The sequence below is a fragment of the Cydia strobilella genome, chromosome 21 (assembly GCF_947568885.1).
Source record: "Cydia strobilella chromosome 21, ilCydStro3.1, whole genome shotgun sequence".
Classification (NCBI taxonomy): Eukaryota; Metazoa; Arthropoda; class Insecta; order Lepidoptera; family Tortricidae; genus Cydia; species Cydia strobilella.
The window spans coordinates 1,333,712-1,562,908 of record NC_086061.1 but is presented as its reverse complement, the minus strand read 5'-3'; the positions used below and the strand labels follow the sequence as shown (position 1 = coordinate 1,562,908).

At 37.8% G+C, this 229,197-nt stretch overlaps 6 protein-coding genes and 1 long non-coding RNA gene across 10 annotated transcripts; 3 read left to right on the top strand and 4 right to left on the bottom strand.

Moving 5' to 3' along the window:
- Window positions 1–1,575: 1,575 nt before the first annotated feature.
- Window positions 1,576–5,653, bottom strand: LOC134751129 (oocyte zinc finger protein XlCOF6-like). 3 transcript variants are annotated; one of them, XM_063686485.1, is made up of 3 exons: window positions 5,560–5,653; window positions 5,298–5,450; window positions 1,576–4,499 (listed from the first exon to the last, which is right to left on the bottom strand). In XM_063686485.1, the coding sequence occupies exons 2-3, from the start codon at window positions 5,409–5,411 to the stop codon at window positions 2,436–2,438; spliced, it is 2,178 nt and encodes a 725-aa protein (XP_063542555.1). In that variant the 5' UTR covers window positions 5,412–5,450; window positions 5,560–5,653; the 3' UTR covers window positions 1,576–2,435. The 3 variants fall into 3 exon arrangements, with proteins under 3 accessions (XP_063542555.1, XP_063542557.1, XP_063542558.1); XM_063686487.1 differs by lacking the exon at window positions 5,560–5,653 and having other exon boundaries at window positions 5,298–5,543; XM_063686488.1 differs by lacking the exons at window positions 5,298–5,450; window positions 5,560–5,653 and adding an exon at window positions 5,081–5,102.
- Window positions 5,654–20,577: 14,924 nt separating this feature from the next.
- Window positions 20,578–215,719, top strand: LOC134751054 (inactive dipeptidyl peptidase 10). 2 transcript variants are annotated; one of them, XM_063686394.1, is made up of 19 exons: window positions 20,578–20,926; window positions 53,925–54,071; window positions 110,468–110,678; window positions 140,227–140,321; window positions 146,647–146,774; window positions 158,444–158,673; window positions 186,252–186,394; window positions 186,830–186,972; window positions 190,139–190,262; window positions 190,713–190,948; window positions 192,981–193,101; window positions 195,456–195,591; window positions 198,089–198,261; window positions 198,880–199,022; window positions 199,840–200,031; window positions 200,697–200,854; window positions 202,177–202,388; window positions 203,074–203,249; window positions 208,837–215,719. In XM_063686394.1, the coding sequence occupies exons 2-18, from the start codon at window positions 54,042–54,044 to the stop codon at window positions 203,215–203,217; spliced, it is 2,619 nt and encodes an 872-aa protein (XP_063542464.1). In that variant the 5' UTR covers window positions 20,578–20,926; window positions 53,925–54,041; the 3' UTR covers window positions 203,218–203,249; window positions 208,837–215,719. The 2 variants fall into 2 exon arrangements, with proteins under 2 accessions (XP_063542464.1, XP_063542463.1); XM_063686393.1 differs by having other exon boundaries at window positions 110,465–110,678.
- LOC134750996 (protein phosphatase 1 regulatory subunit 36-like) lies at window positions 64,812–66,311 on the bottom strand. Its single transcript, XM_063686302.1, has one exon. The coding sequence runs from the start codon at window positions 66,160–66,162 to the stop codon at window positions 64,855–64,857; it is 1,308 nt and encodes a 435-aa protein (XP_063542372.1). The 5' UTR covers window positions 66,163–66,311; the 3' UTR covers window positions 64,812–64,854.
- Window positions 69,424–96,824, bottom strand: LOC134751062 (trypsin-5-like). The gene is made up of 7 exons (XM_063686403.1): window positions 96,668–96,824; window positions 92,663–92,728; window positions 90,902–91,070; window positions 77,904–78,000; window positions 74,341–74,502; window positions 73,027–73,149; window positions 69,424–69,951 (listed from the first exon to the last, which is right to left on the bottom strand). The coding sequence occupies exons 1-7, from the start codon at window positions 96,753–96,755 to the stop codon at window positions 69,457–69,459; spliced, it is 1,200 nt and encodes a 399-aa protein (XP_063542473.1). The 5' UTR covers window positions 96,756–96,824; the 3' UTR covers window positions 69,424–69,456.
- On the top strand, window positions 204,192–206,587 carry LOC134751239 (uncharacterized). The gene is made up of 2 exons (XM_063686623.1): window positions 204,192–204,356; window positions 205,686–206,587. The coding sequence occupies exons 1-2, from the start codon at window positions 204,224–204,226 to the stop codon at window positions 206,504–206,506; spliced, it is 954 nt and encodes a 317-aa protein (XP_063542693.1). The 5' UTR covers window positions 204,192–204,223; the 3' UTR covers window positions 206,507–206,587.
- A 7,312-nt stretch (window positions 215,720–223,031) lies between the features above and the next one.
- On the bottom strand, window positions 223,032–223,866 carry LOC134750848 (peroxisome biogenesis factor 10-like). Its single transcript, XM_063686082.1, is given in 1 exon segment — window positions 223,032–223,866. A coding segment is annotated over 1 exon segment (813 nt). The 3' UTR covers window positions 223,032–223,053.
- Window positions 223,867–223,958: 92 nt separating this feature from the next.
- Window positions 223,959–227,735, top strand: LOC134751135 (uncharacterized). The gene is made up of 2 exons (XR_010128609.1): window positions 223,959–224,416; window positions 224,821–227,735. It is a non-coding gene; the product is annotated as an uncharacterized LOC134751135 (long non-coding RNA).
- The last annotated feature ends 1,462 nt before the right edge of the window (window positions 227,736–229,197 follow it).

Below are 229,197 nucleotides of genomic sequence, written 5' to 3'. Positions count from 1 at the left end.
AGCAGTAACTATGGGAACGTCAGTCAGTCCGGTACCAACCGACATAGATTTTACTTATTTCTTCAAAATCGTATCAAGCTAACAATTTGCAAGAAATAAAGCGGTGTTTGCAAAAACATATATGAGGGTAACATTTCTTGCTGCTGCGTGCTGACGGGAGAAGTCGTTAAAAACAAAGTTAATTTTATTTTAATAGCATTCATTTAATATTGTAACATACAGCGCCATCTAGCGCTAAGTAGTAGAACAAACGTTTCATCTTCCGTGCCATCTTGTGTTGAATAGACAAACTACACTTAATAATAACAACTTGGTCTAACCAAAGATAGATATAACTCCGTAATAGATGGATACAGTCTAAGGAAAAAACGTGCCTCGAAAATCACGAAAATTTGATTCTCGATCAGATGGCGCCACCAGCTTTAGCCTACTCTCGTATAGAGGGCGTTGACGGTTTTGTTTGTTATTTATAATTTTAACGCATATCAGTGGAATAACATGGGTCAAAATCATATAAAAATAATTTATCCATATTTAAATACATTTTAACGTATTTTTATAAATATTTATTTTTAGTTTTAAAGTATGTCGATAGATGGCAGTGAATTTACAGTGGTTACAAAATTTATTATGACAGTACCGCTCTATCTTATTATATCCTCTTTGGTATTTTTATAAATCTTCATAGTGTGCTAAGTTGGCCATTACATCACACACGAGGCGATATTGTGCGCGCGAGCTGTAAGCGAACGCGCAATAAGAAAGCCGATGTGTGTAATGACCAATGCACACGCGTTTCAATCGACGTTTTTCAACACACTTGCGAGAAAAAAAAGATACTCATATTAATCATAATACTTAAAACAGTTAGTATTGTGTGTCAGGTGGCAGGCGCGAGGAGCGCGCCAGTGCCCGCCAGTCCGACCAATTAAAGAAGGCTCCCTTTCCATGCATATTATTAGCAATCAGTTACCTTCTTAACTCAGTCGGATAATATAATGAAAAAGCACGAGTGGAATAATACACTGAAAGAGCACGCGTGTTTAATATCTAGGATTATGAGCCAAAAATCGGTGGAATAAAAACGCCGTTTTGAGCAAGTGTGTTGAAAAAATTATTATGACAGTACCGCTCTATCTTATTATATCCTCTTTGCTCGTACGAAAGACCTATATAATCCTTTTCCTTCCACAGGCAACTAATACTCATCGAGACAATTCTAAGAGTTCCTATGGCCACCTCCTGTCTCCATCATCAGATCAGCTCGATGGTACCATAATATTGCATTGTCACCCGACTTACATATGTATGCATCAGCTTCAATGGAAGTCAGGAAGTTGGTCAAAAACTTGCAAGATTTGACCCGTCCATACATTGCATTGCAAGTTAATAAAAAGCTTGTAAAAAGGAAAATAAAATATTGTTGAAATAATTTATTTTAGACTAATAATAAAGTGAAACAATAACCAATCAATAGAGTAGTAACATATTGTCATATTTGATACTTTCTCATTATAAATTAATAAATAATTTACTGTTACAAATATGTGTATTTGTATTTTGTAGTATCTATGATGTTTACAAAGTCACATACACAATCAAGATGTGATTCCAGAAATTAAATTGATTTGTTTAGTTTACTTCACAAGTTAAAAAACAATTGATTAATTTTATAACCTCATTTTCCACAGTTATTGTCATTCTTTGTTGTCATTGACTAATACATACAACAGTGATACAACATTAAAAAAAAACATTTTGGTGTGAACATTTACACAAATTTTTAATTACACAAGAGAATTACTTTTTTGACTTCTACCATAAAATCACAGATTCAATATGTAAGAAAAAAGCTTGTTCTGAAAATTAATAACCTTACTACTATTGATAAGAAATAATAAAGTCAGCCAGTCGATTTATTTTACAGATGGCGCCAGCATAGGTTTTGCCTGACAATCCTACAAATAGTGTCAAAATCTGTTTTTATTGTTTTGAAATTGTATGGCCGTCATAGAGCTAAACTAAAAGCAGGGAAAACCTATGCTGGCGCCATCTATAAAAACCTTTGACAGTTGCCAACTCCATCTGGTGGGCAGAGTATGTCTAACATTTGCCATTATGCACTTCTACTTTTCTTTCTGTTCAGCAAACTAAAAAATATCCTTGAAAACACAAAAACAAATTAAAATACTATTCAAGTATGATATGTAGGCCATAAGCACAGTAACATACTGCGTAATTTAAACCGTAACAAACTAAAAATATACACACAGGATTAAATCTTGCAGATCTTAAAACTAGTTTGACAAGCCTTCTATAGCCTATGATTACTGCTTTAAGAGATGCATCCCATGACTAATTAAATTAAGGAAAAACTTGCTACTATTAAGTATATTATTTACAAGAAATACAGGTAAAATCACTTAAGTTTCAAATCAGTACTTGTTCCAAGGAACATTCTGTATTGCATGCTTCTTTAACTTATGCTTCTTCAAATATTTGGAATCGATAAAGGATTCTCCGCACAAGGTGCAAATGTAAGGCCGTTCTCCAGTATGTGTTCTAAGATGGACTACTAAATTTCCTTTGAGTGCGAAGAATTTCATACACACAGAACAACCAAACTTCTTCTCTCTAGTATGAGTGAGTTGATGTGTTCTCAAGTGGGTTTTGGTTTTGAATCGGAGCGAACAGAGGTGGCAGGGGAACGGGCGCTCATTAGTATGCACTCTCTCATGCATCACCAACATAGCTTGACTAGCACAGCTCTTCCCACAGATCCCACACTCAAATCTCTTTGAATTCTTAAGCTTTATAGTTTTATGAGTCAGTATGTGGCTCTGCATATCTTTTTTAGACGTTAGGACTTCACCACACTCTGAACATAACAGCTCATTTGGGTCTACCAAGTGTACACTATCAATATGTTGCTCTAAGGCGGACTCTACAGAAAACATCTTCTTACACAAGGCACAAGCGTAACCCAGAAGTTTGCCTAGATTAGTAGTAATCTCATGTTTTGCTGTTTTCATCAGTTCATCCCTAACTTTTCTAACTTTGGATTTTGTGCATTCATTAGATTCTTTGTGAGTTGCTAGCTCTGATTTGCTGGGGAAGGTTTCGTCACATTCATTGCATGAAAATGGATTAATATGAGTCAATCTGTGTGTCTGCATGGTTATCTTTTGATGGAACCTTTTAAAGCAGATATCACATTCGAATTGCCTTATACCACTATGGATCATCATGTGCCGTTTTAAGTTGTTGGGATTGGCGAAAGTTTTTAAGCAAACATTGCAGCGTGGTTTGATGTTATTGTGTCCATATTTTATATGTTGTGTCAAAGCATTTCTTCTGATAAGTTGGTTGCAGAATGGGCACATGACAAGTAGCCCTGTGACGTTGTGAAGCAAAGTGTGACCGGTTAGTATCTCAGCGGACTCAAAACCTTTGCCACAGAGATTACAGGTATGGTCTTCAGTAGCAGTGTGGGTGTATTGATGCTTTTCATAGTCTGCTAAATCTTCAAATTGTTCTCCGCAATCACAGAGGAAGCTGCCATCCTCTTGCTGCAAGACAGTAGCTATCTGGCCATCATCAGCATATTCTATCACTAGCTCAGAGCCCTCACACTTCAGTATTTGGAATTGTGATGAATCATCTCCTTCACAGAATATCACCTCCTCCTCTTGGGACATGGCATCACCATCTTCATTTCCGTCGAACTGGGCTTCAGTTAAGAATGCCACATTATCTTTGAGTAAGATGGTTCCGTCATTACCGCTGGCAGCAATAATTTTAATGAAGCTGTTCTTACCAATAGTTTTGGTTAGACCCCCGCCAATTTCCCCTGTGATAGCATCGACTAAATCTGTGACATTGTCTTGAGAGTCTTCGACATCTGCATCCATGATGGTGAAATCATGTTCATCCTGCGTTTCATCCTGGTTTTCCTCTTCCACAGCATTTTCAAATTGAACATGTTCATTTTCTTGACTCTCTTCCTCATTTTCAAGTATAGTAGCCGGCACATTGGTAGGGACTTTGGTGTCTGAGATAAGAAAGTGGTTCATTTCAAACTGCTGCTCATTTACGCTTTCCTCATTTTTATCTTCAACGGTCACCTCCTCCGCATGGTTCATGAGCTCTTGTTTGATATTAGCGATAGCGGTCTCTTCACTTTCATTTTGATCTTTATCTTTAGGATCATCAATGACGAGTACATAATAATAGTCATCATCACTGTCAGTAGGTTCCGCTTTGATGATAGCCTCTAGTTGTTTTTCAGGGTTGTTAGCTATATCATCTTGGTCCTGTTCGTTACCTTCGGCCTCGTTTATTGCTTGACTTTCTTGCTCAGCCTGAGTGAGTAGGGCTTCTAACTGTAGTTTGAGTTCAGACTCCATCCTGATACATTGCTTCCGGAACTGGTAGGCAGAGCTGAGGGTCTCGTAGCACTGGCCGCACAGCTTCTGCGGCAGCCCATCATCTGTGTTCACCTGGAATTATAGATTAATACCTAATTAACTAAATTTAGCTAAGTCTGGTGAAAAATACATTCACTGGTTTTTGTGGCCGTCGCCGTGTGGGCGGCAACAGAAATACATCATTTGTGAAAATTTCTACTGTCTAACTATCACGGTTCATGAGATACAGCCTGGTGACAGACAGACGGACAGCGGAGTCTTAGTAATAGGGTAATAGGGTTTTTACCCTTTGGGTACGGAACCCTAACATATGTTAGTTGCTATTCCGTCAAGTGGACGAAAACTAGAGCTGGACATGACGGAAACCAGCGCAATGACCCTATGGGAAATGACTCGGCACTTACAATGCTGATAAAGAGATGATTTTATACCCAAATATTATATTTTCAGACAAAAAGTACCAGTAATTTTAAGGCAGTGCCTTATTGTAAGCCTACAAATGAACCTTTTGCTAGAAAACTGATTAACTATGTGCTAAAGTACGAGAGTTGCCTTGTGAGGTTGGATACGAAATCAAAAAGTTTGAAGCTATAGCAAGAGGGTAATATAGGTAGATTTATATGGGAATCAATATAAAATTAGGGGTAGCATACCTCAATTTTATCTTAGTGACAACGTATTTTGATATTACGCGAAAAACACGACATTTTAAGCACACTAAATGACACATTTCAAACTGACATGATTCGAAGTAGGTATGAACTTATGAAGGTTATATTTAATTTAGAATTTGCGAATATGTAAATTGACCTATTTATCCTAGTCGATATCACTAATTTAAGACTGATATTCCATTAAAACAACACATACCTCGATTGTAGTGATTTCCAAAAATTTCTCCTTCACGTTTTTCTCATTATCGAAAAGTGACACTTCAGATTCGGGCGACAGGCAGCAACGGCACAAACTGGACCACGTATCCATCTCAAAACGTCGTATACATAATCAATCCACCAGGAAAACCTGGAAAAAATACGTAAATACGATATGAATCCATTGTTTTGACAGATAAACTGTGTACGAGTAATCAGAGAGCACAATGGTATCCAAAGAGTAAAAATTATCTACGGACCTCACCCATAAATACGATCTATGCCCTATGCCTCGAAATTATAGACAAGAAGAGCGTCAGTGGTGCAAGATGGCGGCAGAATGTGGCGGAAGTTAATACACTATCTAGCGGCCGCTTTGAGAACTAATTTTGTTTAAGTAGCGCGTTTATCATTCCGTTACTTATGTTGGTAGCACTCTTGTATAGTTGTTTTCTAAAGCAATAAAAGATGGCGCTAGTGTATATGTATGTTGTGGAAAATGTAAGCAATTTACAAGTTTAGTAAGAAAACTATAATTTGTTAATGTAAATAATTCATCTTTATGTTTATAGATTCAAATATCAAGCGTGATCTGGAAATCGATTTTTTCAGTAACAAGGGCGCGAAAGTTAATTCAATCGTTGATGCAAAATAGGGAATATTACGCGACACTGCGAAGGGGGCGCCACTATCACAATTTGAGGGTCTATCGCGAAACAATAAAATCGAAATTTTGTTATCTAACATCTCTGTCACTTGCATATTCGAGCGATAAAGAGGCAGATAGCGAAATTTCGGATTCGCGTTTCCCGGTAAATCGTCTGTAAACAAACCGCCTTGATGCATCAATGTCATATTTTATTATCTCTGAAAACTTGTCAAAAACCTGTTAAAGGTACAGTATGTATAAGTTACTCTGTGGTTTACTAAAATGTCTAGTGCTGCACACTTGTGGCAGAAGGGCAGAACATTGCAGTAATATCCCCTATTAATCAACTTTTTCGCGACTATATTTTTCAAATCGGTCTCCTGCTTTAGGCAAAGCACGCACTACGATTAAAATTTTTGCGACACGGTTTTAGAATCGCGCTGTAATCACATACGTTGCATTTCTGCGACCAACTGCGACTAAAATATCGCACGACAAAAAATCGTAGTGCGCGCTTGGCCTTAGTCTCACTTCTTCGACCTCTTTGCTGACCTATTTTAAGCTGTCTTGGCTGTGGCTACTTCCTGGCTTGTTATTTTGGCTTCTGGCATACCGGGAATGTAACTGTCAATAATTTCTTGAAGTAGCTAGCTAGAGGTATTGACAATCCATATATGGAGGAGCTATAATATTTGTTTATCGTATTATTTTAATTTAGGATGATGTTTACACAACCATACAATATAAGTGTGTTTAATATTATTATGATATTTTTAACAATGATACAAGTGCAAAAAAATCACGAACCACCTTATCCATAGTGGCACATCAACATCATCCAGTAGTGAATGGTAAGTGCTAGCAAAGATAGATATCCTCTTTGGTGCTAGTTAATTAATTAAGCTCGGCCGAATTTACCTTCTCGTACAAACGGAGTTTCGTTCTTCATTCGTCGTTCATTTTAAAACTACGTGTTGGATTGTAATGAAACTTTGTATATACAATGACATGAGGTATATCTAGGTCTGTAATTAGTTTATGTAGCTCCAGTTTATAAAACAAACGAAATAGACCAAAAACAAGTTTTGTATGAAAAACTTAAATTTGCTGTTTTTTTTTACTATTCTATCTGAAGCTACATAAAGTAATTACAGACCTAGATATACCTTGTCCTATTGTAAATAAAAAGTTTTAGAGAAATCTAGCTAGTCGTTTTAAAATGAGAGCGTAACTACATTTGTATGTAGAACCGAGCTTGAAGAAGATAATTTAATTGGCTTAGAAGCATTCTCTAGCCATTATTAGAACGAATTGAAGGTCAAATTGAAATCGTTTCGATTTGTAGATAAGTTTAGTAGTACTTAGCGCCTATGATTGTCCCTGGACATAGGTACCTACCTACTAGACCAGACTGAGGGTCTACTGAACTCTACCGCTAACACCGAAAAATATAGAAAAACGTTATCTGCCTCTCTGTCGCTCGAATATGCAAGAGCTATAGAGAGATAACGATTTTCGATTTGTCGATGTTGGCGGTATAGGTACTCAGGTAAAGCCTGACCAGGAATATATGATCACGCGCCATGTTGCGGAATTTAATTGAAACTAAATTTTTCATAATAAACAGAACTGTCATCAAATACATGAGAATAGCAGCGCCCTCTTGACAATGATCATATATTTCTGGTCGGGCTTTACACCAAGTATAGTGCATTCCAGCTAAAAATATGACCGAAAGGGAAGCTTTTCTACCTACAGCATTTATGAGGTAAGAGTTTTTCTTGCCCACGAAAAGACTCGCGTCGCGGATAAGTTAGAGAAGTTGTCATTGTTATTCTCCCTATTTTATTCATTTTGGCCGCTGCGCTGTATTGTTTAATTTGTATATGTTGCTATTTTATACATAGCAAGTACCAAAGAGAATTAAGTAGACATAGAGTGCTCACTCCATACATCAGTTTTGTTACCAAAACGACTATTATTATCTGACAAAACTGTAGAACTAAAAATTTTGTAATTTATTATATTCTATTAATTATGAATTGATGACATTACAATGTTGTGTATATTTTCTGTCGAAATACTCTGTAATTGTGTCATCTCTATGTTTATTGTACAAAATTGTATTTGACGTGTACCTGTATTGTACCAATAAAGATTATCTTATCTTGTCTTATCTTATCTGTCAACATCTAGCGTCAAGTAGCGGAATTATCAGTACTACTATTCGACACTAGATTTTACGAGTGTCGCGACTGACGAATAGTGCATTGCTCAACAATTTACAACTAATATTATAAGCCGAAGGAGTTGAAAATAGAGTTCCGGTTAATCCGGTTATAATATTAGCTGAAAATCGTTGAGCATTAGATTTATATGTCAATGTCCCTAATGTCAACGTCACACGTATTTTGATACATTTTTTATAATTTATTTATTTAAAATGTATTTCAATGCATTTTAACACCACCGTGACGAGATCACATTAGGGTGCGGTCCTCCAGCAATTCGGGGGTTGTGCGGCGGGTTGACGACCCTCCTACGTTAAAAAAACCAATGTTACGAATACGATACGAAGTAGAAAAAGTGCACCAACTACAAAATGCGTGACCAAACGGAACTCCGAATAGCATCATGGAACGTAAGAAGCTTGTATAGACCGGGAGCTTTACACCAAGTGTCAAAAGAACTGCAACGCTATCAAATAGATATAGCGGCCCTTCAGGAAGTCAGGTGGCCTGGAAAAGGAGAATGCCGGCTTGATGATGGAACTATGTTATTTTACAGCGGGATGGACAACGAGCAGCACATAAATGGAACAGGTTTTATTGTTAGTAAAAACTTAATTGCGAATATTCTACGCTTCGAAGCTGTGTCCGATAGATTATGTATCCTACGCCTACGAGGACGATTTTCAAATATAACCCTCGTTAACATATATGCACCAACCGAGGCAAGCGATGAGGACATCAAGGACAGCTTCTACAATAACCTCGAAACCCTATATGACCGAATCGCCGGGTATGATGTAAAGATATGCCTAGGCGATTTTAACGGAAAAGCCGGCCATGAAGATATATTTTTACCGACTATCGGAAGGCATAGCAAACACTTAGCAACGAACGACAATGGTCTTAGAATGATTAGCTTTGCCGCATCCAAATCTATGGCGGTTGCAAGTACTATGTACCCACATAAAAGCATACACAAAGGAACATGGAAGTCACCAGATGGACGAACAGTCAACCAGATTGACCACGTTCTTATAGATAGTAGACATAAGAGTACGATAGAAGACGTCAGGACCTTCAGAGGCGCGGATTGCGATAGCGACCATTACCTTCTAGGTATCAAAATGAAATTCAGAATCAAAAACCTCAGAAAACCCAGACACACAACCGATCGGCCCCAGATTAACACAACATCACTAAAAGACGAGAATATACTACAACAGTTCAGACTGGAACTTAGAAACAGGTTCGAATCCCTTGATAACTTGGAGGATATTGATGCCGCATGGGACCAGACAAGAGATATCGTAAGAGAGGCTAGTCTGAAAATCCTAGGAAGGCGTAAACCTCGAAAACGACGGAAATGGTGGACAAAGGCATGCGATCTGGTCATAGAAGAAAGGCGTAAGTATAAAATGTTGGCAGAGCAAGATGACCAATGGAAAGAAAAGCATAATGACGCCAAAATTAACTGTCGTAGAGTACTAAAACAAGCAAAGCGGAATCATTTAGAGAATACTGTGAGAGGTATGGAAACCCTGAACCGTATAAGTGGCGCACGTGAATTCTACCAAGAAATCAGAACCATTCGTAAAGGATACCAACCCACCACCCAATTACTCGAAGACGACGATGGAAACCTGATATCGGACCCTACGGAAATTCAAAATATGTGGAGGAGATATTTCCAGAATCTTCTAAATTGCCCGTTAACCGCTAATCATATACAGGACTGTGAACCGTCCACCGATAGCGAAGACGAAGAACCCCTGGGCTTTGAGGAAGTTAGAAAAGCTATCATGCGTCTTAAAAATAATAAAGCACCTGGCATCGATGGACTGGCTGGTGAACTCTGGAAGTATGGAGGTGGGTCAATACAATCCCGTCTTTACGAACTCCTGCTTCTTATATGGCAACATGAACGACAACCAACCGAATGGAACGTAGGAGTCATCTGTCCAGTACACAAGAAGGGGTGTAAGAAGAAGTGCTCTAACTACAGAGGAATAGCACTACTCCCAACGGCGTATAAAGTACTTTCGTATGTGCTGCTGGCCCGATTAGAGAAATACGCAGAGCAAATCCTTGGAGACTATCAGTGTGGATTTCGGCGTAATCGGAGCACAGTTGACCAAATCTTCCTCCTCAAACAGCTCATGGAAAAGAAATGGGAATATGCGATGGAAATACACTCTCTATTCGTGGACTTTGCCAAAGCTTACGACAGTATAGACAGGCAGGCGCTCTTCTCCATACTCCGGAATTTTAAAATCCCAGACAAACTCGTAAGAATGATTGTGGTCGCCACGGGTACAAGTCGAATGCGAGTCAAAGTGGGAGGAGGGTTGACGGACGAGTTTGAAGTCATTACTGGTCTTAAACAAGGAGATGCGCTGTCACCCATACTGTTTAACCTAGTACTTGAATACGTCATCAGGAAGGTAGAAATACTGGACGGCGGAGTGGAGTTAAACGGCCTGCATAAGATCATTGGGTACGCAGATGATCTTGCTCTTCTGGGAGAGGACAGCGTAACCGTCACGGAGAAAGCAAGGGTATTGACGGAGGAAGGTTCGACGGTCGGTCTCAAAATTAGCCAAGAGAAGACGGAATATTTACACATGCGGAGGCGCAGGAACACTTTGGAGCAAAGAGAGAACTTAGTTGTCGATGGTGTCTCGTACAAAGGAGTGAAAAATTTCAAATACCTGGGCTGCATTATTAATGACACACACTGCAGAAAAGAGGACATTGAACTTCGCATCCAAAGTGCCCTCAGATGCGCGGCGGCCCTTCACAAAATATTGGTGTCCAAGATTATGCGCCGGAAAACCAAGATTCGTGTCTACAAAACCGTTATTAGACCGATCTTGATGTATGGTTGCGAATGTTGGACACTTACTCTGAAGGAAGAAAATCAGCTCCTTGTCGCTGAAAGAAAAATATACCGAAAGATCTTGGGGCCAACACAAAGAGAAGATGGTAGCTGGAGAATCCGGAAAAATCAGGAGATAGAAAACCTGGTCTCTGAACCAAACATCATCGGCGAAACCAAGTCAGCAAGACTCCGCTGGCTTGGGCATCTCGAGAGAATGACAGGCGATAGGGCAGCAAAAAGGGCCTACGTTGGACGCCACATAGGTCGACGCCCAGCAGGTCGTCCTAAGTACCGCTGGAGAGACCAAGTTGAGAAAGATCTACGCGCCCTGCAAGCAGAAAACTGGGAGGAGATCGCACAAAACAGGGCGTGTTGGCGCCAACTCGTATCGGAGGCCAAGACTCACTTCGGGTCGCTGAGCCAGCGGAGTTAGTTAGTTATTAGATTTTCCGGTTATCGTGACATCTACTATCGAGTAGCAGTACTGATAATTCCGCTACTTGACGCTAGATGTCGACTACGAAAATAATAGTAGTTTTAGTAACAAAACTAATGTATCTCAGGACTCTATGTCTACTTAATTATCTTTGCAAGTACACATGGGCTAACGAGCAGAGTAGGTATGAATAAGTATACTTTTTAGTGTTCCGTACAAAAAGTTGTTCACGGATCATTTCGGTCATGCAAATCGGTTATTTTAAAGTGATTCGTGAAAACTGTAGAAACACTTGCTTGTTTCTTAGCGTTCAAATTTTTATTTTCAGACAGCGACCGTTCTCGGCTTTTTAAACCGTAAGTAATTCTCTTTTATAGGTGGAATACGAGTAAACGTCAGTCTCTTTATGGGATTTATCCGACTGGTGATACGGTTCTTTATTAGAGAGGGTCTACCCCATATCTATTAAAAAAGCTTCGCTTTGCGTCGTTCGATATAACGGTTCAATTTATCGCGAGTGAACTTCATAATATCTTGGATATTTTATGTTTTTACACGGAAAGGAATCTTTACAAAGTCTGTAGGACAGCGTGGGTATGATATCGGAATTTTGTTCATTAGTTATAGTTAGTTAGTTGAAGGCAAAAATATCGATCCAGACAAATGGCTCAAAAATATGTGAACACGACTTTATTGTCTAAGGTGTAAGAGAGTACACATATTTTTGAAACTTTGGGAATGTATATATATTTATGCCCTTGACTGTACAGTGTATTATTTTTCAGCATGATAAATTGTTTGAAGATGCCACGTAGGTACGTACATGATTATGTTTGAAGTTAAATTTTTAGAGTCTACATATACACACACACAGCTAAATACGAAGTAATATTATGCCACGCCACGCCATAGTACAGAATAGTGCGTACTAATACAAAGTGTGGGGCAGCGAAAAATTACGCGAGTCACGCGCGGTGAAAGGGTTACGATTGTATATTGGTAATTTGCTCATTTTTAGTGTTCCGTACAAAACTTTGTTCACGGAACACTTATGGGATCACTTCGGTCTTGCAAATGTGTTTTTCGTAAATATTGTTCGATTCGACCGCGGGAAGTTATAGTGATTCCAAAGTTGTTTGGCATAGATAGAGCTGTAAATCTCAAGTCTTTTGTTGATGTTGTATTTATATAATAGCATGGCGATTCTATCACTATAGTTGAACTATTTATTATACTATTATCAATTTATCACCATGTCGATTCAGCGACAGAAGCCGCCAAGCGGGTCAGGTGTTTAAAATGATCTGCGCACTATCCTTAGGCTGCGATTCCACAAGTGATATGCGAGGATGCGCAGCGAAGGGATGTGTTTGTTAAGAACCAATAGATAATTGCTGACTAGAGCTGCGCTGAGCGTAGGACAGGGTAAATGAAGGATCTAATTGTTTGTTAACTCCTCTACATCCTCGCACTAACAGTTGTGGTGAGATCGTTGTAGCAACTTTGGGTCAGCCGCATTCGAGGGAAGCCAGTGCTGTCAAACTGGATTAACTTGGCAGACATTCTGAATCAGATTAACTAACCACTTTATTAAACGTACACAATGTGAAAATGGAAAAGTAATTTCTTCAATTTCAACTTTGTCTGCCTAGCTACTTTTGTTGCTGATTTCATCATCATTCATCGTAAGAAAAAAAAACCTAAACTAATTGCTACGTGAACAAAACGCTTACCAATGCCGAAATATCAGAAGCTCATCTCCAAATTAAAATGGTAAACATTCCGTGTTTGTCTGTAGTTTGTAATCCACTTGTAATACTTCAATCTCTTGGAACGGCGTCACACTTTGCTGACAACAGTGACAACTGATCAACGAATCTACAGGTGAAAGTGGAAGTCACAAATCGCAAAGTTAACACATTACCATCGCGCGCAACAGGTGGGGTGAGGTGTCCGGGGAAAGAACAGCATAAGGGAGTTAAAATATGTCTTTATCATCAAACGAATGGAATATTAGACATATTTGGACCTTATTTTATAAAGCTATTAGCTACGGGGTATAATTTTACACCCTTAAGGGCGCACGGCGGCAACACAGGAATATCTAGCGATAATAGTAGATTGTTAACCAAGGGATGAAAGACAGTCGTGTCTGCCGACGTCGTTTCCGATATATATTATACTAGCTTTTGCCCGCGACTTCGTCTGCGTGGAATTAGTAATTTGGGTACCTTAATTCTTAAACAAATCTGCTTTTTAATCCATCCTTTTTCACCCCCAAATTGGTCCACACTATACATTTCCACCCCATTTTTACACCCTTAAGGGATGATTTCGGGGATAAAAGTTATTCTATATCATTTCCCACAGCGCAAACTATCCCCATACCAAGTTTCATCTAAATCGGTTCAGCGGTTATTAATTCCCCATACAAATTTCCACCCCCCTTTTCACCCCCTTGAGGGGTGAGGTCTGGGATAAAAAGTATCCTATGTCCCTCCCCGGGACTCAAACTATCTGTATACCAAATTTCAACTAAATCGGTTCGGCGGTTTAAGCGTGAAGAGGTAACACACAGACAGACAGACAGACAGACTTTCGCATTTATAGGTATAATATTAGTATGGATTACTAGCTTTTGCCCGCAACTCCGTCTGCGTAGAATTAGTAATTTGGATAGTTCCATCTCCCCTTTTACCCCCTTAAAGGATAGCTTCTGGTATAAAAGCTACCCTATGTCCTTCCCCGGGGCTCAAACTATCTCTAAACCAAATTTCAACTAAATCGGTTCAACAGTTTAAGCGTGAAGAGGTAACAGACAGACAGACAGATACACACTTTCGCATTTATAATATTAGTATGGATTCCGAGGCAGTTATTTAAAACCTATCTAATAACCATCTTGTTCTTGACAGAAATAATTTCAATCAAAAGTGCTCGGCGATACACAAACTTATACTTAACACTTTTTTTCCGTTCGTAGGTTAAAAACGGGGGATTGGGACTCGGTTTACAAATGTTACCTCTGAGATAATTCAGTTTGAATACTGTGAACTTATGTCTAACTATCTAAGACTTACAAAACTTAAATAGTATGCTCTTATCCTACAGATAGTTTTAGAATTCCGTAGGTACCTGAAATTACCAATCCGAACCCTATTTACAAGTCTCCGCTGTTTATAAGCTCAGCTGCTTGCTCATCAGAATTGAAGCTACGCTAAAATCACAGAATAAGTAATAGTATTATCATACAGAACGGCCACGCACCGCCCCGCCCCGACTCGAATTACCTCGCCCCGCGACAGCAGATTGACGGCCGTTTGCCGGGCGCTCAGTACTATTTTTAAGCAACTTACTCACACTATGACGCATTACGCGTGTACAGACGTGCCGTTCACACATAGAAACGCAAATGATTTTTGATGTATAGCGTGTCCGCCTAGTGCTAAAATATAACTCAAATTAGTATCACTTTCGCGGTGTGTTCATGAAAAATATCTATGCATTGAACTGTATTTTTAAAACATCTTGGGTACGGTCACATATGTAATTTCAACACAATAATATTGCAAGATTTTGCGTTTTAAAGCTATAAGTATGGAGATTGCGTCTGTCACTGTACCAAAACTATTTGAAAAATCCTATGTATTATGAATACAAATTTTGCAGTGGATATAAAACCGGGGTGACGGCTAGTCGGCATGGCTAAGTGCGATTGTTGCGACGTTCCTTGGCTGCAAACATTGTTAATGTGATACGGTCAGCAAACAACCACCGGCGTACGGCAAACATTTATTATCCACGGAAACGGAGACAGTATAAATAAAGGATACAAACACAGAACGCATTAAACGTGAGAAAGTAATGACGTTACGTGATTTCTGAATGTTGACTTTGGAAAAGGTTTCTTCGTCAAAAAGCTCAGTCAATGTCCGTAAGTGTCAACTATGACTTTTAAGCGTGACGACTTAGACCACAGGCGAAAATTGGCAATTGGAATAGAAAGTGTAGCTCGTAGGATAGTGTTAGTGGTGTAACCATTGGTGTATTTTTAGGGTTCCGTACCCAAAGGGTAAAAAGGGGACTATTACTAGGACTCCACTGTCCGTCTGTCTGTCTGTCACCAGAGGCTGTATCTCCAGAACCGCAACAACTAGAAAGTTGAAATTTTCTTCACAGGTGATGTATTTCTGTTGCCGCTGTAAAAACAAATACTAAAAAGTACGGAATCCTCGCTGGGCGAGTCCGACTCGCACTTGTTCTACTCCATATTCATACAATATTGAATTTTTAAGAACCCTTATTATCATACATTTTTGGGGCGGGAATGATTTCGTGTATTTGTAACTTTGTTTATTGTAAAATAATTACCGAACCGCCAAACTGTGAATTAAACATAGGTAATAATAAGCTACAAATATGCTTAGAAATGTTGAAATAGTGTCGGTTTTTACAGTTTTAACCTACTTGTGTAGTTCCCAAGCAAAAAGTCCCACTTTGTCGCTTGCCATAAGGCAGCTTTGAGAGGTTATTCGTAGGCTTATAAGGTGGTCCGGTAAGCGACAAAGTGGGACCTTTGACTAGACTTGCAAACACCTAAAATTAGAAGTTAAACCAAAGTAAATATTGGTTTGTAGATCTTTGCCTAGAAGTCAGAAAAAAAAACAACAGTTGCATAATATTGTATGAATATCCCTAAGAACACTGCTGTCAGGATCCTTTGTTTTGGATCTCACCAGCAGTCATTTAATCTACAAATAAGAGTGCTGGAGTAGAAAAAAAATCTATTGTCGACTTCTAGCGCTGCTATAAAATTCAAAATAAATAGGTATCTTGTTTTGCTGTCGCTAGCACTTGCTGCAAGCGCACTTACCGCGCGCTGCAAAGTTATAATTCCGTTCATTACTTGCCCAGCTTACACTAATTGCAGCAAACTTGGACTGCTTTTTACCAAACACCTGCAAAATGAATAGTCTGCGCGAATTATGAAGTTTCTGTACGTTTTCAGTTTATTAAAACTCTCTAATTAATAAGAAAATTGAAACTGTCATAAGTAGTATAACAAAACTTTTCGTGGCAAAAACGAGTGCTGGACAAAATAAATGATATGTCTTAAAGTCTGCTGCGCAGTTCTAACCTAACCCACTTTTCTGGCAATCGTTTTTTATGGCGTCGCAGTTCTAACCTAACCTAGCCCGCTTTTCTAGCAACAGTTTGTTTTCGTGGGGATCGCAGTTCTAACATGACCTAACCCACTTTTCTGGCAACAGTTTGTTTGCCTGGGGTCGCAGTTCTCACCAAACCTAACCCACTTCGGCAATAGTTTGTATGCGTGGAGTCGCAGTTCTAACCTAATCTAACCAACTTTCCTGGCATCAGTTTGTTTTCGTGGGGTCGCTTGGTACTTTTCTAATACAAAAATGTAAAAAACGGAGGTCAATCTTATACTAGCCCGCCTGCAGCGATGCAGAAAACATTTCGAAACCACAGCCTGGCTTTATCGGAGTGCACCGCTATATAGGGATGAACCATACTCATAAAACCACACCTACACTTACGAGCAATCAAAACGGGTAAAGTTTGTGTTGAGTTTGTGTATAAAATTACCTGTTTTCATTGCCCTTGGGTGCAGTTATGTGAGTTGTGTGACTTGTGTGCATTAGTAAAGTTAGGAAAAGTTTTGGGATAAGGAATGCGGATTAAAATTGTAGAATGTATTCTAAGCGCCACTTGCACTTACTAACCCGGAGTTAACCGGTTAAACCGTTAACCCAGTGTCAAATTAAACCATGGTAACTCCTGGTTTAACCGGTTAACCCCGGGTTAGTAGGATGGTGCAAGTGGCCCTAAATTATTGTTTGAGTTATTTTATGTTCGTATTTGCTTGACCTAATATTTGGATATATTTCAATAAAATATTGCTCAATTAGGAATGTTTGGCGATATGCGAAATTCAAAATTCTTACAAAACATAGTGTGATTAATTATTATTGATTATTTTTCTTGTGTATTTAGTTGGTAATAAGTAGGTACTAGAAATCGCAGATCAGGCATGTTAATCAATACATATTAACAAAACAAGGTCCCCCGCGCCGCCGCGTCTGTCAGTATGTCTGTATGTATGTTCGTGTTAAACTCGAAAACTACTAAATGGATTTTTATGCGATTTTCACCTATCAATGGAGTGATTCTTGAGGAAGGTTTAGGTGTATAATTTGTTAATGGTGCGAAGCCCGGGCGGGTCGTTTTTTGTATGTATATAAAGCAATACTTTCCCCAGGTAAATATTTTCATTATCTGCGATTTTCTGAAAACATCGCTTAACAACAGTCGAAAAACACCAGTTTATCGTCATATGAATGCCTCCTTCTTTTCTCATAAGAGCCTAAGTAACGCTACGGTGCTACGTCGTAACCCCTACTCCCGTAGCATATTTTTTACGTTTCATATGATAATCGTCCGAAGTGCTGTAGCACTTCTAGCGTCGAATTGTCAATCATGTGATCAAACGCCCTAATTTAGTTATGATTTAGGGCCAGTCTAGACTAAGACTCTCTTTCCACTGAGGTCGAGATGAACGGAGATGAGAAGAGACGTACGGGAACCAACCAATTGGTTATGTTATGTTCTCCGCTTCGCTGTATTACAAATTACAACCGGTGCTACCGGTTGATTCCCGCACGTCTGCTCTCATCTGCGCTCATATCAACCTAGTAGAATAGTGGCCTAATAAATAATAATAATAATGTTGATTCGACGATCATTGTCTCGATAGTTGTTTCAGCGAACGGTCTAATAGCGAAGAGTCTCGACACCTTGAGAGACTCTCGCTAGGTGGTTGGATCAAGGGTCAGATGCAGAAGGCGGTGATCTTGGACACGGCGCGGATAGTCCGCCGGTTCCTCTCTCTGCGGCCCTGACCACCGGCAGCTTGGGCCTTGCCCCGCTGCTGGCTGCTGGCTGCACTCTAGGTTAGGTTTTGCCAATGATGATGATATTCATATTATAAATAACCTAACCCAAGATGTAAAATGAATAAATGAAAATAATAATAATAATTCAGCCTATAATTATACGTCCCAATGCTGGGCACAGGCCTCCACTCATGCGCGAGAGGGCTTGGGCTGTAGTCCCCACGCTTGCCCAATGCGGATTGGGGACTTCACATACACCTTTAAGTTTCTTCACGATGTTCAAATGAAAAATATATGTATATTGAAATGTATCTGCAATGCTCAATAAAGATTATGTCCCTGTGATACCTAAAACATTCTCCATTTCCATGTTATGTTGCTAAAACATAAATAATTAAATGTTTGAATTACAGCACCGTTTGTTGGTGCATTTCAGCATAGTTAAATATTCAGTAACTTGTCTACCGGTTCTCAAAGCTTCCTTGAATTAAGCTGCAATCTCAGCGTCTTTGCTGACCTCATTACTATTCACCTTACAGTTTTAATAAAGCGGAAATCTAGCGTAATCACTTACTTTAACATACAATGGAACAAAAACTAGATATTAAGTGTAAACTAACCTACACTAGACTTATATTGACCGTGATATGGACCGTGATTGCGTTTTGTATTGTTTATGAGTTCCCGATATTTCGACGCAGTTACATGCATCTTGTTCACGGGTGACTGAAGATAGCGGGTGGGTGTCAAAGTTGTGTAGAACGCGCTCGGTCTACCCTCATTCTTGCGCGTCGGCTGCGTTCGCTTTCAACGTTACCACCGGTCGCATTCACACTCATTGGTCTGGTCGCGTTCACACTCGTTGATCTGGTCGCGTTCACACTCGTTGGTCTGGTCACACTACACTCACAGTACGCGTTTTTGATTCGGATATCACTGGTGGTTGGTTTATTTTTAGTATTTGATTAGCGGCAACAGAAATACATCATCTGTGAAAATTTCAACTGTCTAGCTATCACGGTTCATGAGATACAGCCTGGTGACAGACAGACGGACAGAGGGACAGAGGAGTCTTAGTAACAGGGTCCCGTTTTTACCCTATGGGTACGGAACCCTAAAAAACACACAACAACTGTGTGAAACAGGTTAACAACTTTAATTACTCTGTGCGCCAAACAAGGATGCAAATACTTTGGACAGTAAGTGGAAGGGGGACGGAAAACAATAGTCGGGATATTCGGCGTGGAAATTTTTCAGTGAAGGTATTGCTCAGACCACACAAAGGATTCGGGATCGTGGTGGAAATGTGGGTGGTTTCCCTGGTTTTAGGTAAGATTGTGATGATGTGGGGAAGTATATGGTTCCTAATTACAATGTTGTAAAGTTTGGGAATATAAACATCTCTCTCTCTCTCTCCTTACACTTCTCTTCCTTATTATGTGCAAATAAATGATTATGATTATGATTATTATTCCCATCTGATTGTGGGGTCTGCTTTCCTTATCTTTTCTCTCTGGGAATATAAACAGGAGTGTACAGGTTTTTAAAGGGTCGGCAACGCGCGTGTAATATCTCTGGTGTTGCAGGCGTCCATAGGCTACGGTAACTGCTTACCATCAGGTGGGCCGTATGCTTGATTGCCACCGACGTGGTATAAAAAAAAAAAAACATCAATTGAAACTTTTTTTTATACGTTTTCTGTGGCTCAATACAGTCGATACGCAATCGGTTAGGTTCTTTTTGTACGAGTATTAGTTTTATTAAATTTCAACGATTAAACTTAGTATTTAATTATAATCAAAATATATCGCATTACAACACAACAAAAGTCAGTCAAACGTGAGTGACTCAAAACGTCGATAAATAATTTGAGACCGGACGCAACCCTCAGCGCGCGAGCAAGGCTCGTATAGTCAGCAGCAGAAGTTGCTAAGCGGGCCAGGTGTTCAAAATGATCAATAGTCAATATAGTCAATAGTGGTTTTATTTTTCTGTCTGAATGATTCCCCTTAACTAAGAATTCGGTTTAAATTTAGTCATGAACAATTTACACAAAGGTTACATACCAAAAATTTCGTGAAAATAGTCACAGAAAAGGAATAAGGCTCCAGGGGCCGTGACTTAAACACCAGTACTTGTAGCACACGAGCTCTAAAAGTTGCTTCATCCGAGCGGAAAATGCGTCTCTACAAACGCGTAAAAATAACCAGGAAACCCGCACCCGGCGCTGGCAACACCGACGGAAAGCCGGGAACTGGGCTCGAGCTTCAGTCGGTCGCCGGATCTCAAGCGGCGTAGTCACGCCGGATCCCACCGCGCTCAAATTCCGCCAAAATCGAACACCGAATTCAATAAACTGACATAAAAACAAAGGCCGTATTCCAAATTCGAATTGGTTTCTTTTTTCGCAGTTTCTTTTTGTCGCGTGTGGACGTTTGTAATTTAAAAATGGAACTGGGTTAGGGATGTGCATAGGATCGAGTGAAAACGCGTTATTAATAAAAGCCTGTTCATTTCAGGTGAGTGTAAACATTTAATATTGATGAGATAATTTTTCAGGAAAACGCCTTGGCATTAAAATGACAAGCAAATGACTCGGAGATTTTTTATTGTTCTTTTATTATGAGTTGGAGACAAGATTACGGCTGTAGTCTTAAGGGATAAGGGCGCAAATGGATTACTTTATGGTTGTTTAATATGTCAACTTGGCGCATAGTCAGGATTTAAGTAAAGATTAAAGAGATCTTAACGAAAAATCATTTTTAAAGTCATGTTAGTGCCCGACATGTTAAACCACGCATGCTTTAAAATTAGACTTTTAGACAGTTAACGGGAAAAACAAAGTTAGTTATCAGGCTTTCTACTGACACGAGTGTAAGCCTTCTTTTCTAGTCGATAATATTCATGTAATAGCTTTTTTGTCTTTAATTTGTAGAAACGTACTTTCTGCATTCTGCATGCTGCTCTCATAATACACAGAGGGCAAAATAATGTTGATGCCTTTAATTTTTGTTTTATCACCAAATTATTTTATTAACATGTCACACATTTCACATATAAGATTATAACCATTATCAAATATTGAAAACTAAAACAAACACGTACATATAAAACTAAAAACACGCACATATAAAACTAAAAAACACGTACGTATAAAACTAAACGCCTGCCTGTAATTAACGTAAACACTAATATACCATATCAGTGCCAGTGCGAGCGCGCTACGAGCGTAGCTGATAACACGGGTAAAACCGTATGTAGCGAAATGCGCCTACGAACAGAGAGAGCTGACAGTGAATGTGTTAAGGCAAATAAAATATAAATATAAGTAAATAAGTAAAAGGTGGGCCAAAATGGTTACTGAGTGGGACCCACGGAACACCATAGACGGCGCAGGCCGGGGTTCAGGCAGACCGAAAAGGAGATGGCGGGACGACTTGGACGCATTCTACCCCAAATGGTGGGAAAATGCCGATGACAGGGTCGAGTGGAAAAAACGAGGGGAGGCCTTTGCCCAGCAGTGGGACACCAAAGTAGGCTAATAAAAAAAAAGTAAAACACACGTGTTCAAGTTGGTTGTCGGTGTTGCAGGCTGAATTTTAAACACATGTAATAATATGTTACACAACGAAAGCCGCAAAAATATCTGACACGATCTTATTTGTAGAGCCATAAGAGCGCGTTACATTTTAACTATAAAACTCCCGTGAGACTCAAAAATATTAAATTATTATAAACCGGGTCACTCACGTATTATTAAGTCCAATAGCTCGACATGTTTCGGTTCGGTGTTCGGGTTAGGTTGTCGAGCTATTCGACTTGATAATACGTGAGTGACCCGGTTTAAAATAATTTAATAAGCGCGTCACATATTTTTGCGGCCTTTGAAGAGTAATATTTTATCGCAGGTGACTGTATTCGTACTTAGTTTAAACACTTCGTCAGAACGGTGTGTGACGTTGACTTAGCCTGCCCCCGCTAAGTTAACGTCATGCACCGTTCTGACGAAGTGTTTAAACTAAGTACGAGTACATGCAACTATATAGGAGCCGAACGGTTTAGTTTCACGAGTAAGTTTCGCTCAATTGAGAGTAAAAACTTGGGCGTACCGTACGTGAGACTACATTTTCATGATTCCTTAAACACTGACGCTACTCGCCATCCACATACGCTGTAAGACGCCATTTTTTAACGAAACCCATGTGAGTGCAAAATTAGTTATTTACGATACAAGTGCGGAAAAGAGGAAATTCTGAACGAGTGGCGATAAATTAAAACGCGACCGCAGGGAGTGTTTTAAATCGACACGAGTTGCGAATTACCTTTTCGCACGTGTATCGTACAACGTTTTACAGTACATATGGCCCTTTAAACTTTCGACATATGCACGAAAAGTTCTCTACGCACTAGTGCGAGAAAGTAGCACCATATGTACTGTAAAAATTATTTCAATTAGAGTTTTGAATGATTCACGGTTAGTTTCACCAGACTTATATCCCGGTCATTATAAGTCTAGTGAAATTATTTCCAGTCGAACCCCGGGGTACTCATAGGAATAGGAACGGGCGATAGGAAATGTTACGGAAATGACTCGTTTGCCGGATTCCGTAATGCTGATCGATACAGGGTAATTCGGTAGATTAAGGACAGAGCGTGTCATCTGCGCTAAATACATATGTAACAAAAGAAATTGATGAAATGTATTGAGGCAATGTCTTGAACATGGTTAAAATATAGAGAAGATACGGCCAAGGGATTTAATTTCAGTAACTGTTTCAGTACCATTTCTTACCTTGTCATAGTGACTATAGTATAAGGTCCCTAGCGACTTTCATATTGATTGTCACTCTCACAAGGTACGAAATGTTACGAAAATTATTTTTCACTTCAGCAGCTCGAACAAGCCTACTTTCGTCACTCCCTGGAGTGAGGAAAGTGCGACTTTCCTCACTCCAGGGAGTGAAACAATGTAGCTTTTTAATTTTGTGAAGGCCATGAATTCCATACTTTTATTACATTTTTTTTTACGGTACGATACGGTACGGTATGGTACGGTCCGGTCCGGTCCAGTCCGGTCTCGTCTCGTCTCGTATCGTATCGTATCTTATCGTATCGTACATATTATAATACTTTTTATTCTGTGTAATTCGAAATACATTTTAACCTTTAATATGTTCTCACTACTGAGGTGAAAAATTATGTGTGCAACACGAGAGCAAAGTTATTTTACATCTCGTGTTTTTGAGTCGCTCGTTACGCTCAAGATTTTACCTTAGAATCACTCGCTTCGCTCGTGATTCAATTATAGAATCTTTCGCTTTCTCGGGACTCAAAATAAACACTCGCAAGAAAAACCAACTTTCCTCTCTTGTTGCACAAATAACTATTTCACCTCAGCAGCTCGAACAAGCCCACTTTCGTCACTCCCTGGAGTGAGGAAAGTGCGACTTTCCTCACTCCAGGGAGTGAAACAAAGTAGCTTTTTAATTTAGTGAAGGCCATGAACTGCCACTTCATACTTCTACTACATTTTTTTTATTTCTGTGTTATTCTGTGTAATTCGAAATACATTTTAAACTTTAATATGTTCTCACTACTGAGGTGAAAAATTATATGTGTCACACGAAAGCAAAGTTATTCTACATCTCGTGTTTTTTGCTCAAGATTCTAACTTAGAATCACTCGCTTCGCTCGTGATTCAATTATAGAGTATTTCGCTTTCTCGGGGCTCAAAATCATACAAACCATAAAAACTAAATCAAATCAAATCATAAAAACTAAATCATATGATGAGACAGAGAACTTACTACGTTGAATCTAAACAATCGCACACACACACACATGCACACGCACATGCACACACACGCACATACACACCTACACTCACATCACACATCCACACACGCTCTTACACACACACAGAAAAGATCTCTCTTTACGCTCATATTATTTCATATTTCATGTAACTTTTTAAATTGTGTTTCTTTTAATTCCTAATGTAATATAAATGTTAATTCTAAAATGTTAGATTAATCTATATGTTTGTTTAGTTTAGGTTACTTTATTTACATAGTTATAGTTTATAGTTAGCATGTTAAATTTAGAATTGATTGTATTAGTCGTGTTATTGTTTCTGTGTAAAAACATAGTTAGGGAAGAGCGGTGTCTCCCGACACAGGCATTCTTATGCTTACTGGGCGGCTCCATCCCTTTAAATCATTATATATTGCTAATTTATTAAATAAAGAATTTTTGTATTTTTTGTATTTTTGTAAAGTCAACACTTGCAAGAAAAACCAACTTTCCTCTCTTGTTGCACAAATAACTATTCTTTGACAGTACCTCATTCTAAAACTACTATCTCAGTGCCCATTGTCCACATATGTAGCTAATCAAACATTAGTCTGAAACGTACTGATAAAAAAAGTGTAATAAATTAACTGTATATAGGTACATTATCAATTTATCTTACAATATACTCCAAAAATCACCTTGAACGTTTGAGTTAAATAAGTTAATTTTATACCGTTAAATATTCATATTTTAGCGAAAAACTTAACTGCAGTAATAAAATATGAAGCTGCGACCTCATTACCGGCCCCACTGCCTATCGACTCGACAAGTGTGCTTCTGTTTCGACGCACGGGGAAACTCTTATTACGCTAATTACATCGCTTAAGTATTGAAAAATCATATAATATGATGGCGATGGCTAAATTACTCGCATGTACAGTCAACCAATTTGATTCCTTGATAATAACCATGATATAATGCATCCATTGGTTTATCTTCTACGACAATGCTTATTGATCATAATCTTCTTTTCTTAGTAAAAAGACGTACTTCTAGACTACCGATCTTGTTCCCTATAGTTTTTACTGAAAGTATTAACCTTTTCGACGCCGTGTCAAACACAAAAGCAGTCATCCAGACGCCACGTCACTGAAGTGTCAAAACTAAAATTGAACTTTATGCATATGCATGTGTCTATGGTGCTCTGTGGTCTATGACCGATTAATCGGTCTTTGGAGTTAAACCTACGGTGCGTATATATCGGTAATTTTTTTCTTTTTTTTTGGACCCATGGTTCAAAAGTTAGAGGGTTGCGGAGGGGCACATTTTTTTTCTCTTTCGGAGCGATTATTTCCGAAAATGTTAACTATATCAAAAAATGGTTTTGGAAGACCCTTTATTCGTTTCGAAAGACCTATCCAACGATATCCCACACGAATGGGACCAGGGACCGGCCCGCTATCCCTTATCGGGGTTTTATAAGGGTATTGCATAAGGCTTAACTCACCATACCCTTTGCCAGACGAAACCCTTTGTTTTGGTTTTAAAAACCCTTATATAAAGCTACCACATTTGAGTAATCGGTAGCCCAAATACCCTTACAAAACCCTTATCATCCGCTCACCAACACCTTGCATATTGCTTATAAAGGTTAGCCTTATAAAGGGCTTCCCTTTTAGCATATAAGCGTGCTAATTTAAGTCGTCTACCTTGTTCATAAAGCACACATTACTTCGAATCCGAGCGATCGTCGGCGGCGACGGCGGCGTTCTTTGACTAGGCACGTATTTTCTTTCCTTTTCATACACTACCGTAGATATATACTAATCCTGTCTCTTTCACGCAAAGGGAAACCTTTATAAAAAGCGCTTAAAGATAAGGGTAACCCTTATTAAGAGCTAGCCTTATTTTTGGTTAGCTTTTCGGTAAGGGTTAGTCAAAGGTAAGGGTATGAATGGGCTTGCAGTTCAAAAGGGTAAGTCTTTCAATGTGTTAGCCGTGTTTAAGTGTCGCCCATTGAAAGGGTTTTATTGCGGAAAGGGGTGTGGCGAAACTATAAGGGTTTCTAGGTGACTACGAAACCCTAAAAATGCCAGGCAGAACAACCTTATATTTCGTATATATTGTACTTCAATAAAATTGTTTAAAGAACAATGGCCTCATTGTGAAAACAAAGAGAACGAATACGTTGAAACATCAATTGTATTCAATTCGGTATTTCATTAAATACTTTCTATGAAAATCAATTAAAAGTTTTCGCGATAAAAAGTGGATGGATAAGGGAATAGTTTAAGTCCTGGGAATCGTTTTGTAACTGGGCTTTAGAAGTTTTTTTGCTTTGTAACAAGCTCTCGGTACGAAGTTTCTTTTTTATATTGAAAGGTAATCTGTATTAATTTGACGGTTAAATGGAATGGTTACGCTGTGAAGATTGTTTTTACAATTTTGTTCTACACAAAATCAATTCTCTTCACTGAGTCGGACCGTGACCGTTTTTGATTTGATTTGATTAAACTGCTTTTTGAAAGCTGACAAGAAGAAGACAAAGACCTGTAGGCGTATTCTGATTGTAATAACAGGTTATGCATTTGATCGGAATTTCTTATGGGTATGATATGTCAGTGACGTTCAATCAATCAATCAATTTTTCAGGTAGTATGGCTCCATCGATACTGTCGATGATTTCGCCAACGTCAAAGTGGGATCCACGTGGGATCGAATTAATATTTCTTGATCAAAACATATCGGCCATCGGCCATAGCCAGTGTACGGTAAACATTAAAATTATGGGCCTCTAGGGCTCTAGCCAGACACGGTTAGAGGTAGAAATACCAAATGCTCTTAGAGCACGACGTTGTTCGGTGGTTGTTGTAGTTGTCTCGTTAAACCGATAGCTGGATTTTACGAGAAGCACATGGACTACCGGCCGTTGACTCCAGAATGGTGGTTAAACATGCTTTGAGATTAATTCTCCATTCACTGCACACTACCACATTAGATTACTGTATAATAAAGCTATCAATATTACACATTAAACAATATTAATGAGCAAAAAACAAAGAAATTAATCACGAGGCTACTATCAAGATGGCGATCGAACTGGAAGTCCCCGTCAGTGACGTTTCTGGTTGAAGAAATATAAAAAGTGACACTGACAGACCATATTCATAACCTGTTCTTACAATCAGAATGCGCTCCCTACTTGCTTGTCATAAAACACGCCAACTGAACCGTAAACCACCATAGTAAACCAAGTAACAAAAATTTGGCAAGTAAGTTTACGTCTTGACTTTAAAATAATAGTCCCAGAGCCGATATAGCCAGAATAGGTACATTAAATATGTACTTACGTGATGTAACTAACGTCTCTCGAATAAAATTCAACGAAGGGTTTTGGTTTTTGGGAAGCATTTTAGGCTTTTAAGAATAAAAATGTTAATTCATTTTTAATATTGGAGAGTGAGTCCACGGGTTTGCGCAATTAATCTCGCGTTTTCCCTGTCATTGTGGCAACGGACATATTTTATCCCGAATTATATTATTATTTAGTTATTTTCGCTTAGTCAGCGTCCTACTTTTATAAAGAACTTTTAAATAGAAAAATTGCTTTTCATAGTACTAGAGCGGCATGAATTACACAGAATTTAAGCTCAAAGCGTGAGCTTCCTGTGTATGGGCGTAATTGCTTCCTGTAGGAAACACGGCGTGTGAAAAACGACCTTTCTACTCCACCTTGTTGCTGCTCGCCTGGTACTCGTATATATTTTGGAGCAGCGCGATACAATTAAGATTATATTGCTGAGATCGTTTGTAAGTTCAAACAGCACAGCATTTTAAATTGTATCGGATGTTTTTGCTTGACATTCGTATTAAGTGGTAGTCGATTCATGAATGAAATTGTATATTTCAGCAAGTTCCAATAATTGCGCTGATGACCAATTCATACGAATCTTATCTCGTTGTCAAATCTCAAACACACCATATGATATCTGCACTGCTAGTAGACGGATGTATACGGCAGTAACAGGTGAGCAACAGGCAGCCTTCTGACCGAAAGTGCTATCTCTGCCAATCTGTGATGCCGATAGCTGTGCAACTAAATCGAAAAATTCAGTTTAAATAGAAGCTCTGTAACATGGTTTAAAACTCGGATGTTAGGTGTGATCTAGATGTCTTGCGTACAGCAACGCATGCGGCGATAGAAATTACCGAGATTAAATCCAAGCGATTCTTTGTAGCATAACTAAGGGCTCATTTAGTGAGGAACGTGTCGTTAAGAACCAATAAAATCACTTAATCATAAATCCTCGCTCAGCGCAGCTCTAGAGGACAATTTCTATTGTTTATTAACAAACACATTCTTCGCTACGCATCTCTGTACTTGATCCGATCGGCTGAATTGGATGTAACCTTAATAGTCCCCAATACAACTAAAATCGCAAGCGAGTTCGAGCGCCCTTAATGAGCCCTAATTATACAAGCAGCAGAGCATAATGAGGTGTGATTGCGATTCGTTGTTTTGTTGTTATCGGATCTTCACAATCGCCAAACTTAGATTAATGGACTGAATCTAGATGGAAAAACTGTAGCAATATTATCGTTTCATGAATATAAGCGCGACCTAAATAACAAATAGCGCAAATCATAAGCTCACTTCTCATCCAGCCATGCGGGGAGACAGGGTCCATTTATAACTATCTAGACCCGCCCTAGTGAGGTTGTGCCGACAGGGTACATGGAAAACTTGTAATATATTTGGTTAAGGATCCTTAAAATGTTGCGTAATTTTGTTGTCCTCTTATCTGACTTAGCGCCACTTGCACCATCCCATTAACCCGGGGTTAACCGGTTAAACTGTTAATTCAGTGTCAAATTGTACTGGTAATCCAGTGTCAAATTGTACTGGTAACTCCAGGTTTAACCGGTTAACCCTGGGTTAGCGGGATGGTGCAAGTGGCGCTTACTGTTTTTGGAGTACATATATGTAAAATCTGAGCCTGAACATCGTACTTTTTCGCACTGCGGAAGCTGGACTAATCAATAACTTCAAAATTTCTAAGAAAGATCAAATCGTTGGTAGGGTTGGTGGCTTTGTCATCTTGTCAGAATTTGGAGAAATCGTGGGAATTCTTAGAATATTATGGGTCAACTATGCCTATACCTACTATGTTTATGGTAATTTTAAAGTATTTATGTGGTATTCGTTAGTGACAACCTCATTGGTTCATGTATTAATTAATATTACTACCTGTAAAAATGTATGTCCAAAAATAAACAGAAACATTTAACATTAAAACATTTGTTCTCAAAAACACCATTTAATGAAGTGGAACTGTTGAGTTAGACCATAAATGGCACTGAAAACTATTTTGTGAATATTTTGTCCTTACCTTAAATACTAACAAGTCTAATTTTACGATTTAGAACCGGTATGTTAATCTAAGAAAGTGCAACTTGTACAGTAAATATGTATTAAAATTCATTTTCACTATAAATAACTAAAATAATGTGTAATCTTCTCACTTCTTCATTAGCAAATGTGCCGGCATAAGCACCAACTGTGGGAGTGCGATTGGCTCAGAATAACCAATATAAGCATGACTTTCGATTACATATACATAATAAGGATGATGACACATGTTGAATTTTATAACAAAATCTAGTAACATAGATAGCAAATGAGTAATTTATCACAATAATGTAGATATTGAAATAATATATGGAAATCATACAAAAATACAGGACTTGAAGGTTTCAAAATGTAAGTAATTTTTCAACTTCCAAAAAGGAAAAAAGTAAGGCCATTCGATTTCTATTTTTGTTTGGAGCGTTTCGCGAGTGAAGTACGACTGTCGGACTTTGACTATCATTTCTAATATTTGTATTACTTTAATGCAAATGGGTCCCATATAGACATTTTATACTAAAAATAAACCTGATCGATTGATACCATTAATGAAAATTTGTCATCTAGCCTATTACGCTCAAGGGCATGCTTTAGCTGGTATGCCTGAGACCTTTCTCTAACATTGAGTTATTATTACTATAGAGAAGCCATAACAAAAAATAAATTGTCGCAATCGCAACCTGTACCACGCGACCAAAACTTCGTATGCGCCGTGAAATTCATGGCGCTTACGCGTTTAGGTCGCGAGATTCACAATCCGCTTCCATAGTTTGTTGTCGGCCGTCATCAACTCATGGTGCAAAATACTGGTTCTCTGTGCCGGTTCTATACGCAGTAATAAATAATAGTTTAATTTGCTCTACAGCTGTGAAATCGATTGGAATTACGACTTAAGACCCATTTGTAAATGCCGACACGCCCCTTCCACGTCCGTCTGACCCTTGCTGTATGATCTATGTTAATACCTATTTAATACTTTGAAGCTTTCCTAATAATATTGTCCTTGTTAAAGAAGAGTATTGAATGATTCACGGTTAGTTTCACTAGATTTATATTGACCGGGATATGGACCGTGATTACCTTTTGTTTCGTTTTTGAGCTCAATACCAAAGGTAATCACGGTCCATATAGCGGTCAGTATAAGTCTCGTTAAAGACGTCTTTGAGCCCAGAATACTCCAAAGAAATAAGAAATTATTTTAACATTATCACTCAATTTTTTGTGCCTATTTGATAACTTGTAGTTTTGCCCTGTCCATATGTCCATCTGCGACATATAAAATGATATAATTATTGTGTCGATAAACTGTTAGAATGCCGAATGTAATTTTGAAAAATAATTAGGTTACGAATAAATCGATCTTGCGAATCAACTTTTTGACCGACAGTTTTGAGTCTCGAGTTACCAAGAAATCGGATTTCTAATTTATTTATTATGTTTAACGAATCCTTGAATGTTTTAACATCCACCTTAACCTACATACATATATATAATTTAAAGGTGAAATTTTACAATGAAGTTTAAAAGTTATTCGTCCAACAAATGTACATTCGTCCTACTAAGCCTTATTTCTTGTTAATGGTATTAATATTATTCGTGTATAACAATAAGTCTAATGTCGTTTAACATCGCCCAACTCAACCTAGCCCCGTCCCATCTTCATGGCACTTCCGTCTTATCGGGTGCGGCTGCGGATGCGGCTGAGCGGAGAAAAAGGGCCAAGTACAGCTGTGTCGGCCAAGAATATCTTTTTACCCCTTTTGGTGTGGAAACACTCGGCCCGTGGGGTCCCGGTGCCCTGAAATTTTTCGGAGCATTATCAAAGAGGCTGGTGGATGTGACTGGGGATCGTAGGGCTGGCAGCTTCCTCGCACAGCGCATTAGTATTGCAATTCAGCGGGGTAATACTGCCAGCATCTACGGCACCTTACCGAGGGGTGAATTTTTATTTTAGTTAAGGTTTAGGATAGGTAGTATATTTTAGTTACGTTTAGTTTATAAGTTTTGTTACTATATTTTTATTTAATTTGTTCCAATAAATTTATTTAAAACTCAACCTATGAGTTACATCTTCGAGCATATCCACATTATTACATTTCCATTCGCTACAATTTTCTTTGTTCGTTCCTACATCTTCGCATTTTCATGATCATTAATTAAATCAGTTTCCAACGGTTTTATTACACGTTTACAAGTTATCATCATCGTCGTTTACTTCGCTAAGCAATCAGGACTCGCGTCACGCCACATCCTCCTTTGGGGCTTCCTTTGTAACCCGCTCACCTGACGTTTACATTTGCCTTATCTGCCCAATATATAACCGAAGCTGCCCTAGTGAATTATTTATAGCAGTTATCTATCATATTTTGGGATATACAGCCTATACAAGGTGGGCCGTGTAACAGGACGTAGGTACAGCTTGCCTTGTACTATACCGCAGCGTAAGGAAGTAAGCATCTCCGGCGATTGATCCACAAAAAAAATATATTTAAGAGGCCGTAGTCGATTTTGGAGCAAAAATGTAAAATTGATAGATTTAGTCGTTGAAATTATACACGTTTTGTTACGTAATATCTAAATAACAAGTATTGGTTTCTATTAGCACGTCTTTTCATCTTGCCTTTTAATAATGAGGTCGCGAGCGTGCGTCACCGGTAATATATGAAAAGAAAGGGCAGTTTTAAAAAAAATCATCAAAAATTATGGTGGTAAATTATACAAATTGATGTATAAGAATAGTTTTAGCAAATGTTGTAGATTGTTTAAGTATCAAAGTTACATGGAAATTAAGTTGATTTTCAGAGAAATTGTCACTTGTTTTGAAGTAATTTCTGCAGAAAACTGATTTCGTCTAACTTTCATTTACACTACTTCAAAGTCATAATAATAAAAATGTAGTCTGATAAACGTCAAATACAGGATATGTGTAATACAAAATTACCATGTTTAGCCGTCCAAACTTTACGAAATTTACAAATAAGAGCGACAAAATCAGTGCTTTACGCGCGTTTACCTAAACGTCCATCAGAAAAGCAAACATTACTAATTTAGTGAGTCTGTTTTCAAAAAATTATCTGATAAAAGGTAAGATAAGAAGATGTGCTAATAGAAACCAGTACTTGTTATTTCAATTAGGTAACAAAAGGTGTACAATTTCACCGACTAAATCTATCTATTTTAAATATTTGCGACTAAAATCGACACCGGCCTCTTAACCATGGAACCTGCTCACAAAATTTTACGAGAATCAATTTAGAAACGCGATCTGTAGAGGAGAATATCCGGATATACGAAAGCATTTATGAATGAATGAATGAAGAGATAGAGAACTTGGTAGTTATAATTAACCGAGCGAGCGCAACGCGTGAGCGAAACGTCTCCGTTTTTGTTTCCTTTAGGTTATGGAGTTGCTACTAAATAGCGAAGCCATACATTTATTCAATTTTAAGTTATGCTAGCTAGGTCTACAACTCACACAGCCACTTTATTAGATATTCGCTCTGTTGCCAGCCCACCCTGTATATATGCGCGAGGTACGATATTCCCTCAGGAGGTTTCCCATTTATGTTTGTAATATTTATAGCCACGCACGGTGTATTGATAGAGCGTGGTATAATGTGTTTACCATCGCCTTATAATTTAATGGAGACCCTTGGCTTATCAGATGAAAGGTTGCTTATACCCAACTAACGAGGATAGTAGGCAAGGTTTTTAGGGTTCCGTACCCAAAGGGTAAAAACGGGACCCTATTACTAAGACTTCGCTGTCCGTCTGTGCGTCTGGCCGTCTGTCCGTCTATCCGTCTGTCCGTCTGTCTGTCACCAGGCTGTATCTCATGAACCGTGATAGCTAGACAGTTGAAATTTTCACAGATGATGTATTTCGGTTGCCGCTATAACAACAAATACTAAAAAGTACGGAACCCTCGGTGCGCGAGTCCGACTCGCACTTGGCCGGTTTTTTTATGAGTTTCCTTACACAAGAGCTTAACAAATACCGGCTTAGAGAGCTTGGTTAATTTTAATTGCCAAATCAAGAGATTTGTTTCAGCATGGGCAAAAATGCTTTTCTTCTCCACAGGTCGCATTTTTCAACGGATTCTCGTGAAATTTTGTGAGCAGGTGAAACTCAAATTAGTGATAATAAGTGGCGTGGCCTTATAATAGGTAATATAGTATTGTTTTTCAACGCATTTAGTTTTTTTTTTCATTATAAAAAAAAAACGTTTATTCACAGATCTTGCGTACAACTAAATATGTACATATGTTTATTCTTCTGCCAAACCACAGAGTGGTTTGTTGGCATACGAGGCTCCTTTACGTTTGTAAGCTAGGTAGGTACTTGATATGTAACTTAAACTTATCTTAAACTTGTCTACTTAAACCTTTACCGCATGCGCAGCCTGGCATTTATAGTTCACAACTCTATTGATAGCTATTAAAGTTCATTTTTAAACAAGTACTTTTTTATTTATGACATGAAGTAGGGTTAACTTTATAATCTGAGCGTACAGTATAAAAATGTAATGTAAAAGACAGTCAGAATCAGAACAGATATAATAAAGTTGTCGTTCAAGCGCAAGCTGCGCAAGTGTCTTTTTGAAAAGTCTCACGATTAAGTGTCTGCATAGTAAAGTTAGTAGTAGGTACATATATATATATATATATATATATATATATATTTATTTATTTAGAGTTTTGAATGATTCACGGTTAGTTTCACTAGACTTATATTGACCGGGATATAGACCGTGATTACCTTTTGTATTACTGCGTCGAAATATCGGGAGCTCACAAATAATACAAAAGGTAATCACGGTCTATATCCCGGTCAATATAATATTTATTTATTTATATTTATTGATATTTATATATTTATTGTTGTACCTATATATTTATTTTATCTACATATTACATTTATATTTGTGTCTATTAAAGCATTAGTTTTAGTGTTCTTTACATACCCCGCACCAACTATGTTTCTCTGTTTGTCCTAAAGGTTGACTGGTAGAGAATGCCGTGTAGCATTAAGTCCGCCTTTTGTCACTGTATATTCTTACTGTGCAATAAAGTTTAAAATAAATAAATAAATATAATGTAGCTCGTCAAAGACGCTGAGTCAAAAGCTTCCAGATCTTTTCTTTACTGTTGCTGTCTAAAGGACTCGATCTACGCGGTAGAGACGGTAGTTTTCTAAATGCCAATGAATAAACCTGCCATTATCTCGAGTCGAATAATCCGGTCAAGTGCGATTCGGACTCATTCTTTGACGTTAGCGAGCCACCACTTTTTAAGGTTACCCCGTATAATTTCTTTATATGTGGTATTTTCTATAAAAAGGGACCTTATTGTCGATGGCGTTTACGCCATTGTAAACGATGCTCCGATATAAATACAATGCCGCGCGACGCTGTGCGGCGTAAGCGTCATCGACAATAAAGTCCCTTTTCATACAAAATGCCCCATATTCTCCTCTACCTATCCCTTTGCCTGATGGATTCGCAGAAAGGAAAATATTGTTGTTTAAAAAAATTACTCATTCACTGCTGAGCTACGCTTACTTAAGTTTAAGTTTAGAGGTTCTTTATTTACTCAGAAGGTGACGTCCTATCATGTAACATGGTTATGTATTGAAAATTCTTTGTAGAAGCTTAATACATTCACTGCCCGCAACCCGCAACCCACTAGGCGGGTTTTCTGTTCGTTGGTGCTTTTCGCTACATACGGGTTTTTCCGCGTTATCGGTTACGCTCGTAGCGCGTAGCTCGCGCTGACACTGGATGTCTTAGTGCTCTGCTACGCTTTTGGGGCTACGTCGTAGCATGGCTTTTCCTCTATGTAACGAAAATTCTACGTAAAAGCGTAATGACGACTTGTTGGGAAGAATAATGTTTCTAAGAAGTCACAGAAACACACCTTTACGCAGAAATTTCGCTAACATTAGCGAAAATTCTACGTAAAGGCGTAATGACGACTTGTTGGGAAGAATAATGTTTCTAAGAAGTCACAGACACACACCTTTACGCAGAAATTTCGCTAACATTAGCGAAAATTCTACGTAAAAGCGTAATGACGACTTGTTGGGAAGAATAATGTTTCTAAGAAGTCACAGACACACACCTTTACGCAGAAATTTCGCTAACATTAGCGAAAATTCTACGTAAAGGCGTAATGACGACGTGTTGGGAAGAATAATGTTTCTAAGAAGTCACAGACACACACCTTTACGCAGAAATTTCGCTAACATTAGCGAAAATTCTACGTAAAGGCGTAATGACGACTTGTTGGGAAGAATAATGTTTCTAAGAAGTCACAGACACACACCTTTACGCAGAAATTTCGCTAACATTAGCGAAAATTCTACGTAAAAGCGTAATGACGACTTGTTGGGAAGAATAATGTTTCTAAGAAGTCACAGAAACACACCTTTACGCAGAAATTTCGCTAACATTAGCGAAAATTCTACGTAAAGGCGTAATGACGACGTGTTGGGAAGAATAATGTTTCTAAGAAGTCACAGACACACACCTTTACGCAGAAATTTCGCTAACATTAGCGAAAATTCTACGTAAAGGCGTAATGACGACGTGTTGGGAAGAATAATGTTTCTAAGAAGTCACAGCGATACGATATCATATCATATCATATCATTTATTCAGTAATTATCGTACATTGTAACTCGATTAATAGAAATTACAATGTCAATTTGGGTAAAGACAAATGTTAATAATACCGATATGTTAGTGTCAAAGGTAACGTTTTTTTTTGTTTAAAGAAATGTCACTTTTGACTGATAGATCGGTATCGTATCGCTGTGACTTTACAGGCATTGTTCGAATCGGGCCGACATTCACTGCCAACGTTTTCGTAGCGCTACGCTCGTAGCCGATCTCAGCGTTTCCCCGCTTTGTAGCTGAAAGCGACTACGAACAGAGAACTTGCCGAGCGGGTTACCGGCACTCAATGCGTTAAGAAAAGTAGAAAATGTATAAATGTGTTATAACGGCTGCGGAACCCAAAAATCCACGCGAATCAGACTTTTACAGTCACAAATAAAAGACTCACAATGTCACCATCGTGGTAAGGGTTGACATCTCGCTTATTCTGAATCGGCCATGAATAATGTATTCATTCTGTCTCCTTCTATCCTCCCCGGGTAACAGGCCGTCTCGCTCGCTCTAGGGTAAAGTGTCGAATTATTTGTGCCCGAACGAATGCTTAGTTGTAACTCATTTGGGTGAGGTAAATAAGTTTAGGTGGTGTTTATGGACTGGTCGTTTTCTATTGGGTTTTTTTTTGGCAGAAAATTAAGCATTTAAAGACTAGTATTTCATTGTTAAAGACGTGTTTGACTTTTTTTTAATGGTTAAGAGATTTTTTGACTTTTTACAAGCTTTTATTTAACTTGTCCTGTTAGTTAGTGTGCTGTGGGTCAAATCTTGGAAGCTAAATTTGACCCACTTCCCGATTTCCGATTAAGCTGAAATTTTGCATACATATGTAAATCGGATGACAGTGCAATATTATGATGACATCGAGCTGATCTGATGATGGAGACAGGAGGTGGCCATGGGAACTCTGTGATAAAACAACGCAAACTAATTTTGTTTAGGGTTTTTAGAATTGTCTCGATGATAATTCAATATTTGATGATGATTTAATTGCCTGTGGAAGGAAAAGTACAGTCAGCGATAAAAGCTTGTATCAAAAATTAAATTTTTGGCAAAAACTTATTTATAAGTAATATTTGTAGCTCTAGCTCTTTTAAATTACATTACATAGTCGGAGCATTAAGAGTATCTCGGCAAGCTCGGCCGAATTGCACCTTCCCATACAAACGTAGTTTCGCTCTCATTTTAAAACTACGTATCGGATTGTAATGAAATTTTGCACACACAATTATTTATTTATCGTATGGCTTCGTTATATGTCACTGGATACAAAAATAAACTTAAAATTAAAATTTCGCCCTACTCAGGTAAGCAGCCGCTTTTTCAGCCAGGATATTGAAGTCACTCACATGGCCCGTGTATTTTGTGAGGGGACATTCCAGCACTATGTGTTCGATGGTCTGGTCTGGGTATCCACAGTCGCAGGCAGGCGAGGCGCTCCAGCCCCATTTGTGCCAGTGGTGTGCACAGTTACCAATTCCGGTTCTAAAGCGGTTAAGGGCGGACCATACGCGGCGGGGCTCTTTGAAGCCGGTAGGAGGTGTTCGAGGTGAGAGATGGATGAGAGGGTTTATTTGGTCCCCATGGTGCTCCCATTCCGCTTGCCACGCCTCCGCCAAACTCCAAGTGGTTTGTTGATTGGGCATCTGTAGGGCAGGAGGGTTTCTGGACTTTAACCTTTTTATGCTCATCTCGTTGAGGTCTCGGTGGATGGGAAGGTTAGAGCAACTGTGCATTTTGATGGCTTCTTGGTGAAGGCTTTTGTTCCTACGGAGGTGTGAAGGAGCTATGTTGCCCAGAATAGGGAGCCAGTGGGCTGGGGTAGGCTTTAAGCATCCGGTAATTAGTCGGAGTGTCTGGTTTAGTTGCGTGTCGACAGCTGAAGTATGTGCACTGTTCATCCAGACTGGGGCGCAGTACTCAGCCGTTGAGTAAACCAGAGCCAGAGCCGTAGTTCGAAGGCAGGATGCAGTGGCTCCCCAAGTGGTTCCCGTGAGTTTTTGGATTATGTTATTCCTGGTCTTGAGTTTGCTTGCAGCTTTCTGTAGGTGAACTTTGTATGTTAGGCTTCTGTCTAGCGTAACTCCCAAGTATTTTGGGTTCGGGTTGTGGTTCAAGATTGCACCTTTGAACCTGATACTAAGAGTTTCGCCAGCTAGCCTGTTGTTCAGGTGGAAACAACACACCTCCGTTTTAGTTGGGTTAGGGCACAGGCGCCATCGGCTGAAGTAGTCATCCAGTGCAGCCAGGTCCTTCTCGAGGATTGGTTTTGACGCGTCTATGTTTCGGTGTTGTGTGATAAGAGCTAGATCGTCGGCGTATCCAAACTTCCGGGAGGAGGTATCAGGCAGGTCATGCATATAGAGATTGAAGAGTAGGGGCGCTAGAACGGAGCCCTGTGGAAGGCCGTTATTTAAAACTCTAACACTGCTACTTTCTTTTCCAAGGAAGACTTGGACTGGCCTATTAGTTAAAGTGTTTTCGATAAGCCGATATATCTTCATACAAGGAATAATTTTCAGCAACTTGTAGAGCAATCCCTGGCGCCAGACTGTGTCGTACGCTGCCGTTAGGTCGATGAAGGCCGCTGACGATTTGAGTTGTTTGTTAAACCCGTTCTCTATATGAGTTGTGAGTGCCAATACTTGGTCGCAGCAATTTCGGTTCGGCCTGAAACCAGCTTGATCGTCCGGAATTATTGCATTTATGGTGTCGTGGATCCTGTGGTACACCAATCTCTCCAGAAGCTTATAGACAACGCTGAGGAGGGCAATCGGTCTGTAGCTGTCTGCTCTATCATTAGGTTTGCCAGGCTTAAGAATGGCAATAACCTTAGACCGTTTGAGTGTAGAAGGCATCTTACCAGAGTCCATAATAGCCGTGTAGAATTTTGCCATCCATGCACGGGTCTTTGGTCCACTGTGTATCATGAACTCGGGAAAGACTCCGTCCTCCCCGCAGGCTTTCCCTGCAGAAATGTGACTCAATGCCCGAGTAACTTCATCTGCGGAGAAAGGTCGACTGTAATCACTCTTAGGCGCGGCGCTGGATTTGAGTGCCGAAAGTTCTAGCCGTATCTTCCTCGAGTGGGCCTTGTGGTTGGGTGCCTTAGACAGCTTGACCATCCTGTCAGCGATAGCGTTGGGACTCACAATAGGTTTAGCCTTCGTCGTGGTAGAGCCATCGGTCAGCTTTCTCACCAAGTGCCATGCTTTTTTGCTAGAGTGTGTGAAGTTCATTTTCTGGACGGTTTCTTCCCATTTATCTCTTCGTGCCTGGTCAAGTGATGCGATGACTTCGTGTGCTGTGTCGCGATTTCCAGTGGCTTGGAAGTCTTTCCAGAGTGCTTCCGTGTTCTCGTTCCAGCAGGGTATGTATCTTCGACGGAATCCTCTAGGAATAAATTCCTTCGCAGTAGCTAGGATGAGTTTTCTGAAACGGTCGTAGTTGTCTGGAATTGGTGGAATCCATCTGACACTACTGTCCAGTTTATTTTTGAACTTTTCCCAGCTCGCCTTCTGGAAGTTCCATCTGGGGGCAGGGTAGGATGGCACGATGGGGACTTTAAGGCCAATGTCGAGTAAGACTGGACGATGCTGGCTGTGGGGAAATTCTCCGAGGACAGTTCTGCGAATTGGCACTGGGTTATCTAGGGCATCTTTTGTGGTGAAGACCAGGTCGGGATTGTATTCCTTTTCCCAGCGCGCGGATCTGAAAGTCCCCCTACTCTTGCTGTCGAACACGAGAAATGTATTTGCGGCGTCAGCCCATTCTGTGATTTTATCACCGTTGCTGTCGTTTTTCTTGTACCCCCAACTTGTGTGGTGGCTGTTAAAGTCTCCGACGTAAAGGGCAGGGTGGGCGAGTTTAGGGAGGGCTGGGTCTGGCCATTTACTATTTGGTGGTTTGTAGATATTGCAGATCTGCATGTCGTTAAGTTTTATGATTGTTGTGGCGATGTTGTCTGTACTTATGTCGTTTGTTATTATGGAGCAAGTGGGTGCGAGCATTTGCCGGACATAAATAGCCGTGCCGTATTGACCATGGTATGTGGCAGCAATCATATCATAGCCCTGGAGTGCTCCTCTGCGTGACAACTCAGTGGCATCTTTGGCATGGGTTTCCTGAATAAGGGCAACGTCGATATCCTGGTCGAACAGGATTTTTTGCATGCACTCTGTTTTTGATAAACTTATCCCTTCTATGTTCAAGGAACAGACTCGGACAGAAGGTCCTATATCCATTGTCGACTGGTTCTGTGGCGTATTGGTTATAGCGGCTTTAATTGGCATCTTCTCGGAGGGTAGTAGTGGGAAAGCATATGAAGGAATCCAGTGAGCGCTGCGAGGTCCTGATGGGACAGTGCAGCTGCCAAGTTTGTTACTCTTTTAGCACCACCCGGGGATCACGTGTAGGGTTATCTAAGGTATTTCCTACGGACGCAGAGTAACATCGACCCCCAATGCACACACAATGACATGAGGTATATCTAGGTCTGTAATTAGTTTATATAGCTCCAGTTTATAAAACAAACGAAATAGAGCAAAAACAAGTTTTGTATGTAAAACTTAAATTCGCTATATTTTAAACTATGGTATCTGCAGCTACATAAACTAATTACAGACATAGATGTACCTTATCCCATTGTAAGTACAAAGTTTGAGAGCAATCTAGCTAGTCGTTTTAAAATGAGAGCGGAACTACGTTTGTATGGAGAACCGAGCTTGCCGGGGACCCTTAAACCCTTTACAATCACAAATGATTTTGAAGCACCAAATTCAGTCCTCCGTAAAAATAACAATCCATTATATTCATGGCAAATTGGCTTTTTATTAAAAACAGCTTATTCTACCTGTCCCTCTTGTTATTGGCTTTCCTTTTATAATTTTCTCCGTTCAAATCTTCTTTGTTTCATTCAAATTATATTGGTATGTACCTTATTGTATAAAATACAAAGAGTATTCAAGCTTTCTTTGCTTCAAATTTGTTGAAAGTAAGCATGTTATAAAAAGTAAATATAATTTATTGTACACAAAAATTTAGGATTAAACAAAAATTATCTGGTCTTAAAACTAAGAGACAATTATGTACATTTAAGCATTTACAATGAAGGTTGTATCGGTTCCTACACTAGGCGTAGCCTGTCACGTAGGTAACCAATTTAGATACGAAATATCTGTGACATGATTTGTACGAAATGCCATTAAGACACTATGGATATACTTAAATTTAATGAAATTGCTAATGAGTGTGTAATCACAATAATACTAGTTATGTATATTAAGCTAAAATTAAGACAAGGTGTGTAATTCTCTTCTTCTGTTCTCCCCCCCCCCCTCTCTCTCTCTCTCTCTCTCTGCGTGTGTGTGTGTGTGCGCGCGTGTGCGTGTGTGCGCGCGTGTGCGTGTGTGTGTGTGTGTGTGTGTGTGTGTGTGTGTGTGTGTGTGTGTGTGTGTGTGTGTGTGTGTGTGTGTGTGTGTGTGTGTTGTGAGTGAATATAATTACTTGACTACTCTCATGAGATCCTCTATATCATCATAAGTAAGGGAGCTGAGCCAGGCTGATACTATTTTCTGGGCTTCTCTAACGGACAATGTTTTAATCGAAATTTTAGAATTAACTTCGTTATAAACAAATGGATGCAGAAAGAATGTTTGCTATTTAATTCATTAAAATTTAAGATGAATTAAATGTATTGCATTTTACAAGTTTTGATTACTCCTATTTATCGCTTATACTCAACTGTACAGTCGAAGGCAAAAATATCAATCCAGACAAATGGCTCAAAAATATGTAAACACGACTTTATTGTCTAAAAAAAAGAGCGTACACATATTTTTGAAACTTTGGGAATGTGTATATGCCCTTGACTGTACATCAAATGTTGTTAATTCGTAATATTTACTACCATGGCAGGTACATTTATTTCCTATTTTCAGAAGTGTAAAAACAGACGAACGTATTATTTAAAACAGCCGCCGTATTTAAAAGGAAACATCTTCCGTTGTCACAGCTAACAATTAATCACTGGGAACTCGACAGTACAGCAGCGGCTGCGGGCTTTGTGCTCGTTCGGCTAAGCTCGTGGTTCGGCTGATCTGATGTGACCTAAAGTTTATGCTAGCTTAGTATATATCCATACTAATATTATAAATGCGAATGTAACTCTGTCTGGTTGTTACTTCTTCACGCTTAAACAGCTAAAGTGATTTACATGACATTTGGTATGGGGATAGTTTAAGGACCGAGGAAGGGCTTAGGATAGTTTTACGACGAATTACGAAGTCGCGGGCAAGCTGGTATTTTGTAATACCGACTTTTAGGATGGTTTTAAATGTATGTAACACATTTAAAACCGTTGTTAAACTTAGAGAAGGTTTTTTTACGAAAACTACCGTTATCGAGTTACCTACAGGTTTCAAAATTATTAATTATTTACTTATCAAACTTGCTTTTATGTTATAGTGCAAGAAAGTGATGAAAATTAAAGTGATAAGATGACACATTTTACTAATCTTCAAGCGCAATACTGATTTATATACAGACAGCCAATTTGATTCCTAGGCCACTATCTTGTCGTTTTAACTACTACGCACATGACATACATAACTTAATAAGTACTATCGTAGAAAGCAAACAAATTGATCCATTATGACATGGTTCTATAGTAGCCTAGGATTCAAATTGGTTGAATGGACTTAGGTATAAAGACGGGCACAGCTGCGTAATCTTCCTGCACCCGTTTTCTGAACCCCGTAAATTTTATCACTACATTTTCCTGATGAATACGTTTCATGTTGAGAATAAGTTTTATTTTACTGGATAGAACTTTTTCTCAGTCCCTACCGACCACAATATCGTATATTTCTCAAGTTTCAAGGCATCAAGTTATGTTGGCTATGCCCTACCAATACACACATACATCCAGATTCTTGAATTTTTATGAAGAAGAGAAAAGAGAAAAATTGTGTCGTTATTTTCTTCTAATCACAGCGACTATTTTAAGTAATTAACACCACGCTAATAGGTAACGCATTAGTTTTACGAACTACTAAACTTGCTTCTTTATTCTTGCTGTAGTTAATTTAGGTGTGCTAAAGTATATTCCTCAATAACCTTCTGTTGTTCATACAATAACCCGTCTCGTTAGCCGTTTTGCCAGAGCGATTTTATTTGAACATAAATGAGCCTCGTAATTTAATAAACAGCCTAAAAACAACCCTTATCCCATCAATACAAGGTCCATATTTGATCTGTACGCAAAACCCAGATCCGCATTCAGGGGTATTAATTAATAATTCGTTTTGCGCCGTGTATTTCGGGGCGAAGAAAAAAAATCGTTTCGACGAAACAAATGACGTCATTAGCATCGTTCACACGGCCAGGAATTTAATTATTCTCGGCCGAAATATGGTGCAATTTGTGCGGATGATTGTTTTTTTGAAAGCACGCAGATTTTTAATTAGTCTCTGTTGGAAATTACCTACGTTTGTTTTTGTTCGCGTAATTGGTTAATTAGCTGTATACATAGTTTACGTTGTATTGTTATTTTTTGTGATTAAATAGTTAGCTAAATTAATTGGAACGAGTATAATATGTATAAGATCTCGAAGGGTCTCTTAAAAATATACAGTATTCGTGGTGTTCAGTTATTGTCAAGTCAAGTTGACTAAAAATATTTGACTTCGGTTACCGCGATAGTTACTCATGAAATATCGTATCGAACCCTTTACAGCGTTCGTGGTCAACGGGTGACTGAGGAAAAATTACAAAGTGCAAAAATACCCACATACTAAAATAATGAACAATCATAGACTATAAACTTTAAGGCTGGTTGTACATGCAAAATAGGTTCATAAGGCTAGTTATACACTACAATTATTTTCAAGTAAAGATATATATATATATATACGCGATAAAAACTACGCCGGCTCCAACCCTACACCACGGACCCGAGAAGATTTAATTCCCTCCTAAATTGTAGGAGGGTATCCCAATATGGGACCGGCAACAAACTCGGAAGGGTTCGAAACGTCGGGATGTATTATAAATTCAATATACGCGATATAATCCGTTTTCATAGTTTTATTTCATAAAAATATTTGATTTCTTGAGACTGTCGAAGATAATTGGACATACATACTTTGTTATTGCTTTTTTATTCTTAAAAGATAAGAATGGAAAACATTTCGTTTGGATGCCTACATGTTTGAGCTAGGATATAATTTATCACTTACAAGAAATTTCATTTAAGATTCTTTAAGGAGTATAAAAAATGCTATTCATAAAACTTTACGGGCCTGATTTAGTTAAATTATGTTTTATCCCTTTCTTACAAATACATAAGTCAAAATTACAGATAAAGACAAACGATTCGTACCTAATTCAGGCATGTAACGCGTTTATGAATAACGCCATAAGTCTCTAAAAGGGAAATCACTGTTGCGCTCTACACATAATACGGCAAGTACATATCTGTGTTACGTTATTTATGTAACAATTGCGCTTGTTCTCGTACCTATATAAATATCGCTAGCACCAATGTGAAACGTGTAGGAGATACGGATACAATGCATTGATGAATTGAAGCTCTGGTGCGAGCAAATGGAATTGGTGATCGTTACTTCACTGAAACGGGCTACGACTTTCGACATTTGCCTTTTAGGGTCGGTTGCACCGAAACGTCTGTTAGAGTTATTGCGTTCGCAAAATTTTATTGTATGGGGAGTTTCTTTCTAGTCAATTCGAACAACGTGATAAGTACTAGATACAAGGACAATAAAGAGATCTAATAGATACGTTATTAGTTTAGTTCTCAACTAGTTATCTTTTGCAGTTCGATTCGAGAAAACCAATTGTAATTTCACGCTACAATTATTGTGACGTTTTGGGATATCCATTAGATATCCATTGGATGTCTGAGTAATATCTTAAGGAAATCTTAAAGAGATCGTTCAAGAGGAGATTCGGAATCGCGGAAATGTCAAATTTGACATAACTTCCTTAAATATCTCGTTATCGTTTCTGTTTCATATCTAGTGGATATCTATAATTGATATCTAGATCATTGTTCGAATTGGCCCGTTACTTCGTCACGTTGATCAGTCCGCTAATTGTGGTTGAAGTAGCCGGCCGTTACTTACTTTAAATATACACTCCAAAGATGAATGTGTAAGAGTTTGGCTTAATGAAAAGATTGAATTCTTAGCTGAATGTGCTAACTTGGGGCTTGATTACTTAAAAAATTTTATTTTATATTTATTGGTTCACCAACAATTGTTTACACTTTGTTAAGTATAACTACAAACGTTTAAACAATTATCGCTTAGCGTAACAATTACTTAAAGGTAAACACCACATGCATTGAATGAAGTAAGAAGACTGCTGCATCTACGTGATATACTTTACAATAATAATAATGCATTAATTATAACAAAGTTTAAGTGATGTTTATAATTAAAGTTTATTATCTAAAGAGGCTAGATGTTAATTAGACATGATATCAAACCTAATTTACAGTAATAGAGGGTCTTCACCTGCAATTACGGGCACACAGAATATATACAAAACTAACCCTTTACATGGTTTTGTCTGCATAATATCGATTAAGTTACGTGGCGGGTTACCAAAAGCGGTGCAGTTTGCTCAAAGTTTAAAGCGAACTAATCCAGGCTGTGCGGCTCGATTAAATTCAATCGAGCTCTTCCGATAGTTCCTGATTGTTTCACGGGGGTTAGTTTCACTGCCATCAGTGTGGGCAACAAATAGACGACATTTCTGTGGAATCTTGTGGCCTGTATGTACATACATACTACTCAATGCGGGAATTTAGAACGCAACTCATATAACAATTCTCTTATTCTGTCCTGTGGCCTGTACTTACGCTACTCATTGCAGGCACTTAGAAAAATTAAATAATACCCAGTTCTCTAAGAACTTGGGTCTTCAAATGTATTACGTCATTAAGTGCGAACTCGTTATTAAACAAAGAAAAATACACGTGTATTCACCACTTCATATGTTGCAAAGCTTTTAAAAACATAGATAGATTTATTTTTCAAATGAATTTATAATTCGTAGGTTCTTAATTGGAAAATGTTTTTACTCAACAAACGCATACAACATTTATTAATCAGAAGGATTTTCTTTTTATATGTATCTGTTATTTATTTGTATTGTTTCATTTAAATGAAGAAGAAAAACATCTCTAGGCATATTTAGCAAGGTGAAAACGCATGTCATGCTTAACGAAGTTCAGGTACCTACCTGCTAACCCTAAAAACGCAACAATCATGCTGACCTATAAAATACTCTGATTTAAATGGCCAAGATGTTCTTACGCAGATTCGAGTTTAATCACACAAGTCCTTCAGAAGGAATCGAACATTTCAAGATTAGTAAATGTTAACTGTATCGTAGTGTCCCGTAGCTCCAATATTCATCTCGCCCACCGATGTTCATTTCCCGTACGGGGCTGCTTCATGCTGGAAGCAACTTCCTCCGCCAAATCGGCCAAATTACCTAGATATGGCGAAGGCGGCGATGTACTAAACTGTCAAAATTGTCATATAAAATCCGCGCTAGCTTTCGTGAATAAACCTATATTTGCTCCGCGTTCTGAGGCAGCATATCAATATGCTAGATTTGTTAACTATACTATATTTAGACGAACGGTCTGGCCTAGTGGGTAGTGGTCCTGCTTATGAAGCCGATGGTCCCGAGTTCAAATTCCGGTAAGGGCATTTCATTCATGCAAAAACCCGAGAGTAATCGGTCCGACATACTACGAGCGTCTACCCGCTGAACTACGTACAGAAACATCTGACGGAACATTTGAGCGTCAACTGAGTCCTCTTATTGGAAAATCCACTTTATTCAGTGAATGAGTTTATGACCTCGACATTCGACATTGTAAATTAACTTTTTTAAACTGACATGCTTTTCATAAATTGTTCTGTATTATAATTTGTACCTAGTTTTTACTTAGAACTTGACGATCATTAAGAGATACTCGTAACTAGTTACTCAAGAATTTTTGTTTTTGACATAAGTGGATAAAATTATGATTACTTACTCAGACATTTTTAAATTGTAATTTTGAATTTATTTGATAATGTAATGTACATTATGTAATAAAATTGTATTTTTGAATTTATCAAATAATATAAATTGTATGTACTGACGATCATAATATAAATTCGTGTAGATTAGTCTAAGATAATTTATATTGTAATTTTATATTATGAGAATAAATATCTATCTAAATCTATTTGTGTGATGAACACAGATCTTGGGTGTTTTCTGTGTAAGTATATAAGTATGTATTTATCTATATAAGTAAATATATCGTCGCCTAGTACCCACAGTACAAGCCTTGCTTAGTTTGGGGCTACGTCGATCTGTGTAAGATTGTCCCCAAATATTTATTTATTTATCTGTCAAAAATGAACTGTCATTTTGAGTATCTGGAATATTCGTATAAAAACAACATACCTACAACTGAATTGAGAACCTCCTCCTTTTGAAATCATGAAGTCGGTTAAAAACAGGCATTCAACAGAATTATATGTGAAACATGGTTAATTCTCGGTTACTTTGAAACTTTGATGAACTATTTTATGAGACACACTTAGGTATATACTGAAAAAATATTTCATGTCAGTGAGAAACTTAAAATATGGAAACCTTCAGATAATGTTTCAGTAAAAAATAAGTTTATATACCGAATAGTTGCCAAATAAAATAGTCTTATTTGCCAAACAATTTGTTGATCAAGTTATCGGATACCCATAACAAGGTTTACGTAAAAGTTACTCGGGTACGGAATAGATGGTAAAAATCGCGACAATTTTCGGTCCGCGTTAAGTTTGGTTAGCATATATTATGTATCTTGATTTTCATGGATATTTGTTATTTATCTGCTGTGTTGCGAATCATTCCTGTGTTCAGAGAAGTTTTGGCAATTTATAATGTAACATGTATAGATAGGCATAATACTGCAACACTTTGTTAATACAAGGTTAAGTCTATACTTTATCTGATATCATTTTTTTTTAATAGGATCACCAACAGAAGATACAATTTACATACTAGAATTAACATACTAAAAGGGCACATTTTTTATTGATCCCCCATTTAAAGGTAATCACAGCATACTAATTTAAATAAAATGTCCCAACGCTGAGCCTGGTTTTGTCGTCTATCTAACTCGTCTACGCTATATACAAACACCATTCACGTGCATCAACTTTAGGCATCCTTGGCGTTGAGCGGTTTAATCTACGTCTTTAGCTACTCGCTACTGATCACACGTGTACCTCTGTAAACTCGTCAAACATAAACTTCCATACCTAGACACCGCATCGTGTTGTTTTATTGACGCTGTATCGGCTTGAGCAATAGTTATTTGTGCAACAAGAGAGGAAAGTTGGTTTTTCTTGCGAGTGTTTATTTTGAGTCCCGAGAAAGCGAAAGATTCTATAATTGAATCACGAGCGAAGGAAGGAGCGAGGACTCATAAACACGAGATGTAAAATAACTTTGCTCTCGTGTTGCACACATAATTTTTCACCTCAGTAGTGAGAACATATTAAAGGTTAAAATGTATTTCGAATTACACAGAATAAACAGAAAAAAAAAGTATTATAATATGTACGATACGATAAGATACGATACGATACGATACGAGACGAGACGAGACCGGACCGGACCGGACCGGACCGGACCGGACCGGACCGGACCGGACCGGACCGGACCGTACCGTACCCGTACCGTACCGTACCGTACCGTAGTATGAAGTTCATGGCCTTCACTAAATTAAAAAGCTACATTGTTTCACTCCCTGGAGTGAGGAAAGTCGCACTTTCCTCACTCCAGGGAGTGACGAAAGTAGGCTTGTTCGAGCTGCTGAGGTGAAAATTAAGTTTCAGAGTTCAGATTTTTCACAGTAGCGGTAACTCCTTCTGCTTGTAATATTAGTTGTAAATTGTTGAGCAATACACTTTTCGTCAGTCGCGACACACGTAACATCTAGTGTCGAGTAGCAGTACTGATAATTCCGCTACTTGACGCAAGGTGTACGACTATAATAATAGTCGTTTATTACTACGAAAATAACAGTCGTTTTGGTAACAAAACTGATATGGCGTGAGCACTCTATGGTTACTTATTTCTCTATGGCAGAACGTAGATAAACTTTGACGCAACTGAAATAAGTGGTTGCGATCGCATTTTTAATAAAGGTATCCTCTAGCTGGTTCCGTTACACGGGGCGGGTGAGCAGGTAAACGTAAAATAGTATGAGCTAACTGACGCGGACGCGTGCTGCGGATTTTATTTACAATGGTACCCGCTTCCGTGAGCCCGCTGTGTGCACTGTGCACCGCACGCCAGCTAGCGGATGTCTTAAGGCTTGGTAATGAGGGCTATCGTTTTTTTGCTCACCAGTTGGCGCCTCTGTTGATGGTGGTCCAAAAGACTAAAGAATAGCTGTCAGTCATTGAAGTGACAAGTGATATTTGACATTTCGAACTATGGAAAAGACCACCATCTACACTAGCGCCCCTAGCGGCGAATTCATACGCGTTAACCCTCATTGCAAGTTGTTTCTAATGCTCTATCTGTTGCGAAAGTGATCTACGTCATCAAACGACTTGAGTCGCAGCAGGGCAAACAATTTGCACACGGCAATACGCCAATTATGGAGTTTACCGGCGACGTGTAATTAGCTACATGGCACGGTGCGGTGGAGGCTCTGCGTGCTAATGGGGGATGAAGATGTGGTGTTGCTTATTAATAAGCACAGATGGCGCGGTTTGTTTGTCTTTGTGGTGACTATAGAGTGCACTGAAAATGTTTAGTATACTTTTGGTGTTTTGCAACATTTGATATATTGCCACAAAAAGAAACACACTCAGAAATATCAGTATAAAAGAGTCCGTTAAAGCTAACTTTGCACAGATCAGAACATAACAAAGTGAGGAAGTGTCATTAATAACGACATATTTCATATACATATTTTCAAAGAAATTGGACAATAATGATGACACTGCCACACTTTATTATTGCACATGCCATGCAGAGTGAGCTTGGTCAAACTCTAAACTTTCGAGTGATTTATGGATTGAAAAAAAGAGATTTGATGATTGAAGTGTCACCTATGAAAAAAAACAAAGTGGGCAACTGAACCTGCGGGCTCTGTGCTCTGCGGGCCCAGTTGACCACCAAGTGATTTTTAATATCGCTCATCATTAATACACAATGCTCAGTAATAACTTCACATATAATTTACCTTTTAAACCATTTTCTACTCTGGTAGATCACAAACAGCAACAACAAAAATCCCACTAGAATATTTCTCAGTACTCATAAATCTCTGACAAAACTACACATACTTGTATCTCATTAAATCATCACATTGCAAACACAACCTTGCTCATTGTAGTTAAGATACAATTTTGAAGCACCTAGAGAACGATAGTATGGAGCTGCGTGCGTTCCTCTTTAACAAAGAGACTACGGGCTAATTCGAACAATGATCTAGATGTCAACTAGATATCCACTAGATATGAAACAGAAACGATAACGAAATATTTAAGAAAGTCATGTCAAATTTGACATTTCCGCGATTCCCAATGTCCTCTTGAACGATTTGCTTAAGATATTACATCCAATGGATATCTAATGGATATCCCAAAACGTCATAATAATTGTAGCGTGAAATGACAATTGGTTTCTCGAATCGAACTGCCAAAGATAACTAGTTGAGAACTAAACTATAACATGTCTATTAGATCTCGTATTGTTCTCGTATCTAGTAATTATCACGTTGTTCGAATTGACCGGTAAGTTATCCTCTCTGTAGCCATGAGAGACTGTAAGCCTTAATCCGTACGTATTATAATAAAAACACGAGTGCTTTCGTGTATTATAAATGTGAGTTCCTGCGGCTGTAGGTTTGTTATACACTATGGTAAGGTTCCATTACATTTTGTATTCGCAAGGTCCCAAAACTCTGAGGGTCGTTTTACAAATAAAGAAAGCTTTTGTTTGAGTTCAATTCCCTACTTTTATGGGAGAAGTAAATTAAAGAGGTATTCTTGTCACAGTAAAAAAAATACTCGGTTACACATTAGATGGAGTTATACAATATATATGCTACAAATGTATATCTCAGCGCTATTCAAAATATACAGGACTATGATATGACATAGAATCACATTTCAGCCATAAAAAAATGGGACGTTTAAAGACAAAGTCACTCTTTGCGATTTACTAGTATAAAAAATTAAATTTATGTATCCCTTAAATTTATTTTCTTTTACATAGCAATTTATGAGTTCCTTTGGCATCAAAAATAAAATGCTAAGTAGTAAAATAGCTGAATTTTTTTATGACAAAAATTAATTTTTTCGTTGAACCCAAAACTTGCCCACGTCTAACGGAGGTCTAAAGGGTTTCATTAATGAGGCTTATTAAGATTAATATGGCTCGCCATTTATCACAATTAAGATTGGTACACATTTGAAAATAAAATGAATAAAATACCACTTTTTTTAAATAAACGATAAAATTCTCTTAAATCTATGCCTAGAAATATTTAATGAATAAAACATATTAAGCGTTTACGATTCTGGCACGTTTACCCAAGTCACCTTTTGCATATTTATATTTTTATTAATATTATTATTTTTATTTTATTTTTGTACAATAGCGGCATCCTGCAAAACTATCTACTTATACTATTTTTGGTGAGTAAATATTGGCTCTTTTACATAAATATCAAGTTATGAGAAGTTAAACTAGCGACCCGCCCCGGCTTCGCACGGGTACAATGCTGATGTATTATACAAATAAACCTTCCTCTTGAATCACTCTATCTATTAAAAAAATCACATCAAAATACGTTGCGTAGTTTTAAAGATCTAAGCATAAATAGGGACAGACAGACAACAGGAATTGTTTTATACTAGGCTGAAAGGCTTTGTTTTATACTATGTAGTGATGTTACTATTAATATCATTCAAAAATATTTTGATGGTAGAGTTCATTAGGTATATAAATAAGCCACAGTTTGCGACTTTATACTCAATCTGCCGCAAAACTTTGTGGTCTACCTTATTGGATTTGCCCGAAATAATTGTTATAGTCCCGAGATAGGAAGCTTTTTATAAGGATCAGAATTTGTTCCTCTCGGAGCCATATTGCTACGGCGTAGAGGATCTACAGAGGTCATCGTCGTAGGCATTTGTAGCGAACAATACAAATGACTAGTTATATGAAAGAAGGATAAGATATCAAATCGCGCGTTCAAAAATTCCTAGACGGCAGTATAAATAATAAAATGTATTTTGGCTGATGTACAGTCAAGTGTAAAAATATGGGTGCATACAACTTACTCAAAATAATTTTCCAATAGTTCTTAATTCGCTAACATAAAAGCTAAGGGACATTTTTTTGAGTATGATGAGTGCACCCATATTTTTACACTTGACTATACTACAAACGTGTATATTGTAGATTTAACTTATTTGTGATTTAATTTAGGTAACTTAAGGTAAGTACAATAACATTTAGGTATCTACTACATTATTAATTACAAGTATAAATATCTTAAGATACTATAACCATACAGACTATATAAACTAATAAGTTTTTGTAAAGAAAATATACCTCATTTATTAAACAAAAATGTAAGATTATAAAAATAAAAAATACAGAAATGAGCAACGACAAGAAAACGACGCTAGTACAGGTTAGAGGTAGACGGGTTGGGTAGGGCTGCACCGTCATTGAAACCGAAGAAATGTTGGATGGATTTGAATCTGTGCCGTGTCCCACGGATACACATGCTGGTGGCTCGGATTATCGAAATCATAATTTTGGATCTTAGCCAGCCCATTACTACACTAAGGCTATATAAACTATTCAATTAAACTTAACTAACTTAAGAATTAAAGTAAGCGATAATACATTTTCTGAATACATGTATAATTTATTAACTGTACACCGTTCACCGTACTGTGCAGTTGCTTTTTGAGGAATCCTGGGAACTTTTCTAATTTTGCATAAACGCTCCCCAAAGTACGAAGTTTTGGAGATAAAAGAGAACAAACAAGTGTATTTTGTCCGCCAGGGAGTACATGCGGGTTGTTTATAGCGTTGTTTAGGAGCCACTGTGTCTAGCCCTTCATAGGTCTTGGTTACACAACAACCCCATAAAAATATTCCATGTAAAAAATGTGCCTAGTTGTGCAGATGTTTATTTGTCCTATGGTTTTATGGTCAGCGATTATTGTCTGCTTAATATGTAAGAAAAATAAGTCTGCTTCAAAAAACAGTTTTGATACAAGCTTTTATTTAACTTGAAATGTAACATAATTCGATTGATCTGAAACTTCACATACATATGTAAGTTGGGTGACAATGCAATATTATGGTGCTAACGAATAAATTATTTCTATTCTATTTTTTATTATATTCCATAGGAACTCTGTGATAAAACAACGAAACCTAGTTGTGTTTGGGTTTGTTAGAATTGTCTCAATGAGTATTAGTTGGCTGTTGAAAAAAAAGCGTCGCCAGCAATAAAAGCTTGTATCAATATATTTTTTTTGACGAAATACTAATTTTCTTTGTGTTGTTTCAGATCGACTCCGTGCTATGTCCGTGCGCAAGATAGTGAGAGTGAAGTGCGTGTGATGCGAGGCGGTTGACCTCTCTGCCCTGACACCGAAGCGGAACCCTGGCAAAGAAAACCGTCAGGATGGCCGACCCTGATGCGTTCGATGACGAGGTAAGTGAGTTAAGAAATCTTAACTCATGATAGTAGTATGAAAGTCGCTTATCAAACGAACGAGGACGTTCCGTTTTAGGTTGGGCAAAAATATGCGCCTGTCCGGATGTTCAATATCAACCGTGGAATGTTGGAAGTTGGTTCAATTTTTTATTTATTTCTGGGCTATTTCATTGCTGGGCTAAATCGTTCCTACCTACAACTACCTTTACTATACAATTGTGAACTCAATCTTCACAAAATATTACCTGAACTCGTTTATCCAGCGCCATTGGGCTGTTTCCTTATTTCTAGCTGCCACTAAGTAGAAATATTGTACCATAACTCACTTTATAAGCGGCAAAAGTGTCCATCTTCATCCCACTTCAGCTTGGCCACTTTACGAGGTACAACGAATGCAGTCAGTCTGACCAATGTACGTTGATAAAGAATGCCAAATTTCACTTTTTTGTATGGTCAAGGAATTTAATTTCAGGGCCATTTCGTACCTTGTCATATGTTGTTTCATATTGATTGCCATTGTTACAAGGTACGAAATAGTACTGACATTTTTTTTTTAAAGTACAACCAAAAAAATACCTTTAAAAAAACCTAGAATACGTTAAAACAAAGTAACGTAACAATGTAGTACTTTAAAAACAATTTTTTTACCGGAAACTCGTGTTTTTATTCCACGAGCGACTCCGACAAAAGCCTTTATTCTGCGCGGCGAGTTACATAGTTTTCATGTAACTTTTTGACCGCTTGTTTACCCAAGTTACTGCAAGTTAATTGTTCAGTGAACAGAGAACAGACCAGTTAGCTCTACGGTTGCTGCATTCCAATTGATATCCGATTTTAGATGCGATTTGTTACTGAATTCGAAAGTTTATTCAATTAACTAAATAAATTTAGTTCATATGTCTGACTGATTGCATTTCACTCATATGCTCTAAAGTTGAGAAAATGTTGATTATATTTTTAATCAAATGTAATTTTATACTTGTGCACATAAAAACCCGTTTGCTCACTCATACTTAATCATCAGGGGCGATCTGTGTTTGAAACCCCGGATAGATACCTACATGAATTTAGCTAATTTACCTAAGCTCCAAATTTTTCTTGGAAATATAAGTTGCTTCTTTTTTTAAATTCAATATAAATATTAAACATCCGCGACATCCGTGATCCGGTAAAATTAAATACTTACCTATTATTTAAAAGCGAATTCCAAAATCACATCTTCACTTTAAAATTTAAATTGAGTGACCCTTTCTGGCGAAGAGGAAGAGACAGTAGAACACCTAATGTATGAATGTCACGCCCTCTGGAACTTCACGGACTTTGGGACAGGCCATCTGGAACCAAAGGAATTCAAAACGCTACCCATGAGCTCCATCATCCACATGAAGATGGTGGGAAAAGCTCTTGAGTAGCGGACGGATCTTTCCTAGGGCGTAACTGCACAAAAGATCCCTATGGGTCAAAGTGTATCCGCAAGGGCCCCCGTAAACCGTAAGATAAGATAAGACCCTTCCTGGTTCAAACACGTTTGGAATGATGATCACCCTAGACATTAGATAACTATTCGCTTAGCTTACCGACGTTAATACACGGCACCAGTATAAACTTGAACCTTGATTATGAATAGATGCCACTAATCAAAAATATGTAACTCCGTTTGAGAAATAAAGTCTAAGGAAGAGACGTGCCTCGGAAATCAAGAAAAAGTCACACCTTTGGCCTATACTCGGCTAGATGGCGTTGACATTTAAAAGTTGACCGTTTGATATTTAAAAGTTTTGACACATATCAGTAAAAAACATGGGTTAAAGTTATATGGTGCTTCAAAAAAATTAAAATAATATATCCATATATTATTTATTTTTAGTTTTAGTTTTTTTAAGTTTTATAAGTTTATTGTTTACTAATTAATTTTAACTATAGTATTTGTTTACTGATATACTTATACTATATAATGTATATATTATAAATATTTTGTGATATTTTTATACATTAAAATTTTTAGTATTTATCATGTGTCGATAGATGGCAGTAAATTTACTGTGACTACAAAATTTACTATGAAAATAACCCTCTATACTATCTATTCTCTTTGCACTAATTCAGAAGCCTAATTAATAATTATACTAGGAGCTCAATTGTTTCGTGAATTATGTAACAATTGGAATTCTGTAATAGAATATCTCCGGTTGGACAATAATATTCCACCCTCGAATAACCACCCGACCCAACCCAACCTTGCCTCCGAAAACGGACTTTACTTTACGAATACTTAAAGCTCAAATTTAAATTTACGATATGGACGTGATGCGAGTTTGCTACCTACATCTAATAGATCATGGTTGTAATATCGAGGATGTCCTGAATTCCAATTAGTTATATAATTCCGAGGAGGAATTGGTTTAGTAAAGTTTGCGATTAAATTAAAATCATCGATAAAGTAATACTCCCTTGCTTTTCGAGGTACTTAACTGATGACCAGTGCTTTTCTCGAGTAATACTTTCATAGGCATAAGCGAACACATTCAAACACGAATTAAATATCTGCCCGTCTTTACCAGTCCGGAATCTTAGTTCAAGTTTTGTGCTAATGCCACGTACAATAACATCATGTTGGTATCATACTTTTAATATGTGAATATTATGCCTCTTAAAGCAGGGACTGAAAAACCGCAAAAAACCGGTAACCTAAAATAAAGTTATCAATTTTGAAAAGGTATCCAACATAAACGGTACCCGATTACTTAGTACTTTTATAAAGATACCGTTTGGCCGGAGCTTGCTTGGATACCTAAAGTATAGATATCGGTACCGGAATGCTACTTTATCGGTCGGATACCCGGTCAAAATCGTTTTTAAAGGTACCGATTGGACGGAAGCTTGTTTGGATACCTTAAGTATTGATACCGGTACCGGAATGCTACTTTTACGGTCAGGTTGGACCCGGGTATGTCCTTAAACTACGTCCAAAAGAGAGGTATGGGCACTGTGAATGACATCTCGCTTTGTGTGGTAGGGCACAGGACAGCGGATGTCAATACAGATCTAGAGCAGAGCCCAACTGGGGAGGTACCTCCACCTTACAGAAAACCGCAGCCAAATAACACTAGACCCTACTAATAGTGTTGTGTTCCTGCCGGTGAGTAAAGTTGCCAGAGCTCGAGGGAGTTGAGTGTTAGGGTCGGCAACGCGCATGTAACTCCTCTGGAGTTGCAGGCGTACATAGGCTACGGAGACTGCTTAACATCAGGCGGGCCGTATGCTTGTTTGCCACCGATGTAGTATAAAAAAAAAGGTAAAAAGACCGGTCAAAACCGTTTTTAAAGGTACCTTTTCAGTCCCTGTCTTAAAGTCATGTGTATGCAATGTCGCAAATAGCGAGCATAAATAATAACAACCGTCACTTCTAACACACACACATGTAACACTGCATATCATATCCACATGAAAACATTCAGAATTTAACGGTCTTCCTTGAGGAATACGATCTCATATGTTGTGGAAATACGCAATCTAGTGGACAAATGCTCATGCTCGGCTGGGTCATGCATATCAAATCCTTGAATATACGTCTCAGTGGCTCAATAGCAGAGATCAATGGCATTGTACTCGGGATGTCGGAAATGTGAACAGATTTCAAGATGAAATAATACATTTGGCACTGCTTTTTGTTCTCCAAGATATGTTGTATATGTATGAAAAAATACATATTCTCTGTTTACTTCAGAAATATAAATTAAGTAACATAGTCTACAGTGTTTCGATCTACTACAGAATAATGCGATTATCGTCCAATCGAAAGCTTGTATGCAAATGATAGATATGCTTTTTAAGGTATTGGCAAAAATCTGGCAAAATGTAAATAGGTATCTACTTATTAGGAATTCGGTACCCAATAAATAAGTCACGTCACAACGATAACCAATAATGCAGCATCCAACCACATGGCAATATCGGTTGCGATAATCAAGAACGGCACGGTGCTTTGCCGACTGTGCCAATTAGAGCCCGATAAAAGCATGTTTTACGGAAAACGGACATAGTTGCAGTTCTCACTGCACAATTGCACATGATGATTACGACCTATGCCTACAGATTTTTGATGCGTGTTTTTATTACAAACTATAGTCTAAACTGAAATAGATGGCATATACTAAAGAAAAAACCGGCCAAGTGCGAGTCGGACTCGCGTATGAAGGGTTTCATACCATTAGGCAGAAAACGGCAAAAACATCACGTTTGTTGTATGGGAGCCCCACTTAAACAATTTGTTTTATTCTGTTTTTAGTATTTGTTGTTATAGCGGCAACAGAAATATGTCATCTGTGAAAATTTCAACTGTCTAGCTATCACGGTTCATGAGATACAGCCTTGTGATAGACGGACAGACGGACGGACGGCGAAGTCTTAGCCCTAAACCCTAAAAATGACCAAGCCTAACTACAAACCAAAAAATATTAACAATAAATAAAGCCTTACAACCAAACTAAAACTACTATAAAACTAAATATCTAAATCTAAAATGGGCCCCCGTGGCATGGTGCCGAGGATGCTGGCAGCATTTTCTCGCTGGATCGCTGTGCTCAAGCATTGGGCGAGGAAGCTGCCAGCTCTCTTATCCCCGGTCCCATCCACCAGCCGTTTCGCCAATTGCCGGTATAGGCCCTGTGCTGCGGGGCCCCACGGACCAAGAGTCTCGACTCCAAATGCAACAAAGTTGTAGTTGGTGTCAGACTCCCGTATTTGCGCTTTTTGAGGGCCTCTTAATTAATAAAATAATTTGAGTTGTTTTCTAGTTCTATAGGTCTATATTTTAGTGGCTAGGCTGACTAGGAATTTTGATGATATGCATCTTCAGCCCATTTCATCTGTAGATATTTAGTGTGCCAACGTAAAAAACTGTTATTTTTGCATAATATAAATCAGTGCATTTCTTATTTTAAGCATCTTCAAATTTTAAATACTTAGAGACGGGTGACGCACGTTCGATCACTATATTAGATTTTAAAATTGACCAACAGCAGCATTCTGAATAAGACTGTTAAGAGACAGAAAGTCCTCAGACGCCGTATTTGCATGTGTCAACTGTCAACACGGTGGGAGTCGTGATATCGTGCCAAATCGATCTCTGTCTATTCGATTCGAGAATAAACAGCTGCTTGTGGTTATTGGTTCTGTGCAAATTTGTGGTTTGATGTCAGGGACGTGTGCGGTGGCGCGAGAATTACACAATACTAGACAAGAGAGACTGATAACAATACTAAACAGATTACCCTTTGCCAGCCAACCGTTCCCGTAGAACCCATAAATAGCACTCGTATACAAACTGCCACGATACAGTCGCATTTAGGAGTAATTGTATGAGTCAACTTGTGATAATACACGTTAGTAAAAGACTAGGAGGATATAACTAAACGGAGTAGCCATTAACAGGCATTCTCCTCTGTCGAAAATAGTCGGCCAATGGACACACACAATATATGGAGTGACGTTTATCTGACATGGCTATTTTGACGTTACGTATATATTTGACGTTACCCTCCCCCGCAAAAATTGGCAGACTTTTGTACAGCAAATTACAAACGTGGCGGCTCCGTTTGGTTATATCCTCTAGGTAAAAGACCACCAAATCCTGTCATGTAGTGCACGATGACGGTAGAACAAGTGATAGTGACTAAGCAATATGAAAAACGCAGGATATCTTATATTGCTGTCACTGTGTTAAGGTACGAAATGGCACAGAAATAACATTCATTGACCGACCAGTGATACCGGACGACGATAGGTGCGATATTGTGTCAGTGTGACTGTTGTTTTTTACTAGGGAAAATCATGTTATGCATCTTAGTTCAAAAAATATCCCAAATACTTAATATTAATCAATATTGGATTTTAATAATCAGTAAAGCACTTACAGATCTCTTTAGTTTAATGCGTTCATGGGTATGGGTATGGGTATGGGTATTCGGTAATCCTTGCTGTTTATATTAGTGTTATAATTACTCTTTCTCGTCTTTTTGCAATTTAACGTAAAAGATAGATATAATACTCTTTATTTATACTTTTATTTTTCATGTTAACTATATTTAAATCTAATAATGTTTTTAAGTTTAAAAATGTTATAATTCATTATATTAACGAACATATGTACATATATTTTTTATAAATGTAAAATGTGACCTGTAAAATTTGCTTTTACCAATAAAGTTTTGTATTCTGTATTCTGTATTGGCACACCTCAGTAAAAGATACAGCTTAAAAAAAACAATCGATTGAAGATGAAGGTAAACAACGGGCGGTTTTATCGCTGAAGAGCGATCTCTTCCAGACAACCTTTGGGTAGCGGAAACAAATCATTTAATCAAAAAGAGTAGGTGTTGCATAAACGTTTTGGAGCTAAAACGTTTTGAGATAAAAGAAACGTTATCTGACTTAAAGTCACACAAAGACAAAAGTATTGAAAGGTACAGTGTACAGTTACTATATGATTTGAATTGAAAACATTTCTATTGCTTTAAAAAGGTGTCTACTACGTGTGCTGAATACGGAGCCCTTAATACTTTATATGGAGGGACGAGTCTTTGCAACGTTCGTCTTTTCAAGCAACTTAGACGCCTGCTTTGGCGCTATGCATTTTCAATTCACTGAAATTTGTGACCAACTTCTTTAAGAGTTAGACCAACACAAGTCTGTAACCATTTTGATAGCACACGCAGTGCAAGTGATATTTTAAACTTCAAACTTCTATGAAATTATGACGTATACATAACACTTGCACTACGTGTGCTATCAAAATCGTTGCTGACTTATCTTGGTCTAACTCTATTGTAATGTATATTTAATATGTAATGTAATGTGTAATCGTAAACCAACGGACGTATAAAATGTAAAATTTTATGAATAAATAATTGAATTGAATTGAATTGAATTATGCTTATCCAAGTATATACCAAGTTTAATTTACGCCTTTCTGTAGCTAAACGTCTATGGGCTTTAATATGAAAGGTGTTGTTAAATCTAAATTTTAATTTACACTAAGCTAAATATACGATTTAACTCACGTATTTTAGTCACTCGCGCGACATGTTTCGGAGAGCCTCTGTCTCCATTTTCAAACACTATCAGTGCAGTGAGTACACGGCACGCAGCTATCGTGAACTGCTAATTAGTACCGCTACGGCGCGCCGGGTGACGTTGATCAGTCTGTCAAGTGCGGATGGTGCAACTGGCACTCACGACAGTTTAAATTCGACTTTATTCATTATTTGGGTGTAAAACTTTTTTTGTTGACTGATCAGTCTGGGTAGCATGACTTGCGTTCTCGCCATGCTATATGCTATCCGGTCAGGGTGGCTTTTTCTCTTCGACTCTCGCATGACAATACTATCATGTTACCATTTTCGTTACAGTAATGTCTGATCCCCCGAAATTTTACTGTTGGATGTTTCAGGGTGAATTATCTCTATAAAGGGTGATCATAATTATCTCTATTTGTTTGCGAGCGCATAACCCAGGTTTGTAGGTATAACTTAGGTTAAACGTGAACGCAATTAGCCATGACGCTGTTATCGCTAGTCGGCATCTTCTGGGCTCTAATTCCCGTTACTCATTTGGTCTCCGAAACCAGCTTAACCGTTAAGTATCCGCAGATCATCCTTATGCTGGTTTATTTTAGTAACATTGTTGAGTGTCTCCGACATTATATAGCTGGTATGTGCTTACTGTTTTGTTCTCTCGCTAGGGTGGCAATAAACATCACTACGTAGGGCGTTTCCAACGATCTTTCAAACAAGGTTGATGACAAAATATAAGTCAGATCTTGCAATTTATTTAACGTTTTTCATATTCTTAACTTTAGAATAAACTCCCTGGTTTTTTTTCACAATGCGATTTTACCTATAATGTCTAATCCATACTAATATTATAAATGCGAAAGTGTGTCTGTCTGTCTCCTCTTCACGCGTAAACCGATGAACCGATTTAGTTGAATTTTGGTATAGATATAGTTTGAGTCCCGTGGAAGGACATAGGGTAGTTTTTATCCCAGAAATCATCCTTTAAGGGGGTGAAAAGGGGGGTGGAAGTTTGTATGGGAAATCAATAAAAAGCAGATTGGATAAATAATAAGCTACCCAAATTACTAACTCTACGCAGACGAAGTCGCGGGCAAAAGTTAGTATAGTAATAAACAAACCTATCATGCATTGCAATAAATAGAACCTGACGTCATCGCGCCAAGCTTAAGTTTTTGAATAATCAGTTCCTGGAAGTTCGCAAAGCATGGTGGCACGAGATAATGTTTAGTCTCGGAAACATGTTAATGGCATAACGATGTTGCTTAGTGAGACAGCCGTGGCGGAGCACTGTTATTGCTGCGAAAGCGTTGGTAAGTCCTGGTTCTCAGGTAAACTAGTGTATCCTGATCTTTAGATCAGAAACAACTATATGTATTCTACGAACGCACTTAAACTGGTTGGTTTGTGCTCTCAATTCGCCCTTGTTATGTAGGCGATCGGAATACTACTGAGACGCTCACACCATTTGGATAATATTCACTTTCAGATGTATGTCGTATTTAACGGCAGTCTCAAATAAATTTAATTATATGTGGAAAGCGTCTGAAAGGGAAGCTGATCTCACTCTTTCAATTTTAATATACGAGTACTTTAGCTCAATTTGATCCTAAGGGTTAAAACTAACTGTAAGATAGAACTGCAAAAAAAAATATCATATATATATATACCTATATACAATAATGTGTTGGCACGTGCCTAGTTATAAATTTCTTCTAAACACCGACGAATTTAATTGTATTGGTGATTAGCAATTCACTCCGCTCGGTAAAAATATGTTCATTGTAAACTCAATTTTTTCTGTGTCAAAATGATAAAGTAACTTAATACTGTATTGAGATGCTGGGTCTTCACTTCAGTTGCTACCATTAAGCTCTCCTTCCTGACTGAATAGGTCGCCACAGAACCCATCTTGTGCAATCTCGAATTACTCGGTATGTAAATCAGGGGTCCCCGGGCATTAGCATATCTCTGCCGATATTGCGGTAGTTTCGATGTATTGAGGAATTCTATTACCGTTGGGTTTAAGCTCGTTTATTACTTCCGAGACGCGTAATTTAAAGACTGGTTGTTCTCATGCAGCATTTTGTTCCTCGTAATTGATGTAGATAGTCCATATAGTATTTTATACAATCGTGATATAATGGAGATCTTTTCAGTCGAGTACCGTGTTAAGGCCACGGAGCTTGCTGAATGGCCTTATTGGGTACGAGATTGAAAAGCATGATTATATCACTACTGTATAAAATACTATTAGCGCAGTCTTAGTCGGACAGGTTTAAACTAAGCCACTAAACACAAGTAGCAATTGACAAATGTATGAACTCATAATAAACACTAATTAATGTGTAAACAGGTCCTATTTTGAAGGCCAGTCGCTTTACCGTATGCCGCACTTAGGGCCGATACAGATGGACTGCCTTCCGACTGCAATTTGTATGAGAACTGCACGCCGACTGCGCGCCAACTGCAACGTCGGCGTGCAATTCCCATACAAGTTGCGGTCGGGTTGCAGTCCGCCTGTACCGGCCCTTAGTCGTATTGACCTTACGAAACATTGTCAGTGATACTTGAATTTGAATGTGACAGTCGTTAATTTTTAGGGTTTCGTACCCAAAGGGTAAAAACGGGACCCTACTACTATGACTTCTCTGTCAGTCTGGCTGTCCGTCTGTCTGTCTGTCTGTCTGTCTGTCTGTCACCAGGCTGTATCTCATGAACCGTGATAGCTAGACAGTTTTAAATTGCCGCTATAACAACAAATACTAAAAAGTATGGAAGGAACCCTCGGTGGGCGAGTCCGACTCGCGCTTAGTTTTAAATAATAACAACTCGCGCCTACCAAACATTGCCTGACTTAAGTTAACAACATCCAAAGTTGATAATGATAATATTAATAACGCTGCCGAAGAAATATCAAAAGATAAATTGTGAAAACCCTGCTGCTTCAAACCGATTGACGTGCACAAAGCCCACAGTTCAACAGTTTCTTTTTGCTACTAAAGCTTTATGCTTTGACACTACGGGAGCATAAAATTGTTTAGAATATGATATTGATTTGATACTAGTTTATTTTGCTTGTTTACATTATTATATTGGTACGAAAGCGACCTGATAAGATTAATATCAAGTTGATGTCATTTTTTTTGAAATCTAAATGTCTCCGGGTCGTCAACCCTAGCATGAAAGCCTTTTCACAAATTAATTGATATTTTGAAGGTTGATAAGTGAAATAACGCCCATTAGTATATAGGTATAATCGTTTGTTAAGTTCAGCCTGTTTTATTCTGGAGTCCGGACGTTGATTTATGAACCTTTTGGTGAGCTGCTGCCCTTGGAAATAGGTGATTTGTTACCATTGTTACATTTTGAGTTGAGTGTGAGTTGAACCAGATATGCGCAAAAATGCGTTGCGAGGGATGTGTTTTTAAGAACCAATTCATTGCACGCTAAACGAGAAAAACAAATGAAGTGATTGTATTGATTCTTAACAAACACATCCCTTGCTTCGCAACCTCGCACATTCTGGTCGAAACGCACCCTAAGATGTCACATGATTTTTTGGGCTGAGCGCTCTACGTAACAAACTTGTGGTCAAGTGACACATTTAGCGTAGGCGCGGCTACTCGGATTTCCAGATAAGTAAAATGCTGGGATTTGGTTAGGATATGTTTGTATTTATTTATTAAACAGAGATAGTGTAAAGTTCAGTGTAAAATTGACCGTTTTCTCATGAGATTTTCTTCGAATTCTCGTTTTCGCTGTAAACGCCTGCGTACCCTTCCGAGCCATTTCATTTTTTGTACAGTGTCAATTGGTTTCGGAGAGTATATTTCACCAGGTAATTCGTCTCCAATCTCCTGCACAAAAGACTTTTTCGGCAAATAAATGTCTGGGAAAAGGGTTGTAGGGACGGATGTTGTACTGACTGACACTTTAGATATTTTTCTAGATAACGATCCTATCCTAGGTTGTCTTTTCTGTTTTGTTTCCTTCAACATGGGATCAAAAAGTTTTCTGGAACGGCCGAGGATGCCCACAGTTATTCCTAATGCCTGGAACTCTTCCTCTGGTAAAATCAAGACGCGCTTAAAATACTTTAGCCGAGGATTCAAGTGTGGATACTCCACGACGCCTAAACCTGACATGCGGTACGCGATTGGGCGGTGACAAAAAATTTCATTTATCAAAGGTGACTCCGTTTTGAGTAATCGATCTCTTCGCACGCATCGCCCCGACATTAATAACTGCTCTTTGACATTTTTAGCAGCTCGGAAGTTGTACTTGTGTTCTGCAAAATTAAATCTATCCGATTTAAACAGTCGACTGATTTCAACTTCGATATCCTTTCCAGATCTCCGACCGAGAGCTATCCAAACTATCTGTATGATTAGACGGAAAAGTGTTTCGTAGAAAATTCCGTCTCTTACTGATGCGGACAAAAATTTTTTTACTCCCATGTGATGGTATTTGTCGAATTGGTCGCCGCCTAAAATCATTGTGCTGTATTCTTTTGTAATGAGAAAGCGTAGGTCTTGTAAGTCCTCGCTTAGCTCTTTTTCATATGCAACGCTGTTACTAGAAGGAAGTCTCTTCTCCAACGTTCGGAAACTCAGTGTTTCTTCTACTTGCAAGTAGTACTGGCAGTAAAATATTAGTGCTCTGAGGAAACGTTCAGTAGCTGGCAAGTGCAGTATTTTGACTATAGGTATGGTGATGAATTGCGCCGAGGCCGAGAACAGGACGACGTCTTTAATGTCTTGTAGCGTCACTACGTCGCTGCCGTTATCCTTAATTTGCCTTCGATAACGCTTTTCAAATCTAAGAAGTTCATACAAGTCGGGACTATCAGCGAATTCTAAGGATTTCACTATGATGGAGGCTTGAACACGATCTGGTGGAACAGTCTGGGTCTCTTCATTAATGTTGCTTTTAAACTCGAGTCTGTTAGTAGCATCGTCCCACTCCCAAGACCCATCCTCGTAAGGGCTGATGGAAATATCGTCGTCTTCCATAATTTTATTTATTTATGTGCACTGAATGTGTTCCCTAACCAGATTCCTTTATATATTCTATCGACTCACTCCATGTAAATAGTATATGCATAAAATGTAAATAAAATATAAAATATGTAAACCACCTATAAAATTATAATATGACATTATTGTTTCGTCTGTCAAAAATCTAGATGGCAGAGATCTCTAACTTACATAATGTTATTATTTATCTCCACGGGACTTAATCGCGTAAAATAGTTTTAAATTTACCTCCGACGTTTCGAGGACGGCGTTGTCCCCGTGGTCTCGGAGAAGACTGGCTAAAGTTGACATCAACATCATCTTAAATTTAAAACTATTTTACGCGATTAAGTCCCGTGGAGATAAATAATAATGAGTAAAAATCGTGAAAGTTTAAATCAGTGTTTTACATAATGTTGTTCAACTCAAAATTTTAAAATATTATTTATAAAAAAACTAAGCAATTTTGCGATGCGTTGCAATTTTAATATACTTATACATGAAGAGATACGAGATACAATGCAATAAAGATGTCAAAGTATAAGTGTCCCTTCTAGTGTAACTTATGTCTACGGGTGACGTTGACCGTGCTCTGCTATCCATCACCCGTCTACTCGTTTACAACTTTTTTCGTAATATAACTAGTCTCAACTGTCTCCAGCTGGTAATATTTAAACTTGAGTTATCTGTCTTTGCAACTATACTTAAATTCCAACTCGTGGTAAGTGTTTCGAAGTTTAAGTAGCGCCTGAATATTAATTAATTTTATCAAAACTTGAAACTTTCCTTTTAGCAAACTTAATGCTTTCCAGGTTAACTTTCATATTTCTTTCAACAAAATTTTAGACAGAGCTTTTGAACAATGATGATAATTAACGTTTTTATTCGATGGGCCAGCGCTTTTAAGCTGCAACCAGAAAAGGATTGTGAAAAGGAGAAAGATTTCATTGTATACAATACAGCATGATAATTGTTAAATGGTTGTAAATACAAATTTTGGTATTCACAATTTTACAGTCGGGTCAAATAGCATGTGACACGCAACACACAAGATTCTCTGAAATGTACGCCGCGTCGGTGACAGTGACATATGCATCCGCGTCCGGCACTGAGAAATATTTCACAACGTTCAAAAGTGCTATAGACCAAATTCATTTCTAGGTTGCATGACTTATATTACCCCCTGCTGACTCTTGGCGTAGCTGGTAGCTTGCTGTTATTTATTGCACACATAAAATGTACATGAAATACGAAAAACTATATATACTTACTTAACAGTAACGCGTAGTAAATAGATATAGCATTTTGCACTGTAAGGTACAAGCGTATCGCTAGTATCTAATACTAAATCAGAAGCACTTTATACTTTGGCAACATTTAGGGCGTCCACTAGTTGGCGCTAGTTAACGAAAAATAGCTATTGGTGACACGCCTAATTCGGTGATACAAGTTTTGAAGCATGACACCCAGGAAAGCTAGTAAGTTAGGGCCTTTTAAATGGGACCTCACGGCTTCACGGCTTCGGCGGCTTTGCCGTGAGGCCCAAGGCCCTAATTCACTTGCTATCCTCGGTGTCATGCTTCAAAACTTGTATCACCGAATTAGGCGTGTCACCAAATAATGCGAGTTTACTAACGGGCAATAGTATGGACTAACTGGCGCGGATGCATGGTACGGATTTCACCTATAATGGCATGCGCGTGCGTGAGCTCGCTCCGTACACCCGCGCCAGCTAGCGGACGCCCTTACGCTACTGCAACGCTTACTAACTTCTTTCTAACTGTCTCTACCGTAGAAATAACAAATTTTCAAAATTCACCTCTTTTGTAAAGCAAGTCAACAAGTTCAGCCAATGCTCCTTATTTCCATCCTTTCTATATTAAATTTAACAATTATGTAATTGGCGAGTAGGATATATAATATAGGAATATGCACATCACATTTCAACTTTAGATTAGATTAGATTTAAGCAAGTCAACAAGTTCAGCCAATGCTCCTTATTTCCATTACATCATCCTTTCTATATTCAATTTAATAATTATGTATTTAGCGAGTAGGTAGTTAATATGCACAGCACATTTCAACTTTAATACCTGGATACAATTTGCCGTTCCAAGTCACATGCATATGATGCATACACATTTTATATACTATCATGACGACAGCAACCGCGAAGAAATTCTATCTCAAAAATAAATTCCTTATTGGAATACTTTGTACGCACCGCTACATAGCCTCGAGAGCCGAGCGTGTGACAAATAGCACAGTAAGTATTCCGCATATCGCAAAAGTTGAACAACAAAGTTCATGAAGGCAACATAAATAACACCTATAATAACGGCAGGGGTGTGTTGACGATATATTATGTGAAAGACAATTCGTGGAATGTTTTCTTTCTTCTTTTGAAAGTATTGTGAGAACAATATTGCAATTGTGAAGTGCTTCCGTAAAGGCAAGGAATGTTTTATATATCTGCAGGATTTAATTGTCACGAGTAAATTTTATTTCAACCTGGTGGAACTACCGCAGCGCCGGAGGCTGACAGTGGAAGCCATTAGATACTACGTGACCATTGAATTTGTGTCACGCAATAAAATAGTTGCAGTTTTGTGGTCTGTGCTTCATTTTATGGAATGTTAAATTGTGGTCTGCTGTTGTTTAAATTGGTTAGTAGCCAAAATAATTAGTTGGTCAACCCAATAAAATATGTATCAAATAAATATTATTTATTGATCGGCTATTGACCCTAGTCACACCTGATGGAGAGTGAAGACAGGGCCTAAGATGGAGCTCGCCGGTTCAGTAATAGCCTATTCACTCTTGCTTTAAAGAGACCGAGGTCATATTGATCAGGGAATACAGATGGCGGGAGCGCATTCCATTCTTTAGCCGTCCGTACCAAAAAGGAGGAGGCAAAACGTTTCGTGCGAACAAATGGAACGTGGACCACGAACTAGTGCATTCGCTCCCCGCGCCTGGATGTCCGATGATGAAAAGGGGAAGGTGGGATTAGGTCGTGCAGTTCCTGCACACTCCCCGGAATGTATTCAATAGAATACCGATAGACAAGCGACTCGACGGCGATGTTCAAGGCTCTGTAACTTAAACAACATAAACAATCAACGTCAAGAAGGTTGAATACTACATGCGCTAAATACTGTTTTTTTTTTTAAGTTTATACAGTTTATACCTACATTGAATTTGTAAATAAGATTTTATAGCCAAAGGTAAGAATAGGTCTTATATAAATAATGCAAGTTTATATAAGAATCAGCTCTGTTCATTTATTTCTTACACCAAAAAACCTGGAGGCAGCACTACGTTCTTTCCAAATTTTTGTAGCCACATTTGCCTCGCCTGCTCCTCAATTTCCATTGGATCCTCAGTCGTACTCGTCCTCGCTCTAGCCATATTCTGGAGGTATGATTCGTACAAACTCATCCTAGGAAGCACGGAGTTATCACCGGTGGGTTCTAATGGCACATCGATCGGATCGAATGGCAAAGTTAATAAGAATTTTCTTGGGTCCTGGTAAACGTTTCTCGGATCCGAATTTTCCGGGTTTGGAGATTGAGTAGTGGTGTTTGATTTTTTTGCTACTTGTACTGTCGTAGATTGTACGGTAGTGGGACGATTGTTCTCGTCCCAGACGATGGAGTCCAGCCACCTGGCGAAGCTGGATACCTTGGGGAAGGCGTGGCTCCTGGAGTAGAGCGCGCAAGTGTGGAGAAACGAGGACACGGCGATTAGCGTGTTGTTTTGAATTACCGCACCGCCGTTGTCTCTCTGAAAAATAAATATATTGAAACTACATTAAGTATGATTTATTTTATTTTATATACTAAAAAAATATGATTTTCATAAAAACGTCCTCTTATTAAAGACAAGTGAACTCTGTTTTTATGTGAATTTATAATATAGTACTCTAAAATTTATTATGTTTCGTAAGCATTGAAACAAACTTATTGAAGTAAAACTTCTTTGGGCGCGACTAGAGGGTAACTCAGTTTCTTTTAGGGTTCCGTACCTAAAGGGTGAAAACGGGACCCTATTACTAAGACTTCATATTATTATTATTTTTTAAGACTCCGCTGTCTGTCTGTCTGCCTGTCTGTCTGTCTGTCTGTCCGTCTGTCACCAGGCTATCTCATGAACCGTGATAGCTAGAAAGTTGAAATTATCACAGATGATGTATTTCTGTTGCCGCTTTAACAACAAATACTAAAAACAGAATAAAATAAATATTTAAGTGGGGCTCCCATACAACAAACGTGATTTTTCTGCCGTCTTTTTGCGTAATGGTACGGAACCCTTCGTATGCGAGCCCGACTCCCACTTGGCCGGTTTTTTCTGATGGACGTAACGTTCAGTAGTGACACACGCACAATAGGAATAGGGCACACCTCAAAGTGCCAACATAGCGATAAACGTCAAAGAAGTTTTACTTCAATCGCGTGTAAAGATTACCCGCACACACTTTTTTGTTTGTTTTTCTCGTAGTAAATTACTCCTTAAAAGAAGACCAAATTACCTACATATAATAAAGATTTATAAATAAGCTATTAGGGACGAAAGCGTAAGAACAAATCTCCAAAGTCCGTGAGTTTTTGTGTGGTTTCGCTAAACTTCTTCCCGAAGTTGAATATCACTCGAAGAGTTTTGTAACTTTGTTATAATGTCCTGTTTTTAATATTTCTTCAAGTTGTCGGTTTTTAAGGGAATTTCGTAATTTATCACTAACGATATAAATATAATGAGCAATAAGTGATTTTATAATATTTGACGGAAAGGATTAAATATGCTTTTAGCAGTTTATGCATGTATATGTGTAAGGTAAGTATGCTTGTGTGGTGTGTTCCATTGTACCGTCAAAACTACTGACCCATCCTTGGTGCGAAAGATGTCAATCGTTTATAGAACATTTTTTATTTAGGTATACAGACAAAAAAATACCGACTTTGAAAGAGGAAGAGATTTTTTTTTACAAAAAATAAATAAAAAATAAACGTAAGTGCACGAGATTGTCCCGTTTCCGTTTAAATTATGAGTTAAAATCGTGTTAGTTTAAAGCAATAGGTATATTAATTACCTATTTATGTTCTCGTATTATTCTTAATCAAACCGCAATCATATCCACACACAATATTGTTTGTGATCTGACTTCATCCACACAAGCTAACCAGAGAAAAAAAAAGGAAGTTTCTTCTCAACTGGCGACCCACTTGGCTCGCATATTACAAATGGGTCCGCTCCATCTACTAGGGTTTGTTTTTCAATTCACAGATATGCAAACGAAATGAAAGGGGACGAGGCGGCAGCAGCGCTAGTAGGGCTACCTCGTGTGCTCGCTGGGTATTTTTAGGGCTCCACAACTTTTGTTTAACAACTCGTGATTAAAAACTTTTTGATTTTATAAAGCATATACCTTATTAATGGTCAATGTGGGAAAGATGACATATAAAATTTTTGGTTGGAAAAACGATCATAGGGCAAGAACTAGCGTATTTAATCATCAGAAAGGAAGAACTTCGCTGCTTCTGTTCTACCGACCTACGCAACAGTTAGAAGCGACGAAAGGGCTTGTCCGTCTTACCTGATAGACGGTCTTCTCCACATTGACTACGCACAGAATAAATTAATGTACTTGGTACAGAAAGTTCACTAACAAAACGCGTGTATTACGACAGATATGACCGCTAGGTGGCGCAAGCTAGACACCAAAATTAGTGTAGGCCGCATGTTACTTGTAGCGACGCGACTAAATCGCGGAGTGAGCCACGCCACGCCTACTTTTCGGAATTTTTTTTATTACATATTTTTACCTGACAAATTTAAAGCACACGCACATATTCACATTCTATACCTTCCTCTACTGTATAATGTATCTACCATCTACCATACTCGTATGTAACAGTAATCCACTTTCAGACCGATGAATGCAAATTCAATGTTGAATTTGACATTCTAATGAATTAGGATAAGAGCATCCGCCGGGCATGTTTATTTATGGGTATGAATAGCGTTTTTCGTTACCGCGTTTCGATACTTTACATCTAAGAGTTTGCGAGGTATTGATTGCAGCCAGCCCTAGACTTGGCCCATTTTCACTGTACTCAAGTAGAAAAAGGATAGAACAAACAACTACCGAGATGAGAGCGTTTTAGCTTTGATTGGTGTCTTGCTGTCACTGGTAAACTGATGCATTGAGTATTTATGTTTTGATAGGTTTTACTGGTACTGAATAAGTTACGCTAATAACGTTTTAAGCAATTTAGGTATGCGCCATCGACCATACTTACATTATTGGTTGAGATGTGATACATTTATGTGCGTATTTATTGTTGCGTATATTTTTTAGGGTTCCGTGCCCAAATGGACCCTATTACTAAGACTCTGCTATCCGTCTGTCTCACCAGGCTCATCTCATGAACCGTGATAGCTGGTCCGTTGAAATTTTTACAGATGATGTTACTTTACATAATTATTAATATTTCTGTTGCCGCATAACAACAAATACTAAAAACATAATAAAATAAATATTTAAGTGGGGCTCCCATACAACAAACGTGTTTTTTTTGCGATTTTTTCGTAATGGTACGGAACCCTTCGTGCCCGAGTCCGGCTCGCATTAGGCCGGTTTTTATTTTCTTTGATGTTATTTATTTTTACGATGAAGTCTAATAAATCATTCAGAATCACAGTAATTGATCTATTTAGATCATTATTAAGTGAGAAAAGCATAGATAAATGTATCGATATAGGAACAGCCTATCTGTCATTTAATTTCGCTTCCAAAAATCCAATGTCTGGTATAACCGCGTGTGTCTCTGCTGCTACGAAACCGCCGTAGAATAAACATACCCTGCAGAAGTGCCTGTTGGGGTCCTTGACGCCGCCCACGCAGATGTAGTGGCCGGCCATCAGCTTGGTGTACGACTCGCAGATGGACGCCTCGATCACCGGCGCGTTCACTTGTCGCATGTGCTGGAAACAGTTGAATGTATTAAGCACTATAACAAGTGCAGTCGAGATGGGATCCTAACCTTCTCGTCCTGGGACCTTCGAAACGCAGTATTACGTTTATTTAATGCCAGCCACCTTAAGATAATCTGTAATGTTTGGACGACCACGACGATGCTTTACAGTGTAATTTTTATCATGAAATAAAGAAATTTATGTCTATCTTCAAGGAATATGGACAGTGTCGAGCAATGAAACTTAGGTACTAAATTTACTTTAGGTACAATCAGCATGGATAGTAGCGGATGAAACAACCTATTTGCAACGCATCTGCCACCCTGCGGCCGTAGCACGGTCGCATTTTTATCACCTGTCACCATGCCTGTCACGTTCTAACAAGTATCTAAGTGCGAAAGTGACAGGCATAGTGACAAGTGATAAAAATGCAACCATGCTGACACCGCTTGAGTTCTTTTATAGATATATAGTATATCAATAGTTCGCGCTCAAAAGCAATTGTTGTACATTTAGAGACATCTCTTAGAGAATGGTACTTGTGACGCGTAGTCTGATCCGCTACTTTTGATACTGTCTGTACATATTTATTACTAATTGCGAGCTTTAAGAATGTTGTCAATATACTCGTATGTTTAATAAATTCCTTATCCACGCTCGACAGAGCTGCACGTCAGGGGAGTGATAAATCAGTCGCTACAGGCCTCGCGGGGGCACTTCAAACATAATCCATGTGTAGCCTACTTTAATTCATCTAGCTAGGTATACACATGATCGATGAGCTAGATCTAAGAGACTGGTGCATTGGTCTGCGGTTACACGGTGCAGAAGCAATTCTAAAAAGGAATATAGTAAGGATACCATTTGATTCTTTACATTTTATCCAAAAAAAGATTGTGTAGAACCTATATGCATAAACGCAATATTTTACCGACAAAATCGCAATATTACTTATTTTCCATACATTCAAGATGTCGTGACGTCATGTTCACTTATCGTTTTGTTAGCGTTTCGCGAGTGAAGTACGACTGCCGAACTTTGACTATAATTTCTGACTTGTATTGCTTTAATGCAGACATTTGATCCCAAAAACAAACCTGATCGATTAATACCATTAATAAAAAAAATATCATCTGTTGATATTTTAAAGGTAGATTAAAATGCAGGCTTTCTTGTACGATTATCAGTTGTAATACTTACTCCGGTAGGAGTCCAAGCGATCATGGTGGCTAGGAATCCAAGGGTCACCGGTTCATCGGGATTAGGTAGCCGGACGGCGCTCACTCGAGAACTGAATGCTATCGGCGCTTGAAGTTTCACTGCAGTCACTTTCAGGTCAAAATTGTTGATCATCATTTGTATCTGTAATATCAAGTAAACATAAGGATGTATTATGTTGATTGTTCTAGTGGACGTAGTTAATAAGTTTTTCTTGTTATTGCATAATTATTTATTCAATCATATACAAGGTTTCTACTATCACTAATATTATTATCTTTAAACATACATGTTGATTAGAGAATTTCTGAGTCTTGGAGTTGTTTTCCTTGTAATACTTTATTTAAATGTCTTATTTCTCTAAGTATTTGCTTGCTCATGCTAGTACTACTTTTTAGTATAAAAGAAGTATTTAGTTTTAGTTTTAGATTTAAGTGTTAACCGAAGAGCTGGCGGCTTTCTCGCACAACGTATCAGCATTGCGATACAGCGGGGAAATGCCACCAGCATCCTTGGTACAATGCCTCAAGGGCCTATTTTAGATTTAAGCTAGTTATTAATTTCGTTTACGTAGTACCACTGTATATATCTTGTATGTAAATGAATAAAGTTAGTGTTAAATACTAGATGTAAAGACACAAACATAATGGTTTATACCCTAGCGATTTCGGAAGAGCGGGGTTTTCTGTCACAAGCATATCTAATGCTTAAAAGAAGATCCCATCCCATGCTGTAAACTACTTGTAAGGAACCAATAATAGTTATTTGTTATACAAGGGTGCAAAGTTGTATTTTACCCGCGAGTGTGGAATTGAAACATGAGCAAGCGAAAGGATTCTATAGTTGAACCACGAGCGAAGCGAGTGGTTTTAAAATAGAATCCTGAGCGTAGCGAGTGTTTCAACACACGAGAAGTAAAATACATTTGCACCCGTGTGTAACACAAAACTTTTCCCCTCACTAGCGAGGAAAGTGCAACATCCACAGGCGTTAGATCATCTTCATCACTGGAATCACTAATTTTTTTACGATATTATAACAGAAAACATTAGAAATTCGATTTTTACGTGAGTCGGTGAGAAGAACAGTAAAAATTTTGTTGACAATGTTGACATTTCTGTTCTGACGTTCAGAAATGTCAACGATGCGTTTTGAAATTGCATCGACTCAACTTGTGCGTTCAGAATTATATTTAACACCATTACAAAAAGTCTAACATTTCCTATGGAATTTTAAGGTTTATGACTTAAAATTATTAAATAAAGCTAAATTTGGTATTTTTTATTAGATTCTCAAACCATTTATTTAATGATAATTAATATCGAACGAACCATTATCATGAGCGTTTTACGTTTTGTTATCTGTCAAGCTACTTAAACACGCTCCATCCAAGGTCAAATTACTTTCCCCACTAGTGGATAAAATGCGTTTTTCCCCGCTTGTTTTAAAGGATAAAAGACGGCTTTCCGAGCTAGTGAGGGGAAAACATTTTTTCATTTTTCATTTTCATTTTTCATTTATTTGTTTCAGGTACGTCTTCCTACTTTGCTACTTAGATACTTCAGTTAATAATGTTTCAAGAAAATCGTAAGTATTTGAGCTTTTTTTTACGAACGCATAAAAGCGAACATACATTGAATGTCAAGTTACTTTTTAACTGTTTATAAAAGTTAATATTATGGTTTCGAGTAAGGTGTTCATCTTTCTACGGGGTTTCAAATCAAAAACATCACTACATAGTATAAAACAAAGTCGCTTCCTGCTATTTGTCCCTATGTATGCTTAGATCTTTAAAACTACGCAACGGATTTTGATGCGGTTTTTTTAATAACTAGATATAGTGATTCAAGAGGAAGGTTTATATGTATAATAAATCAGCATTGCACTCGTGCGAAGCCGGGGCGGGTAGCTAGTTTATAATATTCTAGATCTACTAAATAAGGTTCTTTACATAAATTATTGATTTCCGCGTCGGGACTCGAAATAGCTTTCCCGAATCTCCGAATTACTCGAAATGCTCGTGGTAGCTTACGCAAATGTATATTATTACAGAGGTGCCCATTGAAACGTAAAGTTGATTATAATAATGTATCGCCGAGCTAGACATATTACGGTTCATTCAGTTTGATTCGTAAAAATTCGCTTGTGGAAATATGAAAATGAGATAACAAAAACACAGAATCCGGATTGTAAGTAATTATTCACATAAAATAGCTATAACCTTGTTATATTTTTTCTGGGCACCACCTACTGTGTATTCTAATTTTCTTGTCTCCGCAATCCAAAGGTCGTCTGGAACAGGTCGCTCTTAAGAAATAAGACCGCCTGTTGTTACCTATATCCAATCGTCTTTGTATAATTATGTATATATACATGTATTGTTAGCTAATCTCAAAATATAGAGATTGTAACTGAGTTAAGACGAATGTTTGTACCTAACCTCTTATGAAATAAACAGTTTAATTTTTTTTTAGCTGTGTGAAGTGTGCAATAAAGAGTAGCTGGTATTTTATTGTATTCGATAAATTCTAAATTATGTAAAAACTCCTACCTACAATGCAATTTAAGAGTTATCTATTTTGAAATGCTTTATATTACAAAAAATAGCGTAAAAATTAAGAAAATAACATATCACACAGCAATAATTAATCAAATGACTTTATAATCGTTTTAACACAACTTTAGCGCTACTAAAAGATCGTAGAAAAACTTGCAGACTGTTGAATAATTAAATATTATCCTCTCTCTCAATTCAATATTAACGACCGAAAAAACGTTAAACATTTAAATTGTGGCATCGAAACCACGGCAAAGGAAAATGTTCGCGCTGATTACCATATAGCCGCGGAAAATTAACGGGTTTTCAGGCTCAAATGTTTCTTGTATACATCTGTTCCAGTGTATACTCTTACTCACCCGGATCTGTTCCACACTTATAAGGCTTGTATACAGAATAATTATATTACACAAGTCTCATAAATCAGGCCGTAAATCAGATTTGAATATATCTGATTCTAATTTTAATATACGTCAAAAATTTGATCTGGATACGATATGCATCGGATCTAGATTTAATTTCGCACACATCAATAAAAATAAACTTGCACGTTCAATTTCATTTACAGTTAAATCAAACGAACTTTTTATTGTTTAGTTGAAATCCGAACTAGCAGCATAATGCAACGCATTGAATTTAAATATCTCACCTTAGGTTTATTTTTTCACTAATTTTTAACTTAATATTTACACTTAAAATCTCTAGAGCAAAATGTGACCATCGCGCTCAAAATCTTTATTAAAAGAAGTCTGGCTCGCAATCTTAATGAACTTCAAATAGACACAGTTTGCAGATCTCCGGACATTTCTATTTCACAATATTACTGAGCTGGGTCCGTTTCGTGATGCGCACATCTGTTTCTCTGCTTTTATTATTTGTACATGTTCGTACCTACATGTTTTGTGATTGCCACGAATTATCTTATTTATCTTTTTATTTTATCTTATATTTTACCCTACCTTATCTTTTTTCTTTTCTTTTTTCTTACCTTGTGAAGCGTCCCGCCTTTGTTATTGTAGGAGCTGCCCACACGCACACTGTAGTTGCCCAGCCCGCGGTGCGTCACGTACGACGCGAGGACGTCTCTGAAAGATAATATAATCGACTTCAATAAACTCGAACACCCTTTGATCGCGATTCGATTGAAGTTTAATTTGAAAATTTGGAAGACAATTTATTAAGTAGCGAGCGACTTGTTCATTGCCGCTAAAACATTCGTAATTGTTTAGGGCACAAATTAAACTTTATTTGTGATATTTCGCCTTACGTTGAGTTCGTTTGTAAGTAAGAAATTCGATATAAGCTTTGTAATACGTTCTTAATTTAATTTGGACTTAAACGTGACTTGAAACTTAATCCTACGTGAAATTTAGTTTAAAGATCGTTTATAACCTGGAAAATACAGGATGGTTTTTGTCCGAGAATTCATCGCCTAAGGGAGTCTAATGGGTGTTGCAATATAGGATGAAAGAAGTAAAGGGGATAGTGTTGATAGTTGAACAAATTCTACAGAGGTAAAGCAATATTAAATAAAGCACGGTAAGTGAAATAATGTTATGAAAATAGATTTTCTTACAAAAACTTATTTAATTTACTGAAAAAGCGCTTGGACGGTTGTTTACTCTCATGATATATTATTAACAGTAAAACGCACTAGGTCTTGAGTAAACGATTTATTTTAACTCGATACACAACAATGCTTGACCGACGCTTCCGTAGATCCGGCGCCAAGCCATCTTGACAGCTCGCGCTCATGACAACCGTCCTGTCAGTTAGGGGCGCGTTCTGAACTCCGCTAACAGTCGGCCATCTGACCAAATAACCTTCGCCCTCGAAGGTTTCTTCCACCCGTGCCGCGCTGAACTTCACCACCATACTTCACAGCTCAACTCAGCAGCGGTAGTTAGCTCACTAGCTCTGTGAACCAATCAAAACAATCTAAATGCGTAGCCCGTACAAACCGTTATTGTTTCAAAAGCCTTTCCACTAACTTTCTACATCAACTATTAAAGTCTCTATTAAAGTAATAACCTATAATATTATCTCTTTTATCACGATAAAAACAGACTTCCATAATTTACTTTTACAGTTTACATACTTTTAGAAACTTCCCTTAGTCAACTTCAAGACTTTGAATAATAAATGTCAGGTATTAGGTTCAGGTACTAAATCAAATTTATCATATCATTATTAAATTTAGATCCTTCTAAAATGATGCACGACTTGCGTGATCAACTGATCGCAAAACAGAATAGGTATGCACCACACTGCTTTATTAACGAGAAAAAGGAACGGGCTCACATCTGACGTCAGTGTTGTAGATGATGCGTGCTCCACGCAGGACCAGCACAAGAGACGGTGCTCGCTCGGCTCGCTAGGCATCGGCCGAACAACAAGCGCACAGCTCCACGTCCATGGCCGCCTCCAATACAGCACATGATAAAAACCTGGCATCACAGCCTTTCCAACTCTGTAATACATATTAATGCTCTAAACGTTCCGTTGTACAACAAGGAACACTATGCCTTCAAAACAAACTGTGTCTTTCGTAGTCCAACCTACAAGGTAAAACATTAGGTATTACAATTTCGACATTTGCACCTTCTAAACAGGCTGCATAACATTTAAACATTTCATATATCATAAAAAGACCACAGTGATCTGATTTCTAATAATATCAATCATCAAAACTCAAATTAAGTCATTAAGCCTTGCTAATGATTACTCAAACATGATTATGGGTCATCTAACCTTGCTTGTACTTTATATTATATTTTGCCTTACCAGCATCAACTTTGTTACCATTCCTCGATGTTCATCTCAAGCCTAGCCATAGGCGTGAGGGAGTTCGCAGACATCATCACCGCACCATGGCAGCATTCCCTGGTCACTTCGTCAACCAGTGCAGAAAGCACCGTTGTCCACGTCTCTCAAGTCTTGCACGCAGAGTAGACACTGAACATTTCCGCCCGAAAGCGCAGTAGCGTCGTGAGAACAGGCATCACCGCATAAAGCGTCGTGAAAACAGGCATCACCGCATAAAGCGTCGTGAAAACAGGCATCACCGCATAAAGCGTCGTGAAAACAGGCATCACCGCATGTAGCGTCGTGAAAACAAACATCACCGCCACAGGCGTCGTGAAAACAAGCATTATCGCACACAGGCGTCACCGCAAGAGGCGTCGTGACTACAGGCATCACCGCACACAGGCGTCGTGAAAACAAACATCACCGCACACAGGCGTCGTGAAAACAAGCATTATCGCACACAGGCGTCACCGCAAGAGGCGTCGTGACTACAGGCATCACCGCACACAGGCGTCGTGAAAACAAGCATCATCGCACACAGGCGTCATTGAACCAGGCGTCACCGCAAGATGCGTCGTGACTACAGGCATCACCGCACACAGGCGTCGTGAAAACAAACATCACCGCACACAGGCGTCGTGAAAACAAGCATTATCGCACACAGGCGTCACCGCAAGAGGCGTCGTGACTACAGGCATCACCGCACACAGGCGTCGTGAAAACAAGCATTATCGCACACAGGCGTCACCGCAAGAGGCGTCGTGACTACAGGCATCACCGCACACAGGCGTCGTGAAAACAAACATCACCGCACACAGGCGTCGTGAAAACAGACATCATTGCACATGGGTATCGTGAAAACGAACATTACCGCACATAGGCGTCATTGAACCAGGCGTCACCGCAAGAAGCGTCGTGACTACAGGCATGACCGCACACAGGCGTCGTGATAACAAGCATCATCGCACATGGGCGTCATTGAACCAGGCGTCACCGCAAGAAGCGTCGTGACTACAGACATCACCGCACACAGGCGTCGTGAAAACAAGCATCATCACACATAGACATGTGAAAACATACGTCACCGCAAGAAGCGTCGTGACAACAGGCGTCACCGCCCAACGTCGTGTGAAAACATACGTCACCGCATGGAGCGTCGTGACAACAGGCGTCACCGCCCAGCGTCGTGTGAAAACATACGTCACCGCATGGAGCGTCGTGACCACAGGCATCACCGCCCAACGGCGTGTGAAAACATACGTCACCGCAAGGAGCGTCGTGACAACAGGCATCACCGCCCAGAGGCGTGTGAAAACAGGCTTACCCTCTTGCGAGTCTGAAGCTGACGGCTTACTGTTCAACTCATCTCATTGCCAACCGCAATCATGTCTTCGAGCTCAGGCCACCGAGTAGCCTCATTTCACATTATGCCGCATCAGCCGTGTCAGCATTTCTCGCTAGCAGCAATACGCCGAACACATGACACTCTTGCATATGTCCCTCTGAAAACATATTAAGGGCAGTAAATTGGTTCATGCAACCACGTAACACCGATGGCTTTATGCAGCTTTATGTTGTTGCATACCACTCAATCATGTTCCATTATATAATTATTACTCATCTTTCCAAATAAACATATTTTAAGAAACTCCCAAAGTACAAAAACATTTATTCATACTTCAATTTAATTATTTTACTGGACTAACATGTCAATCCTAAACTCAGTTACTCTAGCCACATAATCTCAGGGCTAGAACACTTAGTAAACACACTCTTATTTTTTATATTTTCTGAAGAAATTTACGAATCCCAGATAATTTTTTTTTTTTTCATGTTGGTGGTGTATGCTACCCATGATGTAAAACATTGCAGTTTTATTACCATCATTCATTACTCCCAAACATTATTAACATTAACCTCCCTTACTCATAATTCAGGTAAAGGTTGTACTTTAGTGAGAGTAATAGACATCACCATGATTTGTAAATTGTTTGTCAAAATCAGACTAACGAACACTCACCTGATTTAATTGCTCAGGACTTAAAACCCTTAGGTATACATCTCACCATTATTATCTATTAGTCAAACATATTTGACATGTTACAAACTTCTAACAAGTAGTGGTCAACTTTGCCCTTAGTTTATCTTGTGTGAACTTTAAACAATAACCCACCAGTCAACACCATGCTTGTGTTGCATAAGCCAATACTGTAATAAAACCCTTATGCATATTATCATTTCTCGATGCTAGTAAAAGTCATTTGAGATGTGTTAACAACACCCGACCCGGTAGTGGTCAATTTTGTCCTTTTACTTCCTCTCGTGTAAACCAACCAACTATAGGATATATTAGCATCACACTTGTATTAGTTGTGCAGGTCAATATTCCATCACATTTACTATCTGTGAACATAATGTTCAGTTCATCTCCACAATTTTACATACCCCGTTGCAATTATTGTACATTATTCTTTATTCTTTTCAGCTTGTAAATTTCATTTGAAACCTAATCTGTCTTTACTTTTTCTTTGTGAACCAACCAGCTATTACCATCATATTTGTATTAGTTGCACAAGCCAATGTTACATCATAATAAGTATCTGTGAACATACTGTAAACACACACAGACACACAACTCAAAAACCATATAAAGAGTAAGTATATTTAAGACCACTTAACACACTTTACCATCAGGCACACAACACGCTTTACCACTTTAGCATCTTTACTAATCCCGTCATATCAGTCATTTAAATAAATGACAATTTAATAAAATTACTAATTTAGTCACCAAGAAATACCGATCAAGAGATCAATTGAAACTCAGATGAGATCATGACAATATTACAGTTAACCATTCAATCTAGGGTAAAGACACCAGTTGGTACACCAGCAAAATCACTGTGCTACAGAAGCTACCAAACTGCTTAAAAAGTACTTAATAATAAATCATCACTCATTTCTTACCATAAAGAGAATGTACTAAATATCATTTGAAATTAATTTAAATATTATTCCAATACTTTTTCCCATTGATAGGCATTAAGCTGAATGATCTTATATGACCCCGGTGAACATTAGCAATATTACACCTTATATTACCTAAATGGTAACTAAAAATTCACTCAATACAAATGATTGCTTGTCTCAATCATGATTAATATTAAATTCAGCATTTTTTCAAGACACCAAGTACATTTATTGTACACTACATTTAAGAATTTTAAGTTTGAAGATGCCAAGACTGGTTTCATGACTTGAAATAAAAGTCATGTGTCATGTCCCATGGGTCCAAGCATATCATGTCCTATTTTGATTGCTTATATACTTTCTCAATGGCACAAACTAGACTATGTGCATAATCCAATACCACACTTTGAAGGTTCAGGTAACCATCCACTACAACATATTCAAATATACTTACACCTTTCAATTTAAGTATCTCACAGTATTTATTACCTGCTTAGCTATCATAAGCAAACCACTTTGTTGTATTGTAACTTTGTTTCATATGGGCCATGTTAGGCCATACAATATACAATCTATAAATTTGTCTTGCCCGACCGTAACTTCAGATTAGTTGTACCATCAAATGCAATTCTCGGAGTTGAAGTGATCATTTCTGCTCTGGAAATTAAACACAAGCACACCACAGCCACACTAAGCATAGTGTGGTATTACAATAACAATGCATGTTGTGGATACAGTTATCCAATAATAAAGTATAAGTTCCATACAAATAACACACCAAAACAGTCAATACCATACCAAATGATATATAATGCACATTCATGTTATGTATTTGTTTATAGGACATAATGTCCATACATTAAAGATCAAATTCCAATATCATTTTACGTGTTAGGTTATAAGTGGTATTACGCACTTATACTCACACAAAACGTTCAGTCGGTTTAGCAATTCGACATACCTGCATTCAGGATTGGCAGAAACCATTTCCAAATAGTTTTTAAATACTAATAATGTTTCATTTACCACTGGCAATCGTGATCGAGTTGTTGACTCGCCTCGAGTGCACAACTTACCGGCAGGCGGTAATATTGCTTACGTACTTTTTCGAAATCGTATGATTTCTAACATTTTACTTCTTTGTTAAATAGGCATTTGTACAATACATATTTCAAACACTTTGCGACCCAAAACTTAGTGCATTTTACCAAAATACGTTCGCGTCCATTTAGTGCGTACTTTGATGCTACTTCCAATATTACGATTTCGTACGCGAATCAATTTATTTGATGGAAATATTTTGTGAGCATGCATGTTTCATATCTCACTTCTGAATTATTAACAGTAAAACGCACTAGGTCTTGAGTAAACGATTTATTTTAACTCGATACACAACAATGCTTGACCGACGCTTCCGTAGATCCGGCGCCAAGCCATCTTGACAGCTCGCGCTCATGACAACCGTCCTGTCAGTTAGGGGCGCGTTCTGAACTCCGCTAACAATATAAATCTTAAAACAAAAGTCTCGGCCTACCTTAAAAAGGTCGCGACCTGCGCACATAAGTTATCCTTTGATGTCGATAAATACAGTGGGGGTGGCTTAAACAGCCCGGTCAATTACTCGGGGGCGGACAAAAGGTAATAAAACGGGGTTATTTCAATAATTTCAATAATGATAGACATACGAATTTATACTGATTTGAATTTTAATTTTGAGTTAGTTGGCTAAACATAATCAGTAAAGCCAGGTGGGACGGCGTAAAAAGGAACCCCTTTTTTAACTCGCGCCTTCTTGCTGTGGCACACATCGAACACATTTAGAGTTTTGAATGATTCACGGTTAGTTTCACTAGACTTATATTGACCGGGATATAGACCGTGATTACCTTTTGTATTATTTGTGAGCTCCCGATATTTCGACGCAGTTACATGCATCATGTTCACGGGTGACTGAAGATAGCGGGTGGGTGTCAAAGTTGTGTAGACAGCGCTCTGTCTACCCTCATTCTTGCGCGTCGGCTGCGTTCACTTTCAACGTTACCAACGGTCGCATTCACACTTGTTGGTCCGGTCGCGTTCACACTCGTTGGTCTGTCCAAACACACTACACTCACGGTGTCACTACGCGTGTTTGATTCGGATATCACTGGTTTTTTACACAAACAAATCACAGGATTCCACACATTTGACAGTTTAAACCCATCTTCACGATTAAAATTTTTGTATTTGTGAATTTCAACGGCTTCTCTTACCAATCTTGGTATATAGTGGCGTTCTGTCGAAATGACCTTGGGACTATGCAACTCGATCCAGTGATTTGTACCCGACTCAAGGAGATGCTGAGCAATAGCTGACTTGCGAACGTCATTGTTCTTGACCGCAGCAATGTGTTCTTTAATTCTGCAGGCAATAGTGCGTTTGGTCTGCCCAATGTACGAACTACCGCAGCTGCACTCAACTTTGTATACACCAGGTTTTTCCAGGGGAAAATTGTCTTTGGGCGACCGCAGAAATTGTGCAATTTTCCTGTGCGGGGTGAAGATAGTTTTTACAGAGTAGTTATTTAGTATTTTTGATATCTTGTCTGTCACACCCTTGACGTACGGCATAAACGCTGGCTGTCTCTCAACGCGATGAGTAAGGCGCTTGGTTTACTTGGTCACTGACTAATCGAGCACACGCTCTGTGTGACTCGCTACATCTAAACCAGGAGCTGAACCATGTTCAGAGTGTCCTGAGGATGAATGGCTACAGAGTTAACATGGACAAGCGGGACACAAAAACCAAGCGCCTTACTCATCGCGTTGAGAGACAGCCAGCGTTTATGCCGTACGTCAAGGGTGTGACAGACAAGATATCAAAAATACTAAATAACTACTCTGTAAAAACTATCTTCACCCCGCACAGGAAAATTGCACAATTTCTGCGGTCGCCCAAAGACAATTTTCCCCTGGAAAAACCTGGTGTATACAAAGTTGAGTGCAGCTGCGGTAGTTCGTACATTGGGCAGACCAAACGCACTATTGCCTGCAGAATTAAAGAACACATTGCTGCGGTCAAGAACAATGACGTTCGCAAGTCAGCTATTGCTCAGCATCTCCTTGAGTCGGGTACAAATCACTGGATCGAGTTGCATAGTCCCAAGGTCATTTCGACAGAACGCCACTATATACCAAGATTGGTAAGAGAAGCCGTTGAAATTCACAAATACAAAAATTTTAATCGTGAAGATGGGTTTAAACTGTCAAATGTGTGGAATCCTGTGATTTGTTTGTGTAAAAAACCAGTGATATCCGAATCAAACACGCGTAGTGACACCGTGAGTGTAGTGTGTTTGGACAGACCAACGAGTGTGAACGCGACCGGACCAACAAGTGTGAATGCGACCGTTGGTAACGTTGAAAGTGAACGCAGCCGACGCGCAAGAATGAGGGTAGACAGAGCGCTGTCTACACAACTTTGACACCCACCCGCTATCTTCAGTCACCCGTGAACATGATGCATGTAACTGCGTCGAAATATCGGGAGCTCACAAATAATACAAAAGGTAATCACGGTCTATATCCCGGTCAATATAAGTCTATCGAACACATTATATCCAATTGTTCAATTAAATTCAACCTTGTGTGATTCAATTAGTTTAAAATAAATAACAAGAGTATAATGACATATACTTAAAATGGAAAAACAATTTTGAAGCATGTTTAGTCTGTATTTTTAAATTTTTGGTTCCATAAAATAGTTTTGAGGTAACTTTAAAAAAAAACCAGCCAAGCGCGAGTCGGACTCGCATTTTACCTTAATGTAATTTTTGTAGTTTGTTTTTGTTTAATGTTTGTATTATGTATTATGTACTTATGAGTCAGATACTTGAAATAAATAAATTTTAATTTTAATTTAATTTTGTTCCGTCGCACGAAGGGTTCCGTAGTATTACGCAAAAAGCGGCAAAAAAATCACGTTTGTTGTATGTGAGCCCCACTTAAATATTTATTTTATTCTGTTTTTAGTATTTGTTGTTATAGCGGCAACATAAATACATCATCTGTCAAAATTTCAACTGTCTAGCTATCACGGTTCATGAGATACAGCCTGGTGACAGACGGACAGACAGACAGCGGACTCTTAGTAATACGGGACCCTTTTTTACTATTTGAGTACGGAACCCTAAAAACGATGTCTTAAGCAAAAGTAGTTAAAAATATAGATCAACTATTAAAAGATACCTAAATAAAGACTGGCTTAACTCTTAATCACTCACGTTTTGACATATGACATTCGGTACGAGGTATAAAGAATCTACTGTAACAACTAAAAGCTTCATTCTAGCGACTTGACTTGCTAAGTGACAACGGTATACACGAGCGACTCCGCCGAACTATTTCCTTTGCTGAACCGCCATTCACTCCCGTCATTAAGCCTTAAAATGACGCGGCGTCTCCAAGACTTTTCCGTCTTTTTTCCCGTCACAAATTGCCCGTGACGAGAATTTTCCGACATGTCTTGGAGCTGATCGGCAATTTTCCCAAGAAACGTTTATAGAAAGGCATTTTATAGTGGCGCTAGGTGGTCCAATTTTCCTAAAACAAGCGCGGTAATGCTTGCGGGCTTTTTATACACTATCTTCAGTATCTTCACGCTTGAAAGACTTTCTTATACTTACGTACTCATTGTTTTTGAACATAGATAGGCCAATCTTGGCGACTTTAACCGGGTTTTAGTTATACGTTTACATATGCATTCCAATTATTTATTTATCGTATGGCATTATACACTGTGTTTTTAGTATTAACATAGAGTAACTTATACTAGAGCGGTACTGTCATAGTAAATTTTGTAACCCCAGTAAATTCACTGCCATCTGTCGACACACTTTAAAACTAAAAATGAAGATTTATAAAAATACGAGAATGTATTTAAATATAGATAGGTAAATGTTTTTTTTTATTTGCATTAATTATTTTTATGGTTTTGACCCATATTCTTTCACTGATATGCGTTAAAATTGTTAAATAACAAACTAAACCGTCAACGCCATCTATACGACTGTAGGCCAAAACTAGTAGCGCCCTCTGAACGAGAATCAAATTTTCTTGATTTTCGAGGCACGTTTTTTCCTTAGACTGTATCCATCTATTACGGAGTTATATCTATCTTTGGTATTAACATGCAAATCATAACTTAAATTTAGCATTCCGTAAGTAGTCGATAGCGTCGCTCGTGAGGTCTTTGAAATCCATGGGTGACCCGTCATACTTCCAATCGTACTACTTTCCAATTAACGCATAGCTCAAAATAGGAGATTAAGGCAAATATACACTGGCACAGCGACCTTGTCAGAAGAAAAAAATGGCAAATTTAAAAAATGTTGGCGCGAAGAGTTGACCCCATAGAAAATTGGAATATTTCTACTGACAATTTGGGTGTGTTTCAGTATACTTAATAATAGTTTAGAGCTTTTAGACAGAAAGATACATACAAACATCGGTGACTCTTCGAGAAACATGAAATTAATGATTTCTACTCTACAGGATTTTATTTTAAAGTAGTATTTGTAGTATTAGTAGTAGTAGTAGTGGTAGTAGTAGTAGTAGTAGTGGTGGTGGTGGTGGTGGTAGTAGTAGTAGTAGTAGTGGTAGTGGTAGTAGTAGTAGTAGTAGTGGTGGTGGTGGTGGTGGTAGTAGTAGTAGTAGTAGTGGTAGTGGTAGTGGTAGTGGTAGTGGTAGTAGTAGTAGTGGTAGTAGTAGTAGTAGTAGTAGTAGTAGTAGTAATAGTAGTTTACAGTAGTACACTAGTAGTTTATCGTACCCGACAATTATCAAAAATAATTACCTATATTGCGACACTTTTCAATAAGATTAACTTTTGAGTAAATCCCAGACCGGTTCACGGTTGTCTTTATCACATAACTGGGAACCACCAGAATGTAGTCGATTACTGGGTTAACGACTTTTGGGAGGGTCAGGAGTTATCGCAATTAGGATCTGCCCTAACAGAGCTTAATAGACCCTGGCGTTTGCGCGCATTAGCATCGGAGTGACATATTTAGTGAACTCTCGATATTTTTTTTACCAGTTCTTATATTCATATGATTTTTAATAGGAAGGTACAATAGTGACATAGAATAGGCACCTAAGAAGAAAGTATTAGTTCCTGGTAAACCGAATTGCATGCTCGAATACGTTTCTGGCGTGAGATTTATTTTTGTGAAAAGACGAAGAAACTGCTTGTTTACATATAAAATGTAGCGATGTTATTAGTCTCAAGTGATAATGACAAACAGCGAGTAAGCTAATTATTACGAAATCGATTGATAACCGATACCAATAATCTCATTAGCAACTCTCCGACCAGGTTTCATTACACGAAATATGTAACCAATCCCCAGCTGTAAGTCCAAAACTCCAAACCTCCCAATAAAGTTGCGAACTGGCCGTATTCCCGGCTGATGTGCCGTTTGGGGCAATGTAAACAAGTCTTAACTACTTACCGAGTTCCGCCGTGATTAGTTTACAATTTATTGGATTAATTAGACGACTTGATAAATTGACTCAATGCTTAGACAACTTTTGTTGACTTCTTGTTTATGTTGATCTCGATCTCAGCGATGAGAAAGGCACGTTTGAATTGGTGACAATTTAATATTGATGTTCGGAGTTTAGTGAGCGAGAACACGTATAAATATGTTCTTTCATGTAAACATTGCCGGTTCAGTGAACATAAGATCCTCGTTCTGTTTAATGAACGGAGAATATACCTACGCAGTTCACTTGTAAATGGTTCACTCCCTAAACTAGGTAGTGTATCTAGAGGTACTACCACTTAACAATAGTTATTTGTTATACAAGGGTGCAAAGTTGTATTTTACCCGCGAGTGTGGAATTGAAACAAGAGCAAGCGATAGGATTCTATAGTTGAACCACGAGCGAAGCGAGTGGTTCTAAAATAGAATCCTAAGCGTAGCGAGTGTTTTAACACACGAGAAGTAAAATACATTTGCACCCGTGTATAACACAAAACTTTTCCCCTCACTATAGCGAGGAAAGTGCAACATCCACAGGCGTTAGATCATCTTCATCACTGGAATCACTCATTTTTTTACGATAATACGATATTATAACAGAAATCTCGGGAAGTTGTGTATTTTTACGTGTCGGAGTCGGTGAAATTTTTTTTGTTGACAATGTTGACATTTCTGACGATGCGTTTTGAAATTGCATCGACTCAACTTGTGCGTTCAGAATTACATTCAACATCATTTAAAAAAAACAAATGTTTCTTATGGAATTTAAGGTTTATGACTTAAAATCATTAAATAAAACTAAATTTGGTATTTTTTATCAAATTCTCGAACCATTTATTTAATGATAATTAATATCGAACGAACCATTATTATGACGTTTTACGTTTTGTTATCTGTCAAAAGCTACTTAAACACGCTCCATCCAAGGTCAAATTACTTTCCCCACTAGTGAATAAAATGCGTTTTCCCCCGCTTGTTTTAAATGATAAAAGACGGCTTTCCGAGCTAGTGAGGGGAAAATGTTATTTTTTTTTGACGAGCAGAGAAAATACGACGGCCACAAAATGTCATTGCCGTAAAGTCTATAAAGTGGGTAATTTCCGAACGTAAAATAATGGGTGTCAATACAAATTTCTTTGACAACAAATGGCAGTTTTTTGTAAGTTTCTCCCGCTATAAAGTTCGCTACGCCGATAATAAACCAATCCTTCCTTCTTTCCAATTTTTAGTGTATTTTCCCCATTCCTTTTTGTGTAATATATTATATGTTTATCGTATTAATTTTGTATGTATTTATATCCTTTATCTTTCTGGTACCTTGTTGTACATTTTGCTACATTTGTCACCCTCTTTTCACTTTCTCCTCTCATCTACTCAAAGGTTAACTGGAAGAGATCCCTCAAAGGGATAAGTTCGCCTTTGTACATCTTATTATTTGTACCATGTAATTTTTAATGTGTATATTTGTACAATAAAGAGTTTACTACTACTAATAATAAATACTGTAGGTATGTATTTATTTTGTGTTGTATTTTTTAGGGTTCCGTACCCAATCCAACCCATTTGTCGCGTAATGCCCTACGACAATACGCACAACCGTTATGAATTGAAATGAATTAGAAAATCTTTATTTTCAGGCAACTATAGGCCCATACAATTAAAAAGACAGGTGTTTATATACTCACGAGCCAAAGCACTTGGACTGCGTAATGAGCCAGTATGTGTTGAGTACTACGAGACTGCACACATATGTGTCGTTGTTCATTAGCGACGCCGCGTACGGGTGCTGGTAGATCCTGGTCACGGCCGCACCCAGACCCTCGCTGCTCTCTTGCGCTCCTTGTTCCAGGTTGTCTGAAATAAAATAACACTGTAATACTAGACTTATATTGACAGGTATATGGACCGTCATTACCTTTTTTATTGTTTTTGAGCTAATTTCTAATACGAGCTAATTTCTACGGGTGACTGAAGATAGCGGGTGGGTGAGAAAAACAATACAAAAGGTAATCACGGTCTATATCCCGGTCAATATAAGTCTAGTGAAACTAACCGTGAATCATTCAAAAGACTGTAATATCATTGATATGAGTTTTATCGTCGACTGTAATTATCTTTCAATGTTCTGTCATTCAGGCGATTCTAACAAACTCATATTTACAGTGGTTGCGTTTTTAGGGTTCCGTCCCACGAAAATCGGGACCCTATTACTAAGACTCCACTGTCCGTCCTGTCACCAGGCTGTATCTCATGAACTGTGATAGCTAGACAGTTGAAATTTTCACAGATGATGTATTTCTGTTGCCGCTATAACAACAAATAATAAAAACAGAATGAAATAAATATTTAAGTGGGGTTCCCATACAACAAACGTGATATTTTTGCTATTTTTTGCTTAAGGGTACGGAACCCCACGTGCCCAAGTCCGGCTCGCAATAGGCCGGTTTTTATTTTCTTTGATGTTATTTATTTTTACGATGAAGTCTAATAACTTGGCCGGTTTTTTAACACCTAGTTTCACCTCATATGGCCACCTTCACTTTTCATCATCAGATCAGTTCGATGTCATCTTAATATTGCAGTGTATACCATTTCTCTCTCTCTCTCTCTCTCTCTCTCTCTCTCTCTCTCTCTCTCTCTCTCTTTCAATGTCTTCAATTGAATTGAAGCCCTATCAAATGTCAGAAAGTGGATCTTATTGCATGTTGGAGGAAGAGGAATACACTATCTAGCAGAGCAAGCTAAACAAAAATTATGATAAACCGATTATTAGTAACGTTGTATTAAACATGCGCGAGAATATTCTCTTTCCTAAAATCGATTTATATTTAGAATAGTGAATTTTCAAACAAACGAATCGCGAGACGCAAAAGGCGATATACGCTACAAAAGACCGTCTAGCTAGGATTAACCTGGATTAGTGTACGCACAGTCATTGAGTCTAAGATTAGAACGTCGTAAAAAGCCGGAGACATGTATACAGACAGTATACTGGAGTACCTATTCTCCTATTCGTATAACGTCAACAGCCAAGCCATAATTTTTAAACCAAGGTGTAGTATTAATAAAGTCAGGGCTTAGGCTTAGGGGATTTTTACGGTAAAAGCGTTTCTTGGCCGCCAATTTTACATTAAATGTTATTGGTGGAATATTGTACACTCCTTACTGGAATATTGGAGATGAATAATTATTTATTTCGCTTTGATGCTTACGAAAAACATTGTATGTGAGAATGAGGAACGTTTTGTTACACTCAGTCGGCTTATGTAAAAGCTTGGGATGAAACGACACATTAAAATCATGCATTTATGTACTAAGATTTGTATGAACGGGAAAGAAAATCTACGTCATCGAAGAAGTTACTAATAGATTTTGGTCAAATTAATACTATAAATCTAGTACATAGTTCATGGAAACACTATACAAATATAAACTTAAAAACTTACCATTTTCGTCTAGAGTAGGTGGCACCGTGCTATTGCTGTTTTCACCGCTGCCCAAGGTCTGTTCGCCTGGTACATGACAATTGAATCAATATTGGCAAACGTGATTGCATACAAACAGACAAATATTTGTACTTGTAGTACAGGCTGGTTAACAAGGCGCATGTTGAGTTAGATGCATGTTGTATGCACGTAGATTGTACACGTACATACTGTGACATCGTGATGGTTTGCTCGAGATTTTTATAAAATTTGATATTATACAGAATATTATGATAAAAGATACTTCAAATTTGTTACATGCGCGTTGCCGACTCTAATACTCCGCACCCTCGTTGAACTCTGGCAACCTTACGCACCGGCAGGAACACAACATTAGGTATGAGTAGGGTCTATAGTGTTATTTGGCCGCAGTTTTCTGTAAGGTGGAGATACTTCCCCAGTTGTTGGGCTCTGCTCTAGATGTAAAATGACATCAGCTGTGCTGTGCCCTACGACTAAGCGAGAGGACATTTACAGTGCCCATACCTCTCTTTTGAACGTAGTTTAAGAACATTTTTGTACTGACAACGATATTTATTCACCGAGGCATTGATAATAAGCCACAATTCAATTAGGTTGCGTTGCTTAATTACAGTTCCTATAGCAATTTTTGGTCTCCATCATCAAACAAGGTGCTACGTTTGCACCTAAATTACGTAAGCAGTAGAAATTATTTCACAAACAATACGAGCGAGATGCATTGCGAATTAAATTAGCTTAAAATGTGATTAATTTGCGACCAAGTTTATATGAGCATCTGTGGACCAGTTCAAATCTAGCTAGCACATTACTTAACGTAGACGATGCTCTATCCGGATTTTTTACATTAAACTATTTAAAGTTATTGTTCGCTTAATAAACTGGAGTTGAAGTTGGTCAGGAGCTCGTTAAGTTGCCAGACGCTGCATTTCGATCGACGTGACCGCATCGTTGCTGCATGAGTAGTTAAATGTTAGCAAACAAACCGCAACTGTTGCAGAGTTTATAGTTGCCGATTGAGGCTTTGATGCAAACTAACATGACTATTGTTTGGCCTAACACTACTTAACTACCTACCTAAGTATTATAATGATTAATAAGAACTGCCTTATGTCCTTTCCCGGGACTCAAACTATCTTCCTACGAAATAATTATAGCCTAAACATGATGAAAAATTCAATAAATACTTAAATAAATAAATATTATACGACAATTTTACTCAGATCGACCTAGCCCCACAGTAAGCTCAATAAGGCTTCTGTTATGGGCGCTAGACGATGATATATATAATACATAGGTATATATAAATACTTATATACATAGAAAACATCCATATCAGAAACAAATATTTGTGATAAACACAGAAATAAATGCCCTTACCGGGATTCGAACCCGGGACCTCCTGCTTCGTAGGCAGGGTCACTACCGACTAGGCTAGGAGGCCGTTAAATTTACTTCTATTCTTATCTGACATATTTTATGTTTCTAATGATCTGACATGATTGTTATTGTTTTTTTTTATTTTTTATACGGCTTCTATTTTCCTTGCCTAATGTTAAAATACGCCGGATTGTAAGAATAATAGCAGTTATATTTGTAGAACATGCTATAATATTTATACCAGAATATATCAACCCAATATTGTTTCATACATAATTGAATTACTTATTTTTTGTCGAAGGGTTGAATTGCCAAGTTTGCGGCAGTACACATTGTTGTAGTTCCCATTTATCTTATCTTTATCTAATATGTCGCATTACGTAATAATTACTTAAGTTGTTTTGGCAGACTTATATATTCCTGAATTGAGGGTTCATACCTACCGAATGGACTTGGTTTTATGGGTATCAGATGGGTATTTAGGAGTCCCGATAGGTTAGGACTTCCGGCAAAAAAAATACGGACATAAAGCTTTTCTGTGTCTACCAGTAAATTTCTAACTGCTGCCATAACTATTATTTCGGTATCAGATGGGTTAAATCAGCGCCCCTTTTTCGCACTGGAAGTGGCCTTCTTTTTAGGGTTCCGTATTTGTACTTTCGGCAAGTTCCGCCGTGACAGACTATCAAATTCGGACTTAGCATCACTTTTATGGGAAACCATTCTGCATTTCATCGCGGTAACAAGTCAGTTAGAATTTTTGCAGTTGGCTCTTCTACCAATAAAGGGGCCCACTGACTATCAGTCCGCCGGACGATATCAGCATGTCAGTTGTTCAGAACTGTCAATGTTTTGTTCTAACTGACAGGCCGATATCGTCCAGCGGACTACCCCTTAAAATTACCAAAGGATTACTAATGGATGCAATGTGGTGACGAAAGCAGAAGATGGATAAGACTTTTTATAAATTTCATGTAATACCTATTTTTTTTTTTTTTAATAATAATATATAATGCATGATGACAAAGACCCTGTATAAGTGGATACGATAATGAATTATAAACGGAACGAATTGGAAATACGTAATAGAGAAAAAATTGATTATTTACTTCAACTTAAAAAAAAAACTTTTTTTGCAATTAAAAATATGTTCTCTCTTTTTAAACCAATTGTAGCCATATTATTATCCATATTACTAATATCGTGTGACACTATTTTGACGTATTTTGCATCCGTCAGACGCCCATTAAAAATTACCGACAGTAAAATAGATTCATAGTTAGTCAAACCAAATTGTCAGTAAACAAGAACAAATAAAAACTATACTCATCCTTTTCTTTTGGTTGCTAGTACTAGTGTATCTTATCTTATCATATCTTATAGTTTCGGGGGCCCTTATGGATACACTTCGACCCATAGGGATCTTTTGTGCAGTTACCCCCTACCCAGTTACCCAGTTACTAGTGTAAGACAAAGATAGTATGATTCTCTATGTTTATGTTTGTAATAAGGCAGTCCTTTGACAAACTATAGTAAAGCATGTATTTGATAAAGTCGTTGTCAATACAACTTGCAAATAATGTAAACAAATATGACAAATTTTGTTAGCGTTTGACACATAACCTAACATTTTTACGAAGGTTATTTTCCCTGAAATATTAATAATTAACATTTAATTTAACTAAAAAATATAAATAAGATATTTAAGTATATAGACTATTGACAAGGTCATGGTTGTCCTTTTAAATAGCGAGATTACGAAGTAATGAAGGTAAATGGTTTGTTTATATTATTTATAAGTTCAATTGACGACGACTTTAGCAACGCGTGACGCTATCAATTTTATCTTCTAATCTAGTAGACAAAATCAATACAATCTAATGCGTGGAAGAAACACACTGAAACAAATAGTACATAATAGTACAGTATTAACCTCTATATAGCGTGTTCGACTGCCGTAACGACGGTATAACGTACAATAATGTGATCGAGTTAGTAGATAATGACTCAGTTTATTGACAATGTAATTTCAAATCACTGGCACACAATGGAATTATGAAATTGATAAGGATCATGAAATCGATATTGTACTTACGCTATCCGTTATATATTTACTGAATACGTGGTCAGTAAATTTAATTTCTTAGGGTCGGTTGCACCAACTGTTTGTGATCGTTAAAGAGTTCGCTAAATTTCATTGTATGGAAAGTTTCATAGTAAACCGCCGCGGCGCGCCGGTTGACGTTGATCATTCTGTCAAGTGCGGATGGTGCAACTGGCACTTAGTCTCACATTTTTGACAAAACATTCGTCTTTAAAAAAAATGGGCTAATGGGCGTTCCCCAGACTAGTTACCTACTTTATTCTTTTTTTATTTGATATATCATTCCACCAGACTATCCCTTTTATATCTTTCTCTGTTATTACCTACTCGATGGATTTCTGAACAACATGTGTCATGGATTCACAAAGCCTTTGTAATAGAATATATTGGCTGGCTTTTTTTGGATTTCTATCGAGTATATCCTGTAATAGTCGAGATTAGTGTGTCAGTTTTTCTGCGTTTTTAAACATTAGGTATAAATGTTATATTATATTTCGTCTTACCAGAGTCCTCCTCTTCATCTGAGTTGAGTTTAGCCCTCGCGTGCCAAAGAGCGCTGACCACTAGGAGGTACGACAGGCTCGCGCGCATGTTCTTGACTATAGTCACCGTCTGAGTTTAGCCAAACCGGGTGGAAAGTAGGCACGTGAGGCTAGTTCATGGCACGAGTAAAACGTAGAGCTAGGAACAGTAGGAACAAGTGGGGTAATTTTTATTTTGAGTAATTTTTTTGAGGTATTTAGATAATTTAGATTTCAGTTTAACTTTATTTTTGTTATACTTATAATAAATTACCGATTTTACTCCTGCAATCTAGCTGGAACTGTGTCACAGCAGCGGAAAATGCACAATTGCACTGTCAGTTTCCTTAATACGTTCAAACCCGAATAAAATCTTTAGGCAAATAAACTGTTTTATTATTTCCTGTAATATAATTCTGTCATCCTGTTTCCTATAATAATGTCATATAGCATGTTGACAGATTGGGACCTCTAGTTGTTTGAGCAGTTCAAGCCATTGTTGGTAAATTAACCTAGACAATTTTATTATTACTCAGACTCGATTAGCCAACGAACCAATCAATGTTTTTCATATCCTTCTTATCGGTTGATAATTTTACTTGCAAATTCAAATTGTCAGACACAACGACCAACGTCAGTATTTAATAAATATATGAAAACTAGCACGTACCTAAATGAAATAAATAATAGAATGTGCCAGTACTAAATGACTCTGCGGTCTAGGGCGGCGCACGCAGGATGTTTTCATCTCGCGAATGTTTGTGTCAACACCGATATGCCATAACATTTCCGACCAAATCGCGCGAGAAAGGAGCGAGGCTATTTTCCACCCGTATTTGATTTGTTCGGGATCGAGGGCCCCTGACAATTGGCGGGTACGCACGTCTAAATAACTATTTACAAATATAGACGCAGGTTGAATGGTAGCTTCGTTTGTTGTTTATGAAAAGTCTATTCGTGCTTTACTTTTTAGGGTTCTGTACCCAAAGGGTAAAAACGGGACCCTATTACCATAGAGTAACTTATACTAGAGCGGTACTGACATAGTAAATTTTGTAACCCCAGTAAATTCACTGCCATCTGTCGACACACTTTAAAACTAAAAATGAAGATTTATAAAAATACAATTAAATTTATTTAAATATGGATAAATGATTTTTTTTATTTGCATTATTTATTTTTATGATTTTGACCCATGTTCTTTCACTGATATGCGTTAAAATTGTTAAATAACAAACGAAACCGTCAACGCCATCTATACGACAGTAGGCCAAAGCTAGTAGCGCCCTCTGAACGAGAATCAAATTTTCTTGATTTTCGAGGCACGTTTTTCCTTAGACTGTAACCATCTATTACGGAGTTATATCTATCTTTGCTATTACTAAGTCTCCGCTGTCCGTCTGTCCGTCTGTCTGTCTGTCACCATGCTGTATCTCATGAACCGTGATAGCTAGACAGTTGAAATTTTCACAGATGATGTATTTCTGTTGCCGCTATAACAACAAATACTGAAAAGTACGGAACCATCGGTGCGCGAGTCCGACTCGCACTTGGCCGGTTTTATTTGTAAACAGAGTACGAACTGGTTACTTACCCATTGTATGCAGATTATAAAACATATAACTAACAAGTCCTTTATTAAAACCAAAATCTCGTCAAGTTTTGTTTTACAGTAATAAAATTTAATAGTTTATTTTTCGCTTGGACTAAAGAATGTTTTGAACAAAAGGAATGCGTCACTGCGAGCCTGGGCACAGAGGGAATAGAAAATACAGCCTCTACTATTCTAAAACTATGGAATCTGGACTGCACGCTGGTCCAGTATTATTTTGAACTCGATTTATACCAATAAGTGGAAGGGTATTGCTATAAACTCATCGTGTTCAAATCGGAGAAGCCCAAACGGGGAAGTACCTACGCACTAAGTTATTGCTATGTAGGTACTTTGGTGTCCTGTCTGATTTGTTGACTTGACAGGATTATTTTATATGCACTACGAGTACTTATGTGCTGTTTAATTACCTAATCATTAAATTCGTATAACAAGTAAAGAACAGAGGTAGAAGAAATTGAATGTTGTTCGTTGCTTGTTATAATTTTAAAATAAAATAATAATATGTACACGTAGTACATAAGGCTCAATTAAGTTTCTTCTCTTTGTCAGTTTGACAGAGTTAAATTTAAGCTGGCAAATTTTGAAACTCAGTTGTTAGAGGCCTAATATGCTGGTTGTTGTAAGACAGATCGCCCAGTTTTACTGAATACCGCGGTCACTGCAAAGCGCATTGTGAGCCAACGCCCGCACAACAGGGGTCCCGGGCGACTTGCTCTAGTAATAATTAAACAGCATTGTGCCCGCAACTTGCTATGTCGTATATAAATTTATTATACATGTCGTTTACACAGCTATGTATTATCGTTAGCAAAACACGGCCGACAGTTTATCTTTATTCGGTTCTTACTTCTTACGCATCTTAGACGGTTTATGATATGTGTGTATGTGTAGATTAAACATCATCACTACAACAAAAACGTAAGGCTCAATGGGGGATGTAATTATCTGTCGAGCGAGTCCTATTGCTAAAAATGGACTTGTTAACTAGCTCCAAGAAATAGGAACATTTTCTGTAATATTGTAAATATCAACAACATCGGCCCTGTATTGTTGATTTTCATAGAGTAAATAAATAAATAGAGTTTTGGCGGAAGGGTGTCGTGTTCTGGCGTTTCACGTTGCTACCTGACATCGCTAACTCGCAAAACACTTCTCTTAAGTGTTTTCGTTCCTCGATTTTTGAGTACAATAACTCTTTATTGCACACCTCGAAAATAAAATATAAAAGAATATAGGTAGGTACATAAGGCAGATATAAACAACCGGCTGTTGCCTGGTTAGACTGCCCAACTATATACATAGCTCGGTGTAACTTGTAGAATAGAATAGAATGGAAATAATTTGTTTATAACCACAAACACAAAAGAGAAAATTATACAAAACAGAAAAACACAGGACGAGATAATGCCACGAAATGGTTTCATCTCATTATGATGCTGCCAACTAAGCACTCATTAAGCCTGCCATTTTACTGAGGTGGAGACGAGCGTAAATAAAAGGAATCCATTGGTTGTAATCTAGCGGAGCGGAGAAGATATGGTGGTTCATCAATTTTATAAATTTAGCATACAGAATCTGAACTGAACTTCATAAATCTTAAAATTTTAAGAAAGTCACACACATTTTCCACCTGGATATCTTTCAAAAAGAAAGGTTACGCTCTTGTAAGTACCTAAACACATTCGCTTACGTAATTTAGCGGAGAAATCACAGGAGTTCGTTTTAATGACGTTCATAACACGCATGTTATTTGCCAATCGTGGGAATTCATGATGACACTTGCTTACTTTACTTACACTTGGATATTAAATTTTTTAGTGAAACTACACTCCGTTTACCCCGCAGCAAAGATGAATCGTACAATAAACGATAATACAGTCCTTGAGAACGGGCTTCCACGACGTAACATACCGTGGCGGTTCGATTCCGGCAGGGGCAGAAACAAGGCTGTCTTTGTCGTCATCCCGCGAAACCCTTAGAAGAAAGATAGGAACCTGGAACGTGCGAACTATACCAATGACGCCCTAAAAAGAGTGAAGGAAAAGAGAAGTATAATGAACAAAAAAATAGAAGTGGAAAAAGATCGGCCACCTGCTACGACACGACCACTCCATCAGGAACATCATAGCAGGGAAAATAAATGGAAGGAGAGGTAGAGGAAGACCAAGGAAAAGTTATATGAGCCAAGTAAAGGAGCATGCAGGGGCCGTGTCGTACCAGGACACTAAAGGGCTGGCTTCGGATCGACCAAGGTGGAGACAACTTCGTCACACTGCACCGACAAGAGCCCACAGCTCTTAAATTTAAAAAAAACCTATGAAATAAGCAAATATTCTAGAAACCAATGTGTGTTGAAAAATTGGCAAAAAACTTATTGTATCAATAACGTGTTTGCTACTCTGCAAGTAGTCACAAAACTGATCGATTCATTAGGACACATCACTTTTCTAATACAATTAAATATATTTTAGCCATGTCATACCTTCCGATGTTTCGAATCATAAATGCCCTTTGTTTGAAAGTAAGATGCGGTAAACATTTATTTATTACATAGCTCAAGCCGTATTCTCGTTTCAAGAATTCATATAATTTCGCACTCTGACCGGGCCCGCAAGAAACCAAACCAAATTATTCTAAACAGGCTTCAACCCTCAAGCTGCGACGGCCTTAATTGATCTCAGTTTGTTCTCCAATTACATTTCAGCTCTTTATTTATTGTTTTCAATTCTATTGTTGGTCGAGTACGCTCAGGCGATAATCGACAAATTAAACTGTCAGCGCCTTTTTACCGGGAGATTAAACCTTGAAGCCGCGCAAAACGGTTGTTTGCAGCTAACTAATTTAAGGAGATCAGACATCGTTAAAACAAAGTTTAATACTGACGCAGGGCGTTTAGCGAAACGCCCCTTTGACGGGTTAATCTGCGGTTTATCTATTGCAGTGTCAGCTATTATAAAAACAGGACGTCAAGGGTGGTGGGACAATTGATGCAAATTTGCGCTTTCGTTTTTACCTAGGATACTCAAAGACTCTGTATTATTCCAAAGTGACAAGTGCACATCAGCTACAGTATCCCGTCTTTTCCTAGTATTTAAAGAGGGACGGGTAAGTCATCTCGCGCGCGAGATACTGTCGCGGCGCTACTGTGTTAAGTCCATCTGCGTAGTATATCTGTCAGGATGCTGTATTAAGTAGAAGTGTTTGTTTCCTATTGCTCGGTTGAAATTGCATGTTAAATCTTCTATGTTTTGTAGTTCACAATTTACTTGGCAGGATTTTTAATTAAAGCCTGGCATTTTAAAATGTTATAAGTGTCATCTGCTACGAGCCTACACTTTAACCTCGTTTTAATTACAAATATTATTACGGCGATTGAAAATCGTGTTAATGCTGTACTTTACTTACACAATGATGTCTTTCATTTCTGTGAACTCGAAACTGGTTGGGTCCTTTGCTGGCATTCAGGAAATGGCTTTTCCATAGGTAAAATTTACAAAGTAAATTTGGCCGAAATTGTATTTCTTGATGACATTGTCTTATTTATGTCTCTCATGATTGTATAATTTTTATCACTCTAAACATTACTAAATAAGTGATCATTTAGTATTGACGCATAAGTGATCATTTAGTGTTGTTGTTTTGTTTATGTTGCTCGGATGACACTGGCTATACTTTAGGTGCATTAAATTAAACATTCTCATCTTCAGCGACAAGTTTATTTCATTTGACCTTAGTATAAATAGGTAGGTACGTTGCTCCGACTACTTAGTTATTTCTAACATTATTCCTCATCACGAGCCAGCATTTCCACCGAAATACAAACAAACATTTAGCTTATCTTCCTCCTATGACCATAACTGCTGCTGTCCAAGGTCCTCAGGATAATACGCCATTACCGCGGCTCCCATTAACTGAATGGAGTCCCCTATCCGTCCGTTTTTCTCCTATATCGCGCGGCCAGTCGTTCCAGTGATGTACTGCCTCGTGATTAGGGAAGTCGCGGCAGTTTACTAGGTAGTGGTTGAGTTCGGTATGTTCCTGCAACCGATATAATAACCTTGGCCTAAATTTGTGAAAAGTTTTTTAATTGAGTGTTACTTACTCGTAATTGTACGTATTCAATCAGTTTTTTTAGGGTTCTGTACCCAAAGGGTAAAAACGTGAACCTATTACTAAGACTCCGCTATCCGTCTGTCCGTCTGACCGTCTGACCGTCTGTCCGTCTGTCCGTCTGTCTGTCTGTCCGTCTGTCCGTCTGTCCGTCTGTCTGTCACCAAGCTGTATCTCATTTAAAATGAGGTTGCATTTAAAAGAGTACGCTCTTTTTTGAAGGTTTGAAGGTCCGTATTGGTCCGGAAACACCAATGAATGTTTTGCTTTCTAAAACATTGATGCATGGGTGGAAACAAGATATACCGATTAGCAAGCAATTGATTCGGCATAAACGAATTTTCAAAATGAAGAAAACTTAGTCTTAAATAAAGCACACAAACGTGATATGTGTTATCACTTAGTTTAAAACCGAGCATGAACAACATTTAAAAGGTTAGTCATAATCTCATAATAACGTGCCATCACCATTCTTCAGAATGAATAATGCAAAGCCGAAGTTTGCTTGCTGCACTTGTTGCATCATCTGTAGCCGTTTCAGCAGGCCAATGTTCTACATCAAATTGAAAGTGCGCGATTAATGTTGGAACGTAACTGTTAGGATTAATATTTGTATCTATCTACGTAGTGTATGCATTTACAGCGCATCGCGCGCAATAGTTAACGGCAGTTAACAACCAACCGTGTGCGTGTATCATTCTCCGAATCCTAACCTCAAAGCTAACAGTAACATAATAAAAACCGGCCAAGTGCGAGTCGGACTCGCGCACGAAGGTTTCCGTACCATTACGCAAAAAACGGCAAAAAAATCACGTTTGTTGTATGGGAGCCCCCCTTAAATATTAATTTTATTCTGTTTTTAGTATTTGTTGTTATAGCGGCAACAGAAATACACCATCTGTGAAAATTTCAACTGTCTAGCTATCACGGTTCATGAGATACAGCCTGATGACAGACGGACAGACGGACAGACGGACGGACAGACGGACAGCGGAGTCTTAGTAATAGGGTCCCGTTTTTACCCTTTGGGTACGGAACCCCAAAAAGTAATCATTGAAAATGCTAATTTAGATTGAAAAACAATTCTCTATGTAAATTTAAAATATCAAGTATAAAGTTATAAGTATCGGCATCAGAGTTGAGACAACCCACACAAAATTATGACATGTAATGCAGCATTTAATAGCCTAACTAAAAAAATCCTCAAGATTTCAGCTATAATTTAGCTAAAATATCGTGCAATGAAATCACATTCACTCATGCATGAATACACAACTTTTTTTGCAATTAGTACTTCATGTTGTATGTAAGTATGTGTGTACCTGGGTCAAGATTCTTTTCGTAGTCTTGTTTTTGACCCCAAGAAATGTGACTGAGTGGAGCTTTTTGTATGGGGTGAAATTTATTTTTTTATTTTTCTCAAGAGAATTATAATCTACAGCTAGAAAGGCGTGCAATAGCACTCATTTTTATTTTTTTATTTTGATAAAAGACAAAAATAGAAGCGTGGCAGAGTGGTCAGGAACAAGAAAAAGAAAATAATTTTGACCCACCTAATTATTCGCCTCAACTCTCCTGCCGATAACTAGTAGTATATATCAGAACAACTGCATATTAAAACTCATGTATGTGTACTTATCTAAAAGTCATACTTTACTATACAACTCTTCTTTGTAACAAAACATACCTAGGTACTTATTAACCACAATATCGAACAAGCAGCTCGTACATTATTCACCTTCAAACTATTATGAAAGCCAAAGCAGCGGGCAATTGATCATGCGACGATATTACGGGGACGTGACGAGGCGAATTTCAGCGAGGCGAGTGAGGGTTCACATCGTCATTTTTTTCGAGGTTTCCAGTTTCAAAGTAGGCAAGTTTACAGCAGGCTTAAAGACATAGGTTATTACGGGTTAGTTTGCTTTTGTTAACCCCCGATGTAACCCTCTTTTTGCGTGTTATAAGTTTGACCACTGTGTGTGTGTATGCATGTCGCTCCGTAGCTCTTAAACGAGTGAACCGATTTAGTTTAAGGAAAAGTTTTATTGAAAAGCAATTTTCTAGTCAACAAACAACCAACACCAAACCAACCAACAAACTGTCTTGCAGTTTGGCTGAATAATTCAATGTAAAAGGAGGGTTTATTTCGCCAGAATAAATGTTTTTTTTTTGTGGTGATTCTTAGACATGGTTCATCCGATTGTGTATTCAGAGTTCTTTTAATTAAAAGTTTAATATGTAGTTATGTACTATACCTACGTGTTTAAATTTTATCTAACTTAATATTATGACTAAGGTGTAGGGTTTGTGAAGTTAGGGTGTGTAGAGTTAGAAGCTTGGCTCTACTAGAGATCTGATAACTTTTTGACAGTGCAAGCCTTATGGTTTCGTCATGGCAACATTTTACATGAAATAGTTATTTGTGCAACAAGAGAGGAAAGTTGGTTTTTGTTGCGAGTGTTTATTTTGAGTCCCGAGAAAGCGAAAGATTCTAAGGTAGAATCTTGAGCGTAGCGAGGGACTCAAAAATACGAGATGTAAAATAACTTTGCTCTCGTGTTGCACACATAATTTTTCACCTCAGTAGTGAGAACATATTAAAGGTTAAAATGTATTTCGAATTACACAGAATAAACAACAAAAAAAGTATTATAATATGTACGATACGATAAGATACGATACGATACGATACGATACGAGACGTGACGAGACCGGACCGGACCGGACCGGACCGGACCGGACCGTACCGGACCGTACCGTACCGTACCGTACCGTTCCGTACCGTACCGTACCGTACCGTAAAAAATAAAAAAAAGGAAAGTCGCACTTTCCTCACTCCAGGGAGTGACGACAGTAGGCTTGTTCGAGCTGCTGAGGTGAAAAGATTTCGAATTACACAAAATAAAGAGAAAAAACATAATTTTAATATGTACCATACCATACGATACGATACGATACGATACGATACGATACGACACGACACGACACGACTCGATACTATAATAAAAGTATGAAGTGGCAGTTCATGGCCTTCACTAAATTAAAAAGCTACATTGTTTCACTCCCTGGAGTGAGGAAAGTAGGTTTGTTCGAGCTGCTGAGGTGAAAATGTTTTTGGTGCGATGCTTCTGTCCCCAGAAGGTATTGGCGGAAATATTACTCTTGATGTAATTATTTCAGCAAACGTAGTCACCATTAAAGCCCATTTTGTTTTAATGCGTTTTTCTAGCATAATTCGTTTGATAAAAGCGTTTATAAAATCTAGTTTTATAACATATTATTTTTCTTTAGTCTTAACCAGTTTTCACTACCTGTTGACTTTTTCCGTGACAATCAAAATTAATTCTTCTTAAACATAAATAAAATAATTCTTAAACATCAAGACGATATAAAACGAATCTTACTTAAACTAAACGCGTATATTGTACATAACCTGTGAAGTGTAAGACCTGTAAGGGCCACTCGCATCATCCCACTAACCCACCCCGGTTAAACCTAGAGTTACCATGGTTACCAGTACAATTTGACTGGGTTACGGTTTAACCGGTTAACCCCGGGTTAGTGGGATGGTGTAAGTGGCGCTAAACCAACACGAGAGCAATACAGTTCTATTCTATTCTATTTTAACATCGTTATAACTGTTTAATTTACCGTACCTAATTCCTAAATCTTGAATTCCGCTGGCCATGTTTCATTTGTGGTATGAAAGGCCCTTTAAGTTAAAAAACTTCAAAGTACGTAAAGCCTGAGTATTAACGTGCGGCATTTTCATTGAGGGGACGTTTTCGCCTTCAGGCTTCAGAAATTGAATTCAGCTGATTTATATAAATTTACAGAAATTAGTTTTCCCTCCGAGTTTTCCCTGTGAACATTTTTCCTTCCAAAAATCATTTATAATATAATCGGACGCGAGGTACCTGTACCTACATACGATTAAGTATAACAACCCATCGTTGTAACCTACACGTAGGTAATATTAAAGATATCGACATTCGTAACAATATAAATCTTGAAGGATGGTCTAATGCGTGACTCGAAAATGTTAAGGGGCCCACTGACTATCAGTCCGCCGGACGATATCGGCCTGTCAGTTGTTCGGAACTGTCAAATTTTTGTTCTAACTGACAGGCCGATATCGTCCGGCGGACTGATAGTCAGTGGGCCCCTTATTAGACAAAATGTTTGCATTTGACTAAAGACGTGTTTGTACGAATTTATTTGATCTAATTAATAAATATGCAAAACTTTTATAGAAATACTTTCATGATTCTATGCCCGTCTGTCATAGGTCACACTTTGCTTCTTGTCATAACAGATTTTGTGTAGTTTTATTTCATGAGATTTTGTGTAGATTTAGGTTTCAATTATGTATAATTGAAAATTTCAAATATGTCAGTTGTAGTTAAGCCAACATTAGGTAGTAGTGTATAAAGTGAATTATGCGATCTACCGATAAGCCTGACGCCGCGTTTCCTTAAGTTTATATTAATGATATCGACTTCCGGCGGCGGCGGGATAATGACGTCAGAAATGATTACGGACTATCGCTGACGTTGTTGGTGAAAATCTGACAAACGAGTTTCACGTTTTTTACAAAGTATAAATTTATGCTAATCTCAAGGAAATTATTTGACGGTGAAAGATGAAATCCAGAAAAAAATGTTTTCACTAACTGCTTGTAAAGGTTCTTTCACGAACGGTGTCAATTTATATGTAGGTAGATTAAGATGTAAGGTAGGTTGTAGCGGCATGCAATAACAGTAAATTGTTAACCGAGGGATGAAAGGCACTCGCAATAGTCCGAGGCTGAAATGATGCCTTTAACCTTAACTTGGGTTATTACTTTTCATTTCGAATACAAGTTATTGTTTTTTTTAAACATGACTAAGTATAAATTTTTATAGTATTTCTTGAGGGTACTTTCAATTAACAATTTAGGCAAAAGTATCGTTATTTATGGAATGGGGTTAAATATCAAAATGGAAATATTATAACAAATTAATTTAAACCCAAATTTCAATTGCTTATCGTAAAAAAAGTACTTGGAACGTAAAATGCTCTAATGCAGAGACGTATCATTTTCTGCATACCTTTTAGCAAAACAATGACCCTCTTTCAGAGCATGAAAAATGAAAAATAATAAATTAGTCTATATCAGCGAGGTGGTTTCATTGTACAATAGGTACCCAATACTTTACAGAAGCCAATCTAGTCAACATTGTAATCGACACACACATACCTAAAAGTCTGTTTTTTTATTCCGTAGACTAAAATGACGTTTCATGTGTATGAGATGACATTTCTTAGTACCACATGAAATGTCATTTTAATCTACGAAATAAAAAAACAGAATATAACTATAATCATGAAAGCTTCAAAAACCATTTAATGTTCTGAGAATTTAAAAGATTGTTATCAAAATCCCATGGAACTGTCGTGAACTGTCAACAGCCGTTTCTGCTTCTTTGTAACAAACTCACAGTCACTTACAAATCTGTATCCGGTTGTATAGTTATATTCAATTGAATCAAGATAATCTGAACCCTTTACAACAAATCAAAACAACTTTGTCGTCGAAATCCAACGCCTAATGGCGGCCATTTTGGCGAGGAAATGACTTCCGCGTTATACAGGAGATTAATGGATATTTTTGATACTCATTGTTATTATTATGTTTCGAGTAACGGAGGAAATGAGTAAGGGGGAGCGGGAGGTAATCAGACCCCGGTGTTTGAGTAGAAATTTGCTTAAATATAAGTGTTACGTTCTAATGCTTTCAAGGACAATTGAGAAATCTCGTAACCTCTCAGGAGCTTTGTTTGTGAGCTGTAATGAGGGTAGTTTCTTTATAGTCGCATTCTTTCAGCTAATTTGTCCATATAATTAATGAATCATGAAGTTTACTGAGCGGTTTTTCTACGAATGCTTTCTGCTAGCTGGCTATTACTTTAAAATTAAAAGAAGGTTTTCAAACCATTAAAAAAGAAGTTGGTCAAAATAGGTTACCTTTTGTCCTATAAAATTTTCTCTCTTTCCAAGAGTTATCCTGGACTTAATGTAGTTATTTAAATAAATGTATTATTTCGAGCTAAGATCCCTGTTCATTCCCTCTAAATAATAAGCATAACGAAACAAAAACAAGGCATAGAAGAAAACTTAATACTGTAAGCGGACTTTTCTATTTTTGGTGTTGGCAATGTGTCAAATGACACCAAATGTGTTTGAACCCTTTCCGCGCCCGTATAATAGAGGGCCCGGAAGAAACGCCTTCAACGACCACCTAGCCATTTTCCGGGGTGCCTCGTTCCACGCTTAATGACGACATTAACCGCTAATTCTACGTGCAAGTACCGGGGGGCTTAGCCAAGATGACTTTCGTTCGCAGAGAAAAGCAACGAAGCGCTGTCTATCGCATTAATATGGAAGTGACAGTGAGGCAATTGCTTTTCGTTTCGTTTTCTGCAAACGATTGTCATGTTGGCTTGGCCCCCGGGTCGCGTCACGTTTCACGCCGCAAATCAGATTTATTGCTTACCAATAAAACCGGCGAGCTCTCAGGGCGAAACCTATCTCAGGCATTTTATATTTATACACGAAATATATCTCTCTGTCGACAGTGTATATATGTTGTCAGCAAATATGCATGTTTTAGGCTGCAATTTTAGCTGGGTCAGTGCCCAGGACTGACGGTCTGTGATTATTGTCTTGGAGAAAGCGTCGCAACGCCAAACACTGAATAAATAGTACGAGTAGATTGTTAACCAAGCGATCGATGAAAGGCACTCAGTTCTGCCGAGGTATAGGTATAGTTCTCACTGCGTTAGAGCACCAATAGTTCGAGACTGAAATGATGCCTTTCACTCTATTTTTCATTTCGAATACGAGGAAAGTAAACATGACTAAGTTTAATTTTTTGTAGCATTTCTTGGGGTTATTTTCAATTAACCATTTAGGTAAAAGTATCGTTATTTATGGAATGGGGAGTTAAATATCAGAATCCAAATCGTAGGTATAACAAATCCATTTAAAACCAAATTTCAATTGATTATCGTAAAAAAATTAAGAAAATCCTGCTTGGAAAGTAAAATGTTCTAGTGCAGAAACGTATCACTTTCTGCACACTTTTTAGAATAACATCGACCCTCTTCCAAAGCATGAGAAATGAGAAAAAAAATCGTTTTATGCAGCCTGTTTTTCTCGTGTCAATTATTGTTCCAGCCCAGCACCTCAAAAATTGTCAAATCCTTAACCATTTAAGTTATGATGAAGTACCCAAGCGCCCGATGATTAAATGTTATTCGCATTTCCAATGTTGTTATTTACTGCCACTAAACTGTAAAGTTTTCACAAAAAGTTTTCAAAGAAATTAATCTTACTTGAATTCAACTTATCTTTCAATTTAAGATATGCAGATAAACCCGCTTTGAGCGTTATTTACCACGAAGTCGATAAACACTCAATTTATCATATTTCGAACAATGGGATTTTTGTATAGAACGCCACCCTTTCAGGCGCTGCTCTGATCAATAACAGCGTGATTGATATTCACTTGGATAAACAAACGTTTGGGGCGTTTAAAAATGAATATAATAGGACTGCAAATAAATGGATTAGAGCTCAAAGCTGGACAGCGGAGAGAATTTATAAATGAGCTGAATTTTGCGTGTTCAAATTGAAACTGTGTGAAATTAATTATCACATTCAGCAGATCAAACAAAAAGATACCTCTCACGATATTCGAAACCGGTACTTAACCGTGTACATTTACATTTTAAGGTCAGGCGGAGAGAAAGGACCAAAGTTTGTTTTGTCCGGAGTGAATTGTATGACAATCTCAAAAACGCGTTCCGCACACGGTGTTTCTCATACCTTGACTTTATTATTTTGTTTTGACGTTACCCAAACCAGTTCACCAACAAGACTTACTTACATAACACCTCGGAAAGAATTGGCAGTCATTTATAAAGTAGTTGTTTTTGGACGCATCCTTTTGCAGCATTGCTGTAACAAACTAAGAATCCTTAGTTCTGATCGTTCCCCCATCGTTCCAGAAGCTGGTGGTGGGCAACGCCACGCAGCGCAACTGGCGCGGCATCCTCATCGCGCTGCTGGTGATCGTGGCCGTCCTGGCGCTGATTGTTACGTCCGTGGTGCTGCTCACGCCCCCCGACGAGGGGCCCAGGGTCAAGGGCCGCCGGCTCCGCATACAGGACCTGCTCAGCGACGAACTGGTGCCTGTTAGGTGGAATGGGACCTGGATTTCTGGTGAGTCTATTATTAAGACAGTTTCATTGCGGTGCGTAACTGAGTCATAAAAATGGCTTTTCTGAATATGAAAGTTAAGGATATGCTAGTCTAGTTTCTGGTGATGACTTAAATACATCGCTTTGACCAGCTGTGTATAACCCACTTAAGTTAGCGAAAGAACGCCAATTTTTAGATGTGCGGATGAGGTCAGGAAAAGGGTGGTTTCTCTGAGTAATTTAGTGTAGTAAAACTGAACATTTTAATTACCATAAATATCATGTTTGCCAACAATCTAAAGAGGCGTTTCATTTAAAATCCAGCGTTTGCATTTTGCAATACCTTGGGTATCCAAGAACTATGGATAGGTTACCTAATACAAAATTTTATTAAAATTGGCTTGTTTGTTCCTGTCTCCATTTAAACTAACGTCGTTGTCGCGGCAGCAACGCGACCGTTCACTACATTCTCTATTAATTCGCCTTTGTACTACTTTTATCTGATGTATCCTTGATTCCTTTCTTTTTCGTACAATAAAGTGTTTACTTACTTAATAAGGCCCTCGAGATGTTGTCGAATTAAGGATTCAGTTTTCATCAAATTAGTGTGTATTAATTATGCTGTTATTAAGCATAAATTATACATACTTCTAAATTTAATCTTGATGTTAAACAGTATAGAACCCCGAGCCAAAAACAATTACTAATTTAAAGCCATTTGTGAGATTGAGACTAAAACTCCGTATTTTGCGATAATTGTTCTGTGACAGCGATTGTAAAGATCAATCAAGATTTAAAAGGAGTATAGATTAAACTTTCTACGTAATACAATACAAATCCTAAATCAGACCCTAGTCTGGAAAAGCTTTACTTGATTTAATGCAAACTCATTTCGACACGACAGGAGTATGTACGTTTAACGAATATCAATGAATAAATTTTCCGAATTCTCATTTTGTTTTGATGAGCGTGAAAACATGACACAAACGTGATTCGAATGCAGAATGAAGACTTCAACACGGATTCGGGTTTTAAAATAAAATTTTGATCTAATAATAATCTGATTGCATCTCTTTAGCAACATCATGTTGGGCTGTTCTTCTATTCTTTATTACCGTAAACCACCTAACTATAGTCCAGTTCTACAGTCGCCATCAATATATAGGAGCGGCCGAGGTGCTCAAAAATATCTGAACAATAGTGTACTGTACAACTAAGGTCCACAATTTCAACAGCTAATTATTTTGTTTAATACCAATCTTCTCGTTGGTGTTTGTTCTAGCTTGAGTTTTTTTATAGCTTTTATGAAAATATTTTGCCTTAGAACTACGCTGTTGTTATTATATTCATCATACCATAGCTAAGACCGTTTGGACTATACTTGGGTGGCACTATACTTATATTGACGGGGATATAAACCGTGATTACCTTTTGTATTGTTTATGAAATATCGGGAGCTCATAAACAATACAAAAGGTAAGTCAATATAAGTCTAGTGAAACTAACCGTGAATCTTTCAAAACTCTTATATTTGGGTGATTTAATGGTATCATATAATGATAGTAGGTTCGCCTCGATCAGGGACCTCGCGACACATACATACATTTTTATCCCTCTAATTTCTTAAACTCAAGGCTCATGTTTGAACTTAGAAACTAAATGTATATGAAGTACGTTACTATACTGAATTTCATGACTGAAAATTAATCAAAGTATCTGCTAACAACCACGAAACTTACAAACATGAAAAGTGCATCTTACTCTATTATCTAAATCTTACTTCGTTCGGTCAATCCACACAATATCATATTCGTATTTGACGCCTCTCTAAATATTTCGTCTTCTTAAAATAAGAAAACCCTTAACGTGACTTCACACAGTATTCAAGTTGGACTTGACATAAGTACGTTTTAGCTTCGAGATATCACTGAGCAAGTATTTATAGCTCTATTATGTAAGTGGGTAAATCAACTTTTTCCTTTCATGGTTAGAATAAAATATAATAGAATTCTTCTAACAAACTAACTATGCTACAAGAATTAGTTGATCCACCCATATGATATGACGTTTTCAAAGTCGAATAAAAGCCGCTTTGTGCTAGTAATGACGTCTCGTCGGCCTAAATCGCAAACCTCGTAACTCAATCTGACCAAATTTTACAGGAGGCACAAAAAACTTCATTACCAAAAATTTTGCATGAAGACTTACTTAGTATTTTTTACGTAATGTTATGTTAAATTTAGCCGACAGATTGTTAAAAACATATTTTATTTTAAGTCACCTGAACCTGGACAATTTGGAGTTACGAGATTTTCTTGAAAATTTTAGAAAACTAATCGGGAGTTAAGAGTTTTGCTATAAAAATCCGTAATAAAAACAGAGGATAACCTTTTGATCTGAACAAGGTAATCGTGTATTAAAATAATAAAATACTTGCAAATTAAAAAATATTTATTAAAAGCCTCTTCTGGCTTCACACGCTAAAGTGGGAGTACAGAATTGCAGCGCGTCGGTAATAGTAGCCCATGGTTTTGGTAGCTGGAATTATAGGGGGCAAATTTAATGCTTGTCAACTTCCTCGAGAGAGGGGCTTTTCTTGATGAATTCGTTCTTCAAGAAAAAGCCCAAAAGGAAGTGGACATGGCGGAGCCCCGAAACTATGTCAAAAAATGAGATCAATTTCATCATAACCGACAAAAAGCATAATTATATTATACAGAGACGTCTCAGTGATCAACACCGGTATAGTGATCACCGACTTGTTAGAAGCTCTCTGAATATCAACTATAAGCTCGGACGTGTCCGTTTGATGAAGTCCAGGCTCCGACCTAGCCTGCTCCAAACCATGGTAGGATCTGAAACATTCCAGTCGAACCTGGAGAACCGATTCGCTGCCGTGGAATGCACAAATGCCGTTGACATAAACCAGACCCTTAAAAATATGGTTGGAATCCTCAGGGACGGAGGTACGAAATTTTGTGAAGGACAGCGTAAAGCCGGGATGTCGAAGCTTTCGGAGGAAACCCTCAGGCTCAGGAAGGAACGACAGGAAGACCCACCTGCCACTTAGTCACATCGACGGGCTCTAAACAAGAAGCTTGGCAAACTAGTACGACGTGATCTCCGGTGCTCCAATACACGCTTCATTGAGCAAGCGATTGAGCAGAATCGGGGGTCAGAATTTTTTGTCCAGTCCCTTGGAAGAAGCCACCTGGCGAAGTTGGCCACAACTGTTGGGGCTGTTATATCCTCCCGGTCGGGGATTCTCTCTGAAATCGAATCCTTCTATAGCCAGCATACTTAAGTTTTTTGCCTACATACATTTTCATGACTTTTGACCAGCGGCAAACCCACCGGGATCGGTTACTTTCATTACGGACATAACGTCGTATTAGAAACGTCGGGATTTATAAATTAATTATTTTAATACGAGATAGTCTCGACCAAAGTCACAGAAAGATTAAATAATTTGCGTAAAAAACCACGTAACTAATCTTCATGCCTAAAGATCCACGCGAAGCAAACCTCGCATGTCCACGGCACGCAACCAAACGACATTTTCAATAGTCTAATGTGTTTAAATTTGATAAATATCTATCGTGAATACATAATTAGGAAAATTGTAGAAAGAACCTTATGTGTATGTGTACATACCTGTTATTCAGCACCCGTTTTCTTCCTAAATATTTACGCAAAACTGACGTTCAGTCACAACACCATCGCAAACTGATGTACTGAAGGGCGGCGGGGGGAGATACGAGGTATTTCTTTTACGAAATGGCGGTCGGGAGTTGCGAGGTTTTCTATTTTGCTTTTTAAACGTAAACGGTTTATTTTTGGTATTTAAGAGTTTTGCCGTTAGATGCGTTCAGAATAGTACTATCTAAAAGTGTCAAAACATGATTTTCAAAAAAAATGGAGTTACGAGGTATGCGATTTAGGCCGACGCGTCTAAGACAGTGGTATGTACTAATGAAATAGGCTGCCAAACGACTCATAAAGAAAATAATTGCTTCTAAACTGACGTCGCTCACGTAATCCGACGGCAATAAACAATTGTAATGTTTCTATCTCACAAAACTTTAGCACTGCGTCTGCGAACTTCAAAGGAACTTTTACAGTTCTCGTTTCTTTGATACTGAAATAATTCGAAACGACCTTTTCACAGTTGCATCACATACAAACGTGCATTTGAATATTAACCATGACTTAACAGCTCAAGGTTCAAATTTGATTCGCAATTTAAGAGCTCAGGAAGTTTTTTATTTACCAAAAGTCCCACCAGTACTAGTGCCCTAGAACTCATCAGACTAGACACAACTTGAGCTTTTTAAGTGACTTTTAGTGTACGAGCCGCCCACGGTAAAACCTCGACTAAGGAGCACAAGTCGCTACGTTTCAGTTGGTACACTAGGTACCTAAGGTATGTGGGGGCTATAAAAAGTCTATATATATATGCAAACTGACTTCGATTTTGAAACAACACTTCACTTATATTCGCCTAAAATATTTATTTTAAATGCTTTTATAATAAATATTTAGTTTCAGGTATTAAATGTGGGCATTCAATGATAACATTTGCATCGATAGTTGTGACAACGAAACGTATGAAATTTATCTAAATTATAGTGTATTAAATACGGTTAGTTATGAACTGTATTATCTTTCAAACTTGCCACATTATCCGATTTAGTCCTCCCATTGAGACCGTTACGAATATGGTTGTTGTAAAAAAGGGCTTTTATTTTACTCCCTCGTTGCTACGGTGTCTTTGATACTATCACATCTCAATTTTACGGCGTTTTTACAGGCTATTAGCACCCCATTCCTGTGTAGAATATAGTTTATGACATCCTTGGTGATTTCACTTTCTAGTGTATTTATTTTGGAAGGTAGAATACACATGAATGACAAATAAAACTTCGTTGTTAATATTATAAAATCTTAGGGAAAGAAATCAGCTGATTTTTTTTTTGTTTATTTAGAACACAAACAGTCACATATACAAATGGATTTGAAATACAAATCCAAAATGCAAAAAATAAATAAAAAAAATAAAAAAATTCTGCTGATTTCTTTCCCTAAGATTTTACAATATTAACAACGAAGTTTTATTTGTCATTCATGTGTATTCTCCCTTCAAAAAAAAAAATGTTTAAAACGTTTGTGTAATGCAAGAAAATTACAAATAAACAAAACATATGACGCGCCGCGCGAAACATGTGACAGAAGATATGGTCAAATTAGCCATCAAGTGGGTTTTTACTTTTTATCTCAATTGCTCTGAAAGTATGCTTTGGTTAAAAAGTTTGCTTGTCAAATCACTTGGCTATATCACTAGCTATTCTATACTAAAACTATACTGCTATACAGGATATCTACAGCCATTGGACAAACCCTGAAATCCCACGTAGGGTTACTTCTGAGGAATGCTCTAACGTTAATATTTTTTTAATTAGAAGAAAAGGTAAAAAAAGAAATTTTCAAATAAAATTTATTTCTAATAATCGACAACAAAAAGAAACATACTGTATTAATCATTGGCAGTGCTTTTGAGAATTTGTTCGAAAATGTGCGGCAATGATGAATTTTTCAAAAATCAGAATCTTATTAGTGTTATAAATAAAAAAGTTAATCAAAAAGGTCGAAGAAGGTTTCATACTATTTATTACCTCAGGAGCTACTATTAACACATACAGGCTGCTCCAAAGTAAAAATTCGTAATTTGTTCTTTTCTTCGTAACCGCTACACCGGTTGTTATGATACTTTATATACTGGTTCTAAATACCCTAATGTAAATGTACATTTCGGCTTTGTCCAATGGCTAAGGACACGCTGTGTACAGAGTAATGATATACAACTGAAAATAAGCGATCTTACATATGTTTTCGTGATGGTTTTCTATAAAACCAACTTTAACCTTTAAAGGTTGATTGAAGCATGTCCTTGTAAATATAGTATAGTTTTTCATGACATTTGCCCTTGATTAAAACGTGTAAAAGTTCAATATAAAAATTATAAGCGGCGATAGCCCAGCGATAGCGCGATAGCCACGTATATTTTATTTTCAGCTAAAAGCACTGCAATGCGACATGCGCCACGAAACCACCTGTCGATCGGTTCCTGCTGTTTTTTGGTTTATGTTTTTTGACAGGGTTATACTAATTATTGTTGTTCGAATTAGTTATGTTTTTGGCAATATATTTTTTTTTGTACAAGCTTTTATCGCTGACTACTTTTCTTTCCGCTCATCGAGACAATTCTAACGACCCCAAACACAATTAGTTTGTATTGTTTTATCACAGAGTTCCCATGGCCACCTTCTGTCTCCATCATCAGATCAGCTCCGCGTCATCATAATATTGCATTGTCATCCGATTTACATATGTATGCAAAATTTCAGTCTAATCGAACAATGGAATGTTAAAGATTTGACCCACATGCAGACATACTAACAGGGCAAGTTAATAAAAGCTTGTAAAAGGTCAACCTTTTCAGTAAAATTAGAAAACATTCCAATATTTCCAATTAACAATAGTCTACTGTCTAGAAAATCATCATATCCTTTTTAGATGTTATTAAAAAGAAGTCAAAATTCATCTAGGACAAATAATACACATTTCACGACATGAATCAACGTTCTTTACTGTAATAGAACAACCACCAACCGACTCTCACGTAATAGCTCAACTCCTCATTTAGTGTCTATCCCAAACAAAAACACATCGTGGCATTTCCTCCGGTAAACATTCGGATATAGCGGCGCGTCGTGAGCCAAACAATGAATTAGTGCGGCCATTGTCCGCCATGTTTGTTTGTCTGTTATGGCAGTGGGCACAATAACAGTAAGGAATATTTCGGGAAATGTAATGTATTACGCATGTCGTATTAGTGTTGGCAAGATAGATATCGGTTTTGATCTATGGTTAGTTCATCACTTCGTTCGTTACATAAACCGACATTCATTTTTAATGCCTTTCATTATGTAGCAATCACAAACAAGATATAGTCCCAATTTCCCTCCCTAGATATTAACATTATAGAAAAGATTTTTATGCAATTTATTTCATATTAACCATAGCTATGCCCCTTCGTTTGATTTTTAGATTTTTCGATTATTAGAAGAATTAAGAACGAAAAACGAATTCCATACAAAATATTGTCTTCGGTTACCGCGATAGTTACCATGAAATAAAACTGACCCGTTGACCACGAACGCTGTAAAGGGTTCGAAACGTCGGGATGTATTATAAATTCAATATACGCGATATAATCCGTTTTCATACTTTTATTTCATGAAATCCATAAAAAAAATTAAATGTTCCTAACTCTTATAATAATACAAATTCGAAAAAATCAAACAAAGGGGCGTAGCTGTAGTTGATATGCATTAAATAGTGTCAAAATATCCAGAGTATTCAAAAATGTTAATATCTAGAGAGGAAAAAAGGGACTACGTCTGTATGGAAAGGCGGTTTAAGACATACAAATTAGTTAATAAACACGTCTACTGCTAAGCTTATTTAAATTGATTGTTAATTGAAAGTAATAACTTTAGGCAAAGAAGCTTAATTCAAATTGCAACTGAAATTAAACGAAAATTTTAACTGTGCTGCAAGGCTAATCCTGTGTTTAGGTTAGTACAGAGGCGTTATAATACCAGGCACTTCGAATCCTTGCACCGTCAAACCGGTACAAGTGCGCTCTTAGATTGCCCATAGTTGTTATAGTTCTGTGGGTCGTGTCTGGATGGTTTTTCGTAGAATTCGATTTGGTGGAGTCTACGTGACGAATGGAATTGACGTCTAGTACATAAGTTAGCAGCCGTCGCGGCAGCCGCAGTCCCTTGGGACCGGCGAAAATACCGCGAGTTAGGTCTTTCAATAAATAAAATTGGTATTATATAAGGTTTTTGTATAAAACTTTTAATTTTCATAGCAAGTTTTATTTGAGACTTTTGTACCATTTTAAACATTTGAATCATCATGGCTTTTTGCCAAGGCTTATGGGAATGGGAGCTTGGGGACTAATTGGGGAATAATTTGAATTGCGATAAAAATATATTTTCGTGGATTTTATTTTAGTTTTAGCTGTATTTACAAGAAATACCATCGAAATTGTTTTTGTATGAAATTTTAAATTAAGTTAATACTAATTTTCGTAGCGAGTTTAATTGTGACATTTCTACGGGGTCTTAAAAATTGGAAACCTTGCTATTTGTATTTTGCTATAAAGAACTAAAATCATATGCAGGTTTATTTAACTTTCACTGTATGTACTAACATAGAAAGCCTAACACATATTTTAATTACCTATAGGATAGTAACCGGAAAAACCCGGATTAGAGGGATCAAGTGAACCGAGATGAATTCTGTAGTGCACGCCCAGATTTCCTAAATTCATGTACACCTTGAGAACCGTTGGTCGGGTGGAGAATGAATAAAATATGCTATTTTAGTTTAAATCGTCGATCGATGTCTTCTCTAAAAACCTATTTACAACTAACTACCAAGTACCAACTCACAAATATTTATTAGTTATTGTATTTTATAAATTTAATCATTATTTATTTATTCGATTTTATGTATATATATGTTTATTTAATATTTTTTGCTCAATACATGATGGTACAAATGGCAGACCTAGTGCCTTAAGGCATATATGCTCCACTATATATTAAACTAAATACATGCTTGACTTACACCTCTTTATATATATTTTTACATATTCCCAAACCACTCACTTCCACATCCACTTTAAAAAAAAACCTTGTATATTGTTTCTAATTTGTCTTAATTATTAGTTACTGTTTACTGTTCTGAGCTATCTTCTTGCCCTGGGCTCCACGGAAGACTAGCGCTGTAGCATATACCTATATGTTAGAGCATATGCTGAGTGGTGTCCATTTGTAGCCTCTATAGCAGCATCAATATTGTAATTATTGCATGTTAGTATAAGCTACTTGTAATTTTACGTGTTAGTGTATAAGATCTTCTTCTTTTTAAACTTGTATGGTGCTGTATGTAGTTTTTACAATAAACGTTTTCTATTCTATTCTATTCTATTCTATTCTATTTAGTTTTTCTTTTTCTCGGATACCGATTGTGATACGAGATCACTAAAGCTTGAATAGGTAATTTTGAAACATATTTTTTTATTTGTATGTTGCGATAACGTGCAATTAATAAACCTTTGCCGATCCCTTGTAAAACTTAGAAATATTTAATATAAGACAAAATGAGTAAAGTATATGGACATTAAGAAATAAATAAACTTTCGTCTAGTCTGATAATTTTCTACAATAATATTTGTCACTGAAGGATCTAAAAAAATCCGTAATTTCTATGAATGATCAAGTTTCTTCCCACGTGTTATTGAGTAAGAAAAAAATACCTTTATACTTATCTGTAAACACAATGTCGGGGTTTTGATACGATGAAGTAATCCCTTAAAAGCAAAAACTAAAGCCACCCTCCATCCGTCCACATCCGATAATATTCTCGCAATAGTGCTAAGCGAAAAGTTTTTTCTGACACTTTTCCACCGTGTCACAGATTTCCCCATGGATTTTCTTCACTAATTGAAAGTGGTTTACGTCTGTCAACATGTCACGCTAGAAATATAAAGTGGATATGTCACGTCACTAAGTTGTTTTCCCCTGTTCATTCTTTATTTATTTATACCAACCACCCCGTTATCAATTCATTTACTGAGTTGTTTTTAGGGTTCCGTACAAAAAGGGTAAAAATGGGACCCAATTACTAAGACTCCGCTTTCCGCCTGTCTGTCACCAGGATGTATGTCATGAACCGTAATAGCTAGACAGTTTAAATTTTCACACATGAAGTATTTCTGTTGCCGCTACAACAGCAAATAAATACTAAAAACAGAATAAAACAAATATTTAAGTGGGGCTCCCGTACAACAAACATGATTTTTTGCCATTGTTTGTGTAATGGTACGGAACCTTTCGTGCGCGAGTCTGAATTGCTCTTGGCCGGTTTTTTTCTAGGTTACAGTATTTAGTTACAGCAATAACAAATATTATGTTCAAAAACCGGCCATGCTTAGTGTACTTAGTTACAGTCAAATAATAATTTAATTTCCGAACCATTTCGTACCTTGTCACAGTGACATTTAATATAAAAGGCGCTAGAGACCTCATACTATTGTCACTGTGACTACTTTCATGATATTTTTTGGACACACTGTTCAAAAGTCAGAGGAAGGGAGGGGGATACAACTTGTTTCTTTCCAGAGCTATTATTCTCGAAATTTATCACACAGGTCATTAAGCTAAGCCGCAGAGAGACGGACATGGTAAAACTATAAGGGTTCCAAGTTGACTATAAAACCCTCAAAACAAAAATAAATATCATACTTACCATGTTATACCTACATCGTCGCTCAACAAATTTGGATACCGCGGATGTTCGACACAATTTTTAATATTCGCGGACTCCTTTGATCTAGATATGGCTGCGAACCTAATTACAGTATTGCCTAGTAAACATACTAACTTATTATAAGGTCAGCTAACCAAATAGGCTCTCGTATTTCATTTACGGACGTCATAAAGTAAAGAGGGCGCGCAGCCACCCCGCCGCCGCCATATGTGGCCTGGCCGCACAGCATGTGTATTATTCGCGCTAACAATTTACTGAAGACATGGAGCTTGCGAAGGTTGTTACGTGTGTATATTGCATGTTTTAGGTATAATTGAATGAATGTTGGTTGGCGAAATGAAGGTAATCCTATGGTTATGTAAAGCCGTCGTCAATAGAACTTGCAAATAGTGTAAACAAACCATTTTACCTTCATTACTTCGTAATCCCGCTCTTTAATAGAACAACCATGACGTTATCAAATACTTAACGTTATCAAATACTTAAATATTTTATTTATAAATTTTTAGTTTATTTAAATGTTAGTTATTAATATTCCAGGAAAAATAACCTTCGTAAAAATGTTGTTATGTGTCAAACGCTAACAAAATATGTCATATTTGTTTACATTATTTGACGACGTCTTTAGGATTCCTTAGTCACCGACGAACCCTTGTGGTTTCGCCATATCTGTCTGCCTGTTTAGAATGAAAATATTCTAGGGTGGGAGGTACCCTACCTTGCCCTACATGAAAAGTACAGTCTCAACCGAAAGAAAACACACAACCTGGCATGCATGAAGCTTATGTAGGAAAGAAAAAAATAGAAAGTGAGGAAACTTGTCAAATGGGCATTTCCTACTCGATTTCCCACTTTTGTGTCCTGTTTTGCAGTTTTTCATTGGTTTTAGAATAACGGTTGATGTTACATCAACACTGCCACTGAACAACATAATTCTTCATTACATTTTCTACAACAATTGCCTTTAAAGTACCTATGACTTTGACTTCTGGCTACTTCACATTCAAAAATATAGCAAATAAAGGTAGGGAACCAAACATTTTCTCATTTATTTCGGCAGTATAAGAAAACCATTAGGAAGGAAGGAAATACTACGAAGATATACTACCTAACTCTATAGGTATCAGCTCAATAAATAGCGTAGTTAAGTTGATAAGGAATTCAAGACAACGTCTAAGAGCTCCCAATCCCAAATATTATTATCTACTTACTTATTTGCTCTGTGAAGTTACAAAGCTCTTACAGAAATTTCTTTACGTTATTTTTGCTAAGAGATAATGGAATGCTGACAAATAAAGATGCCACAACAAATAAAAGTGGTAAGCCGAAACGGTTCATAATAGGTCTTCACAAAATGCCTCGAAGGGAATCTCATTTTCGACCGTGATTGCTGTTTGCCTACGCTTAATGGGTAAGAAAAGACGAAATCAATAAAATTATATTAATACTTAAAGGACAAGCGATATCATTCAGTCCTTAAAATAATTCCATCGTAATAGATTTTCGCCTGTATTTCATACCTCATAAAGTCTATGATAACGTCTATTATAGTCGTTTTTGGATTTGTAATCGAAAACCGCAGCCCAAAAGATAAAATGTGGGCATTGCCGCAAGGGATTTGGCACGCTTCCACATTTACAAGTAGCGAAACTTCATTTAAGTAAATTACAACTCCTCGCCTCTATTATTTCCTGGTATTTCAAACAAAATGTGAAGGTTTTCGCGGGCGCTTAGGGATGATTGATTACTAGAATTTTATACGTAGGTACTTTCCAAGGTTGCGAGTTGAGCGATCGAGGATATGTTTCAATTTCGTTTAAATAAAGCCTTACATGAGAAATCTATAAAGGATTGATCGGACATTATAATAAAAGTGGCAAAATGTTACGACAAAAATTCAGTAAAGGAAAATAAAGAACAGCTATATTTTGCTACCGATATTACCCACATATAAAGCATACTCCGCTCATGTAATATTGCGCCTTATGTTAGCAAGTGGCGGCGCTACGGCAAAGTGATTCTTAATATTCCTTCCCACAGTAAATCAAAAGAAATTCGCAAACAAAGGAAAACGATTGCGAATAAATATTAATCTACATAAAAACCGTAAATCTTTTAGGCTAAAGCTGTCATTTTTTCCGCGAAAAACTAATCAATTATTTACCTTCGTAACACCGCAGCTCCTTTGTAAAAGCAACCTTATTTGAATGAATTTTGTTATTTATTTGTTTATCTTTTTGATTTACAAGAAGGCATCCAATGCACGGTCTTTTAAAGTCCCAACAAACTCTAAATTGCCCAAGTTGCGGACGCCGCGGCGCCGCCTCGCGTCACTTATTAAATTACTCGTCCGTTCGTCCGATAGAAGAGAATTAATTCCTTCAGAATGAGATTGTAGGAACTAACCAAAAAACCGGCCAAGTGCGAGTAGGACTCGCGTTCCAAGGGTTCCGTACATTACAGTATTTTTAACAGTATTATTTTGTGACACGTGAGTGATATAGCTTTAAAAACCCCGTAGGGGTCGGATCAAAAATGATATTAAAAAAAATAAGTAAGTCTAAGTAATTCACGCTTGACTATACATTTCTAATAGGTTTTCCTGTCATCTATAGGTAAAGAGTAAAGGACTATTTTGTGTATTTTTTTTCAAACACCCAGTAGTTTCGGAGATAAAGGGGGGGGGGTGGACATATTTTGTCTATTTTCTTTATTAACTTCTAAACTATCTTAGGGTCACAAATTTACATATGTGTACAAAATTTCAACTTAATTGTTCCAGCAGTTTTGGAGAAAATGGGCTGTGACAGACGGACAGACAGACAGACGCACGAGTGATCCTTAAGGGTTCCGTTTTTTCCTTTTGAGGTACGGAACCCTAAAAACAAGAAAATAAGTAGAATTTTATTTAACACTTGTATAGAAGAACAAAAAGGTGAGTTTTTTTTCTTCTTTGCTGACTGTACCCAACTTTCAAATAGGAAACGTCAAGCGTTACCTTACATACTACCGCGCATTACAGTTATTATTTGTTGATTTATTGAGCAAATAGGTGCAGCATTAATGCAGCTGAGATTGACATCCGAACGTTGTCTCGATCGACGGTCAGAGACGTACAGAGAAAACCGTCAAAGTTGCATGATGTCAAACTTAAGCACAGGTTACAAACACACTAGAACGAAGACATATTAGACGCATAGTCTGCCCGGGATTAGTTATGCTATTAATCACAATCACTTCTAGACTGTGGCGTGTCAAATATAGAAGCCTTGTTTCAAATAAATAGATCCACTCATCACGCATGCATCCATTAGGCAAATGCCGATGCGCCGCGCAGAGTGCGGGCATGCATTTTGCATCGGATCATATCGACAGCACAGAATAGAGAATTATTCACATAGTGTTCACGTAGTGTAGTGTACCTATACTGTTGACTAGAATATAAATAACTTTTTAACTGATACGACGTTGAATTATATCCATACCCTGATTTGACGGTTGTAATTTGGTTTGATGTTTAAATAGTGGTACGACAAGTGCAACTTACTATAAGTGCTGCCGCACCGTTCACATCCTGTAGTTTCATAATCACGTTGGAACCTACATAACGCTCAAAAAACTTATAAGTATTTATTTATTGAGATTAATTCATAGCCTTTGCGCTGCAGAAAGGCCGTGACAAATGTTCTCCGAGCTTTTAAATAGAGGACCCCATACGTAAATACTTATTTCATTCGGCAATAAATTTCGACCCTTTTGTCCTTGAGAGACATTTGCGGCCCGCTCTGAATAAATAATCTAAATATATTTCACGAGCTTCATGACAAACAGACTGACATAATTTAGCATAAGTATTATATTTTTCGTGTATAATCTTATGCACTATAATATTAAGCTTAGAATAAATTTAAAAGTAGAAAAATTACTGCCTTGGGTGAGACTTGAACTCACGGCCTCTGGATCAAGTGAGTGGTGAGTTCAAGTCTCACCCAAGGCAGTAATTTTTCCACTTTTAAATTTATTCTAAGCTTAATAGCATCGATCGCAGACGTTTCTGCTTGTTAAAAATTAATTCACTATAATATTATTCGTGTAAAAGAATACCTTTGTATACTAGACTCAATAGTAGTATTCTTTATACTGAATTTCATCAATTACAATCTAAATCGTTTTCGTAAATCAGTCGTAGATAGCAGATTTTGTAAAATAATACCACCTCATTAGCTTACTTTAGTTGTCCTCGGGATAATTATTCGATTTATTAAAACACAAAAAACAGGTTTAGTTTGTTTTAAGTCGGGAAAACACATCTCTATCGAAAATTGTTTTCAGAAATCGATCGCTATTAATTATTAGAGTTGGTAGTATTTTTTTTTTAAATTACACTTAAACTCTATTCAAAAATTCTCAACTGAACTCGAAACTAAAAAGTTTGCGGGACCACACATTCAGATTTGCAGCCCGACCGTGCAAAGAGTTTACTAATTTTGTTGGTTAATACTTGCCCTCACATTATTCGGGGTAAAACTTTGTCGGTGTTAACTGAGGTTTCATGGATCCCTCGACAAAATATTTGAATGAGAAATGCATTATGTATGTTTGCCTTATGACTTGTGGGTCTGCGTGCTTTCGGTATACGTACGATTGAATGGGAAAGAGATTTTTCCCTTCACTAGCTCGGAAAGCCGTCTTTTATCCTTTAAAAAAAGCGGGGAAAAACGCATTTTATCCACTAGTGGGGAAAGTAAATTGACCTTGGATGGAGCGTGTTTAAGTAGCTTGATAGATAACAAAACGTAAAACGCTCATAATAATGGTTCGTTCGATATTAATTATCATTAAATAAATGGTTTGAGAATCTAATAAAAATACCAGATTTAGCTTTATTTAATGTTTTGAAGTCATAAACCTTAAAATTCCATAATAAACGTTTGTTTTTTAATAATTATGTTAAATATAATTCTGAACGCACAAGTTAAGTCGATGCAATTTCAAAACGCATCATTGACATTTCACACGCCAGAAATGTCAACATTGTCAACAAATTTTTTATTAAAAAACTTCTCACGTAAAAGTACAGAATTTACAGAGTTTTTTGTTATAATATCGTACAAAAATGAGCGATTCCAGTGGATGAAGATGATCTAACGCCTGTGGATGTTGCACTTTCCTCGCTATAGTGAGGGGAAAAGTTTTGTGTTACACACGGGTGCAAATGTATTTTACTTCTCGTGTGTTAAAACACTCGCGGGTAAAATACAACTTTGCACCCTTGTATAACAAATAACTATATCAGGACTGCAATATGCTGTAGGCACATAAATGGTTGTAAGAAGGATGTATGTAGGTATGTGTGTTCTAGTAGCATCGAAAATGTTTAACATCTCAATTTTAACAGACCAGGGATGTTGCGAATATTCGCATCCGCATCTGCAACCGTGGAACTTCCGCATTATTTTCAACATCCGCATCCGTATAAAATCGATGCGGAGCTTAATGCGGATGCGGATGACTGTGGAACAGGTGGGTACAGGAACGTCTTAGCGGCGGCGTAAGTGCTAGGTAATTTCGTAATTAGCCACTAGGAATCTCGTTTCGTTTTTGTGATTCGTCGATCGAGCACTTTAGCCTATGACGGACAGCGACAAGAAGTGAAAAGTTTGTTTTATTTGGACTTTAGTATAGTAATGCGATAGTGGGGCACCTATATTCTTGTTCAAATACTAAAAGTTTCGTTTTTTTTATTAAAAATTACTAAAGTGTATTATTTGACGTTTTTTATGTGCCTAATCTCGACATCCGCATCCGCATCCGCGGATGTCAAAAAATCGGCATCCGCAACATCCCTGGCTTCGACACAAAGGAAAATCTGTAGTAAATTAACCATAGTTATTGTATTTCTTACTGGTAATGTTTGGAATTCGTGTAGTCGTCTTCTCTCCGGGAAATGGCATATCGTGAATTCGACTTCTTTATGCTTTCTTTCTTTTTCAGCTTCGCATCGTCCGACAGAATCGAAACTCATCCACGAACTGCTATCCCCACCTCCCGCCTCTGCAGTAATGTACTAGTTAGACCAAGATAAAAGTCTGCAACGATTTTGATAGTACACGCAGTGCAAGTGTTATTTGAAATGCCAAACTTCTATGAAATTATGACGTACAAATAACACCTCCACTGTGTGTGCTATCAACACCCTTGCAGGTTTATCTTGGTCTAACTCTTAACGTGCTCCAGCATAGACTAGCTCGGTTCACTTTTATTATCGCTGGCAAGTGCCACGAAAGTTCACAGCTGTGCTAAAGAGAGTTTTAAGCCTTTTTAAGCCTTATGTAGAGTCGTGCCGCTATCTTCCTACCAGTTTTTATTAGAAACTTTCTACTCAACTTCTCCTATTAGCGTGCATGTTTTTTTAAAGTTAAAAGTAAAATAAAAATGAAACAAGTGTCATAAGACTCATAAGTCTATATCGATCATAGTACTAATTAAATATCAAGATTATTTAGTTATCACTATCAGTTCGTCATGGACATACTTCATTTTACACAAATTATCTAGTCTACAATCCGCATTGGGCTAGCGTGGGGACTATAGCCCAAACCCTCTCGCGCATGAGCCGAGGCCTGTGCCCAGCAGTGGGACGTATATAGGCTGAATTATTATTTATCTACTCTACTAACAAACACATGGAAATCGATAGACGTTGAACAAAACGAATGGAGTTTTCCGGTCGAAGTATTTAGCAGATGGCGCCAGCATAGCTTGCCCTGTCAATTCTAGAATTGTGTAATTTTTTTTTTAATGCCTATTTATGGCCTGGATGCCAGCACTTTAAGCCAAATCTCATAGAAAAAGGGGCAGCTATGCAAACCTTTGACAGCTGCCAACCCCATTCAACTTCATATCATTAATGTTTCCATAGATATTACATACAGATATAATTTATCTTTCTACATATTTATCTACACTTTCTCTAGGTCCATGGGGTCCCAGCGCGCATAAGTTGTTTGCAGAAATCGCGAAGCGTCTGGTTGACGTAACTGGTGACCGAAGAGCTGGCGGCTTTCTCGCACAACGTATCAGCATTGCGATACAGCGGGGAAATGCCGCCAGCATCCTTGGTACAATGCCTCAAGGGCCTATTTTAGATTTAAGCTAGTTATTAATTTCGTTTACGTAGTACCACTGTATATATCTTGTATGTAAATAAATTTGTGAATATCTTTCTACATTAGCCAGTATTATTGTATCATTTGTATCACATTGTAACATGACCACAGATAAGCATAACCAGTGACGTGTGCTTACCCATAGTCTGTTAATGCGCACATATCGTGGCTGGTCGAAGTGGACCGAACTTCATTAATTATTCGAATGCTGCTACTAATGACTGAACTTTTAAATTTTTTAAACATTAGAGGCCTTCAATTCAAAACCCTCATAGGTGGGTTTTTTATCCAATTGAAAAAGAAAAATTATATTATATTTATATTTGGCTATGTTGCCCCATATATACCCATTTTTTTTGACCCACTGAATAAAACTCGCTCCTACGCATTAAAATTAGTAGAAGAGTGAGCCTGAAACCTAAAGGAGTCCAGACCAAAGACTAGTTATGGGCATATATGGGATATACTCGTTTTCATTATTGTGAAACAGGTATTGTTTAATGTTTTCTGATTATACATGTTTGTATCATGTCCATCAGATATATCGAAGCGGCACACGTGTTCACAAATATCTAAACATAGCCTCTATGATTGTCATTAGAGTGCGTGTTCAGATATTTTTGAGCACCTTAGCCGCTCCGATACATCTGATGACGACTGTACCAAATATTACTTATACGTTTTTAAAACGCCTTGTGAAGTCACACAGGACGAGTTAATTAACAAAACAATGTATTCTACTTTCAAGGACCTCTGTTTGTACCTTAATAAACGTCACCCGATTCGCTTAATACAGGGGCTTATTTGAGGTCCAATAATTACAATAGTTGTGGCTATATCGCGACCACAATATCTGCCCGCGTCGCTAATATAATGCGTTAACGCGAGAAAATCATAACGACGGCACAGGGCCGGTGTTGTTCCCATACTGTTGTTCGTGACTAGTGTAACAAGGGTCACGTTGTATGTACCAGTGATGTTAAAGAAAGAACGTAGGGACTTAAATGATGTCACGTTATATTTTTACTAGTCCCAGAAGGATTGGGAGATCACGGAACTTATCAGGGGGAATGGTAAATTGCCTGGCCTACTTACATTACGGCACGACCAGATCTGGGGATTGGGACAAGCCACATACTTTGACTAAGGTGTAGAATTTGTGAAGTTAGGACTTGTAGAGTTGGGGCTTGTAGAGTTAGCAGCTTAGCTATACATGAGATCTGATAACTTTTCAACAGTGCAGCCATATGGCGAGACCATATGGCCACACTGTCGAAAAGTTGGCAACATTTTACACGAAAACTTGGCAACATTTTGCATGAAAATGTTATTGGTGGGATATTATATTCCACATCCCGCAGATCAAATTCCAATACAAAATAAGCAATAAAAAATTATAAGCCGAAAAACATTTACTGCTTTAGGGCGTACGCACGCGGGTGCCGTTGTAGGTAAAATACGTCGCACGCGTCCGCGGCAGTTAGCGTTGCTCATACTATTTTTCGTAAGCCCACTCACCCGCTCTGTGCAACCGCGTCAGCTAGTGGATGCCCTTATATAGCCCTCTTTCATGGAGCTAGAAAATATCAGTCGTGCACTGCCCTTGCCCAACGGTGCAACAAATTTTTTTTCTGTCCCAGCGATCTCTACTAACACTTTCACTTTCTGTTCCTGTCGACCACTAATGTCAAAAAGACGGTACTACTTAGGGCGACACCTATTGCAATCCTATGAGAGCATTACTGCCCAAAGAATCTGGAATTTACTGGATTCAACGGGCATTAGTAATGAACTTTAAACAATAGATCACTGCTCGCTCGACGTGGCACACAAAGGCCCACAACACCCTAATAATAATAACAACACTTTCACATAAGTAGCAATTGTCACCCTTAGTTCTCCAGTGAATCTTCTCATTTCAATTCGTTCTCGCAGAGAAACGTATGAGCATAGCTCGTTCTGTTTGGTATTTCAGGCACATTTGTCGTTATCGGACACGAATAGCCCGCAGCGGGTAAATGTCACTCGGGTTGGGGCCGAAGTTTAGTTTCCGGACGCAACTTGCGAATGTGATTGTAATACAAAACAAAACTGCAACAGCTGCTCATTTGAAACTGTCGAGATATTATGCGATTTGTGAATTTACCTGGCTTCTGTCTCATAACAATTTCTGATTATTAGTTTTGTGCGAAACTTTCAAAGTAGGTATATATCTCTTGGAGGATATAACCAAATGGAGACCCCTTGTCTGTAATTTTCTGTACAAAACAGTGTCAATTTTTGCGGGGAAGGGGAACGTCAAATGTATAAGTAAAATAGCCATATCAGATAAACGTCCGTCCATACAACGTGTATGACCATATTGGTCATAGAGTTTCGACAGTTTGGTTATTTTCTCTAAGATATGTCTATATTGAAATTCTCTACAACAAAATAACGCAATCGCATTCTTAAAGTTTCTATGTATATCACACTAACAATTTATTTGTTTTGTTTGGGGTTTGATTCACTAATAAGTTAACAACCCTTCACCAAGATTGTCTGTGAGTTAACTGAACAGCATTGGAGCAGTCAAGCGAATCCAATCAAACATGTTTTCCTTCGAAAATGAGCCTTGTAGCCGGAAAACAATAAAACGTGATATAAAGTGTTACGAGCACAGAAGTGCTTCACGTAGAAATGCTGGAAGAGTCTAACGACCACAATATATTGTGTCTGGCCTAGTGGGTAGTGACCCTGCCTATGACGCCGATGGTCCCGGGTTCGAATCCCGGTAAGGGCATTTATTTGTGTGATGACACAGATATTTGTTCCTGAGTCATGGATGTTTTGTATATATTTAAGTATTTGTATATATATCGTTGTCTGAGTACCCACAACACAAGCCTTCTTGAGCTTACCGTGGGGCTTAGTCAATTTGTGTAAGAATGTCTTAATAATATTTATTAAAAAAAAATATATACATAAAGAGAAGAGACTAAATGGAAGTCGATGCTTGGAATAGTATGTGTATGAACGAAGCTCAAATACGAATGGGTCAAAACCCATACCAAAAAAACAAAATAATAATAACATGCAAAAATAAAGATATACAAATATTTATTTATTTTTACATGCTATTAAAGGAATTTGCACGGCAGTTACAGCTTATAGCCATACCTAAATCTGCTTGTTACTTGTTCAAATGCTATTAAGGACATCATTCATTATTATTACCTACTCCCGACTGAATAAAGACATATGCGTTTATGGTGAGAAGGTTTTTGTGTGCGCGTGTATTATATAGTAATACGTAGTTACGTACACGATTTTGTGATACACCAGCGATGGTTCTTAGATATAGGGTCTAATTCATCAGCGTGCTGTTTTAACTTTATCTCGAGTTTTTAAGTTTATTGTTTTTTAATTTAGAAACGTTTCGGTGGATACAGTTCCACATCATTTCCTGTACTTAACTATATCTCAATACGGAACTTGGTTAGATGTAGAGACCGCAACAACTCGTTAATAGTAAGAGGGCCGTAAACTCCGATCTGACGAGTAATTCCAGTCCCTCGCCAAGTACGATCGAGGCGAACGCTAGTACAAACCTTTATATACTCAAAAACAATGAGAATGAGTCACTTTGTGTGGAGATTTCTAACAGAATGTGTCCCGTATGCGTTGCTCTTGAAAGGAAATGCTCTCTAGAATCTCGCATGGCGTTGGTAAAGACTAAGTATAGTCTTTGGAGTTCTTCAATTTTAACCTCGACACAGTTTTTAGGCCCTAGATAGTCAGTATGTCGAAATTTGAATTCTTATAAACTTTTTAGTGACTGAGCTTTTAAGACCCAAGCTATTTCCAACAGTCAACCAGTGCAAGTGCAGTGTTACTTTAGTCGAACCAACAACTCGATTACCCCGCGCCTGCGCATCAATGGAAATTCACGATTCGATGACAAACGGGCATGCAAACTGGTCGATAATAGTCGACATGATCCGGCAGTAGTCGGCGATTTGACGACCGCAAGTTTTGATGTTTATCGAACCAGGGGATTTATCGTCTTGGTCCCTCAAAACCGATCACCTGTATACCCGCCAAAGTCTTTGAAAGAGCGGTTTTATTCACAACGTATACAATCACTTCTTGTCATAACTGGCTATGCCCGCAATTCGTCTGCGTGGAATGATAATGATGATGATTGATAATTCTCGGGTCTCAAACTATCTCCGTACCGAATTTCATCTTAATCGGTTCAACAGTTTAAGCGTGACGAGATAGCAGATAGATAGACATAGTTACTTTCGCATATATTATTAGTAGGAATTTATTCATTTCATTTCATTTATTCAGTCACAATTTACATTGTATATGAATATAAACTATAATTAAGAGCCCACTGTTTTCCATTGCTGCCACGGTCTCCCCCTCTTTATCCACTCGTCATTCCTTATATTTTAAATAAACTTTTTTTTTACATAAATGAAAAGTACACCATTTTCCTAGACGGGTAGGTAAAGATCACGGGATATTACTTGCTGCAATTCATGTATGAACTTTAAAATTGTTAAACAATTCCAACACAAATCAAACAGTTAAGTATCGATATTACAACTCAATTTAATCTCTCATATTTTATTTTAGGATAACTCATTTTGCGGCTAAGTGGTCCCACTCCCCCTCCGATAGACCGCCTGCCCCCCACTCAGCTGACGTTTGGCAATGACAGTCAATAAGTAAGCCTAATCGTGCGTGGAAGTCGAACCGGGCCACTTAGATCGCATTCGAGATTGTTTTTGACAGCCGGTGACAGTCGATGCAACGCTTTGATGTCTGGGCGACGGTAGAGCCCTCGCCAAGAAAACAAAGAAAACGGCATAGTTTTTAAGCCGAGGTGCAGTGTTAGTAACGTCAGGGCTTTGGGGCTTGGCTTTTGCTTAGATCTGATAACTTTTTTTACAGTAAAAGCTAGTGGTTTTGGTCTCCCATTTTACATAAAATGTTTTTGGTCGGAGGATTTTTTCCATACGTTCACTTCCGTCTTTTTTCGACAGGAACTTATTTGCCCTTTTCACAGAAATAACAGTAGTAGTTGAGCGACGCATCGTCAACTCATCCCATCAAACTTTCTCAGTCATATTCGCTAAATTCCAACCTCTCACACCAATCAAATAATGTGACCGATACGTTAACAAGATTAATATAATATATCTGATATCTATTATAATTTCTAACCTAAAATATTCCTCTAGTTGTGTGCAAACGAAACTCGTAGTAGGCTGGTCACATCCTTGTATTTGTGTTCTATACACGCGCCCAATTCGTAGCATCGTAGACGTGGACACTCGTAGCACGTCTCTACGGGCTATAGAGCCCGGTGACCATTTTAGAGCAAAAATTTAAAATTGATAGATTTTGTCTTTGAAATTGTACACCTTTTTGTTCTTTTGCTACGTAATATCTCAATAACAAGTATTGGTTTCTTTTAGGACGTCTTCTCATCTTGCCTTTTAATAATGAGGTCGCGAGCGTGCGTCACGGGTAATAAATGAAGACGAAGGGGCAGTTTTTAAAATACTACTCGAATTCTCTGATTTTAATTTCTTGTTTTTTTTTTCTTTTAAATTTTGAATTTAAAACCAAAATCATTAAGACTTTAAAAAAATAACATCATTAAGCCTCTTTCCCTGACTTATTTAGCTATCTGTATAGCTAATAACACGCAAGAAGTTTTAAGCGTGCTGAAGTCGGCAGACGGTCAAAATGGCCTTTAATAAATCAGTATTGAAATACTATATCAATCCCATTTCAATGCAACATTGGTTCCATTAGGCCTTTAAATAATTCCCAAGGGACATAAATCGAGGAGGCCAAACCATCCATTGAGCGCATCTGGATTGATTTACATTAACTATCCCATCGGAGTCTAGTTCGGGCCGTAAATATCGCTTTATGGGGAAACTTTTCTAATCGCATGGAAAAGATGCTGTGTCGGTTTGCTTTTATGAGCGTTCTAGTTTTCAACGCGAGGCTGTACATCTGAAAGCTAATGTCTCAGCCACAAAAATACGCTTTGAGCTCACTTATTGCCAGCGTTTACCGTCATGCTTTTGTTTTTAGGTTTCCGTACCCAAAGGGTAAAAACGGGACCCTATTACTAAGACTCCGCTGTCCGTCTGTCCGTCCGTCTGTCCGTCTGTCTGTCACCTGGCTGTATCTCATGAACCGTGATAGCTTGACAGTTGAAATTTTCACAGATGATGTATTTCTGTTGCCGCTATAACAACAAATACTAAAAACAGAATAATATAAATATTTAAATGGGGCTCCCATACAACAAACGTGATTTTTTTGCTGTTTTTTTCCGTAATTGTACGAAACCCTTCGTGCGCGAGTCCGACTCGCACTTAATTATAATTATAACAATGTAGTCGCTAATATCGTCGCTATACTTACTCAACCTCATATCTGCAACAATCATTTGATGGAAATGTCGCTTTTCTTTCATTCGGAATACGGGTATTGTTGTCATCAAATGAGTGTTGCAGATACGAGGTTGAGTAAGTATAGCGGCGATATTCCATTCTGCAACGCCCAACGTAACTCAGCGGAATTAATGTGAATGCGAAAGAATGTAGTTAAATTTAATTTATACCTACCCCATTACCATAACTTAGTATTCAGTTTTCTTACTCTGACTCGCTGAATTGTCTCCCAGGTAATAAAATAATTCAAGTGATGTCACAGTGCGTTCGCTCTGATCTTATCGTTTAAACTACTGCAGATTCAGACGTTTTATAAGCGCATATAGCTTAGATTTTTATTAAATTTTACAATGAAGTCTGAAATTGATATTTATTAGAACCTTGGGGCGCGAGTTCTACTCACACTTGGCTGATTTTTAGGATTCCGTACCCAAAGGGTAAAACGGGACCCTATTACTAAGACTCCGGTCTGTCTGTCCGTTTGTCACCAGGCTGTATCTCATGAACCGTGATAGCTAGACAGTTGAAATTTTCACAGATGATGTATTTCTGTTGCCGCTGTAACAACAAATACTAAAAACAGAATAACATAAATATTTAAGTGGGACTCCCATACAAGAAACGTGATTTAATGCCTTTTTTTGCGGAATGGTACGGAACCCTTCGGCGCGGGTCCGACTCGCACTTGGCCGATTTTTGAAGAAAGATAACATTAACAGACCAATAAAAATTGGATCATTTCAACAAAATATCGCGTAATCTCTCAAATAATTGTAAGTTTTGCTTATAAATATTGCAGATTTTCTAACCTTGGCATTCCGTTTGCAACCGAAAAACATTCCGTATTTGGAATGCCAACTTCTCAACGGCTTGTTTGTGACATCTGATAGCGAATCACTACAAGATAATGCTCAAAACATACTCAACTTGCAAGCCAATAGAAGCCTTAATTTATTGTTGAAAGGGTCTATTATTGCTTGTTTAGTGAACTGGAGTAAAATGAGCGCCGTAAACAGTTTTATGGGCAGTTCTGCCATTCACTCTGTTGTTGAGTCAATAATTTAACAATGAATAGTGACAGGGTTGAAACATGCTATTGAATTATATTTGAAGATGAAGATAGTACATAGTCGTAAAACTGCGTATCCATTAAAGATTTCACTTCAGTCATGTTTTTACTGTTATATGTAGGTTTCCATAGCAGGAATAATATAATATCTCTCTGACTGAGCTGTTGTGATAGTCTCAAATATTTTTTAAGCCAGTATAACCCCTCGGGCGGCAAGCTACCTCGAATGGGACGCTCTCTGACAACCGCGCGTGCGGCGGGCTGCCATTTTTAATATGGAAAACACGCCCCATGGCGGCTGCGTTCAAAATATTTCTTTGCCGATCGAGGGGATAATCGATTTGGCTTCAATACAAAAAATATCTATGAACAAATTTAATAACTGTCGCAGTTGTGGAATAAATTTAATTTAAATATTAATTGAGAATTGATGGTGGTTTTTTGGCGTCGCCACAAATTGCCCAGCTGGAACCGTATGTTATGGATTAATATTTGATTGTGCGCTCGATTTTTTACCCTCTGCGTACGCCAAGGACTAATTACATTAGTTGATTCGTAGCAACTCTTTATGGTCACTACAGCTTTACCACTTAACTCTGGGATTAATGGTAAATGGAAATTAATTTGTAAAATAAAATCACTGTAATGTGAATGTTTTTAAGTATAATGATTAATTTTTTTTTTTTTTTATTTATCCAAAACAATCTTAAAATACTATGTACATTTGGAAACAGCGAGCGAAAACCGCGTACGGTTTATCTGCCGCCATTGTCGCTCGTTTACATTCCGGTTATCCGGTTAGGTATCTATCTAAAATCTAAATTTAATATTAAGGAAATACTGGTAAGTTAGGTAATCAGCATTTAGTTTGCCCGAGGTGTTGATAAACAACTCGGGCGCGCACCTGTACTTGATAACAACATATTTTTTTAAATTATTTTAGTCTTATGTGTGTTATTAAGTATATTTTGGTTAACATCATTAGGCCATGAGTTCAGTGTATCGGGTAACAGAAATTGCCAGGTTCTTTTCCCATAGGTATTCTTGTAAGGTGGTAATACATACTTTGGTATATTAATATTTCATAATTTTTGTGACCTAGATCTATTTTTAAGGTTAGGTAAGTTAGCGATTTCATCACATACTAGCATCATTTTAAACTTATCATAGACATTAATTATTTTGATTTGAAAACCCGCGCAGAAAGAAGATGTTGATACAATTCCTCTCCAGTCTGCCTGTGACCACGAACGTAACGTCACGTTCGAAACGTCAGGCCATATAATAAACGTAAGTTTACGCGATTAAGTCCCATATTAGTTTTAAAATTATGAAGTAATTTGAGTTTTTATAACTCATACTGCGTTTAAAATAGAAATAAATCTAATTGTAGTGTGCTCGCTATACTTGTTTAAGTTTCGACAGCTACAACTATCCAAAGAGGGCAAAAATGTAAGTAGGTAGCTTAACAATAGCCAACTGGAATCTGCATACAATTTACGTTTATCAGAAACGAACGCGGAGTGACGTGTAACGATAAGTATCGGTGACGTACGTGGCTCCATTAACGAAATTACGTGTATTTACCAAACGACCACTCGCTACACCGTTGCCTGTGTTTGTATACCTGAATTTTTAACGATTATTGAACTCTCAATGTCTCAGTGGAAAGGCAGCCTAACTAGTGTTTTACCTACTATCGTTCATATTGTCAACCTATTGGCAACTTCAATCTGTTTGTTTCGAAACAAAATAAGTAATAGTATTATCATACAGAACGGCCACGCACCGCCCCGCCCCGATTAGAATCACCTCGCCCCGCGACAGCAGATTGACAGTTCGGTTTTTAAGCAACTTACTCACACAATGACGCATGACGCGTGTACAGACGTGCCGTTCACACATAGAAGGGCAAATGATTTTTGATGTATGGCGTGTCCGCCCTGTGGTTTCGATATAGATTAGATTATGATAAATTGATAATGAATCGCTGTGTTTTTCGTAGAATTGATTGTATGGAAACTTTCATAGTGCAGGATAAAGTAATGAGGGCTATCGTTTTTTTGCTCACCAGTTGGCGCCTCTGTTGATTGTGGTCCAAAAGACTAAAGAACAGCTGTCAGTTATTGAAGTGACAAGTGACATTTGACATTTCGAACTATGGAAAAGACCACCATCTACACTAGCGCCCCTAGCGGCGAATTCATACGCGTTAGCCCTCATTGACTTCAGCGGCGGTAGCACGATTGCATTTTTATCGCTTGTCACCATACCTGTCACGTTCTAACAGGTATGTAAGTGCGAAAGTTATGGATGGTATAGAAAGGATGCCAATCTCTTATGGCAGAATTGTTGTAAAAGTGACCGCTTTCAGCTTTAAATAATAGTTCCTAATCTCTCCGGTGGCGGTAGGCTCTGGGATATGAGTATAACATGAACCATATAAGGCAACAAATAACCCGACCAAATTACGTAGGTTGTTTTTGGTAGTATTTCGGTGTATGGTGGCGCCGCCTAATTACTGTAATTTGATGGACACTTTTCATACATAGAGATTTGGCTCCTTTATATAGTCTCCATGGCGAAAGTGACGGGCATAGTGACAGATGATAAAAATGGAACCATGCAGCGCCCGTAGCTCATGACGCTAGTATGTAATGGATCGAGACATGGCACTAAATAACACAGCTCAAAATCGAAACATGACTATGTAATGGATCGAGACATGGCACTAAATAACGCAGCTCAGAATCGAAACATGACGCTAGTATGTAATGGATCGAGACATGGCACTAAATAACGCAGCTCAGAATCGAAACATGACGCTAGTATGTAATGGATCGAGACATGGCACTAAATAACGCAGCTCAGAATCGAAACATGACGCTAGTATGTAATGGATCGAGACATGGCACTAAATAACGCAGCTCAGAATCGAAACATGACGCTAGTATGTAATGGATCGAGACATGGCACTAAATAACGCAGCTCAGAATCGAAACATGACGCTAGTATGTAATGGATCGAGACATGGCACTAAATAACGCAGCTCAGAATCGAAACATGACGCTAGTATGTAATGGATCGAGACATGGCACTAAATAACGCAGCTCAGATTTGAAACAATTAACTAACGTAAGGTACTAATTTCACTTATTTATCATAAAATAAAACTGATAATTTTCATAAATCAGTGTGACAAACGGCCACCACAACACATGAAATTGTCAGCCATTTTAATAACATTGGTTGCCGTGAACTGCATTGTAGGGTTGTCACAAACCCCGCCTCTGCGTCACGTCCGCGTCACGTGATCAGTAACATAATTGCCTACTTAATTACCTCGAGTGACTACGCTCTGTATTACATGATTCAAATTACCATAAAATATCTAATTATTATAACTTTTGATAACGTTTTAATTGGATCCACAGAGATGTACTCCTACGTTAATTAGGTACAATAGGAGAATTCGGCCATGTTATTACATAAATATATTTATTTATCAAGATGGCCAGATTGCTAGAAGATAGTACAACTGCAGAACATTTTCTTTTTCTGCCCTCCGGCCGGAAAGTGACAACTTTCGGCCCGCTGCGCTAAACGAAGTTGCCGCTTTCCGGCTCCGCCGAGCAGAAAAATAGTATACAAACCTCGGGCAGAAAATAAGAAAGCCTTTGCCTCGACCGACTATTACATGTAATAACAGGCCAATTCAAGTCTTAGTTATTAGATCTGTTTCCAATATGTTACTAATCTCTCAGTGACATTTCAGCTACCAAAAACGTCACTTTTGACATTGACAGATCAGTATCATATTGGAAACAGATCTAATAACTAAAAGACTTCCGGTTCGAGCGCCATCTTAATAATTAGCCTCTTGATTAAGAGAGATATAGATACACTCATAAATATTGCTCATTAATATTGTTTAAAGTGTTATATCGATAGTTTATTATAACACACAGTACATATAGATAGTTTAGATAGTTTACATGTGTGAGTGCAGTAAACTAATGTGGTAGTGTGCAGTGAATGGAGAATTAATCTTGAAGCGCGTTTCACCACCATTTTGGACTTAACGGCCGGTAGCCCACATGCTTCTCGTAAAGTCCAGCTATCGCTTTACAAGAGCTAATAAAATCACCGTACACTGTCTTATACTAACTGTAAAATTTTAGTTATATTTAAAGCTAAGACCTTGATACTGGTGAAATTGTCCCACTGGACTGAAGCCATAATTTTAAAAGAATAAATAATAACTATAAAACTCTCATTGGCCTGACTTTTTCCGACTTTACTGTCCCACATATGTAGGTATGTAATAAACTATTTATTGATTTTAAGATTCTTTTGAGTGTCTTACGTTACGCTTATCACGTGGCAAGCGGTTCTTGTTACCACCGCGGTAACAACAATAATGAAAATCACGCTAAGATACCGTCTGATTGTCCACAGGTGACGAGTTTGTGTACCGCGACGCGTGGGGCGGCATCAGCCTCATGTTCGCTGCGAACCAGTCCTCCAAGACCCTCATGCCCAATACCACTTACGTGAGTAACAGTTAATTAGAATTCACAGATGTTTGCAAAGTATTTAAAATATGCCTAGTTGGCATTCATTTTTGTAGGATTTTTCATGAATATTATTTGATGGGTACTTACGAATCGTTAGTAAAAGCTTCTCGTTCTTAGTATTGTAGCTAGTATTTGCTACTTAATTTATTTTTATTTTATTTAAAATTTTCAATCAGGCAACAAGGCCCATATTACAAATACCTTACAGACTAACATACATAATGTATTATAGATAATATAAACTTAAAACTAAACACTGTTTATGCGACAAAATGGCATGGCTCCGTTGAATCGGCTGCTCTTGCTCGGATTCGGCAGTTTGCCCCGGAACCTCCGAAACACGACACCCTTCGGCCAGAAGTCGGTGCACTCGATGGTCTCCTGCAGCGGTCGCGGCGCAGCGACCCAAAATGAGTTTTGACCTGCGACACGAGTACACGCCAGTTGTCTCGATCCTGTGCCATCTCCCGCCAGTTATCGGCATGGAGATCGCCCAAGTCTACTTCAACAGCATCGCCCCAGCGATACCTGGGACGTCCGATCGATCTCCGCCCCACCGGGCGTCCCAAGTACGCCCTTTTGACGCCGCGATCCTTCTCCATTATCAAAACGTGGCCGAACCAGCGGAGACGGTGAGCTTTTGTCTCGCCTATAATATTGGGTGCAGCCACAAGATCTTCAATCTCGACGTTTTTGCGGAGTCTAAAACTGCCACCTTCTCTTCTCACAGGGCCCAGCATTATAAGTATTCTCCGTTCTGCCACCAGGAGCTTGTTTTCTTCTTTAAGTGTTTGTGTGTGGTAGCTAAAGTGAGAAAATATTTCCCAAAACATTCTTATTCCGTGTGTTGCAATAATATTACATTTCACCACTTACGCTCTCATGCATTATCTAATTAATCATATACACCAAATATTTCATATTTATTCCATTTTATCTTAAATTGCATGCAATATTCTTATCGACAACAATAAGAAACATACTGTATTATTCATTGGTAGTGCTTCTAACAATTTGTTCAAAAATATGCGGCAATGATGACATTTTGTCAAAAGTCAGAATTTTATTAGTGTCATAAATAGCAAAGATAATCCGCCCGAAATAGATAAAGGCCGAAGAAGAATTCATACCATTTATTACCTCAGGAGGTACACATACAGGCTGCTCCAAAGTAAAAAATCATAATTTGTTAATTTCTTCGTAACCGCTACACCGGCTGTTATGATACTTTGTTTACTGGTTCTAAATACCCTAATACATATGTACATTTCGCCTGTGTCCAATGGTTAGGGACAGCCTGTATAATAATAACAGATGAGACTTCTATTGTCTACTCCACTACTCCCCATAGTTGCTGTGACCTTTGTTCTCCGACATCCCGTGATTAATCGCATTCGAGAATTAATTAACACAGCGCCGACTAACGACAGTAACGACTAATGACTAACGGCTGACTAGAGCGGACGGTCTGCGACGGTTAGTCGACGGGTTCGATCGGTATGGGTATCATTTCTTTCATTCATTCATTCATCTCGTTCATTTCGTTTCGATTTTGATGAATTTATTTATTTATTTATTTATTTTACGAAGTGATCATGATGGCGCCACCGCCGTCAGTTAGCAGCTAATTTGAACTGTTCCGTATAATTTTAGTTCTAATAAGTTATTTATTGTGTATATAGTGGCAAAATCAGATTGTTTTTAATTAATAGTGACATATAAATACCTACCCAGTGACGTATAAAGTGGAAATGGCTAAATCAAAACAGAAAGTAAATTGTAGTGATGAAAAACTTATGGCCGTTATTTTGAATTTTAAAAAAACACTGAGCGAAAATCACGCAAATGAAACAAAAAATTGATGAAACATATAATATAATAGAACGCCAACAAATTGAAAAAAAAAAAAAACAAAATGCACAAAATTTGTCCATGTTGAAAAACAAAGAAACTGGCCATCCTCTATTTTCGCTCATTATTTGAAAGAAACGGGACTCGACGCATAATTAATTTTTTATACGTACCTACTCGTATTTATTTTGTCCTGGTGTTAAAATAGTTGTTTTGCGACCAAAGCAGCCATTCAGAAGTTGAGAAATTTTTGTAGTGAAAGATATTGTGCTGCTGGGAGTTTTATCTTTTGTACGTTTGCGAAACAGTGTATTCCCTAAAACCATTTTCCTAAATTACTCAGTTTTTAACATAGTAAAAACTAAACTAACCTACTTTATTTATATTTTACGAGTAGCTACTATAATTTTCCGTCGCAGGTACTAACTTTCAGGAGTACTTGTTACATTTAATTAAAGAAATAATAGTTCTTTAAGCAAAGCGGCTCGCTATTCATATCATATAAACGTCTTAATATGAAACAAACTGACAGTTACAATCGCATATTCCTCATCTAGGAGAGAGAGTATTCAATCAGTAACTAATCGGTCCGTATTGAACAATTGCCCTAAATTGAATCATATTTGCCCTCAATGACGTGCGAGAAAATTTTATATAGGTCGGCACTATTGCAGATTTTATTAGACCATTTGCCTAATCCGAGCCCGTACTTCCTTCAATTACTATTTTCTATCCCTATCTAACCCTTAAAGTGTGGTTAGGAGAGTAATATTGCCTGAGGTCCGCAATATGCCTTTGAGAAACATATTGGTCGTTTACTTCCTAAAACTTTCGAAATTTGGAAAATGAATCTTGTTTCAATTGGAGCAAGGTTGCTTTCGCGTTGGTCTGCACTTCTGGAGGTTGTGAGGATACGCAGAGAGTATTAAGCAATGTAACTGGCCGTGTTTTGGTGGGGAACGTGTCTGACCTAAAAAGGCGGTCAACTGCCTATCTGCCTTAGAGAGGTTATCTGCCTAGGTTGCTATCTGCCCTAAAGCGGATTGTCATCATCTAGTCCGGGATATAGATAATGACCATTTTCTTTTCAAGTTACTTGTCTTTACTGTACGTGTAGTCATACACTCTGTATTAGAGCCGCGAACATCGTCGTAAGTTGGTTTCGTTAATCACAAAGTTCTATCGGAAATATAAGTACTAAATGCAAGTTCACTAAAATCCTGCAGCGGTTTTACTCTTAATTCAGTAACTTTGTCGCCTTTTGTTAGTTCTGATTTTTTGCAGACTTGTAAATGATGTTGGCTCAATGAATAATCCAAGTTTGTTTCGTTTTAATTTTAGCTTTGGACGATTATAACCCTAAAGGACTAGTTATTGATATTACTTTCTCAAAACGTTTTAAAAAAAACGAAATTGGCTACAATACGAGATTTGAATTGTCTCTACAAATTTATTAATCAATCTGTAGATAATTAAAAATGTATATTCCACACATCTAATCTGATGGTCATATGACTGCGGCCAAGAAAGTCGAACTTTACATTTAAACACAGTGAGTGACACATTTTATACGTATACTTAAATCTAGAATAGAGGAACGCGGTGTTGTACCTCTATGAAGGTTATTCGCTTGAAGACTAGTCTCTGGCCTGTGGCTATAACGAGACGTGTAGTGGGCCCACTTGTTGGACGGCCCCAATTTATTACGGCGGCTACAATATTGGCCGAGCTCGAGTGTTTAGCTTTTATGACAGCGCGATAGTTGATAGATAGTTTCAGTTATAACTGAAATAAGTTTCGTATTTCTTTTGTGAACTTTTTATTCGTGTTTACCTATGGTGCAGAATCCGTCTAAGCTAACTTTGCAACAACTTCAACACAAATAAGTGTAAGTGTCATTATAGACGTCTAAATTTCATAGAAATTCGACGTTAATAATGATGCAGAGTTAACTCGGTCCGACTCTATCAAATCCAAGAAACGTGAAATATTTTCTACTATAGGTAGTAATATTGATTCTCTTAATTTTTACAACTCACATACGGGCCAATTCGAACAATCATCTAGATATCAACTAGATATCCACTAGATATGAAATAGAAACGATAACGAGATATTTAAGAAAGTAGTAGTACCTATAGTAGTAGTAAAACTCTTTATTGTACAAAATGAAAATGAAAATGAAAAAATGAAAATGAAAATATTTTATTTCATTAATAAAAAGTTACAACAAGGTAGTAGGTTACAAAAAGAAACATAAAACAGGAAAAACACACATCATTTGTACAAAGCCGAACTTAGACCTTTCAGGGATCTCTTCCAGTTAAATTTGACATTTCCGCGATTCCGAATGTCCTCTTGAACGATATCTTTAAAATTTGCTTAAGATATTACTTAGTCATCCAATGGAAATAATATATATTATCTAATGGATATCCCAAAACGTCACAATATTAATTGTAGCGTGAAATGAACTGGAAAAGATAACTAGTTGAGAACTAAACTATAACGTATCTATTAGATCTCGTATTGTTCTCGTATTTAGTAATTATCACGTTGTTAAAATTGACCGGATAGTCAATGAATTTAAGGGTTTGGGTTATTGATTATTAAATAGCTAATTTAACATTGTCATCAAGCATCACCACCTATATACCTGTCAACCATATTTAAATTCTCGATTTTATTACATTTGCGAGCTAGGTGTACGTGAAATCCTACGGCAACAACATTTTGCACTTAGATACTAGATAAAAGAGAATAAATTTCGAGATTCGAGTCCGTCGAACTGTGACCGTACCTATTTCAATGCTACTATATAAGGTTTCAAACTACTACGCCTGTATTTCTATAGTATTTAATGCAACTGGTATATAATAAGGGTTCTTAAAATTCAAGGACCTAAGCTACAAAACGAAACGAAATCGAGTTTTGTATAAACAGGCCCTTGAATTTTAAGACCTAGTTAAATAATTATATCCCGTTGCCCACAATGTTATTTCTAAGACAGTAGCAAACACCTAATATTATTAATTAACCTATCATTAGAGCTATGAACCGATTCACGCCACAGCCGTGATTTTGGAAATTAATCCAAGCGCGTAACGTGACGTGTATTCAGCGATAATACCTAAATTACCAATTTAATTGAAAATTTATTGCAGGGATTAAACAGGTGACGGGCGCAATTAGTTCAATTAGCGATGTCAGTTTTAATCCTTACCCGACACGGAATGCATTAAATAATTTCTCATGTTTGCGCCGAGTGTTTCTCCTGGGGTTCTATGTGTTTTAATAACAGGTAGATGATGAAAGTATCAATGATTTTTTATTTTGATGCCAACGTCAATAGTCTTTCAACTGTTCATTATAGTTCGACATAAAACAGTAGAAATGAAATAAAAGGGAACTAAACAATTTCCATACTAAATTGTTGCCATGTTTGCATTTTACGTCAAAAATGTGACAGTTACGTAGGAAGTGGCGCCCTCAATATTTTTTTTACAATTTCTTGTCGAAATATAACAGCTGCCACCAGCATTGTGAATGTGTAAGACATTTCAAAATTTTCGTAACAAATTTTAATGTCAATTTTTTCGGTGAATTTTATTAATTTTGTTCCTATTCAAGTTGTTGATTCATCATAAATATTTTTTGGCCTGCCACAACTGAAAAGAAGGTTTCAGGTAATGCAGGTTGTCTTGTTTGCGATTGCTTTGAATTATACTAAAGAGCCAAAATAATTTCTTAAACTATAGTTACGTAACCCCAATCAAAACTATTTTCTATTAGGGACTCATCATGCACAGTGGTCCTTAACGTCTCTAGACTAGGCTCATTACACGCAGCACCAGCTCAGTCCGTGGTCACCAGTGTTGTCAATTGGCTGTAATGGACCCCAATAGCAACTCTTATTTTGAGTTACGTAACCCGCCCATTGCCACCTCGCCCGTCAATTTTAGTTTAGATTCACAGAAATAAATATACCATAGAAGACGCAAATGCATCTACTTCGCGTATCCGAACCCCGACCAAGCGTCGAGGTTGACCGTCGCTCTTTACAATCCACGGGCGTCAGTTGTTGCAGCCGGACGTCCGTGAAAACTTAAAAAATGCTTCGTTGCATGATAATTAACTGCAACAGCCCAAAAATTGCGAGCACCCAAAGGCAAGAACATATTTCCTATCACAGATAAGTAATTTTAAAATTATATTATGCGTAAATTTTGTACGAAAAAGTCGGCACGCTTGGTTTCAATACAAATCGTGGTATTTGCGTCATCTAGCGTATATATTAAATCTGTGGTTTATTAGTTCGACAAATATCCAATGGTCAAAATGGGTTCAAACCTCGGTTGTGTTCAAAACATTCTTGAAACAGAATGCAAATATGACTCAAAATTATTTCAGGATCCTGGACAAGACGTTAAACATGTTCCGTTTGTTGCAGAGAGTACTGGAGCCGGCGTCGTTCTCGGTGTCCGCTGACCGGCGCTTTCTGCTGCTGGCGCAGAGCCTGCGGCGGCTGCACACGCACTCCTACCTCGCACGTTACACCGTCTATGACATACTAACCACGTGAGTTCATTTCTGGCGGCAGGGGTGAAGGAACACTACGCGATATACCTAGTTTGTTACTGAACTTGCTTGGTTCATCCACACACCCTCGTCGGTCTAGCTACCATAACCCCTCGTATGTTTAGACGTCGGAATTTAAATCTATTGTTTTCAATATCAAGGTCATAAATCATAAAAATCATTTATTTGCATTAAATGTGGTTTAACAATAGGTCTTATTATAATTATAAGTATCACACATTTAGCCGTATTTATAGCATGCAAAATATGTACATCTTAATCTTACATTTTCAAAAAATCTATTTACATTTCATGCAATTTTGTTATTCAGTCACTTTTTCTATTATGAAATTTGAAGTTGACAGGCGCCATACGAGGGGTTAAGGTGCATATCACAATTACTTTTGGCTGTTTGCTACATGCAGTACTGATAAATTCATGCATTGTAAAAAATAAATGTCAAATGCCGATTTAGTATTAAATCAGATTTTGATCCCAAAAGTAATGACGAAATTAAAGGATTATCCCTCGCCCTTTAATTTTACCAGATAATGATTGCCGTTCCCGAAATATCGGCGGTTTGACAACGCCCTTCAGGTCTCGAGATAAGAACGAATTATCTTGAAATAAAACTATGAAAACGGATTATATCGCGTATATTGAATTTATAATTCATCCCGACGTTTCGAACTCTTTACAGCGTTCGTGGTCAACGGGTGACGGACGGACGGGTGTCACCCGTTGACCACGAACGCTGTAAAGAGTTCGAAACGTCGGGATGAATTATAAATTCAATATACGCGATATAATCCGTTTTCATAGTTTTATTTCATGAGTAACTATCGCGGTAACCGAAGACAATATAACGAATTATCTCTTAATTAAGAACATCAGGCGCTAAACAAGTTTTGGTAATTTGGAAAACATATCTGAGAGGAATCTTCAAATAACTGAAGTTTTATAATTGGTACCTAGGAAGGACTTATTATTGTAGCAAAATTCCGTAGAATTATATTTTTTTCTAAAAAATATACAGCGTAAAAACTAAACCAGTATGAAATGTTAAACTCAATTTTGGTTAAACCACCCGACTTGTCACAAGGACTTAAGCCTTAAGCTAGTTAGCTGATATTAATCTGAGGACACCTCACACATAGCATAAGTTAAGATCCATTAAGCCTTTTGGGCCATAGACTTAGCCAAACAAATAGACATGCAATATAAGTTTTTGGTTAACATTACATTTTTGGTACAAGTTTTTGTCGCTGACTGTACTTTTCTTACCACAGGCAACTAATACTCATCGAGACAATTCTAAAAACCCCAAACAAAATTAGGTTGCGTTGTTTCATCACATAGTTCCTATGACCACCTCCTGTCTCCATCATCAGATCAGCTCGATGGTACCATAATATTGCATTGTCACCCGATACATTTGTACGCAAATTTTCAGCTTAATCAGAAATCGGGAAGTGGGTCAAATTTAGCTTCCAAGATTACACCCACACTAACTTACATACTAACAGGGCAAGTTAAATAAAAGCTTGTAAGGAGTACATACAGGCAAAACTATTTGCCAATTTTAATAATGAACATAGCAAAGTTAACTAATACAACACAACATGCCTTTTCTAGAGCCACTTAAATTCTTCAAGTCTTCGTTAATTCTTAGCAACACAGCTTGAACTGAGGAGCACTCCAATGCGCTTCAGCCGTAGACGAACAAAATAGATGGACACGCGTTATCAAAGCACAGAATAAATAATAGGACTAGGTACAGAAGATTCACTCTCTAACGCATCTATTACGACAGATATGACCGCTAGGTGGCGCAAGCGCGAACAGGCGTCCGTTCCGTAGCGGTGCGCGGCAACTACTATGGCAAGACACCAAAATTGGTGTGGGCCGCATGTACTTGTAGCGACGCGACGAAATCGCGGAGTGAGCCACGCTTGGTCAAAGTTCTGCACCCGTAGGACTATTTAGATTAGAACCTTGCTAAACTTGCTGCTTTCCCTCTCTATAAGCAGGTTGTGAATTAATAGCAATATTTTTTTTCGAAACCGCAGTAAATTCACCAAGACTTAAAAATAGGTCATCTAGAATAAATTTACCAGTAGCAATATTGCAACCCATAAGTTTGCAAAACTTACAAGCGTGTCCATTGGTCACTGTCCAATAACATACGACCTTCAGGTCAATTCAAACGTGTACGGACATGAAATCTTTGATATTGGAATCATAAAAGTTAGCTGTCGTTCGCTCGTTAATTTCGCTCAGACTTTTCCGCACAAGTACTAGTGTGAGCGAGACGCCCGTGCGAATGACAGCTAACTGATATGATTCTAATATCCCTGAAGGTCCTTTGTTATGTCCTATGTATTGGACAGTGTCCAATGGATACGCCTGTAAGTTTTGCAAACTCACGGGTTGCGATATTGCTACTGGTAACTTTAAGTTTTTCTAATATTGGTTTGATGTCAATGTACATTCGAATTGGCCTGATTGTCCATATTTCCGAAGTCGTTGGCTCCAGCTGAGGCATAATTTAATCGAATCGGCGTTCTCAAGAAGAAAGGCACTCGATGTAAAGTGATCCCCGACTCGGTTCTTTGGCTGCAATATTAGAAGAAACAATTTTAATTGGCGAATTAAGCAGTGCTTACTAAAAGGTACAAAAGTAGCTAAATATTACGATTCACGATTGGAAAACGTGGGTAAACTACACAGAAACAGCCACAGTATGTTAAATGTCTTATGCTTACTAGCCAGTGCCTCAGCTCTTCTACATCTCGGCCTTCGGCCTCACACTAAGGTCGGAGCAGACTATCGAGAGCCGGAATCTCTCCTTTATGTTGCCTATGCTGTTGCACGTCACATTTATACCTTACTTCTTAATATTACTGAGCATTAATGTGAGAAAACTTGTATAAATACCAACACACATTTCTGCAGAACTCATATTCCCGTCTGTTACCAAATATCCTGCAACAGAACCAGCGTTTTATAGCGTGGCTCCGCGTTGATCCGCAATATCTGAAGGGTAAATTAGATACAATAATTTGTCAACTAAGTTCGAAAAGCGACAATTACTGGGGTTAATAGACATATAGAATATAACAAGAATTATTTTAGGAAAATTTCAATCAAAACTCGCTAAGTCTAAGCAAAATAGTGAGAACAAGATTTGATTTCTGTAAAGAACGGATTAAATTGCAATTTGTACATTTGAATTCTAAAATTTTTTGGAACAATAAAAATGGATAAACCGTTGTCGTTGGTTAAGAAATCTAACATTTGCGCCGATTTTTATTCTGTTGTAAATTTTTTTTTCGTCAGATTTCGATAAAATTATGTGAAAATTATGTGTGTGTGATTATGTGTATTGTGTAATCTTTCTAAACACTCCTCACTGCACCCACCTTAACATTTCTCTGTTTGACCATATGGTTGACTGGTAGAGAATACCATGAGGCATTAAGTCCTACATTTGTACCTTTTTTTTTATGTGCAATAAACTTTAAAATAAATGAATAAATTAATAAAATTCTGCGGATACATACCTAGAGTTCCCTATTCATTGCAACATACATGCAATTTCACCGTATGTATTAAAAAAACTTCCACTGAACCAAGATTTAGCATTTTCGTACGTTTACGGAAAATTTTACACATTTAATTCTAGACAAGCTGTGATATCCTATTAATTTCTCCCAGAATAATGAGCTCTTCAAACCAGGAAAATGTTATCCAAATATAACGATAAAATAATAGGATAACAATATAAAAATCGGCCCATTTACCTAAAACGGTTTATAAGTTCGCCTGGCACGCTCCGTGTGGTATATCTATTTAGATTTTACGTCGCTCTGTAATTGATAATGGGACAATAATTTATGTCAGCAATCGGCTTTATAAAACTTTTTACTTGTCTTTTCTTTTAATTAATTGTAATAATAATAAAAGCAAACTTTAACCGTTGGCAATTAAACACCCTAGCGTAGCAAGCGTAGTACTATTTCAATTTAAATCTCTCACCTTAATGAATAAAGTTTTACCATTTGTAACATAACCATTATAAACTTGTACTTTGTAGGGGACCACGCACAGATTACTTTCAGTAGATTATGTCATTAAAAATCTGTTAAAATATTAACTGCTCATTAACCAACACAAGGAAAATACTAACTGTAAAATATCAAACAAAATCAAAGCAAATCGATTCTCAATGAATGTTATTAAATATTTATCATTCAAAATCATGATTTAAAAGTAAATTCTACCAGCAAACATACGAAAACAACTCGAAATTTGCATTTGATTACTTTGCCTCACATGTGAATAAAATGCAACTTTATTATCAGTTTTTTTAACAATCAAGAAAGACTTTACCATCAGCGGTGTGGTGAAAAGTATTTTACTTACAAGAAAGCTATAACTTAGCTATAGTAAGTATAGTAATAGCTTTCTTCACAATCCATAACTCCCACGGGAACAATATAGGCCTTTACTCTTCAGTACACCTGCATGAAATAAGATCTTTTTCGAGCAAGTGTGATGAAAATGAATATATTGTAAAATGATTGAATATACTTGTAACAACTCACTATCTGCAAGGTAGGCGTTGTCAGGTAATGCCCGATATGAATCGAAATCAAGACACCTATTTCGGTTATACATACTGCTTTTCATTTCAACTTACATACCACCAAAAACATTTTCATGTAAAATGTTGCCAAGACGAAACCATAAGGCTTGCACTGTCAAAAAGTTATCAGATCTCATGTAGAGCCAAGCTTCTAACTCTATACAAGCCCTAACTTCACAAACTCTACACCTTAGTCAAATTATGTGGCTTGGCCGTTTCGTTACTACAAGAACTATTGTATTATAAAAAATATTGAATAGTGAATCAATTTTTCATCTTACGTCCATTTCGGGGAGTGTGCGATGGGATTACATAATTTAATCCCCCATCTCCATTCTGCCACCGTGGGACTAGACGCGGACTTGCGTTTCACCCTTACGTCGTTACTCTGCCACTGATTCGTACTAAGCGCTATGCATCCAGCTTTATCATGCGAACGGCTAAGGAGTGGAATTCACTTCCTGCAAATATATTCCCAGTCCACTATAACTTGGATCTTTTTAAATCAAGAGTGAATAGACATCTTTTAGGTAAGCATGATCCATCCTAGACTGCATCGGCACTTACCATCAGGTGAGATTGCGGTCAAATGCTTGCCTTTTTTTAATAAAAATAAAAAAATAAAAATAAATAAAAATGTGATGGTAGCGAAACGGCCAAGCCACATAAACTGTAAAGTTTCATCTCAATCATTTAAAACCTCACCAGACTATTAGCTCACCTTGAATCCATTCGGTTTTAAGGAATGCCCTTTACTTAAACTTACGAGTCGTCTGAGGTCCGCGGCTGGAACATTTAACGGGTCCCCCGGCACTTTCGTCACCGAGCGCCAGAAGTAAAACGACCGAGTAATTTATTTTTAAGGAAGTTTAACGCCTTTTTTAGGGTTTGACTGCGGGGCCTGGAATGCTGATTAACTCCATTAAGTTATTTAATTTGTGGTGTTGAATTTTTTGAAAAGAACGCTGTGTTTTATTGAGAACTTAGGTGTCTCAATATCAATGAAAAAAAATCAATTACTAATATGATGCCGAACAAATTGAGAACAGTCAGACGTGTTTACTTTTGTAATTTAAAAGTTATTATTTTTGTATTGTATAGAGCAAGATACTTCAGCATTTAGTGGTGGGAAATAACATGTTTGCTTAACATAAAATAATATGAAATGTGGATAAAACCCAAAAAAAAGTTAGGATTGATTGCCAAAGGAAAAGAAGGAGTCATTTCTGCATAAGTTCACATGCTGACAAGTTTCCTCTGCATACACTTGCTTATTCTAGCGTGTTCTTTCAAAGCCGTGACAGGCGCAGATCCCGTTTCTACGAGCTTACTTATATTTTTTGTGTAGGTACAAGCACGCTTACATACCTACTCCTGTACGCTATCACAAAATAAGTGTATAACACGGACACAAAACGCTTGTCTAATCAATCTTAACACATTCACTGCCAAGAACACGCTAGGTGTCTTCATTTTGTATCAGAAATGTTGAGCTTATCACTAAAAGTATCAAACACTAGTATTTTCAAAAATTCGCGCCTCAATTTCTGCGACAACATTGACGACCTGACATCGGCTCTGGCCTACTAACCGCGAATACCGAAGTACGCAAAATGCGGACATCTTTCTCTTTTACGTTTGTACTAACCCTAGATTTAAGTATTAGTATGTATGTTACTAACACATTATGGACTTATTTATTCGAAATAAATAATTATTGATTGATTGATTTTTACTCCAATTAAGGCATTACAAGAGTGACAAAGAAAGATGCCCGCTATTTTCGAACTTCGGTGTTCGCGTTAGGCCCCCTGTAACACAGGGCAACCCGATACCGAGTCCTAGGGCCGCATAAAAAGTAATGGGCTATATATTGACCCTAAGTATCGTGTTGCGGAGCTGTGGCAATAAATGCGGAGTCCCTAAAATGGTTAACTGAAGCGAAGAGGACACGCCTTATATGTTTTATAGGTACTTACGATTAAATGCCAATGGAATGAAATGGCATAGGTTATCAAATGATATGTTTTATATTATGGCGCACAAGACAGACCCGTTCACAACGTAACTAATAACAACGTCAGTTAAAATTGACGTTTCTGCTTGATAATATGTAAAACAGATATAACATCTAAACAATATTGGTGGTGTACAAAATTTTACCTTGTTAGCACGATAATGTTTTGTATTCAGAACTAGTTAAAATTCACAACACTGCAAAACATTTCTCTTCCTAAATTTCGTCATTAATTATTACTGTTTTCCGTGTACGATCTAAAAAGAATGGCGAAAAGAAGTAAAAAGTCCGAGCAACTGAACAAAGCAGTGTTCCGTGCCGCTGCCACTTTTCATTCACTCCATTGTGAGAACAAAATAAAACTGCTGGGCCGAGAAGGGGCATGCCAAAATCAACTTTAATGTATTATGGGTTGTTTTTGTTTATGTTACTGTACATTTATTGTAAACTATGAGAGGTGTGCAATTAAGCGTATTGTATTGTATTGTATTGTATGTTAAGATTGATTATGAAACGGTTTCACGGTGGTACTTCGTGAATTCATGGCCTTAGCCTGTAGTTTGTACCTGCCTTAATAAAACGTGCTCCGAATTCGGGAAGAAAGAATATCATTGTTTTTGCAACAGAAAATGGAAGTGTTTACTTTTTTCCCTTTTTAAGTGGCCAGAGTCAATGTATTTGCGACGGCATAATGATGTTGTTTTTCAATAAATGTGTCAATTCCTCTTAATTATTTTTCATTACAGGCATTTTTGAACTTCGATGGTTTAAGTAAGATATTATAAAGAAGGAAGTAGGGTGAAAGGTATTGTATGACACCTACCTATTTTAGGCAGGTATTTGCCTATCATCACTTACTCGTAGTAAATAATCTCGTATGACACTGCTTTGCAAAGTGAAAAAGTAGTAACTGTGCGAAACTGTTGTTTACAGTACAAAATGCTATTTTTATACGAAGTATTGACTCTATGCAATCGTTCAGTTATTTATAAAAAAATCTTGATCCGCTCATGATAAACAGCAAAAGGGTTAGGCAATTAACTAACAGCCAAAATATATAAAATCGCGGAGATCATTTTGCAGCGCGTTTTTAGATAAAAATATAACGAGAATTTGAACCCGGGACTTCCTGCTTTGTAGGCAGGATTACTAACGATTGGACTAGAATGCCGTTAAACGAAGTAACTTTGGAACTAACCGGTCAATTCGAATAACGTGATAATTACTAGATACGAGAATAATACGAGATCTAATAGATACGTTATAGTTTAGTTCTCAACTAGTTATCTTTTGCAGTTCGATTCGAGAAACCAATTGTCATTTCACGCTACAATTATTGTGACATTTTGGGATATCCATTAGATATATCCATTAGATGTCTAAGTAATATCTTAAGCAAATCTCAAAGAGATCGTTCAAGAGGACATTCGGAATCGCGGAAATGTCAAATTTGACATGACTTTCTTAAATATTTCGTTGTCGTTTCTGTTTCATATCTAGTGGATATTTAGTTGATATCTAGATCATTGTTCGAATTGGCCCGTAAGAAGTCCTCTCCTAAATAAATCGTCCTATTATACGAGTGAGTATAAAGAAAATATGAACATTTTATATTTCCATCTGACTGAGGGCATAAAATTGGTTAACTCTTTGTGTCACAGATTTTTGTTTATTATAATAAAAACTTATTTTTTGCATTTATTTATTGATTTGGGCTAATAATATGAAAATCCATGACTTTTTTTCATTTTCTGTTTGAAGGGGGTGTTTTATAGGGTGGTTAGTAGGTGTAACCGCCGTGATACAAGTATACAGTCCTATTTGCATAAATATTGTATTATATACAAAACAAAATCAATTAATACATAAGACCACGGTCTTATGCGTGCTTTAATTCACATCACGATGTGAATTAAAGCACGCATTTCCCTCTTTACAGTAGCAAAGTGGTACTTTGCATATTTTGCAGCTCCACACAGTGCGGACAGGTTTGGCTTTTGTGCTGCATACGCTGCATCGTCGCGATGTGCCTCTTATTGGTAGATGATTGGCTACTGCATGCCTTATAGAAGTTGGTACAAAGAATTTGTGTTTTATTATAGATGCATAAGTCGGCGAGTTAGTCTTGCTTTTCCTAGAACTGCTGTTTGCTCTCCCGCTGCTGGCATTAACTCATCTCCACCGGCAAAACTATCATTGTCTGAAGGTATATCTTCATATATTAAAGCGTTTTCGATATCTCGATCGGTCAATCTTTTTCTATACATTATCTAAAACAGAAATAATTATTATATTTATGACCGTTTTGAAGTATATTATTACCTAAACCTTTTTTATTACCTAAATATTTGTGTCACGGTGGTCATCGCTGTTAACCACCTTGAATAAGTCAGCTTTTACCTAAAGGTACCTTTTAAAACCTGAATATTTCACATTTTTTATTAAATGTGAAACTACTTTTTTACAAAAAAAAATCGAGTAACAAAAAACAATTGTGCCACGGTGGTTATCGCTGTTAACCACTTTGACTAAGTCCACTTCTACCAAAAGTTATAAATCTAAATGTAAATATTTTTCACTTAAAATAAATGAATAAGTGTATTTCATAATACGTATCACAAAACACAGCAAAAAAACGATTATTTATAATTTTTTGCTTACCAGCAAAATCACACTTTCACATTTCCGTAAACGGCGGTTTTCGAATAATAATTTAGTTCCACAAACAGCCGTCGAGCGAACTGCGAATGACATTGTTATCTAACTTAGGCCTTCTTGTTGACCACGTAATACGATACTTTGACCATAGATGGCTCTGTTACTAAATAATCGGTCGATAAAAAGTGGTTATTGCAGATAACCACCAGAACGAAAAGAGTTAAAGTCGGCGTCAATAGAACTTGCAAATAATAATAAACATATGACAGATTTTGTTAGCGTTTGACACATAACCTAACATTTTTACGAAGATTATTTTCCCTGAAATATTAATAATTAACATTTAATTTAACTAAAAATTTATATTAATAAAATATGTAAGTACATAGACTGTTGATAAGGTCATGGTTATCCTTTTAAATAGCGAGATTACGAAGTAATAAAGGTAAATGGTTTGTTTACATAATTTGCAAGTTCTATTGACGACGACTTTAGCAATGAAGATATGATCTAATACGAGCTCGCTATACGAGCTATGTTACTCAATACTCAATATTTTATTGCAAATTCACAAAGTAAATATGCGAACCTCATACGAGCAAAAACTCTCCTAGAGATTATTCGCCTACCGTTTTGTTAGGGTTCCGTACCTCAAAAGGAAAAAAACGGAATACCCATACGGAATAAATTACCCATAGGATCACTCGTGCGTCTGTCTGTCTGTCTGTCCGTCTGTCACAGCTTATTTTCTCTGAAACTAATTCCAATCAGGTTGAAATTTTGGTGTACATATGTAAGATTGTGACCCAAAGACGGACATGTAACGTAAATAAATGAATTTTAAACAGGGGCCAATTTTAGGGGGGTAAATGAGAAAATTAAAAAATAAAGTTTTTCAAACTATATTGTGTTACATATCAAATGAAAGAGCTCATTGTGAGAATCTCAAATATATTTTCATATTATTTTATTATTATTTTATAATTTTAGGATAAACAATTTAGAAGTTATTCAAGAAAACAGGCAAAAAATTACCATTCCCCCCTTTATCTCCGAAACTACTGGGTCTAAAATTTTGAAAAAAATACACATAATAGATCTTTACCTATAGATTACAGGAAAACCTATTAGAAACTGCAGTCAAACGTGATTCGGACTTAATTACTTAGTTTTTGATCCGACCCCTACGTGTTTTTTAAAGACATTTCACTCACGTTTCACATACAAAATACATTGTTTAAATTGTGTAATGTACGGAACCCTTGGAACGCGAGTCCGACTCGCACTTGGCCGGTTTTTTTTTCTTATCTCCTGATTCTGGTGGCCGGGAATGCAATGGCTAAGTAAATCTATTTTGCATAACACGTATAGGGCGCCTTTTCTACTTATACTTCCATGAATAAATAAAGAGATGAGTCCAAGATGAGTCTAGGAATTTTAAATGAGTATGCCCTCTGTAGGCGTAATGTGAACCAATGTTGTACAAATTCTAAGGGAAGGCCAAAATAATATAAAAGAAATGTGTAAATTGCCACGTCTAGCTCCGATAACAGACCCTCATCCTTAAAACGTGAAATATTTAGTCCCTAAGCCTGAAGTCACCTACTCGTATGTTAATTGAGACATTAAATAAATACAATCCAGACAAGATGAATTGAACTGACACAATTCATTATTAAAAGGTAGGTATAATATGGAACTTTTAGTAGTTATTTTTTTTACAAGAGGGGCAAAGTTGTTGTTTTATCGCTCGTGCTCGCTCGAGCAAGCGAAAGATTCCAAAATTGAAGCGCTACGCTCGTGGTTCAAAAATGGAATCTTGAGCATTGCGAGGGTTTCAAGGCAAGAGGGTTAAACAAATTTTGCCACCGAGTAAAACAGAAAATTTTTCACCACACCAACACAGGGAAAATACCAATTGTAAAACATCAAACAAAATGAAACCGAAACTGATGCAAATGAACGTTATTAAATATTAATCATTAAAAACCACAATTAAAAAGTCAATTCTATCAGCCAACATGAGCAAACCACTCAAAATTTGCATCAAATTACTTTGCCTCGCATCCGACTGACATTTAGTACAAATAGTTTATTATCATTAAGGTTGTTTACATGTGCATCGATATATCCGTTAGACTCCAAACTAGGCTGAGCCTGTATCTTGGAAGTCTGCGAGAGCGATTGACAATTATGTCCACGTTATTATACATATCTTAACACTAAAAGTAATTACTACAATACAAGCTAAAGAATACAGAAACTAAACTAAAATTTTAAATTCAAATTCCACACTACAAGACAAAATCAAACCGTTAAAATACTAACCACAACTTTTTATTTCAGCGAGTCGTATCCCCTAACGCCGCTGCCGGACGAGGTGGGCGGTGGCGTGGTGACCGAGGGCCCGGCGCTGCTGCTGGCCGCGTGGACGCCCAAGGGCCACGGGCTCATCACAGTGAAGGACTGTGACATCTACTACCGGCCCGCGCCGCGTTCTTCAACCGGCTACCGCGTCACCGACACCGGCAAGCCTGGGACCATTTATAATGGCGTGCCGGATTGGTTGTATGAAGGTGAGTTTATAATATTTGAACATTTAATAGTCGGTACCTGCTACTTCGTAAGCGTCATAGAAGTCGTTATGGCTGGTTTTGTTCTTTCAGAAATTCGGTTTGTCGTAGTGGCTACGCAACCTTTCACTCAACTCGACCCGAAATGCTCTTGGGCGTTCCTTTTTTTTAGGGTTCCGTACCTATTACTAAGACTCCTCTGTCCGTCTATCTGTCGGTCTGTCTGTCCGTTTGTCTGTCTGTCTGTCACCAGGCTGTATCTCATGAGCCGTGATAGTAAGACAGTTGAAATTTTCACAGATGATATATTTCTGTTGCCGCTATAACAACAAATACTAATAAACGGAATAAAATAAATATTTAAGGGGTATGCGTGATTTTTTTGCCGTTTTTAAGATAATGGTACGGAACCCTTCGTGCGCGAGTCCGACTAGGCCGGTTTTTAATGTTTTAATCTGTGAAAGGTGTCATGTTATTTGGGTATATCGATGTTCAAATAGGTAAAATCTCTTACTGGGTATAGGTAAAGAATATCGTAATCTAATTACTTAATTGGCTCAACAATGAAAGCAGATCGATAGTTTTGCTTTCAGAGTTTATCTGCTAAACCATTCTTAAAATAAATCTTCTTAAACTAGCCCCACTAAACTACTTATCATAAAACTTACTCGTATAAATAAAGAAAACTTGGCTCCACGTTCTGCGATAACTAACTAACTTCCGCGTATGGCACTCCTCCAACAGGCCAGCCGAGATACCAGGGTTACATAAATTGCACCAATTTTAAGTTCGATTCGGATCGGAACAGTGTAACGAGCACGCGAGGCTCCCCTGACTTGGGTGCATCGAATTTCAATAAGTTTCTCTCAAAATGTTCATTATTCTTACGAGCTTTTATCGGCAGGTGTACTTATTTGTCCACAGTCGACAACGACTTATACCTACACGGTTATCGGTTAAGTCAACTTAAATTCGTTATTTCGTTTCCATCTTTAAATTAGCTCTAATAACGTAGCGTTTGCATGCACTAACACAAATATTACGAATTTTAACTGAACTAAGGTTGGTTTTTTTATTCCGTAGACTAAAATGACGTTTCATGTGTAAGACATGACATTTCTTAGTAAGTACCACATGAAATGTCATTTTAGTCTACGAAATAAAAAAAAACAGAATATAAAACAAAAGGTATCAAACCTTCATTGTTATTTAAACTGACAGCTTATACACCTACAATACAAAACTTAAGATTGTTCAGTTAAAATATTTAATATTTTTTCTTCAATTGAAATTAGTAGGTAGAGATAAGTTCAGGATATTAAGTTCCGATTATCTGTTGATCGTTTCACTTCAGCAGCATTATGTGGGTAAATGGGAGAGAAAATTAATTCTAATGTAAGTTTGATGGAATTCGCAGCGGAGATGCATTTATTACGCGTACGAATATTATTCTAAATTTATGTATATTACTATTTATTTATTTATATATTTTTACATGGAGAATCAACAGCTATAACCATGCTAATAACGACATAAGTAGTGATACAGAGCCAATTATAGGGTCTCACATATAGCAACATGATATTTAACATTAAGTAACACGCACAATTTTACATGGGCACATGCAATAATATCTATACTACTAGTTATTCTAAATTAATGTATATAACTATACTACTAGTTATGTATATATTCAGTTAAAATATGAACCATACCAAACTATAATATTCAGTTTCTTTATTAAAATAATCCCCTAAGCTACAACTTTAGGCCGCTCCTAATGAATACTTAATTCTTACTTATTATTCATAACGGACACACATATCCAGAACTTTGTTTAAATACAAAATAAATACCTTTCTAAATTCTTAATTACAACGTTTAAGGATCGGTTGTTAATTAACTTCCAACGTTCTTGTCGATTAGTGTTAGTTCATAACAATAAAAGCACTATCTTCAACTAGTCTAGTTAACTTCTGTAAATTAATAATTATTAAGTATTAGCCAGTGAGTTTTCAACTGCGAACGTTCGATTTCTACAAACTTTTGAAGTTCGTATGTGACTTAGGTTGGTAACTCAACATTAAAGTTTGGGAACAGAAAGTTCAACTAGCGATGTTTTGCCAACAATAAACTTTAATAATGTGAACATTTTTGGTAGAGCGTAAAGCGACTGATTGAACGCGTAATCGTAAAATGTTGTATCTAAAGGACATTAGGAGCCGATTTTGGTTTAATGGGGCCCAATGACTATCAGTCCGCCGGACGATATCGGCCTGTTAGTTAGAACAAAAATTTAACAGTTTGATATGATTTTCATCTCATGTTGATACAATCATGATTTGTGTGAAATGAATCGTGTCGTGTATAATAAATGCGAGCGAAATTATGCCTTACAAGACGAATTCTGATTGGATTTTGTCAGCATTAAGTAAATAGCACATGTTGAGCATGCATGCGTATAGCGTAAACATAATCGGCCTGTACATTTATTATAACAAACTGCCGCTAACACATTCACTGCCAGCGAACCGCTAGGCGGTGTCTCTGTTCGTAGGCGCTTTCCGTTACGGTTTTATGTTATCGGCTACGCTCGTAGCTCGCGCTGGCACTAAAAGTGCTAATAACCATGAGCCCGATTCAAATTTAACAACTTGAAGATCGCTCACGTGATTGGTGCATACGTATCAAACCCAGTTCAATACAATAATTAATTGTTATATTGGAATCTACCTTCATATGTTTCGTAGAGACAAGACGTCAATGTGCCGGATTTGTGCAAGATACAGCAATATAAAGTAACAGCTATTTTGCCGAATTGTTCAACAATTAATTTATTAATACCTACTTATACATATATTTACTTATAATATACGTGTCCGTGTTTCAGGGGTCGGAAACCGGTATTTGCTCCATACAAAAATACCGGTATTATTAAGTTCTTTTTCGTTCTTTTGTTTATAATTTCATTTTTTAATGGGACGTTTTAATAATGAAAAATTGTTTTCTAAATACATGATTCAGTCCTACGTAATGAGCATAAAAAAATTCAAAATATTGGGCTATTTCGGGGTTTTTAAAAAATACCGGTTCCGAGCCCTGCCGTGTTTATTTATATTCCCTAGTTTTTCTCTCTTGTTTTTACATAAGAACCTTTCTTTTTCAAAATGTATGTAGTGAAGAAACCGAACCTATTTCCTCAATGAAATTAAATTACCTGTTTTCATAAAAATAAGGAACAATATTCTTAAATAACGTTGTTTAAGATATTTCAACGGCCCCTTGCGAGGTGTTTCGTTTTAATTTGGCCGGGGGTGCGAGATCGCTCCGTGCCGCCGGTTGTAAATGAGCGCTACCTGCCTAATGACTCGTCTACCTTCGCCGATTTCCATGCCCCTGGTAACTTCATCTTGCAGCAGATTGTCTATAAAAGGTTCTCTTGTGAAAATTACTCCATTTTAACCATTTTGCTTGGTTGAGGCACATCTGCTCGTGCAATGCAAAACAATATAATTGGGACGTATGTACCTAATCAAAAAACCGGCCAAGTGCGAGTCGGACTCGCGTTCCAAGGGTTCCGTACATTGCACAATTTAAACAATGTATTTTTTATGTGAAATGTAAGTGAAATGTCTTTAAAAAACCTGTAGGGGTCGGATCAAAAACTAAGTAATTAAGTCCGACACGCTTGACTACACATTTCTTATAGGTTTTCCTGTGATCGATAGGTAAAGAACTATTTTGTGTATTTTTTTCAAAATTTTAGACCCAGTAGTTTCGGAGATAAAGGGGGAATGGTCATTTTCTGTATATTTTCTTGAATAACTTCTAAACTGTTTATCCTAAAATTATAAAAAAAATATATTTGAGTTTCTCACATTGAGCTATTTCATTTGATATGTAACACAATATAGTTTGAAAAACTTAATTTTTAAATTTTTTCATTATTCCCCAAAAGTGCTCCCCATGTTTAAATTTTATTTGTTTACGTTACATGTCCATCTTTGGGTCACAAACTTACATATGTATACAAAATTTCAACTTAATTGGTCCAGTAGTTTCGGAGAAAATAGGCTGTGACAGACGGACAGACAGACAGACATACAGACAGACACACGACTGATCCTATAAGGGTTCCGTTTTTTCCTTTTGAGGTACGGAACCCTAAAACTAATAAACATATCAAATTTTAGACGCTGAATCCAGACTTCAGATTAGTTAAAATTGGTAGTAGTATTAGTATTAACTTCCACAGATTTTAGCTATATACTGAGATTGTATTCACAACTGAGCATAAGTGATATTTACGACATTGTTTTGTGATTTGTCACGGCATACCTACTCAAGTACTCACTTATGTTATGTATGGATTTCCAATGATAACTGGTATTGTTGTAATAAACTTCTACCTCGAGTATTCGACCCTGCTGGCAGTAGGGCTTTCTTACATTAGTTCTTGTAATTTATAGTCGTGTACTGCTCCCCAGGTAGATACTAAAACATTTTTTCTGCGTGATAAATATATAAAGGCGGGATTCCACGTGCCATTAAACGACAATACGTGTACTACTTTATATATTTTTCGAAGCTATACTTAATCATGGGCGCAATAGATTCTAAGAGAACCTGTCAGATATTCCTACAGATTAGATAATTTTCAATAGCCTGTGCTAATGTACAGGTTCGTTTCGTTGTAGCGGCATGACGATGCGTTTCATTTATACATCTCTTTTTGTGTTTAAAAGGGCTTAAGTTCCTTGAATTTGTGAGCACATGGGCTTTTTAGTGAACGAGGATGCCGGGAAACTGGTGCTGGCAGTTTGAAGGCTGTCTTGTAATGATACCAACCCTTTTTGTTGCCAACTGCTGGAGTTTTCCTGCAGACTCTTTCAATACATACCTACTTATTTAGAAGTGTTTTTCAAAAAAATCTATTAATCTTTATTTTTTTATCTTGTGAGGAAAGATGTCACCAATCGTCTGCAGGTGTTCATAAACAAATGCCTGTGACGCATTCTAGGGATTTACTGGCCACGAACCATCTCAAACGTCAGACTATAGCAGATGACTGAGCAGAAACCCATATGAAGAAGAATGTGAAATCCTTGAAAGGAAGTGGCGTTGGATCGGACACGTACTCCGTAGGCCGGACAGCCATCTGGCCAAGCAGGGTCTCCGCTGGAATTCGGCTGGCAGTAGACGGTCGGGGAGGCCGTGTACTACATGGAGGCGATCAGTTGAGAAAGAGGCTGGCTCAACTGGACTCGACTGGAAAGAGCTGGAAGTAGCCGCTCAAGATAGTGACAAATGGAGGATTCTTCTGCGAGCCCTATGTCCCTAATGAGGGATAACAGGAATACATCATCATCATCAATCTTTATTTTTGAAATGGTTCAAGAATCTTCTTTATTTAGATGGTTTTTTTTTAGGGTTCCGTACCCAAAGGGTAAAAACGGGACCCTATTACTAAGACTCCGCTGTCCGTCCGTCTGTCTGTCTGTCCGTCTGTCACCACGCTGTATCTTATGAACCGTGATAGCTAGAGTTAAAATTTTCACAGATGATGTATTTCTGTTGCCGCTATAACAGCAAATACTAAAAACAGAATAAAATAAATATTTAAGTGGGGTTTTTTTAGTTAAAGCTGAATAGGTATTCCGGTAGGTGAAAAAAGGTTCACTATTTGTTTTAACACCGTTACGAAAGAAGTAATAAAATTTGAATGCTGTCCTAATCATGTCTCACAAAACATAATTATCGCGACATAGAATTATTATTACGTAGGCACCAGTGGGACACAAAAGCGTATTCCTAAAACGAAAATGTTCAATGAAATTGTGAAAAAAAAATGAAAGGTCACCGAAACTTTTCCTGGTATTGTTTTTGCCCAAAAAATATTAAGGCCCAAATGAATTTTAAAGCTTCTTATTTTTAGAAACAATTGTAATACGAATACTCATGGCTACCTTCTTACTTACTTTGGAACCAGTTATTTCCCGCACTTCTTTTATTTTTGGGGTTCGGTGCGTTAAAAAGACAAACAATCTGAGGTCTTGTTTAGTCTGTAGGTATGTTTAAGTCTCCGGTAGAAAAACAATACTTTTTACTAAATACAACTTTTAATTATCAAACTAATCGGGATAATAATAAACTGGTTGACTTTAACTTGAATATATCGATTGTCAGGAATTAATTCGTGAGAAACCTTCTAAATAACACTGAGATTTCACAACTAACTGTATTGTAAAAACTCTTTATTTACATACAAGATATATACAGTGGTACTACGTAAACGAAATTAATAACTAACTTAAACCTAAAATAGGCCCTTGAGGCATTGTACCAAGGATGCTGGCGGCATTTCCTCGCTGTATCGCAATGCTGATACGTTGTGCAAGGAAGCCGCCAGCTCTTCGGTCACCAGTTACGTCAACCAGACGCTTCGCAATTTCTGCAAACAACTTGTGCGCGCTGGGACCCCATGGACCTAGAAGTATGTACATTAATTATATTCAAGTTAAAAGCAACCATTGTCCGGGTTGAGTCTATGCGATTTAATCTTGATATTTACTACCCTTATCGACATTCGGTTTTCTGCTAAAACGCTCTTCATTCAGTAATATCCTACGGAACATTGGTTGCACAGCCAAACTCCATCTTGTGTCGATTTTGTACCATCCAATTCGCATCTTCAGTGCCGCTATATTGAAAAAGATTCCGGAATTGATAATATCGAATTTCAAACTGCTGTAGATGAAACTTGGAATAGACTTCTTTCGTTTCAGTGGCTTTTTCGTACCATCTCTTTGGGAATAACGAGTACTTTGTAAATAGCTTGTGTTACTTTATGACTTCCAAATTTTCTTCCTTTCCTTTAAATTCGAACTTTTATATTTATGAGTGCAGAAACAGGCCCTGCAACTTTACATCTACGCCATCGGTGAATTAAAATATTTCAGACAATTACTAGGAATTATTTAGACTTATTGTCAGGTTTAAATTCAATTTCGTATCTAGTAAATTTTTACTCAAACTCTTTAAGTGCTACGAAATCTAAATGAAAATTTAATTTTCCAGACCAGTAGACTGAAATAATAGTACCTAGCACAGTGCAGCACACACTGTTTGAAAGCCGCAGGTTGTTGCCACTTAATAAACTGTGACGTTAAATTTTTACGGCACAGAATCGAGTCACGAGGTTTAATAACATAACCTGAAATCAGAAAATTTATGTTCACTTACTTTTGAAATGACAATCACATTTGCGTTTTTATGGCCACTTTACCGATTTAGTAATCTCGCTATAGACCGATAGTGGGACCATATTTTTGACCTTAAAGTTATGATAATTCTAAAGAAGGAAAAGTGATGCTTATATGGCAGGGGACATGTTTTTAAGCATATTTGTAATTTAAGAGGAAAAGTTAGAACGAGCGTTAGGTATAAATTAGGTATTTATATATTTTGATTGATTCTTTTTGAATATTGAATTAAAGTGCAAAGTTTAAGCTTCATCGTTTAAATTATGTATGACTCTTTAAACTGTTACATTTTTAGAAAAAAATTTAACGTGCTTCTTTGTCAAACTAAAATTAGCTTATTATTTTGTCGATATTGAATTAAAGTTTTAAAAATCCACAATAATATCTCTAAATTCTTAAGTTAATAGACAAAGCCGAAAAATTAGAAAAATAGGATTGCTGCTTAAATTTTAATATGCGTTTTTTGTCCTGTAAGGTCCAATATTGAATTAAAGTCTATAAAGATAAGTTTCACACTATAAAATAATATATGCAACCATATTATGAAAAGTAAGAAATTTCTGTGTGTAGCTTCCATTGTTATAGCCAAATCTATTTAAAAAGGCGCGAAATTCATACATATGCCGCGCTGGTCCGTCAAGGTGCCGGCGCGGCACGCGGGAGCCTATCTTAGCATTCGTATCTATCTATACCTATAGGTACTTAAGTACCTCGCCCGGTCGCCCCACCCCCCGCTCAGCTTCGTAAGTACTTCGTACTTTTCTTGTCATTCATTAGTTTGTTTACCGTGCACATAAATTAGATGCCGATATTACGTGAAATTAATGTAATTATGACTTCAAAATGAGTACAAAATGTTTGTTATGTGGACTGATTATTTGTAGTTACTTAGTGGTCCGAGAGCTGGTAGACATTTTGGAGTAGGTCCTTGAGGCAAGCTGAAAATTTGCCTGATACTTCTCCTATCATACCCTAACTCAGCACTGGAGGTCTGGCTGCAGGGTAGCGGGGCTAAATCAACCCTTATATTTTTTAAGATTTTTAGGGCTCCTAAAAAGTTCGTGAGGCAATCTGTAATTTTTACAGGTTGAAGTTCTCTAAATAGTCACAAAAAAATAAGCCTGAACATTTGGTCGGGTCTTTGACCTTGCCAGAAGAGCTAAAAAGTAACGTATGGCACTTACTCGTACGTAAAATTAAGTTTGTCTACTATAGTAATTGTATGCATTACAAAGTTATTTTTGTAGTACAGTAAATTAAAGACTACTGGGTAGGATGTACAGTCAGCAATACTATTCGCTTAGCACCGTTGCATACAAACTTCTTTACAGGGGTGGTATCTTTTCTCTGCAGCTGACTGTACAATGTGATTGTAACTATGACGATGGTGTATATTTATGATGTATGTTATTTATTGTGTTTTTTGTATGTTACTTAAGGGCTTCTGTTAAGGGAACGAAAATTTGATTATTTAAGCCCTGTAAATATTTTTTTCTGTTTTTTTTTCTATTTGTTTTTTTTTTTAATGTTTATTAAGGGTCCACTGCAGGCGAACGAAAATGTTTATTATTTTGCGCTACGGCACACGGATTAGGAGATACAGAATTATAAAGGTTTTTTGTGTTTTTTTTTAATATATTAATTAAGGGTTTCTTAGTGGAACGAAAATTTGATTATTTTTGCGCTCCGTCGCACGGTTTAGGAGATACAGCCCTCTAAAAAAATTTTTGTTTTTTTTTCTTTTCTTTTTAAATGTTAATTAAGTTGAACGAAAATTTTATTATTTTACGCTACGACGCTATTATTAAATTATGTTGGATTTGGAAAATTTTATATTAAATATATCTACTTATATATTATATATAAAGTTGAAGTTTGGTTATTGAATTTTATATTATATAAATATACAAAAAAAGAAATATAGGGCTGTCTCCTAACCCGTCCGTCGTAGAGCAAAAATAATAAAATTTTCGTTCCCCTTTAAAAACACTTTTAATATACAAAAAACACAATGAAACACAATAAGAAAAAAAACTCTACACGGCTGTATCTCCTAAGCCGAGCGTCGTAATATTAAAAAAAAAAAAATACCAAAAAAGTATTTATAAGGCTGTATCTCTGAACCGAGGGTCGTAGAGTAAAATAATAAAATTTTCTTTCAACTTAATTAACATTTAAAAAGAAAAGAAAAAAAAAACAGAAAAAAATTTTTTTAGAGGGCTGTATCTCCTAAACCGTGCGTTGTAGCGCAAAATTAATCTAATTTTCATTCCCCTTTGAGAAACCCCTAAGTAACATACAGAAAACACAATGAAAAACTAAAAAGAAAAACAAAGAAAAAATCTTTATAGGGTTGTATCTCCTAAACCGTGCGACGGAGCGCAAAAATAATCAAATTTTCGTTCCACTAAGAATCCCTTAAGTGATATATTTAAAAAAAACACAGAAAATCTTTATAAGGCTGTATCTCCTAAACCGTGCATCGTAGCGCAAAATAATAAAATTTTCGTTCCATTGCAGTGGACCCTTAGTTAACATTAAAAAAAAAGAAAGAAAAAAACAGAAATAGTACATTTCGATGCTAGTGCGGAAAGTATGTCATACTTTACATACTTTCGAAGAATGACATTTCCGCACGTGTATCGAACGACGTTTTTTATTACCGTTGCGAAAAACAACAAGTAAGGAATTCGAAACTTTTATATTATTAATTCTGTGACATTATTGACATTAGACTTATATTGACCGGGATATAGACCGTGATTACCTTTTGTATTATTTGTGAGCTCCCGATATTTCAAAACCACCGTGAATCATTCAAAACTCTAATTATTGACATTGACATTATGAAGAGGTGTTTTTATAGCTTTTATTCGACTAGAATGGATTTTGCTATTATTATTGAACTCACTACATACAACATTATACACATTGTATTGTTTTACAAATATAAAACATTGTACTATTATTACCTAAATATCGTTATTAACGATTATTTCAATACTCAATACTCAGTAATCAACATAAAAACCTACTGTTAAAGTAAGAATACGAAAAATATACATATTTCATATTTTATTACTTACCTCTTCATCATTATAACACGTCTATTTTTTTATATATTGAATATTGAAAAACCGTTCTTAATAAGTTGTCTGAATAGAACGGAACGCCTGTCAAAGGAGAGGCGTTCTTTATTTCTGCTTTAAATTTCCAAAGGCAACATTCGATATTGTTTTTATAAATGTAGGATACACAAATAATCGTAATTAACGATATTTGGGTAATAATAGTACAATGTTTTATATGTACAATTGTCTTATAGAACATGCATTTAAAAAAAAAAACTTTCATTAAAGTGGGTTCAATAATAATAACACCCAGCTAAAAAAACACCTCTTCATAATGTCTATGTCAATGATGTCACAGAATTAATAATATAAAAGTTTCGAATTCCTTACTTGTTGTTTTTCTTATTTTTTCGCAACTGTATTGAAAAACTTCGTTCGATACACGTGCGGAAATGTCTAATAATGACATACTTTCCGCACTAGCATCGAAATGTCCTATTACAGGGCTGTATCTCGTAAACCGTGCGTTGTAGCGCAAAACTAATCTAATTTTCGTTCCCCTTTGAGAAACCCGTAAGTAACATTCAAAAAACATAACCGAACAACAAAGAAGAAAACAAAAAAATAAAAAATCTTTATAGGGTTGTATCTCCTAAACCGTGCGTTGTAGCGCAAAAATAATCTAATTTTCGTTCACCTTTGAAAAGCCCCTAAGTAACATACAAAACACACAATGAAAAACTAAAAAGAAAACAAACAAAGAAAAAAATGTTTATAGGGTTGTATCTCCTAAACCGTGCGTCGGAGCGAAGAGCAAAAATAATTAAATTTTCGTTCCACTTTAAGAAACCCTTATTAATATTTAAAAGATACAACCCTATAAAGATGTTTTAATTTTTTGTTTTCTTTTTTGTTTTTCATTGTATTTTTTGAATGTTACTTACGGGTTTCTCAAACGAGAACGAAAATTAGATTATTTTTGCGCTTCAACGCACGGTTTAGGAGAGACAGCCCTGTAAAGATATTTTTCTGTTTTTTTTTTTGTTTTTTTTTTAATGTTAACTAAGGGTCCACTGCAATGGAACGAATTTTTTTTTATTTTGCGCTACGATGCACGGTTTAGGAGATACAGCCTTATAAAGATTTTCTGTGTTTTTTTTAAATATATTATTTAAGGGATTCTTAGTGGAACGAAAATTTTATTATTTTTGCGCTCCGTCGCACGGTTTAGGAGATACAACCCTATAAAGATTTTTTCTTTGTTTTTCTTTTTAGTTTTTCATTGTGTTTTCTGTATGTTACTTAGGGGTTTCTCAAAGGGGAACGAAAATTAGATTATTTTTGCGCTACAAAGCACGTTTTTTTTGTTTTTTTCTCATATTAAAAAAGGGTTTCTTAGAGGCAAAGAGGATATAATAAGATAGAGTGGTACTGTCATAGTAAATTTTGTAACCGCTTTAAATTCACTGCCATCTATCGACATACTTTAAAACTAAAAATGAAGATTTATAAAAATACGTTAAAATGTATTTAAATATGGATAAATGATTTTTTTATTTGCATTAATTATTTTTATATGATTTTGACCCATGTTCTTTCACTGATATGCGTTAAAATTATAAATAACAAATGAAACCGTCAACGCCATCTATACGAGAGTAAGCCAAAACTAGTGGCGCCCTCTGATCGAGAATCAAATTTTCGTGATTTTCGAGGCACGTTTTTTCCTTAGACTGTATCGATCTATTACGGAGTTATATCTATCTTTGTTAGAGGGGAACGAACATTTTACTTTTTTTGCGCTCCGACGCACGGTTTAGGAGATACAGCCCTATAAAAAGATTGTTTCCTTTGTTTTTTTCTTTTATGTTTTCATTGTGTTTTTTGTATGTTACTTAGGGGCTTCTGATAGGGGAACGAAAATTTGATTATGTTTGCGCTATAACGAACGGTTTAGGAGATTATTATTATTATTATTTAAGCTTTGTTTCTCGCACATCTATTATAAAATTGACTTTTCTTTTGTTATGTTTTTATGATGTGTGATCCCTTGAGGGTAAAAGCCTCCTCCATCTTTTTCCATTTCTCTTTGTCTGTAGCATTGTTCTCCCAAGTATTTCCTGCAATTGCTATGATGTCATCGACCCATCTTTTTCTTTGTTTTCCTGAGTTACGTTTGCCCAGTGGGCCTTTCCATTTGGTTGTTTGTATGGTCCATCTCTTGTCCTTGTATCTAGCCAAATGTCCAGCCCATCTCCATTTTTGTCTTAAACTAAACTGTAGTGCGTCTGTCAGTTTTGTTCTCATCCGGATATCTATGTTTTTTACTTTGTTTATTCTTCTTAGTTTCAATAGGCTTCTTTCCATTGCATGTTGGCATGATAAAAAATTTTCTTTAACTTTCTCGGTGAAGTCCCATGTCTGGCATCCGTAGGTTAAACTGGGGAGAATGCAGGAATCCATAACTATTTTCTTTATTTTTAAACTATAGTTTCCTTTTAGGATTTCTTTATGTGACCAGTATTTTCTCCAAGCTATGTTTATCCTTCTTTCCACCTCGTTTATGTTGCTATTGGGGTCAAAGGAAATCATTTTACCTAGGTATACATAGTTATCCACGTATTCTATTTGTTTTCCTTCTACAGTTATACTTTTTTTGTGACTGTTCGTCATAACTTTGGTTTTAGACGCGTTCATGTGTAGGCCCACTTTTTGGCTCTCTGAATTTAGCCTCTTTAACATTGTCTCCAGACCTTTGGCAGTGTGGTTTAGGAGATACAGCCCTGTAAATATTTTTTCTGTTTTTTTTTTCTGTTTTTTTTTAAATGTTTATTAAGGGTCCACTGCAGGCGGACGAAAATTTTATTATTTTGCGCTACGGCGCACGGTTTAGGAGATTAAGCCTTATACGGATTTTTTGTGTTTTTTTTATACCTATATTAATTAAGGGTTTCTTAAAGTGGAACGAAAATTTGATTATTTTTGCGCTCCGTCGCACGATTTAGGAGATTCAACCCTATAAAGATTTTTTCTTTGTTTTTCATTGTGTTTTTTGTATGTTAATTAGAGGTTTCTCAAAGGGGAACGAAAACTAGATTATTTTTGCTCTACAACGCACGGTTTAGGAGATACAGCCCTCTAAAGAATTTTCTTTCCTTTTTTCTTTTTTTTTAATGTTAATTAAGGGTCCACTGCAGTTGAACGAAAATTTTATTATTTTGCGCTACGACGCACGGTTCAGGAGATAGAGCCTTATAAAGATTTTTTCGTTTTTTTTTTTGTTTTTTTTTTAAATATTAATTGAGGGTTTCTTAAAGTGGATCGAAAATTTGATGATTGTTTTTGTGCTACGACGCGCGGTTTAGGAGATACAGCCGTGTAAAGATTTTTTTTTCTTTTTGTGTTTCATTGTACGACCGATCTGGCCTAGTGGGTGACCCTGCCTGTGAAGCCGATGGTCCTGGGTTCGAATTCCGGTAAGGGCATTTATTTGTGTGATGAACACAGATATTTGTTCCTGAGTCATGACTCAGGAACAAATATCTGTGTTCATCACACAAATAAATGTGTTTTCTATGTATTTGTATATTATATATATCGTTGTCTGAGTACCCATAACACAAGCCTTCTTGAGCTTACTGTGGGACTGTCAATCTGTGTAAGAATGTCCTATAATATTTATTTATTTATTTATTGTGTTTTTTGTATATTGAAAGAGGGAAACGAATTTTTTTTTATTTTTGCGCTGCGACGGACGGTTTAGGAGATACAGCCCTATATATATTTTTTTGTTTATTGTTGTTTTTTTTGTATGTTATATAATATAAAATTCCATAACCAAAATTCAAATTTTTATATAAGTAGATATACTCAATATAAAAATTTCAAAATCTAACATAACTTTTAATAGAAATGTCCTCATACATCATAAATATACACCATCCTCATAGTTACAATCACATTGTACAGTTAGCTGCAGAGAAAAGATACCACCCCTGTATAGGTTTGTATGCAAAGGTGCTAAGCGAATAGTATTGCTGACTGTACATCCTACCTAGTGGTCTTTAATTTACTACAAAAATAACTTTGTAATGCATACACTTTGTTTAGTAAACAGACATAATTTTGCGTGCAATAATAACTGCGATGCATACGCTTTGTATAGTAGAGAAACTTAATTTTGTGTGCAAAGATAACTTTGTAATGCATACAATTTGTATAGTAAACAAACTTAATTTTGCGTGCAAGTAAGTGCCATACTTTTTAGATCGCCTGGCAAGGTTAAAGACACGACACGACCAAATGTTCTGGTTTATTATTTTTATGACTATTTAGATACTTAATTATTATTAGTATTAAAAATACAGATTGCTTTTAGAACATTTTTTTGAATTTTGTGAAAAATTATTTTGCACGCGTCTAGCAAGGTTAGGTTACCCGCTAGCCCGTTGATCTATATACCGTTGATCTATATACCGTTGATCTACCTATATATCAATACCGTTTGATCGCTGCCTCGGCGGCGCACAGCGCGGCGCGCGCAACCATGCCGCGCGTTTGAAATGTAACGTAAATATAAGCACGGAATGCATACGTATCAGTATTTAGTGACGCACAAATTTTATATTTCTAATCTTTTGTGTGGGAACTAAGATCATTGTCATGACCGTTTAATATTAACTCTACAAACTTTAATTCAATATTGGCTATACTGCTTAACCAGAAATCAATATCTAGAGAAGCACATTGACTACATTTCTAATTTTTTACAAGTATAATAAGCTGATCCATAATATCGTAATTTTGCAATATCAGCTACTCTAATTATTTATTTACAAAATAATTCATGTTTTTAAGTTCACCAGAAAGCACATGTTCCAGATTTCTAAAAACCGAATATTGTGTATAAATTAAAGTGGTATTGAATATGTTAAAGTTTTTTGTAACTTTAATTCTATATTTACAAAGTTATTAGCAGAAATTAAAATATTTTAATATATCCGAACGCTCACCCTAAAAATTTCTAACTTTTTACGAAAGTCTTATTTAACATGCTAACAATGACATATCAAAAAAGAAAAAACTTTAATATTATCAAAACCCATTTTTGTTCCACCGCTGGTCTACTAGCTCTGCTGCTATGTATAAAAAATCTTATATTACCTGTATTTAAAATAATGATATGGTAAGTTTAATTACCAAATTAATTTAAAAAAAATTGTGTTTTCTATGTATATATATCGTCGCCTAGCACTCATAGTACAAGCTTTGCTTAGTTTGGGACTAGGTTGATCTGTGTAAGATGTCCCCTAATATTAATTTCCTTTTATAAAATCGGTTAAAAATTATAATTTCGAAGTTGTCTTTCTACGTTAACAGAAAAGGTAAGTTGTTGTTCCACTTCTCATTTTTTATGTCAAAGAATTATTGAATTTAAAGATAAACTTTTAGCAATAGCAAGACCAAACATTAAGAACATACGAAGATGCGCTTCGGTGGAAATGAGATTAAGTTACGTGCACCAACAATTATTTTCTTCGCTCAGATGCACTTGCACCGGATGACCTCAGTGCACCGATAGCATAAAAACCTTTATAAAATCTAACGGCTTTCCTGCCACCGCCGCAGTCTCGGCACAAACTCACTCGGGCGGGCGCATACTCACTCGGGCGCAAAGCTTTTTGTGCGCCAGCTTTTATACGTTTTTCTATGGAAGCTAATGAGCCAGCGGAGCTTGTAACATATGAAGGCGTTCGTAGCATGTGCATTCTTGTTCTTTCGGAGCACCTCTCAAAACAGCCTGAATGAGTTTTTTTATGTAAAATAAATGTAAAGGAAACGAAAAGATTCACGAATACACATATTTAGCTTGATTTATTGTTTTGCTGTAGCGTCCATTAATCAACGTTTGTTATATCTTCCTAGTCCTAATGTAATTCGAACGAAATATTTAACAAATAGCACATACAATATGTGAAGCTGCTTTGGCTGAATGCTTATACCAAAACCAAACAAGAAATAAAAAACATTCATGAATACACACGAAAAACATTATCCTTCCTGCTTGGTAACAAGATAAAATAGCTATTTCATAAGCTGAGGTTATTTATCACTCCTGCCGTTCGATAATCTCTGCCGGATGTTGCGACTCGAGTCGCTCCCCGCGTGACACACGGCCTGCCGAGTTAGGTGCCTAATGCTCTTTGTCACCACTGCACTCCCAGTAATCTTAGTGATATCTCGAGGAAATTGCATCTTTATCTCAAAAACGAGCTAGCGCTTTTCTCAGTCTATGTTGTTATTACAAGCTTTTTATTAACTTGAAATGTACCTATGTAGGTATGTATCTACCTGCTTATAGTAATTAGTTCATCAGGTGTATTTTATTTATTACCCGCATGATTCATCTCGCAGCACCTGAGAGTCTACCGCGAGAAACGAATATCAAAATTCAATAGAGAGGCAGATAAAGAAATCTCGATTTTCGTTTTTCGCTGTACGACCTCTGATCACCTTTGCATCGCAACGGCAGTCGACGACAATTTATACTCCGCCCACTGCCACTGAAGTCAGACAACTCTCTTGACCACTGTCGGCCTTAATATCTCTGCGAATTATTATGCTTGTGCATGCGCATACCACAATGTATCACTAAAAACGCGTGTGTGCCTACTAATAGAACTGTGCGTTTAGGTAATTTCTTACTATAGGCGAGTTGACTACCTAACTATCCAACGTGATCCTAAAGAGAAAAATCCCGTGTGTAACGGAAAGGTACCTCAGCCTCGCAACGGCTGCCATTTATAACGGAGGCCCATTTAAATGATAATTTTTCATCACTTGAACTTTTTGCGAAGTTAATAAACCATTGTCCCGACACGATCTGTTAGACGCTGGGTTTTTATCCGAAAGATATTACGAGTACACTTCAATTTTCAGAATATCCATTGTTCGATGTTTATATCCATTTGTTGTATTCGGGATTAGGGATCTAAGTAAAACCACCGAGCTAGCTAGACCAAGACTGATTTATTTCTATTCTCAACCTACCGCACATTCCTCAGCTACCCACATGTATCAATATAATGATATACCTATGTATTTATATACAACATCTTCCCCCTTATGAACAAACATGCATATTTTCATAATAGGTAGCCAAACAAAATTAAACTAGAGCACTATCTTATTAAATACATTTAACAAGAACATATATGTATATAGGTATTTTTTTTTTAAATATCTAAACGTATGTATTTATTTAACTATCGTTACAACAATATTACTTTTGTCTTGCTATAAACTTTTACATATTACTTTTACACCTTATTTTATTGAGTTTGACAAAAATAAAATATCATTTATCAACATTAACATGCAGCGATAATCGCACTAGGCCATTGTAAACCCTATTACATTGCATTAACGTTCATCACAAGCTTATTGACTGTAATGGGTCGTATACATACAATGCAATTTATGATATCCTTATTTACTAGTAGACATTTTTTAACTTGATAAGTAAATACTTAAGTTAAAGACAATATTTTTAAATTACTTAGGTACCTAAGTGCTTTTTTTTTTTTTTGAAATAAAAAAACAAAGATTCACCATTCACCGTCAATATTAAATTTATACTATACCTACCTAAGTATTATAACTAATAAAACCTATCCGGCGTGCGTACTCGCCGGCCTGAACGAGTGTAGCGGAAAGCGGAATCTTGATCAGCTGTGGCCTGGGGCCTACAGGAACTCTGTGGTCCTGGTGTTTGACCTCCGCCACACTCCTCCAAGTCATCATAGTATTTTGATATATTTGCCCCTGAATTAGTATTATCAGAATTATCAGTAGGCGGCGCCGGCGCCGCTGGTATGATATGTTGCCTGTTGCGGCGGTATCGGCGGCCGTCCGGCGTGCGCACCCAGTAGGAGCGCGGCTCGGCGGCGGCGCGCTCCACCTGCGCGCGCAACCAGCGCCCTCTGCCGTTTATCTCGGTCGGGTCTCGAATACGCACCTGCTCATTATCTGTTAATGGTTTTAATGATCTAGTTCCTCTATTGTAATATTGCTTCGTTTTGTCATTCTTAATATCGCGTCTGATTGCTATTTCTTTTCTCGCCGGAGTTTTAGGGTTCAATAAGCTGCTTTTTACTGGTAACTTTGTATTTAATCTCCTACCAAATAATAACTGAGCAGGTGAATATTTTTCACCCGATATTGGGGTGTTGCGATAATTCAACAATGCCACGTAAAAATCAGTTTTAGTTTCTTGTGACTTTATAATCATATTTTTGACAGTTTGCACATTACGCTCCGCGAGACCGTTCGAGCGAGGATAATGCGGTGAACTAGTAACCTGATCGAAATCCCAATCCCTAGCGAACTCTCTAAACTCCTGCGACACAAATTGTGAACCGTTATCTGATACCAATCTTTGCGGTATTCCGTGACGTGCAAACATAGGCTTCAAAATACCTATCACTGTCGCGCTTCTCAAATCCACTATAGTAGCCACCTCCACGTACTTGGAGTAATAGTCGACCACGAGCAAATAATGTTTGTCCTTTACCTGAAAAATATCAGCTGCGAGCACCTGCCAAGGCCTATCGGGCGAGGCGTGCGGCGCGAGAGGCTCGCGCGGCGGAGAAGCACGCCGCTGCGCGCACGTCTCGCACTCGCGCACCGCGCGCTCCACGGCGGCCGCCATGCCCGGCCACCACATCACATCGCGCGCTCGTCTTTTGCACTTCTCGATGCCGAGATGACCTTCATGTACCTTCTTGATCATTTCAGCCCGTAAACCACTAGGGATAATCACCAAGTCGTTTCGAAACACTACGTCCTCCACGACATGGATCTCATCTCTTACCTCCCAGTAAGACTTAGCTTTTTCAGTTACAATGCTTTTGGTATGCGGCCATCCCTTTCTGTAATACTCCATTACTTCGCACAAACTCTGGTCAATTCTCGTTGCATCTCGTATTGCCTGCATTTTAGTGTTACTAAATGGTAGGTTACTCACCAGAGTATTTATGTGTAAATGTACCTCCTGTTGTACTCGCTGATCGCCCCTCTCGCCTAAATCCGTGGTCGCCCTTGACAACGTGTCAGCCACGTACATCAGTCGCCCTGGTACATAACAAATGTTTAAGCAATATATTTGCAGTTTTAATAACATACGTTGTAGTCTTATCGGTGTCTCGTTCAGCGGCTTTTTGAAAATAGCCTCCAATGGCTTATGATCCGTTTCTACCGTTACCTGAGAGTGCCCATAGATAAATTGGTGAAACTTACTGCAGCCAAACAGGATAGCGAGGAGCTCCTTCTCTATTTGAGCCCATCTACATTCGGTGGGAGTGAGCGTGCGCGCGGCGTAGGCCACGGGCCGCCCGCCCTGGAGCAGCACAGCGCCCAGCCCGCGAGAACTCGAGTCCACCGACACCGTCACCGGCTCGTTGGGCGAGTAGTACCTGAGTGTAGGCGCCTGTGCTAATTGCCGCTTAAGGTCCTTGAATGCTTTCGTGTGCACCTCATGCCAGTCGAAATTTAAATCTTTTTTTAATAGCTCCCTTAACGGCTCCACCTTATCTGCATAATTATGAATAAAACGAGACACATAATTTGTCATCCCCATGAAGCGTTCCAACCCTTTTTTGTCTTCCGGAATAGGCATATTATCTATACACTTTACCCTATCTGGATCAATCCGAATGCCATTTCTATCAAGTATGTGGCCCAAAAATTTTACAGTTTCCTGACCAAACACACACTTGTTCTTATTGAACTTAACCCCAAACTCGGCCGCTACACGCATTACCTCCCCTAACCGCTGATCATGTTCATCTCGCGTCTTTCCGTAAACTAATATATCGTCGATAAACACCTCCACACCCTGCCTTGCAAATAACTTATACATTATACTGTGAAAAACTTCCGACGCACAACTGACCCCGAACGGTAACCTGAGGAAGCGGAAGCGCCCAAACGGTGTCGCGAATGTGCAAAGTTTTGAGCTAGGTTCATCTAAAACACACATATAAAACCCTTTACTCGCATCTAACACCGAAAAATACATGGCCCCCGAGATATTAGCCGTTATTTCATCAAGAGTGGGGAGTTGGAAATGGCTTCGCTTAATCGCTTTATTTAAATGCTGCGGATCCAGACATAGCCGAATATTTCCATCCGCTTTTTCTACTATCACAATATTGGAGACCCAGTCAGTAGGCTCACTAACTGGCACTATTATATTTAACTGCTGAAGCCTTTGCAACTCCTCCTGTAATTTTGGCCGTAATTTAATTGGTATTTTCCGAGACCCTCTAACAACAGGCGGGACAGTTTCATCAATTGTTAACTTATGTAACCCCGGCAACTGCCCAATTCCCTCAAAAATGTGCTTATGCGACGCTATCATCTTACTAATGCAAGTGTTTTTAATTTCATAAATACGCTTTATCAACCTTAATTGTACGCAAGCATCTCGCGCTAACAAATTATCACACTCGGCGTCTAGCACATATACTTTTTCTCTAATTGTAGCATTATTAAAACTTAAATCCGCTTCAAAACAACCTGCCAATGGTAATATATGTTTACTAACCTCTTTCAATATTGTACTCGTCTTACATAATAATTGCTTATCAAATCCGGCAGCCACATAACTGTCTATCGAGATAACTGTCACATCCGCACCGCTGTCCAATTTAAACTGCACCCGCACTCCGTTTACGACTATCCACTCGTACCAGTCCTTTTTGTCAACGCTTCCGACTTCAATTCCCCTTATCATAAACTCCTCCTCTTCGCTCATTTCCTCCGTCGTTTGACACGATAACTCACGCATCGTATGACTCACAAATCCGGACGACCGACAACATCTCGCGAAATGCCCTCTCCTGTTACACCTAAAGCATATCACTTGCACCGCTGGACATCTGTTGTTGTCAGGCATGTAGCTACAATTCCAACATCTCCTTGAGCTCCGGCCGGCACCGGCACCGGCACCGGCAGCAGCGGGCGTCGGTCGGGGCCGGGCGGCCGGCGGCGGCGGGCCGGGCCGGGCGGCGGCCCGCGGCCGCGCCACGACGGGCTCGACGGCGGCGCTCGGCGCAGGCGGCTCCGCGCCGCACACGGCCCCGGCCTGCTCGCTCGCCACCTCGGCCGCCCTGCACCATGCTGCGGCGTCGCCTAACTCCAAGTCCGACTTTCTGAGCATCCTTTCCCTCAGCTGGCCATCTTTTATCCCCCGTATCATTTGAGTCAAAATCAAGCTATCCCTTAGATCCCCAAATTTACACGATTTACTTTTCACTTTCAATGTGGCCAAATATTTCTCAAACTTGTCACTTCCCTGAGAACACTCGAAAAACATATGTCTCTCAAAGTTAATGTTTTTTGTTGGGTTACACCTCGATTCGAACTTTCGGCACTAAAACGTCCGATTTACGATTAATATGCTGAGTTATTTACACCTGACACCATGTTGTATTCGGGATTAGGGATCTAAGTAAAACCACCGAGCTAGCTAGACCAAGACTGATTTATTTCTATTCTCAACCTACCGCACATTCCTCAGCTACCCACATGTATCAATATAATGATATACCTATGTATATACAACACCATTCCAACAAATTCTCCAGTAGAGATTTATATAAAATAAAAATATTGTCTTCACGGGATTGTAGCCATGACTAAACTTCAGAAAAGCACGGTTTTCGATCCGTTCAGATGTATTTCCATTGTATTTTTGTAAAGATATTGAAGGCAATATTACTCTTCCTCTTAGTCGGCGTCTTCATTGCTGAAGGTCGTGTCTAGTTTAAAGAGTTTCCTGCGCGATGTACCATGCTCATCCAAGTGTTCCAGTCCTCGGCGGTCTTAATAGCTTCAGGTATTGGCAAGCCGGTGATGATTTTTATCAAGTCTCATTACCGGGTAAGCGATCGACCGCGTCCTCTTTTCCCTTCGACCTTACCAACTACCATCAGCTTTTCTAAGCTATCTGGGTCTCTACGAGCGACGTGTCCGAAATACATAAGGATTATCTCGAAGCAGATAGTGGACAGCCTTGTGGTTATTCCGAGCTCCTTGAGTATGGACACGTTGGTCCGACGTACGGTCCAAGGAATTTGCAGCATACGTATCCAACAACACATCTCAAATGCTTTAATTTTCGCTCTCTCCCTCTGCCTTATTGTCCAGGATTCGGCGCCATAGAAGAAGATTGAGAAAACTAACGCACGCACCAGTCTGACTTTAATTTTATGGGATATGTTGCGGTATTTATTTCCATACCCTAGTAAGTTTAGTCATATCCGATTTGGACATTTGGATTTTTCTAATATTACAGCGTTGTAAATTATTACGACTGGCCCAACTAGAAAATGAGCTTGAGAATAGCCATTAGGTAGGACTAAGCTTTTAAGACATCTTAAATAAAAGAAATAAAGTGATAATCAGCGCTTAAATATTTTGATGCCATATTTATATGTAAACATGCTTCCTATTAATTAATTAGATCCTTTACACAATAGCTTCATGAATCAAGCGAACTTATTTTCCTAAAAAATCGATGTGCAAACCTTGAATATGAAGTAAAGAGCTATTTACTTCCACTACACGGAGAGCAGAACCAACGGAGAGGTAACGCGAGTCGACAGTAAACACATTAGCGATAATCACAGCATGAAGTCTCTCGCGTTACATTAGCCGAACCGGAGACAAGCAATAATAGTTACTGTTAATCTCCATACCCGACCGCGTAGATACCGTCAACATTGTTATTATATGGCTTTCTTTACTCAAAGATGTTCCAATATCGACATAGAAACGCAACGCCATGGATAGAAAGATAGTTTTGGCAAAAAATTCATTTTTAGTACAAGCTTTTATCGCTGACTGTACTTTTCTATCCACAGGTAACTTATACTTATCGAGACAATTCTAAAAACCCCAAACACAATTAGGTTTCATTGTTTTATCATAGAGTTCCTATGGCCACCTCCTGTCTCCATCATCAGATCAGCTTGATGGTACCATAATGTTGCATTGTCACGGGACTTACATATGTATGAAAATCTTCAGCTTCATTGGAAGCCGGGAAGTGGGTCAAATTTAACTTGCAAGATTTGACCCGTACATACATACATACATACATACAAGTACATTGCAAGTGAATAAAAAGCTTGTAAAAAGGAGACGAATCGTAGTCATCTTTAGTTGTTATTATAATCAGAGAATCAATTCGATTTTTTTATAAAATTTCATTTTTGATACAAGATTTTATCGCTGACTTTACTTTTCTTTCAACATGCAACAACTCGTAATATTCATTGAGACAATTCTTACAAACCCAAACACTAGTTTGCGTTGTTTTATCACAGAGTGCCACCTGTGACCATCATCAGATCAGCTCGACTTAAGGAGCCCACTGACTATCAGTCCGCCGGACGATATCGGCCTGTCAGTTAGGACAAAAATTTGACAGTTCCGAACAACTGACAGGCCAATATCGTCCGGCGGACTGATAGTCAGTGGGCCCCTTTACATGTATGTGAATTTTCAGCCCAATGAAATAATGAGATGTGAATAATTTAGCTTGCAAGATTTGACCCGAACTAACAAACATTGCAAGTTATATAAAAGTTTGTAATAGCTATTTACAGTAGGTACATATGGTGCTACTTTACCGCACTATTGCGATAATTAGCACATTACGCAACTATGACGAAAATTTAAAGGGCCATAATTATGTACTGTAATAGTACATTATGATACAAGTGTGCTAAGTTGGTCAGTACACACGAGGCGATATTGTGCGCGCGAGCTGCAAGCGAGCGCGCAAATAAGAAAGCCGATGTGTGTAATGACCAATGCACACGTGTTTCATACGACGTTTTTCAACACACTTGCGAGAAAAAAAAAGAAACTTTCATATTAATCAAATTTTAATAGTTAAAACAGTTAGTATTGTGTGTTGCATCTGTCATACTGCCGGCCGCCCCTCGCCCCGGCGCAGGCGGTCGGGCGCGCCGGTGCCCGTCAGTCCGACCAATTAAAGAAGGCTCCCTTTTCATGCATATTATTAGCAATCAGTTACCTTCTTAACTCAGTCGGATAATATAATGAAAAAGCGCGAGTGGAATAATACACTGAAAGAGCACGCGTGTTTAATATCTAGGATTATGAGCCAAAAATCGGTGGAATAAAAACGTCGTTTTGAGCAAGTGTGTTGAAAAACAGATTATGATTGGATTGTACATTGTACAATAATGATGAGATGTATGAGGCTTACAACGTTAGAAATTGACTAATAGTACTAATAATTAGTAAAATCTGAACGGCAGCTATGTATGTGTATTTAATGTTAACATCAGCATGCTGAGTAACCGAGCTTGTAACGGGTACCACAGGGAATTAGATGTGATGGAAATTTCTTTATTATTTGGACATGCCATCATGAAATCCAATGTGATGTGCGTGGTCAGCAACTAAGCAACAAGATGATAGTTACACTCCATTACATTACACTTACAGCAATTTAGGTGAATGACCGAGAGATGTAGGTTAGCAGCTGCTAATACTATTAGTATCATCTCACGAGACAGACGACACGGGTGGTTAAAGGTTGATGTGATTTGAATATTCGATTATTATATAGGTACGAGTATATTTCAACTACGGATAGATACCGCAATTTCTTATCAGCCGAAAGAAGTGTTTCACAACTTAGTTTTTAAAGTGGAATAGTGGATAGGGGCGCATTAGTGCAGTGTTCAAATTTGTCTAACCTCGTTTAACTATAATTATAATTATTTGTTCCGGTTTCTATAAAACCTGGTAAAAGCATAGCAGGTCTAAATAATTGACGTGTAAGGAAAGCTGTAAAGTTATGCTGTTTTTACTGGATTAAAAGAAACTATAGAAAAACAACTCGGGGAACCAAATTTATTTAACTTTACACTGTGGAAGCAAACAATTATTTTAATAATTTTGGCAAATACGTTTGAAACGTCTTGTTGACAATAAGTAAATAATTGTTAAGAAGTCATGTTCTAAACAGGGAAATAGAGATTCACTAGATATGAAATATTAAAGATATGTGACGTCCCACGGGTAATGGTACCTTATGGCGCTTGGCGCTTACGCTATTATTAACGCCGCTCCAATAAATATTGGATGGCGCTTACGTCGCATAGCGCCGCAATAATTTGCGACGCTATGCGACGTAAGCGCCAGCCGCTATAAGGTATCTATTGCCATGGAATGTCACATATCTTTACTATTTCATATCTAGTGAACCTCTAATTCATTTCCCGGATCGCGCCGTTCGATTCGATTACCATTTTGAGGAATACAAAATAAACAAAGAAACGCAATATTTTCCTCAAAACAAGTTATTATGAAATGAGATGAGAGGAAAACGAACCGAGTAATTCAATTACTGACTAAAAAGAGGAATAGAATTAGTAATTTTTAAAATAATCTTGCAAAAGGATACTGTTGTTCAACGAAATAAAACAATGTATATATTATTTATTGCTACACAGAATTTTACCATATACTTCAAATCCAAAAATGTTGACCTCTGAAGTGCATTCTCAAATATATATAAAAAAAATCGAATTGAGAACCTCCTCCTTTTGAAGTCGATTAAAAATACACAGTCACCGTACATGATCTACCGGAATCTTCTTTGCATATCACCCAACCTACCCCCACCCATAGTACACCTAGCACCCATAATACAAGCTTTGCTTAGTTTGGGGCTAGGTTGATCTGTGTAAGATGTCCCCTAATATTTAATATTTATTTAATATTTAATATACTGTCTTTGTCCCTGAAGCCGAAATAAATAAATAATAACCTTATAATTTATGTGACTGACTCCCCTAAATTTTCAAGCGTCAGTATGTTACGTACGAACCCATTTATCAACTCGGCAGGCCGTATTTATGTATTATTGTAGGCTGTATTACAGTATTTTGACACAAAGTCGTATTCGATACAAAATTGTATGTTCAGTCATAAATAAGTACTATTACAACTGTACTTCTCGTCTCTAGACAATAATTTATCATTTATTGATACGATTGTTATTAGATATATTACATTTGATCACAGAAAAACGAACAGAATCTTGTAATAAAAATAAACTTATAGTTTATAAAACTTTTAGTATAATCATCCTGTGAATGAAAACGGTTGGCAGTGCGTGAATTGACGCAGATGCAGCCGAGCGCACGCTGACGCCGCGGCGCGCTAACATTAGAACACATGCATATTATTGCACATGCACACTTATTACACTTCGCCAGACCTGGAGACAATGGCCTTGGCCGATTTAATATCGTTAGTGTCACTTTCTTTTAAGGCTAAGTGGCCAAGATATCCGTTACACCTACACACGCACCATAGCCCAATTCAGATTTAACAACTCGTTATGGATTTGATATGACATTCGTCGACGATCTTCTTGTTGATTGGCGCTTATCTCCCGCAAGGCTTGACCTTTATTCTGCATGTACAAATCGAACTTTATCTTAGAAAAGCGGATAGACTACACTTCATTATACATATTATTGCATAATATATTACGTGAATGTAGATTGCCATCTGTTTCTCGTATGTGGTATTATTTGTGTTCAAGTATTCTGAAATGTGTGCAGTAATAAATTACTTTATTGTTATTGTTATGTCTCGTATTACCCAGACGCACTTCTGTTGTTATTGCCCAGAATTTCATTGCGTCTAGACTTCACTGAAAATAGGTTTTCTTTATATAATTCTGCCTTTATGTAAATGCCAATGAAAAGTTATATGTTATATTGCAATAGGTTATTCGCCTTTACTTATTTGTGTATTTTATGTGTCATGAAACTCATCGACCTTACCATAAAGTTATCGTATCGTTAGAAGTTTAATTGTGATAAGAAATGGTAGATCCAGCAATCAGATGTTTCATAAGGCTTCTTGAAAAAGGAATTAGGACTACAGAATTGAAAAACTAGATATTTCCAAATTGTTCTATGCGAAAACGTTGGATAAAAGTTAAGAACAGTTTAACATTTTCGGAACATTACACTACATCGTCTTATTTAATGACTAGCCTATTTATAATGAGCGGTATTATTTGGTCATTTTGGGTCATCGCGCCAGTCAAGTATTATTGGAAGCAATTTCATCACGCCTTCTGCTGCTCTGATATATGCCGGTATCTAAACAGTCCCATTTGTTACAGAGGAGATTCTAAAAACGCGGTCAGCGCTGTGGATGTCCGCCGACGGCCACATGGTGTTGTACGCCACCTTCAACGACACGCTCGTGCTCGAACAGAAGTTCCCGTGGTATGGGCCCTCGCTGGACACTGATGACCCGGCGAAGGTATGTACTCTTTGCAAGACGTTGATTTTAAGAATGCGAACAGGCAGTGCAGACAATTAGAAGATTATATACAAAGTTGAACGTGCCAAGGTCACAAGTTGTGAGCCACAAAAGTATCAGAACATAATCTAGGTTTGACAGACTTGGAAAGTAGATTTTACTTAGCCAGGAGCACATACCTATAGCAAATACACACCCTTGATTAAGCTGCGGCGTTGTTTTGTAGTCTACGAGGTTCTTTTTCACACCACGTTATCGACAACTACTAGGTGCTCGCAAAATACAAAATGGTAGCCTATGATGAAAATCCCCCAAGTGTCTAAATTAAGACAGATACTTAGTCAGTTCCTTTCTACTTTCACTTAATTACTTAATTGTTACATATATATTCCTAGACATTATAAACCAATACCTAAATAATCACTTTTATTACAGACATACCCGGAGATCAGAAGCATAAGGTACCCGAAGCCTGGCACGATGAACCCCACGGTGCGACTAACAGTAGCCGATATTGCAGACCCGAAGCACATACGCACCAGGCACTTAACACCGCCGAAGAGTATACTTGAAGAGGGGTGAGCATTTCATCCACAACAATACATATTTTCGTTGCTCTTGAGAATAGAATAGAATAGAATAGAATAGAATTGTTTTATTGCATATCACATTACAAACATGGATGGAATAGAATATAAAGGTATACATGTGGCACCCTGCAAGGGCACAGCAATATAAGAGGGCTACAAGTAGGTAGGTGATTTGATTACAATTATTTTACACATTTCATTAAATTAAGAGTACACATACATTCACACATTATTACGTTATTTCCTTACATAAGTAAACAAAGCACGGTAATATTTTCACCTATTGACTTGATCAAAATATTCATTAATAGTATAAAAACATCCACTAATCAAAAATAATTTCAGCCGTTTTAGTGTTTGTGCATGTCGATATTTTTCGACTATTTATAATAGAAAAAATATTTAATATACATTAGGTCAAAATACTTACAACGTTGCAATTGAAGTTCTGTTAAATATCTGTTGGTCTCGATGAATTACTATGTCGATAAAGATGTCTTCCCTCTTGCAGTTTCTTTAATAACTCGTACCTAGTTAAGCCCAGCACATTCTGTTTATACCTATAAACACAAGAAAATATGGTATTAAACGTTGAACCATGCAAATTGGTTTTCAATTAAGTTAAACGTCAACATTACAGAATTTTCCCGTTGAATGAAAACCTGTTTCATAAAATTCGTCGCATATTTTCCTATCTGTTATTAACTTCGCATAAAACATTCCGTTGGCAAGTACCTTTATAGCTCCGCGGCTTTACTGCCGTGTGCAATCAAAATAAAAGGATATGTTCTGCTTCCTTTATATTTTATTGCTTTGCTCTTTACTTCTGAGATTGAAATATCAGGTGGTTAGAAACAAAAAGCGAGTCAGTGAAAGCGGTAAGTAACACGTGTTGGATGGATAATATATATTATGAATTATTTAATCTCTGATAAAATAATCAACTTATTAAATACACAGGCAGGTACTTAATAGTTATTTGTTATACAAGGGTGCAAAGTTGTATTTTACCCGCGAGTGTTTCAACACACAAGAAGTAAAATACATTTGCACCCGTGTGTAACACAAAACTTTTCCCCTCACTATAGTGAGGAAAGTGCAACATCCACAGGCGTTAGATATATCACTGTAATCACTTATTTTTGTACGATATTATAACAGAAAACACTGGAAATTCTGATTTTTACGTGAGTCGGTGAGAAGTGCTTTTAAGTAATACTTTTGTTAACAATGTTGACATTTCTGTTCTGACGTATGAAATGTCAACGATGCGTTTTGAAATTGCATCGACTCAACTTGTGCGTTCAGAATTATATTTAACATCATTATAAAAAATCTAACGTTTTTTATGGAATTTTAAGGTTTATGACTTTAAAATTATTAAATAAAGCTAAATTTGGTATTTTTTATTAGATTCTCAAACCATTTATTTAATGATAATTAATGTCGAACGAACCATTATTATGAGCGTTTTACGTTTTTTTATCTGTCAAGCAACTTAAACATGCTCCATTCAAGGTCAAATTACTTTCGCCACTAGTAGATAAAATGCGTCTTTCCCCGCTTGTTTTAAAGAATAAAAGACGGCTTTCCGAGCTAGTGAGGGGAAAAGTTTTAAGTTACCATTATCTAGATCAATTTATTTAGTCTTGCTTTATGATTACGTCGCACAATCTCTTGTAGAGTTAAACCAAGAATAGTCTGCAACGATTTTAAACGTCAAACTTCTATGAAATTATGACGTATGAATAACACTTGCACTGCGTGTGCTATCAAAATCGTTGCAGACTTATCTTGGTCTAAGTCTAGCTGAGTCAATAGGTCTAAATTTCAGCCGGTTCAAATCCAGAAAGTTGGGTACGTTTGTGTACCAATTTGAATGATTAGATTGCCAAAACTCCGATCGAAAGTGTGTGTAAACAAAGAGTTAGGTATATCTGAAGTACATACATGAAGCATAATAAAAATATGATGCATAAATCCGCCCTTTGTAAGTTAACCTTTCGTATGCTTAGTTGCAGATCTGCTCCATACGTCCAGTCATAGAGTAACTTATACTAGAGCGGTACATAGTAAATTTTGTAATCCCAGTAAATTCACCGCCATCTGTCGACACACTTTAAAACTAAAAATAAATATTTATAAAAATACGATAAAATGTATTTAAATATGGATAAATGATTTTTTTATTTGCATTAATTATTTTTATATGATTTTGACCCATGTTCTTTCACTGGTATGCGTTAAAATTATAAATAACAAACGAAACAGTCAACGCCCTCTATACGAGTGTAGGCCAAAACTAGTGGCGCCATCTGATCGAGAATCAAATTTTCGTGATTTTCGAGGCACGTTTTTTCCTTAGACTGTATCCATCTATTACAGAGTTATATCAATCTTTGGTCCAGTTGAATATTCAACTTAGACATGAAGTTGTCACTATTGCTATTTATATGGCAATTTCTTGACATGCGATTTTTTTTGTGCAATAAAGGTTCTATAAATAAAGGAAGAAGCACAATCGAACTTCTACAAATGTAATACGTTCCTAGCCGGATTTGTGAAACCCATATTTTATAAATTTGCAATGCATACGTAGGATCGTTTTACATCGAATTTAATTTACCTTTTTTGTAAAAAACGGATAGAAGTCAGCTCAGTTACGTATAGGAAAGATAATATAGTAATATAATAAAAATAGATTCGCAAATCCAGTGTAAGCCTGACAAATAGAGCCGGGTGGAGGCGCAGGCTTAGCAAACCAAAGATAAATGCGGTGTCTGGCCAGTTTATACCACGAACAGATTTACTTCCGCTTGCTTTGCATATTTACCCTGCGTACAATATCCGTAGATTAAATCTTGTAAAAAAAACCTGGCTATAAGCGTGGTTGAGATAATAATCAAATCCACAGCGGGGTAAACCTGGAAATGCTGGAAAGTCCAAATATGGTGACGCGTCACGACTGAAACTCCTATAAATATTAAATTTCGATCGTCTATTTTTGGGTGTCAATAATTCAGTAATTTACCCTAAATACTATATCGCTAAGTAAGCTACTTCTTTGAAAAAGCTAGCTTAGGACAGAAATGTAACTTTCTATGTATGTAGATAGTTTTTTGTAAGCATCTTTCTAATTTGAGGTTTTTTGTAGCGACTACTACTTCACAAGCGCGCAATGGGTCTCCCTCACAGAAGTGTGCGTGGTATGGCTCACGCGCACGCAGAACCTCTCCGTCGTGTCCGTCTGCAAGAGCCCCATGTGGTACTGCCAAGAGGTATGTTTTATTTATATCTGGGGTCGTAGCACGGTACGCTTATCACCATGCCTGTCACGTTCTAACAAGTATGTGAGTGCGAAAGTGACGGACTTAGTGATAGGGCAACCATGCTGCGCGGGTTGGTTGTTAACGACAGATACTTTCGCTAGATTAGTTTAATAAATTCAAATACCATATTGTCCAAACACTGAAATTGCAAAAAGGTTTAAAATATAAGGTTGCCATAAGTGTGTTTGTTAACATAGGTAAGACCTTTCTCTCGTAGACTGAATAGTCCAAGGGGTTGAGGCCAAATGTGTTGTACATCACGCCAGTTATCGAAAAAGAGCAGTGTCGGGCCTCAAACTTCGTGAGGCGTTTATACATGATGGCGGTAGTCTTATTGGGGCAATAAGTTGCAGATTTTCATGCTGCTGATCTCTTCCTGTTTTTTTATTTGCCTGACAGGTGTACAGGATAACATCAGGCTCGGACAGCTGGGTGGAGTCTGCGCCGGCGCCGCTCTGGTCGGCCGGCGGCGGGGCGCTCGTGACGCTGGCCCCCATCCGGGACGGCCCCGCCGGCCTGTTCCGACACATCGTCCGGGCCGAGCACAACGCTCACGGGCCGAGGGCGTTGCCGCTCACTCACGGCAGCTTCGATGTCGTCAAGCTGTTGGCTTGGGACCATGCTAATCAACACATGTAAGTTATACACTGTAGATTAACTAATCGACCTAGCAGCGCTTGGTATATTGCAGTAATCACCTAACATGCATCGAGTTGTTTATTAATAAATGAATGACGAAATTGACGCACAAAGATAGACTGCATATCAATTTCTAATTCAGTTAGAAAAAGACGTAGCGTGCCGTGGGGTAAGATTGAACGGGATTTTTCATTACGGGCGACTTTTCATCTTAACCCGCATGAAAAACCCGTTCAATCTTACCCCAACGCACCCTGAAGTATATGATACTGTCGCGGCGCACTCGTGTAAAATACTCACGGCGCGATTTGGGAAATGAATTAGAGATTCACTGGATATGAAATAGTAAAGATATGTGACGTTCCACGGCAATAGGTACCTTATGGCGACGTAAGCGCGATCCTATATTAATTGGAGCGGCGTTAATAATAGCGTAAGCGCCAACCGCCATAAGGTACCTTTACCCGTGGGACGTCACATATCTTTACTATTTCATATCTAGTGAATCTCTAATTCGTTTCCCGAATCGCGCCGTCAGTTTCATTGGTCGATAGGGCCGCATGCGGGGTGCGAGTTATTTCCATAACGCCAATATGAATTTCACTACTCGTTTTAAGTATCGCCTTACTGAGTTATCGATGGAACTGACTGCCGACAGTATGTAACTAGTCGGTAAACAGTTGATTATCCTCAACTAAAACAAGTTTGCGATTAGTCAGTTGGGTGTAGTTCTAAAACTACCTAAATCCTAATGGATTTAACCGCTTGCAACCTAAACCAACTCACGAAGTTTCCTTTTCCGTGCTAGACAACAAATAGCTACAATTAATGGTCAATCAATAATCGTTAGTTGCCCTTTGGGATTGTTTTACCTTGACCGATTCATTTACTTAGGCCAGCATAAGGGTGCCGAGAATACTAATTAATAACAACCAATTACAACAAAAGTCTATGAAAGCCTACAATATGTCGTAGGAATAAAGTATATGTACTTATAAAACATGTTTCGTTGACATTGTATCGTTTATGAAATATGTACGGATGTCACTGTCTCCGGTCGTCGCTCATGCGTGGGACATTTACATTTGACAGAGGATAGTAGGCAACGTTGGAATTGTGTTCAGACCAATAAATAAAAAAAGAAGAAGTGAAAACACGATTATCCTCCAACGCGTGCATAATCTATCATCCAGCGATGGTGCACAGTCGCTAAAATCATTCTTGATAAAGTCACCTTTCCATTTCAAACAAAATTCTATATCTGATCTTTTGTTACCGCATCTAAAGTTTACTATTATAGCTCTTCCAGTTATAAGTGTACCTAAGTATACGAAGTTCACGAAATAACTGTTGCTGTACAATATTTAAAGAAGAAGACTTTAGAGAAAATTGAAAAATTTATAATAATTCAAACAGTTTTTAGCAGCAGATTTAATCAAGAACTGGCAAGAAAATTTGAAAAAACATGGAAACTTCAAATCTTTAACAACGGAATCAAAAATAACAAACTACCATAGACAACCCTCCTCGTCTTATCGTGTTCCTCATTACTGAGCGTGAAATCCCGAGAAACCAGCTTCTCTCTAATGGTGCCTCGCCATCTGCCGGTTTTGGCATCGTGAAGCGCGACATGCGATCGGGTGTCCAGGGTGGAACGGACTTGATCTGCCCACCTTGTTGGGCTACAGCATCTAACGGCGCGATTCGGAAAATGAATTAGAGATTCACTAGATATGAAATAGTAAAGTACCTTATGGCGGTTGGCGCTTACGCTACTATTAACGCCGCTCCAATTAATATTGGATGGCGCTTACGTCGTATAGCGCCGCAATAATTTGTGAAGCTATGCGACATAAGAGCCAGCCGCTACCTTTTGCCGTGTAATGCCACATATCTTTACTATTTCATATCTAGTGAATCTCTAATTCATTTCTTGAATCGCGCCGTGAGTTGTTTGCCATCAACCATAGACAATGAAGGATGTAAAATAAAGACTATACGCAACCTCAACAATATTTATTTTCGCAGATACTATCTGGGTATACCAGAAGGTAAGCCGGGCCAGCAGCACCTGTACATGGTGTCGTCAGAAGCGCCCCGGCCCGGCTCACCGCAAAAGCTGCCTTACTGCGTCACGTGTAACACACAGGTCAGTCTCTAACACACCCAAATTTCGAATTTATTTAACGTTTTTTGTATTGCATTGTACTAATTATCCAATCGCACGATTGATAATCAATTAATCAGAATAGAGGTAAAATTTTACGCTAAATGCTTTACAATCATTACGAAAAATGTCTTCAGACTACAGACTACAAACATTTGTATGGTTTCAACAGTTGAAACCATAATAATCTGTAGGATTTATCTCTAATACCTATTAGACCTACCTAGGTATATACAGGCGAAACTTGAGTACTCACAGAAATATGGTACAATATTGTTTATGAATACACTTTAATTTTGAATATACTAATCAAGCGAAAATGCCACTCTAAAATCGCGTCTACCTGAAAGGTAAACATTTTAAGGTAAATCCTTTTTAACAACACATTCGTGGGGCAGTTAATTTGATTTTACTCTTTATTTATAGAATGGCCTCTCGTGCCCAAATACGTATTTTCCTGCTCGTCCCTTTTCGCCAAAAAATTCAAGCGCCCGCTTTTAACCCGAAGTCAAAGGTACGGTAATATAATATTGATATTCAAAAAGGAACGTTTATGAACGCTTTCAGTATGACTAATACTCAAATAGAGCTGGAAACGATTTTTTTGTCAAAAATGTTTTTTAATGCTGATTAAAATGATCTAAATAATGTTCATTCACTGGGTTTTGCGGTGTTCATTCACTAGTTTTTATGTTCTTTCATTAGATTTTTGGGTAGTTTTTAGGGTTCCGTACCCAAAAGGGTAAAAACGGGACCCTATTACTAAGACTCCGCTGTCTGTCTCTCTGTCCGTCTGTCACCAGGCTGTATCTCATGAACTGTGATAGCTAGACAGTTGAAATTTTCACAGATGATGTATTTCTGTTGCCGCTATAACGACAAATACTAAAAACAGATAAAAATAAATATTTAAGTGAAGCTCCCATACAACAAACGTGTTTTTTTTTATAAAATGAAATAAACCCTTCTTGCGCGAGTCCGACTCGCACTTGGCCGGTTTTTGATAAATTCTGCTATAACTCAAAGTTTCTTATTTATTTAATGAGGATTGATTAAATTGCATTTAATTTTTCCAGTTATTAATTAATGCTGAGAAATGATTTTTTAAATTTAGATAATTGCTTAAGTGATCATTCACTGGAGGGTTTACCCTAGCAATAAATACAAACGTGTACAGGCGGTGTCAAGAAATGACGTATGCTTTATCATGTCATGTCATGCGCATCAAGTGCTATAATATATGATATGTCTAATAGGAAATTAACGCACCACTATCCTTTGCACACACGTTTGTTCTCTCCGCCACATCTAAGGTTTGCCCGCGCTATCAAAATTCATGAGCGCGCGAACACGCAAACAAATACGAGTGTGATTGTGTTGACGCAGCCTCCGCAGGGTAAACAACCGCAGATTATATACTTGATTTGTTGCCTCGAGGATATATCGAGTGATGTAGTGTTTCCTCACTATACCCTTTATTTTACCCAGATTAAAGCCAACATCCACGATTTATGGGCGAGGCAGCGGTTTTAAGACAAATTAGAACAAATAAAAAAAACCTTAATTATTTATGAAATAAAACTATGAAAACGGATTATATCGCGTATATTGAATTTATAATACATCCCGACGTTTCGAACCCTTTACAGCGTTACAACGTCGGGATGTATTATAAATTCAATATACGCGATATAATCCGTTTTCACAGTTTTATTTCATGAGTAACTATCGCGGTAACCGAGGACAATATTACTTAATTAGTTTATTCTGTTTTTAGTATTTGTTGTTATAGCGGCAACAGAAATACATCGTCTGTGAAAATGTCAACTGTTTAGCTATCACGGTTCATGAGATATAGCCTGGTGACAGACAGACAGACGGACAAATAAACTGACAGACGGACAGCGGAGTCTTAGTAATAGGGTCCCGTTTTTACCCTTTGGGTAACCCTAAAAACATCTATCTTTGGTAATATATTATGTACACTGTGTACACTCAAATGAGTACGCTATACCACTGATTATATCAGGAAATCTTGTACAGTATAATAAAATCATGAATGTTTTACAGCCTTTCCCGTCGATCAACCTAGAGTACTATGGCAACCTGTATATTCAAATCATGAATGTTTCACAGCTTTCCCCGTCGATCAACCTAGAGTACTATGGCAAACTGTATATTCAAATCATGCATGTTTCACAGCCTTCCCCGTCGATCAACCTAGAGTACTATGGCAACCTGTATTTATTTAAATCATGAATGTTTCACAGCCTTCCCCGTCAATCAAACTGGAGTACTATGGCAACCTGTATATTTAAATCATTATTGTTTCACAGCCTTCCCCTTCAATCAACCTAGAGTACTATGGCAACCTGGCATCCTCGGGCGACAGCTGGGACAACGAGTGGGACGAGGACCTGCCGGCCACCTCGCCGTCGCCCAACGCCAGGAAAAAGAAGAAAAAAAGACCTGGTATGCTTTAAAAACCGGCCAAGTGCGAGTCGGACTCGCGCACGAAGGGTTCCGTACCATTACGGAAAAAAACAGCAAAAAAATCAGGTTTATTGTACGGGAGCCCCATTTAAATATTTATATTATTCTGTTTTTAGTATTTGTTGTTATAGCGGCAACAGAAATACATCATCTGTGAAAATTTCAACTGTCTAGCTATCACGGTTCATGAGATACAGCCTGGTGACAGACAGACAGACAGACAGACGGACAGACGGACAGACGGACAGCGGAGTACAGCAACACACTAGGGTACGGAACCCTAAAAACGGGTCTATATTGGGTCGCATAATAATTGATTGTGCGTAATGTACCTAATGTTACGCATAAAACTCATTTCGCATAATTGTTATTGTGCTAGAACTATTCACATTTCTGAAAAATTATAAAACAAACCTAACCTTACCTACCCTACCCTATTCTACACAACCTATACATACGAAACGAACATACGAAAATATTTTTGCCCAAGCTGAAACGGAGACCTTTTCTAACGCTCGGTCAAAAATATAAATGAGAATGCATAGAAATGAGAGGCAACACACTAGAAACTAGGCTAAAGTGGTTTGTAAATGTATGTAAACTTTGTCAGTGTACGAGAAGAGTACTTTACGTTTAATCACCTACATTAGCACTTGATTATTTCTGCCAGTTACGTTCATGTACCTTTGCAACGTAGTAATGACTCGTATCAGGTTTATATAGGCCTTAAATTAGAGTAGCCACGTGCCACATAGAATGCCACCGAGAATATGCAAACGGTTTTTGAAAGTAAACAATAGTCCTTTTAAATGGACTCCGGAATTCCGGGTAAAACCAACAACAGTGTCGGAGTGTATAATCCGCCTTAGAACAACCAAGCGGTCCGGGCAAATTAACATTTTGAGCTGGCGCCGACCCTAGTGATTTCACTTTTAGATCTTTTCTTTCTCTTCCAGCTCCGTAGTTAGCAAACTTTGCTTTGTAACAGAATTTGATGCAAGATAAGGTTGAGAGTTCGGAATATTAGCTAGTGGCTCTGTGAGTGGACCTCGCGGTCATAAAGGGGCCCACTAACTATCAGTCCGCTGGACGACATCGGCCTGTCAGAACAAAAATTTGACACTTCCTAACAACTGTCAGGCCGATATCGTCCGGCGCACTGATAGTCAGTGGGCCCCTTAAGCTCCGCCATTTTGAAAAATTCCAAAAATTGAATCGACAATTTCAAAAAGTTCTATTTAATCGTCGAACTTGCTCACAAAATTTCACGCGAATCGGTTGAGAATTGCGACCTGTAGCGGAGAACATCCAACTCAACAACAACTTGGGCAGACATGCAAAGGATTTTTGCCCAAGTTAAACCGTTTCAACCGTTTCAACCGTTTCTTCGCTGACACTCGGGCAAAAATATGATTTAGATTAAAGAGGAAACGTCAAGTCACTAATAAAAGACATTGAAAACTAGAATTGGAATAATATTTAGAAATCCGTAAGCTAAAAATAACTTTAAGTACGGAAAGACTCATGAAATAAAACTATGAAAACGGATTATATCGCGTATATTGAATTTATAATACATCCCGACGTTTCGAACTCTTTACAGCGTTCGTGGTCAACGGGTGACTGAGGAAAAATTACAAAATGCAAAAATACCCACATACTAAAATAATGAACAATCATAGACTACAAACTTTAAGGCTGGTTGTACATGCAAAATCGGTTCATAAGGCTAGTTATACACTATAATTATTTTTCAAGTAAAGATATATATATATACGCGATAAAAATAAACTATGCCGGCTCCAACCCTACACCACGGACCCGAGAAGATTTAATTCCCTCCTAAATTGTAGGAGGGTATCCCAATATGGGACCGGCAACAAACTCGGCGGGACACATCTTTTCAAAACATCAGAATGTCCAGCATCATCCAACACTACGGTCTCACAGTCTATGTCTCGCTTGCTCCTTACTTACTGCTGTAAAGAGTTCGAAACGTCGGGATGTATTATAAATTCAATATACGCGATATAATCCGTTTTCATAGTTTTATTTCATGAGTAACTATCGCGGTAACCGAAGACAATACGGAAAGACTACTAAATGGTCATTAAGTTTATTTTCTGTAGCTCCATTCAAGGTAAGCAATAGTTTATAGAAAAGTAAGCAATGAATTGACAGGCACGTCCTGTAGGTACATATGTTTCATGATGTGGCAATAAATAAATAAATAATCATTTCACGAAATGACCGGTTGGACACATCATGAAAAAGTCAAACCTGACCTAACCATATCATGAAATGATCAATTCTAAAATCCCAATTCGTGCAATGATCAAATTCTATGATCTGGCCACGACATATATAATACTTAAATATGATTCAATCAACAGTTGGTGCACAGTGTGCACACCCAATACTTAGTAATTTATATTTGAAATTATTGAAATATGATGAAATATGAAATTTTCCGCAGAACACATCCTACAAAACCTGCCGTGCCTGTACCACGAGGCGCACTTCAGCCCGTCGTCGGCGTACTTCGTGCTGGAGTGCCTGGGCCCCGGCGTGCCCACCACTAGCCTGTACCGCACGCTGCTCCCCGAGCCCAGGATTCTGGTGCACTTGGAGAACAATACTGATGTCAAGGTGAGCAGACGCCAGACACTCGACACTATTCACTGAAAGCCCTACATAACTAACTTGATGTTTCATTGAAAGTATTACGACGTAACGATGTATTTGTAGTGCGTGTGAGCCACCCGACCCATTGGTGTGTATAGCGCTGCAGGCGCCCTGTAAGTAGGAGCGCGCGAAGCACGCTCCCAATGTCGGGCTGCCATTAAGTATGAAGGGCGCCTGCGGCGTGATATTTAAATAATATGTAGAAACGTTTTTCTGATTGGCTTCTATTCTTCTAAATCGCAATTATTGGCAATTGCCCTGATATTTTTACACTTTGCGGTATAATCAAGTTTTATATGTAGATAGATGTATTACAACCCTTATATCCTGCTAGGATACTAGATCACAATAAAGATGTTATGAAGATCACGTAGTGGTGTTTGTTGGAAATTAAACTGTTTCAATTAATACCTACCACAGAAACAAAAAAAAGCGAGTGTTTCCAATCCATCACAAATAAGTAAGCTATGACTTATTTGAATTTAGTTAAAGGTGATTCATAAACTGCCGTTTTTTTCTAGCAATAGTTCAATGATTTCTATTAAGAATTTTGAAAACTTGAATCAAGTATTCGATCGCCAGGAGCGGCTATCATCAATAGCTATCCCGACGCCGCGCACGTTCTCAGTGCAGCTGTCGAGCGGGCACACGGCGCGGGTTCAGCTGCTGCTGCCGCCCGGGCTCCGGGAAGACGAGGTCACCAAGTACCCGCTCGTCATGAAAGTGTAAGTGGTGATTGTTACAGACGAAGTGTGATTTCCGCGCAGTTTCGAGCTGAGGAAGCGGTAGGGTGTGCGCCTCGTGCCAAATTCGAGCGCGAACCTGAACCTGAACTTGATTTCAGTTACGGAAAGAACTTGCTTGATAGATTGCTACTTCATTCTTCTATCCGTTAAATTAAGTTATTTATTTTTATCCACACACGTAGATATCATTAACCCTCAAATCAATAATTATCATGATGCCGTCAAAATCCGTAAATAATGGCCAACACTGATAAAATGTTTTGTTACAGCAAATTTTTTTATCTGTGAAAATGTTGTAATATAGTCGGTCAAGCAAATCTTTTCAGTAGAAATCGGCGCGAAATTCAAATTTTCTATGGGACGATAACCCTTCACGCCTACGTTTTTTAAATTTGCCCTTTTCTACTGGCAAGATTTGCTTGACCAACTATAGCTTTATTATTATATCAAAATCGATTCGGTAATGACAGTCGAATTTTGAACATCTCTGAAAAAACAAAAACCGGCCAAGTGCGAGTCGGACTCGCGCACCGAGGGTTCCGTACTTTTTAGTATTTGTTGTTATAGCGGCAACAGATATACATCATCTGTGATAATTTCAACTGTCTAGCTATGACGGTTCATCGCCTGGTGACAGACAGACAGACGGACAGCGAAGTCTTAGTAATAGGGTCCCGTTTTTACCCTTTGGGTACGGAACCCTAAAAAGCAATTTGATTTGACCCCTATTCTAATATCAGTCGAGATGACGTTTATGATTTATGATACCGGTATCGTAAGTTGTCATAATGAACAGGCACGGAGCGCCAGGCACCCAGCTGGTGACGGAGCGCTGGACGCTGGGCTGGGGCTCGCTGGCGGCGGGCGCGGGCGCCGTGCTGGCGGCCGTGGACGCGCGCGGCGCCGGCGGCCGGGGGCTCGGCGCGCACCACGCGCTGCACCGCCGGCTCGGCACCGTCGAGCTGCAGGACCAGCTCGAGGTGGCGGAGTGAGTACCACTCAATTAAAAAAGTGGCTTCTTGAGAAGATGTTTTATGAGTATAGTGAGTTTTTCGACATGCCACTAGTGCTTTAATAACTAATAACTACAGGCTAGAGCTGTGTTACATGTCAATAATAATCGATATACTGATAATTATAATTTTGTTAATAATTTAAATATAGATAATTTTAATAATTAATTTGATTTATGTAACCTACTAAAAAAACGACATGTAACAATTGTTATCAATAAATATTTTCATTTTCATTTTCATCAAGCATCAAACATCAAACATTTATTCAGCAAATAGGCCACAGGGGCACTTTTACATGTCATTTTTTACAAGCAATAAAATTAACCAAAAATTACAAAAAACAGAGATGTATCCAGTCTAAATGTCATATTACACAAAAAACTAATAAAATATACAAACAACAGACAAGTACTAAAATTGTTTAGAGATGTACTGCCACTAATAACTGGACCACTAGCATACTGGGCCAACCTCGCTTGCCTGCCGGGGATGCAACGCCTGTTCAGATACGCTAAAACAGCTCGAGGTGGCGGAGTGAGTACCACTGCCACTATAATAAAGAGAGGCAGTTAAAGAAATTTCGTTTGTCGCCGTAGAGCCTCTGTTCTCAGCGTGCTAAGAGTTTCCCAATTTCCAGGTACCTCCGTGACTCGCTGCACTTCATCGACTCGCGTCGCGTGGCGGTGTGGGGGCGCGCGCACGGCGGGTTCCTGGCGGCGCTGGCGCTGGCCAGCCCGCTGGACGTGTTCCACTGCGGCATCGCCATCACGCCTATCGTGCGCTGGAGATACTATGGTAAGAATTTGGAAACTTCAGTTCAGGTCGCAACTGTAGAAAAGTAATCGATGAGTTCGATTAAAAATAAAATTGCGCATTTTTGGAATCGATTTTCATATTTTTAGCTTTTGTGCAAAATTTGTCATAATTTTTTTAATGGTGCGAACACTACGATTTTTCAAAAACTCTGCTGGGAGAACCCACGGCACCTTAATTTGTTCTTTAGTACTTTCATAAAAAAACTGCATTTGACGAACTATAGTTACTATTTTATTACCAATGTATTATTTTGTATTGTCGATCCTAATCAGCATTAGTGTCAAATTAACTTCGTAACTATGTACCACGTATCCGTTACTTTGACACCTAAAATCACTCAACTAAGTAGGTAGGTGCTAAACTGAAAATTGTGTTAGATTTACGTATGTATATTTATAGTTATATATTACCTTTGCATGTCTTTTATATCGCATTAAGAATAAAGCTTTTATGGCCGCTTTGTCTTGCGAAAAAGTGAGACCACACGTACGCTTGTAACATGTAGGTAAATGACAGACGGCGACAATTCACGTTAAACGATAACAAAGAAATCTTGCACTAACATTTCTAAATGACAGTATGTTGACAACGCGTTCGAATAGATTTTAACTTTATGTGCAAGCCGCAAGATCGTTTTTTGTACATCCAAGTTTTTTGTAGTAAGCTTAACGGTTTTGCGAGAGCTCAGTGTTATATTTTTTATAGAAGAATCCCATTAGATAAGACATGACATAAGCATCAGCTGGTTATTCCCTTATGCCCTAAAGTGCTTTTTGTTCACTAGCGTAGGATATTATATCCGTAAAGCCGACGAATAGGTGACATGCCTATATTGATTTGGTTTCCAAATCTTAAAAAGGAAAATAAAGGAAAGGAAAATATATTATTAGTTGCTTGAGAGTCGGGCAAAGCGGTAATAGCAAATGAATAAATGAAAAATATTAAATGTTATTTTATTTATATAACTAATAAAATACTCGTGGAATCCTAATTGAAAAACGAGATTAATTCTAAGAGCGTTTTCACATGGTCCGATCCGATATCGGATGTAGGATCCGACGTCCGCGTAGTCAGGCCGCATGAAGCCGATGGTCCCAGGTCCAAATCCTGGTAAGGGCATTCATTTGTGTGATGAGCACGGATGTTTGTTCTTGAGTCATGGGTGTTTTCTATGTATTTAAGTATTTATATATTATATATATCGTTGTCTAAGTACCCACAACACAAGCTTATTGAGCTTACTGTGGGGCTTAGTCAATTTGTGTAATAATGTCCCATTTATATTTATATTGTGCTCACAGCATCTGCTTACGCGGAGCGCTACATGGGCTTGCCCAACGCGACGGGCAACTACCGCGGCTACGCCGACGCTGACGTGACGAAGCAGGCCGCGGCGCTGCACGACAAGATGCTGCTGCTGGTGCACGGCACGGCCGACGACAACGTGCACGTGCAGCAAACCATGGCGCTGGCGCGGTCGCTGGCCGAGCAGGGCAGCATGTTCAGACAGCAGGTGAGACCCTTACAGGACAAGATGCTGCTGCTGATGCACGGCACGGCCGACGACAACGTGCACGTGCAGCAGACCATGGCGCTGGCGCGGTCGCTGGCCGACCAGGGCAGCAGGTGAGATCCCAGGATAAGATGCTGCTGCTGGTTCACGGCACTGCACAATAAGTGGCTGGCAAGTCAGATTATGATCATTACATTCACTCTTATGAGTGTAGGACACATTTTCACCGGATTAGGGTTTTCTGACATTTGCGTCTTCCGTTAGAGAAAAGTATTATCCGTGTACAATCAGTAATAACCTAATAACTAAACCAGTACGAATAACTTTTTTTTTTCTACAATTTCATCACATACAACTTTTTCTAGAAAACCACTTTTTAACTACTTATTATTTATATATTCAATGGTTGTTCTTCTGTGACAGCGTGACAAAATGTTGTCCGTTACTTTCCATCCCGCTATGGTAAAAAGTGACTGTTATTTAATCACGTGAATAAAGCCAACCCTACTACGCCTAGACATATTGACCGGGATATAGACCGTGATTACCTTTTGTGTTATCGGGAGCTCATAAACAATACAATAGGTAATCACGGTCTATATCCCGGTCAATATAAGTCTAGTGAAACTAACCGTTTTTGTCTCAAGTTAACTGGTTTTGTCTCAAAAGCCCGCTTTCCAAACAGATCTACCCAGACGAGGGACACAGCTTGTCCGGCGTGAGGCGGCACCTGTACCGCACCATGTCAGCGTTCCTCGATGACTGCTTTCGCAAGCAGGTGCCGCCCGAGACCAAGGCGGGGCTGCGTAACGGCGGCAACCTCGACTGAGACACGTGGCGGGACGAAGAGTTCTACTCGCGGTGAGTTTGTGCCTTAATCCCTGTCCTTTATGGCTCGACCACGACATCGCGCGGCGGCGGCCGCGGCGAGCGGCGGCGGCCGCGGCGAGCGGCGGCCATAGGTTGGAGCGAGACACAGCGATCGGACCTTTTGTTCCCACCTATGGCTGCCGCTCGCCGCTGTCGCCGCCGCGCGATGTCGTAGCTGGGCCGTAGGCTGGAGGTAGTGCTCGAGCGACGCGCATATGCTAAGCCACAGTATAAGGCTGCGTTTCCACCAGAGATGTGCGAGGATGCGTTGCGAGGGATGTGTTTGTCATTAACCAATAGAAACGCTTCATTTACCTATCCTCGCTTAGCTTAGCTCTGGTGGAAACAGCTCAGAGAAGCGAGGTTTTTGTACATACAAACGAAGGGAAAGATGTGTGCGAGGAATGTGTTGCGAGGCGGCGTCGTGCGAGGTAGCTAAGCGGTGCGAGGATGCGTAGCGAGGATTCCGGGCGAGCGGGGTGCGGTGAGGCGAGAGCGGAGCGCACGCGATACTGGCCGCTGAGTTCAGTTGGCTCCCGGTTTCCATCATCGATCGGTGTGCGTAATCAGCGTAGTTATGGACGAGAAATTAATTGAAGCGGTTAAAAATTATCCATGTTTAGGCTGCGTTTCCACCAGAGATGTGCGAGGATGCGTTGCGAGGGATGTGTTTGTCATTAACCAATAGAAACGCTTCATTTACCTATCCTCGCTTAGCTTAGCTCTGGTGGAAACAGCTCAGAGAAGCGAGGTTTTTGTACATACAAACGAAGGGAAAGATGTGTGCGAGGAATGTGTTGCGAGGCGGCGTCGTGCGAGGTAGCTAAGCGGTGCGAGGATGCGTAGCGAGGATTCCGGGCGAGCGGGGTGCGGTGAGGCGAGAGCGGAGCGCACGCGATACTGGCCGCTGAGTTCAGTTGGCTCCCGGTTTCCATCATCGATCGGTGTGCGTAATCAGCGTAGTTATGGACGAGAAATTAATTGAAGCGGTTAAAAATTATCCATGTTTATGGGACATTTCTTCAAAATATTACAAATGTAACGAAACAAAGGATGCTGCATGGGGTGAAATTGTGGAAGAAATAAAGTTTAGAGACGGTAAGTAGAAAAACTGTTTTTTTTTCAAAGAATATCTTATTGTACACGTGCCGGATGAATTCGTGACGAAATACGAGTATCTTGCCACGACACTTTTCCTTCATTATTAAAATAGGAACAGTATTTTTCTCTAACTTGATTACCATCACTTGTCTCAACGATGATTGGATTGTCAGTAATGGGTCTAAGAGTACCCGTTGGAATTGTTGTTTCGATGGTAGAGAAATAATCGGGCTGTCTTTCTATTAAAAAATTATGCAACACACAAGTGGCTTTTACGACTTTGTCTACTGTTTTTACGTTGCATTCAAAGTCTTTACGGTAAACATACCATTTTCGAGCCAATACTCCAAAAGTGGTTTCCACAATGCGACGTGCCCTCGACAGTCTATAGTTAAATATACGTTTTTGTTCATTTAACTGAACCCGCGGGTATGGGCGCATAAAATTTTCCAATAAAGGGAAAGCCTCATCTCCAACAAACACAAACGGTACTGGTTCTCCTCCTTCATATAAGGGTTCAGGTTGCGGAATATTTAATTGTTTCTCTCTTAACAATCTTCCGAAAACACTATCATCGAAAATTCCAGCATCACTGAATCTTCCCTGGGATCCTACATCAACCATTATAATCTTTCTTTTTGCATCAGCTAAGCACATTAACACTATAGAAAATCGATGTTTATAATTAAAAAAACATGATCCAGAATTTGCAGGACACTTGACATAAACATGTTTACCATCTAGAGCTCCCAAACAGTTTTTAAACTGCCATAGCTCTCCAAACTCTTTTGCAATTCGTTTCCAATCATCTTCAGTGGGTTTTGGTATGACAAGAGGTTGTAGTACCAGCCAAAGGGCATCACAAACTTCGACTACAATCCTCGACACAGTTGAGACTCCAATTCTAAAATTTTCTGCCAATCTATGAAATGACAGACCCGTTGATAAATACCTGAAAAAAAAACGAACGTGTTAAAAATATAGGTGATAATCAGGGTTCCGATAAAATTGCGACATTGCTATCAATAATATGGACATGACTCCAAATTTGAATAAATAAATTAATCATTCAATCATAATTTAAAAAAACCTGTTTTAATTAATTTTCAAGTCGAGGGTAATAAAGCTACTTGTGTTAGTATTTATTATAATCTGTTGCAGTTTTTTTTAAATTTTGATTGATCGATTAATTAATTTATTCATATTTGGACTTATGTCCATATTATTGATAGCAATGTCGCAATTTTATCCGATTTCTGGTGATAATGATAAAATATGTGTTTATAACAAGTCAATACACGTATTGATTACCAATCATACGTTTTGTTGTTTCAGTTCAAAGCGCAAAATCTCGTTGGAAACAGCTACGGGACAGCCATCGCGACGCCCTTAAGAGGCAGAAAACAAAAAAAAGCGGACAGTCTCCACGAAAAATACGTGAATGGAAGTATCAAAAGATCATGGAATACCTTTTGCCGTACATGTCAAATAGAGAGAGGGACTCAAGTTTGGAGAATACTATTCTATCACAAAAAACAGATGATTCAAGTTCTCAAACTTCCAATAAAAGCAACGATGATTTAAGTCTGCGAAGTGAAATAGCGTCTCAAAATTCCAATAAAAGCAACGATGATTTAAGTCTGCGAACTAAAATAGCGTCAACGTCCGATGTTTCATCCTCATCAAAGAAGAAAAAAGAAGATGATTTATCATGCATATTGAATAGACATCTAGAAAATCAGGAAAATTTTCGAAAAGAAAGACAAGAATTAAAAGAATTCTTAAAACCAACGGATCACGATGATATTGATTTGTTCTTTCTTTCAATGGCAAAAACATATAAAAAACTACCTGATTATCTACAAGTTCCTTTAAAAAGGAAACTTTTTAATATTATATCCGAAACTGAGGAATCTTACGTAATGTCATGGTATAATCCAAATGGTGGTTATAATGGTGGTTATTCTACTTGCTCTGGTAGCGATACAAATAACATGATAGGCCGGATGGAAACACCGTCGTTACAACTGGAATCTGAATTGACTAATAACGTGGTAGGCCAGATGGAAACACCGTCGGAATCTGAAGCTACTAGCATGCTGCCAAAACCAACACCACTGGGATCAGAAAAAAACCATTTCCCGTGAAGAATATAATTGATTACATCTTCTATTATAATAAATGATTATTTTTTGTACTAATTACTACGATTTAATAAAAACAAACGAATTTAAAAATAAAACGTTTTTACTTACTTCAAACATATTGCTATCCTTTCCTTAGCTGATATACAGTCTCTGAAGTGGGTGTCATTCTTCTTGATAATATTCTCAATTAAATTGAATAATATTTCAAAGGTATTTCTAGACACCCGATAAGAATTTTCGAATGTTTCATCATCAGCCGTGGCGAAAAAAGTAAAAAATTCTCCATGTTGTCGATGAAATTTTATATGGTTTCGTATCCAAAATCTGTGACGTCTTCTGTGTGTCAAAAGAGTAGAAATAAATTCTGTATTCTCTGCCTCCATTTCTTCATCGCAAATTGATAAATATAAAAGTATTTTTCTCCGCTGATCCATGCTACACATCTATCTACCTCTGAGACTGTCCAGTGACTACGCTCGTGTCCGTCGGCCAACACATCCTCGCACCGCTCGTAGCCTCTGTCACCTCCTCGTTACACAGCCTCGCGCCGCTCAGCCGCCTCGCACATCTTTGATGGAAACACTCACACCGTTACACCTCCTCGTTACACAGCCTCGCGCCGCTTAGCTACCTCGCACATCTCTGGTCGAAACGCAGCCTAAATACACCATAGATGACGCAAATGCATCTACTCCGCGTGTCCGAACCCCGACCAAGCGTCGAGGTTTGACTGTCGCTCTTGACAGTCCACGCGCGTCAGTTGTTGCAGCCGGACGTCCGTGAAAACTTAAAAAATGCCTCGTTGCGTGATAATTAACTGCAACAGCCCAAAAATTGCGAGCACCCAAAGGCAAAATAGTTATTTGTTACACAAGGGTGCAAAGTTGTATTTTACCCGCGAGTGTGGAATTGAAACACGAGCAATCGAAAGGATTCTATAGTTGAACCACGAGCGAAGCGAGTGGTTTTAAAATAGAATCCTGAGCGTAGCGAGTGTTTTAACACACGAGAAGTAAAATACATTTGCACCCGTGTGTAACACAAAACTTTTCCCCTCACTATAGCGAGGAAAGTGCAACATCCACAGGCGTTAGATCATCTTCATCAACTGGAATCACTCATTTTTTTACGATATTATAACAAAAAACTCAAAATTCTGTACTTTTACGTAAGAAGTTTTAAAGTAAAATTTTTGTTGTCAATGTTGACATTTCTGACGTATGAAATGTCAATGGTGCGTTTTGAAATTGCATCGACTTAACTTGTGCGTTCAGAATTATATTTAACATAATTATTAAAAAACAAACGTTTATTATGGAAATTTATATAAAAATAAAGCTAAATCTGGTATTTTTTATTAGATTCTCAAACCATTTATTTAATGATAATTAATATCGAACGAACCATTATTACGAGCGTTTTACGTTTTGTTATCTGTCAAGCTACTTAAACACGCTTCATCCAAGGTCAAATTACTTTCCCCACTAGTGGATAAAATGCGTTTTTCCCCGCTTGTTTTAAAGCATAAAAGACGGCTTTCCGAGCTAGTGAGGGGAAAACATATTTCCTGTCACGGGTAAGTAATTTTAAAATTATATTATGCGTAAATTTTGTATGAAAAAGTCGGCACGCTTGGTTTCAATACAAATCGTGATATTTGCGTCATCTAGCATATATATTAAATCTGTGGCTTAGCGCTGATCGTTGTGCATAATCACATGAGGCTGGAGACAGTGCTCGGCGTTCCTCGACGAGTGCAAATCAGACTTTAGTGAACAGATGATTTTTATTGCAGACCACAATTATTTTGCATACTAATATAAATATAGAAATCTGTTTCGTCATTTAGCTTTTTTATATGTTACTAATTTTACCAAGTATTAGGCCTTTTCGAAGGCCTTTAAGCATCCTTGTTTATTTTGTACGAACGATCTTATTAGCAATTCAAAAGAGAACAAACATTTGACAGTTCCGAATAACTGACAGGCTGATATCGTCCGGCGGACTGATAGTCAGTGGGCCCCTTAAAAACTGACAGCTTAATTTATTTAATTCGGATAACTTATTGGAGCAAATTGTCAAGACTGACAGCTTTAATGCCCAAGAACAGTAAAACGAAATTATAAGATTATATACACTTAGGTCCTCTACTCTATTGTACAGCCGAATTGAAACAATAACGGAAATTATTTAGCGGAGCAATTACGCTGCATTGAACATTTTTTACAGAATTTAGAAACATTAACTTAGTGTCTAATAGTATTTTGTAATGTAACTTAACGTCTTGGAATTTTTTTGTTCTCAAACTTTGACATAATTATCATTTCCAGGTAATGAACGGAGTCGTCGGCACATTGCAACCTTATCCTATTAACCTGTAGTACAACAATTCCATATCCTGATCCCAACATGTCTACTGCCAAAGAGTGGACAGCTCTAAACTCATAATCATGTATGTGATAATACATTAGTATTAAATACATTTTTATCATGTTATAAACTCTGTCAATGATGTGCGACAGCTCTAATATTAGACAGTGGACTATCGTGATTTGACTATGATTTTATTTTGAGTTAAAAAGTGTGCAGCCTGTGGCTGATGCGTCAAGAATCGTGACACGTTCAATTCGGTTGTGTGCTCGGGTAATGCATTAGTGTGAGTGTTCGGCGGACCAGCGATTGGTCGAAGCACAATGCCTCCTCATTGATAGAGGGTGATCGTAAATAAATTGTTTTGATGCAATTAAAAAATTTCCCATTACTTATATAATTTTATTCAGGAAAAAATATTATAAATTTTCTTGAAATGAAATTTCAAAATATTCTTTTGCTTGTAATATATTCGCAAACTTTCTAACGGCTCTTTAATTATCTTGAACATTTCTGCGAACAACTTTTCCTACAATATTCGTTTAAATAAGAAACATCATAGTTTTTTTTTAAATTCTTGTTAGTAATATTGGTGTGATCTGTTTTTATTCAAACATCCAGTTTTCAAAAATGTTCAGGATATTAAAGTCCCAAATTAGATATCCCAAAGAGAGGTCTAATGCAATTCAACTAGTGACAACATAAAGGAATTGATAATAGTTCTTTAGTTAATGAGTTTTGTGATCCTAGTAGTTAGTTCATATTATAGGGCTTACTCATCGTCATGTCTGCTCGAGAAAGCTCCGTTTATGACTTTTGAAACACCTTTTTGCTGGAGAAACTCACATAAACTTGTTGAAAAGTGATGACTTTCATTGAGGTTTCCGTGGATCCATAAAGGGTTAAATATTATACGGCTACAACTTCATAGCCATCTTAAATTTTCTATAACAGAATACAAATATAGTTTTAAATAAAAAATATACTTAGCTTAGCTACGTATGTGTTTTGAAAGCAAGTTATGTTTTTATTCAGCAAAAGGTTGTTGACAAACTTAAAGCTGTATTTGTAATACAAAATGTACTATAATAAAACAAAATATTCGCCACACGTAACTTCGGAAGTTAGCGTTATAGGAAAAAGGTAAAGTGTAATTTCTAAATGACAAATAAATGTACAGTATTAGATATTAATAATCATTCACTATTACGCACGTTTCAGGGAGTGGTATTTGGGTCAAAAACTTGTTTAGTGAGTTAAGGTTACGCGTCTTTTCTGTGGACATTATAAAATAAATGGACTATTAACAGTATAATTTTCTTACTTTATCCTTATAGACATATTACAACCTTCTACTTCTTACAAGTTGTACTATAGTCTCACAAAAATGTATCGAAATCGTTAACTCTTGCAATGTCCTCAGAAACGACGTGTTTCGGGTGTTTCCGAATGTTTTCGACCCACTTTTCGTCCAAGTTAACGACCTTTTATATCGCTGTACCCACGTCTGTTTTACACCTTCTCACTTAACCAAAGGCAGCATAATTATTGACGTTTCGTGAAGCTATTGGAACCCATGAGTTAGGTATGTAAGTATGTTTTGAGACAGTTTTATTAACTACTGCAAGTTAACTGCTAAATTAAGACTCAAACCTCGACCAGCACAGGTCTCAAATAGCCTGTCTAGCCGCTATTGTAAGGTACCACTTTGTAAGACGTGCGTTTTTACATACTTATATTTGAACTTAAACAAAAAATTGCTCATTCTCATGTTTCAAGTTTGCATGCCCTAGTCACTTTGATAAAGATTAGTATTTTAAAGAAATTTTATTAAAGACCAATAGTTAAATTAACAATTTTAAATATATATCTAGTAAAAAGAGAGTATTGATTAGTAAACTTTGTGCATTAATACTTTTAGAATGGTTTAAAATTGTAAACTTAAAAATAGTAGCAATAATGGAATAGTGAAATTACCTCTTAAATTAAGTACTTAAGCACTTTTCTGATATCGCACCCTCATCAAACATGGATAAATTGTCATATTAATAATATAACGGCGTTTCTGTAAGTTTTAAACTAATATAAGTAGTGTCGGTGAAGTTAATCGGAAAATTTTTATAAACTCGTTTTGATGAGTGCCCATCACAATCCTAAATAACAATCTAGTGTTCAATTATGCAAAATGTTAATCATAAACTATACTCTGGCAAACCAACTTTGTCAGTAGAATAAGGCGCCAATTTCAAATTTGTATGGGAGATCTATCTTTCGCGCCTACGTTTTTAATTTGCTGCCTTTTTCTACTACCAGAGTATATACATTTTGCAGCACAACACAATTGCGAGCGATGAATTTTTTTAGAAACGAGTTTGTCAAAGTTGTCCTCGTTCCGACTTAAAGTTAGTCGCAAATTACAGGAGACGATAAAATTCCAGCACGCTCAGGACTACACAAGTACCTACATAATTTTGTGATTAGCTTAAAAATTCCTTAAACCTTCGATAAATGTTATCCAGTTCAATATTATGAGGAAGAGAGCATGTCGTTTTCCTGAAGGCTTTTATTGAAAGATTAATACATTGGTATTACTTTTTCCTGTAATTTGTCGTGAACCATGTTCGATACTGGCTGCTCCTGGCTCTCATAATAAAGAAAACAAGGAAAACATATAAAATATAAAATGTCTAACCCTTGCTTCGTGAACAACACTACAATATAGGCAAGTCATGACAAAGTATACTTTAAAATGAGCTGGTCTAAAAATAAGACGTAGTTTATCAAAAAGGATGCTCTTAAATTAATGACTGTTCCTTCTGGCAGAAAGTTTAAATCTTATTGACAGATTTTCGAAGAATGAATCCTTTTTTTTTCACGTCCTAAAGAGTTATCTCAATGAGTAGGGGTTGGTTGACTGTGAAAAGAAATGTAGGTACAGTTGGCAAAGCATTTGAGTCAGAGTAGCCAGCGCAGCAAAAGTGTACGGAAAAGATAAAACAAAGACCTAAAGTGCCAAATACGTCGTTATTCTTGTTGTGTAAGTATCTTATAAGACAGAGTTTGATTATACTTATTAAAACGCTGGGTTGTAAAGATTGCGTAACGATGATATGACAAACTTATTACGTCACGTATTAGTAAAATCATATTACTTGATGAATTTTCTGTTCGTGATTTTGTGAATGGTCTAGATTATTTATCTATAATAGAAGTTCTTGGCATATAAAAACAACCCCTATGTCTTGTAACTTAAGACGTAAGATCGCAATTTCATTAGGGACTCAATATTTGCTTACTCTTTTTAGATTACGATCAAGATACGCACAGATTGTGAAATTTTGCCTTATTGGTGTTGGTTGTTCTCCTTTGTTCATCGATTTGGTAGGAAGTCAGGGCCTTTGGGTGGCTATGTAGCATTACCATGGCTACCTTACTTCCATGCGTTGTAAAATGTGTAAGAGAAACGCATTTTACTACGGGTTTCGTAAGAAGGCCCGAAGAAGGCCCTTGGACTATGTATGTTTGAGTGTTGGATACATTGTTTTTTGCCCAAAAAGGACGCAGATTATTTATGCCGATGTGGAGAATGCCCTCGGTAGTAATTTTCATCATACTGCTACGTATGGGTGGCTACGCGGCGCGGCGTAGCGCTGGATAACACCAAAATCTTTGTTTTTTATGAAATTAGTGTTTTTGTTTTGTTTTTGTATTGATGTCACGTAAAATTTTAACGTATACAGAAACGTTTGAAAACGGTAACTTTTTTATTGTGTCAAACTAAGTATTATATACAGAATGATACATTATATTGTGGAATGTGGAATCTCTAATTATTTACTTACTGAACCATTTAATAACTTTGTGATTTGTAATTTTGGTCCAATCATTAATTAAATAGTATTAAATTAGCTCTCATTCTATTTCTAAGAGTTACTAATTCAAACTATACCTCTGAAGCGACAAAATATTTATATTTTATTCAAGTAGCAATACACACTGGGTCTTAAATAAAGTAGTCAAGTAAAAGCTAAACTTTATACCGCAAAAAGTAAGAACGACGGCAATAGGCACTTTGCTTATTTTTACGGTTTCTCATCACAATGTTATGAGAGAAAATATTACTAATTTCACGAAGCTGAAAACGTGGACTGGCTTAACTCTTTAAAAATTAACAATTCAGGGCTTTCGCGTCTTCGTTGAACTGGTAAGTTCATATATTCCATACATTCATTTGAACTATGCGAATTTGGAATAAAATGGAAAATAACTGAATACCTAAATGTGTCCAAGCTAACTGCAGCGCATTTGATAGCACAGACTGTGGAAGTGTTATTTTTAACGTCATAATTTTATAGACATTTGATTTTATAACTAAATTCCCTACAGAGTTTAATCTTGGTTTAACTCTATGTTAATATACTTATCGAATCGATCGATATTTTCGTGTTTAGTTAAGCCAGTTTACATTTCCGATTCGTCTAGGGGTATAATAAATATTTAGATACTTATACATGGTAGGTATTTACGTAAATAAGGTAGGTATACCTACCAGGAGGAGGAGCTAAATATTTAGTTTATCACATTTTAATTACCTAACTACCTTATTATAAGCCCTACAATACTCTTATAAGTAAAGTTTGTTTTCCATTTAAACGATCAACAGAAAAACAATCATAGCTGTCTGTTTTTTTTTCATGTGTATAAAAATTAAGTTAATAGTGAATACTGTTTTAAACTATAGCATTTTTAATCGTTCATATTATTATTCATTACAAACACTACAAACTGTATTTTCGCAGTAGGTATAGAGCGTATGAAACTTAATAAAGTCTTATGTTAACAACATCCCCATTTCCTGAAAAATTAAGAATTTGTTTATACGTTACATAGGCTAGTTTAGTTTCCAGTAGCGTAAGGTAAGGCTTGTTGTTTTAGAGTTTATAATTAACTATTGTTATTTCCTCTGTAATTATCGTTAGGTATGTCAACAACGTTCGGCGTGCAGCCCTCCGGTCTTCATTTTGTCAATTTAAACGCTATCGACATCGAAATGAGAAAAATACAGCAAACGCGGATATTTTAGACAATACGCATAAACCAAACTGAGCGCTAACATTAACAGCGGTTTTGAAACGTCTTCTAAGGGCCCTCGAAATAATTATGAACCAGATAAATTATTCTTTACTCTAAAAACTTCTGGGTAAAATTCATCTTATTGAAACGAAATGCTCCAATCTTTACTAACCGAATACTGAATAAACTTTTGAGTGGGTACCTACTTAAAGATACCTTTTATTTGAAGAAGGCATGGCATTACTCAAGGCTAGAAGACTTATTGTTATATGATACTAGGAATATTGGCTTAAAACTATGTGCCTTCTTAATCAGTTTTAATCTTCATAAGTTCGTATCCTACCGGCTGCGCCATGTAGTATTTTGAATAAAACAGTTAATTGCACTTATTATTGTGTTTATTTTGAATGAATGGAACTTTTTAATAGTTTAATAATAGTTATTTACGATATAAGTGCGGAAAAGAGGAAATTCGAAACGAGTGCGAGTGGCGATAAATTAAAACACGACCGCAGGAGAGATTACGTATTCGCACGTGTATCGTACAACGTTTTACAGTACATATGGCCCTTTAAACCTTCGACATATGCACGAAAAATGCTCTTTACGCACTAGTGCGAGAAAGTCATTACACACGAGGCGATATTGTGCGCGCGAGCTGTAAGCGAGCGCGCAATAAGAAAGCCGATGTGTGTAATGACCAATGCACACGTGTTTCATACGACTTTTTTCAACACACTTGCGAGAAAAAAAAGAAACTTTCATATTAATCAAATTTTAATATTTAAAATAGTATTGTGTGTTTCATCTGTCATACTCGTACTGCCGGCCGGCCCTCGCTTGCCCCGGCCGCGGGCGGCGCGGCGGGCGGGCCGGCCGGGCCGCGCACTGCGCAGGCGCGGTGCGCGCCAGTCCGAGCAATTAAAGAAGGCTCCCTTTCCATGCATATTATTAGTAATCAGTTAGCTTCTTAACTCAGTCGGATAATATAATGAAAAAGCACGAGTGGAATAATACACTGAAAGAGCACGCGTGTTAAATATCTAGTATTATGAGCCAAAAATCGGTGGAATAAAAACGTCGTTTTGAGCAAGTGTGTTGATAAGTAGTAATGTACACATTTATGTAGTACCTTCGGAGATAGGCAAGAGAAGGCTATCAAATAAAAAGATAAATATTTTTAGGAGTGCGTCACTCCGCTACAGTATCTACTTTTATGTTTCTAAAATTATTTAAAACGTTAAAATACACGATACAATCAGTGAGATCAGAGTTACGTAAGTATAATAAATTCTATAAGTTCATTAAGATTCACTTATGGAATAAAGCACTTTAGAGTTAATTGTGAGGGACAGTATTTGTATAGGCCGAACAATAACAGAGCAATGGAGTTCTAAATAAATGTACCGGTTAAGTAAACTTGACACGGTCAAACTTAAACTTGATGACTGAACGAATTATATCATGGCCTGTAGGAATATCGGAGTCTAAAGACAATCCGCAACTTTGTTAATATTTTCCAAGGTATTAATTTGCATGAAACGCGTTTTAAATTAATAAATAATAATAAACAAAAAACTGTAAACAAAAAAATAATTATATACCTAAAGGGCTGCACGTTGGACTGTACTAAGTACCTACTTATAATTAAAGTATTGCCTTCATGCTGTTATTGCTACAAATTTTATTTACTGTTAAATATCGTACTTCAATCACTCGGTCGAAACTATTATACCTACTGTATTATGAAATCAATAAATAGATATCATATATATGTTGTGTCATTTCAGTATCCCAAGTTCATAATGTCATTAGGGATTTTTATTATTTACGGTTAAATTGAATACTTACAGTACCGGCCAATAACATATCACCATGTTTTTACGGTATATATCTTTATTTATTTATTTGTGAGTGACTTCCATCTCACTGCTTTAGGTAGTCTAGTACGAGCGAGAATTGGCCTCATATAATGGTTATTTCATAGAAGTTTTTTTTTAATGTATTGTCAACTACATTTTTTTAGTAGCGATTTTTAAGTAATATGCTGAGTCTCCTATTGTAATTCACAGTATTACACTAACCTATATTTTTTCTCTATACAAGCTCATACAAAAACACTCAAAGGTGATATATTATTGGCCGATACTGTATAAATTGTATTTTTTACTAGATTGGTATACGCGTCCTTATAGAAATTAGATCAATGTACGATTTTAGAGAGTAGGGTGCATTTCGACCAGAAATGTGCGAGAATGCATTGCCAGGGATGTGTTTGTTAAAAACTATAGAATCACTATTTTGTTTCTACGTTCAGCGTGCAGTGATGCTATTGGTTCTTAAAAACACATCCCTCGCAACCAGTGGTTCCTAACCTTTTCAGTACTGTCACCCCTTTGACTAACTAGGGAACTCGATTTTACCCCTCCTCCATAATAATTAATATTTTTTCTTATAGATAGGTCTTTGTTATCTTTGATTTTGAACCCCGTAAAATACCAGTTTTACCCCCGTAAAATGCCAGTTTTACCACCGCGGGGGTAATTACCCCCAGGTTATGAACCGCTGCTCGCAACGCATCATCGCACATCTGGTCGAAATACACCTAGACCGCGAGCGGGCGCAAATTTCGTCAGTCATCGCCTCCCGGGCGAAAACTCGTATAGCGGTTAACGGCTATGTATGATGAACCCTCGTGAACGTCAGCTGCCGCTCCGTTGGTGGGTTGAGGAATGGCAGCCACCGAAACGCTTAACACGGTATTTCCACCGCGATACAACCGGCTGACGATTTGTTTTATTAACAATAGCATCTAAACTATCATCTGACAAAGTATCAAACGGGTAGCGATGACGCCGATGACTAAAAGAATTTTCTTTTTTACATGTTCATGTGACCAGCTGACGGTCTTTCCACAGCGATACAATCGGCTGACGATTTTGTTTATTCACAATAGCATCTAAACTATCATCTGACAAAGTACCTATCAAGCGGGAGGCGATGACTAATTTTTTTTCACCTCAGCAGCTCGAACAAGCCTACTTTCGTCACTCCGGGGAGTGAAACAAAGTAGCTTTTTAATTTATTGAAGGCCATGAACTGCCACTTCATACTTCTATTACAAATTGGTTTTTTTTTTGTTTCTGTATTATTCTGTGTAATTCGAAATACATTTTAACCTTTAATATGTTGTCACTACTGAGGTGAAAAGTTATATGTGCAACACGAGAGCAAAGTTATTTTACATCTCGTGTTTTTGAGTCCCTCGCTACGCTCAAGATTCTAACTTAGAATCACTCGCTTCGCTCGGGATTCAATTATATAATCTTTCGCTTTCTCGGGACTCAAAATAAACACTCGCAAGAAAAACCAATTTTCCTCTCTTGTTGCACAAATAACTATTTTATAGACTTTTTTTGCTGCCATTCCTCAACCCACCAACGGAGCGGCAGCTGACGTTCACGAGGATTCATCATACATAGCCGTTAACTACTATACGAGTTTTCGCCTGGGAGGCGATTGGTCATGGAAATCTGTTCCTGGCCCGCGGCCTAACCCTAATAGCTTCAGATTGTCATGAATGTCATGTTGCTCTCAGTGCACCTACCTCTCCCAAAATATACTTTGGTCCTTAGAACAAAAAAAACTAAATACTTATCCATTTAAAATCTAAAAGTAAACCGGCTATTAGGGTCAACCATGTAACACAACTGTATTTCCAAATGAAATCTCACCAAAAACAAAGCTCATTGTCAGCACTCACAAGTTAATTCCAGCCGCCCTTGACTCGTCTACAGCATCGCCCCTGACACCCCCAGAATAACCGAGACAACATGCCGATGAGGAAGGTGGCACAGTGAGTACGGACGGCAGATTAGACTATTATGAATACTATTACTATTATAAAATGACTGATACTATTACTACTATTAGACTAAATGAGAATTTATGGTTGTGATGTATGCTGCTTTATAACGAGTATACATACTTACATAAACTGAAAAAGATGACATACACTAGGGATAGTGACCAAGTCTACCGGTGCCGGCACGGGAACCAGAATCGAGCGTCTTCAGCTTACGCGGCTAACGTCCTGACCACTAGGCCACCCGGCCACGGCGAAACCCTTTGAAAGGCTATGCGCCTTTTGAGTCAATAGGCGCATAGCCTTTCAAAGGGTTGCTATACGTCCGGATTTGTCCGGACATGTCAGGATTTTTGGACCTCTGTCCGGATTGCGGCCGGACTTGACAAGTGTCCGGATTTTTAGGAAATACCTCACGATACAGTACACCGCAGAGCGCAGCGCGCCGCCGGGGCGTCGTTCAAGCTACGCCAAATCTCTGTTACAAGAAATGTCCGGATTTTTAGGGTGATGTCAGAATTTTTATCAGGACATTTAATTCTTCCATATGGCAACCCTACTTTTGACCAACTCTGAGCGCGAGCAGTACGTACTTGCACCTCCTATAGATCCTATAATACTCCTTCTTCCTCGCGTTATCCCGGCATTTTTGCCACGGCTCATGGGAACGGAGCCTGAGGTCCGTTGGCAACTAATCCCATGACAAAGCGCAGGCACTAGTTTTTACGAAAGCGACTGCCAGCCCAGAGGGTAAACGCCCTTATTGGGATTAGTCCGGTTTAATCACGATGTTTTCCTTCACTGCAAAGCGACTGGTAAAATAAATATCAAATGATATTTCGTACATAAGTTCCGAAAAACTCATTGGTACGAGCCGGGGTTTGAGCCCGCGACCTCCGGATTGAAAGTCGCACGCTCTTACCACTAGGCCACAAGCGCTTTTTTTTGCATGTGCATGTAACTTGCAAGAGAAGTTATTTTAACCGCACCTAATCGGGTTAATGACTTATATACCACTTGCTGCTTATTTACAAACAGATACTTCCGTGTGTTAGTTTCAAAAATTTACAATTTATTTCCAAACCAAATGTTAACAACTGAAAATGAGGTTTTCTCTGCCAACGGTACTCGCGACTCTCGCGAATCTAAGCCAACGCCAGTCATCCGAATAACCTACGCCTAGAAAGTTCAAGGGCGCGCCGTTTCAGGCTTCAAATACCCCGCTATCGCTAAGTTCGCTAGTCACACACCGCTGCGTTCTCGCTTAATTTTCCATAATAATACAGAATGTTTTTTAATTACCGGCAATATTTAGCGATGTGAATATACATATAGGTTACATACTGAGCAACTTTTACTATGGAACCAACCCCGAAATCGCGAGACAAAAAATTGGTTCTCCCGTAGATGAGAAAATATCAACATCTAAGCAGCCAAAATAAGCAACCAATTTTTTTTTTCATTTCTCATGCTCTGAAAGAGGGTCATTGTTGTTCTAAAAGGTGTGCAGAAAATGATACGTGTCTGCACTAGAGCATTTTACTTTAGAAGTACGTTTTTTTTTTTTTTCACAATAAGCAATTGAAATTTGATTTTTTTTTTTTTTTTTAACATTTATGGCCATTGAAATTTGACTTTAAATGGATTTGTTGTGCAATTTCTATTTTGATATTTGACTCTCCATTCCATAAATAACGACACTTGCCTAAATTTGTAACTGAAAGTACCCTTAAGAAATACTATAAGAATTTATACTTTGTCATGTTTAAAAAAAACACATGCATTTACCTTTCCTCGTATTCGAAATGAAAAGTAGAGTGTTTAACTCGGGTGAAAGGCATCATTTCAGCCTCGGCCTATTGGCGCTCTCACTGCGTTCGAGCGCCAAAATACCTCGGCTGTATGCATGAGTGCCTTTCATCCCTTGGTTAACAATATAAAATTGTGATTTAGGGGTTGATCCCATAGTAAAAGTTGCTCAGTCGCAACGCAATATTCACATCGCAAAATATTGCCGGTTAAAAAAAAGCCGGACAAGTGCGAGTCGGACTCGCCCACCGAGGGTTCCGTACTTTTTATTATCTTATACCTTTAAACGAGCAATTCTTGTATATATCTATCTATCTCGGAAACGGCTCTAACGATCTCGATGAAATTTGCTAAATGGGGGTTTTCGGGGGCGAAAAACCGATCTAGCTAAGGTCATCTCTGGGAATACGCATTTTTGAGTTTTTATGTGTTCTCCGAGCAAAGCTCGGTCTCCCTGTGAAAATCTCAACTGTTTAGCTATCACGGTTCATGAGATACAGCTTGCTAACAGACAGACAGACGGACAGCGGAGTCTTAGTAATAGGTAATAGGGTCCCGTTTTTACCCTTTGAGTACGGAACCCTAATAAAAACCGGCCAAGTGCGAGTCAAGCTCGCGTTCCAAGGGTTCCGTACAATACTAAATTTTAACAATGTATTTTTTAATGTGAAACGTGAGTAAAATGTCTTTAAAAAAACCGGCCAAGTGCGAGTCGAACTCGCGCACGAAGGGTTCCGTACCATTACGCAATAAACGCCAAAAAATCACGTTTGTTGTATGGAAGCCCCACTTAAATATTTATTTTATTCTGCTTTTAGTATTTGTTGTTATAGCAGCAACAGACATACATCTGTGAACATTTCAACTGTAGCTATCACGGTTCCTGAGATACAGCCTGGTGACCCTAAAAAGTGCCCAGTGACCGTGAAGATGTAATAAGGGCTTTAGCCAATACTTTTTGTACAGTCGCCATCATATATATCGGAGCGGCCAAGGTGCTCACAAATATCTGAACACGCCTCTATTGTCAAGGCGCTAGGTGCGTGTTCAGATATTTTTGAGCACCTCGGCCTATCCGATATGTCTGATGGCGACTGTACGTACAATTCGCTTCAAATAGATAGTGATAGCCAACGTGGCCAGATATATCGGGACACATTCATGATTCTAAGGTAGTTAAGCGTGTTACAATATATTTGGCCTTTTTGGCTGTCACCATCTATTTGATGCGTATCTCCTTACAATACTTTTGCTTCAATTGTCGAGGTCGACATGTCCATACATATGGCAAATCTAACAGTAGATAGATAGATAGATAGATAAAACGTTTATTTGGATGCTGCAAAACACACAATTTTAGTGTAAAGTATAAGTAGGTACATTGCAGTCAGAACAAAACTTAACTACTAAATTAAATTAACAAAAAAATTTTTACTTAAACACGAAATATTAGTTTTTAGTGGTTAACTGCACGCTGTGTGCATTGCAGCAACAACAAAAGGGTTCCGACTCAGCTATACGCTCCACTCTATTGAGCGGAGCACTGATATTCTGCCGGAACCCAGATCACGTTACAGTTAGGTAAATATGACGGTGATAAGTATACGGTACTGTAAAAAGTGTGTAGTTGAGTGGTGTTAGAAAGTTCTGAAATAAAATACATAAATAAAACAGAAAATAAGCATAAACATAGAAATAAAAATAGTAGTGGCCATAAAATAAGAGTGAGAAAGCGCGAAAGGTTCGGTACAAGATCTCATAGCAATACCGATTAGATCCTGAAATCAGCAACCAAAAAGCCGTATGGTATCCCTGTTTTTTTGTTTTTCAAGCAGTATCTTTTTCAGTAAGGCAGCCTTTCCACTGAGGTAGAGATGATAGAATCAACAAATTATCTTGCTTGATTCCACATCTGACACATCTCACACCCACTCTGCTGGATTAAAAACAACGCAATAAACAATTGGTTGATTCCTACATGTCTTCTCTAATCTCCGCCTCAGTGAATAGGCCTTATTTAGCATGGTACATTGTTTTAATCATACTTATTAGATTGAAACTATGTAATACTTGTAAGAAATGTACTCTTTATTTACAAAGTACCCAAATAATAATTGTATAAAAATAAACCCTTTTATTTACAATATACAAAATTAACTACTTAACTATAACTTATCTTTCAGACACTTGCTCGTAACATGCAAGTTATTGAACTGCTTTTAGGCTCATAATCCTAGATATTAAACACGCGTGCTTTTTCATTACATTATAGATTATATTGTTAGGTAATGATTGATAATCCGACTGACTTAAGAAGATTGCTAATAATTTGTATGGAAACAGAACCTTCTTAAATTTCTCAAGTACATTTTACAACATGGACTAGCGGGCGCCGGCGCCTGGCCGACCGCCTGCCAGAGCCCGGCCGGCCCACCTGCGGCCAGGGACCGGCCCGCTATCCCTTATCGGGGTTTTATAAGGGTATTGCATAAGGCTTAACTCACCATACCCTTTGCCAGACGAAACCCTTTGTTTTGCTTTTAAAAACCCTTATATAAAGCTACCACATTTGAGTAATCGGTAGCCCAAATACCCTTACAAAACCCTTATCATCCGCTCACCAACACCTTGCATATTGCTTATAAGGGTTAGCCTTATAAAGGGCTTCACTTTTAGCATATAAGCGTGCTAATTTAAGTCATCTACCTTGTTCATAAAGCACACATTACTTCGAATCCGAGCGATCGTCGGCGGCGACGGCGGCGTTCTTTGACTAGGCACGTATTTTCTTTCCTTTTCATACACTACCGTAGATATATACTAATCCTGTCTCTTTCACGCAAAGGGAAACCTTTATAAAAAGCGCTTAAAGATAAGGGTAACCCTTATTAAGAGCTAGCCTTATTTTTGGTTAGCTTTTCGGTAAGGGTTAGTCAAAGGTAAGGGTATGAATGGGCTTGCAGTTCAAAAGGGAAAGTCTTTCAATGTGTTAGCCGTGTTTAAGTGTCGCCCATTGAAAGGGTTTTATCGCGGAAAGGGTTGTCCGGTCCCTGCCTGCGGCAGGCGAGAGGGGTCGGCAGGCAGTATGACAGATGCAAGACTTACTGTTTTTACAATAAATATTTGAATAATATGAAAGTTTCCTTTTTTTTCTCGCAAGTGTGTTGAAAAACGTCGTATGAAACGCGTGTGCATTGGTCATTACACACATCGGCTTTCTTATTGCGCGCTCGCTATATCGCCTCGTGTGTAATGACCAATATAGCACACTTGTATCACAATGTACTATTGTCACCATTTGCCCTTGCTTTACCCTTTACTTTTGGTTAGAGTATGTGTGGAAAGGGTCGTAGAATGTATTGGATCACATACGTTTCACGACTTCTCTTTCCGCACATACTCTATACAAGTTCTTAAAACATTTACAACGTCATGGAGAATAGTTCATAAGAGGCACAACACTATTCTTCAAAAACGGTGTGCGGCATAATGCGCATGTTTCCACCGCTCCATAACTGCACTCCATACAAAAAATATGTCCGCAAGGCAGCACACAAGGCTGAACTATCTCTTCCAAGCATGCTACACAGGATTTGTTACTATCAACTTCATTGGGAAACGCTCTCATTTGGTCCATGTGTCTCTTAGCCTGATAAATGCTCTGACCACAAGAAACGAAAGCATGCAGCAGTGTTACCATACCTAATAACCTTAAATGAGCATAGTATGCTGCAGCGGCTGGTCTAACTTGCACTTAATCAATCCCTGAAGCGGTCTTCCCAAGCTGTATAGGCCCACCGCTAATATATCAAAGAGCTCTGTGTATGCTTTCAAACTGCGGCAACATATTAGCCACAGCCTTAAACAACACTACGAACGAGTTTTGGACCGCAGGCTTTAACGTAGCATTTTGTTCAACGGCAGTTTACGCGTAACGAAGTACCTTTCTTGTCAAATTTTCACCAAAGGCTGATAATAAGATGCTGAGAAGTCTATTGCCGAATGTTGGGAGTTTATGGTACGTTTCGTCCACTTGAACGATTCCGGAGTATTCTTCGCCGAGAGTCTGCAAGTCGTTTAGCGTAGTGAACGATTTATAAAGCAGGGAAGATATGGGAACGGCTTTAGATGCATGATTTGAAGGCATAAGCCTAGCCATAGATCCCGCAAGTTGTTTCTCATAGTGGTCGTCTTTCTGCCACGCTCTCAGAACCTCCGCTCGTTGGGCAGCCGGCAAAGCCATTCTGCATGCACTTTTCAACAGTTCCAATCAATAAGTATAAGTATTTTCCTATTAAACAGCATCCTACTCGTTCATTTTTTTATCAATTTTTTTTTAATGGCATCGCGCTCCTGGCGCATTCAGCCAAACGAGTAAAACGGGGAAACGGAATTAAAGGATTACAATAAGGGATAACGGGTAATTCGGAATTTTGGAAAAGGATCAGGAAAAGGTAAATTATAGTAAGTTAAAGTTTAATGTTATAACGTGAGATAAATAAATATAATGATTTAAATATATATGGAGAAGAATCATTAATATACATGTGTTGTAATAGATGTAGGAAACGGAACTTTCAAATCTGACAGCTGTCTTAATAATATAGAACGGTCATATAGGTTACATGCAAAGAATATATGATTAAGATCAGCGGGATCAGCTCCACATGTACATGCAGAACTGGCCACGCGATTTAGTCGTTTCAGGTGTTCCGGTGTACAAACGTGACCCAATTTCATTCGAATTAACATACTAGTTGCAGGTTTTGGCAAAGAGATTTTAGCAAACCAGGGTTTGACAGGAATTGATTTTTGAATGCTCCGATAATGTAACGCAGCGGCACCCGCACCAGATGTCCATAATTTCGTCCATTCCTTTCGTAGATATAATTTAGGCAGTGCCAACAAGTCTTCAGCAACATTCTTAAACGGAGACATGTCCCCACAACTAATGGCATCTCGAGCTAAGTCATCCACCCTTTCATTACCCTTAATCCCTCTGTGTCCAGGGATCCAAGCAATGGAAACCGAATAACCTTTAAGGTGACATTTTAACAGTAGGCTACGGATTTGATAAATAATTGGGTTATTAGATTTAGATTTGAAAGGAAATTTAGATATTGCCTGAAGTGAACTTAGGGAGTCTGAGAAATGCTTTTTTGAGATGCATTATAATGATGAACTCTATTGCTTTCAGGATTCCAAAGGACTCACCACTGTACACAGAGGATTCCGGTGGTAACTTTATTTTTTGATAAATATTAGATTGGGTGTGGAGAACACCAATGCCAACACAACCATTGTCTGACATTTTAGAAGCGTCTGTGTATATATGATGCGCACCCAGGCCATCTGTTCCAATGAATCCCAGGAATTGTTGATTTTGTTCAATATCATTCTTGGAGATACCAATATCGAGAAGAACCGGAGGAACAAGTGTTAGAGAATCATATTCATATTGGAAAATGGGAAGTGTTGAAGAGCTAACAGTGGGAGCTGATATAGATTTAAGTTTTTGAAAGCTTTTGATAAAACAAGGAGGACTCTTATTTTTCCAATAGTTGGAAGTAGTAATTTGAAGCAAGAGGTTAGACAAGATAGTCCAGAGTTGGTGGTTAGAGAATTGGGAACAACGAAAAATAAACCTATCACAAAGATATTGGCGTCGTAAATGAAGAGGAGGCTCAGAACACTCAACTTGCATAGCATTGATAGGGCTTGAATTCATGGCACCACAAATCAATCTCAATACTTTGGATTGAATACGATCAAATTTTTAGAAGCCAGCTACATATCCTGGCTCTAACAAAAATGTCCCATAATCTAGAATACTTCTGATCAAGGCATTGTACATAAGTTTCATGCAAAAATGTGAACCCCACCAAACTCCTGAAACGCACCTGAGGATACTAATATTTTTTTCACATTTAGAAACTATGTAATCACAATGTGGAAGACCTGTTAATTTATTATCTAAAATAACACCTAGGAACTTGGTTTTATCTTTAATGGAAATGGAGTTGTTATTAAATTGCACATTAATCGGAGGAGGAAACAATTTTCTAGTAAACAAAACTACAACACTTTTATGCACTGAGAGTTCCAGACCATTTGAATCTAACCATAACTTCAATAAACCCAAAGAACAAGTGACAGATCTACTGGCCTGTTCAATAGAAAGGTTTGGCGAGTATAATAATAAATCATCAGCATATTGCAAGACTTTAACAGTGTCATTTAAGGATGACTCTAAATCAAATGTGTAGATATTATATAACAAGGGACTTAATACGGATCCTTGTGGAAGCCCTCTCCACACTAAACGGGAAATCCTATTGTTGTCATCTATGAGAAGGCTAATGGACCTTTCTGATAAAAGGTTTATTATGAAATTGCTTAACATTATCGGTATAGCTAATTTATGAAGTTTTGCCTGTAGCACTGAGACTAAAATATTATCATAAGCGGCGCTTATGTCAAGAAAAGCAGCTACTACAGTCTCATTTATAGAAAATGCCAATCGAATATCTGAAACTAAAATGCCCAAGCTATCATAAGTAGACCTACCTTTTCGGAATCCAAATTGACTATGAGAAAGTAATTGGTTTTTTTCTACAAAATATTCTAATCTGTTTTTAACTAAATGTTCTGCTACTCTAACAAATACTGAGGAAAGGGCAATTGGACGATAAGAAGAAACATCTGACACTGGTTTGAAGGGCTTTAAAATAGGAATAACTATTTGAGATCTCCAAGAACCAGGGATTTTACCAGACTGGATGACAGAATTTATTATATTTAGATAATAAGAAAGAGTACCATCACTGGCATTTGCTAAAAAGGAATAAGGAACTCCATCTTCCCCAGGTGAAGTGTCTTTTAAACCACTTAATACAGCTTTTTACTCCTCCATTTTAAAAGGCCCATTTAAAGTATTATAACAGCAAGAGTCAAATGAAAAGGCAGCAGGGTGAAATACATATTCTTCGGGCACGAATGCAGGAGCTAATCTGTCCATAAACTGTGTAGCAAGGTTAGGAGGAAGGATCTGTCTAGAGGAATCATTGAAAGCATGTCTAAATCTTTTAATATTATTCCATACTATGGATGGTTTTACACTAGGACTAAGAGACAAACAGAATCGCTTCCGGCCTTCGAACTTTTTCTTTCGCAACAATTTTTTAGTCTCACGAGCAACTTGCATGTATATTTCAAAATTTTCATTTGTCATAAAATGACAATATTTTCCTTGCGGTTTCTGATTGCTTGAGAGCAATCATCATCCCACCAAGGCGGAGAAGGTATTTTACCCGATGCACTGTTTTTTACTGGGAAAATTTCATCAGCTGCTTCAGTCATTGTCTCGGCTAAAGCAACAGAGCAAGTAACTACATTACTATCATCTACGGCTGGTAAACCTAACAATTTCTCCTCTACACGGGCTTTGAAAAGTTTCCAATCAACATGACTTAAATTATACTTAAGCCTAGGGTTAGGTTTTGGAGATGGCGGAATAGAAGATGGAAATGTAATAATGATAGGGTAGAGATCACTCCCATATGTTGACTCCAGAGTATGCCAAGTGAGAGATGACGCAAGATCGACTGACGAAATTGATAAATCAATAGCGCTAATTGACTCTGTTGGAGCTGTTCGGCGGGTTGGAGAGCCATTGTTTAAAATACAAAGATTGTGTTCATCTAAGATATGTATGAGGCGATCTCCATTATTATTAGACGATGAACTACCCCAAACCTGGTGATGTGAATTAAAATCTCCTAAAATTAAAACGGGCCTAGGAAGAGAAGAAATTATTTGTTCAAGCTCAACAAAAATGGATGACGATGGATGAGGAATATATACAGAAATGATACAGATGTTATTTACAATAGCAGCAACAATTGAAAAATCATCGCTATGGGATGGAAGATGAAAAGGTGAAAATGATATGGAATTCCTGACGAGTAGAGCTACTCCGCCCCATCCGCCAGGACGGTCCTCTCTGAGACATGAATATCCCGTAACTCTAAGAAGAGCTCCAGGCTTCAGCCATGTCTCAGAGAGGGCAAAAACAAATGGTTGAAATTTGTTTAATAAATGAATTAGATCTTGTTTTTTATTTATTATACTTCTGCAGTTCCACTGCACAATTTTGGCCATTATTTTTAATAGTTGAAACAAGTTCTTCAAGCAAGGGGGCAACGTAGGACGGTATTCTTACATTAGACTGAGATAAATGATTAATTAATGCTATAACGCGCCAACCACAAACTTCAAGCCAAGCTCGCGTATTGGACGACTTCATTGCTGCACCCCATGAGCCAATCACGGCTCCGAATCGCAACGCGCTGCGCGTGAGCGACCATATACAGATACGTTCCCGCCGCTCCCGCGCAGTCCGGCAACCGACGCGGTACAATTGATACACCTCTATCTAATATTTTGTTAATTCATAAAAGTAATCAGTGTTTAACTCTTAAGTTTTCCCATTGTGTACTCTACCAGTGCAATACTTAACAGAATACACTTTTAATCTGATATGTGTGTCTTTTCACTTTAAAATATAGCCTCGTCATCGAACCCCAAGCTAGCTGGCGCTACAAAATGGCTGCCCAAGTGTGAGGCTATAGGGAAAAAGTGAACATTTGTGCCGTGATTCGTTAAAATAAACAATATAGTGTAATAAAATGCCGCCTAAATCAAGGAGAAATCGACGTGTGTCGACGCCGACGCGAGATGACCTCGAGCCCGCTCGAGAAGGTTCTTTCACCAGAGATGACGTCGCGACGCTAGTGGAGTCGTTACAACGGTCGCAAACCAACGCCTTCAGGGAACTGCTGGAAAGCGTCATCACAACCTCTAGGCACCCGTCGTCGTCTACTACATCGACGACGTTTCCGCTTCCAGTAGAAGGAGGAAATTTCTCTCGGTGCAAAGCTCGATTCGCTGGAAATTCAGAGGAGTCCATCGAAGGTTTTATTGACGCCATTGAAGCCTACAAAGATTGTGCAAATATCTCGGACGATAACGCCATTCGAGGGTTATCTATGCTATTAACGCATTCAGCCGCAGATTGGTGGCAGGGCATAAAACCTGAGACAACTTCATGGGCCGAAGTAATTGACAGCTTGCGCCATACCTACGGCGACAATCGAGCTCCGCCGCGCATTTACCGCGACCTATTTGCTACACCTCAAGGCGACGAAAACACTCATATTTACGTCGCGAAGTGTCGAGCGCTGTTTTCAAAATTGCCGCGCAACGAGTTAACTGAGAAAACACAGTTAGACATGGTGTACGGACTTCTACACAAACGAATACGTAAACGTGTTAAGAGGGAAGAGTGCGCAACGTTTAAGATATTGTTACAAAAGGCGCGCGCTGTCGAAGAATCGTTGAACGAGAGTACGAACGATACAAAGGCCGCCGCTTCCAAGAACGTGAGCCACGCCTCGCCGAGTCGTCCCGTCGCCGTGTCAAAGCCGCCGCGCGCTACCGCGAGCGCGAGCGCCGCGCCGCCGCCCCGCGAGCCCCGCGCGCCTCCGCCGCGTCTTTCAGATGATAACAGTGATAA

Coding starts and splice junctions, on each gene's coding strand:
- LOC134751129 (XM_063686485.1), bottom strand. CDS start 5,411: ATGGATACGTGGTCCAGTTTGTGCCGTTGCTGCCTGTCGCCCGAATCT. Junction 4,500..5,297: donor TGGAAATCACTACAATCGAG/GTATGTGTTGTT, acceptor CTATAATTCCAG/GTGAACACAGATGATGGGCT.
- LOC134751054 (XM_063686393.1), top strand. CDS start 54,042: ATGGCCGACCCTGATGCGTTCGATGACGAG. Junction 146,775..158,443: donor GTCTATGACATACTAACCAC/GTGAGTTCATTT, acceptor TTTTTATTTCAG/CGAGTCGTATCCCCTAACGC. Junction 186,973..190,138: donor AAGAGTATACTTGAAGAGGG/GTGAGCATTTCA, acceptor GGTTTTTTGTAG/CGACTACTACTTCACAAGCG.
- LOC134750996 (XM_063686302.1), bottom strand. CDS start 66,162: ATGGAAGACGACGATATTTCCATCAGCCCTTACGAGGATGGGTCTTGG.
- LOC134751062 (XM_063686403.1), bottom strand. CDS start 96,755: ATGCGCGCGAGCCTGTCGTACCTCCTAGTGGTCAGCGCTCTTTGGCAC. Junction 74,503..77,903: donor AAGGCGGGACGCTTCACAAG/GTAAGAAAAAAG, acceptor TTGATATTACAG/ATACAAATGATGATCAACAA. Junction 69,952..73,026: donor CCAACAGGCACTTCTGCAGG/GTATGTTTATTC, acceptor TTTATTTTTCAG/AGAGACAACGGCGGTGCGGT.
- LOC134751239 (XM_063686623.1), top strand. CDS start 204,224: ATGGACGAGAAATTAATTGAAGCGGTTAAAAATTATCCATGTTTATGG. Junction 204,357..205,685: donor AGAAATAAAGTTTAGAGACG/GTAAGTAGAAAA, acceptor TCATACGTTTTG/TTGTTTCAGTTCAAAGCGCA.